At 44.9% G+C, this 286,801-nt stretch overlaps 6 protein-coding genes and 3 non-coding genes across 16 annotated transcripts; 5 read left to right on the top strand and 4 right to left on the bottom strand.

The window, feature by feature from the left end:
- Nucleotides 1-9,894: 9,894 nt before the first annotated feature.
- On the top strand, nt 9,895-32,172 carry GOT2 (glutamic-oxaloacetic transaminase 2). Its single transcript, XM_052655701.1, has 10 exons — nt 9,895-10,085; nt 19,351-19,507; nt 21,632-21,760; nt 24,130-24,189; nt 24,721-24,882; nt 25,257-25,361; nt 26,481-26,631; nt 26,872-27,037; nt 30,184-30,334; nt 30,933-32,172. Exons 1-10 carry the CDS (start codon nt 9,997-9,999, stop codon nt 31,053-31,055), a joined length of 1,293 nt encoding a protein of 430 aa, XP_052511661.1. The 5' UTR covers nt 9,895-9,996; the 3' UTR covers nt 31,056-32,172.
- Nucleotides 32,173-36,675: 4,503 nt separating this feature from the next.
- Nucleotides 36,676-49,862, top strand: SLC38A7 (solute carrier family 38 member 7). 2 transcript variants are annotated; one of them, XM_052655913.1, is made up of 12 exons: nt 36,676-36,691; nt 37,215-37,349; nt 38,441-38,865; nt 39,602-39,800; nt 40,029-40,173; nt 41,075-41,173; nt 42,225-42,282; nt 42,482-42,596; nt 43,895-44,042; nt 44,591-44,790; nt 45,635-45,689; nt 47,777-49,862. In XM_052655913.1, the coding sequence occupies exons 3-12, from the start codon at nt 38,596-38,598 to the stop codon at nt 47,877-47,879; spliced, it is 1,392 nt and encodes a 463-aa protein (XP_052511873.1). In that variant the 5' UTR covers nt 36,676-36,691; nt 37,215-37,349; nt 38,441-38,595; the 3' UTR covers nt 47,880-49,862. The 2 variants fall into 2 exon arrangements, with proteins under 2 accessions (XP_052511873.1, XP_052511875.1); XM_052655915.1 differs by lacking the exon at nt 37,215-37,349 and having other exon boundaries at nt 36,677-36,691.
- Nucleotides 49,863-89,751: 39,889 nt separating this feature from the next.
- Nucleotides 89,752-174,459, top strand: CNOT1 (CCR4-NOT transcription complex subunit 1). Of its 7 annotated transcripts, none has more exons than XM_052655249.1 (49): nt 89,752-89,875; nt 117,728-118,003; nt 123,642-123,749; nt 124,667-124,765; nt 125,110-125,178; nt 125,266-125,320; nt 125,781-125,984; nt 127,863-128,031; nt 129,047-129,173; nt 129,316-129,426; nt 131,990-132,160; nt 132,560-132,687; nt 134,884-135,124; nt 136,894-137,013; nt 137,754-137,876; nt 138,047-138,198; nt 142,858-143,008; nt 144,187-144,388; nt 145,372-145,515; nt 146,572-146,696; nt 147,117-147,403; nt 148,280-148,358; nt 150,293-150,523; nt 150,839-150,979; nt 152,022-152,201; nt 153,649-153,765; nt 154,095-154,205; nt 154,550-154,627; nt 154,806-154,983; nt 155,747-155,877; nt 156,503-156,799; nt 157,477-157,617; nt 157,716-157,820; nt 158,408-158,527; nt 159,859-160,050; nt 160,623-160,765; nt 161,106-161,214; nt 161,311-161,480; nt 162,126-162,357; nt 164,306-164,554; nt 165,636-165,799; nt 165,985-166,102; nt 167,226-167,327; nt 168,982-169,155; nt 170,032-170,181; nt 170,858-171,038; nt 172,334-172,466; nt 173,803-173,937; nt 174,114-174,459. In XM_052655249.1, the coding sequence occupies exons 2-49, from the start codon at nt 117,902-117,904 to the stop codon at nt 174,190-174,192; spliced, it is 7,128 nt and encodes a 2,375-aa protein (XP_052511209.1). In that variant the 5' UTR covers nt 89,752-89,875; nt 117,728-117,901; the 3' UTR covers nt 174,193-174,459. The 7 variants fall into 7 exon arrangements, 6 of the variants coding, with proteins under 6 accessions (XP_052511209.1, XP_052511206.1, XP_052511210.1 ...); XM_052655246.1 differs by having other exon boundaries at nt 162,126-162,378; XM_052655250.1 differs by having other exon boundaries at nt 145,369-145,500.
- Nucleotides 143,297-143,432, top strand: LOC128064216 (small nucleolar RNA SNORA50). The gene has a single exon (XR_008200936.1). It is a non-coding gene; the product is annotated as a small nucleolar RNA SNORA50 (small nucleolar RNA).
- LOC128064215 (small nucleolar RNA SNORA46) lies at nt 152,720-152,858 on the top strand. Its single transcript, XR_008200935.1, has one exon. It is a non-coding gene; the product is annotated as a small nucleolar RNA SNORA46 (small nucleolar RNA).
- A 1,041-nt stretch (nt 174,460-175,500) lies between the features above and the next one.
- On the bottom strand, nt 175,501-179,296 carry SETD6 (SET domain containing 6, protein lysine methyltransferase). Its single transcript, XM_052656425.1, has 9 exons — nt 179,270-179,296; nt 178,958-179,050; nt 178,733-178,877; nt 178,518-178,659; nt 178,187-178,381; nt 177,946-178,066; nt 176,730-176,910; nt 176,469-176,611; nt 175,501-176,310 (listed from the first exon to the last, which is right to left on the bottom strand). Exons 1-9 carry the CDS (start codon nt 179,294-179,296, stop codon nt 176,005-176,007), a joined length of 1,353 nt encoding a protein of 450 aa, XP_052512385.1. The 3' UTR covers nt 175,501-176,004.
- A 3,269-nt stretch (nt 179,297-182,565) lies between these two features.
- On the bottom strand, nt 182,566-204,267 carry NDRG4 (NDRG family member 4). Its single transcript, XM_052656995.1, has 16 exons — nt 204,181-204,267; nt 198,346-198,390; nt 190,592-190,697; nt 190,197-190,317; nt 190,046-190,108; nt 189,831-189,891; nt 188,241-188,327; nt 188,000-188,056; nt 187,535-187,638; nt 186,635-186,691; nt 186,481-186,532; nt 185,472-185,519; nt 185,291-185,326; nt 185,125-185,176; nt 183,488-183,526; nt 182,566-182,720 (listed from the first exon to the last, which is right to left on the bottom strand). The coding sequence occupies exons 1-16, from the start codon at nt 204,250-204,252 to the stop codon at nt 182,566-182,568; spliced, it is 1,155 nt and encodes a 384-aa protein (XP_052512955.1). The 5' UTR covers nt 204,253-204,267.
- Nucleotides 204,268-216,647: 12,380 nt separating this feature from the next.
- Nucleotides 216,648-216,720, bottom strand: TRNAG-CCC (transfer RNA glycine (anticodon CCC)). Its single transcript has one exon. It is a non-coding gene; the product is annotated as a tRNA-Gly (tRNA).
- A 58,649-nt stretch (nt 216,721-275,369) lies between these two features.
- GINS3 (GINS complex subunit 3) lies at nt 275,370-279,692 on the bottom strand. The gene is made up of 3 exons (XM_052656663.1): nt 279,507-279,692; nt 275,985-276,218; nt 275,370-275,600 (listed from the first exon to the last, which is right to left on the bottom strand). The coding sequence occupies exons 1-3, from the start codon at nt 279,690-279,692 to the stop codon at nt 275,370-275,372; spliced, it is 651 nt and encodes a 216-aa protein (XP_052512623.1).
- Between the last annotated feature and the right edge of the window lie 7,109 nt (nt 279,693-286,801).

The following is a 286,801-nucleotide window of genomic DNA, read 5'->3' as shown; positions in this document are numbered from 1 at the left end:
TCTCTGTTCTGCACTTCTGGCCAGCAGCATCTGTATTTACATTTATCATCACACTCAGAGAACCCCAAATCAGTTCTGCCCTTCAAAATGCTGTCTTATGGCAGATACTGCATCTTCCTTTATAATTGCCCTTTTTTGCAACGTCCCCCTAGGGTGATGATGTGTTTTAGAAGGATACTGCTGGCTGTTCCTAAGGAGAATGCCCTAAGGGGCAAGACCAGAGTCCAACAGTCTAGTGAGGGGCATCTGGGGGGGTGACCCAAGAGAGTGCTATGATGTGATCACGTGGATGAGAGGCAGGTGCCTTCTACTTCCTGTGATAATGAGAGCTGGGCCTGATCCCCAACTCAGCCCCTCCCTTGCTATAGACTTTGGGCTCCAACTTCCTTCCAACTTATTGTGAGGAATAAATGAGGGAATAAACGTTTTAGTAGCTGTTCATTAGTATATTCTGGGGGTCAACTGGGGAGTGTGGGAGGTGATACAGAGCTGGATCAAGGATGACTTGGATTTCTGGAAATGAGTAAAGTCAGAAATGACTCAACATTGAACATGTCAAGTCTTGATGGGAGGGCGAATTTGGGATCTGTGGATGGAATAGGTTCAGGCCTTCACATCTCAACCTGAATCCTGGTCCTCACCCCCATGGGCAGAGCAGGGTGGATCCAGCAGAGGCAGCCAGAGAGACAGAACTGTTTGGGAAAAACAACAGGCCAACTATGTGACAGGCTAGGCCCTATTAAAGGTGCTCTGGGTGGCCCTGGGTAAGTCACCTTCTCCATGTCACCCCTCCTGGTTCCCCATTCAGAGGCAACCCCTCTAGACTCTGGGCTCCTAGAACCACCACATGACAGGCAGTTACTTACAGCTACCCTACAGCCCCAGCACAGACGGGCATACACAGGACACGCGAGGCCACGTGTGCACCTCCCTCTCATGCAGGTGACCGGCGTGAGCCCAGGGCTGGTCCAGAACCCAGAACTAGTCATGATTCTAGCTGACAGGGCAGCTGGGGTCCTTCAGGTGAAGTGTCTTGAGTGTGAAGCAGAACAAAGGGAAACCAAGACACACCCAAGGGCCGCACACAGGAAGCCACAGTTGGACACCTTATAAAAGGGTTTTCAAAAATCATTTATTGAAATCCTTATAGTTATCAGGTAAAAACAGCAGGTGTGCTTTTCCAGAGTGACTTCACATGCACAGAAAAGTGTCTGGAGACATTCTGCGAGCCAGGGGGAAAGGTTTCCAGATGGTCCACCAGCCAAAGACCCCAGGACATTCTGTGGGGGCTCTGGAGATGCCCTCCAACCCTGAGGAGGGGCAGAGTCACCAGAAACTTCTCCTCCAGCCTCCTTCTGGTAAGAGTGCCTGCACCCAGGCCTCTCCCAAGCTCTTCTTCCAGGGCTGCACCTTCTCCTGGGGCAGGCTGGGCGTGGAGGACAAGGGCTGAGGGGATACAGAAGGCCCCAGTCCATCCAGAGAAAGGGCTGCTTCTTCAGATGAGGTGGGCTTCAGCCGTACCATCCCCTCCCCACCCAAGGCCACAAAGACAGTCCAGCATCCCCTGCCCTGGCTCACGGGCCTCCTCTGTTCTCAGAACAGAAGGCCACAGGGCTTCTCATCAAATGGATCTGGAAGCCAGTACATGTACACCTGCCACCACTCCCACACCCACACACAAATGGGGCACACCCAGACGTCGGCACAGAGCCACACACTGCTGACTTCCACGTGTACACACAAATGAATGACACAACAAGGTCACACTCAAATGCAGTCATCCCAAGTGCACATGGACACTCTCCGAAGATTCCAAAGAGGCACGTTCCTATACAGCCACCATATACACATGTGCACGCATGCACACACACACACACACACCCCCCACATACAAGTGGGCCCCTCATAAGCACTCTCCTTACACAGTTTATATAAACATCCATGTGGTAGCCGCTGGGGGCGGCTCTCAGATCCCCTTCTCCCTTTCCACTGAAGCATTCACTTGCCAGGCAAGGTCATACAGCAGGACAAGGGACTGCTCAATGCACAGGCATAAAAGCCAGACCCCTCGCCCCAGTTGAGGACCACTCTTCAGGGCCATTATAGCTTCAAAGCCTTTGTTCTTACTGCCCAGTCCTGCTTCTGTCATTCCCCCAGGCGGTGATGGCGAGAGCACTCCCCTAAAAGTACAAGTCTGTGCAAAGTTTTCTCTTTCCTTAAGGGTCTTCAGTCCCCTGGCCTGGAAGAGACTACACCTTTTCTTCCTTCAGCCTGAGGCTGACCCGCAGCACTGATCCACAGCCTGGGCCTGGAACAGAAGCCTGGAGATGGTTCCTGGACAGGCCACCAAGGAGCTGACTCCAAGTCAGGAAGAGATCAGGGGATCCTCACAGTCATTTGCAACTGGTAAAAGGAATCTACCCTTCATTTGTGCTTTTGTTCCCAGTCCCAAGCCCCAGCTGGCCAGGTGACCTTAGGCAATATTTTGTTCCTTTGACCTCAGATTCTCCATATACACAGTGGGAAGTCTGGAGTTTGGGACACAGGCTTCCACTGACATCTATAAAGGGCTGCACGGCATGGTCCAGATTTACGCTGCTCCAAACGTGGTCCACTGGCCAGCAGCAATGGCCTAGCCAGGGAGCTTATAAGAAAAGCAGAATTACAGGCCCCACTAAGACCTGCTGAATCAGAGCCTTTATTTTCACAAGACCCCTGGGTGGTTCCGACACACATCACAGCATGAGAAGCACTGTCCTGAAGGAGCTCTGAAAGCCCTTTCAGTTTCTAGATTCTGTGATCTACAACTTCACCTGCATTGGGATAGAGGGTGTGGGCCTTTGGGTTGAGAGGGTTTATTGATTTGCTAGTGAAGTTTTGTCTTTGTTGCTCTCTCATGACTATAGACAGCTCAGTTCCAGGCAGATGGAACTCCAGCAGAATTCCTGGCTGTGTGGTAAGAGTAATTTTTTAAATAATAATACAAGCAATGATGAGGGTGGAGTATGGTGAAGAATTTCTTTGACTCAGGATCTCCTCACTGTTAGACATTCCTGCCCCCTTTAACCCAGGAGAATCCAATAAATATTTGGATCTACCTGGAGCCCAGAGGGCTGACTTTTCTGAGCTCAGAAGAGTTTCTGGAAACACTTCCTCTGAGTCTGCCTGAGGGTGACCAGGAAATGGGAGGAAGGCTCCAGACACCATGTAACAGGGCATGATATTATCAACAGTCATATCCAACTGCTGGAATCCAGAGCCTGTGAATGCCTGAATCCAAACGTCACCCAGACTGCCTGGACCAAGGGCTTGCAAGTGGTCTGTTGAAACTGATTTAAAGGGAATGGGAACTCTCTGCCAGTCCAACGGTTAGGACTCCATGGTTTTACTGCCAAGGGCCCAGGTTCAATCCCTGGTCAGGGAATTAAGATCCCAAAGCCACACAGCATAGCCAAAAAAAAAAAAAAAAAAACCTGATGAACTTGACATATATATATATGAGTGCTTACTTGGAAGTTTATATGTAAAATAAAGAGAATACAAATAAAGTACAGATACATGGTTGACTTGAGGGCAGAGGAGGCTGCCAGAGGCTCTCTGATTGCAATGGCAGATGGATGGATTAAAGAATTCAGTCAGTTCAGTTCAGTCACTCAGTCGTGTCCAAATCTTTGCTACCCCATGGACTGCAGCACACCAGGCTTCCCTGTCCATCACCAACTCCCAGAGCTTGTTCAAACTCACTTCCATCAAGTTAGTGATGCCATTCAACCAACTGATCCTCTGTCATCCCCTTCTCCTCCTGCCTTCAATCTTTCCCAGCTAATTACCAGATGAGGACCAAAATCTGAAATGCAGGATTCAGGAGTCCAGGTCATCAATAGTAGGGTTGGGAGTGGGAGGTAAGAGGGAGGAAAAAAAACCAGGAAATGGCCAGAAGAGGTGATCAGTCAGAAGAGGGAAGCCAGCTAGCCACTGTCTTCTGAAGATAAGAGTCAGAAGGTGGAGAGCCACCCTGATGATGGTTGAGAAGAAAGACAGGAACCAGTGGGGGCAGCAGGGACAAGTTAGACAGTGAGGTGGAACACTGGCCGTGTTTTCTCCTCCTTCCTCCCCAACATGCAAACCATCATATATCCTACAAAGTTCAGATCAAATGCCATCTCCTCCATGAAGGCTTCCCTGATTTCCACAACTGGCACTGAGTCCTCCGTCCTGGGCCCTCCCCGGCTCTCTCTCCTCCAGCTCATCTTTGCCACATTCTGCCTCATTCTATTATAGCTCCCTTAAAAGGCAACTGGTTGAGAATTCTCTGGCATCCCAGTGGTTAGGACTCCATGCTTTCACTGCCAAGAGCTGGGGTCAGGGAACTAAGATCCCAAAATCCACCTGCCAAAAAAAAGGTAATACTGTGTATCCTTTGTACTTGATTGTGTGTGTGTGCGCGCCTCTTCCTTTAGACTCCTGCTTGGAATGGAGACATGGGGGCTGAAGCTGTGACTGCCTCCTTGGACCACTGGGTAAAGGCCACACCTTATAGAGGGTGGAGGCACAAGCTGGGCTGCTGAGGGCTGTGTGGGGCAGAAATGCCATACTAGCCCTCGACTGCCTATCTCCAGGTTTTTAAGTTAGAGAGATATATTTTATCTTGATTAAGCCTGTTATTTCGGGTCTCTGTTACCTGCAGATAACCCTAATTTTAACTGATAAACTGGGAATTATTTCTCCTTTTCTACTTTACCTGCATTTTAATCACCAAACACTTTTGATTCTTCCTCCTTGATAAGTCCAGATCTGTAACCTTTCCTCCCTCATTGCTACTTTTACCTGAACTCAGACAATCGAGAATTTCTTGCCTGGATTATTGTCAGCCTTCTTCTGACCTTGCCTCCCTACTCCTTGGACTTCCCTGGTGGCTCAGTGGTAAAGAATCCATCTGCCAATGGAGAAGACGCAAGTTCATAGCTCAGGAAGGTCCCCTGGAGAAGGAAATGGCAACCCACTCCAGTATTCCTGCCTGGAGCATCCCATGGATTCTCATGGACAGAGAGGAGCCTGGCAGGCTACACTCCATGGGATCACAAAGAGCTGGACATGACTCAGTGACTAAACAACAACAACCCTACCCCTAACAACTGTCCTTTCCAATTCACGTGTCATACCGGTAACTCAAATTCACTTTCTTAAAATGTATTTATTACAGAGTTCCGCACCCAGAATGGTGGTAACTGGTAATATTTTCTGTAATTTTTTATGAAGCAAATATGACAAAGTTGTCTTATTCTCTCCACAAGGGCAAACACCCTCTTGTGCCCTCCTGATCCTGAACTGAACTGCATCTTAGCTGCATTCTTTCCAACTTTTACATATGAGTGACTGTATGCTACGGTTTTGTGTATTTTCAAATTTTATCTAGGGACTTCCCTGGCAGTCCAGTGGTTAAGAAGACTGAGTCAGTGCTTAAGACTCAGTCTTCCAACACAGGAGCTGTAGATTTGACCCCTGGGTGGGGAACGAAGATCCTGCATGCTGCAGGGCACAGCCAAAGCAATAAACAAATAAGTAAACATGATCACGTCTTTAAAAAATAATAAATAAAATAAAATTTTACCTAAACGGCTCCAAATTACACTTACAGTTCTGTGACTTGCTTCTTTATGTTCTTGAGGTCATACATGTTGATACCTATAAACTGAGCTCATTCATGTCAGTTCAGTTCAGTTCAGTCGCTCAGTTGTGTCCGACTCTTTGCGACCCCATGAATCACAGCACGCCAGGCCTCCCTTGTTCATCACCACCTCCCGGAGTTCACTCAGACTCATGTCCATCGAGTTCGTGATGCCATCCACCCATCTCATCCTCAGTCTTCCCCTTCTCCTCCTGCCCCCAATCCCTCCCAGCATCAGAGTCTTTTCCAATGAGTCAACTCTTCACATGAGGTGGCCAAAGTACTGGAGTTTCAGCTTCAGCATCATTCCCTCCAAAGAAATCCCAGGGCTGATCTCCTTCAGAATGGACTGGTTGGATCTCCTTGCAGTCCAAGGGACTCTCAAGAGTCTTCTCCAACACCACAGCTCAAAAGCATCAATTCTTCGGCACTCAGCCTTCTTCACAGTCCAATTCTCACATCCATACATGACCACAGGAAAAACCATAGCCTTGACTAGACGGACTTTAGTCGGCAAAGTAATGTCCCTGGTTTTGAATATGCTATCTAGGTTGGTCATAACTTTTCTTCCAAGGAGTAGGCGTCTTTTAATTTCATGGCTGCTATCACCATCTGCAGTGATTTTGGAGCCCAAAAAAATAAAGTCTGACACTGTTTCCACTGCTTCCCCATCTATTTCCCGTGAAGTGATGGGACTGGATGCCATGATCTTCGTTTTCTGAATGTTGAGCTTTAAGCCAACTTTTTCACTCTCCTCTTTCACTTTCATCAAGAGGCTTTTTAGCTCCTCTTCACTTTCTGCTATAAGGGTGGTGTCATCTGCATATTTGAGGTTATTGATATTTCTCCCAGCAATCTTGATTCCAGCTTGTTTTTCTTCCAGTCCAGCGTTTCTCATGATATACTCTGCATAGAAGTTAAATAAGCAGGGTGACAATATACAGCCTTGACGTACACCTTTTCCTATTTGGAACCAGTCTGTTGTTCCATGTCCAGTTCTAACTGTTGCTTCCTGACCTGCACACAAATTTCTCAAGAGGCAGGTCAGGTGGTCTGGTATTCCCATCTCTTTCAGAATTGTCCACAGTTTATTGTGATCCACACAGTCAAAGGCTTTGGCATAGTCAATAAAGCACAAATAGATGTTTTCCTGGAACTCTCTTGCTTTTTTGATGATCCAGCAGATGTTGGCAATTTGATCTCTGGTTCCTCTGCCTTTTCTAAAACCAGCTTGAACATCAGGAAGTTCACGGTTCACGTATTGCTGAAGCCTGGCTTGGAGAATTTTGAGCATTACTTTACTAGCATGTGAGATGAGTGCAATTGTGTGGTAGTTTGAGCATTCTTTGGTGTTGCCTTTCTTTGGGATTGGAATGAAAACTGACCTTTTCCAGTCCTGTGCCCACTGCTGAGTTTTCCAAATTTGCTGGCATATGGAGTGCAGCACTTTCACAGCATCATCTTTCAGGATTTGAAATAGCTCAATTGGAATTCCATCACCTCCACTAGCTTTGTTCATAGTGATGCTTTCTAAGGCCCACTTGACTTCACATTCCAGGATGTCTGGCTCTAGGTGAGTGATCACATCATCATGATTATCTGGGTCGTGAAGATCTTTTTTGTACAGTTCTTCTGTGTATTCTTGCCACCTCTTCTTAATATCTTCTGCTTCTGTTAGGTCCATACCATTTCTGTCCTTTACTGAGCCCATCTTTGCATGAAATGTTTCCTTGGTATCTCTAATTTTCTTGAAGAGATCTCTAGTCTTTCCTATTCTGTTGTTTTCCTCTATTTCTTTGCATTGATCGCTGAAGAAGGCTTTCTTATCTCTTCTTGCTATTCTTTGGAATTCTGCATTCAGATGCTTATATCTTTCCTTTTCTCCTTTGCTTTTTGCCTCTCTTCTTTTCACAGCTATTTGTAAGGCCTCCCCAGACAGCCATGTTGCTTTTTTGCATTTCTTTTCCATGGGGATGGTCTTGATCCCTGTCTCCTGTACAATGTCACGAACCTCATTCCATAGTTCATCAGGCACTCTATCTATCGGATCTAGGCCCTTAAATCTATTTCTCACTTCCACTGTATAATCATAAGGGATTTAATTTAGGTCATACCTGAATGGTCTAGCGGTTTTCCCTACTTTCTTCAATTTCAGTCTGAATTTGGTAATAAGGAGTTCATGATCTGAGCCACAGTCAGCTCCTGGTCTTGTTTTTGTTGACTGTATACAGCTTCTCCATCTTTGGCTGCAGAGAATATAATCAATCTGATTTCGGTTGACCATCTGGTGATGTCCATGTGTAGAGTCTTCTCTTGTGTTGTTGGAAGAGGGTGCTTGCTATGACCAGTGCGTTTTCTTGGCAAAACTCTATTAGTCTTTGCCCTTCTTCATTCCGCATTCCAAGGCCAAATTTGCCTGTTACTGCAAGTGTTTCTTGACTTCCTACTTTTGCATTCCAGTCCCCGATAATGAAAAGGACATCTTTTTTGGGTGTTAGTTCTAAAAGGTCCTGTAGGTCTTCATAAAACCGTTCAACTTCAGCTTCTTCAGCATTACTGGCTGGGGCATAGACTTGGATAACTGTGATATTGAATGGTTTGCCTTGGGACGAACAGAGATCATTCTGTCGCATGCGTGTAACATGCATCTAATTTTCTATTGATAGGAAACTAGGTTGTTGCCTGTGTCTTAGTTTTACCAAAAACATTTCACTGACATTCTTAAACATACACAAGGTCTCTAGGATCTGCCCCAGGAAGTATAATTGCTGGGCTCTGGCGACAATGATTGTTATGCTTTGAAACGTATCCTGCAAAACAGGTAGCTTGAAGCTCCAACCCACATACCCGGGAATGTGATTTACTAGCAAAGGAGGTCTTTGCAGATGTAATCAAGTCATTAATGTGAAGCCCTTATGGTGGTCCCTAACCCCATATGACTGGCATCCATGTAAGAAGTGAAGAGACAGGGAGAGAACACCACATGAAGATGGAGGCAGGGGTTAGAGCAATCTGTCAGTAAGCCAAGGAACTAGCAAGGATTGCTGGTGACTGCCAGAAGCTAGGAGAAGGGCAGGGAACAGACTGATCTTGGAGACTCCAGAAGGAATGAACCCTGCCTTGATTTTGGAATTCTAGCCACTTAAAACTGTGAAAGAAAATGCTTCTGTTGCTTTAAACCATCCAGTTTGTAGTAATTTGTTACAGCAGTTGTTAGGATACTAATGCAGACGGGGAATGGAAATCATGGCCTGTGAGGGCAAAGGCTGAGGTCAGAGAGTGAGCCAGATGAGTCTGAGACAGTAAGTTGGGGGTGCACTCGGAAGAGCCTAGAATGTGACACTAGGTAGGCATCTAGACTTGCTCATTTACATACTGTCATGCCATAGGCGATAAACTAAGTCGGCAAGAGACACAGTTCTACTTGGGTTTTAGAGAAGAGGGTCCCAGAAACAGCCATTGGGAATTACCTGGCGGTCCAGTGGTTAGGACTCTGGGATTTCACTGCCAAGGGCCAAGGTTCAATCCCTGGTGGGGGAACCAAGATCCCATAAACTGTGCAGCATGGCCCAAAATAAGAGAAACAGCCACTGTTTAGAATGGACTTGTTTGAATCTTTCCACGTCTGGAGTCTCAAATTCTTCTGCTTTTTCCTTGAAGAATGATTAATTCCCTTCCACACACAACTGCAAGGATTTGACAAACACAATATCATTAATAACCACCAGTTGTTTCTAGTTTACTAAACCAGACCCTGTTTTTCGACCTAATCGGCTAATCCCGCCTAATCCTCAGAAGTGTCCCAGGAGATAACGCAGGTTATCTTCTCCGTAACAGATTAGAAACCACTCAGGAACGAGATGAGGTGATCTGCATTTACGGAAACATCCGGCTGAAGATTTAGGAACGTCCACTTAGGTAACTGGCTCTATAGTCTTAGGCAAATTACTTCACCTACGTCAGCCTATCTTTTCCCATCTTTTAAAGTGGCATAATAGCAGCTACCCCTTCGGTCCGGTCCGTCGTCGTTAAATGAATGAAGTGTGTCGAGCGCTGTAAACTGCGATAAACTGTGCTGTCACTGTTTTCCGGGACCACGTGGCGCCGACCCCGGGACCAGCCACCCAAGGCTGCACAGAAATCCAGCCTCTCCGCTCCGACCGCCAGGGTGCGCTGTGACGCGGCTCGGGGCCTGGCGGGAGGCCGCTCTAGCTTCGCTCGGGGAAGTCGCTGCCCTTACCTTCAGCAGGACCTCGCGCCTCTGGGTCCGCGCCCGCTGGCATCTCCGCTCAGTCCTCCAGCTACCCACTGCCCGCCTGCCGCCCACCATGGCCCTGCTACACTCTGGCCGTTTCCTGTCTGGAGTCGCCGCGGCTTTCCACCCAGGCCTCGCTGCCGCGGCTTCTGCCAGAGCCAGGTAAGCAGGGGGGAAAGGAGCCGGGGCGACGGGCCTGCCCAGCCGAGCTGCCGGCGCCCCAGGACGTCTAACCCGCCTTGAAGGCACACGTGGGCACCCTCACACACCAACTTTCTCCTCTCCCCTCTCGGAATCACAGGGGGCTGATGATTGAGCGTCCACATCTTACAGTGACGCTTTGGGTCCTACATCCCACCGCTCCCATGTCCCTGGGACTGTTGGAGAGCATGCCAACGTGTTCCCCTGGGTTAGGAAGTATGTCCCTCTACGGCACCCGGACTCCATTAGGGGTTGGGGGCGGGGGTAGGATCTCAGTTTCGGCTCAGTTGGGGGTGGGAGAGAGGGGAGAGCACCCAGGCTGCAGCGCCTAGGAGGCCTCGCGCGGATTGGCTGCGGCGCCGGCACTGCCTCGCGCCTATTGGCTGCGGCGCCAGGGGAGCGTGTGCCCTTGACCCGGCCGCTCTTGGGGGGCGGCAGGGCTCACCCGTAGTAGTGTCCCTGGGACGCTGCAGGCTTGGACTGACTGCGGTTGACTGCCGTTTGTGTGTCGGGGCAAGGAAGCTCGAGGGAGGAAGATTCTTGGGCTCTGGCTTTCGGGCCCGGCTTTCCTCTGCATTCTGTGGCCTTGGCTCCCAGCATCCTCCCGCCAGTCGCCTCCTGAGTCACCAGTGACCCTTCCCCCAGCCCTTTGGCCCTGGGATGTAAGAGTCCGGGTGGAGTGACTCCCCCCTCCCGCCTTTTATCCCTCAGGAGGTCTAGCTGTAGGAAAGTTGCCTTTCTTCCCCTCCCGCTCGCGCTGCTTTTTGATCTAGGATTTCTTCATCCTAGTTTCACAGAGCCAGGCACTAGACCTGTGCTAGATAGATACTGCAGTGAACAAGCAAGCCCGAGGGAGGCGTCGGTGCCACTCAGAAATTCCAAATATGTCATTTCAAACTGTGTGATGTGTTGCAGAGAAAAGGTTGCAGCGCATGAAACGAGTCAGTAATCCCTTCCTAGTGGAGAGACCTAAGCCAGGCCGTTTAATTCACTCAAGAAGCCGATTTGGGACAGTGTCCTTAATAACTCCCTAATCAGGAACCGAGTCTCCAAAACCACCCCAATCAGATATTAACTCTAAAGAGCGAAGCCTTGACCTCTCGGACGTGTTTTGGCCTTTTCGTTTAAATGCATCCAGGAAGCCTCTAAGCCGGCGGGACACTTTGTCCTTTCCAAACCCTGTACAGGTTTGCCCAGGCTTTCACTTTCTTCTCTCCCTGATTTGGTTCCTTCTTGGCCCACTGTCAAGCTGTGCTCTTTAAGGCAGCCTATCTAGTGGGCCAGAGTTAGGGAGGGCTTATCCTTCATGCAGCAAATTTGGAGAACAGAAAGTAGTACCTAAAATTATAGCCAAGTGACAGTCTGTTTCACCATTGTAAATCTCTTGTTCTCTGGATTTGACTGAGTGCCCTCAGCTCTACTTACAAAGTGACTGGTGAAAATCCTTGTGGCTCTGACCTTTTAGTCATTCTTTCACTTTGACAGCGTGATTCTTTTGTGTCTTTTCCCCATTAGAATGTGAGTTCCGTGAGAGCAGAGACTATACCTACTACCTTTACTGTTCCGTCTCAGCATTTAGAACGTTGGCTGGCATGCCTTTCAAATGAAATATTGTAACTTTAAACTTTGATTTTTAAATTAATGCAACAGAGACAAATACAACATTTTAGCATTGTATCTTAGTTCAAAATCTAAACATAGGGGAACCAGAGTGGTGCAAAATGTGTACCAAAAAGTCTTAAAGTATGTGAGCACCTGCAGTTGAGGTGTTCAGGTTTAACACTGATGCATGACTGACTGATAGAAACAGGTGCCAGGCCTGGATATGACTGTTAACTGTTCAGACAACAAGAAAGTAAGAACCTCCTTTCCTGCCACTGTGGATGTGATCTTTACCTAAAGCCAAATGGTTAAGTTGGAAAACATTTATAAAAAATAAACTCAACTGGTTGAAGTTTCTTTTTTTTTTTTTTAACAGCTCATTCTAATACAGTGAAACCTTGCAGTTGGTATTCAGAAGAACTGGGTATTTATCCTATGAAATACTTAATTTTCATACTTAAGTCACTTAAATGAACTAAGTTCAAGTGTTTCATATAGCTGCATTTTTTATACAGAAAGCGCTAAACATTTAACCTTTCCTTATTGTGCTGTGAAAACACAGTAACATGAAATGGGACAAAGTCACAGGACAGTGAAGAAAGGAACATAGGCTAATGTATTTTATAGATATCTGTTCTTATTTAATTCTGATTATTTAATTTGTAGTGAAATAACTGAAAGAGTATCAGAAGACCCTTTAAAAAGGCCGTGTACGTTAGTGGTACAGTAACCAGTAAGAAGATCATAGTTGTAGTATCGTCTTTGTTGTTTTGAATTCTATGATCATAAGCAAGTTAATTAACTTCTCTTACTTTAAATTAAGAATGTGAGGGAAAGCACTTTAAAAGCTGTGAAGCACTAGGTGGGCCTGCAGAAAAATGGCCGGGTTTTTGAGCTGGAAATGCTTATCTGCATACTTTGCACCTGGCATCTTTTGGTTGGCTGGGCAGTATTGCTCAATGGCTGAAGGTTTGCACTTTTGTCCAAAGTGCATAGACAAGAGTGCTTTGTAGGCCACAAGTTATCAGCATCAATTTTGTCCCTGGAGCACTCTTGGTTCCCACTAGTACTCTCTTAAAAACAGAGTTCTTGCAGTATAGGTATGATCTTTACCCTTTTAAGCAATAGAATAATAAAGAGCATCAAGAACTCAAACATCCTTACTGATGTAGAACTAAATCAAATGAAATATCCCTGCTCCTTTATTTAGATTAAGATTTAATATTTTGAAATTCTTTTAGAATTCTTAAAAGATAGCACTCTCAGTCAGTTCTCTGCCAGAAGACTCAAGGCTGTGATTTCTGAAGAAATTTCTCTACTAGATAAACTTTTTAAAGAACCTGACAAATAATTGCTTTTCATACCATTTAATAAGAAGGATGCCTTCTCCTTGTGGTTTAGGAGCAGTGGCTCTGTCATTGTTGATGGAAGGCCTTAGAAATAGAACTGCGTTTTTAAAAGTGAAAATTGCATACTAAAAGTTCTATGTCCTTAGGCATTCAGGACATTCCTTGCACTCATCATTTAATGATAGTGATATAGATGGGCAGATGGCTACATGTTTTCAGGGTCTGAATCATGGGTAGGATATAATGAAAGCTTTCGCCAGGCACAGTTCAGAAATTGCTTCGGGATATCTGTTTCTTACTATTGCTTAGGTACTGAAACAACCTAGCAGCCTAGAACAATGAAAAAGAAAGAAGGAATTTGACTCCTGGCAGGAGCACTAGTAAGGAGGAAAATTGATGTATCTCCCAAGACTCCAGAAAAAAACTGAGTAGTAATCATTGAAAAGCAAGAAAGGCCTGCATTTGGTCATAAAGTTATAACTTACGCTCCTTGAATTTTTTATATACTTGCCTCACCAGTCTCTGTACTAGTGGCAAGATGGTTTAAAAAAAAAAATGTAGTAGTAATTACTTAGTAACAGTGATACCAGCTAACATCAAGCACTCACTGTGTACCAGACCCTGTTTTTGAGGTTTCACATTTAATAACTCCTTTCATCCTTATAACAACCCTCTGAGATAGCTACTGTTGTGCCCCCACTTTACAAGTAAGGAAAGTTGAGGCTTAGAGAAGTTAATTGCTTTGCCAGTGCTCACACAGCTGGTAGGTGACTGAGCATTGGAATCCGTGCTGTTTGCCCCATCCTGACATTGCCCAGGGCAAGCTGTTAAAAGAAGTAAAAACCTGGGAAATCTGAAAATGGCATAATCCACCCTTTGACAAGAGAAAATTAGCTGTACACACCAATTACAGCTCCAGAGACTGAGACAGTTTTCAGCTTGTCAGGAGAGCTTAAATTTACCTCTGCAGCCGCGTCTGAACAGCCATCCCGTGTGCCTTGTGGAGGAGAGAGGTATATGAGTGCTGACTGGCCATAAGTTCAACAAGAGAACGATTGTTGGGAAAGAAATTCTAATGAAATAATAATTCATCAGGCTTTCAGTGTGGATAGTGTGCTGTGCTGAAACTTTTGATTGGTTAGGATTGGATAAATGATTACTAGAAAAAGGTGGGCTATTTCACCTAAGTCTTTGGGAACCTTGCTTCCCTAGCTTCCAGTTTCTACTGTAACACCCTAGGCTCTTTCTTACCCCTAGCATCTGCTTAGAATGTCTTTTTCCTCCTTTCATCTGCAGCATTTAGCTCCCACGTCACCCTCTCCTGGAAGCCTTCCTAAGCCTGTACTTTACTCCCCTTCCCAGGCTATCAGGCCCTTTCCTCAGGGCCCCCATGAATAATAATCTATGCCCGGTCTTCATCACTGTACATTATCCCTCTCACCTCCACCCCCCAGCCTACATTGTCTGTAACTCCCTACTGGTCACTCCACTGGGCTAATCTGGTGGTGAGGGATTGTGTTCGTTGTTTTTTTTTTTTTAATACCCAGCTCTTAGCACACAACAGGTTCTCAGCAACTGATTTAGAGATCATAAAGACTTTGTTTTCTACAATATGAAACTATAAAAAAACTCTTTCTGTTCATTATCCCTGAAGGAAAAGGTAGAATAATCTTTTTCTCAGAACAGTAATTTACCATGAGGTAAAAACCTCAGTTTTATCCACTAATGCATCCATGCTGCCAGGAGTTTTATTGGGGGGAAAAAAAAGATAGTGCTTTTCAGGGGTCAATCACAAAGATAGTTTTTGGTAAAAGATAGCCTGAAATTTTTATGTTTTCTGTAGCTAGGATTCAATTTGGGGAAGGTCAAATGAAAGTGTTGTTAGATGTTCTTAATATTTGGTCCCTTGATTAAGATTAGTGAAGGATTGTGAGTGCCAGGGTAATAATCATTGCTTACCTATATGATCAAAACAACAACAAAATAATATAAACATATAACATGATTGTAAAGAACCTGGCTCTTTCAAATGTGCAGAACATCAAAAAAAATAACTTTGAGTTGGAAAATAGACAGAAAAAAAAACTCATTGTACCTTAAATTCTTTTGTTCACTGAATTGCTAACCAAAACTAAGATTAATCTACTAAATTTGTTCTAATTTATCCTTAAATAATCAAAGACATGAGAGTCTACATAAAGCATAGAGAAGTATTCTACTTTCTAAAACACAGAATCTCTAACATCTAGACAGATTACACGAAAGGTAAAAAGTAACCTTTCATATTGTTGGTAAAATCACCAAGAATGATTGAGCAAAAATCTTGTTAAAATGACAACACATTTCTAGCTTCTTTTCAGACCCAGTTATTATAAATCAAAACAAAATTCACTTTCTAACGTTTGTCATGTAACACCACTTGCAGCGTCTCAGTTCACTGACAAGGGATTGAACCAGGTCACAGCAATGAAAGCCCAGAATCCTAGCCATGAGGCTACCATAGAACGCAACTCCCCTAAAGTGTGTCTTACATGTTCTTTCACAAACTGACGCTTTAGGGTAGTCTCTCAGTTTCATTTCTGATACAGTGAATCTTGGTAGGCATATGCCATATAAATAAAGGTTCAAAGGCTCTTTTGGATCCTTAGTAAATTTTAGGAGAATAAAGGGATACAAAGACCAAAAGGTTTGAGAGCAACTGCCCACTCCAGTACTCTTGCCTGGAAAATCCCATGGGTGGAGGAGCCTGGTAAGCTGCAGTCCATGGGGTCCTGAAGAGTCGGACATGACTGAGCGACTTCCCTTTCACTTTTCACTTTCATGCATTGGAGAAGGAAATGGCAACCCACTCCAGTATTCTTGCCTGGAGAATCCCAGGGACGGGGGAGCCTGGTGGGCTGCCGTCTCTGGGGTCACACAGAGTCGGACACGACTGAAGTGACTTAGCAGCAGCAGCAGCTTTAGGACAACACTTTTTTCCCTTGAAAAACAAAAACGTACACGTTTATTTCTGCGTCACTGTTGATCATAGTATAGTTTCAACCACTCAATAATTATAATCTTAACCAAAGTAACTTATATTTCACAGATAAAACAGGGGAGGGAGTTGATGTCAGTCCTACACAGCATTTAATTAGGCTTAGTAATCAGCATTTCAGTGTTTTGTCATACTTAGAAGTTATCTCCATATCAATGATTAATTACTCTGTTAACTCATTATATATGAATCCAAGATTTTAAGTTATTCAAAGATCTGAGAAATTGTCTTCGAGTATTCCAAAATTTACAGTTCTCCCAAAAATTCTCTCCAAAACCCATAACCCTAGTCTAATCATGAGAAGAACATCAGACAAATTTCAGAAGAGGGACATCCTACAGAGTATCCCTAACCAGTCCCCCAAAACAGTCAACATCATCAAAATAAGGTATGTCTGATACTGTCGCAGGCAAGAAGAGCCTAGGGGGACATGACAACTACGTGTGATGTGGTGACCTGGAACAGCTACAGAAGGCTGAGTAAAAACTAAAAAGTCTGAATAAGTTGTAGATTTAATGTAGCAACCATTGGTTCTTTCATTGTAACAAGTGTACAGTACTAATATAAAGTGTTAAGAGGAAACCGTTGTGGGGTGGGTGTACAGGAGTTCTGTACTATCTATCCAATTTTCTTTAAATATAAACTGTTCTAAAAAATAAAGTCTGTTAATAAAAAGTAAAAGTACATTATTACTGGGAACCTCCCCGGTGGTCCAGTGGTTAAGACTCCCTGCTCCCAAAGCAGAGTGCTGGGTTCAATCCCTGGTCAGGGAACTAGAGCCCACATGTTGCAACTAAGATCCCCCATGCCACAATGAAGATCAGAGATCCCATGTGCCACTGCAGAGTCCCAGTGCAGCCACATAAGTAAAATTTTTAAAATATATTTTAAAATATACTATTACTGTTGAAATTTAAAATTTGTCAAAATAAAAATATGGTTGAACACAAATTTACATTTTCCATAATTTTGGACATTTAGGAGTGGTGTTGGGCTTCCTAGGTGACTGAGTGGTAAAGAATTCACCTGCCATTGCAGGAGACGTAAGAGATGTGGCCTTTTTTTTTTTAATTGAAGGATAATTGCTTTACAGAATTTTGTGGCTTTCTGTCATACATCAGCAAGAATCAGCCATTTATTTTCAGGGCAGCAATGGAGAAATGGAGAATAAACCTATGGACAAAGTGGGAGGAGAGGAGGGAGAAGGGGAGATGTATGGAGAGAGTAACATAGAAATTTACAATACCATGTGTAAAACATAGTCAATGGGAATATGACTCAGGGTACTCAAAACAGGGGCTCTGCAACAGGCTGAAGGGTGGGGTGGGGAGGGAGATGCGGCTCTGATCCCTGGGTTTGGGAAGATCCCCTGGAGAAGAAAATGCCAACCTACTCCAGTATTCTTGCCTGGAGAATCCCATGGACAGAGGAGCCTGGTGGGCTACAGTCCGTGCGGGATCACAAGAGTTGGACACGACTGAGCATGCACGCATAGGAGTGCTGTTAGCGTCAAGCGAACTAGTGTAAATTTAGAAAAAACAAACCCACATAGAATAAGATGTATGCTTGTATTATAGTAACATGAATAAATAAAATATATAGCTGGGTTTTAAAATCAAATTTAGTCTTCTTTATCAAGGATTTAATTTATATGAAGTTGAATTTCTAAAATGTTTCTGAGCTGTTTAAGAAAAGAAAAATTGAGTCTAGCACATTTTAAGCGCTAAAAATTCAGTTTCTGTAACAATTAGAACAGACCACCTTTACTTTGAGGTTTTTATAATCTATTTTATCAGAAATAGAGTAATCAGAGATAGAAAACATTTAACATTCAGACACTCAGAGATAAACAAACAGAAAAAGACTTTCTGAATTATACATGGAGACCTTATATCTCTTAAGATCTGTAACTTCAGACTTCCCTGGTGGTCCGGTGGGGACACGGGTTTGACCCTTGCTCTGGGAACTAAGATCCTGCATGCCAAAAAGAAAACACTGTAACTTCAGTTACAGATGAGGAGTAAAAACACACAATCTCAAGTCTTATTTTAAAAAAAGAAGAGGTGCAGAGAACTTCCCTAGTGGTCCAGTGGATAAGAATCCCCCTGCCAATGCAGGGGACACAGGCTTGATCCCTGGCCTGAGAGGATTCTGCATGCCACAAAGCAGCTGGGCCCGTGCACACTCTCCACTGGTGACCACTAGTTTGTTTTCTGCATTTCTGGGTCTGCTGCTTTTTTGATAGGTTCACTAGCTTCGTTGTATTTTTTAGATTCCACAGGTAAGTGATATACAGTATTTGCCTTTCTCTGTCTGACTTGACTTCACTTCACATAATGCCCTCCCAAGTCAATCCACATTGCTGCAAGTGGCAAGATTTCATTTAAAGGATATCTTTTAAGGTAAAATCATGACTCATACAAATATAAAATACTGAGCATTGTTAAAGATTTTAACTCAATAAATAATAAGGAAATCAGTGCAGTGTTACAACTTGCTCTAAATATCTCGCAATTCTTTGTCATCTTCTCCACCACTACTGCCCCGACCTGGTTCAAGCCTTCATCTCTTTCTCTTGCTGGGTAAGGAACCAGATTTTTCAGTGATCCTTCTGCATTTCCTCTCCCTCTCTGCATTCAGTGACCATCTTGTGACCAGACAAGCTATAAAAATCTGTTCACATCACTGTTCTTACCTGATCACCGTCTGCCCTCCAGATGATTCTGTATATTTTCACTGCATCAAAGTAGAGCCCTGCAATCTATTTTAGCAAGCTTTCCAAATGATGCCCTTAACAAGTTGGTAAACAGGCTAAAATGCAACCCCTTGGTTGGGTGTATTACATAACAACTTTACATTGGCCTTGCTTCCTTCTCTTCTCTCATCATTTACCACTCAGCTTCTTATTGCCAAATTACTTGCGGTATCCTTTGCCTGGGAATTCAGGTCAGGTTTGGATTACGTTGAAAGCATGTACATCCACCCTGTCCTTCCCAGGATGATTCAGGTATCCCTGCCTTTTGCTTCTCACAGCATTTGTGTTGATATTATTGGCCTTCTCCACTCTTCAGCAACTGCTGTGATGTCTTAGGTATTGTATTATATTGGTATCTATTGCTATACTGTATGCATAGTAGACATGCAAACATTTCTTGAAATGGATTTTTGGCAGATCCAAGTTGTCTCTGGCCATGGAAATCTAGGTGCTGTGACTGATGTCTTATTTTTCCCATTACAGCTCCTGGTGGGCTCATGTGGAGATGGGACCCCCAGATCCCATCCTGGGAGTAACAGAAGCCTTTAAGAGAGACACCAACAGCAAAAAGATGAACCTGGGAGTTGGTGCCTACCGGGATGATAATGGAAAGCCTTACGTGCTTCCAAGTGTCCGGAAGGTAAGCTTGCTAGACATCTGTTTGATGGGGATAAATAACTGAGGGGCCCTCCTGAAGACAGACTCCTGGATTGGGAGTCAGAAGACCTGGGTTCTAGTTCTGATACCCACTGCCTGAATCACATGTGTTATCTGGGGTAGTCTCCTTAGCTATAAAAGTGAGAGGTTGGAACTATATGATCTTTTCCAAGATTGAACTTCTATGATTATCTGTAAAACAGGCAGAGTGTAATGATGGCTGAGATGGTTGAATGGCATCACCGACTTGATGGACACGAATTTAAGTAAGCTCCAAGAGTTGGTAATGGACAGGGAAGACTGGCGTGCTGTAGTCCATGGGGTCACAAAGAGTCGGACATGACTGAGTGACTGAACTGAACTGACTATAATGATTAATCCTAAAGATGCACAAAAGGACCAAGGATTTAAACATTGTCTCTTGGTGATAGGAATAGCCCATTGTGGATGAGGGTTACCATTATTATTTTCCATTTCTCCCATTTTGATTGCCTTAATAAGACACAACTACCTAGGCATGCTCTGTCCTTTCATCCTACTGAACTATTAAATAATTTCATTTTGTTATATTTTTATTAGTAGTCTTTTTACTGGTTATCACAACTCTAAATAATGTAACTAATTTCCTTCTAACAACTTTTTAAAAGAAAGTATTTCCTTTCCATCTGCACCTCTTCTGATGAAATATCAGTGTGCTGCTGTGTCACTTCCAGACATGGAGTAGTGATGTGTTGTTCCTACAGACAGCAGAACTAGGCATCCTGAGTGGGAGTTACAGAAGCATAGTTTCGGGTGACAGTAAAGAACCACATTTGAGCTTCAGTAGGCTGGCTCAGGCCCTTGTGAGCCGCTGCAGTAACAGAGCAGGGGCTGAATGAACCACCAAAAGAAGAAATTTCTGAGTGTGTAGGAGTACAGATTAGGTGTCATCTCTCTAAGTAGAAAAAAAGGACTTAAGAAATAGCTGTGATGAGAAGACTCACAAAAACTGCCGGCTCCTGGGTCTCAGGTCGTGCAGGGGTTACTTTTGTTCTCAGTGAGTTAGTTTAAAGTATTTGGCGTGAGGCTTCCCTGGTGGTCCAGTGGATAAGAATCCGCCTGCCAGTGCAGGGGTCATGGTTCAGTCCCTGGTCAAGAAGATCCCACATGCCTTGGTGCAGCTAAGCTCATGTGCCGCCACTACTGAGCCCATGCTCCAAAACAAGAGAAACCACTGCAGTGAGAAACCTGTGTGCCACAACTAGAAAAAGCCCACGCACAGCAATGAAGAGCCAGTGAAATCAAAAATTAATTTTTTTTAAGACCTGGATTAAAAAGAAGAAAGAAAGATTATCTGCCTGAACAAATTTTTTAAAAATAAAATTTAATTTAAAAAATTAAGTATTTAGCATGTGTTAGCTATTGACAGAAGCTGAAATACTACCACACACTTTTGTATATTACCTCCTAACTCTTTACCTGAGTCATATGAGGTGTAGAAACAGCTGTTGAGCAAACTGAGATTCAAGGAGGTTAATAAATCACCCAGAGTCACACAGCTAGTAAGGGTCAGCCAGGCCTCTGACTCCAAAGCATGAAGCTACGTGACTATAACTGTCAACCTTGAGACTCCATGGACTATATCCTGCCAGGCTCCTCTGGCCATGGGGATTCTCCAGGCAAGAATACTGGAGTGGGTTGCCATGCCCTCCTCCAGGCGATCTTCCCAACCCAGGGGTCGAACCCAGGTCTCCCACATTGCAGGAAGATTCTTTACCATCTGAGCCACCAGGGAAGCCCTCTTAGATTGGCATATACCTTGAAATACTCCTTTATGTATTCAGTTTGATTTTATCATCTTATATTTATTTTAAGTGTTGCTCTTAAACTTTGCTCTTGTGCATCCTGAGAATGCCATGTTTTGTTAAACCAAGAGATATCATATACCTACCCATTCACATAAAACCTAACTTCAAAAAATAATAAAATATGATTAAAAAATATAAAATTTCCGTGCTATTTATAAAATATATTCTAGTTACCCTTCTTCTTGGACAGTATCTCCAAACTTTTTAAAAGAGGCTTTACTTCCAAAATTTAACTTAGAAAACATTTTTTCCTTTTCTAGGCAGAGGCCCAGATTGCTGCAAAAAATTTGGATAAAGAATACCTGCCCATTGGGGGACTGGCTGAATTTTGTAAGGCATCTGCAGAACTAGCCCTGGGTGAGAACAATGAAGTGTTGAAAAGTGGCCGGGTAAGTAGCACAGACTGGCAACATACAGGGTATATTTTTAAATTTAACAGATTAAAGAAATTTGAAATAATTTAAACAAGATATATCACTTTGTGTGTGATGATTGTTTGGAGGTGGCTACATGATGACTAATATCTCTTCCTTTAGATAGTAAATCGGCACGCATTCAATAAAAGATTTCCTATAATACTAATTCCCAAAATGGAGTAGGAATATGAAAGTGTAATCTGACCAAAGATTTGCCACTGCTTTTGCTGTTAGTCTGTGTGAGCTTTTGTTTGTTTTACACTGAATGGCTTTTAAGAGTGCCAAACTACGCTGAGTTTTAAGGCCTGAAGTTAGCCCTCTCATCCTCATGCTCCCACGCTTCCAGCTTAGGTACAGGAAACAGGCAGAAAACAAGCCACAGGGGGACTTCTGGGGCCAAGACAAGTCTGGCAGTCCTCTGCCGCCTCTTCACAGCCAGCTTGCACGTAGAAAGAGAGCAGACCATACTTCTGAGTGTCTCCCTCCTCTCAGGGCAGAGAGCCTCACTACAGCCATGAGAGGATGCACAAGGGACTGCTAGGTGTCTCCTCCCTCCAGTTCCCTGGGGGGCCCTCTTTCTATGAAAGAAAGAGGTCCCTAAAGGTCACTGAACATAAGCTTTTTACAAACAGATTCTTGTATGCACCCACAGAAAAAGCATAAGCCACTTCATGCACATGGGATACAGCCAGCTAGCCTGACATGTGGGCTCATATGCATTACAGTTTACTTGCCTTTGAAGCAAATATATTTTTTAAATAGATACATTTGTGTGTTTAAATATTTACTTTTCTGGGTAAGTCTGGGGGAAAACACACAAAGTAGCAAAGCTAAACTAACACATCTCCCTTCCCCATTCCCTAGGCCAGAATAAATGGTTTACTCATAAGACTGGTCTAAGTCAGTACATCAGTTCATTAACTCCAAGAAAAGCATACACCCTCAACCCCAGGGTCACGTTGTATTGATTGTAAGTCATGGACAAAATATGGTCTGACGGCTGACTGTCAACCAACCACCTGTTGAAGTAAAGTGCAGTAACTCAGTCGTCTGTGACTCTTTGTGACCCCATGGACTGTAGCTTACCAGGCTCCTCTGTCCATGGGATTTTCCAGACAAGAGTACTGGAGTGGGTTGCCATTTCCGTCTCCAGGGGATCTTCCCAACCCAGAAATTGAACCCAGGTCTCCAACATTGCAGGCAGATGCTTTACGGTCTGAGCCACCAGGGAAGATCCAACCACCTATTTACGAGTCAGTAAAATGTCTATATTTTTCTGTAATTTTGCTTAGTCTGTGTTCCTTGAGTGAATTACAGCTGAGTATAAGACTGGCCTATCTTAAAATAACAGTTTAAATAAAATAACATTAGTTTCTCTTTTATAAATTGCTATGCCTTTGTCAGTCTTATTATCAGATCTACAGTTAGGTTTTTATTCCTATCATGCCAAAGTTTGTATAGGCAAACTTTGTTTACGAAAGAGTACATTAGTAGGGCTTCCCCCCATTTAATGCACCGCCTTCCAGTCCAGAAAATAGACTTATGTTTTGTAGAGCATAGTACTTTGTGGTGTCTTCAAGCAAACAAACAAAAAAAACCCTACTGTAGTTTCTTCATCATCCCCTAAAGTTGACCAATTTGAAGATTTACTGAGGCCGTTTGCCTGTTACCCAAAAGATATTTTCAGATTATGCAAACTCATAGGCTATGATTCATGTAATAATGTTATTCTAACATACTTGTTGACTTTTTAAGATGAGTTGCTTTTTCATGTTCAGAGAGTCATTCGATTTCATCTAAGTCTAGAATAATATTTTAATGTAGTGGCTGTTGGTCATGTCTTTTTTTCTATATATAAATCAGTCCTTTTTCATATCTGGTTGAGGCGGGAGTTGTGTCCTGAAAATTTCTACAACACAGTATGACACTGACAGTTTTCAGGCCAGGCCATAAGGAATTAGTGTCCACATGAGCAAAGGTGCTGGAAGGTAAAGAACCAGCTCTTTTGAGAACCTGTAAGGAGAGTCTTGCCTGGAGAATCCCAGGGACGGGGGAGCCCGGTGGGCTGCCATCTATGGGGTCGCACAGAGTCGGACACGACTGAAGCGACTTAGCAGCAGCAGCAGCAAGGAGAGTCTATCCGTCTCTCAGAAAATGGAATGAAAACAATAGTGCTGTTCTCTTGTCTCCAAATCTCCACTTGGAAGGGTGTCCTCGACTTCTGAAGAAGGAGGGGTACTGACTGTACAGTGCCTCTCTGTGGGCTTGGGCGCAGTTTGGGTAAGTTGTGGGCCCGCAGAGAGAGGGCTGCACCTCACTGACCACTCACCTCTCTCCTTCAGTATGTCACCGTGCAGACCATTTCTGGAACCGGGGCCTTAAGGATCGGAGCCAATTTTCTGGTGAGTCTGGAAACTCCTTCAGGAAAGAGCTGTAAGACGGTCTGTAAGTTAGGGATGATGGGGTTCCCAACTCCATATGTGTTTGACTTCTGACCTGTAAGTAGATTTCCTCTTTCCACAAGGCTGAAAGATTTCCTGTTCTCTGATAAATGAAGTTTGAGGAGGGGAAGAATGGAAGTACTTAGGAAAAACAATAAGGAAGAGGTTATTATAAAGTACAACTTACTGAGCACATACTGTAACTAGGAGCTTTTATATTTTAACATGTTTTATCTTTCTGAGAGAGACTTAGTTAATGCCATTTTACAGAGGAAGAAAGTGAGCCCAGACAAATCCTTGGCAACACAGCCCAGTATAATTGTCGGAGCCTGAACCAACCCAGGAAGTCTCACTGCTGAGTCACCACTGTCTCTCAGTCATAGAGAGAAACTGACTTTCAGTAGAGCAAAACGTCCTCTCAGTAAAATATACTTTTTTTTTTTTTGACTCTCCTTTCTTCATTTTTCCATTCACTTTCATTCAATCTTTTAGCAAAGATTTTTTAAGTTCAGCCGGGATGTCTTCCTGCCCAAACCAACCTGGGGGAATCATACACCCATCTTCAGGGATGCTGGCATGCAACTCCAGAGTTATCGGTACTATGACCCCAAGACGTGCGGCTTTGACTTCACAGGCGCTATTGAGGACATTTCAGTAAGTGTGGCTCTCAGGGCAGGAGGGAGAGGGAACAAGGAATAAACCTCCTTGTGGAGGTTTGAAGTCTCCCTACTTAAGTCCAATATCCAACTTAAAATACTGGGATGAGGGACTTCCTGGTGGTCCAGGGACTTCCTGGTGGCCCAGTGGTTAAGCCTCTCCATCCACTGCAAGATATTATGGATTTGATCCCTGGTCGGGGAACTAAGATCCTTCATGCCACGTGGAGTGGCCAAATAAAACCCAAGATGAGCTAATGCCAGACCTCATGTTATCTTCGTTACTTATCAAATAATGGTGACCCTGTGCATTTCAGGTAAATGATCTCTTGTAAAGCTGCAGAGTAATCTCTTGGTCCTTGTTCTTTTTAGAAAATACCAGCACAGAGTGTCATTCTCCTGCACGCCTGTGCCCACAACCCCACGGGAGTGGACCCTCGTCCTGAGCAGTGGAAGGAGATGGCGACAGTGGTGAAGGTGAGGGGGGTGAACTGACCGGTGACAGTTCTGCATTTAGGAACTAGCCTTGGACGCTTCACTTGGCAGAGTCTTAGCAGTGAGAATTAACCTCAAGGCTGCATGAAATTTCCACTCATTGTGTAGTCACCAGAAAAGAATTCCTCATTTGCATAATTAGCAGTTCTGTAATTCATGATACACCAGGAGTTTGAAAATAACCTTTTGTTCTTCAGCCAAGATGTATGGGATTCTGATAAAACTTGTCCCTGGCTAGTTTGCACAGTTGGCATCCTCAGCCCCATGGCATCTGCTGGTGGTGCCTCCACTTGCCCTGGTCAGTGGTTACTTGGTCATCCTTTCATCCACTGTTTCACATCCCCTCCTGTCTTTGCCACTCTTCTCAGCACTGCCATTAATTATCCACAGTGAGTCTCATTCTTCTATGAGAGAAGGCACTCATCAAAGTTCCCAAGGAGGGAGATACTCCTATTGCCTCACGTCCCCATTCTCGTTCCTTTTGGTTTTCCCTTTCTTTCGATTCTGTCAAACCTAAGCTGCGAACAGAATGAGACAGAGAAACAGCATTCAGAGAGCACTTTCCAGATGAGATGGTTATAATGTGGCCTGGAATAAGATGGCCTGCCAGAGTCACATTAGCCCCAGGAAAGGCTGAAGCTAGTCCTATGTTGACTGCATCAAAATAATTACCCAGACCACTGTGGGCCTTAGAAGAGCTTCCTGTTTGGACTTCCCTGACAGTCCAGTGGTTAAGACTCTGCTCTTCCAATGCAGGGGGCGCGGGTTCAATTTCTGGTCAGGGAACTAAGATCCTACACGCTGCACAGCTGGGCCGGAAAACAAGGAAGCAGTTTTCCTGTTTGACCACACAGCATTCTATCCAGACTGGATTATCTTTTCTTAATGTCTTCTTGAAGGCCGATATCCACCAACATAAAATATATATATATATGTTAATATCTTAACTCTAGGAAAGATAAACATCTCCAAACTGACACCTGGGGACAAAATTGTTGACCCTAAGCAAAGCAGGCATGGTCCCAATAAGCACAGGTAATCATCTGGGGCGTCTTGAGAAGGACTGCGTAAAGCTTTGGTCATCTTTTCTTTCCTTCCCAGAAAAACAATCTCTTTGCATTCTTTGACATGGCCTACCAAGGCTTTGCCAGTGGTGATGGTAACAAGGATGCCTGGGCTGTGCGCCACTTCATCGAACAGGGCATTAATGTTTGTCTCTGCCAGTCCTATGCCAAGAACATGGGCTTATATGGTAAGCTAAAGGACTGAGGGTAATGTGTGTTTTGTTGAGATTGAAGAAGTGCTGGGAGAGGGGGCCACAAAAGTGTAGAGTCGAGTGGGGAGGGATTGCACATGAGGATGTGTTTATAACAAAGAGTTATTTTTGTAGTGCTTCTAATGGAAACATATAAGAGATAGCAAATTTAATCATGATTACCTTTATCATTTTCAGTCAGAGAACCAGAGGACAAGATCCGTTTTGTCTTTTCAGGTGAGCGTGTGGGAGCGTTCACTGTGGTCTGCAAAGATGCCGAGGAAGCCAAAAGAGTTGAGTCCCAGTTGAAGATCCTGATCCGTCCCATGTATTCCAACCCCCCTATCAATGGGGCCCGGATTGCCTCCACTATTCTCACCAGCCCAGATTTGCGGAAACAATGGTAAAGGCGATTTGCACCTCCCCAGCCATCTGCCTTTCCCACCACTGATCCTTCAAAGCTCCCTTATACTTGGCTTATAGGGGCATGCAGTTATCACTCAGCTTCCATAGGTGAAAGGGGAAGGAGAGAGGAGTATGCATTTTATCAGCACTTTCGAACGAATAAATTGGTTCTCTCCTGTAAGAGACAGGCCTAATTCAGAAACAGCAGTTCCCTGTGGTCCATTATCTCCATGTTAAGCAAAACCTGCCTTCTCCTAAACTGAAGTGTCTTACGTAGGAAAACTTTCTTAACGAATGTTATATCTTTTGTTTTTACCCTAATAATAGCAAGCATTGAATTGGTATTTCTGCATATTTTGTATTATCTATCCTATCTGAATCTCTTGGCACCTGTGCTATAAATTAGTGTTACTCAGAAAAAAAAGATTTTTTAATCACAATCCACATAAAGCTTATGTCTTACATCATCACCTATGTATGTATGAATATATAACTGAAACTATATACATATATATATACTATATATGTGTATATATGTGTGTGTGTGTGTATATATATAGCTTTCAAAACTCAGTATTTGGTCTTCCTGAGCTATACTCCAATTTTTTTTAAATGCCAATTGCCCCCAACTATATTGAGTTTGCGACCTACTAATGGGTCATGGCCACAGTTTAGAAAACATTGCTCCAGATCAGGGGTTGGCAAACTATGTTCCGCAGATCAAACCTAGGCTGCCCCAATTCTAATAAATAACATTTTATTGGCACACAGCCCTACCCTCTTCTTGATGAATTTGTATGGATGCTCTCATGTCACAACAGCAGAGTTCAATAGTTGTGACAGAGGGTTATACAGCCCACAGAACCTAATATATTTATGATCTAGCCCTTTAGAGAAAGCTTACCAACCCTTGGTCTATATAATTCAGAGTCTTGGAAGATGTGATTTGTTATGTAAGAGTTTATCCTGTATAGCTGATTAGCTGAGGGGTAGATCCCTAAGCAGCTAATGGGATAGAAAAGCTAAGTCTGTAAGAAACTTCATCCTCAGCTCACCTGGATATCATGTGACAACTATTTTTTCTACCTTAAATTAATCCTATGAACATTGAGGGTAAATAGAGTCTGATTCGAGATATTTCAGATATATGCTAGGCTTACTAAAAAATCAACTACTTTTTAAATTAGAATTTTATTTTTTCCCTTTACAAAATTACTGTGTGATTACATTTCAGAAAATTTGGGCAAGTCACTATAACCCAGATTTTTTTTCCCTTTGCCTGTTATTATTCCTATTGTAACATGAATAATATGTCTATATATTTATTATTATATGTGTATGTATATATTAAATATATATGTGTAGGGTTGGTTTGTTTTTGTCGCAAAGAATTATAACCTTTTTTCTTAATTTTTAAGTGGTTTTTAAATAAGACTTCCATAGTCCTTAATGGTTATCAAGATTTTTTTTTTTAATGTGTCCATTTCAATATTCATTTGAAGTCTGTAGTGTACAGAGATGACAGAGATACTGTGCTAGGTGACTAAGATGTTTGTCCCTTTGGGGAGTTTACAATCTAGTGAGAGAGATAACATGTATAGCACTGATACAAGACAGACAGATAGGATAAATGCTGAGTAAAGGAAGAGCTGTTGATTGGTGGGAAATGAGGAAGGATGTGATGCAGACAGCATCATTTGACTGTGCCTTGAAGAGAGAGGGAGCTCTTTTCCAAAGAAAGGGAGGAGAAAGGAAACTTGGAGGGCGAGATGTGCGTGAGGATCAGCACAGGCGCAGGATGTGCTTTGAACGTCGCAAGTGAGTCTTGTGGCAGAAACACTGAGTGTAAGGAGGATGGAGAGGGCAGCGAAGCTAGGAAGGTGAGAGCAGATCAGGAAGTACTCTGATTCTGTAAGAAGTCAGATCTGCATTCTGTGGACAGCAAGGATCATGGATGTGACCCTTGGGGGCAGTGGTTGCTGAAGTGGCCCTGCATCTAGCCATTTCATGTACTCAGTGCCTTTAGGGCCCAGGCTCAAAGTGAGTGGGATTGGAGGAATAGGACTACAGGAAATTTAAAATCGAAAGCCATCCGTAGTGGGGCCAGGGGTTCCAGCTCCAGCCGGTCATCACACTGCTGATGCAATGTTGCCAGCTTCTTGTTTTTTAAGAGAGGCTGCAAATCTACATCTTTGTGTGCAAGTGCCAAATTTAGGAATGTTTAACCGGGTCACATAAGACACTACTAAGACTCTTATTACTAAGACTCTTATTTGACCTTTAGTTGGCAACATGTAACCTCGTTTCTAACTCTGCGTGACATCATCATAGAGAGATGGTTTGGAAAAGTGAGCCCATAAATACAAGGAGGTAAATTCTTCACAGTCATCTAGCTGGTAAAAGCCCACAAGAATTGCCCAGAGCTCCACAGGAATGGAATGAAAGGGTAGATCCTGAGGAAGGAGGAGACTGTGTCTTGAATCCAGAGGACTGCTTTCTTTGCTCCCCAGATGGAATTAACCCTCTCCTCTCAGGGCTCTCTTAGCACAGCACAAATCTATCGGTTCACGGCTTGTCCTGCTTTGTTCCATAGTCGGTTTTTACAGGTATGCCCTGGCCGCAGGTGGCGAGCCTTTAAAGGCAAGGGCCGGGTCTCAGCCCTCCCCTTCTCCTCAGCACTTAGACACGGCTGGGCACATGGCCATTTCACGGCACACTGTCTCAAGTGTGAAGGTGGGAATGTTTCTGCCATCCATGTTAAAGAATAAGGTAATATTTTACTGTTTAATTTGAAGGTTTTGCCCCCCTGCATAAAAGATGGAGAGCCTTAGCCCTCCTAAGTTTTAGAATGATTTATTCATTCTTTTTTTTTAATTTGAAAATCTAATTGGCTTTATTAAATAATTCATAAATTAGGCAGTATCCATCTGGTAAGTAGAAAGGCACTCTGTTCATTTTCCTTAATAACTCAATTATGTCAACTATTTTAGTTGCCTGATCATAGTGTTCTGATATAAAGCAGAAAGCTATCAAATAGCTTTCTTCCCAGACTAGGACTTGGTCAAGAACAAGGTGCTGAGAGCAGGCTTATCTGTCAGTGCTTGGCCAGAACTGAGCTACATCTTGGGGGATTTTTTTTTACAGGTTGCAAGAAGTGAAAGGCATGGCCGACCGCATCATCAGCATGCGGACACAGCTGGTGTCCAACCTCAAGAAGGAGGGCTCCTCCCACAACTGGCAGCACATCACTGACCAGATTGGCATGTTTTGTTACACGGGCCTAAAGCCTGAACAGGTGAGTAGACTCCCATTTCTCTCCCGCTGACTAATTGATCTGTCCTTGCCAACCAGAATTCCTCAGGCCACCTGTGTATTTAGGATTACTCTAGGAAGAATCATTTCGAAGCCTTTTTAGGTAAGAAGTATGAAGCATTCATTTCATCTTATTCTTTGTTAGTCGTTTACCTTTTGCTAGTTCTTTACCTATCTGTTTACTCTGTGAGGTTACAAACTTCTGAAGAACAGAGCTTGCCTTGGTCATTTTTATAACCAGCACTGTTTCTCAGAAAAGATTCCAGAACAAGCAAGAGCCTGAATATTGATGGGAGAAGTAGCTATTCCATAGCTAGACTCTGAATCAATTTTTCTAGAAATGCTGAATCTAAGATTTTTTTCCACTGTCCCCACCTCAGAATTCAACATCCTACTTTAAGATAGCTATTTATTCTTCTTTTGTTCTAAGCTAACACACCAAACTCTAGGAATGGGTTTAAGTGAGAAAACAGCGTCTGTTATTTTTTTTCTGTTCTAACTATTGGCTAGTTGTGCTGTGCCAGGGCTGGGGAGACCACCTCCCTCAACCAGGAAGGACCCACACACTCTCCTCTCTGCAGGTGGAGCGGCTGACCAAGGAGTTCTCCATCTACATGACAAAGGATGGCCGCATCTCTGTGGCAGGGGTCACCTCAGGCAACGTGGCATACCTTGCTCATGCCATTCACCAGGTCACCAAGTAATTCCCCTGGTCAGCAGGAACAGAGACAACCTTCCTGTCTTCAGCCTCTGCTGTTATGAGATCCACATGGAGGAAGAGGGAGGGTGGATGGTGGTGAGCGGATCATTTTTTTCAAACCACAGTACTTTAAAACTCAACAATTGAATGTGTTTCTCAGAAAAGAACGTGCAGTGAAATAGGGCAGAGGCACCTGTGACTGGTGTCGGGAGCTTTGTGGCTGTAAACCAAACTCGCCCTCATCCTTTATTTCCATTTTTTCCACCAGAGTTTACATGTACGAGAAAGGCCCCCCCCCCCAAAAAAAAACCCTGTCAATCACACCATTGCAATATTTCAGAAGCTTTAAGTGAAACACCTTTTGGTGTCATGGGTTTCTCTGGAGAACCAGCCTGAAAACAGCACCTGTTAGAGGCTTTATGAAAAGATGAAGTTCTAACATTAGCAGTCAGCCTCATGTTTGTCCTCCCGTGACTGAACAACTTGTCAACAAACTGTATTATGGAAATCATGTTTTATAGCGAGTCTGCTACCACTGTAGTGGGAGAAAATAAAAGATGCTTTTTCCCATCTTATTTAAGAAAAAGAGAAAGAAGGCTTTTCTTTCTAGCACCTGCAAGATTTTAATGTTCCTCTTTTCTCCCTAATCACTGCTGTTCCTTTCCTCGGGCCCAGAGATCTGTAACTAGCCCAGATATTCATCCTATCCTACTTACTCCCTGAGTGACCATCAATCCCATCCCATAGGATTTATTTATTTGAAGAACGAAGAACATTATTTACTGCTCATCCCAATACCCTCGCTTTTCTCAGCAAAGAATAGCAAAGAGTAGGTAACCGCACTTTATTTTGGCATCCTCTTCAATGTGGGGATGTTGCCTCTGCCCAGCTGGCCCTCGTACCTTTGTGCAGTGTGGGTGTGCGGTCAGTCATCTCATCAGGAGTCAGGCAGTGCAGGGTAGAACCGGGAAAGAGGATATTCTGGGCTTCAGTTTTAACCTTTGTGTGCTGCCAGCTGGGCTCAGGCTTCACCCTCTGGAAAGAAAACCACCATTTGCTCTAATCATGTAGACTTGTTGCAGCCTGGTTTCTCTGTTACAATAAAGTTACTGTAGACTCAACCTGTCTACCTTGTTATCTTTTTTCTTTCATGGGATGAAAAGGTATGAGTGGGTATATATCCCTGGAATCTGGAATTGTGTCCAGGTGACCATAAGCCAAGAGGTGTTTTAGCTGTTTCGAATGTAAACTAAAGCCACATCTTAGGTGTCATTCCTTATATCCAGTCCAATAATGTTGAAAATGTGGGTATAATCGTTTGGACCTTGGGGGAACAAGTAAGTGGAGCACCTCAAAATCATGTGGATATAGGCAGTGATGAGATGATGGGGAGGTGGCAACTTCAGATGTCTACAGGATTCAAGTAGGTAATGTAAATAAATAGTGCATGTAAAGTAAAAAAGTGATGTGAACTTGACATGAGTTGCTTATTGGTGACTAGCCAACATCCTCAGAGTGAGACATAGAGAAGTAATTGACAGGTACTCTGAAAACAAAAACCCAGGTTGCAGGTCTTCAATTTTTCAAATAAAATGGAAATCCTGATTTTTTTTTTAAGGAGGTCTATTGATGCTTAAAAGCTGGCAACTAATTCTTTTTTTTTAATGACTTATAAGCAAGATGCAAACTAGATCACCAGTGTGCAGCCTCTACCATAAAGTCACGTACTCCGTCAGCAAACATCCCAAGATTTTCCTGTCACCTTATACTTCATGCCAGGAGCCATTCAAGACAGGACAGCTCTGGACAGACAGGCAGTGAAGCAGGGGTCAGGCCCAGAGCCCGTCCACAGTGTTTTGATTATGGTTAGGAGGGGAAAATGAGCTCACCTTGGTCCTTCCCCCTTGTATCTCCTCACTCTCTGAGAGAGAGACACAGTGCATAATGGGCTCAGCCTCTTGGCTCTGCGTGTTCCTGTTGCTAATGGATATCCCAAGGTGATGAAAGGTCAAGTGAATGGATTGACTCACTGGATGTCTTTGGGAAGGTATCTTAAATGGGGAAACAGGCAACAGATTAGTCAGCAGCTATGTAAAGGAGCTGACTGCTTATCATAGAAGAAACTGCTTAAAGTCGCCCTGTCTGGAGCCAAAGTGGTTGGCCATCAAGACCTCAGCTGGAAAAGTAACTTGACCACACGGCCGACCTTGTTATTTTTAAACACATACATTTCCAGCTCACCCTGGACTAAGTCCTATTCCTCACCGAAAAGTCATGCAGGGTGTGAACCTGATTTTTTCTGACAGTTCAGTCTGTTTGCCATCAACCTTTTCCTTGCTTCCTACTAGAGTCTAAGATGTTAATGTTCTTCCACTCGATAGAGGAGGTGGTTTGCCCGCCCAGAAAGAGAAGTCATGCCTTTGTTTCACTATAATTTAAGGCAGAATAGTTCTCAAATCTGGATTTTTAAAATATTGATTCCCTGGTCTTACCTCCAGGCATTCTAGCTCAGTATGTCTGAGGTAAGGCTTGGAATTTTTTTTTTAATAATAATAATAATAATAAACTTTCTAGGTGATACCAAGATACAGCTGACCCATGGGCCAGCCATTGGGTGCTATTAGACCAAACTGCCTCTTGCTTACCTCTAAACAACCAAAGTCCAGCTCATTCAACCAACTTGAGAATTTTTTCCTTACTCCTAGGCTGTGGAAATTTTTTAAATTAATTTTTATTGGAGTATGTTGATTGGAAAAATTTTAATAGAAATAATGGTTTATTTCTATCTAATAACTGAAAGACCAACTTTTTCTTTTTTAAAAAAGTCTTATAGACATGTTGGGAATAGTGTTGCAAATCATATAATTGACAAGGGATTTGTATCCAGAATATATAAAGGAATCTTACAACTCAATTAAAAAACAATAACTGGAAAAGGGGACTGAATAGACACTTCTTCAGAGAATACATACTAATAGCTAATAACCACATGAAAAGATGGTAACATGAGTCATCAGAGAAATGCAACTCAAAACCACAATGAGAATCACTTCACACACACTAGGATGGTTATAATCAGACAATAGCAATGGTTTTCATGGATATAGAGAAACTAGAACCCTTATGAACTTCCCAGGCAGCACAGTGGTAAAGCATCCATTGCCAATGCAGGAGACGCAAGAGATGCTAGTACGATCCCTGGTTTGGGAAGATCCCCGGGAGTAGGAAATAGCAGCCCACTCCATTATTCTTGCCTGGAAAATCCCATGGACAGAGGTCCCTGGCTGACTGTAGTTCACAGAGTTGCCAAGAGGTGACACGACGGAGCACATGTGCAGTTACAGTTACAGAACATTTATACATCTGCTGTAGGCTTCCCTGGTGGTTCAGTGGGTAAAGTGTCTGCCTACAATGCGGGAGACCTGGGTTCGATCCCTGGGTCGGGAAGATCCCCTGGAGAAGGAAATGGCAACCCACTCCAGTACTCTTGCCTGGAAAATCCCATGGACTGAGAAGCCTGGTAGGCTACAGTCCATGGGGTCGCAAAGAGTCGGACACAACTGAGCGACTTTCCTTTCCTGGTCAGAATGTAAAATGGGACAATTGCTTTGGAAAACAGTCTGGCAATTCCTCAAAAGGTTAGACGTTGTTACCATTTGACCCAGCAATTCTACTTCTATGTGTATACAAAATAAATAAAACGTGCATACAAAAACATGTGCCTGAATGTTCACTGTGGCATTATTCGTAAGAGCCAAACAATGGAAACGATAAAAGTCCAATCAACTGACGAATGAATAAGCAAAATTTTATATAGCCATACACATACAGACATGTAATAATACTCAGCAATAAAAGGAATAAAGTACTAAGATATGCTTCAATATGAATGAGTCTTGAAAACAGTTTATGCAAGGCACAAAGTAGATTAGTGGTTGCCAGGGGCTTGGGAGAGGGAGGAATGGAGAATGACCGCTAATGGTTGCAGGGTTTTGGGGTGAGTGATAACAATGTTCTGATATTAGGTAGTAGTAATGAGCAAAACTCTGAATACACTAAAAACCACTGTACTGGGCACCAAAAGTATGAATTCTGTGGTAAAACTCATAAATCACAACAAAATCATTTATGTTTTAAAAAACCTGAAACAGCTCAGATATCCTTCAAAAGTGATTAGTTGCACAAACTGTGCACAGACCATGAAATATTGTTACTCAGTAACAAAACATATACTCCTTGCATGAGTCTTCCAGCAATTATGCTGGATAAAAAGTCAATCCTAAAAATTTACAGACTTTATGATCCTATTTATAGAACATTTTTTGAAATGAGAACCTTTTAGAAGTGGAGTTAACTGCAATGGATGAGTGATTGAGAGGAGTTACAGAAGGGGATGGCCTTGCTGGAGGGAAGTGAGTGTGGTTATGTTAACAAAAGGGCAACAGGAGGGATCCCTGTGATGAATGAAATATTCAGAATCTTGAATGTGGTGTATGTAGATTTGTGAACTCCACACATGATGAAGTTGTATTGAACTAAATATACGCCAAAAATGACTATAAATGTGACTGAGGAAATGGAATATGATCAGTGGATCAAGTCAGTGTCAGTATCCTGGTTGTGATATGGTGCTGTAATTGTGCAAAATGTCACCACTGAGGGAAACCAGGTAAACAGTACACAGAATCTCACCAGCAAGGACCTTTGGTGCATGGAGTGGAGGTAATATAGATGAGGCCGTTGGAATGCCAAAGGTTATGTGACAACTTTCAAGTGGCGCACAGCCAGAAACAAAAGCCAGGGCTCTGGACACTGATTCATTCATTCAACAAATATTTATTTATTTGAGTGACACCAATGCCTCAGATTCTCAGTTGTAGAATCCAGGCTCTGGGGTTATAACCATTAATATGAACAACCCTCAGGCCAGCTACACCTCAAGGAGGTACAGATGACCCCTCTCTATCCTGAGTTTAAAAGTCCAGAGTCCCTGTCTGTGGGTGTGAAGGCAAGAAGGGAAACAAAGAAGGGCAATGAAGCCAAACAGCCAGGGCCCACGGGGCACCAGGACTGGCAAAGATACCAAACAGCCCAAGCTCTTCCTAAAAGGAAGCAGAAGTGTGTGGTTTGGCCAAGGGACCCAGAACCAAAAGTAACCGGATAAATACGGGCGGGCAGGGTGCCAGGACTAGTTTGGGGCAGTGCTTTCAGGATGAGGATTAGAGAGCTGGCAAACTCATTGGGAAAGTTCCTGATGCTGGGAAAGACCGAGGGGAAAGCTTTGGGATGAGGATTAGGGAGCTGGTAGACACATTGGAAAAGTTCCTGATGCTGGGAAAGATCGAGGGCAGAAGGAAAAGAGGGCGTCAGAGGATGAGATGGCTGGACGGCCTCACCGATGCAATGAGCATGCACTTGGGCAAACTCCGGGAGTTAGTGAGGGACAGGGAGGCCTGGCATGCTGAAGTTCACAGGGGTGGGAAAGAGTCGGACACGGCTGGGCGACTGAACAACAGTCTAACACTGACGCCCGCAGAAAACTACAACTCCCAGCGTGCCCCACGGTCTGCCCCGGCCCCGGCGGTCATGTGATCGCTGCTCACGTGTCTCCACGGCCGGCCGGGGCTAGAAAGACCGCAGGTAGGTGGAAGGAGGTACAGACTGGTGGAGGGTGGAATCTGAGTCCCCAAGGGCCCCACCGCGGCAGAACCCTACTCATTCGCTGCAGGGCTCTGCAGCCTGGCATCCTCTGTCCCACGCCAGCTCGGGATCGGCCGGCCCTTGCCGCGCCTTTTCCCGGCCTGTCCCTACCTGGTTACCTGTCGTGCCCCGGAACCCCCTCCCCAGTTTACCACACAGCAGCCCACTCTCTGTCCTGGGTGGGCCGTGGCCCATTTTCCAATGCAGCCCACCCCTCGTATTTCTGGGATTTGGCCCCAGGCTGGCCTGGGTACTTACTCTCGTTGGGCTCTCAGGGGCCTACTTGCAATGGTTACAGCTCTGGCCTGAGCGCGTGGGCATTAAGCTGCTAGTTCTGACTCTGCCAACGAGCCTCTGGGACACTAGCCTCTCTCCCTCCGTGGGTCTGTTTCCCTAACTGAGCTGGTGCTTCACTCTGAGTTGGGAGTCAGAGAGTCTCACTTCCCTTCACTCTGTTCACCAGCACTGGTGAAGTTTGAGAAAGAAAAAATTGAAGGCAAACAGGGAAGTGAGGAGAATCAGATCTCAGAGTTTGGGGGAGAAGACACCATAAGGAATAGCTCTCTGTCCACCAAAGCCAGAAGGGCGGAAAGAGCAGGTAAGCTGGGGAACATAGAGCAGAGTAATTTGAGGGAGGGGAGGCTAAGAGATTCCGGACCAGTGCAGAGACCTCTTGTGTCTGAGAGGTGAGCAGGATGGAGGACGGGGTCTCACAGTGTGGGGAGCACCTGCTTTACATGGTTCTCTCTGGAGCTACACTGGAAGCCTGAGATCAAAAGTGCCTCCAGTACTCATTCACTACTTTGATTTTTTGCTGAGTTGCTGGCTGGATGGCAAGTTGCATAAGAGGAAGCCCTATGGCATCTGACTGATCTTTCTGGATTTGGAGCCAGCAGGGAGACATTTTCCCCAGAGCTGTGTCCCTTGGTTGCATGCTTGGTGACGTGTCGGAGAGCACCCAAACGCCCCCTTTTCCCTCTGATAAGTTTACAGCTCCCAACTTTGTTCAGCCATCACAGGAGGAGCCATGGCAAGAATCAGACCACCCAAGAGGCCTCAGTAGACATTTTAAACCCCCCAGTGTGCTGGGGGCATGAGACGGAATGCATCTGTGATGGGCAGTGGTGAGGTCAGTCATGTGGGAGAAGAGAATTTAAATCCTCACTGAAATTTTGAAGGGCTTTGAAAGCTCCACAGCATTTAGACTCTTGGCCAGAGGGAGGTATGCCGGGCTGTAAGAAACTGAAATACCCACAGTTCTAGGTGAGGATTGTTCTTCAGACCCTGCGGTATAGAAACCAGTTGGGAAGCCAGACAGATTTGGATCTAAATCTTGCTCTGCAGCTTGTTACTGTGTGATCCTGAATGAGTGATTTGATCTCTCTGAGCCTTGTGACCACTGTAATCTAAGGAATGAGTAAGATAAGATATGTGCATGACACTCCTGCTTGATGCACGGCCTCTAGTGCTGACATGTCGGTACCCCTCTCTTATGAGTTTGTGTCTTACCTGATCAGTGCGTGAGCCTGAAGCAGGAGTCACGTCTGACATCTTTCTGTGTCTGCCATTACCCTGGGGCACCCAGTGCAGTGATCCACACACTGGCATACCTGGGTTTGGATCTCAGCCATCTGATCTTGGGGAAAGTTGTTATCTTGGGATAACAGTATACCTGCCTTTCCCATCTAGGTTTAGGAGAGCCAGAACCCACAGGCCTCCTAGGATAACAGTGGCACACAGGCTGGAGCCACCCTTCCAGCTGAACGTGTGTTCCCTCAGTTCCCCAGCGGATGAGGCCGTGAGACAGAACGCACAGACCCTGCGGGAACAGGATTCCCCGGGCCATGGCCCAGGTCAGCATCAACAGAGACCTTGGCGAATGGGGCTTAAGCACGGACTCTGGGGAGCGTGCCCGTCTGCTGCAGAGTCCCTCTGTGGACATAGCCCCCAAGAGTGAGGGCGAGGCCCCTCCTGGTGGTGCAGGCGGAGGCACCACTTCAACACTTGGAGCCATCTTCATCGTTGTCAATGCCTGCCTGGGCGCGGGGCTACTCAACTTCCCGGCAGCCTTCAGCACTGCCGGGGGCGTGGCAGCCGGCATCACGTTGCAGATGGTGAGTGAGGGGGGCCTGGCAGGCAGAAATGCAGAGTGGTGGGTCTGGGTTCCTGGCCTCAAAAGGGAGGCTCTGGATCAGGAGTGGTCAGTGACACATGCTAATCACTCTCCCTTCTGCCACACATGGCTGACATTATTAAACTACTGTAGCATTCTTTCCTTTGAGGCCAGATGAGGTTTCAAAAGCCTTCCTAGCAATTAGGGAATTTCAGACATTAATTGCATATTTAATAGTTATGTGGTTATGTTTAAAAAGCGGGCCCACACCTTTTAGAACTGCATGTTGAAATGTTTACTGATGATATGGTAGTTTGTATTTTCTTCAACGTAATCCAGAGTGGGAGAGAGAAGAGATGAAATGAGACTGGTCTTGAATTGATGGTTTTTTTTATTTTTAATATTTTGGCCACACCACACAGCATGTGGGATATTAGTTGCCCACCAGGGATTGAACCTGTCCTCCCTGCATTGGCATCATGGAGTCCTAACCACTGCCCCACCAGGGAAGTCCTTGAATTGATGATTTTTGGATTTGAGCGATGTTTGAAATTTTCCTCAAAACATTTTGTCTTTAAGGAAAATGTCGATTCCGGTAATCTATTAAAATTGCCCTGCAGGATAAGGCTCGTTTGACAAATGGGCTTTGGGCACCAGGCCAGTAAACGCTGAGCAAAACCAGGCTACTCTTTGCTGCCAGGCCTTTCCCACACACTCTTGCTCCACCCTGCCTGCAGGCCATGCTGGTTTTCATCATCAGTGGCCTCGTCATCCTGGCCTACTGCTCCCAGGCCAGCAATGAGAGGACCTACCAGGAGGTGGTGTGGGCTGTGTGTGGCAAGCTGACAGGCGTACTGTGTGAGGTCGCCATTGCCACCTACACCTTCGGGACCTGCATCGCCTTCCTCATCATCATCGGGGACCAGCAGGACAAAAGTGAGGTTCCCCCCTCAGTATCTACCTCATCCCTCCCCCTTGGCCCTGGGGATCTTGCGGCGGGAAGGGAAGAGCATGGAATACCCACCCAAGGCCCGGCCCTGGCATTCATCTGGGAATCCTCCCTGCTGGCTGCTGGGCCATGAGACAGTTGGAGATCCCGGCAGAGGTGGAGGACCGTACCCTGCAGTAGCCTGGCATCACCTTCCCTCCTTCCTCCCTCTGCAGTTATAGCTGTGATGGCAAAGGAGCCTGAGGGGCCTGGCGGCAGCCCCTGGTACACAGACCGCAAGTTCACCATCAGCCTCACTGCCTTCCTCTTCATCCTGCCCCTTTCCATCCCCAGGGAGATCGGCTTCCAGAAATATGCCAGGTTTGGAGACCCCACCCCAGCCTGTGCTGGACAGCAGTTCTGGTCACAGGCAGTCAGAGACCCAAGGGCAGCAGGGGAACCCCTCTCCTCCATGCCACTTTGCCTCCAGGGGCAGAAAGAAGGGACGAGGCAGGGGCAGACCAGGGCTTGCAGAGGTTCTAGCAGAAGACCTTCCTTTTGTGTCAGCAGCTAGGGAGACAGTGGCTCTTTGCATCAGTGGGAGCGTTGGTTCCAAATGTCCTTGTCCAAGAAGGAACGGATAGTAATCCTGAATGTGAAGGCCTCTTTTGGCCTGGGCCTTGTCTTTCTCACAAAGCATGGGATTTTTTGATCATTTGGGATTGTTAGCTTCACAGCATTTTCCATGCAGCTCAGTGTGAAGGGAAGGTACTAGCTTCTTGGCTCAGAGTCTGAAAAACAGGGATTCTAACCTGTTTCCTGTGATCCTTAATTGAAGGAGTCACACTCAGTGTCCCCAAGGTTCCCTCTAATGTTGACTTTCTGGTATTAGTTCCTTGGAGCCTTCTACCTCCAGCCTTTCCTGCTTCTCAAAGGCCCTGCTTGCAGCTCTGGCCATACCTGGGCTGCTCTCATTGAAGTAGCAGATGTGCTTTGAAGCCCAGCCCCCCCTGCTGCAGTCTCTGAGCTATGGAGCTGAACCACCTCATTTCCCAGTGGCCACACATGTCAGTCTGGTCCCCTTTTGGCTTCCTAACTGTGGCTTGTTTCTCTGAAATTTATTTCTCATGCATTTCTTAAGTCTTTGTTTGGAATGATCTCCCAGTTGGTTCCTTAGACACTTTTGGTCACTAAGGTGAAGGGTGGATGTCCCTGGGGATAGAATCGAAGAAGAGGCAGCTGGGACTAGGGAGGAGGAGGCTTAATTCATCCTTCCTGGCAGCTTCCTGAGCGTCGTGGGCACCTGGTACGTCACTGCCATCATTATCATCAAATACATCTGGCCTGATAAAGAGATGACCCCAGCAGACATCCTGAACAGGTTAGTGAGGGCCCCCAGGAGGCACACAGGGTAGAAGCTGCACTTGGGCCCCAGGAGGTATTGGGTCAGGCCTCAAAAAGCCACACAGGAGACTTCCCTGTGGCTGAGACTCCATGCCCCCATTGCAGGGGCCCCTGGTCAGGGAACTAAATACCACGACTAAGACCTGGCACAGCCAAATAAATACATTAAAAAAAAAAAAAATTCCCAAGGCTCATCAGGGGTTTGACTCATTGGTCATTGTAGGAAAGAGACAAGTGGTCCTGATCTCTTTTTACTGGAGAGAAGGGTAAGAACCCAAGATGAGGGCCAGTTTGCCATTGATGTCCAACAGATGAACCAGTGTGAGACTAGGCCTTAGGTTATAGGTCCTGCCAAGGTGGAACTGCACATTTTTGCAACATGTGCTTATCTGCAACATGTGCTTACCTGTATCTTCTTTGTGAAAATAAATCAATTTTCTCATTTTTTAAAAAAGTTTTTTTTTTAAGCTTTAAAACTTTTTAAAATTAATTTATATTTGGTCATGCTGGGTCTTCGTTGCTTCTAGAGCTTTCCTCTAGTTGTGGCAAGTGGGGACTACTCACTAGTTGCAGCACACAGGCTGCTTTTACAGTGGCGTCTCTTGTTCTCTCGTGGAGCACGGGCTCGGGCTTCAGCGGTTGTGGCTCCTAGGCTTAGTTGCTCCTTGAAATATGGGCTCGTCCTGGACCAGGGATCAAACCCATGTCTCCTGCATTGGCAGGCAAGGTGTATTTTTTTACCACTGAGAGGAAGTTTGGTTTCCTTTTTATTGAAAGGAACAAACCAGAGAAGCAGAAGGCCAAGTGCAAGAACCAAAACTTCTGGATTTGAGTCCCAGGAGGGCCTTCCAGAGCCTCAGTTTACTGGCCTGTGAAGTGTGTCCTTTCCTGACTCCACACTTGTGTGGGCGGGATGTGTGTAGCTGGCTGCTGGGGGCTGTGGGGGGCTGACTGAAGAGTAAAGGCATGGGGCAGTTGGGGACTCCGAGGGCTTCACGGGCAGCAGCATGTTGTGTGTCTGTCCGCAGGCCAGCCTCCTGGATAGCCGTGTTCAATGCCATGCCCACCATCTGCTTCGGATTTCAGGTGCCAGTTGCAAGGTCCCTTTTGTTCCCTTAGCTCACTCCCCATCCTGGGAGGAAGTCCACATTATCGGTGGGACAGGGGCAGGGTGGTGGTGGGGGTGGTCCTGGAAGGGGGAGCTGAGTGGGAGTCCCAGGACTTTGCCCTTTGTCCTTGGGATGAGGTCACTTGCCCACCCTGACCCTGCCCTTCACCCTGACAGTGTCACGTGAGCAGCGTACCCGTCTTCAACAGCATGCGGCGGCCCGAGGTGAAGACCTGGGGCGGCGTGGTGACGGCCGCCATGGTCATCGCCCTCGCTGTCTACATGGGCACAGGTGAGCGCTCCCCTCTGAGGGCCAGGCTTAGAGGGCTCCCACTCTCCATCTTCGTCCCCAAGTCCTCTGGCCCAGAATTTCCTGGGCTTAACCCTGCATTCCCAGCACGTCAGATACTTCTGTTGGCATTGGCTTGAACTTGGGGTGCCTTGGGCCTCCTCCTGCCCAAATGAAAGGTGTGTGCCTGCATTCATTCAGCAGCTCTCAGTGGGTACCTAGTCAGTCAGTCCCAGGAGCTTTCTCAGCATGGAGGGGATGCCATAGACAGAGAGAGGTCTGGTCCTGCTTGCATGAAATTGACAGTCTATTCAGAGAGACAGTCTTACAGCAGTAAACCGGCAATCAGTAAGGAAATCCCAGATGCGTGCCACAGTAACAGCGAACCAGGGAAGATGTGGGTGGGGCTGGCTTTAGGGGGTCGATCACAGACAGCTCCCCTCAGAGAAGGTGGCATCTGGGGAAGCCCAAACCATGAAAAGGAGCTAGAATCTGAAGAGCCCGGGGGAAAAGAATTCTAGACAGAGGAACGAGAAAATGCCAAGTCCCTGAGGCTGGGACAGAAGGTCTTTGGAGCAAGCTGTGGGGGTCGGTGGTGGGCACAGCCAGATCCTTGAGCACTGGTGGGAGCCAGAGATGAAGCGTTTTCAGCAGGGGTGTGGCTCGGAGAAGGGTTGGCGCTGCGTGTTGTGTGGAGAACGGTATGGATGAGGGTGCAGGACTGGGAGACCAAGAAGAATGGCGCAGTGATTGCTCCCACAGATGGGTCTCAGGACCAGCTCTGTACTAGTCTCTGCAGACACAGCTAGGAATACAGAGCCAAGAACAAGGGAGGCAAATAGGCAGAGCCCCTGTTCTCCTGGAGTTCATGTTTTTACTAGTTGAGGGAGACAGATGATAAGCAAGTGGAAAAAAAAAAAGCCTCTGAGGAACACTGAAGGAAAGAGAACAACGTGATGTTGAGAGAGTGCCTGGCGTCGGGGGTCACTGGATGAGGAGGGAACCTCTGAGCCAAGACCTGAATGATGAGGAGATGGGCAGACAGAAGTTAATGCAGAAGCTCTGAGACAGGAACTGCTGGGGGAGTTCAAGATCAAAGAGGTAACAGTACAGGGATGGGAATGTGAGAAGTCAGGGAAGGGGGCTTCTGAGTCCAGCCCTGACACCCTTCTACACCTCAGTCTTAGCCTCCAGGGCTGCTCTCTCACCTCCCCATCTGCTGCTGGGCTGAGCAAGGGGCGGTCCATCTCCCTAACCCTCCCAGGGTCGCTCTGACCCAGCCCTCTCGTCCCCGCCCTCAGGTATCTGCGGCTTCCTGACCTTTGGAGCCGCCGTGGACCCTGACGTGCTCCTGTCCTACCCGTCAGAAGACGTGGCTGTGGCTGTGGCCCGTGCCTTCATCATCCTGAGTGTGCTCACCTCCTACCCCATCCTGCACTTCTGCGGACGGTGAGCCCCCCGCCCCACCCCTTGAAGGTGGTGCTTCTCACCAGGGCCCTTGGCTGCCCTTTGAACCTGGCCTTGGGCCCTGTGTAACATCCATTTTATAGAGGGAGACACTGATGACATAGGAAACAGTCAGTGCCTAGGATGGCCCTGCAAGCACCCCCAGCCGGGTCTTGGGGGGCCACCTTGGTCCCAGAGTCACCAGAACAATCTCTGAGTGCTCTGAAAACCTCTAATCAGGTCCCTTCCTGAACACCCTGTCTTCTGGATACCCCAGACCCTCCCTTTCCAGGAGTCTAGTGGAATCAGTCCCCATGGGGCGTGCAAACTCTGGACCAGGCAAGGCACTCGGTCTTTCACAGTCACCATCCCATCCGGTCCCCATGGCAACCCTGAGAAGAATGCCACTAGACCCATTTCGCAGTAGAGGAGACTGAGGCCCAGAGATTGCCTCACCTACAGTCCATCCAGTTGGGGGTCTGGCTCCATGGCTGGAGGGGGGAGCGGCGCTGTCAGCGGGTACGCCTCTGAGCCCCTCTCTGTGTGGGCAGGGCGGTGATCGAAGGCCTATGGCTGCGCTACCAGGGCATGCCGGTGGAGGAGGACGTGGGCCGGGAGCGGCGGCGGCGAGTGCTGCAGACGCTGGTCTGGTTCCTGCTCACCTTGCTGCTGGCTCTCTTCATCCCTGACATCGGCAAGGTCATCTCAGTCATTGGAGGCCTGGCTGCCTGCTTCATCTTTGTCTTCCCAGGTGTGGACCCCCAGTGACCCCCAGCACTCACTCCCAGACCCTCCTGGCCTCAGCTCCTCTCTTGCTCACCTGTGGGGGAGGATAATCATCAGCATTTATCAGTCACCTTCAGGCTCTTTGGGATCCCCTGTTTAAGCATCACCTCCTGCAGAGAAGGTATAATTGTCATCTCCATTTTACCCATGAGGAGGTGTGAGGTTCAGAGAGGATAACAAACTTCCCTAGAGGTTAACAAACTCAACTAAAGAAGAACAGAATCTTTTCAAACTGAAGTCTGTCCAGATCCACAGTCTATATAGTCTTAACTCTTATTTCAAGAACCTGTTCCTCCGTGACTGTCAGGGATCTGGCTGGGTCAGCCCACGACAGGGTACTTAGGGTGTGGCAGTGGCACCCTGACATGGAGGTTGGGAGACTTGAGTTTCAGACAGTCTGCCACCAGATCCCTGGGAAACTGTCCTGTCTGCCCAGTCACGAGTTCTGCCTATACCCAGCTTATTTCTACCCAAGAGGCCAGCTGGAAAGCCCTTGCCACTTTGCCTGGAGCAAGGGGGCCACACTTGCTCAGAAGTGCGTTGGGAAAGCCCTGCAGTGAGGGCACCACAGAGTCGCCTCCCAGTGCTGCCCCGTTAGCTCAAGGTCTTGTGTGTCACCCAAGGACCTCTCCTGGGAGACCAGTTGCCAGGCTTCCAGCCGGGTGCCGATTGGAGGCAGAGATGGAAAATGTGGAGGAGGAAACACAGGCCTTTCTCCGTCCACCTCCCGTGTCTCCTGGCAACGGTGGAGGCTCGCCTGTGATGGGGGGAGCCCAGCCACGCTCTCAGGGCCACCTCTTCTCTTCCAGGGCTGTGCCTCATTCAGGCCAAACTCTCTGAGATGGAGGAAGTCAAGCCAGCCAGGTAAAGCAGGGCCCAGCCTGTGGGCCTCTCGGGGAGGTACTGGATGGGGAGGTACCCTTAAACTGGTCGGAATCAGGAGACCTGTGTACTTTGAAAACAGGAGTTTTTTAAATACTATTTAAAAAAATACCTATTTATTTGGCTTTGCTGGCTCTTGGTTGCAGCATGTGAGATCTAGTTCCCTGACCAGGGATTGAACCCAGGCCCCCTGCTTTGGGAGCATGGACGCTTAGCCACTGGACCACCAGGGAAGTTCCTTAAAATACTTCCTTTAAAATAAGTGACGTGTTAGTTGTAACAGTTCAAGCCCTTCTGAAGGACTTTAGAGGAAAACGTGGAAGTCCGTCCTTCCCCACCACCCTCTCCCTTCTCCTGAGAGAGCTCATGTCATGAGCGTGGCCTGTGCCCTGTAGACTGTTGCTGTGTGTGCACAGATGTCTGTGCACACAACGTGATGCGTGTGTATACACAGACACATGGGTTTTGTGTCTGGTTAGGTTTTTTCAAAAATTGTTTCAAGCCAGGCACACTTTTCTATACCTTGTTTTTTTTTCACTTAACCATATATCTTGGAGATCACTCTCTGTCCACACAAAATCTGCTGCTTCCTTTTTCAGTGGCTGTAGAATCTGTTGTTTGAATGTGTCCTGAGTGTGAACACACTTTTGCACATACACCTTGGCACACCTGTTAAAGGATCTTAGTGTCATCGATTCTTAGAAGGAAGTTGCTTCTAATGTCCTCAAGGTCTGTCTGTTGTAACATGAGTCACAATGTCCTTTGTTTTTAAGGCTGAATAATATTCATTGTATGTACATGCCCATTTTCACTTTGGCACGTGGGTTCACATTACCCTCTCAAGAGGCAGTACCAGTCAGAGTCCCAGCAGCAGTGAAAGAAAGTGCCCTGCTCCCCATATCCCTGCCACCATGGTACATAGAGGCCTTTTCAATATTTCTTAGTCTATTGAAAACAAAATACTACATTTAAAAAATTTTTACCTTTTTAAAGTGTTCATAGTATTAATTCCATTCATATTTTTGTGTAACGGTCACCACCAGCCATCTCCAGAACTTTTGCATCATCCTAAACTGAAACTCTGTACCCATTAAACAGTCATTCCCTATTCCCCCTCGCCCCAGCCCCTGGCAACCAGCGTTCTATTTTCTGTGTGAATCTGACTCTTCCGGGTACTTCCTGTAACTGGAATTGTATTTGTCTTTTTTGTACCTGGTTTCTTTCACTTAGCATAATGTCCTCAAGGTCTGTCTGTTGTAACATGAGTCACAATGTCCTTTGTTTTTAAGGCTGAATAACATTCATTGTATGTACAGGCCACATTTTGCAAAAAGTGCATTGTTTTTAATGTGTACCTGTTCCTGAATGGTAGAGAGGTTATGACCAGGTTGCATGCTTTAAAAAAAAAAAACAGAAAATTATTGTGGGGACTTCCCTGGCAGTCCAGTGGTTAAGACTCTGTTCTTACAATGCAGGGGGCATGGGTTTGATCCCTGATCAGGGAACTAAGATCCCATATGCCATGTGGTAAGGCAACCCCCCCCCAAAATCCAGTTATAACCCTGCAGCTGTTTTTGATACATACCTTTGCAGATGTCTTTTGACTTATTTTTTAATAAAATGGATCACTCCATGTGACTTGCTTTTTCCTGACCATCTTTCCCATCAGGAGACATACATTCTAATTCTGGTCCTGCCCTTGGTGACCTGTGACCAGTCAGCTAATCGCATTAGGTCTTGGTCTCCTTACCCGTGGTCTAGCAGTCATGCACTCAGCCCCATAAAACTTTGTGTGAAAGCTGTTGAGAAGTAGGAAGTGCTCTGCCCACAAGAGAAGTGGTGTAAGTAATTACAGTAATTAACTGATGTATGGCAACCCACTCCAATATTCTTGCCTGGAGAATCCCATGGACAGAGGAGCATGGTTGGCTACAGTCCATAGGGTCACAAAGAGTCATGACTTCAGACATGACTGGAGTGACTTAGTACATGCATTTCCATATATATGAAAGTCGGTAAGGTCATAAGTGGTTAACTGACCAGGCCCTCTCTCACCCTCTGCTCTACAGCTGGTGGGCGATGGTCAGTTACGGAGTCCTCTTGGTCACACTGGGAGCCTTCATCTTTGGCCAGACCACAGCCAACGCCATTTTTGTGGATCTTTTGGCATAAGATCACTGCCTCCCAGAGAATTATTAGCCTTTGTTGTTGGACCCAGGAACCCATCTCATAGAGCTTCAGGACCACCCTGGGCCCGGCATCATTCCCCTCCACTGGTGGGATGACATCCGCAACATCCTTTCCCAGGAACAGTTCTGGGGTGAAATCAGGCCCCACCCCCGTGGACAGTTCAAACTCAGCTCCCTTCCTGCTCCCCCATCCTGGCAGCGCCGTGGATGGTAGGAGGAAGTCTCATGCCACAGGGGAACCTCCTCCCCTCCTTCACCTCTCAACTTTTCCATGCCTGGACGCCATGGGTAAAGAGTGTCAGCAGGTCTCCAAAGAAAGAACTCAACCTGACTTGCCTCTGAAGAAACAGTGTGCACCGAGGGGTGCGCTCCTCCACAGAGAAGGCTGTCCTGAGTAGAGGCTCTGCTCATCACCCCGGGACTCAGCACCTGCTCCCGTGTGTTGGCAGCCCAGCCACCAGCAGCTGCCTCTCGCGAGTCCCAGAGGAAGCCTGAAAGCATATGAGTGCACCAAGGCAGGTAGATGGATGCCTGGCCACTGCCTCCTGGGCCCTCAGAGAGCCCGAGAGCCCCCTTGTCCATGGCTGATGGACATTTCCCAAGGCTTTTGGGGTCTCGCCCTGCCTCTTTACCCAGACCTGATGGTCCAGGCATCCCTCTGCTCCTCCATCCCAGACATCACCAAGTCTAATGTTTACAAACGGTGCCAGCCCAGCTCCGAGCCAGGGGCCAGGAGCCACCCCGTGCCACGGTGCTGTGAGTACTCCCTGAACTCACCCCACGGTGGGGAGTCTGCTTTCTCTCTTAGATTCCAGATGGGCCCCTCTTTTCAAAGCAACAAGAGTGGGGACATCCCTGGTGGTCCAGTAGTTAAGACTCTGTTTGCAATGTCGGGGGCACGGGTGCAGTCCCTGTCAGGGAGCTAAGATCCTACGTGCCGCGAGGTGCGACCAGAAAAAAAGTTAAAAATGGGGCAAAGGCGCAAGAGTGGGTGGTGGAGCAGGCTGGGAATGCCACGTGGGCTGGGCTCGTGAGGATCAAGGTGACTGTGTCTGGTTTCTTCACTTTCAACGGCTGCTTCTCTTCTCCCTGCCCTCCATGTCAACCCCAGCCTGGTACCCAGAGACGAGACAAGAACGGCAGCTGACATGTCATTGTCTGGACAACATTTGAGTGTAGTCATGCTGGCCTAGAAGTTTCCCTTCCAGTCTGGATCTTGTCTGCTCCTTTCCCCCATCACCTCTTCACCCCCACCCCATTTTCCTATGGAGCTCAGTCTCTCCTGCTCTCCTAAGTATGGGAGTGGGGTGGACCAAACCCTCTCTTGTCCACTTCCTCAGCTCCACATGTCCACCAAGCCTGGCCTCGGAGGCCTGTTAATCACATTAGGACATAGCTAGGTTGTGCCCCACGCGAGGTAAGGAGGGATATTCTCCACCTTCATATTTTGAACTCTTTGGCTACTCAGGCCAACCCCAGGCGCCGAATCAGGCTTTCTCTGCCTGGAACACTCAGCATTTTCCCTGGCTCTTCCTGCCCAAAACCTCTGAATGGAGAAGTGGGGGTGAGAGGGACCCACGTTCTCAGGGCAGTGAGATACAAGAAGCAGAGGCTGGCTAGAGCCACATAGACTTCTGCTCAGCCCCAGCCTAGGTGACTTGCCCCTCTTCACATCCCCTCTAGGCTCCCCCAGGGCCAGGCCCACATGGCCGTCTTCTCTCAGCCTGCTACACAGCACCAGGCCCCGCCAGCGCCCATCTGGACAAGGTTGGGAGGATGGACATCAGCAGGGCTGCACCGCCGCCTCATGTTGCATTTCAATCACGGGTGGGGTTCGCGAGGGGGAAAGGAGCTGGAATCTGGCCTAATAACCTCAGGAGCCCCTTCCCCTGCCCTCCCTGCCTGGGCATTTTACTGTTTCTTTTTTACTTGTGCACATTCAGACCAGGAAGAATGGTTAATAAAAAGGGACTTGTGCTGCTGAGCTGCGTGGTCTGTGTCTTAGGCTGGGGACAGTCCGGGGCACTGGCAGAAGGAAGACAGACTGGGGTGGGCAGTATGGGCTGGGATGTGGCAAGCCCCTTTTGGCTTCACCATCGATGACCCTTGAGTTGAGAGTGGGCCCACTGCGCTCCCTTTACCAGCAGGAAACCTCAAGTGGTTTTGGACACCTCTGCCTTCTTCCACGTCCCATCAGCCTTTCCCCGCTGACTTGGGACTCTGCCTTGGCTCGCACCCATCCTGTGCAGGCACACATTGGCCTCTGTGTTGTATGTCCCCCCGCCGCGACCTCAAGTTTTGGGGTGAGCCTCAAACTCCTGAGCATCCCCAGTTTGTCCTTTCAGAGGCTGGTGTTGAGAGCAGGCCCTGTTGTCCCAGTTGAGGAGCCATCACCGTGCTCAAGTGCTGGGGAGAAGATACTTGGCAAAACACCAGCTCTGCTCTCTCTTTGCTGGGCAAGACTGACGCTTAGCAAGTCACCACGAATACGGACTCACAAGTTGTGATACGTGCCAAGGGGAAAATAACAATGTTACATCTGGGGGTCTGGCACTTCTCCGGAGAGTCAAGGAAGGTTTCCTGGGGGAAGTGACATATGAGTTGGCCCCTGAAGGATGTGTAGGAATGAACTAAGTGAAGAGGTGGGGAGACCTTTGCAGGCCATGGGAAATGCATTTGCGAAGGTGGGAGGAACATGGTGGTTTGAGGAACTGGAAAGTGGCCATTGTTGGTGGAGCATGGCCAGGGTGTGGGGAAGTCGCAGAGGAGAGCAAAGCATTCTGGGATGGCTTCAGTCGTCAGTGGCTGCCCCTTTAGACTTAAAAGTCTAACCAGCTCGCCTTCTCCCACACTCTCTATCCCTCTCACACTCTATCCCTGCTCAGGTATTTTGCAAAGATGGCCCTCCCTCCTGGTGGAGATGGGGACTGTCTCCAAGGAGGAAACGTGATGTAAGACTAGACAGGTGGGGGACTCCCCTGTGGTCCAGTGTCTGAGACTCCAAGCTTCCACTGCAGGAAGCATGGGTTCAATCCCTGGTCGGGGAACTAAGATTTCACATGCTATGCAGCCAAATAAAAAGACTACACAGGTGGGACAGCTTTGGGCCACGCTTCACACTTGCTTAGTGGGCCAAGAGCTTGAGGGTGGTTTCACTTTCTCTGAGTAAACAGAGGGAAGAAAAGCTTACATCTAGGCTATAGGCAAACCAATAGCCAAATTCATCCATTCATCCATTGTAGCCAAGACTTGTAAGTACTTAATCAGTGTCTGTCTTCCTTCCCCATTAGACTGTAAATTCTTTGGAGGCAGGCATATCTCCCTTATCCATCAGTTATCTTAGCCGGTGCCTGGAACACAATTAGCAAGTGTTCAATAGTTGTTGCGTGAATGAATGAATATCAGCTAAGACTTGCTGATTTCCTACTTTGTGCCAGCACTTGCATCATTCACATTTGGTCTTCGTGACAACTCTATGCAGAAGTAAAAGCTAAGAGATGTTACATAGTTTACCCAGGGACACACAGGAAGTGATATTGGAGCCAGGCAGCCCTCTGGCCGTGCATGAATGAACAAGTGAGCAAAGGGCTCTTAGCCTGGTGACTTCTGACCCCAGAATGCAAGCTTAGGAACTTCCAACCCTCATGCCGGCACCAACATCAGATCCTGGAACCCTTGACTTGCCCTCCCAGCCAAACCACATCAAGTGGTGGGATGTCAGCTAGCCCGTGGCTCTGGGCAAGTCACTTCCCATCTCTGAGATTCTGTTTCCCGATCTCTAATGTGGGACTGATCGTCACTGACCTTATTTACCTCCCAGGATAAAGGAGAGCCAGTGTCAAGAAAGTACATGAAAAAATGACAAGCGCTTTATGACCGGAAATCCACATTTACAGAAGAAATGTGAAAACTCGGTTTCTCCTCAGGAGGCCACATGCCAGGTTTCCCCTAACACTTCCTGGGAGCCAGGGTATTTCTCAAACTTTAATGTACTTAAAAAATTTTTATCTCCTTAGGATACAAATTCTGATTCAGTAGATCTGGTGTGCACCCCACTCCAGTACTCTTGCCTGGAAAATCCCATGGACGGAGGAGCCTGGTAGGCTGCAGTCCTTGGGGTCACTAAGAGTCAGACACGACTGAGCGACTTCCCTTTCACTTTTCACTTTCATGCATTAGAGAAGGAAATGGCAACCCACTCCAGTGTTCTTGCCTGGAGAATCCCAGGGACGGGGGAGCCTGGTGGGCTTCCGTCTATGGGGTCGCACAGAGTCGAACACGATGAAGGGACTTAGCAGCAGCAGAAGCAGAAGATCTGGTGTGGGGCTTCAGTCTGCATTGTAAATGCTCCCAGTTTTGCCCAGGCTGGTCCTTGGACTGCACTTTGAGTATCAGGGGACTGGTAGGCAAAGCAAAGGCTTTGGCTTCAGACAGAGCTGGCTTAGATCTGAGCAATACCTCTTTACACTGGGAACTCAGGAAATCAGTTCGGTTCTAGGAACCCCACTTTCCTCAACTATGAAGTAGGAGTTACGGTGCCCATCTTGTAGATGAAAATATTGAAAATCCAAGGACGCATGGTATAATATATGTGAAGTACCTGGTAGGTAGCAGGGATCGTATTGGTCATTTCCTCATACTGAAAGGAAGAGCAGGGCAGGGGGCGCATGGTGTGTAGCTACAGTTCCATTCTTTGGTCAGTAGAGGTCACCTTTGTATAATTTCAGCCTGTAAAAGAGAGGCGCCTATTGGAGGAGCCTGGAAGGCTGCAGTCCATGGGGTTGCTGAGGGTCGGACAAGACTGAGCGACTTCACTTTCACTTTTCACTTTCGTGCATTGGAGAAGGAAACGGCAACCCACTCCAGTGTTCTTGCCTGGAGAACCCCAGGGACGGGGGAGCCTTGGTGGGCTGCCGTCTCTGGGGTGGCACAGAGTCGGACACGACTGAAGTGACTTAGCAGCAGCAGTATGGCTTCAGAGGACACTCCAGTCCCTTGAGTCCCTCAGGTTCCTAGTGATCTGCTGCCTAGCATTTCTGAATGATGTCCCTTTACTGGGGCAGGGCCACTTCTAGATCATGGTCTCCAACCTAGTGGGGGAATCAGACCAGTCAAGTAATCTAATTATGTAGGTACATGTGGTAAATGTAGATTCAATATTACAAATCCAGATTTGGCAATTCACTGCTGGGATACAATGAAAAATTTTTCAGTGGATATGGAGGAAGGCCAGAGATAATGTAGCCAGGAAGAAGGAAGAAGGCAGACACCCTGTCCTCCAAATACTTTATGTTTCCTGAGAGGTGGGGTGGGAAGGGAGAGGAATAGGCACATGATTCATCTATTTGGATATTCTTCCATTAAAAGTGAAATTGAAAAAAAGAAAAGATTTAATTGATGTGTTTTAGAGTCCAGCATGTAAGAAGCTTGGAAGTGGCCACTCCATCCTAACAAGTAAAAGTTGAGCAAACCAAAAAGTCAACTCTTCTAAAATGTATAAGATAAGTCAGACTATAAGGCACACCCCTGCCCCTCAAATTAGAGAGAGACACAAATACAGAGCAGAAACCCACAAGCAGAAACCTCTGTGGGAGTCAGCGACAGAGTAAGGGAACCTAAACTGTAATTGATGAATTTCTGGAGGTTCAGTGCAGACAAATCTGAGGGAGAAAAACACCAAGGAGCCCAGTTCTTTGGGGAGAAGGAGGCATACTTTGAGACTTTGTGGGTTTTACCTAAAGTTCTACCAAGTTCTCATCGTACACATCAGGAAAAAAAATCCATCATGCTTCCAGCAGAGAAGGGTAAAAAGAACCATTCTGAAATTGCTAGAGCATTCTGTTCTTGTTAACAAAGATATGCCCTGGGGAGACACTTAAAATTTAACCAGAGCCTAACCTACTGGGATTTTATCAGAGCCTAATAGACCTAAGGGAAGGGAAACACACAACTTCATCCCACTCTAGCCACTGTGTCCCACCTAAGGGGGATTGGAGAGAGAGCAGAGAAACATAAGCGTCCACAGTCCAGAAGCACACAGGCTAAGAGTATGTGATCCAACCATAGGACTACAGGAACACTTCCCCTCCCCTTATACCGTGCAGCCTCATTACTAAAGGCCTGCTGCTGCTGCTGCTGCTGCTAAGTCGCTTCAGTCGTGTCCGACCCTGCGCGACCCCATAGACGGCAGCCCACCAGGCTCCCCCGTCCCTGGGATTCTCCAGGCAAGAACACTGGAGTGGGTTGCCATTTCCTTCTCCAATGCATGAAAGTGAAAAGTGAAAGGGAAGTCGCTCAGTCATGTCTGACTCTTAGCGACCCCATGGACTGCAGCCCACCAGGCTCCTCCATCCATGGGATTTTCCAGGCAAGAGTACTGGAGTAGGGTGCCATCGCCTTCTCCTACTTACTGCAATTCCTTTTCCCTAGTACAGTATGTCTGGCTATCAAAAAATAAAAATTATAAGAGGGCTTCCCTGGTCCAGTGATTAAGACTCTGCCTGCCAATGCAGGGGACATAGGTTTGATCCCTGATCCAGGAGGATCCCACATACCATGGAGCAACTAAGCCCAAGTGCTACAACTACTGAGCTCACATGCTGCAGCCACTGAAGCCTGTGTACTCTAGAGCCCATGCTGCACAAGAGAAGCCACCACAACGAGAGAGTAGCCTCCACTTGCCCCACCTAAAGAAAGCCCTCACACAACAATGAAGACCCAGTACAACCACAAATTCTTTCTAAAATACAACATATACTAAAAGGCAAAAAATACAGTTTGGAGAGACAGAGCATCGGAGCTAGACTCAAATATGGCAGGAGTGTCAGAATTATCAGAGCAGGAATTTTAAACAACTACAATTAAAATGCTAAGGGCCCTCACGGATAAAGCAGACAACCTGCAGGAAGAGAGAGATGGGCAATGTAAGCAGAGAGAAGGAAATTCTAAGAAAGAACCAAAAAGAAATGCTAAAGATTAAAGAAGTAAAAAAAAAACTTTAAGAGAGATGCAGAATGCTTTTGATAGGCCTGTACTATATAGGGGGGGTCCCCAATGGCTGAGTGGTAAAGAATTCACTGCAATGCAGAAGACTTGGGTTTGATCCCTGGGTTGGGAAGATCCCCTGGAGAAGGAAATGGCAATCCACTCTAGTATTCTTGCCTGGGAAATCCCATGGACGCAGGAGCCTAGTGGGGTACAGTCCATGGGGTTGCAAGACTTGGACACAACTTAGCAACGGAAACAAACACAGTATAGATTAGATACAATTTAGGAAAGAATCTCTGAGCTTTGGGATATCTCAATAGAAACCTCCAAAGCTGAAAAGGAAAAAAAACTTAGAAAATAAAATCTAAGAATGGTAGAAAACCAGAAGTAATAATGCACACAGAATAGGAATATCAGAACAAGAGAGAAAGGAACAGAAAAATATGTGAAACAATAATGACAGAATTTCCCCAAAATTAATTTTAGGCACCTAGTTAACTAATCCTCTGAGGAGAAGTGGATGACAGAGGATGAGATGGCCGGATGGCATCACCACTCGGTGGACATGAGTTTGAGCAAGCTCCAGGAGTTGGTGATGGATAGACAGGGAGGCCTGGCATTGCTGCAGTCCATGGGGTCACAAAGAGTCAGACACGACTGAGCGACTGAACTGAACTGAATTAACTAATGACTGATTCAGGAAGTTCAGAGAACACCAAGCAGGATAAATGACAAAAAGTTTGCCACCAAGTCATATCATTTTCAAAAACAAAAAAAAAAATCAAAGAAAAAAGCCCTGAAAGAAGCCAGAGGGAGAAAACACTGTTCTTACAGAGAAGCAGAGATTAAGAATTACAGGACTTCCCCAGTGGTACAGTGGATAGGGATCTGCTTGCCAATGCAGGGGACACAGATTCAGTCTCTGGTCTGGGAAGATTCCACATGCTGTGGAACAACTAAGCCCCAGAGCCAAAACTACTGAGCTGAGCTCTAGAGACCTCAAGCCACAACTATAGAGCATACGTGCCCCAAGTACTGAGGACCACGTGTCTAGAGCCTGTGCTCTGAAACTAGAGAAGCCACCACAATGAGAAGCCCATGCACCTCAACGAGGAGTAGCCCCTGTTCATCACAGCTAGAGAAAGCCCATGTGCAGCAACGAAGACCCAGTGCAACCAAAAATAAATAAATATTTTAAAATAACAAAAAATTAAAAACCTGCCTTCCTCCTCCATCCCCCCACAAAAAAATTTAAAAAAAAAAAAAAGAATTGCAGAAAATTCCCAGGACTTCCCTGCAGTCCAGTGGTTAGAACTCTGCACTTTCACTGCCCAGCCCTGGGTTCAATTCCTGGTTAGGAAACCAAGATCCCGCAAGCCAACAGGTGTGGCCAAAAAAAAAAAAAAAAGATTTATAGTTGACCCTTGAACAATATGGGAGTTAGAGGTTCTGACTCTCAACATACTTGAAAATTTCTATATAATTTATAGTTGGCCCTCTATACCCACAGTTCTCGTCTACCAACTGCAGATCATGTAGTGTGGTCGTATTTACTACTGAAAAAATCCACTATATATAGACCTTCGCAGTTCAAAGCCATGTTGTTCAAGAGTGTACTACACATCTGACTTCTCTGAAACTACCCAAGCATGGAGGGTTGAATGTAATATTTTAAACGTTAAGAGAAACCTAGAATTCTATATTCTGTAAAATGGTCCTTCAAAAGTGAAGGAGAAATACTTTCTCAGACAAACAAAAATAGACTTGCCTTCAAAGAGCTGTTAAAAGGAGTTATTTAGAGAGAAGGGAATTTTTTTGGGGGGGGTGGGGGACATGCCACCCGGCTTGGCTTGTGGGATCCCCTGGGCTAGAACCCAGGCCCCCTGCAGTGGAAGTTCAGAGTCCTAACCACTGGACCACCAGGGGATTCCCAAGAGAAGGGACGTTAAATAAAGCAGATATCACAACTCTAAAGCCAGAAGAGAATACTTTAAAAAATGGACAAAAAGAAAACTAGCCCCTAAAGATTAAAAGTATGATTGTCAAATTTAAAAATAAATCAAAAGAAGAGTTAAAGATAGTTAAGAGAATCTCCTGGAAAGCCAAACGAAAAGACAAAGAGATGGAGGGAATTCCCTGGCTGCCCAGTTGTTAAGGCCCAGCAGCTTCATTGACAAAGACATGGAAAAAAAGAGATAAGAAAATTAAGTTTCAACTCAGCTACAACATCTGACTAACAGGAATTCCAGAAATAGAGAACAGAGAAAATGGGCAGGGACAGGAAGTAGTGGACCAGAGAAAAAGAGATATTATCAAAGAAATAACTCAAGAAAATTTTGCAAACAAAGACATGAATCTCAGTATTTGACCCAGTGAATTGAATTTTAACAGCTGCACACTGGAAATAAAGAGAAAACCTTAAAGATTTTCTGAGATGGTAGGGGGTAGGGATGTCATGCTTCTTGGCATCGCTGCAAGCTAGAAGATAACACATCAATGTTTTCATAATTTTTATATTTTTGAAAAATTAATTAATTCTTTGACTACACCACACAGCCTGTGGGATGTACTACATCTCGCCCCCTCCAAGTGGAAGTGCGAAGTTTTAGCCACCAGATAGTCAGGGAATTTCCAATGCCTTCATAATTTTTGAGTGAAACTTTTCAACCTGCAGATTTCATGTGCAACCAAACTTTCAATCAAGTATGAGGCTGAAATAAAAATATTCCCAGATAAATAAAGGTTAAATAAATTTACATCCTGTTTTACCTTTCTCAGAAAGTCACTGGAGAATATGTTTCAGCAAAATAGAGCTGTAAAGCAAGGAAGTGGAAAGCATCTAGGAAACCAAGAATCAATCTCAGAAGAACAACCAAGAGGTTTTCAAATGACAGCTGGGCAGCTGACCAGAATGTGGCCAGTTCAGTTGCAGCAAGAATATGGAGCACAAAGGAAAGTCTCCAGGGAGAAATAAAACTAAGAGGTTATCTGACTTGTCTAAGCATTTGGAATAATTACTGACAGATCTGTTGGAGCATTTGGGTAAGTATGCATGTAACAAAGCAAATGGGAAAATATGACCATTATTAATCACAGGAAAAACAAACCAGATTTACACAAAAGGAAAGGTAATCAGAGTAAACTACTAAGCACAGCAGTGAATGATATTTGCATACTCAATAATGTCCATACTGATTATTTAACCCTATGGGCTGTATTGTGACGTAACTTCATTTTTAAAGGGGATGAAAGGACTTCAAGGTGCAGGAGCAAGAAAACTAAATCTTTTATCAATAATTACCACTTTTAGTTTTTAAATTACGAAATAACAATATAAGCACATTATCTTAAAATACTGAGATAAATGCCAAAAGAAACAGCATAAAAGAGATAAATGTAGGCAACACAGCAAGCTGGAGGTGGGCAAAGCTAGGACAAAGGACTGCTGGCATTTCACATGAGCTTTTTATTACCACTGGATTTTCTTAAAAAAAAAAAAAATGTGGCTGTGCCTGGTCTTAGTTGCGGCATGCAGGATCTCTGATCTTAGCTGTGGCATATGGGATCTTAGCTGTGGCCTGTGGGATCTTAGTTGTGGCCTGTGGGATTTAGTTTCCTAACCAGGAAGCCAATTCAGGTCCCCTGCATTGGAAGGGTGGAGTCCCAGTCACTGGACCACCAGGGAAGTCCCAGGACTGGCTTTTTTAAAACAAGATGCGTGACTAGTTGCTTTTTTGTTGCTGTTGCTTTTGGCCACATCACCCAGGATGCAGTGCTCTTCCCCGACCAGGGATGGAACCTGGGCTCCCTGCAGTGGAAGCACAGAGTCTTGCCTACTGGACCACCAGGGAAGTCCTGTTTTGTTTTGGTGCTTTAAACTTAAAATTATTTTTATATTTACAATACCCAAGGTATAGAAGCAACCTAAGTGCTCAGTGATAGAAGAATGGATAAGATGTGGTGTATACATACGTGTTAGTCGCTCAGTCGTGTCCATGGACTGTAAACCGCCAGGCTCCTCTGTGCAGAGGATTCTCCAGGCAAGAATACTGGAGTGGGTTGCCATGCCCTTCTCCAGGGGATCTTCCCAACCCAGGGATCAAACCCTGCATTGCAGGTGGACTCTTTACCATCTGAGCCAGTAGGGATGCCGGTATATATATATATCATTTTTATAGAGTGACCGATTATACACAATGAACTATTTTTCAGTCATAAAAAAAGAATGAAATCTTGCCATTTGGGACAATATAGATGGACCCAGAGGATATTATACTAAATGAGATAAGTCAGACAAAGACAATGATTTCAATTATTTGTGAAATCTTAAACACCACAACAAAATGTAAACAGAGTCATAGATACAAGGAACTAACAGGGGGATGCCAGAGGAGTAGGGTGGGGAGATGAGAAAGATAGATAAGGGAGATTAAGAGGTACAAACTTCCAGTTACAAAATAGGTGATTCATGAGTATGGAATGTACAGCGTGGGCGATACAGTCAGCAACTATATAATATCTTTGTATGGTGAAAGATGGTAACTATATTTATCATAGTGATCATTTTGAAATGTATGTGTGCTTAGTTGCTCAGTCGTGTCTGACTCTGCAACCCCATGGACTGTAATCCGCCAGGTTCCTTTGTCCATGGGAGTTCTTCAGGCAAGAATATTGGAGTGGGTTGACATTCTCTTCTCCAGGGGATCTTCCCAATCCAAGGATCGAACCCAGGTCTGCCAAACTGCAGGTGAATTCTTTATGACCTTTGCCACCAGGGAAGCTCATGAATACTGGAGTGGGTAGCCTGTCCCTTCTCCAGGAGATCTTCCTGACCCAGGAATCGAACTGTGGTCTCCTGTACTGCAGGCAAATTCTTTAACAGCTGAGCTACCAGGGAAGCCCTTTGAAATGTAGAGAAATATCAAATCACAGTATTGTATACTAGGAAGTAATAAAATGTTGTAGGTCAATTATACTTCAAAAAACAAACAAACCAAATCATAGAAAAAGAGATCAGATTTGTAGTTACCAGAGGTAGGGGAGTTTGATGAAATTAGTCAAAAGATACAAACTTCTAGTTATAAGATGAATCAGTATTAGGCATGTAATGTACAGTATAATAAATACAGTTAATACTGCTGCATGTTATCTGAAAGTTGTTAGAAGAGTAAATCCTCCCCATTATACACCCTCATACAACCAACGCATCCTCATCACGGTCACGAACATGTAAAATCCTCTCACTATTTTCAAAAAGAGATTACAATCTCAGCACTTTGTTTCCAAAGAGAAAGCATAATTCCCTAAATTGTAAGAAGCCAACCCTAGCCCAGTACAAAAGGAAAAAAAAATGTTTTGCTAAGAAAAAAAAAAAGAGTAAATCCTAAGACTTTTCATCACAAGGAAAGAAACTTTTTTTTTCTGTTTCTTTTATTTTGTATCTATATGAGATGACAGATGTTCACTAAACTTATTGTGGTAGCCATTTCATTACGCAGTCCGCCTTAAACTTACAGGGTGCTGTGTGTCAATTACATCTCAATAAAACTGGAAGAAAGAATAAATTAAAATAACAATAAGAAAGACTACAGCAGAACTGAAACAGGAGGGAAGGGGTCAGGTCACAACCTTTACAAGAATGACACAGGGACTTCCCTGGTGGCTCAGTGTGTAAGAATCGGCCTTGAGATGCAGGGGACTCGGCTTCACTCACTGGTTGGGGAACTGAGATCCGACATGCTGCGGAGCAACCAAGCCCAAGTGCCACAACCACTGAAGCCTGTGCTTCAACTAGAGAGTCCATGCTCCACAACAAAAGATCCCATGTGACACAATGAAGATCCCATGTGCTGCAACTAAGACCCAACGCAGTCAAGTAAATTAAAAAAAAAAAAGAATGACATAACCTGAGGATAGGGCTTCGCAGGTGGCACCAGTGATAAAGAACCTACCTGCCAATGCAGGAGACTTCAGAGATATGGGTTCAGTCCCTGGGTAGGGAAAATCCCCTGGAGGAGGGCTATATTCTTGCCTGGAGAATCCTATGGCTAGAGGAGCCTGGCAGGCTACAGTCTAGAGTCGAGAAGAGTTAAACACAACTGAAGCGACTTCGCAGCAGCAGCAGCCTAAGGACCTGACGGAAGCTGTGTGTGTACTTAGTCACTAAGTCATGTTGCTCTTTACGACCCCATGGACTGTAGCCTGCCAGTCTCCTCTCTCCATGGGATTTTCCCAAGCAAGAATACTGAAGTGGGTTCCTAACCCAGGGATCAAACCCACGTTTCTTGTGTCTCCTGCCTTGGCAGGCAGATTCTTTATCACTACGCTGTTTGGGAAGCCCATAACATAAACTGATTAAAACCAAATAGGTCCAAGATATCACTCTAATGGCAGAAAACAAAGAGGAACTAAAGAGCCTCTTGATGAGGGTAAAAAGAGGAGAGTGAAAACGCTGCCTTAAAACTCAACATTCAGAAAACTAAGATCGTGGCATCTGGTCCTATCACTTCCTGGAAAATAGATGGGGGAAAAGTGGAAACAGTGGCAGATATTTTCTTTGGCTCCAAAATCACTGCGGACAGTGACTGCAGCCATGAAATTAAAAGACGCTTGCTCCTTGGAAGAAAAGCTATGATCAACCTAGACAGTATATTTAAAAAACAGAGATATCACTTTGCCGACAAAGGTCTGTATAGTCAAACCTATGGTTTTTCCAGTAGTCATGTACAAGTGTGAGAGTTGGACCATAAAGAAGGTTGAGCACTGAAGAACTGATGCTTTCGAATAAATTGTGGTGCTGAAGAAGACTCTTGAGAGCCCCTTGGACAGCAAGGAGATCAAACCAGTCAATTTTAAAGGAAATCAACCCTGAATATTCATTGGAGGGACTAATGCTGAAGCTGAAGCTCCAATACTTGGCCGTCTGTTACAAACAGCCAACTCACTGGAAAAGACCCTGACGCTGGGAAAGATTGAGGGCAGGAAGAGAAGGGGGCAACAGAGGATGAGATGGGTGGATGGTATCACTGACTCAATGGACATGAGTTTGAGCAAGATCTGGGAGATGGTAAAGGACAGGGAAGCCTGGTTTGCTTCAGTCCATGGGGTCACAAGGAGTCGGACACCACTGAGTGACTGAACAATCCAAGGTGGCAGATGAGTGGACTTCCACTAGACCTTGAGCTTCTGTATATGGTCACTGTAACACATCAGCACATCATGACTTACCCACAGGCGCCATAGCAGTTCCAAAGCTCAAAAAGTGGGTAGTGGCCCAACTCCTGGAAATCCCCACCACTTCCCTGGTGACTCAGATGGGAAAGAATCTGCCTGTAATGTGAGAGACCTGGGTTCGATCCCTGGATCAGGAAGATCCCCTGGAGAATGGAATGACAACCCACTCTAGCATTCTTGCCTGAAGAATTCCATGGACAGAGGAGCCTGGCGGGCTACAGTCCAGGGGGTCGCAAAGAGTGGGACACCACTGTGTGACTACACTTTCACTTTACCCCAAATAGATGTAATACTCCTTCCTCTCATTAGCCTATGAAATCACCCACCCCTGTATAAACTAACAACCCCATACCCTGGTGCCACTCTCTCCTTCTTAGATGACTCCTGTGGAGTGAGTTTCTCTACATAAATCCACTTCTTACCTATCACTTTATCTCTCACTGGATTCTTCCTGTGACAAGACATCAAAGAACCTGAGCTTCATTAAGTCCTGAGACCAGGTATACAATCTCAATTAAAAGACCATTGTTTCAAGTCCCAATCTGGATTTCGGCTGGGTTTGCATCCCAGCCTGTGGGTTCAAGTCCCAATCTGAGTTGCACAATTTCAGAAAGTCAAAGTGTTAGTCGCTCAGTCGTGTCCAACTCTTTGCAACCCTATGGACTGTACCCTGCCAGGCTCCTCTGTTCATGGGATCCTCCAGGAAAGAATACTGAGTGGGTTACCATCCCCTTCTCCAAGGAATCTTCCTGATCCAGGGATTGAACCCATGTCTCCAGATTCTCTACCATCTGAGCCACCAGGGAAGCAGTTTCAGAAGTGCTTGTTGAAAGCGATCATAAAACAATTTGTTTTTAAATGAGAGAAGTAAAAATTGAATGTCTATTATAGGCCATGTTGGAATTCTAGCTTTGCTGCTTCTAATGAGGCCTTAGGCAATTAGTTAAATTATCTGGGCCTGGATTTCCTTATCTATGGATTACAATATTTGTTGTGGCAAAGACTGCTTGTCAGCCTTCTCCATTCTTAGACAACAGTACAACTTGTGAAATAATAATTTTTAAAAAATACATGTATTGGTCTCTGTACCATTTCTGGCACAGAGCTCCTGAAATGTTTGTAATTTCCTAAACGATAAGGGCACTTTGGAGCATCTTCTGTTGTAACGTTTGGTGTTTGACCCTGGTTCCTGCACAGAGCTACTAAATTCCTTGGAATTTCCTGGGCAATGATTAGTGTGCTCTTGGATAACTGAAGGATTGGAGCAGGTCACCAGAAAGACCAGGCCAGGATTAAAAGCTTGGAACTTTCAGCCCCACCCCTCAAACTCCGGCAAGAGGAGAGGAGCTGGAGTTGACTGACCATTAACTCAGCCCTATGTGTGAACCTTCCACAGAAATCCTAAAAGTGCACGGCTGGCAGAAGTTCTGGGTTGGTGAACACATCCACATGCCAGGAGGGTGGTACATCCAAACGCCATGGGAACAGAAGCTCCTGTACTTAGTACCCTTCTGGACCTCACCCTACGTACCTCTTCATCCTAGCCATTCATCTGTATCTTAAAATATCCTTTACAGTTTTATGTATTTACTTTCGGCTATGCAGGGTCTTCATTGCTCCTCAAATTTTCTCTAGTTGTGGAGAGTGGGGGCTACTCTGGTTGCAGTGCATGGGCTTCTCATTGCAATAGCTTCTCTTGTTTCCAAGCACAGGCTAAAGGGTGAGCAGGCGTCAACGGTTGCAGCTCCCAGGCTTTAGAACACAGGCTCAGTAATTCTGGTGCACAGGCTTAGTTGCTCCGAGACATGTGGGAACTTCCCGGATCAGGGATCGAATTCTTATCTCCTGCATTGGCAGGCAGATTCTTTACCACCAAACCACCAGGGAATCCCTGTATTTTATAATATCCTTTACAATAAACCAGCAAATGTAAGTAAATGTTTGCCTGGGCTCCGTAAATTATTGTAGCAATTGATTAACCTCTGAAGTGGGAGTCATGGGAACCCCAATCCATAGCTGGCCACCAGATTCAACTGGGGGAAGCTAGGCCCACCCCGCCAAGAGGGAAGTGACAAACAATTTGTAGCCATCTTTATCTACCACAGGACTTCTCTGGTGGCTTAGACGGTAAAGCGTCTGTCTACAATGTGGGAGACTTGGGTTCAATCCCTAGGTCCGATCCCTGGGTCAAGAAGTTCCCTGGAGAAGGAAATGGCAACCCACTCCAGTATTCTTGCCTAGAAAATCCCATGGACGGAAGAGCCTGGTAGGCTGCAGTCCATGGGGTCGCAAAGAGTCGGACAAGACTGAGCGACTTCACTTGCACTTTATCTACCACATACTCTGGAAAAATATACATAAATACTCAGCTCAAAGGGTTGTTGCAAAAATTATATCCAATTTATAAAAAATGCCTTGGTTATACTAAGGAATAAATAAATGTTTTATTACTGTTATCCTTTTTAAAAGGTCACATTTGGCATCAGAAGTTACCTTTTTTTTTTTTTTGCCCCATGGTTTACAGGATCTCAGTTTCCTGACTGGGGATTGAACCTGGGCCATAGCAGTGAAAACCCAGAATCCAAACCAATAGGCAACCAGGGAACTCCCAGAAAATAATTTAAATAAATTAGGATAGAATTCTTCATTTACAAGAGTTCACCTCAAGTCTCTAAACAGCAAGATCTCCTTGGAAAAGAGGACTTGGGTTATGTTATTTCACTGACATCTTACTAGCTAGAACTCACCCTTCATTCTCACTGAGGTGCCTTTTGAAGGGTCAACTTGGAGAAAGAGGCTCTTGCTGGGAATGTGACCAGCTCCATCTCCTGGAGGGACAGTGGTTGGAACAGGGGCCAACTAAGACTAGATGATGTCCCCAGGCCTTGACTTCTGATGACCAATGCTGAGGGTGGAGGAATGAGCGGATGCGTCCACAGGCCGCTTGTTTATTCTCAGTGAGATTGACTCTGTGGTCCCTCCCAGCTCTGGAAGATTATCTTGTCCTCAGCCTTTTCCTCCTCAGTTCCTTATCACAGGGGTTGTCAATAGAAGCCCTGTGTGCTTATCATTTAAAAAGGAGGAGGAGAAGGAGAAGAAAGAAAAGAAAGAGAAAAAAGGAAGGGGGGGGGAAGAAAGAAAGGAAAAAAGGAAGAAGAATTAATAACTAATGAGAACCTACTGTAGAGCATAGGGAACTCTGCTCAATGCTCTGTGGTTACCTAAATGGGAAGGAAATCCAAGGAAGAGGGTGAAAGTAAAAGTGAAGCTCAGTCATGTCCGACTCTTTGCGACCCCATGGACTGCAGCCTACCAGGCTCTGAGGAGCCTCTCAGTCCATGAAATTTTCCAGGCAAGAGTACTGGAGTGGGTTGCCATTTCCTTCTCCAGGGGATCTTCCCAACCCAGGAATCAAACCCGGGTCTCCTGCACTGCAGGTGGATGTTTTACTGTCTGAGCCACCTGGGAAGCTGCATGTGTGTGTATATATATATATATATATGTATATGTATGTATACATGAGGCTGATTCATTTTGCTGTACAGCAGAAACTAACACAAGAGCAAAGATAGAAATCTGGATGTCCAGCTTCTCTGAGAAACTACCACGTCTAGTAACACTGTGTTCAATCCTGTCTGGAAACCACCAGCTAGAGATGGGTAGACCCCCCCAATTTCCAGTTCAGTACAGTACCAACCTGGAAGCTTCTTGCGTGTGCGTGTATGTTTCCTGCCTGGCACTTGGGGATATCTGGGTTTTGGAGCCCTGCAATGATCCTTGAACCAAATCAGCCAATCCCAGCCCGCCCAGGCGCTACCCTGTGAGCCAGCATCTGTCCTGAGGTTCTGAAATGCCAGTGGCTGAGCAGGAGCCAGCACTGGAGCCAGCTGTCCTATCAGCCTCTTCCCAGAAGCTCAAGCTGACAGAGGGAGCAGGACTGGCCAGGAATACTAGCCAGGGCAGTGTAGGGAGTGAAGCGAGATGGATGTGGCCTCCCAGCTTCACCATGAACTTCGGCTGTTCTCAGACCCCAACATCCTCCAGGCTTGCCTAGCTGCTTATGGTTAACAGAGGCCAAGGAGAACCTGACTGTGCCTTCTTCTGAGCCATGCCTGTGGGGCACCATGCATATTAGTATAAGGGAGATAGTGACGGACAAGGGGAAGCCTGGCATGCTGCAGTCCATGGAGTTGCAAAGAGTCGGACAAAACTGAGCAATGAACAACAAAGTAACCACAATCAGCGACCCATCATTCTGCTTAACTGAATTCCTGATTAACCTGTATATCTCTAACCTATATGTCCTTGATGTTTAAAATTTAAAATTCTAAAATGTGTTAGGAATGCTTTCCTCTTTATCAAAGAATACTTCACAAACACAAGACAACTGAATCTTTGGGGAAAAAAGGTCTGGCAGAGAGCTTCTTCCTTCTTCCTTCCTCCACAAGCTGTTTTTAAGCATCTGTGATGTGTCACCCCCTGTCTAGGCTTGAGGACAGAGAGGTGCAGATAGTAACCAAAGGAAAAAAGCATCTGACAGGTTTGCTGGGTAGATTAACTGAGCTCAGAGTTGGAAAGTCCTCCACGCTGGGTCTGGGTCAAGTGAGTACACAGCAGGTGTGGTAGCCAGGACCTGAGTGTGTGCACAGTTGCTCACTCGTGCCCAACTCTTTGCGACCCAATGGACTGTAGCCCACCAGGCTCCTCTGTCCATGGGATTCTTCAAACAGAATACTTGAGTGGGTTGCCATTTCCTACTCCAGGGGATCTTCCTGACTCAGGGATCAAACCCGCATCTCCCGAGTCTCCTGCATTGGCAGGTGGATTCTTTACCACTGCACCACCTGGGAAGCCTGGCAGGGCGTTCCAAATGTGTCTTGCCAAGATGCTCTGCTGGGCAGTCAGATTTGGGTTTTAATTTTTTCACTCTTTTTAAAAATCTTGTCCCTCTTTATTTTTTGGTCATTTTAAGGGAACTTTCTGCCCCAGTTGGACTGGGCATGAAAAATGATAGAAGACTTCCAAGGCCCAGACCAATGCTAAATGAGCGCTCCTTCTCGTCACTGGTTGCCTGCCCTCAGCAAGGTACAGACAGTAGGGAAGAGTCACTGTTAGTCTAAACAGGTTTCTTTCCCTCTCTGGATCTCAGGTTCTCTTCCTCTACAGTGGGAGGGCTGAAGCACATGACTGCTGAGGTCCTTCTGACTTCTGTGGGTCCAGCTGGAATTTGCCACTAACTGTGCTGCAGACGCCTCCCAAACCCTAACCCATCACACATGGCTGACGGGGCTGAAGCCAGGCCAGGAATTAGCCACAGGAACTGGAGCAGCCTGAGCCTTCAGGGAGGACTCCAGAAAAAAAAGAGAAGCCAGTCATTTCCCACCCCAACACAGGGCTTCTGTAGGAGGCGAGGAAAGGTAGGGAGGCCCACTTTCAAGCAGCTGGGCTGCTTCCTGGCCACAGGATCTGCCACACCATTTGTGGAGTCCTTGCTCCACAAAAGTTATTAAGAATTCAAAACAGTGACAGCAGAGCAGTCAACCAAGAGTGGGGACCTTCTAAATATCAGACCGTGCGACTGCACAGGTAACATACCCATGAAGCTGGCCTGCCTGGAAACGCTGGGACACGGTGCCAGAGGACCCCTTTCTCTTTCTCCTGCAGGTTTGGGGAGTCCCAGGAGACCCCCTTGTCCAACCATCTGGTGCCCTGGCTGAATGGTCTGCGCTGGAGCTCCATGCAGGGAATTCTGGCTGAGGTGGGTCCTGCTGGGTGAGGTAGGGGCTTCCTGGGAGCTGTGTTGGGGTGGGGCAGAAGGGATAAAGGCCATGTGGTCTGCTTTTTCCTTGATGATCTAAGTCAGAGCTATAGTGAGGTTCCCTAAGGAGCCCTGCTCCACCTAGTGCCAGGTGGTGAGGGTTGGAGAAATAGACCCAGGCCTTCAGAGCCGAAACTCTGGGGGAGCAACCGGAGACAGCAGCTCCATGTGGTGGAAAGAACACTGGACTTAGGTTCAGGGGGCATGAATTGTAGTTGGTGTCACTTTGGGCCAGTCACTCCTCATCTCTGAATCCCAGGATTCTGAACCATATATTTCCTTCTGGACTTTTTAGGATCAGGTGAATAATGTTCCATGGAAAGCAAACCATCCTAAGCATTACTAAAAGCTGCAGGGTCAGGGAGTTCCCTGATGTCCCAGGGGCTAAGACTCTGAGCTCCCAATGCAGCAGACACAGGCTCAATTCCTGGTTAGGGAACTAGATCCTGTATGCCACAACTAAGACCTAAGACCCATCACAGCCAAAGAAATAAATAAATAGATATTTTTTTAAAGTTGCAGAGTCAGTTCATATGCTATGATAAGGCCACCTCCCAGCTGTGGGAACTTGGGCAAATTACTTAACCTCTCTCTATTTAACCTCTCTGTGCAGGTCTCTGTGAAGAGGAAAACAATATTAGTATTGTGAAGATATAGATCATTTAGGAGAAGTTTAGCGTATATGTGCCATGGAAACTGACTAGTTCAAATGTGGGCTCGGCCATATACTAGTTATATGGCTTTAGGTAAATAAACCTGGTTGGGCCTCAGTTTTTTCATCTAAGAAATGGGAATAATAAAAGAACCTACTTCATGGGAATTCCCTGACAGTCCAGTGGTTATGACTATGCTTTCACTGTCAAGGGCCTGGGTTCAGTCCCTCATCAGGCAGGGAACTAGGATTCCACAAGCTCTATAACAGAACCAGGAAAAAAAAAACAAACCTATTTCAAAGGCTGCTGTGAGGAATAAGGAGACAATTCCTATAGAGTACTTAGTACAATAGCTGGCAGACAAATTACCTATCCACAAAAGAGAGAACAGGACAAGCCAGGGGCAGTTTTGAGGTTCAGGAAGAAGCTCCGTTGTAAAGTTTGGCCTGAAATGGGAATACAGTCTGTCACTTAGGTGGTGGAAGGATTCTCTCCAGGGAAGGTTGGAGAGGCTGGAAGATAGAGGGCTTCCCTCGCCTCCCTTGTGATACCAACCTGGGGGATACCCTGGAGCCACCTACTCCCAGGCTGGGGCAGCCACCTACGCCCTTCCCTGGCTGCCATCTGGTTAGGAGGCACTGGCAAGAGGCCCACAACACCTGCGTTCAGCCTAGTGGGTGCCCTTTGTGCCTGCAGCCCGAAGGACTCCCACACATCTCCCTCTTCCCTATAGAGGGAATGCTGACAAATCCCTCTACATGAGTCCACACAGTCAGAACCTGGTGGCCCACGTTCTAGACCTGGAATCCCCGCTGCTGTGGGTTTGAAAAGTTCCCCATCTTTTTCCAGCTATGACTTTTATGTCTTTGGAGAAAGATCCTGAAACTCCAATACTTTGGCCACCTTATGCGAAGAGTTGACTCTTTGGAAAAGATCCTGATGTTGGAAGAGATTGGGGGCAGGAGGAGAAGGGGATGACAGAGGATGGGATGGCTGGATGGCATCACCGACTCGATGGCCGTGAGTCTGAGTGAACTCCGGGAGTTGGTGATGGACAGGGAGGCCTGACGTGCTGCGGTTCATGGGGTCGCAGAGTCGGACAAGACTGAGTGACTGAACTGAATTGAACTGATGGGGATATATGGGGCTTCCCTCGTAGCTCAGTCGGTAAAAAGTCTGTCTGCAATGCAGGAAACCCGGGTTGATTCCTGGGTCAGGAAGATCCCCTGGAGAAGGAAATGGCAACCACTCCAGTATTCTTACCTGGAGAATCCCATGGACAGAGGAGCCTGGCGGGCTATAGTCTATGGGGTTGCAAGAGTTGGATACAACTGAGCAACTAAGCACACACACAGTGCTTGGGGGGGGATGGGGGTATATCCATCCCCCCACCCCGAGTGCACAACTTTTCAAGGATCCATTTTCCAGCAACTTCAAGGTGAGTCTCGGGTCTCTGGATGGCTGAACAGGACCCAAATGCCAACACTCCCCAATAATCTTTATCTTGTCCTTCATGCTTCAAATATTCTTTGAGCACCCAGTCTGACACAGACTGGGATATGATGGTGACCAAGACAGTCTCTGCCTTCTAGGTGGGGGGAAAATAGACAATCAATGTACACACATATAAACCAGGTCATTTCAGAGAATGATAAGGGCTGTTAAGGACTGCTTTAGATATCATAGTTGGGAAAACTTCCTGAGAAGGAGACAGATGAGTTAAATGACAAGAAGCTAAGAGAAAAGCCTCAAGAAAAGTGGTCCAGGCAGAGAGAAAAACAAATGCAAGACTGAGGCATAAAAGCCCAGGTGGAAAGAAGGCCACTGAGGATAGAGGAGAATGAATAGGAGCACATGGTAAAGTGCTACTGGGGAGATGAAGAGGAACCTGGGGGTCTTGTAAGCCATAGTAAGAATTCTCTAAGAAGTCATTGGAACAGGCTTCCCAGGAGGCACAAACGGTAAAGGATCCACCTGCCAAGGCAGGAGACACAAGAGATACAGGTTAGATCCCTGGTTGGGTTTGATCCCTGGGTTGGAAGATCCCTGGGGGGAGGAGATGGCAACCCACTCCAGTATTCTTACCCAGAAAATTCCAAGGACAGACGAGCCTGGCAGGTTACAGTCCATGGAGCCGCAGAGAGTCAGACACAACTGAGCGACTGAGCAGCAGCAGAAGCAGGAAGCCACTGGAGGGGTTTTAGGAGGAGGCTGGATTGCAGGGGATGGAGGGAAAGCAGAAGGAAGGGACCCAGTAGGGCCTGTTGCAGTGATCCAGGCAGATGACGGGGACACATGGGCTAGAATGAGAGCGCTGGAGGTGGAGATGAATGGAGAGATTTGGGATATGTCTGGAAGACAGAGATCAATCTCTGACCTTGAGTCCTATCCCCTTGGCCTGTTTCCCATCTATACATAAGGTTAATCTGAGAGAAGTCAGCTGCTCTAAGATAACTGAGTATGGTTCTGTGTTAATCATGCATGAGGCACCAAGAATAGAGACCTGGAGATGGCACTAAGCTGGATTTGAACCCTGGCTCTGACACTGACTGGCTATATGGTAGTGAGCAAGCTCTTTAGCCTCTGTGCCTCAGTTTGCTTATCTGTAAAATGGCGATACACAAAATAGTACTTGCTTCACAGGATTACGGTGAATAAACATATTCAGTGACAATGAATATACGGGGCTCAGAGCAGGACCTAGTGCTCAAGCTCAGCCGTTATCACTGTTACCATCAGGAGGGACTTCTCAGCACTTAATTGTGTCTTCTGGTGTCTGGGCTTTGGCATGGGAAAGGAAATGAGCACCTACCAGCTGAGTAATGATGCACTGATAGAGTATGGTTACTACCCTGGGCTCATTGGCAATGAGTATGTCCTGTTTCCTTCCTTGGCATGCCTACTTTTGAGGCAGCTGGCTGTCTGCCATCCATAGGCCAGAGGCAGGTGATGCCACCAGGCAGGCCAGTTCACATTGATCAGAGGTAATTAATACGGCAGGTACTGGGAGTGGAGGTGAGCCCGGGTGGCCACACCCACACTGCCTGATTCCAGGTCTCAGCCCACATCCTCAGGCCTTCCCCCAACACCTACTACTGCTCCGCAGGTACACCACAAAGGACAACTGCTTCAGCGCCATGAGTCCCGTCTCCTCCATGAGGGTTAGAAACAGGGCACCTCCTTCCTCCTCAGCTGGTGGGAGAGTAAAGGAAAAGAGGAGCTCAGAATCCCAGTGTGCAGAGCTCCCAACACAGTGCATGTTCCCAAGTCAGTTTATAGCAACCCTGTGAGGCAGGCAAATTGGTGGGACTCACATGGTGATTTAAAAATTCTTATTTCTGGGGACTTCCCAGTGGTCTGGTGGTTAAGAACCCACCTTGCAATGCAGGGAACTTGGGTTTACTCCCTGGTTGGGGGACTAAGAGCCCGCATGCCACGGAGCAACTACTGAAGACCATGGGCTGCACCTAGAGAGAGAGGGTTTGTGTTCGGCAGAGTATCCCAAGTGCTGCAACTAAGACCCGGCATAGTCAAATAAATATGTACATTCTTAAAGTCTTATTTCTGGAGGGTGGGGAAATTTCTGAAAATGGTCAAAAGGTACAAACTTCCAGTTATAAGATAAATAAGTTCTGGGGATGTAATTCAGCATGAAGACACTAGTGAATAATACTGTTACTGTATATTTGAAAGTTGCTAGGAGAGTTGATCTTAAAAGCTCTCATCACAAGGAAAAAAAATGTAACTCTAAGAGGCGATGGACAGTAACTAAACTTCTTGTGGTAGTCACAATAAGTGATGCCTTCGAACGGTGGTGCTGGAGAAGACTCTTGAGAGTCCCTTGTACAGGAAGGAGATCAAACCAGTCAATCCTGAAGGAAATCAACCCTGAATATTCATTGGAAGGACTGAAGCTGAAGCTGAAGCTCCAATACTTTGGCCACCTGATGTGAAGAGCTAACTCATTGGCAAAGACCCTGATGCTGGGGAAGACTGAAGGCAGGAGAAGGGGACAATAGAGGATGAGATGGTTGGATGGCATCACTGACTCAATTGGACGTGAGTCTGAACGAACTTCCAGGAGATGGTGAAGAACAGGAAGCCTGGCACGCTGCGGTCTGTGGGGTTGAAAAGAGTCAGACGTGACTGAGAGACTGAACAACAACAATGTGGTAGTCATTTTGCAATATATACGTATGTCCAATCATTATGGTGTATACCTTAAACTAATACAGTCTTATGTGTCAACTGTATATCAATAAACCAGAAAAAATTTAAATATGTAAAAATAAAATTCAAAAACATCCTGTCTCTTTTTGCTTTTCAATTGTAAATACAATATACTGTCCTCATTAAAAATTCAGGCAATATTTCCTCCCCAGCTTGCAGAAAAACAAACTACCCCAAGGCCTTCCAGCCAGTAAGAGGCAGGGTGTGCACTAGAATTCAGGATATTTTGTGTCTAAGGGCCAAGTTTGTCCTCTGGGCTATGTGGCCTCCCAAAGGGCCTCTACCTCTGTCCCCTACCCTGCCCTAATCCAGAAGAAACCTACAAAGGGTTTAGCGAACAAACAGCAGGTAGGCCCCGATCCACATCAGATAACATTTACTCTCCCTCAGGAGACAGGACTGTCCCCAATTGCTCCTGCAGTATTTGCTGTCACACCACTCTAGTCGCTTCCTCCCAACAGGGTGTGCATATCTGAATGCCAATGATGCAAATCTGAGTGCAAGCTTTAGCACTCTATGATTTTTTAAGCCAAATATGCAGCAGGAGGTCTCACTGGGAAAGATGACAACACTGAGGGGATGACCTTCCCAGAGCAGCATTTCTGCCTCTGCTCCCTGGGCTGGTGCTTGTCCCTCAAGGTCCTTTTTTTTTTTTAAGTATTTATTTATTTGGCTGTGCCAGGTCTTAGTCCTGGCATACAGGATCTTTTAACTGCGGCATGCAAACTTGTAGCTGTGGCATGTAGGCTCTAGTTCCCTAAGCAGGGATTGAACCTGGGCCGCCTGCATTTGGAGTGTGGGGTCTAAGCCGCTGGACCACCAGGGAAGTCCCAGCCCTCAAGGTTCTGATTAGCCATTGCCAGAACCCCAAATGGAACGTACCTCACACCTTCCTTTGAGCCTTGACAAAGGGTTACGGTACACAGGGAGCTATTCCAGCTCACCAAATTTTGATTTGCAAATAAGGATGAGCATTTCAGGAGTGTTTACTGAGCAATTGAACTCCAGATTTCTGCCAAGGAGTTTGCCTGCCATGCAGCCTTGCAAAATTCCTGCTATGCATGCTCACACGAAGATAGTGGAATACCACGAGGAGTACGAATGGGGAAGATAAGAGGACCACAGAACCTTTGACCCTATCTAAATGGGCCAAACTTAAAAAAAAAAAATCAATTGCTAATCCTGGCCTCTAAAGCAATGGTCCCTAACCTTTTTGGCACCAGGGAGCGGTTTCATGGAAGACAATTCTTCCAGGAAGGGGGTGGTAGAGGGGATGATTTCCGAATGCTTCAAGCGCATTACGTTTATAGTAATTATTCCTAATTTAATGCCGGTGCTGATGTGACAGAAGGTTCCGGTCTGTGGCCTGGAGGTTGGGGACTGCTACTCTAGAGCACAATCCACCCTGCTGACTTGGTGGAGCTGGCTGGCACTTGGTGGTTCTCTCCCATGAGGAAGGAAGCAGCAGTGCCCTCAGCTCCCCTTCATGTCGGCTGTGTCTCCCCGGGTCAGCGCCAAGACTGCTGCCCATCCAAGAGACCAGGGGGCACAGGCTCCGGTCCCTCATGCTTTGCTGACTGGTTTCACCACGTTAGGTATCAAAGTCAATAGAGTGTGCCTGAAAGGCCAGCAAACTGTGTTTTTACCCTCGACCCCGGAAAGCCCTTGGACTGGTTCTTCTCTGCAGGTTCTGAAAGCTTATGGCATGACTCAGGGCATTGCCCTCAACATCTGCAACCTCTCCTCACCCTGCTGGGGGGCACATGGCTACCAGGGGCCTTATGCTTGCTGACACGAGCAACCTCTTCTGAAGATACCAGGTCAAGACTTCCTTGGTGGTCCAGTGGTCAAGAACCTGCTTCACAACACAGGAGACAGGGGTTTGATCTCTGGTTAGGGAACTAGGGTCCCAAATGCCATGGAGAAGCTAAGCCCAGCTGCAACTATTGAGAGCATCACAACTAGAGTCTCTGAGCTCACATGACGTGATGGAGATCCTGCACGATGCAACTGAGACCCGATGCAGCCAAATAAATACATAAAATTTAAAAAGCTACCCCTGGCTAAAAATATATATATATACCAGGTCAAAAGGGGCACCTGAGTAACTGGTTGGCGAGGTAGGATGGGAAAGATTGAGGGCAGGAGGAGAAGGAGGCAACAGAGGATGAGATGGTTGGATGGCATCATCGACTCAATGGACACGAGTCTGAGCAAACTCCGGGAGCCAGTGAAGGACAGGGAAGCCTGGAGTGCTACAGTCCATGGGGTCGCGAGGAGTCGGACACGACTTAGCGACTGAACAACAACAACAGTAATGGTGGGATGCGGGATGGTGAGGGCTGTGCCCTGCAGTCTGGAGATAACTGTTACAGGTAATGCTTCTCTCTACCTTTGCAACCAGTCTAATCCACCATCATGTCTTGCCTGGATTCTTACATCCTTCTAACCTGGAGATTACTGCTGCTCCCTGCCCCTTTGCTCTCCTGTAATTTTTTCTTCTTGCAGTAACCTTTTAGAACTAAGGTCAGCTCACATCATCCTCAGCTCAAAATCTATGTATGGCTTTCTCGTCTTACTAGGATGAAAGCCACAGTCCTCACCACAGCTGTCAGGGCCCCACGATTCCGGTTCCCGTCTGACCTCATCTTCTGCTACCCCTCCTCTCCCAGTGCTCAGCTGCAGTGGCAGACTCACCACCCTTCAGCCTCAGGGACTTTGTACTTTCTGGTCTCCTGCCTGGAACCCTCTGCCACGAGATGTCTGCATGGTTTCCCTCCCTCACTTCTTTTGGGGCTCTGCTCAGATCCTTTATCAGAGAGGTCTCCCTAAACAAAAAGAGCTGTCCACTTCCCTAACCTGCCTCCTCTGTCACTCTAGCACCTTGTTCTGCTTCATTACTTTTTGTAGCATTTATCCTGCCTCACATGATTTCTTTAGTATTATTGTTTATCACAACCCCCTGTTTAAAATCAAGATCAATGACTGCAAGAACTTTGCTTTTTTGCTGCCACAGTCTCAACACTTGGCACATAAGAGGCACTTAAAAACTATTTGTTGGGGCTTTCCCAGTGGTCCAGCGGTTAAGACTCTGTGCGCCCAATGCAGGGGGCCCAGGCTGAGGCCCAGGTCAGGGAACTAGACCATGTATGTCACAACTAAAAGATTCTGTGTGCTGCAACTAAGACCCAGCACAACCAAAAAAAAAAAAAAAAAACCTCCGAAAACTATTTGTTGAATCCATGACTGAATAAATGAAGTGTCTCCATGCCAGGCACTGAGTATTTTATGTACTTCATCAGATCATGTAACTCTCTAAACAACCTCCACAGTAGGTCTTATGGTGACCCCACTTCACAGATGAAGGAACTAGAGCTTAGGAGAGACAACATCCCAATGCAAGGTTACCTAGGGCAACCTTGGACTGTGGACAGCATGGTCTGAGCCAAAAGAGATCAGGATGTGGGATGCTCAGGATGGTGGGAATGGGAAGAGGCAGCACTTCCCCAGGTTCCCCTGACCAGGACAGGTGTGTCCTTGGAATCCTCACTTCTTGGGACCATCATGTGGTGATGGTGAGAGTAGAAGGCAGGCAAAGTAGCCTGGCTGCCCCTCCTCTCTCTATCCAGCCTTCTTCAGGCAGCTCTCCCTGACAACTCCTCTTTGGGGTACAGGGTGGACCAAAGGCTTCTGTGGAAGCCAGAAAAGTTCCAGAGAGAAAGGACTTTGAGATCACCTGGGTCAATTCTTCTGTTTTACAGGAGAGGATTCTGAAGTCTACAGAGGGGGAAAGGGATGAGCAGAATCACAGTAGGGGCTCAGGGGCTTACAACATGGGAAGAGTTTGTGGGATCCCAAAATAGCATGTCTATGAGGCTCACCAAGTTTTGGGGGCACTGGCATGGAAAATGGGATGGTGGGAGGGAATAGTTGAGGCTTTCAACCCCTAATCCCTTCCATACTCTGCCTCCAGTCTCCTAATGGCCCCATCTCTGGGATACCTGAATGTCTTCAGGCCACACCACATACCTGTGTTTCAACCATGGAGCTGAGACACATCCCCACCTCCCTTCCTGCCTGGGAACTGTGCAGGTAAGCCTGAGGAGATCTAGCAGCTCCTGGCAGAGGCATGAGAGTGTGGATATGACCTCCCAGGATTACAGGGCCTTCTTGGGGAGAGGTAGGGCAGACGTGTGTGTGTATGTGTGTGTGTGTGTGTGTGTGTGTGTGTGTGTGTGTGTGTGTGTGTATTACTCTCTCAGTCATGTCTCTTTGTGACCCTATGGACAGTAGCCCGCCAGCTCCTCTCTCTATGGAATTCTTCAGGCAAGAACACTGGAGTGAGTTGCCATTTCCTTGTCCAGGGGATCTTCCCGACCCAGGAATTATACCCTGTTTCTGGCACTAGCCCAAGGCAGAGATAACAGCACTAAGGTGTAGGTGAGGGCAGGCTGTTTGCTCACTGTTAGGATCCCAGCACTTGTATCAGTGACTGGAACACAGTAGAGACTCAAATAGTTGTAGAAAGAAGAGATGGATGAGGCAGAGGCACCTGCTACAGTCGGAAGCAGATGGGATGGAGGTGCAGTCCGAAAGTCCAGGAAGAGGTGTGGGAAGGAATCGTTATCCTGGGAGAGTAGATAGGCTCATATAGAGGAGCAACTTTTAACTGATTAAGAGGTGAGCTTGGGGCTTCCTTGGTGGCCCACTGGTTTAGACCCTGCCTTCCAATGCAGCGGACGCAGGTTCAATCCCTAGATGAGGACCTAAGATCCCATATACTTTGGAGCAACTAAACACACGAACTGCAACGAGAGAAGCCAGAGGGCCACAACAAAGGGTTCCAAAAATAAACAAATACATATTTCTTTTTGAAAAGAGAAGTGAGGCCGAAAAGGGGCTCTGGAACTCCAGTTCCCAGTTTCCCTGTGTTCCAGAGTAGACATGGGTTGTCTGGACACCTTCAGCTGCCTCTCCCGGCTGCCCCCAGATACCACCACTCTCCCCTGAGAGCCGCTGCAGGATGACCTCTGAGCCCTTGTCTATAAGGGGGACACTGACCCGGCTTACCAATTCTTGGGGAGGGCTATGTGCGTGGAGGCCCTGAGGCAGCCAATGAGGACATGATACCCCAAGAGAAGGGTAGACTGGGGCGGTCTGGGTGGGGGTGGAGGTGGGGTGGCTGTTTTTTCTTCTTCCCAAACTTAGCAGCCAGAGGAAGAGTCACTTCCCATGGGGGCTGTTGCTGGACACATTCTGCTTTGGAGAAGAACCCTCAGGAGAAGAAGGAGGAGGAGGAGGGCTGGAGAAGATCAAAGCCCAAGTATTTCCAAAAAATGGTCCCTCCAGCTATCTAAAACTGCTAAGACAAACTCCAAGGACTTCCAGATCAGTTCAGTTCAATAGCTCAGTCGTGTCCGACTCTGTGACCCCATGAATTGCAGCACGCCAGGCCTCCCTGTCCATCACCAACTCCCGGAGTTCACTCAGACTCACATCCATAGAGTCGGTGATGCCATCCAGACATCTCATCCTCTGTCGTCCCCTTCTCCTCCTGCCCCCAATCCCTCCCAGCATCAGACTTTTTTCCAATGAGTCAACCCTTCACATGAGGTGGCCAAAGTATTGGAGTTTCAGCTTTAGCATCATTCCTTCCAAAGAAATCCTAGGGCGGATCTCCTTCAGAATGGACTGGTTGGATCTCCTTGCAGTCCAAGGGACTCTCAACGGCCTTCACCAACACCACGGTTCAAAAGCATCAATTCTTCGGCATTCAGCTTTCTTCACAGTCCAACTCTCACATCCATACATGACCACTGGAAAAACCATAACCTTGACTAGAAGGACCTTTGTTGGCAAAGTAATGTCTCTGCTTTTCAATATACTATCTAGGTTAGTCATAATTTTCCTTCCAAGGAGTAAGAGTCTTTTAATTTCATGGCTGCAATCACCATCTGCAGTGATTTTGGAGCCCCCAAAAATAAAGTCTGCCACTGTTTCCACTGTTTGCCCATCTATTTCCCATGAAGTGATGGGACCAGATGCCATGATCTTCGTTTTCTGAATGTTGAGTTTTAAGCCAACTTTTTCACTCTCGTCTTTCATTTTCATCAAGAGGCTTTTGAGATCCTCTTCACTTTCTGCCATAAGGGTGGTGTCATCTGCATACCTGAGGTTATTGATATTTCTCCTGGCAATCTTAATTCCAGCTTGTGCTTCTTCCAGCCCAGCATTTCTCATGATGGACTCTGCATAGAAGTTAAATAAGCAGGGTGACAATATGCAGCCTTGATGTACTCCTTTTCCTATTTGGAACCAGTCTGTTGTTCCATGTCCAGTTCTAACTGTTGCTTCCTGACCTGCATACAGGTTTCTCAAGAGGCAGGTCAGGTGGTCTGGTATTCCCATCTCTTTCAGAATTTTCCACAGTTTATTGTGATCCACACAGTCAAAGGCTTTGGCATAGTCAATAAAGCAGAAATACATGTTTTTCTGGAACTCCCTTGCTTTTTTGATGATCCAGCGGATGTTGGCAATTTTTTTTTAAATTTTAAAATCTTTAATTCTTACATGCGTTCCCAAACATGAACCCCCCTCCCACCTCCCTCTCCATAACATCTCTGTGGGTCATCCCCATGCACCAGCCCCAAGCATGCTGTATCCTGCGTCAGACATAGACTGGCGATTCAATTCTTACATGATAGTATGGATATTGGCAATTTGATCTCTGGTTCCTCTGCCTTTTCTAAAACCAGCTTGAACATCTGGAAGTTCACAGTTCAGGTATTGCTGAAGCCTAGCTTGGAGAATTTTGAGCATTACTTTGCTAGCATGTGAGATGAGTGCAATTGTGCGGTAGTTTGAGCATTCTTTGACATTGCCTTTCTTTGGGATTGGAATGAAAATGGACCTTTTCCAGTCCTGTGGCCACTGCTGAGTTTTCCAAATTTGCTGGCATATTGAGTGCAGCACTTTCACGGCATCATCTTCCAGGATTTGAAATAGTTCAACTGGACTTCCATCACCTCCACTGGCTTTGTTCATAGTGATGCTTCCTAAGGCCCACTTGACTTCACATTCCAGGATGTCTGGCTCTAGGTGAGTGATCACACCATCATGATTATCTGGGTCATGAAGGTCTTTTTTGTATAGTTTTTCTGTGTATTCTTGACACTTCTTAATAGCTTCTGCTTCTGTTAGGTCCATACACTTTCTGTCCTTTATCGAGCCCATCTTTGCATGAAATGTTCCCTTGGTATCTCTAATTTTCTTGAAGAGATCTCTAGTCTTTCCCATTCTGTTGTTTTCCTTTATTTCTTTGCATTGATCGCTGAGGAAGGCTTTCTTATCTCTCCTTGCTATTCTTTGGAACTCTGCATTCAGATGCTTATATCTTTCCTTTTCTCCTTTGCTTTTTGCTTCTCTTCTTTTCACAGCTATTTGTAAGGCCTCCCCAGACAGCCATTTTGCTTTTTTTGCATTTCTTTGCCATGGGGATGGTCCCCATGTGCCCCAATCTCTATCTTGTGATAGAAATGTGCCCTAATCTCTATCTTATTATTTTTTGCAGCAGACTTTATTGTTGTTTTATTCTAAGAAATCGCCACAGCCACCTCAGCCTTCAGCAACCACCACTCTGATCAGTCACCAACCATTAGCTTCAAGGCAAGAACCTCCATCAGCATAAAGATTTCAACTCACTGAAGGCTTGAACTGTGGTTAGCATTTTTTAGCAATAAAATATTTTCAAAATTAAGCTGTGTACATTTTTTTTTAGACATAAATCTATTGCATGTTTTATGAACTACAGTGTAACTCAGTATGCCAACAAATTTGGAAAACTCAGCAGTGGCCAAGGAGTGGAAAAGATCAGTTTTCATTCCAATCCCAAAGAAAGGCAATGCCAAAGAATGTTCAAACTACGATACAACTGCACTCATTTCACACACTAGCAAAGTAATCCTGAAAATTCTCCAAGTTAGACTTCAACAGTACGTTAACTGAGAATTTCTGTATTTCAAGCTGGATTTAGAAAAGGCAGAGGAACCAGAGAGCAAATTGCCAACATCTGTTGGATCATCAAAAAAGGAAGAAAATTCCAGAAAAACACCTACTTCTGCTTCATTGACTACACTAAAGCCTTTGACTGTGTGGATCATAGCAAACCGTGGAAAATTCTTTTTTTTTAATCTTAAAAACAAACCCTTCCTTCCCCTCCACCTACAGCTCTCCTGGCAGCCTAATCCCTCTGGTTTAAGGTCCCTTCTCTCCATACACAGAAAAGGCTCTCTCCAAGGTCACATAGCCCTATCACACTGCCGAAGGCCTTATCAATCTCTTCCCTGCTTGGCTGCTCAAAAACATTGAGTCCCTTTGTCCTCTGGCTAGGGTGACTGCATTCAGCCTCCAGCAGTCCTCAGGCCTCCTGGGCTGGTCTATTTTCCAGCAAGCTAACGACTCTTCCCTCCTCAACCAGGAGTCTGAGCATAGCTTTTCTCAGGGCCCCAGGGCCTCTGCTCTCTGAAGGCTCCCCCAGGGCCACCAGTTGGTCAGTGACTCAAGTCTCCATCAGCAGTTCCAGCTCTCAGTCGCCTGGGGCTTTAGCCCAAGGGGGCCACTCCACTTGTGTGAAACATATGCACTTAAAAAAAAAAAAAAGAAACATATGCACTTTTAAATTGAACTCACTATCTCTGCTCCCAAACCTGCTCCTCCAGTCTCCCTGCTTTATGGGATGGGGTTGCGGGGGAGGGGGCAGGGGGGAAGTACCAAGGAGCAGACAGTCCTTCCCTTTGCCCTCTCACCTTTCACATTCGATTAGTTGCCAAAGCCTGGCGCTTTGGGCTCCCACATCTCTGGTGGCCCCACTTCCCTCCATTCCCGCCTCCCCTGGATTTCTGTGGTGGCCTCCTGGTTAGTCTCCCAGCTACGTCTCTTGCTTGACACCAGTCCTTTCTCCATGCCAAGCCAGTCTGACCTTCAAACAATGCAAATATTAGCACTTTAGCTGTTTCATCCAACCCTTCAAAGGCTCCCAGAGCCCTTAGGATAAAGGGCTGACCACAGAGGCTTAAGCCTCTGGCTGCTTCTCTAAGCTCCAACCTTTCCGTTCTTTTAATTCCTCAAAAATGCCAGCAGTCATCTCTTTGAGGCTTAGCTCTTTGCTGGAAGGTACTACCACTCTGTCTAGAGTACCCCGGCTCCTTTCACATCCTTACAGAGTCTTTGAATCCCTAGACTAGGTTGCAGGTTGCTTCCAAACTCCCTATGTTCTCCATTTGTTAACATTGATCGCATTTGTAATCCTTTGTTCTGTCAGTTGGCTTCTCAACTAGTTTGAGCAGAGGATAATGAGCAACATTAACTTGCACAGGTGCCTGAAGTGCCTATTGTGTTCTGAGCAGGACAGAGGTGAAGTGAAGTGAAGCAAAGTTGCTCAGTCGTGTCCAACTCTTTGCGACCCCATGGACTGTAGCCTACCAGGCTTCTCCATCCATGGGATTCTCCAGGCAAGAATACTGGAATGGGTTGCCATTTTCTTCTCCGGGAGATCTTCCCAACCCAGAGATTGAACCCAGGTCTCCCGCATTGTAGGCAGACTCTTTAGCAGATGTTTAATCCACGATTATCTGTTGAAGAAATGAGGGTTCTGCCCCGGTCGGGGAGGGGTATGTTGAACTGCCCTGGCCCAGGGTTCCACTGATTGACCAGGGCTCAATCCCTGGTTGGGAAACTTAGATCCTATAAGCTGTGAGGCTTGCATGCGTGCTCAGTTGTGTCTGACTCTTTGTGATCCCGTGGACTGTAGCCCACCAGCTCCTCTGTCCATGGAATTTTTCCTGACAAGAATACTGGAATGCATTGTCATTTCCTCCTCCAGGGGATCTTCCTGACTCAGGGATTGAACCCAAGTCTTCTCCATTGGTAGGCAGTCTTTCCCACTGAGCCACCTGGGAGGGGTGGCTTGGCACCCCTCAAAAGGGGAATTTGGAAGACAATATTCAATTTACTGCCCCCCCCCCCACTTCAGTTCAGGATATCGTGTAAGTTTATTTCTCTAAGATGATGGTGGAGATGGGTGCTAGGTAAATGATGTAAAGTGTAAGCTGGGGGCAGAGGGATTGAGACAGCGCACAGAGAAGTCTATAGAACTAAAGGAGAACTATCTGCGAAGGCAGGGGCCCAGATGGGCGGAGGATGAAGAGCTCAGACTAATGGTGCAGGTTTCAGGCAATCGTTTCAAACATACAGGTGTGTAATCAGGGAGAACATAGAAAATTAGGGCAGAGTCACACAGACTCTGCCCGGCTCAGAAGAATTCCATCAATAGTCCTAAAGTCCACACATCTGTCTACAGCCCAAGGCAGGTTTCTCAGACCTGCTCCAGCTTGTTTGCAAGCATTCACTCAGTGTAAAACTAACCATGAACCAGAGGAAATGCTTCACAGCTTTTCCTTTCCTCTCATAGCTTCTTCCCTGTTCACTCATGAAAAGAGACAGAGGGATAAGCAATCTTTAAAAAAAAGTCCAAAGTTTCTACACAGTCTTTGGACAGAATCCCTTGTTAAGGAGAGGATCTAACAATTCAAATGTAAACTTAACTGGAAAACTCCAAACTCATGGCAGTATTTTCAGAACCTGTGTCACTAATTTATAATACCCCTGTCAGATGATGCACCACATTTTTTTGGCTTGAAAACTGTCTGGTCATTCCTGGATCACTGAACATGACAGTTGGGAGATCACCTAGGCACGGGGGTTTCCAGCTGAAGGCTTAGAGGGCGATAACTGGGAATGTACGCCATGAAGTCAGAAAGCTTGGGCTGCAAGGCATGCTTTGCCATTGACTAGGTATGTGATCTTGGGCAAGTGATTCACCTCTCTAAGCCTCAGTTTTATGGTCTGTAAAATGGGGTCCCTATCCTACAGGGTCTTGAGGTATGGATGAGATAAAGCATGTAAAATTTTACCTTTAGAGTATAGTATTTGATATATTATTAGTTAATAAACCTATGTGTGCATAAGGACCCCACAGTAAGTCCTTGCCTTCCTAGGGGTCCACAGAACACCAAGTATCCTCAAGTATTGGGGTCACACCCAATATCCTCAGAATAATGAAGGGGGAAAAAGAAATACAGGGAGGGGAAGTGACTTTCCCAAGGTTACACAGAAAGTTAAGGGCACAGCCCGGCTTAGGGACTGGATTTTTGAATTCTTCAATGGCCTTCATAGAACATGCCTCCTTGTTCATCCCGCATCAGGGTAGAGTCACCAAATTCATATCAAAGCTTGGGTGCCCAGGGAGCCAGAAGGTTTTGGAGCTAGGCAGTGGTGAGGGACTGGAAGGAGGTCAGAATTCAGACTTAAGCTGTCAGTGAGTAGTTTTGGATAAGACAGTCAAAACTACTGTAAGTTGAAGCTACTGACTCTCTGATAAATGGGACTGAAAAACAAGAACATGGAATAAAAAGGTCTTGTATCTCCTCTTTCAGTTCAGTTCAGTCGCCCAGTCATGTCCGACTCTTTGCGACCCCATGAATCACAGCACGCCAGGCCTCCCTGTCCATCACCAACTCCCAGAGTTCACTCAAATTCATGTCCATCAAGTTGGTGATGCCATCCAGCCATCTCATCCTCTGTCGTCCCCTTCTCCTCCTGCCCCCAATCCCTCCCAGCATCAGAGTCTTTTCCAATGAGTCAACTCTTCGCATGAGGTGGCCAAAGTATTGGAGTTTCAGCTTTAGCATCATTCCTTCCAAAGAACACCCAGGGCTGATCTCCTTTAGAATGGACTGGTTGGATCTCCTTGTAGTCCAAGGGACTCTCAAGAGTCTTCACCGACATCACAGTTCAAAAGCATCAATTCTTCAGTGCTCAGCTTTCTTCACAGTCCAACTCTCACATCCATACATGACCACTGGAAAAACCATAGCCTTGACTAGACGGACCTTTGTTGGCAAAGTAATGTCTCTGCTTTTGAATATGCTATCTAGGTTGGTCATAACTTTCCTTCCAAGGAGTAAACATCTTTTAATTTCATGGCTGCAATCACCATCTGCAGTGATTTTTGTAGCCCCCCAAAATAAAATCTGCCACTGATTCCACTGTTTCCGCATCGATTTCCCATGAAGTGATGAGACCAGTTGCCATGATCTTTGTTTTCTGAATGTTGAGTTTTAAGCCAACTTTTTCACTCTCCTCTTTCACTTTCATCAAGAGGCTTTTGAGTTCCTCTTCACTTTCTGCCATAAGGGTGGTGTCATCTGCATACCTGAGGTTATTGATATTTCTCCTGGCAATCTTGATTCCAGCTTGTGCTTCTTCCAGCCCGTCATTTCTCATGATGGACTCTGCATAGAAGTTAAATAAGCAGGGTGACAATATGCAGCCTTGATGTACTCCTTTTCCTATTTGGAACCAGTCTGTTGTTCCATGTCCAGTTGTAACTGTTGCTTCCTGACCTGCATACAGGTTTCTCAAGAGGCAGGTCAGGTGGTCTGGTATTCCATCTCTTTCCGAATTTTCCACAGTTTATTGTGATCCACACAGTCAAAGGCTTTGGCATAGTCAATAAAGCAGAAATACATGTTTTTCTGGAACTCTCTTGCTTTCTTGATGATCCAGCGGATGTTGGCAATTTGATCTCTGGTTCCTCTGCCTTTTCTAAAACCAGCTTGAACATCTGGAAGTTTTCGGTTTACGTATTGCTGAAGCCTGGCTTGGAGAATTTTGAGCATTACTTTAAGCACCTCCAAACAATTTATAACACAGTTTTCTGCAGACCTCAGTCTCAAAGTCCTTTGTCTTCTAGGTATTTTTGCCTCCACCCCAAGCCAATTCAATAAGGCTTTTGTTTCCTAGCACTTACATCTTCTTCTCTAGGCTATTTTAAGAAACAATTAAAAGAGTTTATATAGTTCTTCCAGAGTCTGGTATGCACAATTAATTGGGGGGTGAAGGATTGGAAGAAGGCTGAGCAAAGAGGCCAGGTGAGTAATTAACAGCTGGTTAAAATATCATGTTTCTAATTATGTTTGAACCCCAGAACACATAATTGCTGAGTTACAAGGTGATTCAATTCTTTGTGAAGGTCTCTAGTGAACTACTTTGTCTGGGCATGACTTCCAACTATGTCTTTCAATAAAATGAAAAAAGTATACCAGGTGATCTCCACTAACCCTTCCAACTGGAAAACATTCTATGCATCTCTCTCCTTTCTAGTGAGTATAGAAGCCACTCAGAATTCATGATAACACACAATTGAAGACCTTTGATCTCCAAGCTATTTATGTGGGAGTCCTTGCAGGTACTAGGCTAAGTCCCCAAAACAAGTCAAATCCTAGGAGTAGTGTTGGTGTAGCTGGGGCTGAGAGTTTGGGGGTGGGAGGGAGGGGTTGGCAGTGGACAGAAGGGTCTCCCAGAGCAGCCTTAGGGTAAAGATAAGCTGAAGTGGGGAAAGGCAACTTAGCTTTATTTCATTCAACTTACTTTACTTTAGGAGATTTATGTCTAAGACCAACTACAATTCTAGTTGTAGAATTACAGCATTGATCTTAGATAGCTGACCTCTACAGGTATCTTTTTTTTAAAATATATTTTAAATTATACAAATGAAACATGAATACATTCTATTTTCAAAAGTTCGAATCTATGGTAATAAAACAAAACAAAGGTCAATCTTGTCAAACCTATGGTTTTTCCAGGGGTCATGTATGGGTGTGAGAGTTGGACTATAAAGAAAGCTGAGTGCCGAAGAATTGATGCTTTTGAATTGAGGTGTTGGAAAAGACTCTTCAGAGTCCCTTGGACTGCAAGGAAATCCAACCAGTCAATCCTAAAGGAAATCAGTCCTGAATATTCATTGGAAAGACTGATTTTCAAGCTGAAACTCTAATACTTTGGGCACCTGATACAGAGAACCGACTCATTGGGAAAGACCCCGATGCTGGGAAAAATTGAAGGCGGGCGAAGAAGGGGACGACAGAGGATGAGATGGTTGGATGGCATCACCGACGCGATGGACATGAGTTTGAGTAGGCCCTGGGAGTTGGTGATGGACAGGGAAGCATGGCATGCTATAGTCCATAGGATTGCAAAGAGTCAGACAGGACTGAGCCACTGAACTGACTGACTGAAAATAAAACAAAAAGCAAAAGCTCCCTTTACCCTTCCTCATTCCACTTCCTACCCAGGGATAACCACTTATGTCAGTTGGGGGAAATGGCGTATCTTTTCAAATCTTTTAATGCATTTATTTACAGGTAAATACAAATATAGTTCCTTTCTCCTACACAAATGGTAACATACTGATTATGCCATCCGTTTTTGGTTTTGTTTTTCTTATTCTGAACCTAACGATTAACAATAAATCTTTGAATCATTCCATATTAGTACTTACAGACTTAAAGTTTTAAAAAACTTTGTGGTATTCCATACTCTTATTCATCTTCTTTTCTATTGTGTCCAATCTTTTAGGACCTCATTAACCCCATCAATTAATATCTTTAAATATCCATCTCTGCACAAATTTGCAATATTCACCTGTGGAGTAAATTCTTAGATATTGGATCAATGGGTCTATGCATTTTCAGTTTTGATAAATCTGGCTAAAATTCTGCTATCCATTGAGGTTTCAGCAATTTTATACAACAAGGTATAGGAAGGACTTATATTCTCATCCTTGATTCCCTGGTGGCTCAGACAGTAAAGCGTCTGCCCACAATGTGGGAGACTGGTTTTCGATCCCTGGGTTGGGAAGATCCCCTGGAGAAGGAAATGGCAACCCACTCTAGCACTCTTGCCTAGAAAATTCCATGGATGGAGGAACCTGGTGGTCTACAGTCCCTGGGGTCGCAAAGAGTCAGACACGACTGAGAGACTTCACTCACTCACTGGTCTGTTTAAGGAGTCTTCTATCACTAACATTATAATGTTTGAAATCCAATTCTCCATTGCATGATTTTTCAACATTTATTTTCTCATGTGTCTGTCAAGTGCCAGGCACTGTGCTAGGTGCTGGGATACAGCTATGAACAAGACTGAAGCAATCCTTCCGGTTATTGTACATGGGGTCCTTGGGTATCCTACACGTATTTGAAACCACCAGATACTCAAAGTTTGCTGGAAGAGCTGGCGTCCAACGAAGGCAGGTGTCAAAAAGTATTTTTAGGAGGTTAGAGAGATCAGTCAGTCACAAAAAGACAAATTATGCATGAGTCCACCTGTTCAGTTCAGTTCAGTTGCACAGTCGTGTCCGACTCTTTGCAGCCCCATGAATCGCAGCACGCCAGGCCTCCCTGTCCATCACCAACTCCCGGAGTTCACTCAAACTCCCGTCCATCGAGTCCGTGATGCCATCCAGCCATCTCATCCTCTGTCGTCCCCTTCTCCTCCTGCCCTCAATCCCTTCCAGTATCAGAGTCTTTTCCAATGAGTTAACTCTTTACATGAAGTGGCCCAAGTATTGGAGTTTCAGCTTTAGCATCATTCCTTCCAAAGAACACCCAGGGCTGATCTCCTTTAGAATGGACTGGTTGGATCTCCTTGCAGTCCAAGGGACTCTCAAGAGTCTTCACCAACACCACAGTTCAAAAGCATCAATTCTTGGGCGCTCAGCTTTCTTCACAGTCCAACTCTCACATCCATACATGACCACTGGAAAAACCATAGCCTTGACTAGACGGACCTTTGTTGGCAAAGTAATGTCTCTGCTTTTGAATATGCTATCTAGGTTGGTCATAACTTTTCTTTCAAGGAGTAAGTGTCTTTTAATTTCATGGTTGCAGTCACCATCTGCAGTGATTTTGGAGCCCAAAAAAGATAAAGTCTGACACTGTTTCCACTGTTTCCCCATCTACTTCCCATGAAGTGATGGGACCAGATGCCATGATCTTCGTTTTCTGAATGTTGAGCTTTAAGCCAACTTCTTCACTCACCTCCCTCACTTCGCTGGATACAGGTGACCACAAAATCTTTTTTTAACCACAAAATCTTAAAAAAGATGTTTCTAGATTTTTTTCTCCTGACAGCAAAGGGCACAAGTATTCCTTCTGCTACCACTAACAGGGACTAAGCCAAACAAAGAACCCGAGAGTTTCCTATTTCTCCGTAAGGACTGCCTTCTTCCAGAGGCAGAACTAGACGGGAAAGTTCTCCTGACCCGAGCATGAGAGGACCAAACGGGACTACGTTCTCCAGAATGCATTGCTCTTCCTGGGGCGTCGTAAATGAGGGAGGAACTCGCACTACTTTTGCAACAGGGATGGGCGGAGGGGGAGGACTACACATCCCAGGATGCAAAGCGCCAGAGCACTAGTTAGAGCCTGGCTTGCTTGTAGCTTTCTCGTAACCGGCGTTCCCCGCCAAAGAGACGCGGGGGAGGACGGGAGTGTTTAAGATTGGGAATCCCCGTGGTCTACCGGACACTTGACACTTCGAAAGAGGAAGGAGAGTACTGGAAGGCTGTTTTTCACTCTAACTCAGAATAGTTCCCGCGCAAGGTGGAGAGGGCTTAAGGGCCCCCTCCTTTATTTATTGTTTCTCAGAGGCTTTGCCAGACCCCCATTGGTCGAGGATCTCGAGGGCAGGTGGGAAGTCCATGAAGCCCCAAATCGAAGTTATCTGCTTCTCCCCATTGGCCCTCGCCTCGAGCGCAGGCGCGAGGGCTCCGACTCCAGTCCCTGGGGACTGGTGAACGGCAATTGGCCAAAGCCCGCGAAGTAGGAGTCTGGATTGGTAGTTGCTAGCAGGAGCCTGGTTTCTTCCTTGACTTCTGCAAGTGATAGTGTGTGATTGGTTTAAATCCGCGGGCACCTGTCGATGATTGGGCGGGAGCCACAGGCGGGGTGCGCTCATTGGCTGGTGCTGGGTCCATCCCTTCTCGGGCGGGCAGCAAATGATGAAATAGGAACGGGGAGGGGAAAGGCCGCGACGTGAGCGCGCGACCTCCGGCGCCATTTTGTAGAGAAACAAGCGGAGTTAACCGAAGAGGGGGTCTAGGAGAACCGGAGTCGGGGACCCAGGAGTTTCCTGTGTCCAGCGCCGTCGGAGCCGCTTGAGGTGTGGTGGGCTGGGGTCGGGTTCCGAGGCCGACAGGCGGTGTCAGCTACGGAACTTGGGTGCCGGTGCGGGAAGGAACGGGGGTGGTCCCGGGGCCACTGGGAGCGTTTCCCGGGGCTCCGAGGTGTGAGGGGCAGTCGGGACGGGGAAGTGGCGAGGCGGGAGAGGGCGGACTGTCTCCCCTCGGCCCGCGGAGTCTTCGGCTTCTGAAGAGAAGAGGGCTTGGTGAAAGCTCTAGGAAACCGAGGGCAGAGCGCGGAATGAGACCCGGGATTAGCCCCCCCCTTGCCCGGGCCTGGCGGCTCTGAGGGCGGTGTTGGCGGCACTTGGGGCGGCTGGGCCCTCGCTTCGCGCGGACTGCACCCTTCGCACACTCCACGAGCTTCTCAACTGCCGGATGGGTGCTGCGGGCATCGGCCTCGGAGGCCTAGCTCCGGGGAGGCGGGGGGGCGAGGTGCCCGTGTTCGGAGTAGTTGCCGACTCCGGGTTCCTCTCGGTGGACCTGGAGCTGCCAGTCCCCCTCCCCCGCCCCCAGCACGTTGTCAAACCCCGGGTGTTTCGGGTGTCCGCCGGTGGGAGGGGCGGGCGGGAGCGAGCACTTCCTCATTACTTCTTGCCACAGGTTTTGTTCCACTCGCGCGCCCGGGCGCTCACTCAGTCTCCAGAGTCGGCCCCCACCCACCTGGCTCAGTGTCTGTTCTGTAGTAGTGGTGCTACTCGCCCAGGAGAAGAGCTCTCGTAGTGAGCCGAGCATTTGGGAGGCCTCCGTGAGAGATACTATGGGTCTCCAGGGGGTTACATAAGGCCAAAAGCACAAATGTTCTTTTTCAGTCCCACCCCCTCTGCAGATTTCACCCAACTGGGTTCCCACAGATGAGTACCCTTCCTAGGATTAAACGTTAATGCTTGATGTCTGTGGGTTTGGAGATGTGTTTAAAATAAACTTTGAGCAGGAATCTTTTCCCTTTGAAGTCACTCAAACATCACATATTTTAGGACTCTTAAAAGTATTTTTTCCTGAGAGTATTAACTCTTAGTCTCTCTTTTTATTTCTCTGTAATTCGATTGCCTTGGGGAGTTTAACAGTTAATAATTGAGTGAGTATAGTTGATTACTTTTTGCGGAGAAAATTCTGAGTGTTTGCCTCGTGACAGTCCGTTTGATAGGAGTAGGGATACACGGATGGAAAAATGATTGGACAAATACAAAATCAGAAAGTAGATCAAACAGATTAAGAACAAACTTGTTTATGTAGAAGTATTTGGGTTTAATATCCTCAGGTTGTCATATCTATCCTTCCAGAGATTTGGCAGTGTAGTATTTTAGCTCTTAATAAGATATTTGGTAACAGTTTAAATTATTCTGTTTTAGGACATTCCGAATTGTTACCTTGTCTAAGGAGAAAATAAGCTGATGATACATAACGTTGTAGGCATCTAGTTGTGCTTTGAAATGGTCGCATGATAATACTTGTTTGGAGAGTTGGTCGCTTTTCAACAAGTGAAGGGTCCCAATTCCTTCCGTGGAAACAAGGCAGAGATTTGACCATCAGTAACAATGTCTTACCCTTTTCTTGCCTAAGATTGTAATCTTAGCAGTTTTAAGGCACCTTTTTCTGGCATTATTGCGGAACAACTGAAATGCTTTTGGTTCCTAACTCAAATGGATCTCTGGCTTAGCCAGAGAGAAATATAGTCTCTTAGATTTCTGCTGGGGTTTTAAGTACTGCTCTCTTTAATATGGATCTTGTCAGGCTAAGTACTGTAATGTCCTCCTAACTTTGGGTTAAGTCATTTAAAAAAAAAACAACTCGGAGGACAGAAGAGGAAATGCTTATTTCTTGACAACATGCTTAAAGACTAATATCAAATTTGCTTAAATGTTGCTTTTTCCAAGTATATGTTTGGTTAGATCCTGATCTAGTTATGAGAAGTTTCTTTTTAACCAGCTTAAGTTTATGAATTTATGAACTTGAATCTTTATTTCATTCTACTGTGTAACAAATCTTTGTTACTCAATACTATGGAAGAGAATTTATCTACAGTAATTTAAATTGGATGCCCAGATTTTTCAAGACACTTATTTTTGGTAAGATATTTATGATTCTTGAATTAACAAAATTTGGAGAAGGCAGTGGCACCCCACTTCAGTACTCTTGCCTAGAGAATCCCATGGATGGAGGAGCCTGGTGGGCTGCAGTCCATGGGTCGCTAAGAGTTGGACACAACTGAGCAACTTCACTTTGACTTTTCATTTCCATGCATTGGAGAAGGAAATGGCAACCCACTCCAGCGTTCTTGCCTGGAGAATCCCAGGGACGGGGGCGAGCCTGGTGGGCTGCCATCTATGGGGTCGCACAGAGTTGGACACGACTGAAGCGACTTAGCAGCAGCAGCAGTACCAGTCATAAACTTGGTTTTTTGGTTTGTTTTTTTTGGTAAGAGAGCAAAACTAACTTGTAAGTCATTAAAAAAATACTAGTTGAAGCATTTCTTAACTGGCCCTCTTTCCAAACTGAACTTCCTGTGGGGAAGTTTCAAAATGGCATCCTACTGAGTCTTATTTTAAGACCTTATATAAAGAAAGATCATGCAGTTCCTTTCCTATTTGCTCACAGTGTTTAAGAAGCATAGTTCAAAGCTGAAATGGGCTCAAATCCTTCATCCTTTTATGTACACAATAGTTAATTTTAAGGTACTTTTCATTCATGTATTTGCAAGAATGTAGCAAAGCAAATAAAACAAATTATTCCTTGAAAAACTCGTTTGAGAAGTCAGTAGAAGTGTAGACTGAATTTGAAATCCTGTGTTGAGATTTGAAGGAAATACAGCCTTTGGGAGTATGGAGTATAGGTTTGAGACATGCATTTCTGGAAAAAAAAAATGCATTTCTGCCTCTAGGCTAAATTAGAATGTTGAAAGAGATGTTAAAGTGTCTGCAGTGGAGGTGTAGGTTTTGTTGTGGGTTTTTTTGTTTTTGTTTTGTGGTGTTGGACTAATTATATGAAATGTAAAGTGAAAGCATTATTTTGAAAGATACCATTTTATTGCTCTTAAGCTTCCTATTAAGAGCTCAACACTTCCTCTTTTAGATAATTAGTTTGAAAGTTTGTCACCTTGGATTTAGAGCTCTTAGGTTTGAAATGCAGCGGTACTGTTAATTTTTTTGTGAACTCATAATCAGAATAGTTACTTCTTTGTTTCAGACCCTGTCTTTTTTGCATTAGCTTTCTAACTGATCTCCAGTGTTTTTTGTTTATTGGATTTCTTTATTACATAAATAATACATGAAAATGTTGTAAACATAAATGATTCCAGGAATGCAGTTAGTTTTTTATATTAAAGACAAATTGTCTACCAAGTCATTGGTTTGAATCTAGGCATTCTCTACTCAAGTTTTTCAGTACTTTGACCTACCACTGTGTAAGTATTGACCCCTCTGTACTCAAAGCAACATGTTACTAACTTATGGTGTAGTTAAAAGGTTGTTGCAGAGTGGTTCCCAAATGCATTTTTGCCCCTATTATCTGGAGTGTCATCATCTGTAGTTACCAAAACATTATCATTCCAATTCATATCCACATGTACTGTCTATAATCTTTTCCCTGATTTCCCTAAGCAAAATTAATTTCTTCTTCCTCTTGGCTAGTTTCACTTACCTGTACCATATATTGATTTGTAAGTTTTCTATCCTACTTTGTAGTAGGTAAGGAGTCTCTCATCCTCCAAACACATACAGTTGTCCTGAGTTGTAGTTGAATAGTGCTTCCATTTGTTACACTTGGGTAGATTTATTGAACATGGTGTTCTTGGAAAACCATACACCCTGGTTTTTGTTCTTTGAGGGCACAGGCTGTTTCTCTTCGAGCTATATATACTTAAAATTCGGTTGACATCTTTTAGAAAGTTAAACTTTGAAATCTAGTCATACAGAATTAATGGTATGTTTAGAAAATTGAAGCCCAGGAAATTGAAGTGACTTCCTTAGATTAGTGTTAGACCAGATTTTCTTACTCTAGCCCACTGTTGGTTCTGTCTTGCCATACTACTAAAGTACAAGGAAAACTTTGATCGTTCATCAAAAAGGTGAGGATAATCTATGATCAACCACTTATTTTTGGAGGACAAGATACAAAATTTGAGTTTTTCATCTCTTCAGTGTGAAAAAATATAAAACTCAAGTATGACAGAAAAGATAGTCTTTTCTCTTACAGTTATTGAAAGTGGGCATTACTGAACTTCAGTGTAATGAACTTGCATTTATTTCTTTTGAGGCCTTCAAAGGATGAGTGGCTTAAAAAAATTAATTTTTTTTTACTTAAATTTTAAAATGTTCTTCACTGTAAATTGAATTGTGACAGACACTTGAGTAAGTTTTCTCTTGGTGTAGTTAGTTTTAAGGTATAGCTCTAAGAAGAGTTCTCTTATTTTTTAGCAGTCTTAAATATATGGCATAGCTTTGTAATTTTGCACATGTTACTGGGAAGATGCTTCTGAATATTTGATTTCAGATCAAGAACTGATTCTTTTCTGATTTTGGAGTAAGCATGCTTTTTGAGCTCTTTTCACTTTTTATAAATAAATTGTTATTTGCTAACACTGAACTGAACAATTGTTTAAAGTATGCTGATGTATGGATTGTAGTCTCTTAAAAGTGTGAAGAGACTTTCCTGGTGGTCCAGTGGTTGAGACTTTACGCTTCTACTTTAGGGAGAGCTGGTTCAGTCTCTGGTTGGGAAACTAAGATCTCATGTGCTGCATGGCCATAAAATAAATAAAATTGTGAAGCTATCCACACAAGGCTATTAAATGTTTTTTAAGTTAGTATTAAGGTTCCATTGCTTTGAGTAAAATTGGCATATTTGAAGTAAGTCAACTCTTGATCAATTTGTTTTTATCCTTGGCAGAATTGGTTCATTTCAAACCAATTTATTACCTGTCGACTCCTATGCCCTTGAATATTTCCTTATTCCTTGCCAGGTGGGTTCTAAGAAAAAGTTTTACACTAAACCTTTCTAAGCCTGGAAATACATAATTTGGGGGTGTCCACAATTTGAATTATTCATGCTGGTGCTCTTTGTTCTTTAGGTAATGAAGAGATATGTATACCATGTATAGTCATTATTATGGCATGAGTATTTTAGGAATAATCCTCTTCCCTTTTCAGACAGTTATGCTAGATGTTACAGAAGTTGAGATTGTCTGTCCAAAGGTAAACTTTAAAAATTCCTTGAAAGTATTTGATTTTTGTCTTCTCCAATCACTAAGCCCTCAAGGACTGGCAACTACAAAATGTTGGTGTGATAAATTGCTTTAATATACTAACCTAGTTTTGGGATATGTGTATAGCTTTTTAGAGTTCTTCTGTGTTTGGGTTTCAGTCACTAATTCTCTTAATGTGCTATTATCTACTTTGCTTTCTACCCTTGGCTCCCCTATGGTTTATTCTCATCTAGAGTGATTCTTATATTTTTATTTTATTTATTTATTTATTTTTATTTTACTTTACAATACTGTATTGGTTTTGCCATACACTGACATAAATCCGCCACGGGTGTACATGAGTTCCCAATCCTGAACCCCCTCCCACCTCTCTCCCCATATCATCTCTCTGGGTCATCCCAGTGCACCAGCCCCCAGCATCCTGTATTGAACCTAGACTGGCAATTTGTTTCTTACATGATCGTATACATGTTTCAATGCCCTTCTCCCAAATCATCCCACCCTCTCCCTCTCCCACAGAGTCCATAGAGTGATTCTTATATTTTTAAAACTAAGGTTGTGTCTTCTGTTCAAACGGTTCATTGATTCTCCATTTGTCTTTAGTAAAAGCCAAAGAAAGTCCTTTCATCATTAGCCCTGCCCTGTATCCTCTCATATATTCCACCTTCCCCCCGCCAACTTACTCTCTCCCTCCCTAAGTTTACTTCAGCTGCAGTTGACCTCCATGTCTTTCTTTTCACACATTTTTCCTCTCTGAGGAAGCCTTTGCATTAACTGACAAGTCTGTCTACCTGGAACATTCTTTTCTCAGATGTGTTCATGGCTAACTAAACCCTTCAACTCCTTAAAATCTGCTTAAATAACTGCTTTCTCCATAAGACTAACTGACCACCCTACTTTAAAATCTATGGCACCCTGCACCCCCTTCCAACTTGGTTCACTTTACTTTGCTATTTTTCCATAGTATGTAGTGTCTTTTAAAAATGTTTGATAATTTTTTATGATTTTTGTTTCTCTCCCACAGTGGGAATGCAGGGATATATGGCTGTTCACTGGTGTAGCTCAAATACCTGACACATAAACTGTTTCTTGGATAAGTTTTGGTAGCCACATCACATTAGCCATATACTATTTCCTGCCACTTGGTGGATATGAGTTGTGCTTGACTTTATGTTGACTTTGTGGAAAGCCAAACTTGAGGTGTTCACATTCTAGGGCCCACCCTGCAGAAAGTGGATGGAAAGCTGTTTTTTGAACAAGGGCACTATTTATGTTTGGGCAAAATAGTTTATTGGTGGTGCTGTTCTCCTTCTTTGCAAGATGTCTGTTGCATCTCTCCTTCGCCCTGAATTCCAATGACTGTCTCATTCACCTTTCAGAATGCTTTTGGAGACAATATTGCTTCCTGGTTTATTCCAGTGAATACCCTTTTGGGGTTCAGGTTTGTTGTCAGGGTTATTTTGCTTACTTTGTATTCATATATTGTTGGGATAAGTCACAAGTTTACTTAAAATTAATTTTAATTTTAGATTGGGATATGTGACACACTACATATAGAAAAGGAATACCATGTTTCACTGATTCTAAAACATTTTTAACATTTTAACACCTCTGGAATTGAGATGTATCATGTCAGAAGAAATATTACCAAATAAACTTTGTAAGTGATAACATAATGATCACAATTGTTATCACAATTGAAGACAAACCAACCTAGAATGAGATTATGGAAAATTATCTCCACCTTTGATGGGTGATGAAGGTGGAAGAAATGCAAATTTTTAATACATTTTATTTCCTGAGAAGTCTAGTCAAATTGTATTTTAGAAACCTAGAAATGGAATACTGGTTTTGGACTTAGAAGGGTTATGGAAAATTTTTGCTGCCCTCAAAGCTAGTTGTTTGGTTAGGAGTGGAGGCAAAGAAGAGATAGGATGCAAACCCAAGGTCTGTCCTCAGGAACTGATGAAAAGATAATACACATGAAACAATAGTGAGCAATGTGATTAAATTTTAACAGTACGCAGCATGCGTACTGAAGGGAAGGGGAGATGGGTCAGCACTTCAACTTGTAGACCATCTGATGTATTTGGAAGGGTTTGGAGGGACTGGGGCTTGGGCCGGGCCCTGGTCTTATTACCTAATGGTTTTGTCCTCTTTATGGAGGAGTCTTGGCCTGTCTCCTGGTGACCACTAATGTCCCTCTCATGGAGGTCTTTAGTGATCTCCTAGTAATTTTGATAATTTACAATAATTTCTTTTTTTATGCTGCCAAATATATGTCATAAAATCCCTTCTCCATGGTTTTCATAGACTATTATTGATGTGTTATTTATTGGTTGCTCCACGATGAGTTTAGAAATAGCTAAACTCCCAAGTTTACCTATTTTAAAAAAAATTTTTGGCTTTTTATTCAGAGGCACAGCCTGGCTAGATGCTTCTGACAAAGTGTTCTCACAAAGTTGCAGTGCAGGAATCCATAGGCCATAATCATCTTGTGCCTGAAGGATAGTAAGAAGGGTCTGAAGGGTACAAGCTTACTCATGTAGCAGTTGTCAGATCTCAGATCCTTGCTGGCTGTTGTTCAGGAGGTATCAGTTCCTCGCCATATTGCCCTCTCCACAGGGTTACTCACAACATGACAGCTTGCTGCTTTCTCTTAGAGCACAGGTTTAGAGAGGTAAACAAAGCTGAAGTCAGTCTTCATGTAACTTAATCTTGGAAGTGACTTTCTAGTCTCTTATTTTGAAGTCACACTTAAGGTCCAGCCAACATTTAAGGGAGCAGATTACTTAAAAATGTAAATATTAGGCAGAAAATATTGGGGTTATTTTACAGGTTGCCTGCCGCAGTGGACAGATTCTTCCTGGGAGCTCTCTTATGGATGTTATCTGTTGCTAGGTTTTAGTTATTACCATTAAGTAAAGAACTCTCCTTGGTTTCTGATATTAACAACTCTCAAGTTTCTTCCACCTCTCTGTCCACTCGTCCCTTTGTGAGTTCCCCTCTTTTTGTCCTTATTGAAGTACAGTTGAGTTATAGTGGTAGTTTGTTTCAGATGTACAACATAGTGATTCAGTATTTTTATGGGTTATACTCTATGTAAAGTTATTATAAAATATTGGCAATATTTCCTATGCTGTACAGTATATCTGCATAATAGCTTGTACCTCTTAATCCCTTGTCCCTATCTTGCCCCTCCTCCCATTCCTCTCCCCCATTTAACCGCTAGTTTGTTCTGTGAATCTGCTCCTGTTTTCTTTTCTTTTTTTTTTTTGCTCCTGTTTTCTTATATTCATTTTTTTTCCCCCAGATTGCACAAGTGGTAATTTACAGCATTTGTCTTTGATTTTACTAGGCATAATACCCTCTAGGTCCATCCACATTGTTGGAAATGGCAGAATTTCATTTTTTTTTAATGGCTGAATAATAGTCCATTATATATATATTTATATATGTCCATTATATATGTGTGTGTCCGTATATATGTAAATGGACACATCTTTATCTGTTCCTCTGTTGATGGACATGTAGGTTGCTTTGATATCTTGGCTATTATAAATAATGCTGCAGTGTGCATTGGGGTATATGTTTCTTTTCAAATTAGGGTTTTAATTTTCATTTGATACATGCCTGGGAGTGAAATTGCTGGATCATATGTAGTTCTGTTTTTTAGTTTTTGAGTTCTTTTTTTTTTAACCTTTCCATAAGTTCTAAGCTTCCTTAGGACTCTTTGTAGGCCTGTCTTATGCTCATTTCTGTAATTTTCCTATGCTATCATCGAAAGCATCACGACGAACAAAGCTAGTGGAGGTGATGGAATTCCAGTTGAACTATTAAAATCCTGAAAGATGATGCTGTGAAAGTGCTGCAATCAATATGCCAGCAAATTTAGAAAACTCAGCAGTGGCCACAGGACTGGAAAAGGTCCGTTTTCATTCCAATCCCAAAGAAAGGCAATGTCAAAGAATGCTCAAACTACCACACAGTTGCACTCATCTCACATGCTAGCAAAGTAATGCTCAAAATTCTCCAAGCTAGGCTTCAGCAATACCTGAACCGTGAACTTCCAGATATTCAGGCTGGTTTTAGAAAAGGCAGAGGAACCAGAGATCAAATTGCCAACATCCGCTGGATCATCAAAAAAGCAAGAGAGTTCCAGAAAAACATGTATTTCTGGTTTATTGACTATGCCAAAGCCTTTGACTGTGTGGATCACAATAAACTGTGGAAAATTCTGAAAGAGATGGGAATACCAGACCACCTGACCTGCCTCTTGAGAAACCTGTATGCAGGTCAGGAAGTAACAGTTAGAACTGGGCATGAACGGACTTTTGGACTCAGAGGGAGAGGGAGAGGGTGGGATGATTTGGGAGAGTGGAATTGTTAACATGTATACTATCATGTAAGAATCGAATCGCCAGTCTATGTCCGACGCAGGATACAGCATGCTTGGGGCTGGTGCACGGTGATGACCCAGAGAGAAGTTATGGGGAGGGAGGTGGGAGGGGGGTTCATGTTTGGGAACGCATGTACACCCATGGGGATTCATGTCAATGTATGGCAAAACCATACAGTATTGTAAAGTGAAAATAAAAGACACACACAAAAAAAGAACTGGGCATGGAACAATAGACTAGTTCCAAATAGGAAAAGGAGTACATCAAGGCTGTATATTGTCACCCTGCTTGTTTAACTTCTGTGCAGAGTCCATCATGAGAAACGCTGGGCTGGAAGAAGCACAAGCTGGAATCAAGATTGCCGGGAGAAATATCAATAACCTCAAATATGCAGATGACACCACACTTATGGCAGAAAGTGAAGAGGAACTCAAGCCTCTTGATGAAAGTGAAAGAGGAGAGTGAAAAAGTTGGCTTAAAGCTCAGCATTCAGAAAATGAAGACCATGGCATCTGGTCCCATCACTTCATGGGAAATCGATGGGGAAACAGTGGAAACAATGTCAGACTTCATTTTTTGGTGTCCCAAATCACTGCAGATGGTGATTGCAGCCATGAAATTAAAAGATGCTTACTCTTGGAAGCAAAGTTGTGACCAACCTAGATAGCATATTGAAAAGCAGAGACATTACTGCCAACAAAGGTCCGTCTAGTCAAGGCTATGGTTTTTCCAGTGGTCATGTATGGATGTGAGAGTTGGACTGTGAAGAAATCTGAATGCCGAAGAATTGATGCTTTTGAACTGTGGTGATGGAGAAGACTCTTGAGAGTCCCTTGGACTGCAAGGAGATCCAACCAGTCCATTCTAAAGGAGATCAGCCCTGGGTATTCTTTGGAAGGAGTGATGCTAAAGCTGAAACTCCAATACTTTGGCCACCTCATGTGAAGAGTTGACTCACTGGAAAAGAGTCTGATGCTGGGAGGGATTGGGGGCAGGAGGAGAAGGGGACGATAGAGGATGAGATGGCTGGATGGCATCACTGACTCGATGGACATGAGTCTGAGTGAACTCTGGGAGTTGGTGATGGACAGGGAGGCCTGGCGTGCTGTGATTCATGGGTTCGCAAAGAGTCAGATACAACTGAGCGACTGAACTGAACTGATCATCTGTATGTTGATTCTGAGATCTGTTATTTGCATCCCACACTTGCTGTGCTCCTGGCTGTAAGTACAACTGTCCAGTGGATTTTATCTGCATGCCTCACTTCAGACAATCCTCATTATCTTTCTTGCCCTTCACACTTTCTTTCTCAGTTGTTTCATGTCAGGAGTAAGTGGAACTCAGGTGCTTAGTCTAGAAAGGTGAATATTTGATTTTTCCTCTTTCTTCATTGCTTTCCTTACTCTCCACAGTTAAGAGTCCTTGCAGTTCCCTCTTGAATGCATTCACATCTTTTTCTCACTGATAGCCTTAATTTCTCTGACTTCTTCTCAATTTTTCACATTGTCAAAAAGTAACTTTTATTTTTATTTTTTATTTTTTTAATTTTAAAATCTTTAATTCTTACATGTGTTCCCAAACAAAAAAGTAACTTTTAATTTCACCCATTCATGTCTGTTAGTAGACAGAGCAAGCTAACATTGTAACTAATAACCCCAAGATATTAGTGGCTTAGCAGGGTAGACATTTGTATCTTTCATTGAGAGTGTTCATTTAGGTTACCTTCTGTGTAGTAGTAATTGAGGAACCCAGGCTCCTTCCATCTTGTGATGCCACCTTCCTCTAGGTGCTGGGAGTTCTATTCATTCACCTGGCAGTTGGTAGAAGAATCAGAGGATCATGCGTATGAGGTTTTATGGACTGGCTCTGGAAGTGGCTGATAATCATTTTTGGCCTACATTTCATTGGGTAGAGCTTAGTCTGTTTGCCACACCTGTGCAGGAGCCTGAAAAATAAGTCTAGCTATTGAGCCAGGAAGAGAAAACAGATTTGGTGAGCATTTAACCAGGATCTGTCACTTCCTTCTTCCCTAAAACATAGTTCAGTCACTCAGTCATGTCCGACTCTTTGCGACCCCATGAATCACAGCACGTCAGGCTTCCCTGTCCATCACCAACTCCCAGAGTTCACCCAAACCCATTTCCATAGAGTCGGTGATGCCATCCAGCCATCTCATCCTCTGTCGTCCCCTTCTCCTGCCCTCAATCCCTCCCAGCATCAGAGTCTTTCCAGTGAGTCAACTCTTCGCATGAGGTGGCCAAAGTACTGGAGTTTCAGCTTTAGCATCTGTCCTTCCAAAGAACACCCAGGACTGATCTCCTTTAGAATGTACATATCTAAGCCAATCTGAATAGCTTCCAGAATTGTCTTTATGATAAAATGTAAAATTCTCAAATGGATTCTGCACATTCTAGAGAAGAGACCCACAAATTGAGTCCACTTACCTTCAGAAGGCATTTCTTCTTGGCTAGTAACAGAATGAATGTGTTGGGAGGTGGGTGCCCAGTAATTCTGTAGAAAGACTCACAGGACTTGGCATATGGCTCTACTCAGGGCTGTGATTTATTATAGCAAAAGGATACAAAGCAAAATCAGGAAAGCAAACATGCTGAAGAGTCCACCTGTCAGTGCAGGATATGCAGATTTGATCCCTGGATCAGGAATATTCCCTGGAGAAGGAAATGATGACCCATTCCAGTATTCTTGCCTGGGAAATCCCATGGACAGAGGTTGGAAAAGAGCTGGACACAACTTAGTGATTAAACAACAGCCAAGGAAAACTAGGGCTTGTTCTCCCGTGCCTGAGCCTCTCCCAGTGGGAGTCACACAGGACTCACTTAATTCCTCTAGCACTTGTGACAACACATGTGTATGAAATGTTGCCTGGCAGGGAAGCTCATAGAGACTCAGTGCCTCAGTTGGTTATGAAGGCACCTTCTGCCTACCACATAGAAAAATTTCAGATTCCCAGAGGGAAAACAGCTGTTCAGCATAAGCCACATTTTTGGGTACAGTTTAGGCACAGTGAGCCTCATTCTGGGAATGGCAGTTCTCTCAAAATCCAAGTACTGACAACAGCCAAGAGCCAACCTGGCAAGTCTTCCTAAGGAGAACCGATCTCAGGCCTTCTCTGTTAAATTAACTCTTTTCTGCACAGGGAATGAGGTTCGGACCTCTGTAGATTGGGATTTCTATATAGAGAATCTTGGAATATGCAAAAAAATTTTATTGACCTTAACTTTGGTTTTTGAAAATTACTTTTTTATCAGTGGGGATAAAAAGGTTAATTGCCATCTTAGCTTCTCTCATCTAACTTTTCATGTATGGTTACTGTTTGTATTCTTCTAGATAGTCCGCGTATAAGGATATATACACACATGTAGCTTGCTTTTATCCCCTAATAGATATTTCCAGTCTTTCTAGGTAGCTCTTTTTTTTAGTATTACATCATATTCCAGTTTTTTATTTGCTTAACCAGTGCCCTTTTGGTGGATCCCAGGCAGTTCTCAGTAAGTTTTTTAAAGAGTTGGTCATTTCCTGGATGAAGAAGGAATCAATTAAAAGACAAAGTGCAGAGATAGGGGGCTTAGGGCCCTAAAGCTCTTTTTTTTTTTTTAATATGATGTATTATTTATCTGAAATTCAAATTTAGTTATCTATCCTACTTTTTTACTTTCTGGCCACACTGTGCAGCATATGCTCTTATTATTCATCATTTTCTGAAAGATTGGTGATACTTATATCCGGAAATGGCATTAAAACAATTAGATTCTTTAAAATACTTATTTGGAAGTTATAATGCAAGTTGTGTTTTTTAAATCCTGTACCTCCTACCCTATTATTACCATGTCTTCATAATTCTTCTACTTAGTAGCTGCAAGTTCAGCTATTTCTCTTTAAAGTTGGGATAATATCTTCCTCAACAAGTTACCAGATTTAAATAAACTGACATAGTTGACCCTTGAAGAATGTGTGAGCTGGGGCACCAACTCCATTGCAATAAAAAACTCTTGGGCAGCTTTACAGTTTTTATCTGTAGGTTCAACCAACTTTGGGTGTGGTACTGTAGTATGCATTTATTAAACAGAAATCCACATATAAGAGGACCCTCCCAATTCAAACCCTTGTTTAAGGGTCAGCTATAGGTAAAATGCTTAGAATAATTCTAATATTAAAGTATTTGTTGTGATTATGCTTCTGTAAGTGATCCTATTATGTACACGGTAATTATAACTAGAATTTTAATAAGTGAGCCAACATTTTGGATGAATGACTTGGAGCTGTACACAGTAAATTTAGAGTCCCTGCCTACTGGAGAAGTATTAAACATCAGGATATATATTTTAAGTTAGGGCGGGTTTGATCCCTGCGTTGGGAAGATCCCCTGCAGAAGGAAACGGCAACTCCAGTATTCTTGCCGGGAAAATCCATCGCACAGAAGAGCCTGGCAGGCTACAGTGGATGGAATCGAAAAGAGTTGGACTCAACTTAGCGACTGAACAACAGCGATAAGGGTTTAGTTGGTCATGAAGTGAGCTCTCGTAAGGAAACCAAAGTGAAAAGGGGGACATCTGGGAAAATTAGTATTGGTTGCTTCTGGATGCAAGAGTAGATGCTTGCTCTGATTCATATGGGCCATAGCACTTTACAGCGTTGTCCAGTATGGCTGGTCCAGTATGGCTGCCCACATACGGCTTAGTGCGGCACAGGGGAACTTCGTTTCCCAGCCAGGATCAAACTTGAGCCCACTGCACATGAAGTGCATAATTTTAACCAGTGGACTGCCAGGGGAGTCCCTAATTTTGTACTGAGATTAGTAAAAGTTAAGTAATATTTTAGAAATTGAGCCTTTTGGTCACTAGTCACATTTCAGTAGCCGCATGTTTGTAGCTGCCATATTGTAGAACATTTTCATAATCGAAGGAAAGGAATGAGAAAAGAAGGCTCAACTCAGCCTCTTTTAGTCAGAATGCTACTTTTAAAGACTTAGTAAAGAGAACAGACTTGTAGACACAGGGAAGGAGAGGGAGGGACAATTGAAAGAGTAACATTGACACAAACCTTTGTTGTTGTTGTTCAGTCCTGTGGGATTGTTTGCCACCCTGTGGACTGCTGCATGCCAGGCCTCCCTGTCCTTCACCATCTCCTGGAGCCTGCTCAGACTCATGTCCATTGAGTTGATGATGCCATCCAACCATCTTGTCCTTTGTCATCCCCTTCTTCTGCCTTCAGTCTCTCTCAGCATCAGGGTCGTTTCTAATGAGTCAGCTACCATATGTAAAATAGCCAGTGGGAATTTGCCGAATGATGTTAACTGGTGCTCTGTGACAAACTGGAGGGGTGGGATGGGGGTTCAGGAGGGAGGGGACATATATGTATCTATGACTGATTCATGTTGATACATGGCAGAAACTAACACAATATTGCAAAGCAGTTATCCTCCGATTAAAGGCTATCACAGGCAGAGCCTAAAAAAAAGACTTAGAGAAGAATTTTCAAGGTCAGACTTTGGTATTAGTAGAGTATACCTAAGAATTCTGTGTGTTTTTAATAATGGAAGTTGGGGGCTCAGTAAACCTGATAGTCTTGGGCCTAGTCTATTTGGCTTTTTTCGGAGGGGAGCGTCTCAAAGTACCTATTGATACCATATTTAAACCTAGAGCAAGCAAGTTAGGTGATACTGTGAAGGTTGCTGGCCTCTGCTATGAATAACCAAATTACCTTTACAAAGATGTCTCTGGTCTAGCCAGAAAAGGAATCAGTGGGAGGGACTTTCCTTATGTTACAACAACAGACTGTGTCAAGTTACACTTTTCTTAAACTAATCCCAGAGCTTTGTAAAATCGGTGGTTTTGTAATTTTAAAATTCACAAAAACCCATCTCCAGAGTTTAAAACGTAATGTTCTGTTCTCTTTGCCCAAAGATTTTGACTCTTTTGGTGTAAGGTAATGTTTAGGAATCAGCATTTTTGGCCAAGCCATGCAGCTTGCATGATCTTAGTTCCCTGATTAGGGACTGAACCTGGGCCCACAGCAGTGAAATCTTGGGAGTCCTAACCACCGGACTGCTAGGGGATTCCCAGGAATCAGCTTTTTAAAAAAGAATTCCATTTATTTCTGGCGTGCTGGGTCTTCCTTGATGTGCGAGCTACTCTGTAGTTGTGTGCCGTCTTTTCATTGTGATGGCTTCTCTTATTGTGGTGGCTTCTCTTCCGTGGAGCTTAGGCTCTGGGGTGTGTGGGCTTCCGTTGTGGCATGTGGGCTCAGCAGCTGTAGCTCCCGGGCTTTAGAGCACAGGCTCAGTAGCTGTGGCAGATGGACTGACTTGTTTCTCGACATGTGGGATCTTTCCAAATCAAGGATGTCTCCTGCATTGGCAGGCAGATTGTTTACCACTGAGCCACCAGGGAAGCCCCAGGAATCAGCATTTTTTCCCCTCCCACTCCTTATATACGATTGCCTTGTTGCAAGCACCGCAGTAAATTCTGTATTCTGTTAAGCCCCTTGAGGTCAGTGTTTATTTTTATGTTTTCTGTAGCATCTAAAGTATGCACATGGTATATGGTTAGGCTCAACTGTGAATTAATAGGAAGGCCATCTCTAGAAGATGATTCTTATGGTATAGTATAGTGGAGTAAACTGCAAAAGTATCATTTGACATTTTGTATAATCCTGATAAAGGAATAATAATAGTGAAACTTTACAATTAAAAATACTTTCAAAGTTTAATGAACTTGATCTTGTTTCTGTAGTAAGATTTATGTTGGTTTTATGCTTGAAAGAGCTACACATACTTTAATCTCCAAATTATTGACAATCATCATCAGCAAGAAGTTTCACTTACATAAATATATGATACATTCAGAGCATTTTTTTCAAGACATTAAAAATTTTTAAATTGAAGTGCTTAAAGATAAAGGCTTGTCCTTTTTATTTAGTACTGACTTTTAGAAAAATGTGAATGTATTTTGAGCCCAACATTAAAAATAATGATGTAAAAGTAAAGATGTTGCTTTAATTTGAGAATTTGTGTGCATAGCAGCATTGCAGCTGTCTTGGATGCCATTTGAACAGAGAAGACAAGAGATTTCAGGGTTTCAGTTGCTCCTGTGAGGAGCCAACGACTCAGCTTTACCATATCATCATGGAGACCAGTCAGTCACAACTTGGTCTGCCTGTTTACCCTTCTTGGCATGTGGTATGTAAACTTCTCCAGCAGCTCCACCGGAAAGATTGACAGTTGCTTACTTTTCAGCTAGCTGTTAAAGCTGATGTTGAGGCGAAAGAGCATCATCTACTGTGCTTGTGATGGGTACCTTCTGTTGTTCCCATGAGGGCTCTGGAAATCCTTATCTCTGCTATACCTTAAGGATAAACCCTTTTGGGAAAGCTTTGGTATAGCTGAGAGATTCCCAGGTGGTGCAGTGGTAAAGAATCCACTTGCAAGTACAGATGGGGCTTCCATCCCTGGGTTGGGAAGATCCCCTGGAGGAGCAAATGGCAACCCACTCCAGTATTCTTGCCTAGAAAATTTCCATAGTCAGAGGAACCTGTAGTCCGCAAGGAGTCAAACAACTGGAGAGACAGAGAGCGCAGGCTCAATAGTTGGGGCAAATGGACTTAATTGTTCCTTGACAGGTAGGATCTCCCCCAATTAGGGATTGAACCCATGTCTCGTGCATCATTGGCAGGTAGATTCTTTACCACTGAGCCACCAGGGAAGCCCTAGGAATCAGCATTTTGAGTATTGCAGATACACACACGCACACACGGTATAGCTGAGGCCTCATTTTACACATCGGGAGGGGGAGGCATATATGTTTAGTCACTTTTACACATCGGGAGGGGGAAGCATATATGTTCAGTCACTTATTCAAGGTCATTTACCCTTTACTGGTCTTAATGGTTTTAAATTTTGAATTTTTAAAAATAATTGCTTAAACTTACCTTAAAATTTTTACTTTGTAAAAATTACCGTGTACTTGTAAAAATTTATTTATTTATTTATTTGGTAAAAATTTAAATACAACTAGAGTACAAAGTCAGTTTTTGGAAATCTCATCATATGGTAGTAATTCCTGCTTATAATGATGAAGGTAATACATGCCCCCATCCCCAGTTTTGTTAAGAAAAATTCTTTCACATGTACAGAAAAAAGAACAGTACAGTGAACAACCCTGTAACGTCTTCCTAGATTCAAGTTAACATTCTGCCATGTTTATTTTCTCTACATTTCTATATTTTTACTGAAGTATTTGATCACAAATATTTCAGCATGCATCTCCTACAAATTAAGACTTTCTGCCATATGCATGTGTACATGCTCAGTTGTGTCCAGTGCTTTGTGACCCCATGGACTGTATAGCCTGCCAGGCTCCTCTGTCCATGGGATTTTCTGGGTAAGAATACTGGAGTGGTTTGCCATTTCCTTCTCTGGGATTTTCCTGACCCAGGGATGGAACCTGCGTTTCCTGCATTGCAGGCAGATGCTTTATTTCTGCGCCACTGGGGAAGCCTTATACTATTGGTGGTTCTTGCCTGAATTGGTTTTTATACTGGGCAGCGTTATTACAAAATGGCAACTTAATCTTTTATACTTTTAAAATTTGTTAGCCAGTACCTTTCTTGTCCTTCCTCTTTAAGTGTAATCATGGATTCAGGAATTCTCATTCACTGTGTTACAGTCATAGGCAATTTTTTTTTACCCTGTGATTTATTGGAAGGAACTTTTACCCATAGTAGCTTACTGCAATTACAGGTTGGATAATCTTCTAACTATGTCAGAATGCTTAACTGCTTAACTGTTTGGATTTTATTTTCATCTGCACACATGAAGAACTTAGAATTCATAGAAAGAAATTTGTGGCTGCCAAAAGCAAATTTGATCACCAGGGTGGATTCAGAAATGTGTGTTCGATGTTCTGTTCCCTCAAGCATTTCGAAGTGATGTGGCATTTGGGGTAAATTATAGAAACATTGTTCTTAAGTCCTTTCTAGTGCTCAAATAGACCTAGCATTAGTGACAGTCCTTTTAATTGGCTCTTGTGTCTTTCTGACATTATCCCCCTGAAACTTCTGAGTGTTTCCCATTTTTGTCACAGGATGATCCAAACTCACCTTGCGTCTTCCTTGTTTAAAAATCCTGGAATTAGTCATATCTCCAAGGAATCTTTATTCTTCTTAGTATTTAGAAACCAAGATCCAGAAGTTAGATGAGCTCCTTGCTTCTGGGGTATCATTGTTTCTAGGACTTTTAAAAAATTGAGGCAGAATTGATACATAACATTGTAAGTTTAAGGTGTATAACATACTGGTTTGATACATTTATAATGTAATATGATTGCCTTTGTAATGTTAGCTAATACATCTGTCAACATCATATAATTATTTCTTATGGTGAGAACAATTACTGTCTTAATAAGTTTAATGTTTATTATACAGTTTTGTTGTCCATAATCACTGTATTGTGTATTAGATCCCTAGGACTTATTTGCTAGTTGCAAGTATGTACCTTTTAAACATACATTCCCTCACCCCCTGGTAACCACCATTCCACTTGTTTTTTCAAGTTTGATTTTTTAACATTTTAACTTATTTTTTATTGAGTTATACTCAACATAATAGTTTCAGGCATACATCAAAATGATTTGAAATTCTCATATATTTCAAAATGATCACAAGTCTAAATGTTTATTATTACACATAGTTGTTAAATCTGTTTTTTTCCTTTTTTCCTGACTTCTCAAGATTTATTCTATTAATCACTGTAGTCAGCATGTTGTATATTATATCCCCAGGACTTAAACTTCATAACTGGAAGCTTGTACCTTTTGACCACCTTCACATACTTAATGCATACACCTCTGGCAACCATCGGTCAGTTATCAATTCTCTGTATAAGTTTGATGGTAGTTTTTTTTTTTTTTTTTTAAAGATTCCACATAGAAGGGAAGTCATAGTCTTTGACTTATCTCACTTAGCATAATGTTCTCAGACCCAACCACACTGGGACAAATGGCAGGATATTTTTCCCCCTCTTGGCTGAAGAGAATTCCATAGTATACAGAGTTGACCCTTGAATGATATGGAATTAGGGGCATGAATTCCCATGTATAACTTTGTAGTTGGTGTCAGCATGTGCAGTTTGGCATCCAGCCACAATCATATAATGCCATAGTACATATTTAGTGTAAAAACCTTTGTGAAACCTTCGTTTGGTGGACCCACTCGGTTCAAGCCTGTGTCTTTCAAGGATCCATTGTATGTACTACATCTTCATATGTTCGCCCATTGACAGAAACTTACGTTATTTCCATATTGGCTATTGAAAATAATGCTGCAGTAAATACAGGAGTACAAATATATTTAATCTGTTTTCATTACTTCTGGATGTATATGCAAGTGAGATTGTTGGATTGTATGGTCGTTTTATTTTTAATATCTTGAGGAACCTCTACATTGTTCTCCATAGTGGCTGAACAAGTTTGTAATTCCACCAGCAGTATATAGGGCTTCTCTTTTCTCCACATCCTTGCTAACCCCTCTTGTCTTCCTGTTGATAGCCATCCTTATAGATGTGAGGTGATACCCTGGTTTTGATTTGCATTTCCCCCAAGGATTAGTGATGTTGAGCACTTTTAATGTTGGCTAGCTGTTTTGGTGTCTTCTTTGTCCACTTAGCTCCTCTGCTCATTTTAAAATCAGGTTTGGAACTTAACCTGGTGGTCCAGTGGCTGAGACTCAGAGCTCCCAGTGCAGGGGTAGGGGGTTCAATCCATGGTTGGGAAAGTAGATTTTAGATGCTGCAACAAAGAACTCCCACAGTCTAAATATTTTTTTAAGTCATATTTGTTTTTCTTACTGAATTGTATGAGTTCTTTATAAACTTTGGATATTAACCTCTTGATACATGACTTGCAGATATTTTCTCTATTCTATAGGTTGTCTTTTCATTTTATTCTTTGGTTATACTGAAGCTTTTAAGTTTGTTGTGGCGTGATTTTGTGCTTTTTTATGATTGCCTTGGCTATTCAGGATCCTTCGGTTACATAAAAATTTTAGAATTTTTTTTTTCCTATGAAAAAGGCCATTGGAATTTTGATATTATGTTGAATTTATTGATCACTTTGGGTTGCTTGGACATTTTAACAGTATTAAGTAACACTGTCCTTCCTGTGTTTTATTACTATTATTTTTCTGATGCTTGCTTTCAACAAAGTCTTGTAGTTTTTGTTGTACAATCTAATATATTTTATTAGACTCAGGAAATTTTTCTTTATTTGGCTGCATTAGGTCTTAGTAGCATGTGGGTCTTAGTTAAGACCTAGTGGCGCTAGGTTTTAGTTTGCAGCATGTGGGACCTAGTTTCCTGACCAAGGATTGAACCTGGGCCCACTTTGTTGGGAGAATGGAGTCTTCAACCACTGGGCCACTATAGAAGTCCCAGAAATTTTTCAAATGAGTTCCTGTTGATACTTAAATTTCAAATAAAATATTTCAGGTTTTAAAAACTTTTATCTTTTTAAAAAATTTATTTTTTAATTGAAGGATAATTGCTTTATGGAATTTTCGTGTTTTCTGTCAAACTAAACTTTGATCTTTACTACATTGATCTGTAATGATTCTGGATGCCTATTTATTTACTGTATCCAGTAATATATAAATGTAGCATAAAATTGCAGTAAAATATTAACTGCTGAAAGTAAACCTGTTGAGTCAAATTTCTTTGATTTCTTTCTGTCCTTAAAAATATATCCCACTCTACATCAAGAATGTTCAGGATACTGTGTTGAAATATTTGTTTTTACTGTGTTCTTTATTATCAGCTTGATACTCAGGTTCATTTATTCTTTTTGTTTTTTTTTCTTAATAAATATCAAAGATGTAAATAATGGTTCAGAAGTCAAAACCATATAAAAGGTATAATCAGTGAATTTTTTTTCTGATTCCTGTCTACTACCCACTTCTCACCCACTCCAGTGTAGGTAGCTTTTTATTAGTTAATAGCTGATCTTTCCATGTATTTTTTGCAAAAAAAAAAAAGGCACCTGTGTTTATGTGTGCATATATACAAAATAAAAAGTAGCATTTATAGAAATTAAAGCTTTAAACAAAGAGTAGAATACTTTGTACATTATCCGCGATGTTTGTTCTCCAGTCACCAACTCATGACCATTCGTTTGCTATGATAAATATTGCAGTGAATAATATTGTGTATGTGTTATGTTACATGTGTGACATGTATAGATTTCTTAGTGGACTTTTAAAAAATGGAATTTTAAATGAAAGCCTCTCTGTAATCTCTGTTAATCTGTAGCTTGTTTTCTCTGCACATGTAAACATAGGTGTGTTTATGCGATGGCATCATGCTATTCAGAGTACTGCAGCTTTTCACTCAGTGTCATGAATATTCTTTTATGTTAACACTTAAAAGATTAACTGTAAACCACAACTGCCTGGTATTCCTTAGATTGGATATTCAGGAAACAATTTTTAATATTGTGTAGTGTTTTTCAGTTAAAATGTGAAATAATTTTATATAAGTTGGACTTCTACGTACCATTTTATAAGCTTTTTTTCATTCTGCACTGTGTAGTGGATGTTTATAGCAGAACTACATTTTAAATGTCTATTTCACATGTTGGGTGGGATTCCATTGGATGTAGGTAGATAATCCTTTTACTGCTATATATGTGTGTGTGTGTGTGTGTGTAAAAGATACTATAGACAATATACATATATACTTTGAGCAATATATATACATACGTAATATATACATATATTGTTTCTAATATCTTTAATATTAGGAAAAATACCAAGAATACACTTTAAAAATCTTTGTCTTCCAAAGTTGCTGTTTTCATCTTTACATAGCCATATCCTTGGTAGATTTCTTTTATCCTTGGTAGATTTTTAAAAAATTAATTTGCTGTTTATTTGGCTATACCCAGTCTTAGTTGGCAACATGTGGGATCTACAGTCTTTGCTGCAGCATGTGGAATCTTCTAGTTGTGGCATTTGAGATCTTTTTTAGTTGCAACATTCAAACTCTTACTTGAGGCCTGCAAACTGTTAATTGCAGCATATGAGATCTAGTTCCCTGACCAAGGATTGAACCTGGGCCCCCTGCATTGGGAGTGTGGAGTCTTAGCCACTGCAGCACTGGAGAAGTCCCTGAAGTTAGTAGTTATTTAGCAGTTTGAGTCCCGGATATATATGGAGATCAAAACTAGGCACTGCGTATGCACATGAAATGCTCCTGGGCCACAGATCCCTTACAGTTGAGGAATATCTTAGACTCTCAGATTTAGTGATCTTGAAATAATTTAACATCTAAACATTTTGAAGGAAAACTGTTGGAAGACACTTTATTGTTTTGCACTTATCTATTTCAATAAAGATGGCCTATAAAGACATTGTGACCCAATTTATATATACATTATGATGCTAAAGGTTAATTGGAAGGGTCTTAACAACTTAATAGTGCAGTTACTGAGGCAGTTAAATTAAAAATTATCTGTCATTTACTCGCATGTGATTGTACTTCTGACTAGGAAAATTTCAATGGATTGTCATACCTTTTGGTAGAGTTGGAATATAAGTGCAAAATCCTAAGCTTCAGTTTATAGTTTTTCAGATATGCAGTGAACTAACTCCTTGTATGGGCCATGTAGTGCTTGTAATAAGTTGATGAACAGTAAAACAATTATGATCACTGCTTTCGTGGAACTTTCATGTGAAGGGATAGGCAAATATGTTACCCATGTTTGGTGATATAAGGTGGAAAGAAAAAAGACTGGTGCGGAGGGCGGGGCGGGATTGCAATTTAGACAGGGTAATACTCACTGAGAAGGTGACATTTGTGTAGACTTGAAGTAGTTAGCCATATTGGCATCTGGAAGAAGATGGTTCCAGGCAGAGGAATCTAAGGTAAGAGTATGCTGGAGAAGCAGCCAGGAGGCCACTGTAGCTAAAGGGAACTGAGCAGAGGGGAGTGAAGAAGAAGGCTAGAGCAGCACCAGTGGCTGGGTTCCCTCAAGCTGTGTTTATTCATAGGCCATTGTAAGGGCTCAGGCTTCCATTCTGAGTCATTGGAGGGTTTTGAGCACAGGATGACCTGAGTGTTTTATATTTGGAAAGTCTTTTTCTCGTGTTGAGAATAGACTGGTGTGGAGCAAGGGTGGAAACAGGGAGACTAGTTAGGAGGTTAACATAGTAATCCCAGTGAGAGGTGATGATTCTTGGTTATAGCTGTGGTAAGAAATGAATAGATTCTGCATATATTTTATAAGTGGAGCCAAAAGAATTTTTTGACTGATTACAGTGAATGGGAAATCTAAGAATTTGGCCTGAGTAACTTAAGGAAGGAGTTGGTATCAACTGAGATGGGGAAAACAGGTGCAAGGATCGAGCCCATGCCCCTTGCAGTGGAAGCATGGAGTCTTAACCACTGGACTGCCAAGGAAATCCCAGGGGCTCAGTTTTGAACACGTTTTTCATTAGGAAATTATATAACACAGTTCTAGATATATGAGGGAAATTTGGGTTGGAGATAGAATATATAGAAGTTATTGCTATATATAGTTTCTAACATTGTAAGACTGAAGTATATCAAGAAAGTGAATGTAGAGAAGTCCAAAGATTCCAATACTGTGAGGTCAGAAGAGGAAGTGCTGGTAAAGGAGACTAAGGAAGAGACCAGTGACATGGCATTTTAGAAACAGATTAACAAAAGTGTAACTTGGACAGACGGATCAGTTTCTCTAAGGCTTCTGGATGGCTAAGGTGATCACATGTTGTAGTTTATACCTGTTGTCTTGGTGTAAATTGTTAATGGTACCCCTTTATTTTCAGAAGCATCCTAGTTTGGTTAATAAATGATGTTGTCACTCTACTAATAGATCTCATAAAGTGAGGGCTCAATTGGGCATTAGTTTAATGCATTAACTTGCTTATGTAATGAAGACTGACTTGTTGAAAAGTGTGTTAGAGTAGTATTTTTATCCTTTGCAGTTCTTTTTTTTTTTTGGCCATGCCTTGCAGCTTCAGGATCTTAGTTCCCAGACCAAGGATTGAACCCAGGAACTGAACCCTGGCCTCCGGCAGTGAAAGCACCAAGTCCTAACCCTTGGACTGCCAGGGAACTCCCTCCTTCGTAGTCTTTAGGTGTTAATGCGAAAAAGTTGTAACCCTTGTTACAGAGCTCATGTCAGAAGAGAAGATATAGTTTGAAGTGCCAAAGTAAGCAGGAATTCATTTTATTGGAAGGTCAGTGAACACTTACTTTGCTGGATTTGTGCTGTACCACAGGTAAACCTGCTTCCCAAGTGGCACGAGGGGTAAAGAATCTGCCTGCCAAAACAGGAGATGCAGAGAGAGACACTGGTTTGATCCTTGGATTGGGAAGATCCTCTGGAGTAGAAATGGAGTGGAAATGGCAACCTGCTCCAACAGTCTTGCCTGGGAAATCTCATGGAGCTGGGTGGGCTTCAGTCCATGGGGTCACGAAAAGATTTGGACATGACTTAGCAACTAAACAACAATACAGTGTAAAGTAACTACTGTTCATACGAATACTATACTTTGAATAATACAAATTTAGGGTTCTTTTTGGCTCTGCTGGGTTTGCATTGCAGCTTAAGGGCTTCTCTTATTGCGGAGCACAGGCTCCAGAGCGTGAGGTCTTGGTAGTTGCGGCGTGTGGGCTCTATAGTTGTGGCTTGAGGGCTTAGTTGCCCCATGGCGTGTGGGATCTTAGTTCTCTGACCAGGGATTGAGCGTGTGTCCCCTGCATTGGGAGGCAGATTCTTAACCACTAGACCACCAGGAAAGACCTTGAATAATACAGTTTTAACTGAACACAACTTATAAAAATTAAAAATACTTTGATTTATACTTGCCACTAAAAAGAAGCATTTTATTTTACTGTTATTATTATTTGGCTGTACTATGCAGCTTGCAAGACCTTTAGTTTCCTGACCAGGGATTGATACTGGGACCATGGCAGTGAAAGTGATAGGTCCTGACCACTGAATTGCCAGAAAAATCCCCCCAAATGAGCATTTTAGATTTTTAATAAAGAGGTCTTCTTTTGACCCCTTTTATTCACACAGTTCTGATGATAATGTTATCTGAAGGCATCTTAGCCAAGGACTTTCTGACTTAGAGTTTTTATTTTGAACTTGGGAGGTTATTGAGTGGTTTCTTGGACATCTTTTTTTTTTTTTTTTCTGGAAATGACCTGTATATAAGCTGCCTGGTTTAGCTTGGATGTGAAGATTCTTGAAACAACCAGTGGTATATATGTGTAGCTCTGTTCATTTTTCCTTTAGTTCCTTTGGCTGATATTTTACCAAAATCTCAAGTAATCTACTTATTCTAAACTTACCTACCCTTCTGATGGGTTTCCCCCCCTTTTCTTTGACTTTTCTTTAAACATTTCTTTGAAAAAGAAAGGTGGAAAATAAAATACATACTTATGTGAAAACAATGTTAGAAACTAAAGAAGATATAAAAGGCAGTCTTCCACACTTTACCTTCTTACTCAGAGGTAGCTATTAAATACTTATTCAATAAAAATTCCTATGTCCTCATCCCCACCTGCAGGATCTTAGTTCCCTGACCTGGGATGAAACCTGGGCCTCTGCAGTGAGAGTCCTAACCACTGGCCTGCCAGGGAATTCCCATCTGTGTCCCTTTTTTTGTCTTAATAAGTGTCTTTCCTGCACAGTTTTGCTTCATTTCTGTTTAACAGCTGCCTTGTTTCAATATACCATAATTTATTTCTTCTTGTATTTCTTCATATTTAAGCAGTTACTTTTTGCTCTACTTTTTCTATTTGCTGTGATACACAGTATTTCACTGAAAATCTGTTTCCTTTGAGTTCTTGAGGTAATATACATCAAAAGATACAGTCTTACTGATGGAATTATGGTTTCCGGAGTAATGCAAAAATCACTTTCTACAGTATTGCCAATTTGAGTTTCAGAAAAGGTTGTACCAGTTAATAATGTTAACAGTCTTGGTGAAATATGCCATCATCATAATATGAAGGAAATAACTTGCTCTAAGAATTTATAGCAAGCATGTTAGTTACATATAATGGATAGATAGCATCAGTTTATCTTTGACTTCTTATATGGCATTACTTTAGAATAAACAAAAATGCCTTGCTACGTCCCCAAGATTCTCTTACTGTGTTTTTTTTTTCCCCAGAAAGATGTAGAGAAGAATAGCATAGGTAGAAACAAAACAGAACAAAGCAGGGTAGGCTTTCTACATTGTTAAGAAGTTATTAAAGGTTTAAATGCCCTTACCAAGGGGATTTTTTTTTAAATTTTTTTACCAAGGGGATTTTTAATCTTCATGAATTTCCTTTACCTTACGTAGTAAGTTCTGATGGTAATGAAGTTATGAGCAGATTTCTGATGGTGAAGCTGTGGATAAGCTCAGCTCCTTGCGTTCAAAGATTCTTGTGTCAGCAGTGGTACTTGGTGAATTCTTAAAAAATTGGAGTGGGGTGTGTGTGTGTATGTATATGTTGTGATACAGAATAGCCCTGTGTGTGTTGTGATACAGAGTAGTTCCTGACTCAACAGGTGGTTGGAATTAATAAAATGATAAGCATCCTGTCATTTTAGCTATATTGCTGCTTTGAGTTTCCTTTCTAAATTCTGTTACTGAGAAGTTTGAACAGTGCAGGAAGAAATTTGGGTTCTAGGGCCCTTAATTTACTTTAAGTCAGCTGTTCAAATATTGAAACATATATCCTAAAATACAGCTTTAAAACCAAACTACTGTCTGATTCTGAAGCAATACATAAGTAGTAAGGTGAATAAATGGAATCTGTAAATAAGTTGTAGAGAGTGTGGGAAGAGGGATTGAGAATGTCAGATGAATGTTTCTTTCCACGAGCCCTAATTTTAGGGTAATACTTTCTTGTGGCTTCTAAAGGATGTAGTGTAAATTATCATTGAAATTGTTAGAGGAGAAGCCTCGTGTTATAGGACATCTTGCTAAAAATACAATCTTTTTTGAAGAGGATGGATGTATTTTCTTTTTATACTGCCCCTACCTAACTTTTTAAACTTGGCATCTTTTTATCAGTAACGGTTGAGACATCATAATTTTTAAAAGGTCCTTGGTGGTATTTCAGGTCTTAAGATGGAGAGTTATTTAACCTCTTTTAATCCTAATAAATTACCTAATTAAATTTTTTTTATTCTAAATAGGTGCCATGTTTCAGAACAGAGTAAGACTCCTGGTAAAAAAGAACTGAAGACACTGTACGGACACCAGATACAGGCTGATTACAAAGAAAGCAGTAACCTGCCTCTGAGGTGACTAAAGGGGAATAATGGTGATTTTGCGCCGGGCTCGGCCGCCTGCTTCCGCCCCAACCAGCAATGAATCTTGACTCGCTCTCGCTGGCCTTGTCTCAAATCAGCTACCTGGTGGACAATTTAACCAAGAAAAACTACCGAGCCAGCCAGCAGGAAATACAGCATGTAAGTAAACTAGTGAGAAAGCAAGCATCATTAAAGGAATGAGTGAAGGAAATGAGTAAAGGAATACAGTGAAGAAAATTGGAAATTTATGTGGGTATGCTGCATGAAAAATAACTTTGTCTCTTATTTCTAGTGATTTCAGCTTAATATATAGAGGAGATCTTACTTCATTGCTTTTTTCTACATTTTAGGATTCACAGATTTTGATTTTTCTATAAAGCTTAGGAATGTGGTCTGTTTCATTTTAGTCGGTCCCGTTTTCTTTTCTGCCTTAAAAAAAGTGAGATATACTTCACAAACTATAAAACTGATCCTTTTAAAATGTAAAATTTGCTAGTTCTTAGTATATTCATAAAGTTGTTTGGCTGTCGCCATCTAACTCGAGAATGTTCACATCACCCCAAGAGGAAACACCTGAATCCATTAGCAGTTGCTTTCCATTTCTCCCTACCTCCAGCCATTGGCAACCACCAACCTACTTTTTGCCTCCATGGGTTTGCCTTTCTGAACATTTCATATAAATAGAATCATACCATATGAGGCATTTTGTTTCTGCCTTCTTTCACTAGCGTAAGTTTTCAAGGTTAATTCATGTTGAAGCATGCATCTGGATATTTAGGTTTGGTTCCACTTTTGGCTGTTGTAAATATTGTGGCTATCAACATTCATTTACACGTTTTGGGTGGATGTTCATTTTAAATTTTTGAGAGTATGTACCAAAGAATGGAATTGCTGGGTCATATGGTAATTTAGGGGAACTGTGGTGGAAACTCAGTAAAAATCTTGGCCAGCTCCACAGGGAGAGCTGGAATGGATATCACAGTGGTCCCCTGGGGGTCCTAGATGGCTTGGCCTTTGTATCCATGTTGTTGTATGAGGGCTGCCTCAGAAAGACCATGTGTTCTTGGGTAATACGATTCAGCTTAGACGAACACGGAAGGAGCCAATTGCAGGGGTACCTACAACTTTACCTTGAAGTGGGAAATATGGTGGCACTGCCTGGATTTCCCCCAGCAAGGCTCAGTGTGGTCAGCTTAATAGTATATTATAATTGGTTTGATCGGCTTCTCTACTCTGAAGACCTCAAGGTGTGGGACTGTCCTTTAGTCTCTATCTCCTATACCTAACCTTTAGTGTTCAAGTGCATTTGAATTGAAATAAAAGAAGGAATAAATTATTTAATAATTAATTTTGAATGTCGATGCTACAATGTTTGGTGTTAGCCTTGGGCTGAGGTTTTCAGTGTGTACAGATTTTCTTTAGACAAGTGTGGCCTCATTGGTACCTTTCAGATAACCCCCCTATTTTACTTCGAGAATGGTAAGAAATTTAGAACTGGGATGGGAATAGGGTTCTAGTTCTTGACTCTGGATATCCTTTGGTGATAGGTAAAGGCTTACTGCAGTTCTTAGCTGCCTAGTATTTATTTTTATAAGTATTTAGGGGCTTCCCTTGTGGCTCAGACAGTAAAGAATCTGTCTGCAATGCGGGAGACCCTTTTTCAGTCCCTGGGTTGGGAAGATCCCTTGGAGAAGGGATCTTCTCCAGTATTCTTGCCTGGAGAATTCCATGAACTGAGGAGCCTGGTGGGCTGTATAGTCCATGGGGTCACAAAGAGTTGGACACAACTGAGTGACTAACACTTTTCACTTGTTGTGGCTTAAATAAGTTGACTGGAATTGTGTTCCTTTTGTTCTTTCTTCTGCTGACAAGTAGGAAGAAGGAATATTTATCAGATTTTCTTTAGTTGTATGAAATCTGTAAACGTGAATGAGCTGGCTAGTATTACTATGCTATACGTGAAAAAGCAACTTGAGAATTTAATTTGCCCCCTTAGTCAGGATTTTACGATGTCCTTTAGAGAGTAACTCCTATAGTTGTTATTTTCTTTGAAAATATTTGTTGTCATTATTAAAGAAGATATGAGGACTTTGCTGGTAGTCCATTGGCTAAGACTCCACACTCCCAACGCAGGGGTCCTGGTTCGATTCCTGGTCAGGGAACTAGCTCCAACATGCTACAACTAAAGATCAAAGATCCCTCATGCTGCTGCTAAGACCCGGTGCTGCCAAATAAATTAGTAAATATTTAAAAAGGTACTATATGAGTAAAATATAGAAAAATAAAATCAAGCCTGATTTTCCTACTCAGCTTTTTAATACTTGAGTAATTTTTGGTTTGCATTAAACGTATTTTTATTATAAAAACATTTTATACTGTTCTTTAAATGATAGTCTCAATAAATTTAAAATTTTTATTAAAATTTCAATTATTTCATTTATAAAATATAATAATAGTTTTAAGATTTTATTAAAGATGATCTCAATCACACATGAGTAGGTATAATAGAACCCCCATGAATCTGTCATCTGGTTTCATTTACCATAAACCTAATCTCAATACCATTATCACAACTTTTTTTAAAACGCTCAGTCATTTTTTTTTTTTAATGTTATTAGAGTATAGTTGATTTACAGTGTTGGTTAATTTCTGGTGTATAGCAGAGTGATTCAGTTATGTGTATGTATATTATTTTTTGTATTCTTTTCCATTATTGTTTTATTACAGGATACTGAATATAATTCTCTGTGTTGTAGAATAGGATGTTTATCCAGTAGGATGTGTTTATCCATTCTGTACAATAGTTTGCACCTGCTACTCTCAAATTCCCAATCCTCCTCCAAACCCTTCCCCCCAGCAGAATAGTTCTTAAGCATCAAATATCCAGTTAACATTAGCATTTTTTCAGTTGCCTCATTTAAAAAAATGTAAAAACTGTTGACTTGAGTCAGGACTGCTCCCCCATAGTTTGTTGCATTTTTATTAAATCTCTTTTAAAATCTATGGTTAATCCTTCTCTTCCCACCCCCTGCAGTTATTTTGTTAAATCAGATTGTCCTGTAGTTACCCACTGTCTGAATATTGCTGATTACATTCCCAGGGTGATATTTTACATGTTCTTTACTTTCCTATAAATTGATAATTAAATTTGGGAACTTAATCAGATTAAGTTTTTTTCCTCCCTTAGGACAGTTTTATGGGTGGCAGTGTATATTTAATTAGGAGGTTCATAATGTCTAGTCTCTATTTTTGTGATTTTTGTCAGGCATTGTTCATTGACTGGATTTCATTGATTGTTAAGGATTGCAAAGTGGTAACATTCTAATTGTTAGCATTTTTTATTAGTTGAAATAGTTCTGTAAATGGAAACTTGCCCTTACCACCTGTAATTGTCTGGTTGCCTGAAGTATGATTTATATAGAGGAAGGGCTTGATTCTGTTCGCTAGTTTTCAAAATGACTTATTTCCTAGCCTCCAAAATAAGACCAATGAATGATTTTTTAATATTAGAAATCTGCATATTTTTTAACATATTTGATGTGTTTGAATCCATTGAAAGTATTCTTGATATTCATCCATTATCCTTCTTGGCCAGTGAAAGCTTATTCTTATTGGCTTCCAAGTCCTTTGACCCTATTTTAAATTAAAAAAAAAAAAAATTTCCTCCTTCCTTCCTTGAGCCTTCGCTGCTGCATGGAATTTCTCCAGTTGCAGTGTCCCGGCTTCCCATTGTGGTACTTCTCTTGTTGCAGAGCACAAGCTCTAGGTGCACAGGCTTCAGTAGCTGGGGCACATGGTATCAGTTGCTCCATGACGTGTGGGATCTTCTGGGACCAGGTATTGAGCTTATGTCCCCTGCATTGGTAGGCAGATTCTTAAACCACTGGATGACCAAGGAAGTCACTGAAGTTTTTTTTTTTTATATGAGAGGCTAGAATAGGAAAAAAGTAGTCTTAGTTCCACCATCTTAGGAGTTTGACAGTTTTGTCCTTAAATTAATGTCTTTTGTGTTAAAAGTAATCTTTTATGTCTCCTGCAAAAATTTTTCATGTTCTTTTCAATATGTTAAACTGTTTGAATAGGTGCACTGTTTTTTATAAAGTAATCCGAAGCATTCATACAGATAATACACTAAAAACCCAGAACAAATCTTTTGGTTCATGGAGTCTGTTAATGTGCTGTTTAACAGACAGATTATTACTCTACATATACATTGTGCTAAGCTCTTTTCAATAACCTCAGATATGCAGATGACACCACCCTTATGGCAGAAAGTGAAGAGGAACTAAAAAGCCTCTTGATGAAAGTGAAAGAGGAGAGTGAAAAAGTTGGCTTAAAGCTCAACATTCAGAAAACAAAGATCATGGCATCTGGTCCCGTCACTTCATGGGAAGTAGATGGGGAAACAGTGGAAACAGTGTCAGACTTTATTTTTTATATAATCACTGCAGATGGTGATCACAGCCATGAAAATAAAAGACGCTTACTCTTTGGAAGGAAAGTTATGACCAACCTAGATAGCATATTCAAAAGCAGAGACATTATTGCCAACAAAGGTCCGTCTAGTCAAGACTGTGGTTTTTCCAGTGGTCATGTATGGATGTGAGAGTTGGACTGTGAAGAAAGCTGAGTGCTGAAGAATTGATGCTCTTGAACTGTGGTGCTGGAGAAGACCCTTGAGAGTCCACTTGGACTGCAAGGAGATCCAACCAGTCTATTCTAAAGGAGATTAGTCCTGGGATTTCTTTGGAAGGAATGATGCTAAAGCTGAAACTCCAGTACTTTGGCCACCTCATGTGAAGAGTTGACTCACTGGAAAAGACTCTGATGCTGGGAGGGATTGGGGGCAGGAGGAGAAGGGGACGGCAGAGGATTAGATGGCTGGATGGTATCACCGACTCGGTGGACGTGAGTCTGAGTGAACTCTGGGAGTTGGTGATGGACAGGGAGGCCTGGTGTGCTGCAATTCATGGGGTCGCAAAGAGTCGGACACGACTGAGTGACTGAACTGAACTGAAGATCTTTTCTTGACTAGATATGACATGAGCACAGATACATAAATTCCCAGTTCTCACTTATAGTCTAGTGAGACGTAGAAAATAGAAAATTATCTGGTGATTGTAAGTACCATGGAGAGAAGTAAAGCAGGGTGAGGGGTGATGATGGCAGGTCATATTGCTATTTTAGGGAGGGTAATTAGGAAACCTCTCACTGATGAAGTGACTTTAGAGCAGAAACCTAAAGGAGGTGAGAAGACAAACCAGTTTTAGATACCTGGAGTTTTTTAGTTAGAGGGAATAGCATTGGTAAATTTGAGCAACAGCGAGAAGCTCAGGGCTAGTACTAATAATCAGATCAGTTCCTTTAGGGCTGTTCCCTGTGGGCTATTATTATAAAAGCTGCAGTTGTGTTAGATTTCAGGTTATACTCTTTAGGGTAAAAACAACAATGGACAGAAAAAGTGAGGCTCCCACAAGTGCAGTTTGTTATAAAATTGTTGCCTTACAACTTCAATGTGTCATTTGTGCTGTTTGATATTTTTGGTGTAGAGGGGAATCAATGTACACAGTTAGGTGGGGCTAATTCCTGATAGTTCCTGTTTTTCTTTCCTTCTTGCTAGTGCCTGTAGGAAGCATTTTAAAAATACGTAATCACAAAATATTGGCACCTCCATCTCAATTCCTAGAACTCTTATTCCAGAATGAACAGTTATGTAATTTGGGATGTTGTCCTAGAGGTGAATTTAAAAAAAAATCACTCAGTTTTGACTACAAACTCGTTTTTTTGGTCTTTTTAGATTGTGAATCGGCACGGTCCTGAGGCAGACAGGCATTTGTTACGCTGCCTATTTTCGCATGTGGATTTCAGTGGCGATGGTAAAAGCAGTGGCAAAGATTTTCATCAGGTATTTGGGGCTTACACAGTATATATTTGCTTAGGTCCAGTTGTTCCCTGAGTTGCATTTTGGGCATAGTTGCATAGCAGATCACACATACAAATAGGATCCAGAAATAATCTTAGCTGAATGGCTTAAAGATAGAGGGACTTCTCCTTTTCTTGTCCTTCTCTTATCTTCTCTTGCCTGGCTGAAGAAGGCAATGGCATCCCACTCCAGTACTCTTGCCTGGAAAATCCCATGGACGGAGGAGCCTTGTAGGCTGCAGTCCATGGGGTCGCAAGGAGTCAGACATGACTGAGCGACTTCACTTTCACTTTTCCCTTTCATGCATTGGAGAAGGAAATGGCAGCCCACTCCAGTTCTTGCCTGGAGAATCTCAGGGACAGGGGAGCCTGGTGGGCTGCCGTCTCTGGGGTCGCACAGAGTCGGATACGACTGAAGCAACTTAGCAGCAGCAGCACCAGCAGACCATTATAGCTACACAATTCAGGCTTAGAGAACTGGAAATGAGACCTGCTTGAAGGAAGCGGGACTGTAGGGCAGTCCGCAGAAAGAAGATCTCTTGTCCTAGATCGAGTTCTATGGCTTGCTTCTTAATCTGGGAGCAGTTTGTCATGATATTATGGTGACCTTGTCAATGGACTCTCTCCTGCAGAGGTTTTGGTTAACACTTATTGTTAATAGACTTTGGTAGTTTCAGTGGGATTTTTTTTTTCTTTGCTTTTTTTTTTGTTGTTGTTGTTTTTTATTTTTTATTTTATTTTTTTGTTTGTTTTTTCAGTGGGATTTTTAAAGAGCTGATTTTGATAATGTAGGAACAGTATACAGTATCAGGTTACCCTTTAATATTCTGAGCAGTGCTGCTTCTGTTTATGCAAGATAATGACTGAATGCTAATGAAATTTTATTTTTTATTTTTAAAGACTCAGTTTCTGATTCAGGAGTGTGCGTCACTGATTACGAAGCCAAATTTTATCTCAACGCTGTCCTATGCCATTGATAATCCATTGCACTATCAGAAGGTTGGTATTCCTTTTAGTAGCCCTAAGATGTAATTTCTTATTAGATATTGTAAAAAACCCTTAATCCTTGATCTCGTATCATATTTTAATTTAAAAACTTCAGATACCTACTTTGGGGGGTTTATAGCTTTCTAACAAAGTCAGGGTAGTTTGATAATAATTAGAACCGTAATAAAACCGGGTCATATCAAGGCTTAAGCTTGTCAGAACACAGTTCCACAACTGTTGCTAGCCTCACTGCAAGTTTGTCACTCCTCTGCAGCACCATCATTGGGTGAACAGATGCTTTTATAGATCTGAAAATTGTATGCTCCTATTTTAAAATAAAGTTTGGTTTGTTTCAGAGTTTAAAGCCTGCACCCCACTTATTTGCCCAGCTGAGTAAAGTTCTCAAGTTAAGCAAAGTACAAGAGGTAAGTGATTTAAGAAAAGAGATATGCAGAATTAGCAATAAAACAACTATTTGTACTCTTTGGTCAATCTGACCCTTGTTGTTTCAGGTAATTTTTGGCCTTGCCCTCTTGAATTCTTCCAGCACAGATCTCAGAGGTTTTGGTAAGTTCTTCTTTCCTGTAGTGAGGTTAGAGTCTTTAAAATCTGTGGATTTCTGAATCTTGAATTTCCATAGTTTAGAGAGTATGATTATTTTTGTTTGATCTCCTTTGTGTGTATATAGTAAAAACACATTAAAATTTGCCTTCATAACCATTTTCAAATGTATAATTCAGTAGGGTTAACTGTTCACATTGTTATGTAGTGGATGTCTGGAACTTCTTTGTTCTGAAAAACTCAAGCTCTGTACCTGTTCAGAAATTCTCTACCCCCTCACCAAACCCTTGGCAATTGCTCTTTTATTTTATGTTTGCCAGCTAGAGCTGTGAAAACACAGAGGGTGAAGGGTGAGTTGGTGAATGAGAACGATGGTCATCTATCTACATTTTGATGGTATGTGACTTCTGACCTGTTGTGGTGCAAAAATAACTTTTGTTTGTTTGTTTGTTTACTTCCCTTCTAGCTGCCCAGTTTATCAAACAGAAGCTTCCAGATCTTCTGCGTTCTTACATTGACGCAGACGTCAGTGGAAATCAGGAAGGTGGCTTCCAAGATATAGCAATAGAGGTCCTACACCTCCTCCTGTCCCATCTCCTCTTTGGGCAGAAGGGAGCCTTTGGAGTTGGACAGGAACAGATAGACGCCTTTCTTAAGACGCTGCGCAGAGGTAAAAAGACTGTCTGTAGCCTATAAAAGATGATACAAAAGATGGTTTTTTTGGATGAACACACATGGCAAAGGGATTTTAGAATACAAATGAAGACAGTGATTTACCTTTCTGTTAAGTTGATAATCTTTGAGAAGGAAGAGAGTATTTTATAATTTAAAATACAAAAGTGATAAAAGCCTTGTTATAGAAATAGTATAATGTGAAGAGTACTTCACCGACAATCTTGTTGTCTAAGTGCCACCTCAGTTTGGGCTTGGTGTATTTCCACGTGGTCAGATTTTTCCCTTTAATGGGAGACAGACACTGCGGTATTGTGGCATGTTCTTTTTGGTTTGAAAGAAATTGATCACTCTTGATATACCCACTTTGGCTCTTTGGCTGCTGGCATTGTGCTCAGATAACTCCTGGTTCTGTTGTTGCCATCTTACTTTCAGAGATCTTTAAAACAAATCTTACAGTGGACTAGCCATTTTTACTGTTGTTATTGTTTTCTTAACGTTTATATAATTTATATTAAAATTTATATAATTTTAAACTGCATTAACTTTCTCAGTAATAGGAAGTTTTCCACTTGTCAGTGAAATGAAGAGACATGGATGTACCAGTTGTTTCTGATGCCTTCCTTGCATGGGAATTGATAGCTCTGTGTGACATTTTAGAGTGATATATAGGGTGTGAAGTATATAGTGATATATAGGAACAACAGACTGGTTCCAAATAGGAAAAGGAGTACATCAAGGCTGTATATTGTCACCCTCCTTATTTAACTTATATGCAGAGTACATCATGAGAAAACACTGGGCTTATGGAAGCATAGGCTGGAATCAAGATTGCTGAGAGAAATATCAATAACCTCAGATATGCAGATGATACCACCCTTAGGGCAGAAAGTGAAGAACTAAGGAGCCTCTTGATGAAAGTGAAAGAGGAGAGTGAAAAAGTTGGCTTAAAGCTCAACATTCAGAAAACTAAGATCATGGCATCCAGTCCTATCACTTCATGGCAAATAGATGGGAAAACAGTGGCTGACAGTTTTCTGGGCTCCAAAATCACTGCAGATGGTGATTGCAGCCATGAAATTAAAAGATGTTTACTCCTTGGAAGGAAACTTATGACCAACCTAGACAGCATATTGAAAAGCAGAGACATTACTTTGCCAACAAAGGTCTGTCCAGTCAAGGCTATGGTTTTTCCAGTAGTCATGTCTGGATGTGAGAGTTGGACTGTGAAGAAAGCTGAGTGCAAAGAATTGATGCTTTTGAATTGTGGTGTTGGAGAAGACTCTTGAGAGTCCCTTGGACTGCAAGGAGATCCAACCAGTCCATCCTAAAGGAGATCAGTCCTGGGTGTTCATTGGAAGGACTGATTTTGAAGCTGAAACTCCGATACTTTGGCCACCTGATGCAAAGAATTGACTCATTGGAAAAGACCCTGATGCTGGGAAAGATTGAGGTCAAGAGAAGAGGATAACAGAGGATGAGATGGTTGGATGGCATCACCGACTCAATGGACATGGGTTTGGGTGGACTCCAGGAGTTGGTGAATTGCGTGCTGCAATTCATGGGATCGCAAAGCGTCGGACACGACTGAACTGAACTGAACTGATAGGGTGTGACTTGGTCAATAGATAATGGGATCTAAAAGAATTAAAAATATACTCACGACCGTTATATATGACAAAGGAACATTCAAATTTTAGAATTGGTGTTGAAGTCATAGTTTGGACTGGGCTAGCCGGGTTGGAAAAAACTGAATAAACTTTGCTTTGAGTATGAACTTGTCAAAGACTCAGGTTTGAGGGACTTTTAAAGAGTAAAAGAGGACAGTTCGTTTTTAATCAATATAATAGTTATAATTATCTTCTTCCTTTTTCAGATTTTCCCCAGGAACGCTGTCCCGTGGTGCTTGCACCACTTTTATACCCTGAAAAACGGGACATTCTAATGGACAGAATCCTGCCTGATTCCGGAGGGGTAGCTAAAACCATGATGGAGAGCTCTTTGGCTGATTTTATGCAAGAAGTGGGCTATGGCTTTTGTGCAAGGTTGGTAGTAAGGCATTTTAAACCTCTGATTACTCTTAGGACAAGTACAATGTCATTTTTTAATGCAAGTTCCTGATGATTCCTTGATGTGTTTTCTTTGCCTCTCAAGAATTTTGCTTCTAAATTCAATCTTTCACATATTAGTTTTGCTGCCACCTATTAGTGTTTTGGTGGCTAAATTTCTACTTCTCCACCCCCCTAATTGCTCACATTTATGATTCAGGGGTTCCTAGCCTAGTTGGCATGTTAGGCATTTTTAGCTTTTGAGAGAGAAAGGGCATTGCAGCAAGTGTTAATGGGACTGTGTCCCATCCAGCATGCCTGATTTGCTCCTGCCTGCTCCCACCCTCAATTTCCTCACTGTGCCTTGATTTTTACAGTCTTCCTTTTCTGGCCTTTCATACCCTGCCTCTCAAATATTTTCCCCACCTGCCAGGGGCATCAGAGGAAATTGCTTACCCTAATGGTAGCACTTAGACTGTTAAACAGTGGCTCATTAATGTTTCTTCTCAGAATATATTATTAAGGGCGTTTATGTGCTTTGGTTTGACTGTAAGTGTAACATTTAATATTTTTAAAACTCATGTAAATCACATTTCCACTTAACGTTTGAAAGTGTATTTCTTATGTGTATGTATGTGCCTGGCATAAAACTGCTGTTGGTGTAAAGTGAGAAGAAGTACATTTTCAAGGCTTTGTACATATCAGAATAACCCTTGATTGGTATAAATCAAGTTATTCTTTAAAATACTGTTATTCAAAGATTGAGGAGGATAATTTTGTTTCTTTTTGAAAGATACTACTCTTAATTCATAGTTCCTTCTTTCATCAGTATTTTAAACTTTTTTCTTAACTGGGCATTTTTTCCATTACTTGCTGTGTAAAAGTAAGAAGAAATGAAGTGTATTACTCTATGTTAGTAAAACTAGTGATTTCACTCAAAGACTCAGATGAGTGTTTATCTTAACTTTGGTGTTGAGGGTGCTATTTTTCTGAAGTTAAATTTTTGTTTCAGTATTGAAGAATGTCGCAATATAATCATGCAGTTTGGTGTTCGGGAGGTCACAGCTGCCCAGGTTGCAAGAGTTTTAGGAATGATGGCTCGAACTCATTCAGGATTAACAGACGGAATTCCATTACAGGTAAGTGTGTCAATCAACTATTTTACAAAGTGAATTAATGTCCTACCCTTTTTATTTTATTAAGTCAGTATGATTATTCTATCAATCTGAGCTGAACACATGCAGTAGTTGGCTTTGTTTAATTCATTTTTTACTCTTACAGAGTATCTCTGCTCCTGGCAGCGGAATCTGGAGTGATGGAAAAGATAAAAGTGATGGAGCACAGGCACACACATGGAATGTAGAAGTCTTGATCGATGTTCTCAAAGAACTGGTGAGTGCATGTAATGTTGTATATTTATGATGTTAGCAAGGTATAGCCCAGAGAATGAAAATGTTAATGAGTAAAGTGCCTAGCTGAATGAGGGCTGCACTGTTCTGTAATTTCTGACTTCATTGGCTTAAATGTAGTGAAACATCAGAAATAATTATGTACTGGAAATAGCACATAGTCAAACTCTAGCTTTGTTCATAATGAATTGTTGCTATGCAGTTCTGAATCACACTGATGAGATGATTTGCTAGTGGTTACTGTGTGGTTTTTGGGGAAGGATGAATTTGTTACCAAGTAATGATTATATGAAGAATTATTGAGGAGAAAGTCTGAATGTTTTCTGGAAGGTGTAACAAAAACCCTGCCAACTTTGTTTATGGTGGGTAGGAATAATAAAAATCAATACATCTCGTACTAGTTCCACTTCTAGAATGTCCATAACTAAATAATTGGCTCCCAAATAAAAAGTACTTCTCCTAAAATAAAAAGTACCTCTCCTAAGATGTTGAAATGTTAAATAAAAGGGTGAAACTTCTAGTTATTAAAAGGGAGTGTGGAGTCAAGATCAAGATGTAATATTCCAGGCTTGTTCATAAAATGTCAAGAAACTACATATAAGGCTAACGACTACACACACACGCATAACATTCTTGGTAAGGTGTCAGGTCATTTATCCCATATTTCAGTTTTAGTTTTCTACATATGTACTTAGAGGCAGAACTGAATAACAAGGAATCGTACCATTCTCTGTATGACCTTAACATCAAAGGGGTTTCCTTTTATTTTTCTTAATAGTAAATGGGTTTATGGTGTTCAAACCTATTAAAAAAATAACTTGATCATGGCAGAAAATTTGGAAAGTGAAATGAAAGAAAAGCAAAATAAAATCACAGTTTTATCACTTATGGATAACCAGTTATTTGTTCTTAACCTGTGGTTGTCTATATAATGAAAACATGCTTTTCTCTCTGTTTTATCGCAGTAGTGTATTGCCTTATTGACAATACTCTCTTTTTAATTGTAGACAAGGACAGTGTTCCATGTTATCTGAACCTATGTTGTTTTGATTTCAGAGTGCAAAGGCTATAAATTAAATACCTTCAGTGTAGATTTGAATAGTTGAATTAGTAATACTTTCCTCTTCCTTTTTCTTCTCATATATTTGAGTTTCTGTACATTTTTTTGTAGACAGGGAGCAGAGGACAATTTCAGACACACATTGGGTTAATAATTTATTTGTTTTTGTTGACTACCCAAGATGGAAGGAGGAAACCATAGGGGTACACCTGTGGACTTCCCAAACTTAACCTCTTTCTAGGAATGCTATTTAATAGTATATTTATGATTCTGTTCTGTCACATTCAGTCCTTGAAACCAACTGTAGAAAAAAATCTCAACTCTGAATGCTATTGTTGCCTTAGAGTGAATATCCCAACTGAAGTTTACTCTTTGTACTGTATACAAAGCAAGTGTTAAAGTCTTCAGAGAAGTCACCTTAAAGCAAAACTAAACTGGATATGATGCTTTGGTTGGAGATTTAATTTTGAAGTATGCACATCCTTTTTTTTTCCCTTTCAAGCACAAAATATTCTTTTCTTTTTTTTTTTTCCATTTTGGCCACACAATGTGGCATGCAGGATCTTAGCCCCCCACCCAGGGATCCAACTTGTGCCATGACATTGGGAGCTCAGAGTCTTAACCACTGGGGCACCCACTTGGGACACCAGAGAAGTCCCAAGCACAAAATATTCTTATTGCTTGGTGCAGAGTGTTTGGTAAATGATCTTCTATAAACTTGTTTCCTGTGCTTTGTGTTTCTTTAAGGAATCTCATCGTGCTTTTATGAATACTTTCTCATAAAACATTTTTGAATAGAATTTTTTAGTCATTTTGACATAAAGAATTTAGATCATTTTTCCTAATGCATACATTGAGATACTTTTAGGGAAGCTCTTTAAGATTGACATTTGGGATAATTGATTTATCTTTGCCACTTTGTTCCAAAGTAATGAAATCTTACTGTAGAGAAGAGGCATTATTGGGATGGGTGTGTTCATTGCACTAAGTAGAGGAAGAGAGATTTCCCCATTATGTCCTCAGATGTATTCAGAAGTATATCATGAGCTGAAAGGTTGGAGTCGCTTGCTGAAAGATTGGAGTTGCTTGCTGAAAGATTGGAGTTACTTACTAGTAGAGTTGGTTTATTTTTAATATTAAGAATTTGCTTTTCTGAGACTCCCCTGGTGGTTAAGAATCTGCCTTGCAGTGCTGGAGATACAGATTCGATCCATGGTCACTAAACTAAGATCCCATATGCCGCGGGGCAGCTAAGCCCATGTGGTGCAATGAAGACCCAGCACAGCCAAAATAAAAATAAAAAAAAATTTTGAAAAGAATATACCTCTTGTAAGACTTTTTGGTAATGCCAGAAAGATTTAGATGATTTTGTGTCTATAATTAGACCATCTTAATTGAGCTAAAGATTTAATGTGACTCATTGGATAAAGCAGTCAAAATATGTGCACTTTTGTTCTTTAAACTTTGAAGTGCTTTTCTTTTTTAGAACCCGAGTTTGAATTTCAAGGAAGTAACTTATGAACTGGACCATCCTGGGTTTCAAATTCGTGACAGTAAAGGACTTCATAATGTAGTCTATGGCATTCAAAGGGGTCTGGGTATGGAAGTGTTCCCTGTAGATCTCATATACAGACCTTGGAAACATGCAGAAGGCCAGGTAAGTGAATAGTGTTTAGCTATAGAAGAGACACAAAATAACAACTAACATAGTGACATCTGTCCTTTGATTAAAATATTGTTTTAAAGTAGAATTTGTTTTGCATTGCTCAGAAAAGCAGAGACTCCTGTTAATTTTGAAGAAACATAGTTTAATATCAGACTCAGCTGAAGTGTAGCAATCAATCGGTTTTCCCAGTATTTTAAGGATGTTTGTCTCCAGGGTCGTCGTGTACCTTATTTTGTCTGAATTACCTGTGGTTTTGAAAGATCAAATAATTAAGATTTTAAAGGGAAATTTCTGATAACCTTAAGATTGAAATTAGCCTTGTTAAAATGTTTCAGTTTTTTAACATCCACAGTCATTTATGGTAGTAAGGACTTTTTTCTCTTTTTCCAGCTCTCCTTCATTCAGCATTCCCTTATAAATCCAGAGATCTTCTGTTTTGCCGACTATCCCTGTCATACTGTTGCCACTGATATTCTGAAAGCACCACCAGAGGATGACAATCGAGAAATTGCCACATGGTAAACACTCTTCATCTAGCTTTTCTTGAAAGGATCACTTCTACTTTTTTGAAATATGATTAATAGTTAGCCAACTACATAGTTAAAGATTTAAATGAAATAGTACTTTTAGCAAGCCTGCTTACCCTAAATTTTATATAGTAGGATGTTCTGGGTGAAAAATCTCTATTTAGTCCCCTTATCAGTAGATACATCTTTCTTCTTGTAATATCTGCCATTGTATATTTTCTGAAACTATCAGACACGTTGGAAGGAGATTTGCATTTCTCTGTTAGGGTTAAATCCCTTTCTTTTCTCTGTAGATTTTGCTTGCTTGCTTTTGTAAGTGGCTCAAAGTGACCAACTCATGAAATCTCAGACTTTAAGTTAATTATCTATTTTCTTTGTGTTTCAATTCCAAATTTCTGAGGGAGAATCTGATTGGCTGAGTTGGTTTCTCCTGAAACTTAAGTCATTCCTTTCTGAGGGATGGGTGTGCATTACTATTACAATACACTCATGGCTATAGGGAGTGGGCATGGGCTGTTTTGGTCCTCAAAGACATCTACTTTATAATGTTTTTTCCATTTTTTCCAACCATACTCTACTGGGACACTTTCCCAACATGAACAGATAGTGTTTGGGGGGAGAGGGGAGAGAGGAGGATGTGTTGTGGCTGTTAGTTTTAGGACAGTATAAAGCCCTATTGGGCTTGCCAGGTGGCACCAGTAGTAAAGAACCCTCCTGAGAATGCAGGAGACTTAAGAGATGTGGGTTCAGTCCCTGGGTTGGGAAGATCCCCTGGAGAAGGAAATGGCAATCTACTCCAGTATTCTTGCCTGGAGAATCCCCATGGATAGAGGACCCTAGCAGGCTACAGTCCATAGGGTCACACAGAGTCAGACACAAGTGAAGCGACTTAGCATGCATGCACGCACAAAGCCCTGTTGACATCATCTTATAAAACAAAGGATGGTAAACTTTGCCTGTAAAGGGTTTAACATCTGGCTTTGTAGGCCAGATGGTCTCTGTGCAACTACTTAACTCTTAAATTGTAGCACAGTATAAATGTGGGTGTGGCTCTATTCCAGCAAAACAGTATTTATAAAAATTAGGCAGTGTGAGATTGGGCCTGCGAATGTTGTTTGCTGATACCTGTTCTGAAAGAATGACCCAAGCAGTGGTCTGTTCTGAAGCGTATCGTTTCCCCAGATGTTCAGGTGTAGCCAATGTTGGATCTACTGGGTTGGGTTTTTTTTTTTCCTCCTGTTAAGACTAATGTGTATAGCAGTGTTTCTTCATTTTATTTTAACAGATAAAGACCTCTTTCCAATTTATAAAACTGAAATGTCATTATACATTTAATAACTCCTTGATACACCTGTATATTCAGGTTTCCCTAATTGTCTCAAAAATGGTTTGTAACAGTTTGTATGATTGGGAGTCCAAACAAGGTCTGGTCTACGTACATAGTTTCTTTCATTCTATAAGTCTTCTTCCTCCATTTTTAAAAATATAATTCTTCACCATTGATTTAATGGAAAAGTAGCATCCTATAGTCTTCCCTATGGTATAGGGTATCTGTTTCCTCATGGTATTTAATTTGATCTCTATTCCATAGTTTTTATGGACTAGGATTAGTAAGATTTGAGGCTTGACTGAAGCCAAGCACATTTAGCTTCTTAGGGCAAGAAGAATTCATAGGAGGTATTGTTCACTTCTGGACTTGTATGACATCAAGAGGGGCACATAAGTTAAAACTGTGTTACCAAAGTAAGTGTTCCAGCTGGGTTTTCTTTTTAAATTGAAATATAGTTGATTTGCAGTGTTGTGTGAGTCAGGCTGTATTTTTATGTAGAATGTTTCTTGTGTTTATGTTTTATTGAATTTTTGACTGTTTCTAAACTCTGATACTGTTTTTTTCACTCGAATCACAAAAAGATTTTCATGGTGAGGAGGTCCATGGTTATGCAAATGGTCAGTCACATCTGCTCCTTCATCACTTATTTTGTTAATTTGGACGGCTTTTAAAGTTAGTTTGAAAGCATGCCAGCATTATATATTTGAGATGAATCAGCACCAATTTAAATATTTTTCAAATACTAAAAGATGACAGCAACTTGGTTTTGCCTTGATAGCTGGTATCATTTATTTGGAAAATGGATTTTGTGTCCTTAGATTTTCACTGACAGATTATCTTATTTCCATTCTTGTTAGGAAGAGCTTGGATTTGATTGAATCTCTGCTAAGGCTTGCAGAGGTAGGGCAATATGAGCAAGTCAAACAGCTCTTCAGCTTCCCTATCAAACACTGTCCAGACATGCTGGTATTGGCCTTATTACAAATCAACACCTCCTGGCACACCTTACGCCATGAACTCATCTCCACTCTGATGCCAATTTTCCTTGGAAACCACCCTAACTCAGCTATAATTTTGCACTATGCATGGCATGGACAGGTAAGATATGACCATTTCTTTATCTTAATAATCAACATTAAAATTTTTTTTGTTGATTTGTGTTTTGGGTGTACAGCAAAGTGAGTGTTACACGTACCCGTATTCACTCTCTTAGATTCTGTTCCCATACATGCCGTTACAGGGTGTTGAGTAGAGCGTCCTGTGCAGTACAGTAGGTTCTTATTTAGTTATGTTTTGTACATAGTAATGTGTGTATGTCATTCCCAATCCCCGCCCCCCATAACTATGTTAGTTTCCTACATCTGTGATTCTATTTCTGCATAATAGACATTCTTTTGATGATGTTCAACTAGAGAAATTGTCAAACTTGGAATCCTGACTCTCTTGAGAAAGTCATACTTCCATAAAATTTATTTTATCTTTTAGCATCATGTAGGTATTAAGTATAAAACTTGAAAGAGCAAGGAGGCAGGACAATTAAAAAAAAATTTTCATTATTATGAAAATTGTATCACTAGGGTACCAGTACAGAGCTTAATAGAAACAGGAGGTTCTCGTTTTACTTCTTAACAGCAAATGAGAGAATATCACAGATCAATTGAATTGACATAATTTTACTTTAAATTTAAATCCAGCATTTAAATTTTATTTTGGTTCCTACTGAGTCTTCAAGCCCTTGTGCCCCTCCCCCCCAATTTTGTAGGATGTATTGACAAGTAAATACTCTTCTGTCCATTGATCTTCCCCTCCTTCCCAGTAGCCTGCAGATACATATAGAGGCTTTAAGAAAAAGCAGTTGGGGGTACTCTTTCTACCCCCTTCTGATGCCTATGTCAGAAGCTTTCTCTATCTCCATTATACTTTAATAAAACTTTATTACACACACAAAAAAAGAAAAAGCAGTTGTTTTCCCCTGTATACCAAGTGCCCCTCTAAGATATTCCTGCTATTGTTTGTTATATACCAGATAAAACTTGAAAAACATTAGCCTTGGTCCCATTCCTTTCCTCAGGCCACCTGCATTGCTGGAGACTGAAATCACATGAGAGATAAGTTTACAAAGTGTTTATCAAACATTTAACCAGAAGTTTGCAGCGTAGGCCTTCTTAGACTTTTCTCAATACATCTGTGAGAGAGGGCACAGTGAAGGGACATGCATCACCACTCCTGATTAGATACTTGTTCCACTTGGGCTTTCTGTCACTCTGAGACAGTTACTGAAAAGTGGTTTAGATAGTAGTAGTAATTGCTGTTGCTTCTCTGAGAGACATTAGCTAAATTATCATTCAACTGCAAAGACAGGCTGTTTTCTGCTTTAAAAAAATTTTTTTGAATAATTATAGAATATGAGCATTATTGTTTGTGATAATAGCTAAATTTAGGATGTACAAACTCTAGTCCCAGAAATACTGAAAAAATATGGCCCTGTGCAGCATGAGAGATGATTATCTGAAACTGTTTTGTCTTTATAGGCCAGTAATATGTAATTGAATTTAAAGGATCATGTAAACTTGATGCACCCTCATGTTCACATCATATTTTGCCTTTGAAAATGTTTTATAAGACAGATTTGTTGTAGTGAGTATATGACCTAAGGGTTTAGGGATAGGCATCATTTAGAAGATGTGGAAATAATACCCCTCCCCCGGCAACACAAGTCACTGTAATCAGTGCTTTATTATTTGCACTGATACAGCTCAATTTTACATGAGTACAGGTGAAATCAGTGTTTGTAATAGCAGTTGCAACAGCGTATCAAAATCATTAGTAGTGGTATTGCTGTTTAACTCCCTTTTTTATTTTCTTAGGGACAGTCTCCCTCAATCCGCCAACTTATCATGCATGCAATGGCAGAATGGTACATGCGAGGGGAGCAGTATGACCAGGCCAAATTGTCTCGAATACTTGATGTGGCCCAGGACTTGAAGGTGAGCTTGGAGGGACAGAGTAACACTTTATTTATTGATGATAAAAATTCTAAGTGTCTTAGGAATAAGTCATATGTAACTCTAAGCTAGAATGGATGAAATTTAGAGTTTTTCCTTATAGGTAGAAAGAGGTTGGAAGAAAAGTGGTTCCTTAGAGATGTAAAAATGTTTTCATTTACATTTCACTGAGTTTTGTTTGGTCTTCTATGATACTTAAAGGGCTGTTTTAAAGCAAGTGATATTGATATCTTCTTAGATGTAATCTGTGAGATACAATTTTTTGGAGAAACTGGTTGGCTGTCTACTCTCTTACAGATTTCATCAGCATTAACGGATTCTTTTGACAAATAGTCTGATTCTTGATGTCTTTGATGTACACAGTACTGGTGTTGTAGTTGTACTTAGGTTAGAGGAAGCCTGAGTTTAGATTTTTTTTTTTAATGGATAAAGATAATTTTTCATGCTTTGTGTTTTGCTTTGCTTTAGGTTTATTTGAAAAAACACAGGGTAAAGTTTATTGTGAAGGTAAAGTCATGTGTTTGTCTTTGAAATGTGATCGTATAGTTAGGGACAAGTGTTACCATTGATATACACTAAGCTGTTTAAAAAATTTTGATTAAGAAAATATTAACAATGTTTTATTTAGACTTGTTTGTGAAAATAAAAACTGGAAACAGAAAATAGGACAGAAAAGTCACTCAGTTGCTTGACTCGTAGTTTCTAATATTCTTTTTCTTTAGGCTTTGTCAATGCTGCTAAATGGTACTCCATTTGCCTTTGTTATTGACCTTGCTGCACTTGCTTCACGTCGTGAATACCTCAAACTTGACAAGTGGCTCACAGATAAAATTCGAGAGCATGGAGTAAGTGGGATTGTCCATTTATTACTGCTTTTAAGTTTTGATGGTCAAGATAACTGAAGAAAATGGCAATGAAAATGTTATTACTATATTCTGGAGTTGAGTTGTAGTGCTTAGTCTGAAATCAATTAATGATGAGTTTCAAATACACTGAAAGACTTTCTCGTTTTCAGGAGCCTTTTATCCAGGCTTGTATGACTTTTTTAAAGAGACGGTGTCCTTCTATTTTGGGTGGACTTGCCCCAGAGAAAGATCAGCCCAAAAGTGCTCAACTTCCTCCAGAAACCCTGGCGACAATGTTGGCCTGTTTACAAGCTTGTGCAGGGTAAGAAGAGTATTTAATACTGGAACTGGATTGTGTGGATAATTGTTGATTTGAGAAAGAGGGTGTGAATGATTAAAAATGACAGCATTTAAGGTAATCCAGTGGGTTTTAAGTCCAAAGTACTATACTACTGAAATATGAGATCTGTTTGAATTAATTTTTTAATGTGTGGTGTGAGATAGGATCCCAAATGCATGGTTTTACATGTGAATAGTCGTTTGAAGAGACTGGTCTTTCCGTTTGGAACTATCTTCTGAAAAATCAGTTGCACATAATATGAGTTTATTCTGGGCTCTTAGTTCTATTCCATTGATCTGTATGCCTGTCCTTATGCCAGTACCACATTGTGTTGATAACTTTCACTTTTAAGTAAATTTTTAAATTGAAGTATTGAGTTCTCCAACTTTGCTCTCTACTTCTCCAAAATTGTTTTGGTCATTCTGGGTTCCTTAATTTTCATAAGACTCTTAGGGTCAGCTTGTCCATTTCTGCAGAGAAATTACATAGCCCAGTGGGATTTTGATAAGGATTACGTTGAATCTTTAGATCACCTCAGGGGATAGTGCCATTTTAATAGTATTAAGTCTTCCAATTAACAAATCTAGGATATCTTCCCATTTCTTTAGCTTTCTCTAATTTCTTTCAGTGATGTTTGCATTTCTTTAATCATGCTTTTTGCTGGATATTTGATACAAGTCATGGTATCTGAATAGAGAGGTGGTTTTTTTTTTTTTTGGTCTAATTGTTCTTGTTTGAACCTCCAGTCTAAAGTTGAATAGACGTGGTGAGAACAGACAGCCTTATCTTGTTGCTGATTTAGGAGGAAAGTATCCAGTGTTTGACCATTAGCTATAATGTTAGTTATGGGTTTTATAGTTATGTTTCACATTGAAGGGAGTTACCTTATCTTCTCTTTCTAGTTAATTTGGTTATAGGTGTGTGCTGCGTGTCTTATTTGTGGTTGAAAGCTGGAAAGTTTAATATGGCAATTCTCAAAATCACAATTCTCGAAAACCCACTCAAGGATTTTTTGTTTTGTTAATGCTCTTTTCTGAACGAATTCAGTAATACCTGTATTCTTTGTCCTCCTTGGTCACTGATATCTTTGGATAAGCTTTGTTGTTAGCTAAGATTGGAGGTTTTGTTAAACTAAACTCTGGAATCAGTAAGCTATGCTTTACCCTGTGATTCTGTGTGCTATGTCCAGGCACATCTTTAACCCTAAGTTGGTCTCTTGACAAGTCCACTTTGGTATTCACTTGCTTCTTAGTCAGAACCTGAAGGTTGGCTTGAAGTGAACTTGGGCTTGAACCTAAGAACTTGGGCCTTCTTAGGTCTGTCACGGCAGGGGCACAGCTTTAGATGCTAGCACAACCCTACACACACACCATTATGCCTTCTAGATTCCTGGGGAAATGGGAGAGCTTTTCAGATTTCCACCCATGGGAATCATCTGACGTTTTCCTTTTAAACTTTTCGTTAGCCTGTTGTTTGGTCAGACTGTTATCTTCTACACCTTAGGCATTCAGGAAGTTAAAACAATGACCTTTAAAATGTTTTCTGCAGATAACCATGGGAAAGAGTTTATTTGCCCTGAGTCAGTTCTTAGGTCCAGTATAGACAACCCGGCCATTGTGGTCTCACAGGGAATCCTCAGATAGGTGAAATAATGATTATAAATGTCAACCCACTCCAGTATTCTTGCCTGGAGAATCCCATGGACAGCGGAGCCTGGTGGGCTACAGTCCACGGGGTCACAAAGAGTCGGACGTGACTGAGCGACCTTACTTTTCTCTGAGAATGAACTTTAAACATGTTTCAGCCCAGTTCTGAGCCCTCTTGATCTGGTGGTTGTCAGGTTGCTTGCTGGTTTTCACTGTGATTGTGTTTTAATTCTGAGTGAAGCGTCAGAGTTGGGCAAATTAAGATGTCATAAAGCTTGCTGTTGTTACCAAGAAGTAATCATCTTTCTGGAAGAAAAATTGCCCTCATTTTTTTTTTTTTTTTCCCTTGGCCACTCTGCACTGCTCTACCTGGATTGATCCCTGGCTCCAGCAGTGAAATGAAAGCAAGAAGTCTTAACTCTTGGACTGACAGGGAATTCCTTCCCTTGACTGTTTTAAAGCCTTTTGGTTCATTTCTAGAGTTCTGGAAAAATCAACTCCTACCTTTTTTTGGCTAGTTTTTAGTGTTGTAGTTGGTTTTATGGAGGAGAGAATATTTAGAGGTCTTTACTCCGCCATCCTCCCTTTTGTTCTGTCCTATATATTCTTTTTTGTAACTTCTGAAGCATAGTAAAATGAATACCTGTGTGATTCTCAAAGGGGAAAACTAGTAACATTTCAGTAGAGAACTCTGGATCTGACATTTACGACATTAATTTATTGGTCAGGGGGTTGCCAGCTCCATTCTACACATGCCTCATGATAAAAAGCCCTTGAGAAGAACATTGTGTAAGTTATGTGGTAATCTCGCTGTCAGTACATGCAAAATACAAAGTAGCAGACAAACACAATCAAGGGACATTGTATAAAAACAAAAAGCTGGCTTCTACGTTTTTAAAAAAAATCAAGTTTAAGAAAGAGAAATAAAAGTTGATAAATTCTTAAAGAAGCAAAAGAGATGTGACAACTCAGTGCAGTGGATTCTGATCCAAGCGGTAAAAAAGAGCGTTGAGGACATTCTGGGATTAATTGATGTAATTTCAATCTGGCCTATTTTATCCTTACCCAGCTTGTGTTGGATTTCATGATTGTTGTTTTACAAGGTTATGTAAGAAAATGCCCTTGTTCTTAGAAAACAGGCAATAAAGTATTTAGGGATAAAAGACAGCTGATGTATCTAATCTAAAATGTTTTGGAGAGAAGTGGATATTATAGAAAAAATGGTTAAATAAATAGGGTAAAATGTAGCTAATTGGTGAGTGAAGCATTTATGGGAGTTCCTTCTACTACTCTGGTCTCTTAAGTTTGGAATTTTGTCAGCTATGGCAAGTTCTGAAATAGCAAGGAATAGTATTTCAATTAACCATTTTTATCAATCATAAGATACACAGTTTTAATATTGTAACATCTTTGAAATGATAATTCATCTCATTGGTGACCTCTTACAATTAGAATTAACCCAGTTAATTTTGTAGACCATGTAAAAATGATGGTGTGGCTTACAATTGAAGGTGTTTTGTGTTGAATACAATATGATAATTATTATCTATTACTTGTAGCCATTAACCCAGGGCATGGCATAGATATCTTTAAAGCAGTTTTCCTTTTAATTTAAAGGGTGGTTTTTTGTTTTTTTTTTGGAGAAGGCGATGGCACTCCACTCCAGTACTCTTGCCTGGAAAATCCCATGGACAGAGGAGCCTGGTGGGCTGCAGTCCATGGGGTTGCCAAGAGTTGGACACGACTGAGCGACTTCACTTTGACTTATCACTTTTATGCATTGGAGAAGGAAATGGCAACCCACTCCAGTGTTCTTGCCTGGAGAATCCCAGGGATGGGGGAGCCTGGTGGGCTGCTGTCTATGGGGTCGCACAGGGTCAGACACAACTGAAGTGACTTAGCAGCAGTAGCAACAGCACTCTACAAACAGATGTTTTGTGCCTTAGTGAACTAGTACCTATTTGTGAATGTTCAGTTTGTTTTAACTATATATCACAAATAATGTTCCAATGAATAGCATTTTGCATCCATCGTCTTTGCCATTGTATTTTCAGGCCCACTAGAAGTGGAATTGTTAGGTTAAAGGGAAATGGCATATGCAGTTTTGTTAGGTGCTGTAAAATTTTTCTCCATAGCAATTTTTCCATTTATTATAACCAGAGGCAGTTGGTCTATTTCCCCATAGTTTTGTGCTTATCTGAAAAATAATTTGTTTGTTTTGGCTGTGCCTCATGGCATGTGAGATGTTAGTTCCCCGACCAGGGATTGAACTTATACCCCCTGAAGTGGAAGCTCAGAGTCTTAACCAGTGGTCCTCCAGAGAATTCTCTGAACTGTTTAATACAGAGTTTTATTTGGTACTTTTAATATCCTAATCTGTCCTCTCCCTCCCCTCAGAAACAACTTTCTTGTCTGAGTGACTGCTTTTACTTTTTAGAGTCAACAGTATGATTAAGAATTTAGAGGGTAAGATCTAAGACAGTAGGAAGTTTGCATAGCATTTATGAGTGCAAGTGGTTCCACAGTTTTAGGAGACAGTATCACTCTGTGATAGGAAGGTGGATTTTCCTGTCAAACATATAGCCTATTTCACATTTTAAAAGTCAGTTTTTTACATGCTTGCCTAATACAGTTACTGAATACGTGTATGGCATTTTTAAAGATTGTTTATCTGTTTTCTTTGATAATGTCCACTTTTGTGTATAATTTTTGATGAAGTAGTTGAGGATATAGAATGTTTCTTAGAGCGGTATTTCAAAACATATGGGCAGCACTGTACCCAAACCTGGTTAATTTCAGAGGTATTAAGAAATATTTTCACAAGAAAGGCAGTGCTCAGAAAATCCTGGTGATTAATGATAGATGCAGAGACATGGGAGATGGTGGAAATTGAGCCATAGGTTCCAGCAAGTTTTCTATTTATTAGAAATCCAGATTTGTTTGTTTAGGTGTTCTAGGGAATAATTAATATTTTTCACTTTTTGTGTCTCTTCAGGAGTGTTTCTCAGGAGTTATCAGAAACCATCCTCACCATGGTGGCCAACTGCAGTAACGTTATGAACAAGGCCAGGCAACCACCACCGGGAGTTATGCCAAAAGGACGCCCTCCTAGTGCTAGCAGCTTGGACGCCATTTCTCCCGTTCAGGTAAATGAGCACTACATTTGGTACCTTTCCATTTGGTCATAGATTTGAAATAGAATAAACTTCTGCATCATCATTAATATTCTGCTCAAAGGAGATTTTTGTCTGAATTTATTACATTTTAGATAACTGCATGTCTAGTATCCACTTAAAGGAGATCTGTAAATAGGCATTGTGGTTGAGAATAGATTTGAATCATTAAACAGACTATGAGAGGAAAGATACAAAACAACTTAGTTAGGTATATGGTGAGGGCTTCTTTTTAAAATAAGAATAACAGACTTGAGAAATAAGCACTGCCTTTGAACCTGATGTGTCTTGTTTGTAGCTTCACGGGCCAAGCAACAGTGCTAGAGCATAAGGACTTGTTATAACTGGGGCTCTTCAGCTCTCAACTGAACTGCTCTTTTAAAAACAAGGTACATTTAAGTTACTCCCTGACACCAACCACCCCCTTCTCTCTGGGAGCAACATATTCCGCTTCTATTTTCAGCTGCATTGAATGGCAGGTTGGGGTTTATTTTAAAAAAGAGCATTTAGGGAACCACTTCAGTGACCACTTTATAAAAGGCATATCATATATTATTTTCTATAGTCACAGAAGTCTGAAATAATGTCACAAACTAAGAAGTTTGGAAGTGTAGTTATTAGATATTTTATAAAATCTTTTGGTATGAATAGTATACCTTGTTTTTTGTTTTTTAAATTAGAGCTGATCTCCTCCAACCCCAAGATTCTCAAAGTTTGACAAGATTTGTTTTGACTAGATTTCTAATTTCTAATGCTTTTGTTGTATTAAAAGTTAATTTAATTGAGATTTGTTTATAATAAAGGGGCCTATTGGAAATTATAAGGATTGCCCCATGTCACTACTAAATATTTAGTAGTACAGCCTCAAAGAACTTCATCTGAAATGTTATTTTTGAAGTTTTATAGCCCTTATATTGTGGCTCTGGTTCTTCGGCAGGGACTCTTTAAACCTGCTATATCACAGATTGTGTGATATAGTTGTGATATATTAAGAAAAATGACCGGTACACTTGATTTGGGGATTAAGCATCATCATGTTTTGCAGTTTATTAAGCATTTGAAGAGCTATTGCTAAAGATTGCTTTACCTGTGCCATTTATCTGCCTTTGCTTGAAGTGTGTTTAATACGTTTTTATAATGTTTTTCTTTAGATTGACCCTCTTGCTGGAATGGCATCTCTTAGTATAGGTGGTTCAGCTGCCCCTCACACCCAGAGTATGCAGGGCTTTCCTCCAAATTTGGGTTCTGCATTCAGTACCCCACAGTCACCAGCAAAAGCATTTCCACCCCTTTCAACCCCAAATCAGACAACTGCATTCAGTGGTATTGGAGGACTTTCATCACAGCTTCCAGGTAAGAGGAGTGGTGGGTAGGGGTACAGATTATTTGTAAGCATCATTGTGCCTTAGTGTATATACAGTGTTCTGAGTCACTGTGATAAAGGAAAAGTGCTTAAACTAAATTGTGAAAGTTGTTTTTACATCCAGAGCTGGGAAGAGAAAAACATTATTACATTAATTTAGTCAAATTGTAATGAGGATATTTATACTTATAAATTTTTTAGTTGAGTTATTCAGTAAGGATTCTGTTACCACATGATACTGTAAACAGTAACAAGTTTGTTAATCACATTCTAAAGAACTTGGGCTTAGATTAAAACTCACAGCTTTATAAATTCATATATCAGATTCAGGTATATGTCCTGCCTTTTTGCACCTACCTTGAAAATGATAGGAAATCAGTAGAACTTTCCCACATATTTTGGCTTTTAACTTAACGTGGAAGTACAGTTTACATTTTCCTCCATAGTACTGACATGTTTCTCCTAAGCTGTTTGCACCTTTTATTGCCAGAGTATAAGTTTAGAGTACTAAAACTTAATTAGTGAAATGTAATAACTTGGGCTTCCCTGATAGCTCAGTTGGTAAAGATTCCGCCTGCAGTGCAGGAGACCCCGGTTTGATTCCTGGGTCAGAAAGATCCTCGGGAAAAGGGATAGGCTACCCACTCCAATATTCTTGGGCTTTCCTGGTGGCTCAGCTGGTAAAGAACCTGCCTGCAATGTAGGAGACCTGGGTTCGATCCCTAGGTTGGGAAGATCCCCTGGAGAAGGGAAAGGCTACCCACTCCAGTTTTCTGGCCTGGAGAATTCCATGGCAGCCTGACTGGTATAGAAACTGGGGCTCTTGGACTCACTGCAGTGTAATAACTCTGTAACCTAGTTGCAACTGAGTTAACAAAAGACCATGACTTTTTAATTAAGAATTTGTGTCTTTGATAAAGTCAAGAAGATGAGTAATGATAAGACTTTCGGCTGCCTTCGTTCTCTCTAGTAGGTGGTCTTGGCACAGGCAGCCTGACTGGTATAGGAACTGGGGCTCTTGGACTCCCTGCAGTGAATAGCGATCCTTTTGTACAGAGGAAACTGGGCACCTCTGGACTGAACCAGCCTACATTCCAGCAGAGTAAGATGAAACCTTGTAAGTGGTAGTGTTGTCTGTGATTGTGAAGTGTGACTGATACATATATAACTTACATGTCCAATTTATTGTCCCCAGAGATATATGGACAAGAACATTGATTTTGTCTTAATATGTTGTTATAAGGCCATTATGTTGATATGCCTCCTAGATCGGCGGGAGTATCATGAATTTAAATTTTTAAAACAAAAATTTGAGATATTATTATTCCACCTTTCATCCTGAATTGTCAGAACAAGGTGACAGTTAAGAGGTAGCATTCTTCAAGGTGTTATCCTAAGAGTGAGGAGCAAAGTAAAGAAAAAAGACTCAGTAGTTTAAATCTATGTATATAAACCTTTTTTGTTTTTTAAACAAATCAAGAGCAGCCAGGAAAATCTCAGATTTCTGTTTCAGTTTTGCCAATTTATAAAGTAAATAACTATAGTTTAATCTTATAACTTTATGATATGTAAGTATACATAATTATTGCCATATATGTTAAAAAAGCAAATTTGAAACTTTTAATCTCCTTTAGTAAGGTATTTAAAAGTCATAGGAGTCTTTGTAAATACATACATATCATTGACTTATAAATGTCCTTGTCATTGGGACTGAATATTCATTATCCAAGGTTTGAAAGTATACAAACTGATTGAAAATGTTAGTGTGAAAGGCTTGTCTGAGTGTTGTTTTGTAGCATGCTTTGTGTTTCTATCAATGTCTCATGCATATGCATTGGTAATTCTTACATGTAAGAGGTGATAAAGTAACCTTGAATGAGGTTGTATTGAGGGTAAGTGCATTATAAATTTGAACCTAGTGAACTTTCATGGTGTGAAAAGTCCCTATATAAAGTACTGAGATAGAACTGTGATTGTAAGGCAGTTTTGTTAAAATCTCTTGTGTCCTTAGAGCAGTTGAATATTGAAACTTGACCCCTTTAACACGTCATTTTAGGTTTTCTTTTTTTCTTCTTAAAATTCAAACTACATTGGTCTCTCTGGCCCTGTGTGCTTAATGTGGGGGAGTAAAGGAAGAGCCTAAACGCCCACTGTGCTTTTCTGTTTTTAACAGCCGACTTGTCTCAGGTGTGGCCAGAGGCAAATCAGCACTTTAGTAAAGAGATAGATGATGAAGCAAACAGCTATTTCCAGAGAATATATAATCACCCACCACATCCAACCATGTCTGTTGATGAGGTGAGTGTCTAGAATGATATAATTCTTTATGGTTTAGGTAAATCTTAAATAAATGCCTCTTTCAAAGTGAAATATAACACCTAGTGTTTTGATATGTCTCTTTAATATTTATCTCAAGCTCAGTTTATTGTTAAATATTCTGCTTATCAATTAAGAATATTTGAGGAGTGCATTCCCTGGTAGCTCAGCTGGTAAAGAATCTGCCTGCAGTGCAGGAGACCCAGGTTTGATTCCTGGGTTGGAAAGATCCGCTGGAGAAGGGAAAGGCTACTCACTCCAGTATTCTGGCCTGGAGAATTCCACGGACTAGATATAGTCCATGGGGTTACAGAGAGTTGGACATGACTCAGCAACTTTCACTTCACTTTCTTAATAATGGTTTCCTTTATGCATATCTGATTTTTGTCTTGCTTTTTCCAGGTATTAGAAATGCTACAGAGATTTAAAGATTCTACCATAAAGAGGGAACGAGAAGTATTTAACTGTATGCTAAGGAACTTGTTCGAAGAATATCGGTTCTTCCCCCAATATCCTGATAAAGAGTTACATATAACAGCTTGCCTGTTTGGTGGGATAATCGAAAAAGGACTGGTCACTTACATGGCATTAGGTTTGGCCCTACGATACGTTCTTGAAGCCTTACGCAAGCCTTTTGGATCCAAAATGTATTATTTTGGGATTGCTGCACTAGATAGATTTAAAAATAGGTGAGTGGATAGGTTTTCTGTGAAGGTTCTCTCTTTTAATGAAAGAAGAAACAGTAGCTTGCTTTTCAGCTAATTCTTCTATGCCTTATATGTGTATTAAGTAACCTTAATGACTATGAAGTAAAAGGAAGAAGTGAAAACAGTTCGTTGTATTTACCAAATAAGTGGTTGGAAAAATATAAAATAGCAATTTTTTTTGGTTTGTTTACTGAACTATACTTTATAATATGTGAAAGTCAGTATTTTAGGTTAATAGGTCTTTGAAATTCAAACAGTCATGTACCACCACCACTACCACCACAGTCAAAATACTGAATATTTTCGTCACCCTCAAGAAGTTCCCTTACTTCCCCTTTGTAGTTAACTTTCCCGCACGTCTAACCTCTGGCAATCCCTGATTGGATTTGTCTGGGTTTTCCAGAGTATTATCTAAATGGAGTCCTACACAATGTATATGAGTTTGACTTCTTACACTCAGCATGATGCTTCCAAGATTTACCTGTGTTACTGCATGTTTCAGTTTCTTTTTATTGCAGAATAGTATTCTATCGTATGGGTTCATTAGCAAGCTGGTTTTCTCTTCACCTGTTCATGAACATTTGGAATTCAGCTAGTTGGAAAGAGAGTAGTTTTCGTGGCTCATTGTAATCTTAAGTAAAACAAATCCTTTAAAATACAAGGTTTTTTTTGATACAGAAAGGGTGAAGTTCACATTTTCCCTGTCTTCTTTGTTCTTCCTTTTGGCATTCTCTTCAAATAAGGTATTTCAAAGGTAGAAATGGGAGAAATGGCCTAGATTAGCTTTTGAAAAATTTGAAATTGTATTGCCTCTGTTCTTACATGAAATGGTAAATGAATAAATGTTTTTGTTGACAGATTGAAGGACTATCCCCAGTATTGTCAGCACTTGGCTTCGATCAGTCACTTTATGCAATTTCCACATCATTTACAGGAGGTAAGTATCTTCAGCACCTAAGTAATTGAAGGGTTTATCTGTTTTAATTTGGATTTATTGCAATGGCATTAAGATTGCCTAATGATTGTTCTGACATAGGTATATATATTATTTGTTGCTTGTTTTGTAGTTTAACCCTGAAAAAATAGGAATTTTATATTTTGTGAGCAGCGGTTTTGCTTGATTTGATAAAAGGCTTTTGCTAGTTCTTTTAGCTTAATAATTATATCAAGGAGTAGAAATCTTTCACTGTTAACCAAGAATCCCTGCCTGAGTCTAAAAATATAAGTTGTTCCTCTGATTTAGATGTTAATTTAGAGCTATTTGTTTCTGTTGTTGTTTGGGTTTTTTGTTTGTTTTGGTTTGGTTTTGGGGGGCTGCTCTGTGTGGCTTGTGGGATCTTAGTTCCCTGACTAGGGATTGAACCTGGCCCATGACAGTGAAAGCGCCCAGCCCTAACCACTGGACCACCAGGAAATTCCCCAAACCTGTTGCATATAAAAGTTTTTAGATCAGTGTTTCTTAAAAATACAGCCTTCTTAAACTATTTGTTTAGATTCCTTTGAGGTTAAAAAGGAGACAGTCTGTAAGGAAATGGACCTAGAGAATATTTTAAACCATGTTATGTGACTATTCTTGAAATTTGTAAATATTTCTTTAATGGTTGATTTTACATGATTACTAAATATTCACACTTTCATCTTACCTTTGGTCAAAGTCAGCTTACAGAGAAAAAGAAAAGAAAGCTGATTAATCTCTGTTAACTTTATTTTATTTTTTTCAGTACAAAGCAGATGAACTCCTTTGTAAGATCATATTTTAAGAAATCAGAATTTGAACTGATTTTAATTCTGTAGTGTAGTTTAATCCAGCACTTTCTACCTCATTCCACTGGGTTTGTTTGTAGGAGTGCAAAGTATTATTATGATAGTTTAGCCTCGGAAACTGTAGCATGGGAGGCAGGAGTGTATTCATGCCTATTGAGGGGTTTTGGAGGGCTATGCCAAAATTATGGTACTGAAAACTAGACAAGAAAGGAGAGTTTGAAAAGCTTGGATGGGAAGTCACAGGCTGCTACAATCAGATGAGCATGAAATTCAGATCTGGGACCTTGAAAGACTAGAGAGGGAGAATAAGGGAGATGGTACGAAAATGATCACACTAACAGTGATCCTGTGTTCCCACTTTAACACATTTATTACCCAGAGAAGAGGAGAGAAGTCATTCTTTATATTTCAGTTTAAAGGGCTGTATTTTTCCTTCTTGAAAATGTCTCCTTTTTTTAATAAAGTTAGGTATATATACATAGGTACTAGTTTTTGGTCGGGAACAAGCTGTTGGTAATAGTATCAGGAAGGCTGTGTCAGTCTTGTAATTTGTGTGGGAGAAGGAATTTTTTTGGACTGGGAAATGTGGAGGAGAGGGATGAAACTTATCCTAGAACATTGCTTACCCTTCAGTTGGCTAGGTGGTATAAATTGTTCTTGTTTTGTGCTATTAGCTTTACTGAGAGGGAACTCACACTGCAGTGTGTTTTAGGCTGTGGTTTTTTTCATTAGCATCCAATAGAAATCAGTTTATTATATAAATTTTAGAACCTTTAAGTTTACTTATGTGAAGGAATTTAAGGAAATTTATAGGCAAGCATTTGTGGCTACCTTTTTAAAACTTGTTTTGTTAACTGGTTCTCTTATAAATACTTAAGCATAGTAACATTTCAGCTTTATTTCTTCAGAAGTTTGTGGTATCCACTTACATATTAGACATATGGGGATATGCACCAGAATGGGGCAAGATATAAGGGAGATAGATAAACCAGAAGAGTGCTCTGAAATGATTTCCAGTCTCTCAGAAGTGAGGGGAGTTTAATTCAAGTATTTCAGTTTCTGTTAAGAATTCTTATTTAATGTGTTTTTCTCTCTCTACCCCTATAGTATATTGAGTATGGACAGCAATCTAGAGATCCTCCTGTGAAAATGCAGGGCTCTATCACAACCCCTGGAAGTATTGCACTGGCTCAAGCCCAGGCCCAGGCCCAGGTTCCAGCAAAAGCTCCCCTTGCTGGCCAGGTTAGCACTATGGTAACCACCTCAACAACCACCACTGTTGCTAAAACGGTTACAGTCACCAGGCCAACTGGAGTCAGCTTTAAGAAAGATGTGCCAGTAAGTAGGTCTACTTTCTTTGTTGTATTTGTTGTTGCGTTACAATATATCCAGCAGTGAGCATGTACTTTATTATAAATAACACATGCCTATTAAAAAAGCATGAAAGATCAGCATTTCTCCCTTTACCACCCCGATTTCCCACATGCAGCCCCCATGAATAGTTCAGTACATGTTCTTGCCAGCACTTCAAGTGCACAGTTGTACATACCGTATGTATTCTGTATACTAAAGGAATCTGTGTACATACCCCACCCCTAAGATTTGTCTAGTAAGGATTTCAGTTTGTTAATTTTATGTATTTTATTTCTTTAGCCTTCTATTAATACAACAAATATAGATACATTGCTTGTGGCCACAGATCAAACTGAGAGAATCGTAGAGCCCCCAGAAAATATCCAGGAGAAAATTGCTTTTATCTTCAACAACCTCTCCCAGTCAAATATGACACAAAAGGTGAGTCTGAAGTAATAGTTTATATATCACTACAAATGTTCTCTGTTGTTTTTCTTGATGGATTGGGGGATTCATATTTGATATTCTCTATCCTTTTTAAAGGTGGAGATAATAGAATCAAAATGAAGGGAACTTGGATATACAACTAGTGGTTGTAGATTCTGTAGATGTTAAATAGCACTGATTTTATTTATTTATGCCACATGGCATGACATGTGAGATCTTAGTTCCCTGACCAGAGATCAAACCAAACTCACACTCCCTTTAGTGGAAGCGCAGCCTCTTAACCACTGAACTTCTAGGGAAGTCCCAAATAGTATTGTTTTCCAGTGAGTTACAGGCTTTTTGAAGTAAGCTTGAAAATGATTTCATGATGGGAATTTCATTTGTATTTGTAGTCCCAATTCACATCCTCCCAGAGATCATTAACAGCTTGTGAAAAGAATTGATGCTTACCTTACAAGATTATATGCTAAGATAATACTTGGAAATGTCTGTTTTCGTCAATACTAATTAGCCTAAACAAAAGGGTTTGAAATATAATTTATAATGCAAGTACTGTCTTTGAGAGTCTCACCATAATTGATTAGGGGAAATTTTTGAAGCATTTTGCATGGTTTTTGGAAGAAGAGTTTCAAACTTTACAAATAATTCCTAGAGATAGAAATGTAGAAAAACATAGTTCTGGCATCAGGTTTGTTAATAACAGGTTGTAGATTAGTAACTTATCTTCTTTTGTTCAAATGGAGAGTAAGTAAGATGGGGATGAAGGACTACATATTTTTCAATTTTAAAGCTTAAAGTGATCATAGATGTTTCAGTTATAATTACCCAGCTTAAGAGATGATTGACTCTGTACTTAAATGGACTTAAATATATTGTACTTGATAGCAACTGTGTAAAATTGGGGAGATGTAGCATGTTGCTTTAGCATCTAATTTTGCAAGGAGCCATACACTGTAGTTGTGTTCACAGAAACGAAACATAAAACTGTATTTTATCCTCTTAATTGAATACTTCCTGTGTTGTAATGGTTGGCTAGGTTGAAGAACTAAAAGAAACTGTGAAGGAAGAATTTATGCCTTGGGTTTCACAATACCTGGTTATGAAGAGAGTCAGTATTGAGCCAAACTTTCACAGCCTGTATTCTAACTTCCTTGACACGCTGAAAAATCCTGAATTTAATAAGATGGTTCTGAATGAGACCTATAGAAACATCAAAGTAAGTGTTCTGGTGTTTCTTTTTTTAATTTATTTTTTAATTGAAGGATAATTGCTTTACAGAATTTTGTTTTCTGTCAAACCTTTGCATTTCTTTTTACTACTGTTTTTAGTTTGGAAATATTTGATTGCACAGGTGGAATTAGGGGATATTGTTTTCTCCTGTATGTTGTATTTGTTACAGTATTTATGCAGGTTGCTTTAGGCATTGTTTCAAATACAGAACTAAGTTTTCATGAAGAATTTAGTCTTATAGACATACTCATTTTCGTCATTCTGTACCATACCATCATTTATGTCTTAAATGCCAGAAATCTCAAGATTCTTGAATGTCGTAAAATAGCCGTTTAAGATTCTCAGTTTCTTTTAAGGCCAAACGTTTCCTAATGGGCTAATGCTTGTTCTATAATATCTTAAGTATTTTTCTTTGGAGGAATAATTTTTAAAGAAAACAGTGTGAACCAGCATATAGCTGAAAGCATTCTTGGCTGAATAACTTGGGATATTGGCTTAGGAACCAGCACTATATTTAAACCTGTGAATAGGAATTTTCCCTATTCTTGGTTACGCTGTAGTGCAAAAGAATTCCTGGCTCCTTTCTATTGCACAGCTGACTTTGTGCCATTCTGCTGTTGCTGTATGGAGTTAAGGAACATAACTAAATTCAGCCTTTGTCATTTGATAGCAGGGATTGTTGGGATATGAAAATTTCCACATGATTTGGATCAAAAGATTCTTTCTTTTAGACAAAAGTATAAATTTAAACTAATAGCCATAAAAGGTATTATGTAGGAAATGAATGTATGAGTGTATGCAAGACACTGGAGTGTTGATTCTGTCTCCCTTAAGAAAGTTAAAAGTAGAGAATTGATTAAATGGATTAGGTCTTCTCGAAGTGTGTAAGCGATATTACAGTGTATTCCAGAAAGTAATCTTAGTTGTTTCCAAAGATAATGCTAAAAATCACAACAGAGCACTGCAGTCTTCTTATACTCCTTAGTATGCCTGCTGTCTGGGAAGGACTTAAAAATCATAGCGGTAGTCTTCATTTGAATTGAATGTAGCTCTTCAAAATAGATTTGCAGTTGGGTCACTGCTTCAAACTTAGCTAAAATTTTCAGTTTTAAAATACTTTGCTGTGGGACCATACGTGATACGTGGTGTTATTTCACGTCAATATGATGTATTTTATATTTTTTACGTTCTGTAAAATTTAGTTTTGTAAATTTTTTTTACTTTTTTTTAAATGTAAAGACGTTTGAAGGTAAAAATGTCACTGAACACAACAAAATATTGCAGTGATAATGTGGACAGGATCTACCTTGGGGCATGTTCTCAGTATTGACGGCTTGTTTTTAATGTAGAATAATGGAATTCTTAAACATTTAGTTGAGAATGTTTTTTTATAAGCTCATTTTCATGCTTTCTTTAATCCTACACTGTTTCAGGTACTCCTGACCTCTGATAAAGCTGCAGCCAATTTCTCCGATCGGTCTTTGCTGAAGAACTTGGGACATTGGCTAGGAATGATTACACTAGCTAAAAATAAACCAATCTTACACACTGTGAGTTTTAACCAAAGGCTCATGTAAAACTTGAGAATGTTCATACAGCATATTCTACCTAAAAATCTTGACGTTATTTGGGGCTGTTGTGACGGGGTGTCTGTGAAGGTTTGGCCCATGTTTTGAATCCCTAATTGCATGCCCATGGCCTTAACAATGTTTAGCAAGATAAACAAAAGGTATGATTGTTACCCCTGGCTTTTCATAAGGTGAGGGTCAATTATTGATTCCAGTTTTGGGGATGAGTGTGGCAGAGTATAATTGGGGATGTTGAATAAGGAATTCTCTAATATATTCCCAGCATTTAAAAAATGTGTTTGTTTTTCTAGGACTTGGATGTAAAATCTTTGCTGCTAGAGGCTTATGTTAAAGGACAGCAAGAGTTGCTCTATGTAGTGCCCTTTGTTGCCAAAGTCTTAGAATCTAGCATTCGTAGTGTGGTGAGTAAATTTTAATGTTTTATTGAAGACTGATTTGAGTCATCCAATGAGAGTTCGTTTGTTTTGGCACAAGGTCAAGAGGCTATATCCTCAGTTCTTAGCAACATAGAGCTAGATCAGTTAGTTTTCCTCAGGGAAGCTTGGGATTTCCAAATTGAGAGGCTCAGTAGTATACAGGACTCAATTTAATGGGTAGCTTTGGGTTTTGGTGTTTTTCTGAAATATGATTTGTGGGAAGGCTAGGGATTTTATTATGGCCACATGGGTGTGAGTGCTTAACTGTTTTAGATAATACATATTAAAGAGTGAGTTTGGAGCAAGCTTAACATAATGGTTTTCTTCAGGTTTTTAGGCCACCCAACCCCTGGACAATGGCTATTATGAATGTATTAGCTGAGCTACATCAGGAACATGACTTAAAGGTAAGTTTGTTGCTCTTTATCCTTAGGAACACTGTCTTCCTTTACATTATTAAAATTTACAGGAAAAAGAGGGTATTTAGTGGGGGGAGCACTATGACAAATGGGTGAGAATACTGTCTATTATTATGAAGCTGGATATTCATTTTTAATATTCTCATTGAATATTGGAATTACACAGTTAAACTTGAAGTTTGAAATTGAGGTCCTCTGTAAGAATCTTGCATTAGACATCAATGAGCTAAAACCTGGAAACCTCCTAAAGGATAAAGATCGCCTGAAGAACTTAGATGAGCAACTCTCTGCTCCAAAGAAAGATGTCAAGCAGCCAGAGGAGCTCCCTCCTATCACAACCACAAGTAAGTGTGATAATTAACCCTCTATTTATCATTCTCTTCAATGGTACATTCGCACGCATATAGCAAATTGTAATTTTCTATGTAATGTGGGGTTGCAATTTTGTGTACTTTCTGGTGAGCCTTCTAAATTTTTACGGAAATGTTAATAATGTCTAGGCATTGTCTTAGTGTATCTGTCTGGTAATTCTGTCTGTGGTATTTGTAACTAATATCATTAATCAGTTGTTCCTCATGTTCTCCTTCAGCCAGACTGTTACATTGTTTGAGGTCTTAGAGAAAGAAGTGCTCTGGCATGAAGACCTGTGTTATTCCTTAAATCTGGGGATGGCCAGATTGGCTCAACCCATTAGGCGAGTGGGTTATTTAACCTGCATTAAGAGGACTGGGAGCTTTAGGAGGTGTGGTTAGAATAAACCAGCTTTTCTTTTTTCTCAGCCTTCAAGAATCCCCAGGTAAAACTAGGAAACAGAATAGGTTGAAAATTGATATACATTATATATAGATAATGGGACATGGTTTGTGCCAGCTAATGTGGCAAGACCCCTCAATTCATTCCTGTGCCCAGGTGCACGGCCAGTGACTGAGTTTCACATGCTTTGTTCAGATTGTGATAATTCAGGGTGGGAAAATGTGACCAATGCCACCCCTCCACCCCCATTCAGTCAGTTTAGTTAGATTAACACCACATGATGCCCTGCTGATTTCATAGTAAAGTCAGGAAGTGTGCTTCTTTCATTAGCTTTTATTTTTTCTCTACATTTAGCAACTTCTACAACACCAGCTACCAGCACCACCTGTACAGCCACCGTTCCACCTCAGCCACAGTACAGTTACCATGACATCAATGTCTATTCTCTCGCAGGCCTGGCACCACACATTACTCTAAACCCAACAGTAAGTAAACTGTTACTTTGTGACGAGGTCAACTGGTTAACTTTCCCTTTCCTTTTTCACTTCCTTATCTGGATTCCTAAGCTGTATGTAGACTTTTGTTGCAGAGAGTAGGAATTGCTATGTATAGTATAAGTTCATCATGAATATTTTTTAAGTTTCTTAAAAATTCAGTAAATACCCGTAAATAGTCTTTCAAGTAAAGCAAAATATTTCAATGTAATATTTTTTTAATAAAATGCTTGCTATTTTGAAAATAATAGTTTTTGTAGAAAGCCTTTTTTTCTATTATCTTGATTATTTTTGCATTTCCCCATGATACTAAAGAAGTTACTTTCTTTAGGAGTACTCAAGCCACAAATTTTGACTAACCAGGGTAGTGTCTTTAAGCATCTTGTAATGAACAGTTTGCCCATTAAACTTGATGTGTAATCATGTATCACAAGATACAGTGACTACTGTGCTGTCTTTGGAGCCCAGCTTCTGATTTCTGAGCTTTTCATTATTTAAAGTAGAAATTGGTAGTTCATGGTTAACTTGGAAGTAATTCAAAGACAGGGGTGTGATTACTGATATAAATTTGGTTGTTTTATTTAAACAAATTGTTGACTTCTCTTTTCCTCCCTAGATTCCCTTGTTTCAGGCTCATCCACAGCTGAAGCAGTGTGTGCGCCAAGCAATCGAACGGGCCGTCCAGGAGCTGGTCCATCCGGTGGTGGATCGATCAATTAAGATTGCCATGACTACTTGTGAGCAAATAGTCAGGAAGGATTTTGCTCTGGATTCTGAGGAATCTCGAATGCGAATAGCAGCTCATCACATGATGCGGAACTTGACAGCTGGAATGGCCATGATTACTTGCAGGGAACCTTTACTCATGAGCATATCAACCAACCTGAAAAACAGTTTTGCCTCAGCCCTTCGTGTAAGTTTACTATTTTCTTGTAGTATAAAACTCATTATTGCTTATCTGAAAAAGCTCATTTTCATGTAGTGAGCATTCCACGTACTCTTAATAGTCACCATATGTGTTTGATGTCTTCCTCTTAGATTTGTCAGTTCTATCAGGTGGTGGTTATTTTTGTTTATTTTATCCTCAGCAGTGTTTGACAAATAGTAGATACTCCAGATACTTACTGGTTTAAAGAAATGAAGGATTTTTTGAAAACTGCCTAGGTTAACACTCTTGATTCTGTTTACCATGAAGAATTTAGATTTAAAGCACTTTGGAGTAGGACAGTACAAAACAGTTTAAAGTGACTGTGCAGGCGGGCGTGCACATAGTCTCTTCAGATAACTCAGTTACTCATTTGGGGTCTCAAATGTCATGGTTAATAATACCTTTGTTTACTGCTTTATTGCTTTCATAGTGTTCACCATCTTCGTAACAACCTGGTAAGATGTTTCAGTTGAGTAGTGTATCATCTTACAGATGAAAATGATTGTTAGATTACTTCATGGTCACAGCTAATAAGTCATAAGTAGAGTTGGAACTTCTAAAATTAATTTGCCCAAACATTGCATTTTATATTATCCCATCCATCTGTTTTGTCTACCCACAGAAAACTTTAAATTTTTTTCTGTCTCTTCTCCTCCCAATAGACTGCAAGCCCACAACAAAGGGAAATGATGGATCAGGCAGCTGCTCAGTTAGCTCAGGACAATTGTGAATTAGCTTGCTGTTTTATTCAGAAGACTGCAGTAGAAAAAGCAGGCCCTGAGATGGACAAGAGATTAGCAACTGTAAGTGTTTAGCATTTGCCTTTTAAGTATTTGTTTTTCCATTTAAGAAAGTGCCTCATAACAAGAACCTCAGTGATTTTTTGTTTGTTTGTTTGCAGGAATTTGAGCTGAGAAAACATGCTAGGCAAGAAGGGCGAAGGTATTGTGATCCTGTTGTGTTAACATACCAAGCTGAGCGGATGCCAGAGCAAATCAGGCTGAAAGTGAGACTTGGGGCTGTGTCTCTCTCTGCCCTGTCTTTGTTTTCTTTCTGAGGACTAGGATAGGGGTTAAATTCTGTTTCTGAGAAAGCATGTTATTTCTCTTAAAGGCTGCCTGTGGGGAAGACAAAGAAATAGCTTAGATGTATCCCCGACCCCTATTGTTGAAGTGCTGCTGTTAAAAGTTCATATGCCTTCTAGTTTTTGTTTCTGAGCTTGGTCTTCCCTTCTGATACTTGACTTTCTATTACTAGTTGCTTGTTGGTAAGAAGACAGTGTTGAGAAATCTTACCAATTTTACAGCTCCATTGGAGAACTGCACTGGCTGCATGGTCCTACTTGAGGCATTTGCCAGTGGAAAAAGTCTTTATAAATGAGGGTGACTCTGACAGGTCTCAGGGAAAATAGGAAACACTGAACTGTGTGTGTGCACATGCATGCCTGTTCAGTCATGTGTTAAATGTTGTATAGACTCCTGTGTCCCTTCTCAAAACCCTGGTGCTTACTCCCGTGCGAAGTTTCCGCTTTGATAAAAAGGTTTCCCTTGATTGTGAAGAGGATCCTGTTAAAACAGGTTTTCTTCTTCCAAGGTTGGTGGTGTGGACCCAAAGCAGCTGGCTGTTTATGAAGAGTTTGCACGCAATGTGCCTGGCTTCTTGCCCACAAATGATTTAAGTCAGCCCACAGGATTTTTAGCCCAGCCCATGAAGGTAAGTACTTGTCTTGGATTAAAGTAAGGAATTTACAGTTTAATTTGAATGTTTCTGTCAGTTAATCTGTCACTTGTTCCCAGGAGCTTAAGTTACAAGGAAAAAAAATTACCCACAGCTGTTGCATTATGGAGTGTAGCTCCCCTTTGTATCATATCAGCATGGCATTCAGGAATTTTTTTTTAATCCATGAGGTTGATTTAACCTTCATGTTTGACATTACTAAAGGAATTTACTTGGTGACCTCATGGTTTGCCCTGTTCTTTGTAAAAAGATTTTCTAAAAATTTGAAATGTTATAAAAGTTGAAAATGTGAGGAGGAAACATTTTCTTCTGAACCATTTGAACATAGGTGCTGTCCTTGATGTCCCAGTCACTCTTGTATCCTTTAGTCTGTGTTTCCTACAAAGACATTCTATGTGACCATAGTAAAACCATTGAAATCAGAGTTAACACTAATATGTTAATATCATCTAATCCTTAGACCTCATTCAAGTTTTACAAAGTGTCTAATATGGTCTTTTTATAGTAAAAGAATCTAAATCAGAATCACACACTTCAGAGAATTCCTTAGTGGTCCAGCGGATAGGATAGGACTCCTCACTGCCACTGCAGGGCCCCGGGTTTTGTTTCCTGTCAGGGAACTAAGGTCTCACAAGCTGCGTTCCCCAACTCCAGCCCCCCAAAAAGAACTGCATTTCATTTACTTGGACATATTTAAAATTTTTCCCCCAAGTCAGTCTAGCTTAGCTCCTTTTCTCATCTTCCATGGCCTTGACACTTTGATTACAGGCCCATGGTTTAGTGGAATGACCTGATTTGGGTTTGTACAGTATGTTCTCATGAATAGATTCAGTTAGGAATTGAATCTATTAGTTAGATTCAGATTTGCTAGGAATAGCACAGAAATGATGCTGTGTTCTTATTCTCTTACTGAGTTTTAACAGTTGGACTGAATACTATATTTTCCATGGTTTGAATTACTTACTTTCATAGGCTGCAAAGAGATTATTAGATGCTACAAGGGGTGCTGCCCTCAGCCTATCTCATTGTTTATCATGTCATCTTTCATCACTTGTTTGTGTTGATGTTTGCAAAGCTTTCCACTATCAAGTAAAACCCCCACCCCACCCCAGTGCTTATTTTGCACTGCCCCACCTAACAGCATCAAGAAGAAATAGTGCAGGAAGGGAAATGAAAGAGCCCTTCCATATTTTTGATGAAAAGAAATTAAGGGTAGTAAACATACCCAGTTTTAAATTACTGCTTGTGCCAGTGAAAATCTTTTAATTCCGCACCTCCCCTCCCTTTTGGTTGTTTCCTCAAAACAGCAAGCTTGGGCAACAGATGATGTAGCTCAGATTTATGATAAGTGTATTACAGAACTGGAGCAGCATCTTCATGCTATCCCGCCAACTTTGGCCATGAACCCCCAAGCTCAGGCCCTCAGAAGTCTTCTGGAGGTTGTAGTATTATCACGGAACTCTCGAGATGCCATTGCTGCTCTTGGATTGCTCCAGAAGGTGAGTGTTCTTAATCTGTTTTAGAAGACGCTAAGTTTGTAAACATCTGGTGATCTGTATCATTATCTACTTTATGGGTAAGATTTTAAAAAATTAATATAAAGCAGGTTCTGTTCTGTAGTAAGCTGGTGATTTTCTCCAGAATAGAGTGTTACAAATAGTTAACAGATTTTAAAGTGGGAAGTCTTTTCTTTTTTTCCCTATAAAGGTAAGATTTTCAGGAATTATGATTATTTAAGAAACTTTAAAAGATATTCCCTTAGGTTTTGAGGGACAGTTGATCTAAGTACTGGTTGGGGGGCGGAGTGTGGGGCCAGAATGGGTTTTGGCTCTGCTGGGACAGTAAAGCCTTCTCTGACAGTGAGGAATGTAGTAAGTATAAACTGGAAGGAACTGGGAGAGGGTGTGTGTGAGGCAAGTGGAAAGGGTTTTGGTGTGTGGGGAGAGATTCTTTACTGAGGCCTTAGAAGATACATTGTACTTTGTATCGAGGTTTGGTTATTGACTTTGATTATTGGGCTGAGTATTGTCTTTTCCATGAATCTGAGTGAATGTTTTTTTTCCTTCAATAGGCTGTAGAGGGCTTACTGGATGCCACCAGTGGTGCTGATGCTGACCTCCTTCTTCGCTACAGAGAGTGTCACCTCTTGGTCTTGAAAGCTCTTCAAGATGGCCGGGCATATGGGTCTCCATGGTGTAACAAACAGATCACAAGGTCAGTCCCTGTCTTAGAAGAGTAAGATTTATTCAACTGCCTTCCCACACACCACATGGCCCTGTTTGTAAAATTCAAACATACAGAATTTCTAATTTTAAGTACTGAGAATTTTATGTCTTAAATGGAATGCTTTGTTTTCGAGACTTACCAAAACTTTTAACACTGGGTTATCTGTTCTCCTTAGTTACTGGTTATTTTAAATCTTGGAAACTGATAAACTGATTTTCAGTTGGTACTCAAGGCATCCTTGATTTGGAATAAGTTAACATTGAATGAAGCAGGCCCTTTATTTCACCTGATCCACAGTATATGAATAAAGGAATACTGACTTTCCTAGGTGCCTAATTGAGTGTCGGGATGAATACAAATATAATGTGGAGGCAGTGGAGTTGCTAATTCGCAATCATTTGGTCAATATGCAACAGTATGATCTTCACCTCGCTCAGGTATGGAGAGAATTAAGCGGGAAAGGAGACTGGTAGCTGGGAAGTGTGTTTCCTGTCGGTGCTGTCTTTCTTACATTGTGCTTTCTGTGTTGCCAGTCAATGGAGAATGGTTTAAACTACATGGCTGTGGCATTTGCTATGCAATTGGTAAAAATACTGCTGGTGGATGAAAGGAGTGTTGCCCACGTTACTGAGGCAGATCTGTTCCACACCATTGAAACCCTCATGAGGATTAATGCTCACTCCAGAGGCAATGCTCCTGAAGGGTGAGAAGGAAATGTTTTGGGGTTGTTGTGCGTTCTGCAGTTTTAGAAATGAGTGTGTAGACTTACTAACGTTACCGTTACATAACAGCTTTACCTACAACATATGGTAAGCTTTGGTGAGGCCTAATATTGTCCCTTGAAATATGAAAGCTTAACTAACTGCTGCCAAGCCCTCTTGCTGCAGACCAGTACATACAGCACTAGGTTTGGTGTCAGAGTCCTCTGTTGAAGGCCTGGCTCAGCTGCTTAAAATCTGATTTTAGACAAGTTGACTTATCCTCCCTAAGCTTGTTTCTTATATAAAGTGGAAATAATATCTTGAATAGCTGTTCAGAATTAAGTAACACAAAGCATGCCACATAGTGGGCATGCAGTGAATAATTTTTTGACCACGGACATCAGCTCCATTTCATTGGGCGTTTTTTGGTCAAGAAGTGAGTGACTTAACTGAAGTCAGTCATTTTGCACATTTTGTCCTCATGGGTAAACAGATACAAAGAAAACCGAGGATAGTTTTGTTTAATTATGGGAATGGTAAATATCATCACTCTTGTGGTTTCTATTAAATAAGCAAATTTCCAACTGTATGTCTTTGAAATCACAACCATGAGTAGACTGATTTTCATTCTGGATTTATTGTACTAGATTGCCCCAACTGATGGAAGTAGTGCGATCCAACTATGAAGCAATGATTGATCGTGCTCATGGAGGCCCTAACTTTATGATGCATTCTGGGATCTCTCAAGCCTCAGAGTATGATGATCCTCCAGGCCTGAGGGAGAAGGCAGAGTATCTTCTGAGGGAATGGGTGAATCTCTACCATTCAGCAGCAGCTGGTCGTGACAGTACCAAAGCTTTCTCTGCGTTTGTTGGACAGGTAGAGCTTTTGGAAAGAAAGGTGCTTTTTATTCAACATAAGTAGGGTGTGATGCCTCCATTATTAAAGCTCAGTATTATGTACCTGTGGTCAGTTACCTCCATACTCATGTAAACCAAAAATGCCTTCATCATTACTCAGTTAAATTGATACTGTTTATTTTCTCATCATTGGTCACTAAGCAGTAAAGTCAGCATTTGCTGTCCCCTTTAGTACTTTTTATCTGGTTTCAGTTGTCACAGCTACAGAATACAGTGGGCCAGATAATGAATGATAAAACTGCCAGATGTATATAGTAATTTTACCAGCTTGATTATCAGCAGTGATGAGATTATGGGCTAAGTAAAGTTCTGTAACAGCCCATGTCTAAAAGTAAAATAAGGAGTCCCCTGGTAGTCTTGTGGTTAGGATTTGGTGCTTTCACTTTGGTGTCTCGAGTTCAGTCCCTGGCTGGGAAACTGAGATCCTGCAAGCTGCGAGACACAGCCAAAAAAAAAAAACAAAAAAATTGAAAATTGAAAATATAACAGAAAAACTTAAGTATTTAAATGGTAGTGCTTTTTATCTTTCTAAATTAATTAGATTAGCTATCTCCTAAAATAGCTTATTTCTGCATTTTGACCATTGTATTTCTTCAAACTGAGACCAAAACTTAGGTGTGCCACCAAAGAAAGATACAAATTAACTTTCATTTGAATGACAAATGAATATGGAAGAGCTGGTTTGAATTTTAGAAGTTGTTAGGAATTGGATTTACTTTTCAAGATGATTATTTTTTTTAGTTACATCATAATAAGTTTCTCCCTTAAAAGAATCCAAGGAATTATCAAACATACCCTATTGAAAAGCTGCTACTGCATACTTAGAGTTTGATTTCCAATTTGGATGGAGGAATTTCAAATCAATTGGTTTTTGTGATCATTGATATTTCATGGGTATGGATGTGGCACCTGTCTCGGCTCTTCCTCTTGGCTATTTGCTCTTGTTTCTTCTCTTCATTTGAAAAAGATAATATATTTTTCTGTGCTTTTGAATCTTTTTGAGAATTCCTTTCTCCTCTTATGCTCCCTCTTGATCATAGCAGTCTGTCCTCATTTCTTCTCCCCACTTAGTTTTTTAGATTTTATTGTACAGAAGTCCCTTTGCAGGCCATCTGTTTTGCCTAGGGTATTATTAACATCAGTTCAGCTGTGTTAATTACTTACCAAGGGACAGTTAACTTGACCATTATCTTAGAAACTTTTTAAAACAAGTTTTCATTCTGGGCTTGGTTTCATTGCTTAGTAAGCACTGACCTCCCTCTGCAGCCTTAATGTTTTTTACACTGTCTTCTTTTTCTTCTTGTACTAGCCAAATAACTTCTCTGCTTAACTTCCAGATTATGTTGTAAAATTTGGACTTATCCTTTCTTTTAAATAAACTTACCCTTTTCACTTTATCTTAATTTACATTAAAATAGCTGGGTATGATCTGTGAGCATTTTAATTTGGTACCTACTTATTGTATGAATTATTACTTGATTTTCCTAGTACAACTAGTTGGAGTTTCAAAAATTTTGTTGTTTTTGGTTAAGTTAGATGGAAGAAATTACCTTAAATTTTGTGAGGCAATAAAGTATATGTAACTTAATCTCTTACTTGGGGGAAATACACATTGACCATAATGTCTTAATATGACTTAATCGGTTACTAAAGAGGTGTTTTAACTTGCATAGTTAACTTTTGAAATTATTGGCTATGGACTGCTTGTTTAAAATTGCCCTGTTATTATCTTCTTTCTCATTTTCTGTCAGAATTGATGGAATTCTGTTATGGGTTCTACTGTTTTACAAAGTAACAGAAATGTGACAATAGGATTAAATGAGACAATACTTCTTAGCATGAAAATTAAACATTTATTCATGTGTGTTATCTCATCCTGCCTTCTAATGTTTTTGTTCCCTTGGTAGATGCACCAGCAAGGAATCCTGAAGACTGATGACCTCATAACAAGGTTCTTTCGTCTGTGTACTGAAATGTGTGTTGAAATCAGTTACCGTGCTCAGGCAGAGCAGCAGCACAATCCTGCTGCTAATCCCACCATGATCCGAGCCAAGTGCTATCACAACCTGGATGCCTTTGTCCGACTCATTGCACTGCTAGTAAAGCACTCAGGGGAGGCCACCAACACTGTCACAAAGATTAATCTGCTGAATAAGGTCTGAAATCCTTTCTTGCCTTAGACTTTTGCACACTTGAAGTCTGCATCAGTGGTCCTCAACCCTACAGGGCCCTCAAAACATTTTGTACTATCTCACTTTCTGTCCAGAAATTAAATTCATAGATAATAAGTAAACATAATCACCGAATTTTAGAAGAGTATGGTGCCTTAACTGAAAGACACACTCTCTCAAAACAAAAAGGTATATGGTATTTTCAGTGTGTTACTGTTTGGTAATGACTACATTAGAAGAGACTTAGGGTAGTATAAGATTTGCCCCCAAGTACAGAGTTAACTGTGAATGGGATGGCTAGACATCTCCATTGATAACATAAGATTGACAACTCAGATACCATGAGTGACACTGCAGTTGTCTTTGATTTTCTGAAAAGGAACAGAGTTTTTCTTTGATTTCTGCAGTGGAATCCCTGGTAATTTGAATTTTAAGATAGTACAAAAATGAACTTAGACTTTGGTCTTGGGTAGTTACAAATGGGTTTCACGTCCCCTGCTCTTCAGTGGTGAAATCAAGTGGAGTGCAGGATAGTTCTGCAATGTTTCTGCAACCTAACAGCATATCTGACCTCCCATCTCCTAAATGCCAAGAGAAGTATACATCATTTGCCTCCTGTAAGCTTTATAAGTGAAAGTGAAGTCGCTCAGTCGTGTCCGACTCTTTGCGACCTGTGGACTGTACCCCACCAAGCTCTTCCGTCCATGGGATTCTCCAGGCAAGAATACTGGAGTGGGTTGCCATTTCCTTCTCCAATGTCAGACCAGAAAAATTAGGTTGGTTGTGTAAACAGGATAAAATATGTACCATGCTGACTTCTAGAGCTGACTTCTAGAGCTTTAGAAAAATTTGTGTACATGTCTGGTCCATGGTTATGGAAATTCAGAGAAAACATATAAAAGTACAGGGCAAATCAAACCAATGTGTGGTCCCTTTGGCTACCAGTATATAATTTTCTATTTACTTCCATGTGAGGCATAAGAATGAAAGGTGTGAAGCATGACTAGAGATTGGTAAGTGAGCTGTCTTCATGACTTACATGCTGTGTAATCTGTGTGCTCTATAGGTCCTCGGTATAGTAGTGGGCGTTCTCCTGCAGGATCATGATGTTCGGCAAAGTGAATTTCAGCAACTTCCCTACCATCGAATTTTTATCATGCTGCTCTTGGAACTCAATGCACCTGAGCATGTGTTGGAAACCATTAATTTCCAGACACTTACAGCTTTCTGGTGAGTTATTGAAAATAATAATGTTAAGGATTGCTGTTTTAGTGTCATAAAATTTGAGAAGAACTCTGTGGGTTAGAAGCATGTTGATTCACCATGCAGCTTGCATATTGTCTACTTCTAGTCTTTTTTTTTTTTTTTTAACTTTAAGTTGGACTGTGCTTCTGACTAAGGTTTTCTTCTTTCAGCAACACATTCCACATTTTGAGGCCTACCAAAGCTCCTGGCTTTGTGTATGCTTGGCTTGAACTGATCTCCCATCGGATATTTATTGCAAGAATGCTGGCACACACGCCACAGCAGAAGGTGTGGCTGCAGTTTATCTCCTACAGATGAAGACTGTAACTACCTGGGACTTATTAGCACTCTTAGTCATTCAGTGGTCACTGTACTTCTTTCAGGCTTAGTTGGGAGTCCTTACATTTAATGTAGAGTCAGGTCATGGGGAGAGGCATAACAGGTACTTGACCTGAAAGCCATTCCTCAATGATTAGCGTATGGCTTCTCCAAGTTGTCATGAGTCACCTTATGTCAGCCTTGTAAGGGATTTTCCAAAAAATGTTGAGACCCTAAAGCTCCTCTGTAGACAGTTCTATAAAACTCTTGAGTAATGGAACTCGGGAACCTGCCACTTTTACAAGTTCTTACTCTAAATACTAAAGACTCATACATTCAGGGTTGAGGGCCACTGGTCTCTACTATATTTGAAGAATTAAGATAAAATTTGAGATGAGTTTTTCATATAATTGTGAATAAACACAGTTATATGATAACGTTTCTCTCTCATCTTGCAATTAAATGGCAGATGAGTCTTAAGGAAGTACCTTTGATTGACCCTTCAGATCAGAAGACAAATGTGACTGCTATGTGTTTGGTTTAAAAAAAAAAAAAAAGGTGAAATAATCCTTAAATGGATTTGGTATTTGGTGAATAAGTGCGTTCCAGGAGGAAGAACAATACTGAATAAAATCTACCCAAAGTGCACATAATTGGTATAACTGGAATATGGTAAGCAGGCCAAATTTGGGTGAAAATAAAGGATTCATGTTGTAAACTGGATGAGGTTATTTGCGAAGAGCTGAGGAATTGAACGTGGGAAAAATAAATAGTTGAGATCCAGGACTTGAAGAAATTAAGAAAACATGTGAGTTTCTTAGTTGGCTGGGTGATTTGTGTTCTGGCTGAAACATCCTTCCCCTATTTGGTGCAGGCAGAAGGACCTATATATCCTGGAATTTCTGGAGCCAGTTTGTTTCAAATATCATTTCCCATTATCTGCATTATTTTGCTTACTCCTTTTTCATGCCAGTCAGTCTTTAAGAGAGGTTTATGAAGAAAATAATAGTCACAGTGTAGTTGCTTGGGCAACCTTTTTGGTGGCAGGACAGCAGCTGAGTGTAATTATGACCCATATGTTTCTTTCTTTCAGGGATGGCCTATGTATGCACAGTTACTGATTGATTTATTCAAATATTTAGCGCCTTTCCTTAGAAATGTGGAACTCACCAAACCTATGCAAATCCTCTACAAGGTAATTAATTTGAAGTTGTAAAATTAGAATAATTAAAACCTAACACTCAAAGCAGTTTAAAACACTTGAAAAATACTTCAGCTGGCAGTATATGAGGGCTAATTTTGGTTTTATTAAGCTTTTAAAGTATAACACATATTCAGAAAAGTGCAAAAGTTGAACATAATTTGTATAACCAGTGCTTGATGTTCATATATCAGTGTGTGCACCAGTTAACTCTTCCAGAATCGCATTAGACTGTTTCTCCCCATACTTAACATACTTGAAATTGTCTGTTTTTCATTTTAGTCATTTTGGCAGTTGTGCAGAAGGATCTCATTGTGAATTTAATTTGCATTTCCTTGATTTCTTAATAAGATTTTTGTGTGTAGATTGGCCAGTTGGGTATCCGCCTTTGATGATGTACCTCTTCCATGCTTGTGCTCATATCCCTTTGGGATTATCTGGGTTTTTCTTCTTTTTTAGGATTCTTATGTATTCTGGATGTAAGCCATCTGATGATGTATATTCAGACATCTCCTATTCCTGTAGCTTGCCTTTTCACTCCCTTAAAAGTAATGTGTTTTTTGAGGGATGGATGCTTTAAATTCAGTGTAGTCAAACTGACCAGTTGATTTAGTACCTGTATGATCTAGTTCACTGTGTATGGGCATCTCTCTAGTTTATCTGTTGATCTGTTCTTAGCCCAGGATCAAAAGGTCTTAATGGTAAGACTTACTGTAAAGGTAGAGTAATCAGGTAGAGCAAAATCTTGTTCAACTTTGCTTTCTTGTACTCCATTTTGGCTATTCTGTATCATTTGCAGTCCCATAAACCTTTGCAATTAGCTTCACTTGTAAAACTTTCTGGGATTTAGATTGCGATTTCACAGAATATGTAGATCAACTTGGAGAAAATAGATGCCTTAATAATATGGAACCTTTCAATCCATGTGTATCTCCATTTAGTTGTTAGGTCTTTAATTTTACTTCCCTTAGACTTATTCCCAGATATTGATGTTTTTGTGAAGTTGTATAATGTTTTTATAAATCTGTAGTTTTGTAGGTACCATTTTCTGGTTAAGGAAATGCCCTTTTAATCATAATTTACTGATAGTTTTAAAAATCATTAAAATGAGTATTGAATTTTATTGGATGCTTTCTTGAACTCAAGGTCATGTGTTTTTTTGTGAATGTTATTAGTCCATTAATTTTCAGATTGTTAAACTGCCATTGCATTCATTTGTGGATCATTTGGTTGTGATGTATCACTGATTTCCATTTTGACTTTATGTTTTTTTTTGTTTTTACTTTTCATGTCATCTTGGGATCAAAGTTATGCTACTTTTATTGAAGGGGTTGGAAAATCTTTTTGTATTAAGATTGAATAGTATTAATTTTTCTTTAAATATTTGTAAGGATTTGGCAGTAAAGCCAGCCCTAGAGTTTCTTTGAGGAAAGAGTTTTAACAAATATTTAACTTCTTTATTATAAAGGGCTATTCAGATTTTCTTTTCTGTTTGGGTTTTGGTAAGTTGTATTTTTTGTAAACTCTGGGTACCTAGTTTTGCCTTTTTTCCCCTCCCTTCAGTTATATTTATAATAGTAAAAACGTTACTCTTGTTTTCTTACTTACTGTGGAAACAGCCAATGTTTTTCTTGTTTTTGAAAAATAGGGCACTTTAAGGGTGCTGCTAGTTCTTTTGCATGATTTTCCCGAGTTCCTTTGTGATTACCATTATGGATTCTGTGACGTGATCCCACCTAATTGTATCCAGCTAAGAAATCTGATCCTGAGTGCCTTCCCAAGAAACATGAGGCTCCCAGACCCTTTCACTCCTAATCTGAAGGTAAAGTTCTAAATAGTTTAAGGAAAAGAAAGTTGTATGTTAGTATTTTAGTCCTTTCTCTGCTAAGAGAGGTATATGCTGCCCCCAGCACACACATACCTACAAGTTACCTGTTACAGAACGATGCTCTTTGGGGGGAAACAGTTATGTTATTAAACCTGATAAAGTATGAGACTGCTGCTGGATATTGGTTCACAGTATTTGTCTAGTTGCTGTTTTCAGTTTTGATGTTAAATTCAGCTGTATTTACAGAACCTCCACCTAGGTATTGGGCCAGTCATTTGTTGGGTGGCCCTAGCGGCACAGCACTGCAGAATAGATACTAGTAATGCCACATTTCATAGGTGTGTACTTGCATTTTGTTTAAACTGTCAGAATAAAAGTGAGAAGGGACTGTTTTTAAGATCATACCACCCTTACATGGCTACTGTAATTTTTATGTATTTTAACTCTTTTCTGTCACGTGGAATTTTTTTTTTTAAGTGGAGAATATGGTGTCTTACTTTGCTGGGATATCTTTTCAAAGAGTAGGGCTCTTGGTGAGCAAAGAATATCATTCTGTATTTTAAACTAGACTTCTACAAAAGATACCTATTGTGCCTTATTGTAAGAAGGATAAAATAGTATAGAATGAGAAATTACTATCATTTTGTATATAGGTACCTTTGAGTAATCTATTTCTTCTAATTAATAACACTTTGCTGTGTAACAGAAATTAACACATTATAAATTGCTGTATTTCAATAAAATGTTTTTAAACAATTGAATACTCTTCAAGACAAAATTTTATATAAACAACTTTCTGACATAGAGACAGTTTGCTATTAAGGCCCTACAAATGCTTCTGATTGTGATTCTTGTATTTGTTTGTGGCAGGTGGATATGTTGAGTGAAATTAACATCGCTCCCCGGATTCTCACCAATTTTACTGGAGTGATGCCACCTCAGTTCAAAAAGGATTTGGATTCCTATCTTAAAACTCGATCACCCGTCACTTTCCTGTCTGATCTGCGCAGCAACCTACAGGTTAATTGGTTTGACTGAAATTCTTAGTTGTGTCTTTCATAGAAAATACTTTATATGCATAGTTAGTCCTATGCATGGTCTCATTTCAACCTGCTTTAAAGGTTAAAGCACATTGTCATTTTTAATGGTTGGATGAGATTATATTGTACATTTTAGCACAAGTACATATATTTATCTTATACATCTATAGCATAATCTTGGAAGAGGCAGCCAGGGAATGGACTGGTTTTCTGTAAGACTAGATTGCTGATAATCGCTCTCATACTCTAATAAGACTCTTCTAAAATGGATTCTGATTCAGTTTGCTGTATAGAAAATGATTGACGCTGTATTATTTTTCCAGTCTTCCCATACCAAGAAACCACATCTTTTTTCCCTCTTCAGTTTTTTTGAAAATAAGTGAGATAATGCATATTTTGACTTTATAAACTTTATTTTTGTGCTGGTAACTGTTAAAGCTTTGGTTTCCCAAGGGAAATCATATCTCTTTTTATTGACATACTCTCCTTGAGCATCTGTGTATTTGTTACATAACCATACAAAATCAAAGCAAATTTCTAAAATTTAAGTCACACAGAATATGGGGAGCAGTTCAGCTTTTCTCTGAAAGTCATAAAAAGGATTCTTAGAACTATCGGTGCGAGTAAGTCAGGAGCTTTCTGTTTTGTTCACTTAGGTATCCAATGAGCCTGGTAATCGCTACAACCTCCAGCTCATTAATGCACTGGTGCTCTATGTAGGGACTCAGGCCATTGCACACATCCACAACAAGGGCAGCACACCTTCGATGAGCACCATCACGCACTCAGCTCACATGGACATCTTCCAGAACCTGGCTGTGGATTTGGACACTGAAGGTGAGTGGAGCCAGCCAGTTCTCAGAGTCAAGTTTCCTGTGTATTTGGTCATAGTCTGGTCCTAAAAATACTTTAAGCCACAATAGAGAATTTTCTGTCAATATGACTATAGGTCTGGCTGATTATTTTAATTCAGTAGTATCTGTTCAATGCAGAAAACACAGAAAAGCATAAAGGGGGTAAAAAACCATCCAGAATCCTTACCACATCAGTTAATATTTCAGTATATACGAGTGTATTGTTTTTTTTTTAGTGTGAAAATAAACATTCTTTTTTACTAGCCTCTCTTTAAATATAGGCTCACTTGTTTTGCTAGCCTGCTTTTTATTCCAGTGTTATTGGTGCCTCTTTGCCAGGCAGTATGTTACATATTCCATGTGTAAAGAAAGATTAATGAATAGGACTTCCCCTATCTGCTTTGCAAAATGTTCACATTATAATTTCTGGTGCAGGCTGTATCTCGCTTGCTTGAACTACATCTTGTGGTGTTCTGTATTCATTGTAATAGAGACCCACATAGGTGGGGACCAGCTATACAGTCCTGCTTGTCTTGGCTTTTTAACTCCACTATGGATCCTTGAGAGGCTAATTTTAAGTATATACTACTTGCATATTTGTGGTTGGGGGGAGGGTCTGAGACAGCTTAAAAATCAAAGATTTAACACAGGTGAATACCACTGCATCCAGAGCCCAACAGCAAAAAAAGAGGGTAGTCTCCAAAGCAGTGTTGAAGCTGTGATACCAAGCAGACACAAACAACCAAATCCAGTTAAGATGATGCCAGTTTCAAAGTAGAGACTGGGATCCCTTGGTGGGTTATCCCCAAGGTAAACCTCTTAAAGAGGGACTGTGAGGTCAAAACTATTTTCATAATGAAACATTTGCTTTTTTTCACTCACTCATTTTGTTACTAGTGTACAGTGAAGGTTTCCAGAGGCTACATGAATGAAATACCATACTGGAACAGACTGAACAGAAGGGCAGAAATGAGAATCCAGCAGAATGTAAAACATTGACACTCTATAATAATAAAGTTTTTTGGGGGAAAATACTTAAATTTTTTATTTACATGTTAATATGCAATAGTTCTCAAAATAGTTTTCAACTAAAAAAATTTTTAATGTGGAAAATAGTGAAGTAAAACCCACAGAAATGAAAACTCTTTGGGGGTCCAAGTCCCACTGGTTGAAACTAAAGGATAACATGAGAGCCTTTATCAGAAATCCAGACCCTAGCCAGTCAGAATGATTCAGCCTTTGAAGAACAAATTGTCGCTATGCTGTCTTAATTTCTAGGTCGGTATCTCTTCTTGAATGCAATTGCAAATCAGCTGCGGTACCCAAATAGCCACACTCACTACTTCAGCTGTACCATGCTGTACCTTTTTGCAGAGGCCAACACTGAAGCTATTCAAGAACAGATCACAAGGTAAGACAGAAGTCTGTTTTTTGGAGTTTCTAAATGGAATCTCTTCCCTTGTATTATGAATTCTGAGTGTTTTCCCTATGCATTCCATGTTCACTGAGTATCTGTGTTAAATACTTGTGTGTTCAGGCATGTCTGATTCTTTGAGACCCTATCTGCAGCCCACTAGGCTGCTTTGTCCAGACAAGAACACTGGACAAATACTGGGATTCTCCAGACAAGAATACTGGAGTGGATAGCCTTTCCTTTTCCAGGAGATCTTCCCAACCCAAGAATGAAACCCACATCTCTTGCATCTGCACAGGCAGGCAGATTCTTCATGGTTGAACCACCTGAGAAGCCCATGTGTTAAATAGTTGTGAACAAAAGGACTTTGTTCCTGCCCTCCTGAAAATCAGTCTGATGGGCACCAAAAGAAAAAAAAAAACCACACACAGAAACAGAATTACTAATCATTGTTGAAACCGAAAAGTAGTTTTCAACACAAGGTACCATTATTTTTATGGATAAGGGATTTTTCTCAAGTGTTGTTGTCAGCATATTTAACCTGAGTCCTGAAGCATCAGGCCTTTCAAAGTTCATGTTAAAGAGCTTAAACTTGTCTTTATTACCTGTAGGTTGTAAGGTTTTAAGCAGGAGAAGTAACAGGATCATACTTGTGTTTTACTAACAATAGTTAGGCATCTATTGCAAATTGCTTGGACTATACATAGCATTTGCAGATTAGGAAATGGGTACATCCTAGTGAGAGAGATACAGGCAAACTTAAAGAACTGGGCCAGACTTGTTAAACCTGCCCCTTCACCTATTATTAGCTTCTAGGTATTAATATTCCTTAGTTTTATATACTAAAAATTAGTTTTTTATTATTAGATGTTCAGATGATAAAAGTCCTTTTAATGATTATATATAAAGCATCAGTGAACATCCTTGTACTCACGTATTTGTTCCTGTGCTTTATTACGTCTTTAGGATAAATTTAGAAGTACAGTTGGTTAGGTCAAAGGATGTGAATATTTAAGCCAATACTGACTGCCATTCAGAAGAATCATCACCCCCAGTTTACATGTGTACTAGTAGTATTAAAATTCTTTCTTATTTGAGTATGTATTAAGTGATTATCTCCTCTGTGCCATGTAATCTATTATCTATTTACCTTAGTTTTCTAGGCTCAGTAATGGGAAGAGGTGGGGTTCAAACCTACTTTATGTAATTCTAGGATCTATTTATGCTAACTATTCTGTATATCCACCTTCCTTTTCTAAGTGGTCTAAGTGGAGAAGTGGTCATGATCTGGTGTTTTCCTGTGCATTGATCAACTTTTTCTTCCATTCTCCAGGGTTCTTTTGGAACGGTTGATTGTAAATAGGCCACATCCTTGGGGTCTTCTTATTACCTTCATTGAGCTGATTAAAAATCCAGCATTTAAATTCTGGAACCATGAATTTGTACACTGTGCCCCAGAAATTGAAAAGTGAGTCAAAAGTAATTCTTTTCATTGTTTCAGTCTTAAGACAGGAGAAATAATCATTTGATGGCTTCAGCTTGGGTGGGTGATTAAGAAGGGAGTAGTAGCCAAAATTAGCAAGACACAAGGTTTCGTCAGGCCTGAATTTTTCTCACCAGCTTGTACTTGTCTTCATTCTTCAGGTTATTCCAGTCCGTCGCACAGTGCTGCATGGGACAAAAGCAGGCTCAGCAAGTAATGGAAGGGACAGGTGCCAGTTAGATGGAACCACATCTCTGTTGTAAATGTGTCTGCCTGGAGGTCCCACTGTACCAAGTTCATAAACTGGCTGAAGATCCTTTCAGCTCTTCCTGACTTTCCCGGCCCTTTGGTTCTTGGGTATCTGCCCCAATTACTGTTTGGGTCAGCTACCTGTCTATGTGGACACGTTCCAAAGTTTAAATGCATTTTTTTGACTCTTGGCCAAAATTTAGAAGATGCTGTGAATATCATTTTGAACTTGTGTAAATATATGAAAGAGAAAACCTTTGTCTGAAACTTCTTGGGTTTGTGCAAAATGTGTTCAAGGCAAGTAGGTAAACTGGTACCTGCCCAATTTATAATGGAAGGAGCTGCTGATGCCATGCACTTGTCTGGGGGTGGAATGGGGGTGGGGCACAGCACCATTTCTTCTGACATTCCAGGTGTCCCAAAGAATAGCAAGAAAGCCAGTTTAAATATTGTGTAACTTAAAAAAAATATACAGACAGGGACCTTGAAAATCACCCAGTTTTTAAAAAATGTGGATGTGTAGAATCTGGTATGCTAGGAACATGTGCAGAGTTCACATTTGAGATCCCATGGGTTTTTTATTTTACCTCTTCCCCACATCTACAGCTTGCTGCTGGGAGAGCATCATTTTCTCTCTCCTGCTGGAGAACACACCCTCTTGGGCCCTGTGAGACACTTTTTATAAAGGGAAGCCAAACCAGGCCTAAAGCTCCCCCATCTCTCATTACAGTAGTTGTGCAGAAAGGAGCCAAATAGTATGAATTGCCCTTCCCCATTATCCCAATGAATGGCCATACAGGCTGAGTTCAACAACCAAGTCAAAAGGACCAATACAGCCCCTTTTGTAAGGATTTTGAATGTTTTGTAAGTGTATTGGTCCATGTGTTGTATTTTGTAGCCTTTCTAGTTCCTGGACTTTAGCCTCCCTACTTCCTTTATGTGTATGCATACTGTAGTCAAACATTAAAGTTATGACACACACGAGTCCACTGTGCCTTTCTCAGTAGCACCCAGTGCTGGTGGTGAGGAGGAAAGTGGACCACCCAGCCTTCCCATTGGGGAACACCAACTTTTGCTGAATGCTAGGTTTTTCCACTCCCAGTGTAGCATCTTTAAATAAGGAAGTGATTTCTGTGTAGTGTTTTCCTTTTCCTTTCTAAAAGTTAATTGCACCAGGTTTCTGTGGTTAAATTCAAAATGCCAGTTTTAAAAAATAGACCTTCATGGCGTTTTGATATAATTTTTAAAAGAAAAGGAATAGGAGTAGGTACATATTTTATATTTATCCCACTTGAAATATATACAAGATAAATAGAAATCTTACATGGGGGCTTGTATGTCACTGGTATCTTAGGCTGCTAAGGAATTAAAATAACTGCTCAGAGTTCTAGTAACATAGCTTACTCAATCCTCCAACAGGAAGTTTTGTAAAAAAGGGAAAGTGGCTGCTCAAGATGGACCTACCAGGTCTACTTTCAAGCTCCCTGTCATTAAATGCTAGAGGGCAACAAAATGTGTCACTGTCACATTTCTGCGTTGGTTCAAACTTGATAACAAGACAGTTACAAAGTTTATCAGTGTTAGCAACAGCAGCAATTCACAAGTCTGCTCCTGATCCTTCAGCTTGTCACTCTTACCTTGGAGTTCATCCTATTTTGTTAACAATTTTGCTACTTTTTCTTTTGGTATTAGTACAAAACACAAAGCAAAAGATCCAAATTTTACTTCTTTCCAAGCATCCGTGCATACTAGCTTAGCATGAAGTTCCTCTTCGGGATACTCCTTCAGGCAGAAGGGAGCCTGCTAACGTGTCAGCTCCAACAGCCGGTGTAGAATCATCTTCTGACCGTAACGCACCTGTAAGGCTTGCTGTTCCCTCCAGCTAAGTGCCGCATAGACCTCCTTGTTGCTGAGTAAATCTTGCTCAGTTTTCAAGTCTGTGGCATAAGTTTGCAGGGTCAACAAAACACTGTCCCGAAGAAGCTGTCTCCATGATGCTTTGAGTTTGGGGATGTCTGTGATTGTCAGGCTGTCGTCTTTGCTTTTATCATCTTCCCATCCATTCTGGTCTTTAAACTCTCTGAACTCCTCAGCAGACATGCACAGTACCTAGAAGCAACCATGGGGCCCTTTTAAGTAGGATGTAATACTTGCATGTTTCTGAAACTGATTCAGAGAAGCTGGCCTATCCCAGCAGCATGTGCGTGTATTCTGTCCAGGCCACCTTTCCTCTCATCTAGCTCTAAATACTCATTTTGAGCGTTTACCTTGAGTGTAGCGGCCAGTTCCTCTTCAGTCAGTACCTCTTCACGCCCAATCACGAAGGCTCCCTCTTCCCCTACCATCTCCAATTTGCATAAGAAATCCCAGCGTTCATACAGTAGGAGCCTTTCAGCTTCAACTTTTGTTCCTATAGATAGAAAAGTACCGGTGTGAAAGTCTTGGTAAACCCAAAACCTCATTTCTCCTTAGTCCACAAAAAGGGGGCAAGGATAGACACATACACCAGCGTGAGCTAAACCACTCACCCTGTAACGCGGCTTCACGAACAGTCACCATCTGAATGTCAGCTGTGTCATTCGTGTTGTCAGGATATGGTTCAGCAAAACCATACATGTGAATCAGTTGCCAGTTAGCCATTTGCCCGTAAGTGTTGAAGATCTCATGGCCTTTAGGAATGGGCTGAATGGCCACCATCCGAAGGCAAGTCTGGGGTGGAAGGGTTCAGAAGCTGGGGTCAAGCCCTTTCGGGGCCACCCCTAAGAATATGACTTCGCTCCTAGGAAAGTATAGTTCCTCCAACGGGTATAGTTCAGCGATGAGACTGATGCTGTACCTACCAACATGCTACTATTAGTTAAGATCCTGTGCTGTAGAATAAAACAAATGAGGCTTGTAAAAGTCTAAACAGCCCAATGCTTTAGTAGGTGAAACCTCTGCTCAGTCATCTCAAGCACTTCAAAAAGTTGCTAGCTTTAAAAAATGAATTAAGGATTTCCTGGTGGTCTTAGTGGTTAAGACTCCAAGCTTCCACTGCAGCAAGGTGTGGGTTCCATCCCTGCTTGGGGAACTAAGATCCCATGTGCCGCACAGTGCAGCCAAAAAAAAAAAAAACCCAGATCAAAGGAAATTCACTGGTGGTTCAGAGGTTAGGACTCAATCCCTGGTTGGGTAACTAAGATATGCGCAGCTCTGCAAAAAAGCCAACAGAAAAACCACAACCCAGATCAAAGCAGGAACAGCAAATGGAGACAAGGTTTTAAAAATAACAGCCATTTCCTAACTTTTAACTCCGTAAACTTACATCTTTTCTTGCAACTTTCCACTTAGCAAATAGATATAAACACAGTCCTGGTATCATCTTGAACCCTTTCTTAGGAACATCCCCTCTTCTGAAAAGTACTGACGCTATGGCTGTTCCAGATTGTCCACAGGGCCCTGACACAATCTCAGCTCACTGGCACTGCACAGAACAGACCTAAAGCACCAAAACAACGATGGCACAGGTTTAGCAGAGGACTAACCCCAACTTTCTTTTGAGGGTTTTAGTGTTCAGAGAACTTCACTGTAATATGCAAGCAGAGTACATAGCGGAGGAACTAATTTCACCTACTCATTTCTAGTATGAGGAGAACTGAGCCCATTTGGCTCAACTGCCAGGCCAGCATGAAGAAGACATTGGTTCGATTCAAATGCCCAAGCCATCAAGGCACAGAAAACAAGAACTGGGAGGGATCCACTCACTGGAGAGTATTCTAGATTGGCATTGTGATTGGCTAAATGGTTTAGTATGTCTGCAGCAGGCACCATCAAAGGGGAGTTTGGCTCCTTTTCATCCTCCTCTTCCTCCAGTGGTTCCTGAAAGCTGCCACAGAGAGAACTTGGCTAAAGCCCAGTGTTGGGGTGGGGCTCACTGTTCTTTCCCTTCTGGTCACTCAACAGAGTTCTAAAGAAGAGAGTCCTTTGCAAGGCTGTACTCACTGACCTGTAGGCCATCACAAGAGCCACGAGCTGGCGGTAGAGTTCCAGAGATCGGACCCTGGGGCTGAAAAGATCGGCGTGGGCGTCCATGAAGGGCAGCACAATGGAATAATACTCGCTGCGGATGTTGGCCAAATCCTTCTCCACGGCCTCAGGTACGCCTGTGCCCTGCAGCAATCGCCGGCGCTCCTCCTCTGGCCTGCAGTGACACCCCCGCCCAGGTTCTTCACCCAATCTACCGAGACTAGCGCTTGGCACCCGTGTCCCAAGGGCAAGCGGTTCGAGCCAGGCAACGTACGGTGTTGGCGCTCCCCAGCCCCTCGTACGGCTCTCACCAGAACATGGGGTGCTCCAAGCGGCCCAGCTCGGGCCAGAGCGCAAAGTAGGGGCGCCAGAGCGAGGCCGGGGCCTGCATCTCGTGGAGTATCGCCAGAAGCAGCGGCACCCAGCCCGACTGGCTCTGCAGCGCGCCTCGCTCTGGGGGAGACACGGAGATTAGCGACCCCGCGGGCCCAACTCAGCATCTCTCCACCCCTGTCGGCGTGCCCACCTCGTTCCAGCACGCCGCTGATGGAGCAGGTGTGCTGCGACAGGAGCGCGGCCCGCGGCACCGCGAACAGCAGTTCACCGGGCTGCACGCTCTCCCGGGCCACCATGCCGTAGCCGGCCACCGTGCCCTGCCGGCTCACCGCCACCTGAGCAGAGAGAATAGCCGCTCAGAGCTGGCCCGCGCCCGCTTCCCCGCTGCACCCACCTCCCCCAGGCCCCCTCTCACCTTGGGACTCAGCTCCAGTCCCATCCGCTGGCACCAGCTCAGGAAGCTGGCCACCGGGGCCGGGTCTTCGTCGCTGCCCGCAGGCCCGGCCACCTAAGACAGGCAAGCGCAGTGGCGCGGCCCCGCCCGGGAGAGCTCGATGGGGGCGGAGAAGACGGGGGCGCGCGCGCGGAGGAAGGCCCGGGGTTGGGGAGGGGACGCGAAGAGCGGCGAATGACTCACGGCACGGCGCAGAGCGCGCGCGCCAGGAGGGCGGGAGAGTGGCGTGGCGCGGTGGAAAGGGGTGCACCGCCGCCGCCCGCCGTGACTTACCCGAGGGCGCTTCGCCTGGGTCGCCATGGTCCGAGGGCACGGAGCCTCCCGCGTCTGTAGAGCCGCACCGGCGCTTCCGGCGTCCGGGGGCTGGACTTTCGAGGGCGGGCCCTATGTCCCCGCCCCGGACCACGTGACGTTCATTTCGCCTTCGCCGCGGAAGACAAGCAAGGATTTGCACTCAGCACGGAGTCGGACACGACTGAAGCGACTTAGCAGCAGCAGCTTTTGAAATGTGCTGGAGAAGACTCTTGAGAGTCCCTTGGACTGCAAGGAGATCCAACCAGTCCATCCTAAGGAAATCATTCCTGAATATTCATTGGAAGGACTGATGCTGAAGCTGAAACTCCAGTACTTTGGCCACCTGATGGGAAGAACTGACTCATTGGAAAAGACCCTGATGCTGGGAAAGATTGAAGGCGGGAGGAGAAGGGGACGACAGAGGATGAGATGGTTGGATAGCATCACCGACTCAATGGATATGGGTTTGAGTAGGCTTCGGGAGTTGGCTATGGACAGGGAGGCCTGGCGTGCTGCAGTCCATGGGGTCGCAAAGAGACGGACACGACTGGGCGACTGAACTGAACTGAACTGATATCATCCCCGCTGAAAGCATCTTTGAGGTCAAGTGTCCGCAGCTGGGTTTAGAAAACGTGCGGTTGGGTGCATGAAGGCGTGTCCTTTTGCCGCCTTGAGCGTGGTCTGAACCAGGCACAACGTTTTCCCGCTTAGGTCTCTGACAGCAGAGGTAAAAGCCCAGTTGAAGTGCAAAATCTGGTTTCTGGATGCGAAGGGAAGGCCTCGCGAGAGGTCGTCTGGGAGCGCGAATAGAGCGGTTTGCGCAGTTTCGTGGGGGAGTGGGCGGGGCTCTCCAGACTAGAACAGACCTTGTCTTGCTTCTGCAGAGCAGGAGGGGTTTGCTTTTATTTACTTGGTTCTTTCGTAACTGACAAACGGCAGGATAGTGAATGAATCAGAAATGGTGGTTAAACACGGGGAAATAGCATGTCGTTAAATTTAAGAAATTAAAGGCAGCAAATACAGAGATTACAGATCTGGGTTTTGAAGTCAATTACTGCCAAGGTTCAGCTCCCACTTTGGTCTCTTGTTAGGGCAAATTCAGTTTTCTCAGCTGTGAAACTAGGATAATTAATATCTACCTTGTGGAATGTGACAAGATCTGGAAATACAGAGACGGATGGAAATGCCTGTCTTCGCTCTAAACGTTCAACCCTACCTAAAACCCAGGAAGCACCAGCCTCACCAGCTTATACTTCCTCTTTCAAAGCTTCCCACGATGGGCACAGCATCACCATACTCAAATTATTCTTATTACTTTATTAGTTTTTCAGCACAGTTAACTCTTTCTATGTTGACAAGGGGTTTTGTTTTACATTTTGTCATCTCAAAGTCTCACGACATCAGCCACCAGAATACACAAGAGTAGGCTCTTCACTTTGTACAGAGAGAAAAATAATAAATTCCATTAAAAGTTCACTTTGACCAAAGAAGACACAACCTCCAATGGAAAGCCACACGCGGGGGTACCCAATATACATATATATATATAATGTATAGGTATTTATAGATATCTCATCTGAAAGAACACAGAAAAGAAATCCAAGTTTCACAGCGCTATCTACAGTAAGGGATTAATTCTACCAGCTTTTCAAACAGTCACATTTGATATTCAGAGGAAGCACGCGAGTGAACAGAACTGGGGGCAGACTAACACTCCAGTGGGCTCTAGAGCAGTGTAGAGTGATGGCTTAAGAGCATAGAAGGGGGTGACATGTGCAGAGGAAGTGTGGATGCAGGCGTCCCCTCAGCCCCACACGCACCCACCCCCTCCACAGTCCTGCATTTTTCATTGCCCTCTCCTCTTCTCTTTGCTCATTTGGGGGCCTATGGCAATTGATTTAGGCTCAGAGACAAATGGCTTCTGGTTTCCGGGCCAGGAGATTCTACCTGGTAAGGTGGTGGATAGGAAGTATATGGCACAGTGCTGGGCTTCAGGTGACAGGAAGGGGCTGGGGTGTGTGGGGAGCCTCGCTCTTCTGCCTGGCCCTTGTTCACTTCCAGAAACGTTACCTCCCACCCCTGGACCCAGCAAGCCCCAGCCTAGGCCTCCTCCACCTGGCTAAGATGGTGATGTGGGGCTACCTTGGACAGTTTTCTCCACATGAGCGTGCTCAGTGATGCCCGCGTGAAACGCTGGCAGAGCTTGATGAGAACTCTCTCTAGAAACGTTTCTAGTGACCTTGGCCACGCTGCTGCTGACTGAGCTGTCTTCCATGGAACCTGGAGGCACAAAGGGGGGTCTCTGAGGGAACTCTATGGGAACTCTGAGCCGCCACTGTCTGCAGGCTTCCAAAAGCAGTCACCATGAAGTTCTCAGAAGTGCACCCAACACTCAAAGGCTATCCAAGCCTTTAATCTCAGCCCCAGTCAGCTCCCTATGGAGGCAGAGGACCAGGTGACGTTCTGCCTCGGGGCCTTGGCTCAGCAACGGGCCAGGGCCAGGAGGTGGCCGAGTATGGGGCTGGAAGGGACAGTCTGTGGGGTTCCTGCCCTCCAGGTCCTCCGTGTTCTGTCTTCCTCAGGTGAAGCAGCCCTCTTCAGCCCCTGCCTGCCTGGCCCTACAGCACCAGGCCTGCCAGGAGAGCACCCGCTAAACTGCTGCCTGGGAGTGGCGCCCCCTTGTGGCTTCTGTTCAGACGATTGTCATAGGTGCTAAGACCAGAAACAGACGTGCTTGGTGTTGGGGCTGCAGGGGAAAGGGGCTGGCTCCTGGTTTTCACGCCAGCGCACGAGCTGGACCCCATGTTCCTGCTGGCCCAGCACCCACCACCTCAAAACCTCCTCCCCATCTTCAAACCTGCCTGGCCCAGGGGGTCAACCCATGCTTTCTTTGACCCAGGATGTTACCCTGGATCCTGGTCAGAGGAGGACTCTGAGTCTTTCCTGAGCTAATCCCCTTCCCTCCCTGGAACGGTGCCCTTACTGTGCCTGGGCCTTGGGGAGTCAGAAGAGAGGGACTGAGTAAGCCAAGTTAACGAGGTGCATGAGGGGAATGAGGTGGGTTGGAGTGAGCCCCTCAAACCATCTGGAGACTGTTCTGCAGCAGCTTCTAGACGGATCCCCTCTTCTTTTTAAACAAAAGAGAAGTAACCCCATTTCCTCCCCTTCGCCCTCCCAAAAATAAACTAAAGGGGAAATGAGCCGCGAAAGGGTGGCCATGGGACGTCGATGTGGGTGGTGGGGGGCGAGTGGGCGTCTTCGCGAGACCTGGGGCTTCAACAGGACACCTCCATGGTGTGGTTGACCTGGCCCAGCCCCTCGCTGCTCTCCGAGTGGGTGCAGGCCTGCGGGCGGCCGCCGTCCACTGAGCTGGCGCTGGTGAGGGACGCGGTGCGAGAGCGGGCAAGACGAGTCATGCTGGCCGAGGGCACTGCGGACAGAAAGGGCACCGGGGATGAGGACAGGCCAGCGGGGCAGGCACGGGCACGTGGGAGAAGGGAGAAGGATTTACGCAAGCAAAGCGGCCAGCGAGACCCGTTCTTCCGACGAAGGCACGGAGGCCCATCCGCAGCCAGGGCTCTATGGTCATGCAACGCCAGTGACGGGGAGTGCGCCCAAGGGGCGGGGGCCACAGGGGCTGGCAGGACCCTCCTCACAAGAGCGGGCCAGAGCTGTGGCCCAACAGGGGAGCAGCTGATGACCGACCAGGTGTCCTTGAGCCCGGGGAAGGATGGGACGTTCTTTCTAATTCTGCTTCCCTCAAGAGGACAATGGGGCCGGGCTGGGGGAGATCAGTTCTGTAAAGAAGGGCAAGGTGTGGTAGCCTCAGACGGCCCTCAGTCCATTATTCAGAGAGTCACACAAGTGAGATAAACTCATAGGGAGCAAATGCTTCCGTCCTGACCTCTGCCAGCCACCTGTCCAGCTCAGGTGTGGCTTGCCCCTGACCCCAGGCCTGACACCTCTGGGAGGTTCTGGCTCCAACTGCCAGGGCTCTGGAAGCCATGGAGCCCTGGGGAACCTAGAAGCACGACTGGTCTAAAGCCTGGCCACTCCGGAGCCCTAAACGGGATAGAGCCCACAGAAAAGCGGCGAGATGCGGCTTGGCTGCAGCACTGCATAGAGGGAGGAGCAGAGGGGCCCGGGCGATGGCGGCGGGCGGGGGATCCATGCATCAGGGGAGGGGCTGCGGGCTACCTGCTCCTCCACTCAGCCTTCGGTCCTTCAAGTATGCAACTAAGAGAGAAGACAGAGCCAGGGGGCGGGGTGGGGAGACACAGAACACGGGTGAAGAGGAGGTCGGGCAAGGCCCGGGCGTTGAGATGGGTCAGAGAGGAGAGGAGGGTACAGAGAGGCTGGGGGCAGGGCCGGAGCCTCAGGGGCCCCCCTCTTGCCCCCCCATTACTGCAGCGGCCCCAGAAGGAGCCACTGATGTCAGTCTGCCCTGAGGAGCCCAGAGAGCAGGGTGGGGTACTCAGCCGCCTCCACTTCTCCAGCCCGGGCTGCAGTCCTGGGGTCTCTGCCAACAAGGCCTTTGAGGACACCTAACCTGTTCCCGCACCCTCACCACTCCGCTGGGCTCAGTATCCCCGCGGATAGAGGCCCATGGGTGCGTGCTCAGTCGTGTCCGACTCTTTGTGACCCTGTGGACCATAGCCCGCCAGGCTCCCCTGACCATGGCAAGAATAGTGGAGCGAGTTGCCATATCCTCCTCCAGGGGATCTTCCCGACCCAGGGATCGGACCCAGGTCTCCTGCAATGGTAGGTGGATTTTTTCCCCACTGAGCTGCCTGAGAAGCCCTGGGTAGAGGCCTGTATAATCTCTCAAATCTTCCCAGGTCTTGAGCTGCACGATGGTATTCCTCCCAGGGCCCAGGGAACAGGTCCCGGCCCCGACAAGTACCGCTTACCCACCCGTCCCAGCCGTGTTCTCCAGGCACCTCCGCACCTCTGTGTCCCTGCTGGGTCTCACTGTGGGGCTTGGCCTCTCGGTGCCCCACTTGTCCCCAGACAGGCTGGCAAGGGGCCCAGTCCCCTGGAGGCCAGGAGGAGTTCAATTCCTGGCTGGACCCCCCCGGTCTTTCCCTGTAGGCCTGTCCTACCAAGGAGACACAAGCTCCAGAGACTGAAGTGGAGGGGGAAGAAAACAAATTCAGGGAGAGGAAGTCTGCTTCTAGGAGGAGAGCCAGGCATAAGGGGGAGACGGGAGGAACTCAGGGGATACGACTGTGTCACTGAAGGGCTGTGTGTGCATGTGGGAGAGGCTCATGAGCAGGATCTCACCCCTGCACGAGGGGAAGCTGGAGGCAGCAGGGAGCCAGTTCCACCCACCCACAGCCCCTATGACCTCAGGGTCTTCAGGTCTGCTGCCCCCAGGCATGGCTGCTTTCAGCTCTCCTCACACCCAGATGGCCTCCCGTGCCTTCCCCAGTTCCCAGACTCCAGGCCCGCTTCTCTGCTGCCCCTCGCACCATCCAGCACCTTCCCAGCCCTTCTCGGGTGCTGGAGGTCCAGCTGGGGGCATGGTGTGGATGACTCACCCCCAGGCAGGCTTCCCTGGCAGGATTCAGCCTCAGGCCTGGGTCCCCTAGGGCTGGGAGAACCCCCCCACCTAACAGGCCCAGCCCTGCCATGAAAACAGTGCCCCAAAGCCTCCCTCTCCAAGGGCACAGAAGGGCAGGGATCAGCCTGGCATCACCAACTTAACAGTCTAGGCGAAGATGCCCTAGAAGTCCCCAGGTGCAACATCCGGCCCTGGAAAAGGACTCATGCTCACAGGCCCACCTGCTGCCTGCTCCCTAGTCACTGGGGTGTGGTGGGAGGAGTACACTTACTGTAGCCCATGCCTTGCAGGAAGTATTTGAAGGCTTCAGTCAGCTTCCCAGGCTGCAGGACAAGGGACAGGCACAGGGTCTGATTGGCGGCCTGGGATTCGGGGAGGGGGGAGGTCCCACCCACCCTGGGCCAGGTAAGGGATGGGAGGAGGGCCAAGAGTCTCACCTGTGTGACCTGGGGGAGACCCCCGGAATCTGCCATCTGCAGGGAAAAGAGGGGGTGAACTGAACAGGGGCCACCTCCCACCACACCTTGCCTGTCCCCTGATCAGACACATCATCTTGCTCCTGCCTTGGCTGGGACCCCTCCCTGCGGGGGGGCCCATGTGGGGAGAGGGAGGCCTCACCTTCAGGAAGGTCGTGGTGGTTGGATCCAGTTTGGAGTTGCACTCGACCTGGGGACAAGGAGCAGCTTCAGCATGGTGAGGCACCTGAGGGTGTCAGGGGCGCCCCCTGCCCCAAGTGCTAAGGCAGGTTCTCTCCCAGGGCTGGGAGACAGGGAGGGAGTGCAGGGGGCAGACACAGGCCAGCCAGCACCTCCCTGGGCACCTTCAGAAAGGTCAAGGCCCTGGGGATCTGGAAGCGGCTTCCTGAGGGCCTGAGACCCTCTGTTCCACTCACCACTGCTGGTGGGGTGGGGGCTGGGCCCAATCCTCACAGGGAGCCAGGGCCACCTCCACAGGAGAGGCTGGGAAAGCACCAGGGACCCCAGGAGTCAGAGGTCAAGGTGAGGGAGGGCCGAAGGTCAGCAGGAGACCTGAAGCCTCTGAAGCTCTGGCGCTGCCTGTGTTAAGACAGCAGGCACAGCCCTACCCCATTCCCCCGGCCCTCGGGCACAGTCTGGGTGCACACTGGGCAGGGGGGCTTCCCTGGGCATTCCTGAACCCCGGCTTTCTGTGCTAAGGGGGACATGAAACCCCCAGGCTGCCTGCTGTCAGAGTTCCAACAGGAGAGGTGACACATGGTCCCAGATGTAATGGGGTATGTGCTCTTGTGCTCACAGATTATTTCATAACCAATGAATCAGATTTTAGAGAAAAGAGAGATCTTAGTCTCTGGGCCTAAAATGGGTCGAGACTGCAGAGGGGCTGCACTGCTGTGGGGTGGGCAGAGGGAATAAGTGGCCTGATCCTGGCCCCAGGGCCCTCCTGTCTCCAGGCTTCCCTCACCTGAAGGATGGGGTGGCTCCAGGCGGAAGTGCATGGCAAGATGGGGGGAAGTGGGATGAGGAGACCAGCAGCCAGGGCCCACCCCGAGGCTTCCAGGGGCTGGGTCAAGGATTGGCCTTGCGGGCCAGGAGCCAGTGACCCCTTTACCCTTGCCTCCCACCCGCACCTGGGCACGATCCTCACTCACCACGCCATCCTCGGCAGGTGCGTTATCCCCGACCACCAGCATCACGGGGCAGCTGCAGGCACAGAGGAAGAGGGCCGTCTGGCCTGGGCACCGGAGCAAGGTGGGGGGCAGTGTGTGCAAGGGCCAGGTAGGCTGGAGGGGGAGGGCCACTCACCGGAGAGTCTTGGCATTGGGCACTGTCCCAGGCCGGTTAATATCTAGGTCTCTGCGGCTGCAGGGGGAGGCAGAGGTGGGCATCCCACGATGGGATCCCGGGGCGGTGTGTTGGAGCATGTCCAACCTGACCTGCTATATTTCAGCCATACCCAATCCCTCCACATGGCAATTACGGCCCAACATCCCTCCAGGTGCCGGGCTGGTCCCAGACTTGGGGCTCACGCTCTGGTGTCTCGACTGTGAGACAGATCCTCACGGATGCCATTGGTGAAATGGGGAGACAGGGACCTAAGGGCCTTAGGGCCCCCCGCATGTGACTTCTTCCCAGACTCTCCAGCTCATGCCCGGTGGGCCCTCCCATTTGGCTGTCATCACGGGCTGTGACCACCATTGTGCTGGGAGTCCTGGGCCTTAGAGGGAGGCCGGCTGGGGTTCCTCTCCCTCCCCAGTGTTTCTCTAGCACCATGTACATAGCAGGGGCTCAAGAAATATTTGTAGGAAAAAAGAGAAGGACATGCCAGTGGGGGCTGCAGGATACTCCCCTGCAGGACTAACCCAAGGGGCTCCGCCGAGCACTTCATCCCTCCTCCTCTCCACTTTTGCTGGCTGTCAGCACTGAGGCTCAGGGTGGTGGGGGCAGGGGTGGTGCCCACATCCCCCACTGCTCCTGCCAGTGATGCCAGGGGTGGAGGAGGAGCGGACAAGCCCTGCGCGCCCTCTGCCCCTCCAGGGGTGTGACCCAGGGCAAGAGGTCGCCCCTGTCGGAGGCTGGATAGTCTGCTCTTCTGCCAGCCGGCCAGCGCCTGGCCTCCTCCCTCGGACGGCTGAATCAGGGATCCCCCAGCTATGTGAGCCCTCCCCTCTCGGTGCTGCCATCCGGCCCCCCGGCCGCCCATACCTGTTGTACATGTTCCAGAAGAGCTGCAGGTTGGCCTGGTTCACCACATTCGAGATCTGCTGCCGGTAGCTCTGCACCAACTCTGTGTTGCTCACCAGCTCCTCCTGGATTCCGGGGGACGGCAGAAGGGGAAGGGGGCAGTGAGAGGCATCCACAGAGGGGAGCCACAGACAGGGACGTCAGAGTGGGCATCGCAGAGCAGCCCTTGCCCCACCCCCAGTGATGGTGGGGAGAGGGAGGCAGCAAGACTGTCGTGGGGAGCCCATGACCTTCAGAGGCGAGGGAACCCCTCCCAGTCCTCGGTGCCGCAGTCTCCTGGCTCACCACAGGGCAGGGGTGCGGCAGCTCAGCTCAGATGCTACATCCACTGCCGATCCCCGCCCCACCCCACCCCAACCAGGCTCTTCGGGAGGCTCCTAGCCCGCCCACCCCACTCCTGCATGAGGTCGTCCCGCACACCCTTACCTGGCTGAAGAGGTGGGATAGCACCGTGTCGGGTAAAGTGCTGGTCAGGCCGGAGAGCTGCAGGCCGGGCGGAGGCCAGTGTAAGTGACGCCTCGCACGACCCCCGGCTCCGGCTCCGGCTCCGGCTCCGCCCCCGCCCCGGCTCCGGCCCGCCCCCGGCTCCGCTCCTGGCTCCACCCCGCCCCACCTCCGGCTCCGGCCTGCCCCCTGCTCCGCCCCCCTCCAGGTGGATCGCGCTCACCTTGGTGGCCGCCCAGTCAATCCAGCCTTTGCCGTTGGGGTCGATGTTCATCAGCACCAGCCCCTCCACCAGGTCGGGGAAGATGAGCTGCCGTGACAGGGAGACAGGACTTGAGGGGCGGGACGGGGTGCAGGGAGCCCCTATCTTTCCACTAGAAAACGGACTGTAAAGTTCCAACCCTGCCTGTCTCGTGGGCCGTGGCGGGTGGTAAGGGTCTGAAGAGGAGGACGTGTTCTGTAAGGGCTTCCAAGGTGCAATCGATGACCAAGTGCCTTCAGCTGAAAACTTGCGCCCCTTCCAGCCCTGCTCATCCTCCTCTCCACCTGGAACTTTGTTGTTGTTGTTGTTGTTGTTGTCGTTGAGCTGAATCTTTTTTTTTTTTTTAATTTAAAAATCTTTAATTCTTACATGCGTTCCCAAACATGAACCCCCCTCCCACCTACCTCCCCATAACATCTCTGTGGGTCATCCCCATGCACCAGCCCCAAGCATGCTGTATCCTGCGTCAGACATAGACTGGCGTGGAACTTTTCACAATCCTTTAATTTGGAATCTATGCCTATATCACAGTTTTTCAGCTTTTAAATATATCTTTGAAGAGGTTCCCTTATAGCTCAGTTGGTAAAGAATCAGTCCACAATGCAGGAGACCCCAATTCGATTCCTGGGTTGAGAAGATCCCCTGGAGAAGGGAAAGGCTACCCACTCCAGTATTCTGGCCTGGAGAATTCCATGGACTGTAAAGCCCATGGGGTCGTAGAGTCGGACAGGACTGAGTGACTTTCACTTGAAGAGGTTACTATTGCAACACTGAGAACTAAACATCTTCAATAAAATACTGTTTCTTTGCTTTCATAGAAAAAGCCCTAGTGATGTGAAGAAACTGAGCTTTCCAAAGCCTGTTCTGTGTTAGACATTGTAAAAGAGACTGGAGTTTTCCGTTCGACTGTCTGCCCGTGTTTAGGAGAAAATGGTAATATATACATACTGCGGTCATGTCAAGGTTGTCTGGGGTGGCAGGGAATGACTGACAGTCAACAAGGTGGTTAAGTACTGCAGTCAAAACTGGAGTTGAAAATTCTTGGTCAGGTTTTTTGTTTTGTTCTTTGTTTTGAAGAAAGAAATACTTTGAGTCCTAAAAATTAAGGTTTTCTTTTTAGAGATGGAAAGCTTGTGGGCTCTTCCTGCCTGACATGATGTTTCTGAAATCTGACTTTTTTAAACCTCAAAACTTAACGTAAGTGTAATTTTTGGTTAAAAAATGATTCATGTTTAAGTATTACTCTAATTAGTGAATGAGGAATTAAGATAATCCTTACTTAGTGGCTCATTAGTTGTATAGCTTCTTGGTTTTGGATAATGGTTTGAGCAACTTATGGAGTATAGTGTTTTAAGGAAATGTATGAAAAAATTAACTTTTTTTTTTAAGTTAATTCCCTTGGAGGAAAGAAAGAAAAAAGGACTTTTCTAAGTGAAGAGGAAGTAGAGGGAGGAGGGGAGGAAGAAAGAACTCAGAAAGTTCCTGCAGGTTGCCTCTGGGGGGACCAGTCCTGGGATTAGCTGGGCCTGGGGTGGTGGTGGGTAGACTTACTGCAAACTTGGCCAGCACATATGCTCCAGCTCCCACTCCAATGCCAATCACGTACTTGAACCTGATAGAGAGCATGCTGGTCACTCCAGGGGTTTCTTTCCCCGTGATGGCCATCCAGTGCAGACCTAGCCATAGCCCTGAGCCCTCAGCTCAAAGCTGCTGGCCCTGTGGTGGTGGTGGGCACCTCTGGGGTGGGGGACTGGGCAGGGACTCACCCAAAGTGCTGTACCACACTGGGGAGCATGGCGGCCAGCTGCTCCATGGAGGGGAACTGGTACCTGCAGGTGGAGCAGGAAGTCAGGTCCGGGGCAGCTGGAGGTAGGGGGGCCTAGAGAAAGCTGGGGGCAGGGCATTCCTGGTACCTACCCCTGAGGAAACTGTGACGCCCCCACCTGCTGACCGGGGGCATCCACGTGGCACACCACGAAGTGCTTGGTGATCTCCTGCATGTCCTCAAAATTGAAGAAGGTATTGAAGCACAGCTTGTCTGCAAAGACACAGTTCTCAGCTCTGGCTGAGCCAAGGAACCGGGGAAGTGGGAGGAAGGGATGGGGGGGGGATGGGGAGGCCCATGAGGCCCATGGATGCTGGGAGGGAGGTCAAGGCAGAGGTGATGATCAGCCTCATGGTTCAGCGGGGAAACCAAGACCCACATGGCTGGAGGCATAGAGCTAAGCGTGAGTGGGGATCCACACAGCCCTGTGGGGAGGGAGGGGGCCTCACTATTCCGGCAGACCCTAGGCAGAGGAGGGCACACTTACGGTTGAGCCCCACGTCATGGTAGGTAAGGATAGCTGGGCGGTTCCCCTTGGGGGAGCCCCGGATCACCACATGCAGAAGGCCGTAAGGCGTCTCAATGTCATGTTCCTGGAGGGGAGAGACCGCGCTGGACCCTCTGGGCAGCCCCTCACTCCTGGCTTTTCTGGGAAACGAGGCTGGGGAGCAGCCTGGGGGCTGCTGGGCCTATGGTGGGACCTTCACCCCTCCCCCCATAGGGTAGGCATCCCCTTTTCATCACCCCCAGCAGCCCCCGGAGGGGACAGACCAGAGGGTACATCTCTCCCCGTGGGTGTTCAGCACAGGGGCAACATAAACTGGGCTGCATATGAACATTCCAGTCTCCTCCGCAAACCAGCCAGTGGGGCGGCCCAGCCCAGCAGCACTCAGCCCTCCAGGGTCCAGTGAGGCCCATTTTCCCCCATCTCACTGCAGCCCCTCTGGGTCAGCTCTGCCATCCCCACCGAGTCCCACCCTCATCATGTTCCCCCTGGACTCAGAACCCTGCAAAAGGGCCGCAGCCCACCTAGAATCCACGGTGAAGACCCCATGCCAGCCAGTCCAACTGCCCACCCCCACAGCTGTTCGTTTCCACCCCCACGCTCTCGCTCCTGCCTCTCTGAGATCCCCAAGGCCTCCCTTGGGCAGGGCCAGGCTAGACACCATCCCCTCCCCCAAAGGCCTTCTGCAGTGGCGGCTCTGGGCTCCTCCTGGGTCAGCCCCCTTGGGTTTGCTGCTCGAGGTCATCAGTCCTTCAGGAAGCAGGAGCTGAGTGCTGCAGGTTCAGGACCCGCTCTGCCCCTTACTGTGTGACTCTGAGCGGGACACGCACCTCTCTGTGCTTCAACCACCTCTTTCTGAGCCATCTCATGGGGGTTCAGGGAGAACTAGATGAGCTGATACCTGGCCCCAGAAAGGGGGCTGCCATTGGTGGGCGCATCCCCAAGCCCTGCTGGCTGGTCTTTCTGGGAATTGGTCCCTCTTGGCCACTCACAGGCAGACTCCCAGCGGGTCTGTCAATGCTGAATAAACAGCCCTGCCCTCTCAGGGAGAGTCTTGGGGACTGCAGGAGGTGGGTGGTCCCTCCCAGGGAGTTGGAGGTTGGGCTAAGGTCAAGGAGAATCACCATGTGACTGAGCACCTACTGTGTGCCAGGTGTTATGTGAGACAGAAGCAGTGCTTTTCCCCACCTTTTAGTGGAGTACACTCATATTCAGAGAGAAACAAAGTTTCTGCCTCCGACAAGAAAGGGGAGCCTTAGGTGACCGGCCTTGGGTCAGGGCTCAGAGGACCACTGCCTGGCCCCATCTCCAAAAGGGGACTGGTGGTGCCAACCCTGGGGCCCAAGGCCACACGCCGGGAGCCACACTTCTGGGTCCACCGCAGCCTCTGCACGGCCCAGGCCTGTCCTTCTTCAGTAGCACTTCCTGCTCACTGACCACTGACCAGACACTTTTCATGTACTTTCTGTTCACTCACAGAGGAGGAAACTGAGGCTGGCCAAGGAGCACTGACTTGCCCAAGGTCAAGCTCAGAGAGGGCAGGCAGGGTGGACCTTGGGGGTGCCTCTATCAGGCTGCTATTTCTGAGGAAGCGATCCAGCTCCACCCAAGAGACTTCTGAGCAGACCCCTCCCCATAGCTGCCTGTCCCTGCTGGGGGGCCCTGCCTCATCCCCCCCCCCATCCCCGGCCATGCTCTGTTGGCTCTGGAGGGTGGGGTAAGAGGCAGGAAGGGTGCACGGTGCTGTGGAGGGGGCTGGGAGAAGGAGCTCAGTTCTATGAAGGGCAGGAAGCAGGGCAGGAAGGATGCCCGGTGCAGTGAAGGATAGAGGCTGGGGCAGGAAAGACCCAGGCTGCTATGGAGGGCATGATGCGGGCAGGAGAGGTGCACAGTGCTATGAATGCTACGGGGTAGGGTGGGTGAGCAGAAGGAACTCAGTTCTGTGAAGGGCAAGGAATGGGGGCAGGAAGGACGCTCGGTGCTATGGAGGGTGGGGGCTGGGGCAGGAGAGGGCCCCCATGGCACTAGAGCTGCAATGCGCTGCCTGCGGCAGTGGGGTCAGCTCTAGCCCTGCAGAGCACAAGTCAGGGCCAAGAAGGGGTCTTCGCAGCTCTCCACCGCCCCTAAGTGTGTGTGTGTGTGTGTGAGGGGGTGCCTGCCCCAGTCTCGGTGTGATTGCCTGGGTCCCCATCCCCGCCCTGACCCACCCCCATCACCCCAGGACGGCGAGACTCAGCCAGGCGCTTGCCCCACTAAGGCTCAGCTCCCAGGGGACGGGAAGGGCTGGGGCTGGGCGCGCCGACGTGGGCGCCGGCCCGGTTGCCCAGTGACCTTGGCTGAACCCTCCGCCGACCTCCCTGCACCCGCTCTGAACCAGAACTTCAGATCCAATTCATCCTGACAGAGGCCAGACGTCCCCAAGAGGGGTGTCCCGAGGGCCGCAGGCGGGCGCGCTCCGAGCCCCCAACCCTCAGGGCCGAGGGCTCTCATTGGCTCCCGGTGACGTCAGAGCCCGTCCCCGCCTCCAGGTGGGCGCCAGCGCCAGGCACTGCGGCAGTCCGGGAGGGGGCTCTGATGTCCTCTCTCTGCCTGTCCCGCTCCCCTCATCCATGACCTTGAGGGCTGGGGCGGGGAGTGGCGGGGGGAGCCCTCCGACTTGGGCTTCAGGACGCGCGCGTGTGGGGCTGGTTGGATTCTTCCCGTCAACCGCATCAATAATTCAGAGGACCGAATTTGCAGCGGCGCGGAGGCGCTGACGTCGCTGCTTGGGTGCGGGTGTCAGGGGTGGCCCCATGGCTATTGGACCCCGCAGGGTAGGCCCGGGAGTAGAGGGATGGGTCTGCCCCTGCCTCTCCTTAGAGTTAGAACTGCACGGATTCAGGGCGCCTGCTGCCCCAGGGAGGAGGTGTCCTGTTTCCCCACCCCCCGCCCCGTCTCCGCCCCCGCCCCGCCCCGCCCCTCCAGGTCCTTACCCTGCTGGCTCATCGCCCCAGCACTGCCCTCCTATGCGCAGAAAATACAGCACAGAGACCCCCTTCTCAGCTCCTCACCTGCAGGGACCCCAGGCTGACGGCCCAGTTAAAGCCACACACAACCCATACTTCTTTGCTTCTGCATGCTGTCCCCCCCAACAACCATGACAACCCTCGCAGGGTCAGGAGGTCAGACACCTGCAGGTACGGACCCCCCAGACGCCGCAGGGAACAGCTTCTGCAGCGTTGAAGGGGTCACAGGCGCCAGGCAGAGCTGGGCACGTGCCAGGCAGAGGGCACACTGTCAGTGGGATACACACACGCCCGCACACCCATCCACACGGGCTGACAGACAAGTCACAGCCCTTCTCGATTTCCGCAGAGATTTCAGTCTTCCCCGTCCTCCCCCGCGGACCCACCAACATTTCCTCCCAAGCACGCAGCGGACCAGGGTCACCAGGAAGTCTGGGACCCGCTGATCTTGCCTTGTGACCCCCCAGGGTGCGCCAACTGAAGGCAGAAGCACCGCGGGACAGAGGCAGAGCATGCCCCCGCCTCCCCGCAGACCTCGCGGTCCCCAGAGTCCTCACTCACCCCATCCCAGCACTCCGGCATCTTGCCGAGGGAGGCCACCCGCCTCGACCAGGAAGGGCAAACAAAGGCCTGAGTCACCCGAGTCCAGAGGGAGGGGGCTGCTCAGGTGGGAGACCAGCGGCTCTATGGTGGGGCCCCAGCTCGCGGGCCATTTATATGGGGAGCTGCCTGGCCTGGCCTGGCCCCTCCTCCCTGCGGGGTTTGTGAGCAGCCACTCGCTCACCCGGAGCCCCTGCTCCTGGATTGGCTTTCAGGAGACAAAACTTGGTTCCGATTGGCTTCCACGGTCCTCGCTCACCGTCTTCTGCTCCTCCCACCCCCAGCAACACATCAGTCGGGATGGTCCCCAGCTCCGGCAACCCACTCACCCCCCCATCCATCCCGGCCCCGCACAGAGGCTGGGAACCGCAGCTGCACACCGGGTCCCCGAAAGACGAGAGGCCACATGTATAGGTGAGCCCGGTGGCAGGTACAGATTAGCCTCTCACAGCAGAGCAGGCCAGGGTGCCCTAGACAGCACAGCCCTTGACCCATACCCTGGGAGCAGGGAGAGCCTGAGCGGCTCCCAAGCCCAGCCTCCACATCAGGAAGCCCTGGATCCTGTCACCTGGAGAGGTGTGGGGAGTCACTGCTGCCTGCGGCAACTTGGGCTGTGACTCTACTCCAGAAGGCTGCTCCTCCTCCACCCCCAGGGTCTCCCCTTGGGCATTCCCCAATCTGCCCACATGTATGCCCAGTGCCTGCCCACTGGAGAAGGGAAATGAGGGTTCTGGGGCCAGGGGGCCTGGAGAGATTTCGGGACCAGGGATGTGGTGGGCATACACCAGCTCTGTCCTCCCGCACCCTCATCCTGCACCCAGGCCAGAGTCCCCGTGGAGAGAGAGGAGGTGGAACGGGGGCGGGGCAGCTTGTCCACGTGGACATGCCCGTCTCCCCATAGCCACACCCAGCCTTCTTTTCTGGGGTCACCCAGCCTGGGGCTTGGCTCTCGAGTCTCTGGGGAGCAGGACAGGTGCTGGGGGTTACGTGGCTCAGGATGTGGGTGAAGAGCTGGCTGGAGACAGGCAGGCAGGGCACTCAGATGAGAAGCAGGACGCAAAGGAGAACAGAGGAGGAGAGGATATAGGCCAGGGAGGGGCGCAGAGGAGGGAGCCCAAGGACTGAGAGGAGCAGGAGCAACAAAGAGGGGGCGGGCGCCCCCATTCTGTTGCTTTGGTGAAGGAACCTGCCACTCGCCCCAGCTTGTATGGACAGCTGTGCCTGCTGGCCAGCTGCCCTGGGGAAAGGCAGTCACCTCCCTGTCTCTGGGTGCCTGGTGACCTGGTCAGCACCCATCCTCTATGCTATTCCAGGCCACGTCCTCTGCCTGCGGGGAGCGAGCATCAGTAACTTCCCTGCCCCTTTCTGACCTCTCGCCACGTGGGCCTGGTGCAGAATGCGGGGGCCTGTGCACTCCAAGGGCAGCCAGGGCCTGGAATGGGAGTCCCCCAGCACCTCATGTCCTGCCCACGTTCCCTGTTCCACGGTCCCCATCCAATCTTATGCCCACCTGAACCTCTGAGTGGCCTTCTTCACCCTTGGGCCTAGGTGACCTTGGATACTAGCCACTGCAAGCCATGACCCCCCAGTTCTGCTCAGCTCAATGGCTTCAAATCCCCAGACTTGAGTCAAAGTCTCAACTTTTTCATCCATTAGCTGCGTGACCTCGGACAAGATTTTTTTCACTCCTCTGTGCCTTAGTCTCTTCAACTATCAAACAAGAATTGTGCCTTCCTCACAGAGCTCCTAGGAGGATGATAAGAAGCTACATACATCACTACAGACCCAACCCCAGGCCTGCCCAGGGGAGAAATGCGGTAATCTGTGTGCCTCTCCGAACTGTGGGTCTCTTCCCTGGAGGTTATACAGTTGTTGGGGCTGAACAAGGCAGGCTCAGGTCCTGGAAGCCAAACCTTGCTAGTCTCTGCTGTGTGACCTCTGGCAAGTCAGTCAACTACTCTGAGCCGTCATATCTTAAATGGGAGAAAGGCAGAGTAGCTGCTTGCATAAGTAGCTGCCAAGGATAATACATAATCTTCACAAGACCATATATGAGAAAGGATGAAGAATCTGAAGCACAGAGAAGTAAATTCTCCCACTCAGCGAGGAAGCAGTGGAGCTCACCAGTACCTCACATTATTATTATCTTTTATTATTTTTAAAAATTTTGGCCACACCCTGAGGTACATGGGACCTTATTTCCCTGACCAGGGATTGAACCCCAGCCCCCTGCACTGGAAGGCGGAATCTTAACCAATGGACCACCAGCGAAGTCCCATGAGGTCACATTATTGAGAGTTATAAATGCTTAGTGCCTTAGTTCTCTAGCGTGCCAGACTCCTATCTAAATGCTTTGCTATGTTACCTTATTTTGTCCTCTGAACATCCACTTTAGAAACAAGGAAAATGAAGCACAGAGAGGTCCTGCCCAACATGACACAGCCAGAGGGCTCAGAGCCAGGGGCTGCATGGAGGCCACTAGTCACAGTCAGCCCAGGGACGAGGGCACCATCATCAAGCCTACAAACACCCGGGGTCTGAGCTGCCTCAAATTTGACCTCCAGGTTTGATCTGGAGGTCAAACCTGCCAGGGTCTGGCTACTATGAATGAGGTAGTGAGCTGTGCTGGTGGTAACATGGCAGGGTCACAACTTGGACCAGGTCCTTCTGCCTCCCCCAACAACTGGGCCCCCTGAGGCCAGGGACTGAACAGGATAAAATCCTTGGCCCAGATAAGGACCAGCCTGGCAGCTGCTTTACTTAACAAAAAGCAACCTGTGTGGAGTAACCAGAGCAGAGAGTAAGGTGCTTTTTAATACATGCTGCCCTCTACCAAGCAAAGATCTTGAGAACCAGGGTCTCACACACATGGGGTGACCCACCCTGGCCTGGGCCCGGTATATGGGTGCAGAGGATTCCAGGATTCTGTCACCTTTCACCCCCCAGTCCACCTCCCAGGGTGAGTGTGTTTGGGGGGCTGGCAGCACAATTGGCATCTGAGGAGTCCCACTCAGGGTCAGGCAGCGGCTCGTTGCCCTGGATTTTATCTCAGTAGTCCCTCACACAGGAAAGGGGCTGTGTGTTCACACTCCTCAGCCCTCACTTGGAGCAAGGAGGACAAAGGGCACTCTGGCTGGCCTAGGCTACCTTGTGGACACATCCCTCCCCTGCCACTGGCTCCTGGGTCCCCACTCCCCCAGGTCCCATCCTGTCCTCCCTAGCAGCAGAGGCCTTTGTGATTGGAGTTGGAGCTCCCAGCAGACGGGAGCATGTGCCCAGGCGCTGCTCTGACGCCTCCGCTGTGTCCTTGAAGGGGCACGTGACCCAGGGTCCAAAGCCTGGCTCAGATCCACATTCTCAGAGCCTCGCTGCAGAGCCGTGCTCCTGGGGGAGGAGTCTGCAGGCCGCTCCACCTCCCACGTCACCCCTGCGTCCAGGCCACGAGGCCGAGGCTGTCATGGGGCTGGGAGACTGACCTAAATTGGATGGTGGCCTGAGGGCTAGCTCCTGCCAGGCAGGAGGAAGGTCCCAGAAAGGTCTGACTTTGGTCAATAGGTTTTAATGGCCAATGAGGGCCCTGGAACCCCGTGAGGCTCCCATTCTGTCTGCTATCGCGTGTTCTCCGAGACCCAGAAATAAATGGCCACCTTGGGACTCACAGGGGAGAAATGGCGGGCCAAGTGAGCGAAATCAGAAATCATCATGTGGAGGAATAAACACAAAGACTGATTTCAGTTTTCCCAGGGAAGCTGGCATCAAACTGAAGAGGACATGGTTGTCCCGAGCAACTGCTGCCATGGAAACAAGAGCTATTAGGAGCATCAACCTGGCTTTCATAGGAGGAAAGTGCTGATTCAGATGACAGCATCCTCACTCCCCCAGACCTCCCCGCCTTCCCCTGTCCTGTTCAGGGAGGGAGGGGGCATTTCTCCATGGGGTAGGGGGCCAGGCAAAGCTGCTGTGAGCAGTAGGGATGGTTCTGAAGGCTGCCAGGTGCCCAGTCCCTGTGGCTTCAGGCTGGGGGCACTCAAAAGGGCTGTGACCCTCGTCTGAAACAGGCTGGGTCGGCAGGGGGGGTGCCGGCCAGCAGTCAGTCGGTCCCCTATCTGGGGAAGCTGAGTGGGGACCTACCTTCCAGTCTGTGTCCACAGCCAAGAGGAAGGAGTCAGAGTTCTCCTACAGGAGGGCAAACAGAGAAGGGTGGTTCGTTAGGCCCCAGGCTGGCCAGGAAGGGAAGGGTGACCAGAAGGGGCTCTGCCTTGAGCAGTATCACTTGCTGTTCCCATCTATTCTTTTTTTTTGTTGTTGCTGAGCCTTGCAGCATGCAGGATCTTAGTTCCTAGGTCAGGGATTGAACCCACATCCCTTGTGGTGGAAGTGTAGAGTCTTAACCATTAAACTGCCAGGGAAGTCCCTCCCTAGTCTATCTTAATGTGAACAAAAGTGACCCAGGGCTTTCCATGCACCAGGTTTCAAGCCATTAAGTATGTGACAGATGAAGCTACGAGCAGCTACACACATGGATTTTTACCTCCTAGTGTTTTTTTACCTATTAGTTTAAAATGTGAAGATATCCACTTTGCAGGTGAGAAGGCTGAGGCTCAGAGAGGCTGAATCACACGGCGAGAAAGTGACGGAACAACCTCTGACCCCAAATTCTTGCTGTTCATCACTGTGCCCGTTGGCCCCTCAGATGGTTTTCAAGGTCGACCATCGGGGCACAAGCTCAGAGGCTGGGGGATGAGGGCCTGACTGTCACAGCCACTGTGAGGATAGGATGGGGAAGCCGAGCCCCACACCCTGAGAGAGAAGTGGGCTTTGCTGATCTGCACAAAGGCGCTGCCTGGGCTCGTGCCATAGCTGCCCCCACCTTTTCAGACCCGCCTCTCAAAGGCTGGCTTTTCGGCTCATTTCTGCTGATGGTGTGCCCATCTGATTGGTACCTGTTCTTCCCACTGGACTGTAGGTACCCAGAGTGGGTGGACCATGTCTGGCTCGGCTCTCAGCACCAAGTCTGGCATGGATCAGGCTCCTCAAGCAGCCCCGGGTGAACAAGTCTGACATCACAAGGAGGGGAGCAGGGTTCAGATATACCCAGTGCTTAAAAGGTGGCGGAGGTGGAGAGCGGAGTGGGAGCTCGAACCCCCTGTGTCTGAGTTGCCAGGCTCTCCCTGATGCAGCCTGCAGGCCCCTGGATAATCGGCACCCTCTCTGGGACTCTGTCTGGGGAATGAAACCTCATGGCGGGCGGGATCCCACATATCCAGGAAGAGCAGAGATCTGGGGCCTCTGCTCTGCCTTCTCTCGTGTCTGCCGAGTACCCTCGCTGCTCCCCTCTGCTCGCTGTGGTCAGGTGGCTTAGCCTCCGAGCCTCAGTGTCCGTGAGGCTTGACTGAGGGCAGGGAGAGCAGTCATTCCGTCCTGGCACCCCTGCACTGGGCTCCGGGTGCTACAGAGGCTGCCGCGTAACCATGTGGACAAAGGAGAAAGACTAGAACCAGGATGTCATGGGAGGACAGCAAGAGAAGGGCAGGGTCCCCGAGCGCAACAAGAAGGAAATGAGCCCGCTTTACAGGGAATGGAGGGAAAGGGCGAAAACCAGCAACGCTGATGTTCTCCTCTCAAAACACGAAGTCCATCCACCTGCATTCTGGCAGCTGGAATGGAGGCGTGGCAGACAGAATCAGAAGGGCCTAGAGGCTCTCACAACAAAAAGGAGACCAAGAGGCTTCCACCTGTCTCAGGTGACATCAACAACGGCCGTCCTTCCCCTCCTGTTCCCCCAGGGCCGGGGTGCTTTCTCTGCATGGGGAGGGGAGGAGAACACGGAGGCAGCCACTCCTGGACCCTCCGAGGAAGGGGGCGGGGCCCTGGGGGAAAGGAAGGAGGCTGGATATTCACGAGTTTTGTCACCAGAAGACCTGGCCCGGCAAGGGGGATGGGCAGGGAAAGAGATGCATGCAGGAGATTTTCAAGGGAAGGGGCAGGACCCCAAACCAAGAAACAGCAGGAATAACACAAGCCAATCTGGAGATGCCGGAGGCTGGGAGGAACCACACGACCATTTCGAGGAAGACAGGTGGGAGAGAGGGCCCAGATGGGGGGAGGCGAGGAGGCCCAGGAGCAGCCTAAGGAGATCCAGGTGGGGGATGCAGGTATGGAGCCCCGGACACAGCAAGCAACGACTTCAGAGTCTCAAATAGTGGAGGGATGGTGGGTGATCACATGGACGCATTCACTTCTCAGTAGACCCAGGGAATTTACACCTGGCAGGTGGCGAAAGATTTTAAAAAGTGCAAAAGGACAGGGGACAGGTACTGTCATCCCATGTAGCTGGACAGGGGGACTCTGTGGATGTAACCGCCTGGGAAAGAGGCCAAGAGCAAGGCAGGCAGGACTGTACCAGCTGTCACTGAAACCTGGGAAGGCCACGCTGGGAGCACGGAGGAGGATCTGGGGGGCGGGGGGTTGAGGCCACTCATAAGCAGATGTGACCAGTGACCAGGTCCACTGCAGAAAGGGGAGAAACTGAGCTGGGGATCTGCAGCCTCGGAGGAGAACAGACGCGGACCCTCGTGGGTGGGAGGGGTTGGGGGTACAGGCATATTCAGGTCCAGGTGGGATGAGGGGAGACACCAAGGGCAGCAGGAAGAAGGCAGAGCCCAGGGGCTGGTCAGAGGGACTCCAACCAGGGAAGGAAGGGGCAGCAAGGTGTCAGGCCAGACTGGGCAGAGAAGGTGTGTGGGGCATCTCCTGGGGTGTCCTGCCAAGGCAAGGAGTGGGAGAGACGCATAGAACGTGTGAGGCCACAGTGCCCTCATCTCTCTGTACCACCCATGGCTGCACACCCTGTGTCAGCAGGCAGCCCCCCGGCCCCTGAGCCCTGGTGATGGGTGCAGGGGTCCCTGAGAGCCACCATCGTGCCCTCACAAGAAGGCCGGTCTCTGCCTGCATGCCTAGAAAGACAGGCTGTTTGTGGGCAGGAGGAACTTTACAGAGAGTTCTGGAAAACTTCTTTCTTCTGAAGCACATCACAGTCTACATCTTCCACCTGGCCCAAGTCTTTACTGAGCGCCTACTGGGTACCAGGTGCTGTGCTGGGAACTGAGGGGTTCAGGGAACAAAACGGACAGGGTCTCTGCCCCAGGAGCCTGCGGGGCAGGGCCCAAGAGTGGCGAGGGCCAGGCCTGCAGGGTGTGCAGGGGGTCAGTATTAGACCCTGTGGTCAGAGAAGGCCTTTCTGAGGAGGGGGCATTTGAGCAGAGCCCGAATAAAATGAAGGGCCAGCTCTGCAAATTCTCCAGCCAGAATATCCCAGGCAGAGGGAACAGCTGGGAAGATGATCAGCTGGGTCATGGAAGAACAGTGAGCCCAAGAGACAGGAGAGGAGTGGGGCGGGGGGAGGTCGGGGGTGGTACAGAGCATATGCTGGTCCCAGGGAAGGACTGTGGCTGTAACTCTGAGAGCAACGGCAGCCGCTGGGCAACAATGCGGAAAATGACAGGGTATGTCTTATTTATTTTTTGGTGTATGCAAAAAAGGATAAATTTACCCGAGTCCCTTACCAAAGCCAAGAACAATAGTTAAAAACAGGCCTCGGGAGGGATGGTGGCCAGTAATAGAAATCAAATCTTGTCGGCCTAAGCAAAAAGGGAAATTTATAATTAGGATTCAAGGGTGACTTACCAAGCCCAAGGGCAGGACTCATAAAGGGCTGGAACAAGGGCATGGAGCATATTAGAATGCCAGGAAGGACATGATGGACTTTAAAAGGTGGACAGAGTAGGGAGACCAGTGGGGCGGCTTCTCCAAGCAGAAAGAAGGGGTGTGGGGGCATCTCCTGGGGTGCCCTGCCAAGGGGAGGAGTGGAAGAGAACATGTGAGGTCAAGGTGCCCTCAGCTCTCTTTGCCACACACAGATGCACATCCTGTACCAGCATGGAGCACCGGGAGGAGACGATGGGGGCTTGGAACAGGGAGGGAGTGGAATCAGAGTCAAGAGTCTACCGTGTCCAGGAGAGGGTGGACTGTATGGAGAGAGTAACATGGAAACATACATGACCATATGTAAAATAGCTGAGTGTGTTAGTCGCTCAGTCGTGTCCGACTCTTTGCGACCCCATGGACTGTAGCCCACCAGCCTCCCCTGTCCATGGGGTTCTCCAGGCGAGAATACTGGAGTGGGTTGCGATGTCCTCCTCCAGGGGATCTTCCCAACCCAGGGATCGAACCCAGGTCTCCCGCATTGCAGGCAAATTCTTTACTGTCTGAGCCACCACGGAAGCCCATGTCAAATAGATAGCCAATGGGAATTTGCTGTATGACTCAGCAAACTCAGACCAGGGCTCTGCTACAACCTAGAGGGGTGGGCTGGGGAGGGAGGTGGGTGGAAGGTTCAAGAGGGAGGGGACACATGTATACCTATGGCTGATTCATGTTGATGTTTGGCAGAAACCAACTCAATACTGTAAAGCAATTATCCTTCAATTAAAATAAATTAATTAAAAAAAAGTCTACAGTGTCCAGCTCACCACTGTTTCCTGACCATTGCTGGGGGCTGCCCTCAGGCAATCAGGCCTTAAAAGTTAGCTCAAGGTTCTGTCTTAGAGATGGGGTGGGGGAGGCAGGAGAGTTTCTCAGGTGGCTCTAGTGTAAATCTGCCTGCCAATGCAGGAGATGCAAGAGATGCAGGTTCGATCCCTGGGTCAGGAAGATCTCATGGAGTAGGAAATGGCAACCCACTCCAGTATTCTTGCTTGGGAAATCCCAAGGACAGAAGAACCTGGAAGGCTCCAGTCCATAGAGTTAGACACGACTGAGTGACTGAGCATGCACCCAGGCATGGGGGCAGAGAGGGAATACATGTATATTTATGGCCCGTCCATGTCGTATGGCAGAAACCAACCCAACACTTAAAGCAATTATCCTCCAGTTAAAAATAAAAATTTTAAAATGTGCCCTTCTCTGGGGTAGGACTGCCAGCCTCATGCGGCTGGCCCCCTGGGGCCTGCACAGCCACTCTGTCCCCACACAGGGTGCTCAGCGGCTCTGGGGCTCACCTCCTTCTGGAGGGAGGCTGCGGGAGGTGGGGCAGGGCAGAAAGAGGGTGTGCTGAGCACCCAGGGACTGGGCTCCCGGCTTCCCCATCTGCAAAGTGAGGGGGCCTGGCAGCATAACCAGCACACAGCTGTGGCTATGCTGCCCCAGAATTCCACGAGCAGTGGACCCCCAGGCTTTCCTTGCAGGGAGGGAAAGGGGAGGCATGCTGGAAGTGACCATTACTAGAACGTGCGGGCAGAATTAATTCTGGAATCTGATGTCTGGGGTCCTGATGAGGGCCCTTTCGGGTAAAATAGCAACCTCCAGTGCCTTGGGCCCACTGCTCCTTGGGGCTCTGCTGGTAACGCCTGCCCACCTATCTCAGAGGCTTGTGAGGAGAAAAGAGAAGCTGCCTACCTGAGGGGGTTGAGTGAGTCGGGAAGCATGGATCTGCTGCTGGAGGCAGGACTGGCCAGCGGGGACCCTGTTGGGGTCCAAAGGCCGCCCAGGACCAGGGGTTGAATACGGCCTCACTCCCTGATAGCTGTGTGCCCCTGGCCAAGCGAGTTACCCTTTCTGTGCCTCAGTTCTCTCATCACCGAAACGAGAATAACTCTTCTAAAAAGCCTCCCTGCCTCAAAGACAGCCAAAGCCCCAGCGAGGCTGGCTGGATGTTAGATGCGTGGGCGCTCAGCCAGGGCGGAACTCTCTCCCGGCAGGGACAAGGCTTCCCAGGATGGTCTGAGGATTCCTGGCGCTTGGCTTGCGTCGCGGTTCGGAGGGTCAGCTCCTTGCCATCGGCCAGACTAGAAGGATGGACGGCCAGCTGCTTGCCATCAGACCAGAGAAAAGGCGCGCAGTTTCCTTCTTAGCCACGAGGTGGCGCCCTCCGCCCCCAGGACCGCGAAGGCGCGACTACTCACTCACCAGCTCCGTGGCGTCCTGGCCCCGGAGCAGTGGCTTCTCCTCGGGGAATCGCAGCTCCTGAAGGCCGGCCATGGTCACGTCGTGGAGCAGGAGCCCTGGGAAGGGAGGGCGAGGACGAGGGGGTTAGGGCCTGGTGCGGTGGGGACGTCTCAGCCCGGCGGAGAGGACAGCGCCACCGCGCACTGGGACAGGGGCACCAGGCCCCACCCGACCGCTCCGCTCCATCCCCGGATCGCGGTCCCCAAGGGCAGGCTCAGGTCAGCGCTTCACCTGGGCAGCAAGGCTCAGGGGAGGTCATTACATTATTTGTTCTTAAAACACATTCCCCCAAGCACCCGAAGAAAGGAAGAAGGGGCAAAAACGGAAGAAGGGGCGAAAAGGGAAGAAAAGAAGGGAGGAAGGAAAAGGAGAGAAGAAAAAAGGAAAAACAAAGCGACACGATATAGGATGACCCTTGAAACAACTTCAAGTGAATTCCATTTATTAAGAAGCAGGGGGACACGTGTGGGGAAGCCCCCAGTGTTCAGAAGTGGACAGTGGGGTCTGGAGGACACGGAACTGAGCTGAGCTCAGTGCTTAGGACAAGCCTGGGTGAGGGGGGCTCTGAGAGGGGAGGGGGCTGGCAGTGTGATACTGCAGGAAGGGGTGCCAGTCCTGACACACCACCAGCAGGGAGGGGTGACACCGTGACCCCTCAACCACAGCCACCAGGCGGAGGGGCCCAGGCCTAATGGCTGCAGGTTCTGGGGAGACTCTGGGCCTCTGAGCCCCACGAGAGGAAGGGTCATATGTACACATTTGTGTGTCTGGAGGATCCAGTGTTGGGGGAAAGGCAGACAGAAAGGGTGCCAAGACCCCACAATCCGTCTAGCCTGGCACCACCACTCTTCGCTGGGACTGTAGGATGGCATAAATAAGAATGCACCAAGAGAAACGCTAGTCAGGGATACGAGCTGAGAACTCATAAAAGAATTACAATTAGCCAATAAATACAGGGGGAAATATTAAAGCGCACTAGACATCAAAGATATATATATATTTTTGGCTAATGGAATTGGTACGGTTTGCGGCACTGGCAAAGATGCACCAAAATGGGCACTTTCCTTATACTGCTGTGAGTGTATAAATTGGTACGTCTTTCTGAAGGGCAGTTTTATAGAACTGAATTAAAATCATTTAAAAGGTTCTTACTCTTGGACTCAGCAGTCCTCTCCCTGGGAGAAATTTCCTAAGGAAACCATATGCTTTCCTTAGGAAAACTAGCATCTAATGATTTATCTCTAAGAAAGCTCACCCCAGTGCCATTTATAATAGGGAAAAAAAAACAAACAAACAAACAAAAGGAGCCAAGTGTCCACAAACAGGGAAGACAATGACTTGTAAGATTATTTAATAACGTGAGAAAATGCTTGTGTTATAATAGATTTTTAAAAAGAAGTTATAACACACACAATATTACCCAAATTATGAGAAATATGAATAGTTTCACCAAAACAACAACAACAACAGCCTGGAAGGCTTTTTATAAAGTTAGCAGGTATTATCCCAGAGTGAAGGACAGAAAACTAGCACCTACAGTCTGAAGTCAGGGAGAAAAAAAAACCAGTAAGAAAGACTACCTGAAGATCATTAACAAGTCTTTATTCTGACAAAGCACTCCACGGCTCCCAAGGCACTTTCCTGTGTTGTTAGATTTCACCCTGATGGGAAATGCGACGAGATAACCAGAGCTCAGAGAAGTTCCAGAGCAAGCCCAGATGGGGCCAGGCCTGGAAATGGAGTCTTTGGATTCCTCATCCAGCCCCATGCTGGTTCTGTAACACTGTCTGTCCTGGAAGGACCGCTTCCTATTCTTCTTCCCAGCCTCCCTCCCTCCCCTCTCCTTCCTTCCCAATTCTGTTATCAGTCTTTCTTAAAGGTGAAGCCGTCAGACTTTCCTTTCTGCCCTGAAAGGCTGACCATCCCACTAGCTGGTTGGTCAAGAAGGTGCCCCCCTTCCTTGCCCACCCTTGCTCCTTTGGCTTCTCCCTATAGAAGCCCTAGTGATGGGGAGTGGGCACAGCGGTTGCCTGGACCCAAGGACATTGGCTGGAACTCATTTCCTGTGGGCGGTCCTGAGACCAGGTTGCAGCTCCAGACCTCCCCTGGGCTTCCTTCCATGCTATCAGAAGCAGGAAGCATTAGCCCTCAGAATGTTATCAAGATGGTGCCTTGTGATTGCGTGGTGGTCCCCACCTCAGTCTAGTCTGGGGTTGAGATGCACTAAGGCGGGGCGCTGCTGGCCACCCAAGCCTGCTGGAAAGTTAATCCAGCTCTGTGCCGCCACCCCTGGCAGAGCTGGTCCCTGGCAGAGCTGGTCCCCAACACGGAGAGACCAGGCAGGAAGGCCCCTGCCCGCCCAGGCGCCCAGGTCCCCGCACCTTGTGCCACCCTGGAGCTCTCTGTTCCCAGTGGTTTCCAGGGAAACCGGCTAACACAATGCACACGGGCTGTATTTTTAGAACGGCGTCCTCTCTCCCCTCCCCCACTTTCTCTTCCATTCTTTCTGATGTGTGCACATTCATCCCTCCATCCGGTGGGGAGCTGAAAGAAGGGCCCCCACCCTGGAAGTCTTTTCCCCATTAGGGCGTCTTTCACCTCCAACCTCCCTGAATACCCGACTCAATTAAACGCCTTGGCAGGACTGGGATGTCCCCGCCTTCACCCAGGTCTGTTACGAAACCACCCTGGAGACCCATCCTCCCCAAGGACGGTGCTATTAAAAGGGCTGAGAGTGGGCAGTGCAGGGACAGATGGCCTGTGAGGGAGGGGGTGGTGGGGAAGGGGGCTGCAAAGAGAAACCTCATACTCCAGAGAACCAGGGATGTCTCAGCCCCAGGAAAACAGGGACAGCCCACGGCCCAGCAGGTGGTGGTGTGGGGCTCCAGAACAGAGGCCACAGCAGGCATTCCCACAGGGTGGTGGCAGTCAAGTTCCTTCCTAAGAGAGTTGTGATGGGGAGAAAAAAGGCAGGGTTTCCCTGGTGGCTCAGTGGTAAAGAATCTGCCTGTCAATGCAGGAGACGTGGGTTCGATCCCTGATCCAGGAAGATCCCACAGGCCATAGAGCTGCTAAACCCGTGAGCCACAGCTATTGAGCCTGTGCTCTAGAACCAGCGACCCATAGGTGCGGAAGCCTGGCGCCCTAGGGCCCGTGCTCCACAGCGAGAAGCCTGTGCTCCGCAGCGAGAGAAGCCCCCTGCTCGCTGCACAAGCCAGAGCAGCAACAAAGAGCCAGCATAGTCAAGAAAGAAATGATTTCTAAAAAGTAAAAGACGGCAGCTAGACAATGTTACAAGAAAACGAGATTCCTATCAAATCAATACATTGTACACCTTAAACTTATTATATGATGTTATATGTCAACTTTGGTATCTCAATAAAGCTGCAAAAAAGCTTTCAAAAAAGAGAGTGAGATTCCTATCAAGTCCCGCAAGGAAGCCTGAGTCAGGTCTGTACAGAGTCAGGGGGCACAGAGCAGGTGGGGTGGGAGGTGCCCGGGGGGGAGGGGGTCTTGGAGCCATAGCGATGGGCCTTTTCACTCTGTCTTTCCCCTCCTCTTAACCCCCACGTCCCTAAAGGCAACACAGAGTGTTAGAAACAAATGGGCCTGGGAAGAATTCCAACCCTCAGCTTCTCAGTGGTTAGGCCTGCAGTTACTGGAATCTCTTCTGTATCACTCACTGCCTAGCTTTATTTTGAGCGAGCCACTAACAGGATTGCTTAGCTGCAAAATGGGAGTGGTAGCCTCCCTTTGCCCACCTCAGAAAGCTTTGAGGTACAACAAAGACAACAGATAGAAATGTTGTTATTTTTAGTATTTTTACTATATACCAGGTGTTCTTTTATTTTTTTAAACTTTTTTTTTCTGTATTGGGTATAGCCGATTAACAATGTTGTGATAATTACAGGTGAACAGCAAAGGGGCCCAGCCATACATACACATGTATCCATTCTCTCCCAAACCCCCCTCCCATCCAGGCTGCCACATAACATTGAGCAGAGTTCCCTGTGCTATACAGTGGGTCCTAGTTGCTTATCCTTTTTAAATGTAGCAGTGTGTACATGGCCATCCCAAACTCCCTATCCCTTCCCCACGGTCTTCCCCTCAGCCCAGGAACTATAAGTTTATTCTCTAAATCTGTGAGTCTGAGAAACGTGCTTTTAAAATAGAAGATTTCTATACCCATTTGGATGGGACAAAAATCACAGAGTTGATTGGGGTCCTCCTAACCTTCTTCTGCCTACTTGGAGGACTTTCTTTCTCTCTTGTCTCCTGTTTGAGAAGGGTACATACCTGCTGGCAGGGAGGCTCTGCTGATGTTTGCAATAAAAGGACAGGAAAAGGATGAGGGAGAGAAAGCAAGGGCTCTTTGGCTGGGTGACGGAAAGGGGCCCTACAGCAGAGTGAAGGTGGGTGAATTCTTTAAAAGGAATTGCATTTCTTTTCTATTACTTTTGGTTGCTGATTTTGTGCTTCTTTAAATGTGATTCTGTGCTGAGACCTGGGCCATGTGAACCCTCAGACTTAACAGGGTTCGAAATGTAAATGATTACTATGATCGTTCCTGAGGTGTGTAGTTGGTGCGCAGTCACCCAGTCATGTCCAACTGCTTGCGACCCCATGGACTACTGCAGCCTGCCAGGCTCCTCTGTCCATGGGACTTCCCAGGCAAGAATACTGGAGGGGTTTGCCATTTCCTTCTCCAGGGGATCTCCCCAACTCGGGGATTGAACCTGTATCTCCTGCATTAGCTAGGTGAGTTCTTTACCACTGAGCCACCTGGGAAGCCCGGAACCTATTCAATAAATGCTTCAATTAAACTGATCAGTGGCAGTTACGCATCCTATGGAATAAAGCCATCGTTGAGTAGAAGCCCAGCTCAGTCAGTAGTAGGGGGCATCTGGAAATACATGCAGGGATTTGAGCTTGCCAGCAACCGGGAGGAGAAGGCAATGGCAACCCACTCCAGTACTCTTGCCTGGCAAATCCTATGGACAGAGGAGCCTGGTAGGCTGCAGTCCATGGGGTCGTATGACTGAAGTGACTTAGCAGCAGCAGCAGCAAGCGGGGGCGCCTACAATGGTTAGGAGTCAGAGGCAAGGAAGGCTGCCTGGGGACACCGCAGCACAGTGGAGCATCGCTCCCCACCCCAAAACGCCTTGAGCTGCCCCCCTGAGAGACACAAGAGCTGAAGGAGAAGGAAGGCCAGACACCAACAGGGTGAAGTTAGCGTATGCAGGTGAACCAGATCTTGTGGGACAGGGAGAAAGCAAACTATAAAAGAGGTGGACTTTCTTGTTTTTTTAGTCATTGGAGGAAGGGCATCTCTGCCAGGTCATGGCCAGGATCTTGGTCCAAGGCGCCCTGTGGTTGCTGCACTCCTGAAAGTCCTAGTTATTGACATCCCGTTACGAGAAGAGCCTCGAGCAAATGGAACAAGGAGCAGAGCCAATCTGACCTGGGCAGCTCCGCCCTGGGGAAGGGTCCGTGCCACAGATTGAGAAGGAGGTCGCTTAGGGCAGGTTCAGACTCACGTTCAAGCCTGGGCACCTGATGCCCTTCCATCTACCCACACCACGCCAGCACTGCAGTTTGAAAAGAAGTCCCAGAACTCAGGGAGCCAGAAATCAGGAACTTTGCTTCCAGCTGCACTGTGTAGGGGGTTGAGAGCTGTCCAAGTAGCTGGGCCTCGTCATATCACTCTCACTGTCCAGTCGCTGACCTCAGAGGCCTGGGATGGAGACAGACCTGCCCTCAGCATCCCCATCTCACAGGTGAGGCAAGGACAGGCGCACGGAGGGAGTGACTGGTGCAAGTCCCCTGTGGCACATCCAGGGAGCAACCCCAGAGCCCGTGCTCTTAAACCCGACTCTAGGGAATCCCCTGGTGGTCCAGTGGCTCAGGACTCAGTGCTCTCACTGCCAGGGCCCCAGGTTCAATTCCTGACCAGAGAATTTAGATCCTGCAGGCTGCATTGCGGCCGACTGCCCCCCCACCCCATAAACAACAAACAAACCCTACTCCACACAGGTTCTGTTTCCCTGGGGTAGATGGCCTAACAGGAGGCTGCAGGGAACATGAGCTTGTGTTCTGGCCAGCCTCCATTCCCTCTCCCATTACAGCCCCTTGCTTGATGCTGAACTTGACCTAGACCACGTCTCCTGCTTCCTCCTTGATTTGGGCTCGTGAATTCCTATCTCTCCACAACCACCGCCACCCTGCCAACACACAGACACACACACACAGACACACACACAGACACAAACATACACACACACAGACACACACACACAGACACACACAGACACTCACACAGACACAACACACAGACACACACACAGACACACACACACACAGACACACACACGCACACACACAGACACAAACAGACACACAGACACACAGACACACACACAGACACACACATGCACACACAGACACACATACAGAAACACACACAGAGACACACACTCACAGACACACACAGACACACGCACACACACAGACACACACACAGACACACACATGCACACACACAGACACAGACACACAGACACACACACACACACACAGACTCCCACTGTGCTGAAGGCAGCCATATTTGGATGCTGACACTCACAGCTAAAGACCCCAGCTGACTCAGTCGGCCCATTATTCCTGCAGGAAGCACGTGCTTCTGTGCATGCTCTTCCCTCTGCCTGAAATGCTTCTCCCCATCACCTGCCCACAACAATGACAACAGCAATAATAATGAAAATAAATTGTTAATATTTTCTGACACGAGTGTGTTTGTTGAATGGCATGAAATGAATGAATGAATGAATCTTTGCTCAGACTGTAAAGTATTAAATGATTGGTAACATTCAGTGTCAATGAGATTGTGGGGAAATGATACATATTCTCATACACCACTGGCTGGACTGCAGTGGGTTCAACTTGATTTGGTGGGCAAGTTGGTAGTTTGTAAAAATGCAAATCTCTCTCAATAATTTTGTTTCTAGGTATTTATCCTGAAGAAAAACATGAAGAGGCTATGCACAGGGGTGTACTCCGAAGCGCTCTTTGGAATAGGAAAAACAGTGAAAAGAATCATCACAAGGAAAATAAATGTCAGGAGAATGGTTAAATAAACCCTGGCACATCTATACCCCAGAGCACCACACAGCTATTTAAAAAATGAGGCAGCTCCACTCAAACAGATAGGGAAGGCATTCTAAAATAGGCAGGTAAGAGAAAAAGGCATGGCACAGAATAATAAGTATAAATAAATAAGCCCATTTATGTGAAAAATACACACATGGAACAGGTACATTTATTTGCAAATTAAAAAAGAAAAAAGGTCCTCGAATGAATCAGGGTAACTATAACAATGCTCATTTCAGAGGAAGAATATGTATTTGGAAGACTCTAAAAGGAGACTTTTATTCTACATAGCCGATCTTATCAAATCTAAGATACCATCAATTAGAGCTGACACTAACATTTTATGTACCAATAGAAAAGAAAAAAAAATTATTGATGACATTAATACTGCCCCCTACATTTTAACTTTTTATTTTGAAATAATTTCAGATTTATAGAAAAATCACAGAAAAAAAAGCACAGAAACTTCCCACATATTCCTCATTCAGCTTCCTCTAGAATGTCACCATGCTACAGAACCTTAAACAATTAGAGAAACCAGGAAAGAAAATACTGATATAATCCGGTGATGCAATCTGCAGACGGTCACTGAATTTCACCAGTTTTCCAGCAGTCTCCCCATCCAGGATGCCACCCTACCCTTAGCTGCCACGTGGTCCCCTCCACTCAGGGACAGTTCCTCAGTCTGTCTTTTATGATGCTGACACCCGAGAAACACTGAGTTGTTAAAATCTGTAGACTGTCCCTCAGTCTGGGTTTGTCTCTCTTTTTTTTTTTTTTTTATGATTAGACCGAGGGTTTGTATTTTTCACGAGAATACAGCAGAAGAGATGTGCCCTTGCCACTGTGCCATTTCACGGGGTACAAGATGTCTCATTACTGGGGAACCTTAAGCTTGACCACCTGACCCAGGTTCTGGGGTTTCTCCAGTGTAAAGTTACTATTTTCCCCTTTGTAACTAACACGTATCTCGTGGGAAGACACTTTGAGACTACGCAGACATCTTGTTTCTCATCATACTTTCCGCCCACTAATTTTAGCAACCGTGGATGAGTCTTGCCTACAGTTATTACAGTGGAATTTTCTTGATGATCGTTTTCTATTTCCTTCATCCCTTCTACATTTATTAATTGGATTTCTCCTGGAAGAAACAGAGTCGTCTCTTCTTCTCCATTCACTGATTTATTCAATTACTTATTTTATTCTATGGGTTATAATCCATTTCCATTATTATTTTATTGTTCTGATTGTGCCAGATTTGGCCATTGGGAGTTAAGTTGGCTCTTGGGTCCTTTCACCATTCACTGTCTTTTAAAATTTTTTAGTAGCTTCTAATTTACTCCAAACTCATCTTATATTTTTTCTGCCTCACACACACACTTTTCTCCATCTATGTATGTATCTGTATATCTGTTAAAAATCTGGAATTTATACTGACATCTCTAATTCCAATTCAATACCACTCAGTTTATTCTAACCTCCCCCTTTCATTATTTGTAATTGTTTTTCTTCCACAGTGAGAAACCTGGCTATCATCATCCCCAATATTTTTGTTTATTTGCTCATTCTTACTATACACACAAAGTAACTGCAGAACTGTCACTAACATAATGAGTTCCTATCATTCAGAACTTTTGGTAATTAATTTTTAAAAATATTTTATTATTTTAGACTTAGACCCACATCTACCACTCTTATAAGTTTTTTCTTTTTTAAAAAATTGAAGTGTAACAATGGAATATTACTCAGCTATTAAAAAGAACGCATTTGAATCAGTTCTAATGAGGTGGACAAAACTGGAGCCTATTATACAGAGTGAGTCAGAAAGAAAAACACCAATACAGTATATTAACACATATATATGGAATTTAGAAAGATGGTAATGATGACCCTATATGCGAGACTGCAAAAGAGACACAGATGGAAAGAACAGACTTTTGGACTCTGTGGGAAAAGGCGAGGGTGGGATGATTTGAGAGAACAGCATTGAAACATGTGTATTATCATATGTGAAATAGATGACCAGTCCAAGTTCGATGCATGAAGCAGGGCACTCACAGCCGGTGCACTGGGATGACCCTGAGGGATGGGATGAGGAGGGAGGTGGGAGGGGGGTTCAGGATGGGGGACATGTGTACACCCATGTGTACATTCATGACAATGTATGGAAAAACCACTGCAATATTATAAAGTAATGAACCTCCAATTAAAATAAATAATTTTTTTTTTTAGAAAAATTGAAGTATAGTTGCTGTACAATGCTTATAAATTCTTGAAATAGAAGTGAAAAAAAAATAGAAGTGAAATAAACTGCATCAGTTCTTCCTAAAACTTCTTCACATTCAGGATCCGATGTTTCTGAATTGCTCTCTTTTTTTGGCTGTGCTGGGTCTTCGCTGCTGCAAGAGGGCTTTCTCTAAGGGGACTACTCTCTAGCTGCAGTGCGAGGGTTTCTCATTTCAGTGGCTTCTCTTGTTGTCGAGCACAGGCTCTAGAGCTTGCTGGCTGTAGTAGCTGTGGTGGGCTTAGCTGCTCCTCGGCATGCGGAACCTTCCCTGACCAGGGATTGAACCTGCATCCTCTGCGTTGGTAGGTGGATTCTTAACCACTGGACCACCAGGGAAGTCCCACTCTGTCTTGAGGTTGTGGCTGGCTGTGCTTTTCCATGGAGTCCCAGCTCCTCTGACATCAGGAATGTCGCTGGTACAGCATTTCCCAAGAGGGCTCCGCTACCACCTCCAGGATTTCCCACCAGACTACACCTTCTGGTGTACCGTGATGGCAAAACAGTGGTCCTGGTGCCCACCTCACCAAGAGAGGATATATGTCAGAGATGTCATTAAGAAAATGTGTATCTGAGAGTTGCCGTAACATAGCTCTTTTATAAAATTTTCTTCCATTGAGGCACAGCACCCATGTGTGAACTCTGTTTCTGTACACAACATGGTTCCAGACATTAAACACAGACATAACAAACCTCCAACCCTCAGACCAAGGGCAGACAGAATTGGAATCCCAACAATATATTCCATGTAAGCGGCTTCTGTATGGAGCCAGGAAAAAGTCCTACTGGGGCAGAGATCGTTAATTGTCCCCCAGTATCTGTTCTCCCCTTGATACTCTTAATACTAGATCCCCAAATTTTAGATGAGTAGGTAGACAAGGGAATAAAGCCTATTTATGACAACAATCAGCCAGTTAGATATAAATGGAATCATGTGACTTTGGGATAGTGGTCTTAAAGGGAGGAGACATGCCATTCTTCAACCCTTCCTTCTTTTCGCTGACTGGAATACAGATGTGATGGTGGGAACTTGAGCAGCCATTTTAGACCCTGAGGCTGGATACTAAAGGTGCTAGAGTGGCACTATAGATAGCGTCTAAGTTCCTGAGAATCATGAAGCCACAGTTCTGGATGGCCTATCTCTAGACTCTGCTTATAAAAGAGGGAAACTTTTATCTTCTTTTATCTATATTTTAATTGAGGCATATTTGATTTACAATGTAGTGTTAGTTTCAGGTATTGAGCAATGATTCAGTTATATATATATATTTTATATATTACATATATATTTCAGATTCTTTTCTGTTACAAGTTATTATGAGATATTGAATATGGTTCCCTGTGCTACACAGTAGGTCCTTGTTTATCTATTTTAGAGTAGTGTGTATCTGTTAATCCCAAATTCCTAATTTATCCCTCCTCCCACTTTCACCTTTGGTAGCCATAAATTTGTTTTCTATGTCTGTGTGTTTCTGTTCTGCTGTTTAATCCATTATTGTTATCCTTGGCTTTCTGTCACATACCATCGAAGCTAATTTAAACTTGGGACATTTTTCTTGGAGTCCCAGCCTAACATGCTAAAGGAACCCAAAGAAAAGGAACAGGATGGGGCCTGCCCAAGGGGACACAGGGAAATTCCAGGCCCGCAGATCCTCTTTGCAGCAGGCAGCATTCTCACTTCAGAGAGTGAGCCAGCCCCTTCCAGACCACCCCTCACAGGCTCACAGAAGCTGCATCAACACTGCTAACCATGACCCACATTCAAAAGTTAAAAAGTTAAAAGTCTGGCACTTGGGGCCACAAATTCTCAAGTTTCTTCAACACAGGTGCCTCGATTCATTTCTTTATCTTTGTCTAATTTGGCAAACGCCTGGAAACAAAGATATTGGGTGTTTGTGCAAGGTTCAAAGCAGGGTAACACAAGGCAACAAGTCTCCCCCAGCTCGCAGGTCTGCAGGAAAGAGAGAGCCTGAAGGAGCAGCTTTCTGACTGCGTATTTCTCTCCCAGAAAGCCCCCATCCCCTCTGAATTGCCTCTTGTATTCCTGTTTTGAGGAACAACACACACCTGGCAGGAAATCACCCACTCCGAGCCACTCCCAGGGTCTCCCCGTGTCACATACAGTGTCTGCAGAAGTGGGGCCATGTGTCAGTGCCACTCAGCCCAGGCCATTTCTTCTTATAGCAGTACCTGGTTGGGGAAATGTCACCCCCGCCCCATTCTCAGCCCGCGTGGTACAGGAACGACCACACTCTCAGGGCGGCCGAGTGGCTCAGGTCTACGTCCTTCATTTATTCACTCATTCATTCAATCGCCAAATACTGACCTCCTATGTGCCAGGTACTGTTTCAGGCACCGGAGATAAAAGACTGATGATTACAGACAAGAAGCCCTACATCTGGGGAACTTTCAGGAGAATTCCAATCAACAAATCCAAGTAAACACACGGTGTGCCAGACATGCCAGGCGCACCAGGAAGCAACTTCACAGTAGGGGGAGGAGCGAGAGGCTGTGATCTGAAACAGAGTGTAAGAGTAGGCCTCCCTGAGAAGGTGATGAGAGCAAAGGCGTGGAGGAGCTGAGGGAGGGGGCTGTGTGGATGCCTAGGAGAGTGCTCAGGGCAGAGGGAACAGCAAGTGCTAAGGCCGTGAGGCAGGTGTTTGCCTGGGGGTAGATGTGAGGAAGGCAGCCAGTGAGGCTGGAGCAGAGTGAATCGAGGGGAGCGGGGAGGGAGGGGTAAGGACCAAGACTGAACAGTGGAGGAGGCATCAGATCACGTTTCATCTAGAAGGTTTGTTAGAATAACTCTGGCTTTTCCTGAGATAACTTAGAGGTTTTGGTTTTTTGAAAATATTTATTTATTTGGTTGCACTGGGCCTTACTTGTGGCATGTGGGGTCTTTGTTGCAGTATGTGGGATCTTTTCTTTTTAAGTTGCAGCATGCAGAATCTTTAGTTGCAGCATGTGGGAGATTTTAGTTGCAGCACACGGGATCTAGTTCCCTGACCAGGGATCGAACCTGAACCCTCTGCATTGGGAGTGCAGAGTCTTAGCCACTGGACCACCAGAGAAGTCTCTGCCTTGGAGGGTTTTGAGCAGCAGGATGCTGTGATAGGATTTCCATGTTAAAGTCTCCCTTCTCCTGCTATGTGTGGAGCAGACCTAGGGCATGGGGGTGGGAGCAGGGAGACCAGTCATTGCAGTAATCCAGGAAAGAGATGCTGAAGGCCTGGGTGGAGGTGGTGGCCCGGTATATTCTGAGGGTAGAGCTGGCGGGAGCTGCGGGTGGATAGGATGTGGGGCATGAGAGACAGAGAAGAGTCCAGGGTGATTTGGGTTTGTCCTGAGCCACTGGAGGGAGAGAGCTGCTGTTTATGGGTCCAGAAGGCCTTGGGAAAAAGAAGTTGGGGTTGAGGGGAAAGCCCAGGCAGTTGGCTTAAACTCGAGCCAGAGGGTGCTGTCAATGGGGTGATGGGTCCATCACCACAGAGATGGGGTCTGAACCCAGAGCTCTCACCTGATGGGTGAGGAGCAGGTGTGTGCTCAGGCAGGACAGGCCAGGATTCTCACTTGCCCAGGACTGGAGCATCACCAGGCACACAGGGCCTACGCTGCTCTCCCCACCCCTGCCCCAACATAAACTGAAAAAAAATCTCAGTCCTCAAAGGACCTCAAAGGTCCTCAATAGGTTATGGGGCTAAAGACGTATGGTCATTTTGGTCGGTTTGGTGTTTAAAGCACCTTAGGATTGGGACTTCCCTGGTGGTCCACTGGCTAAGGCCCTGCACTCCCAATGCAGGGGGCCCAGGTTCGATCGCTGGTCAGGGAACTAGATTCCACATGCTGCAGCTAAGAGTTCACAACCGAAGTGTGAACTAAGAGTGAGCTAAGAGTGCCGCAACTGAAGACCCCACGTACTGCAAACAAGGTCTGTGTGCGCGTGTGTGCAGCTGTGCCTGACTCTTCTCAACCCCATGGACTGCAGCCCACCAGGCTCCTTAGTCCATAGGATTTCCCAGGCAAGTATACCAGAGTGAATTGCCATTTCCTCCTCCAGGGGCATCTTCCTGACCCAGGGATCCAACCTGTGTCTCCTGCATCTTAACCTGCTGAGCCATCAGGGAAGCCCTTCTGGGAATTAGGATCATAATATATTTGGGGGCTAAAATTCACCCTAGCACGTGTGTAAACATACACACACACACCCCAGCTGTGTGTTATCCACTTTGCTTACAATGACTTCCTCCTCTCTATACTTATGGAAAGGCAAGTTCAATATCTACCGTGATGACCCTTCCTCCCTAGAGTTTTCCAAGAACATACCCTCTCCACAAAAGCAGAGTTCAGACCGCTTTTAGAATTCCCCTAGGAATTCTGGTTTCATCAGACCCCTAGAGCTTTGCACGTTCCCCTATGCATTTGTTAATTTTTCATTTTTAAAAATAGAACTTGAATGTCATGCAATACACATTCACTGAGAAAAGTCAGACAGAAGAGCAAAAAGAAGTAAAAAATCACATATGATCCTAGTAACCAGAGGAAACCACTGCTAACATTTTTGCTTATCCCTTTTCACTTCCAGTGCTAATCTGTACATTTAAAAACAAAAAACACTGTTCTGAAACATCTTTTGGACTCTGGAGCCAGATCTCCTGGTTGAAATTTCAGCCAGTTACTTGCCATCTGTGTGACCTTAAGCAAGTTACTTAACTTCTCTGGGCTTTGGTTTCCTCATTTGTCTAAACGGAGGAAATAACAGCACATATTTCATAGGGTGAGTTAACATATAGAAAGTGCTTTGGACTGTGCCTGGCACACGACAAATGCCAGAGAAGTGTGAGCTGTCATCACGTTATTATATGTATATCAGGAGACATCTGTTCAGGTGGGCAAGTGACTTCCAGTAGCCTAGTTCCAGCTGCCTGAGCTTCCCTGCTGCGAGTGTGCTCCTGTTTATTTAGCCTCCCCTACTGTTAGGCGTTTAAGTTGTCTCCAGTTGTTTTTCTTTCCTTTCTATAAGCAACTAGGTGATAACATCCTTGAACAAATACCTCTGAACACATCTTTATTTGTTCCTAAAAATTCAACTGCTGAGTCACAGACCATACATATTTTTGAGCTTTTGATACATCACTGCCATCTTGCCCTTCATAAAATTGAAGCAGTGGGACAGCTTGCCCATCTCCCCACACCCCGTGTAAGTATCGGCTCCTCTCCCACCTGGTCCAGCAGCCCACGTGTCCCTTCACACCTGAAGCCAGCACCTGAGTGAAGCAGTGAAGTTTACTAAAATGGATGGGCTAGCAATGAGGATTCAGGGTCCTGGTGGGGGGGGGGGGGGTTGGTAAATCTATGCCTCAGTTTCCCCCACATATAAATAAATGGGTCAGAGATATACCTGCCCACAATCTAACACTATTTAAATACACATTCCACACGTTAAAATGATACCAAAATTCCAGACTGAACTGGCCAAAGTTCGGCTTTCTAATCACACATCAAGCATATTTTTGAAAGTTTCCAGCATCTAATACTGAGGCTCCCAAGGGACCATTTTTCAGAGCCTTCAATCTGCCGTTTTAGAGCTCCGACTCCAAACCCTCCTAGAGACAGACTGCTGGAGAACAAATGCACGAAAACCATCACCTTCCTGCTTGCAGACAGACAAATGTCCCACTTTTCCCATCTCACTAAGGAATAAAAAAAGGCACCGAGCGTCTGTCCTCTGAGGCCTCAGAGAGCTTGTGCGTGGGCAGGACAGAGTCCTGGGTCCTTCTTACCACACTAACGAGGGAGGGCCTTTGTTCCCATTTTATTGATAGACAGACGGAGACTTGGAGAAATTAAGAATATGCTCAGGAGCTGAGAGCAGAGAGGAGACTCTGACATTCACACCCTCTGATTCCTGAATCCCTGCTCTCGCTGTGCGGGAGCATCCTGGAAGGGCATCTGGAAACTAGGTGCTGGCCGCCTAAGCATTGCTCGAGGGCGAAGGACAACCCCCTCTTCTCGCTGAAACAAAAAGACAGGCTCAGGCTGCCCATAACAATTCACGGGCATCCTTCCAGCCCCATAAGTGAGGGGGACCTAGCTTTCCCTACCTTGTGTCAGAGCTGTGGGCATCAGACCAGCAGGACCCAACCCTAGAAAATCATGTCTCCCCTTCTCATGTGACGGGGAACCTAAGGCTGAAGCAGAGTCCCCCAGAGGCACATCTCAGGAGGCCTGGATTGTGTGGAGAGTCCAGAGGAAGAAAGGAGCTGGAAATTCCCTGAAGAAGGGATCCGGTGACTGGAGCACAGAGGGAAGGGGAGGAGACCCCAGGACATAGCTTAGGGACAACAGCCCCACCTCTGCCATTCGCTGCCCACCTGCCAGCTGCTCTCGACATTTTACGCAGTCTCACTACTGTCGGCCGCACCAGGACGAGCCCATTTCACAGATGAGGAAAGTGAAGGGTAGAGCAGCTGTGAGACTGGCCTGGAGGAGCCAGGCAGTTAGAAACACATAGGATGGCTCAGGGCTCAGGGGTCAGGACTCAGGTTCGAAACAAAGCACCACCTCTTCTCAGCCATTTGACATGAGGCAGAGACTGGCCTCACTGGTAAAATGATCACAATAATGAAATGGGAGAATGTGAAAACTATAAACAGCTCAATAAACATCAATTGAACAGCAGTTCAGTGAAATAATTTGCTAATGCTGATGTGCAGGCAGGGAGTTGGAGACCTCTATGAAATTATCCTGGAGATGTTGCTGAGCCTGGCTCAGTCAACAATTATTGAGCGCTTACTGTATGCCACCACAAGAAACCAGCCACCACCTGTGACCTGCTCATCGGCCAATGGAGCAGATGGGTCAGGTTTCCACAGATGCATGCAACAGGGATAAAGCGGGTGAAAGCAGATCCAGACTTCCCAGTGACCAATCAGCCAGGGCAGCTGGATTCTCCATCACAGGGACAGCTAAGACCAAGGGACCTGAGGGGAGATGAAGCCTGCGAGGTGCCCACCAGGGGCCAGGCCCCAGCCAGGAGTGTCTCCTGTGCCATTTCAGCAAGCTCCACCCCAGCTTACAGAGGGAGGGGTCAACAGTTTCACCTCTGAGATGAGAAAACTGGAGTCAGAGAAGTTAAGCCACCTATCTGAGGTCATGCAGCTGGCCTGCAGAGGGACTGGGATAGAACCCAGATTGGTGAGACCAGTAAGAGGATGGGAGGGAGTTGGAGAAAGAGAGAAGGCTGGAAAAACCACTGGAGCGGAGGCATGCCCTGTCTCCCAGGGCCTGGTGAGAGAAAATGGCAATGGGACCCAGGACTGAAGACAGTGACCGAGGGAGCCCTGTTCCAGCCTGGCCGGGGCACAGAGTCTGCAAGAAGTGGGCAAGTCTGTCTGATGAGGGAGGAGGGGCCCTAACCTGTGTAGCCGGAGGATGAGGGTACACTGTATTGGGACCCCAAAGCCTGGAGCCCCACCAGAGCCCCCACACATGTCTCCCACCAATATTCCTCCTCCAGGCCCTTCTGGGGCTAAAGGAGAAGGATCCAGGAGTTCTGTCCTGTGTGGCGAGCTCTAAAAACCCACCCACGGAGTGGTGAAAACTTTCGCTCTGGGGGATTAACAAGTCCAGCCACCTGTGCAATTCCCTTTGAAGTCGGGAGGACTGGCCTGCCTCAGGTGAGTTCTACAAAGAAAATAGGCAGGGAACTGGCGGGGGAGCTGTTGGCTAACTGGGCTCAGATCTTGCTCTTCTGTATGCTTGGTCAGTGTTCCCAGTGCTCCAGGAACAGCGCCCATCTCCTCTTCTCTACGAGCCTGGCCTGAGCCAAGGAGGGCTCACCATTACTTGAACCCATACCCACAACTCCAAACTTTACCTACCCCTCCCCCGCACTCCATCACACACGCTCCAGCCCTCCAGCCTCTGCTTAGTTCAAGCCTCGCTCCTATCCCAAGCCCTCTGCATATGCTGGTCCCTCCATTCTTCAGCCTGTAGCACTGCCTCCCTCTCCATTAATAGAAAATCTGTCTTTTAGGGTGCAGTTCAAATGCTGCCACACGCTCAGATCTCTCCTCCCCTTATCTCCCACATCGGGCTCCAACCTGCTTCCTTAGTGTGTCCCCACACCAAGCCCCCTTCCCTGTCCTGTCCTCTGTTCCCATGCACCCGGTGGCAAGGTCCTCCAGGTGAGGGACTGAACCTCCCAGGTGCCAGAGGACATTTTCTGGAACCCATGTGTCCTTGCAGTACACGCTGACTGGGCACCCCAGAGCCCGGCACCTGGGGGCATCTGGACCTCCCTGCTGTTCCCAGCCCCCATCCTCCTGTTTAGGTCTCTCTGCACCTCTCCCCTGGGGAGACCACAGGAGCCACCAGTAGGGTTGGCCCTTCCTGTCTGGGAGAGTGTCTCCACCCTCCAGACCCCTTGCCCCTTCTCCTTCCTCTTCTCCAGAGCAGACCCAGTGTCCTCTTTTGCTTCCAGCCGCTGCTCCCGGGATGTGGTTTCCAGCAGAGTGGCTGGCCACTTCTTCAGAGCGGCCCAAGGCTGAAATTTCCTGGTCATCAGGGTCCAGTCTGGCTCCGCATTCTCCTGGTCACCGGCCTCTACTCCCAGCGAGTAACTTCTCCTCCCAGGGAGGCTGCTCAGATTGCCACAGGGAGCCGGGAATCCGAGCCCCCTCCCTCGCCAGCCCCGAAGTCTGTTGGAGCCCAGGGAGCTTCTTTCTTGGGGGGAGCCGATCGACGCTGATAGAGTGGCAGGGGCTCCAAGCTCCCTTTCTTCTTTTGAAGCCCTGACTAGAGCTTGACTCCAGCGGGCCGCTCCCCCGACCACATCCCGGCAGCAAGCGCTCTACCCACCCCGACGCCGACCGCGGAGACTCGGAGAGCAAAGCCGGGCAGGGCACCGCCCCAAGTCACCTCCCGGGGCCCGGCTCTGCACAGGAGCCCGCAGCGCGCAAGGCAGGAATGAGCTGGTGTCCGCACCCCCTCCTCCTGCGCCAACCCGAGACACCCCAAAGCCCTGGCCGCCGCCACCGCGCCCGGCTCCTGCTCCGACTCGGAAAGTAGCTGGCGGCGAGGCCGCGCCGAGGGGCGGCGGCCGGGAAGGGTCGGCGATACCTGTCAGCAGCTCGATCTTGTGTCCCAGCACCTTCATCTCGGCGTCCGGCGCTGCCCGGCTCGCGGCTACGGCGTCGGGGGAGTGCGCTCGGCGGGGCCAGGGACAGGAGCGCGGGAGGCGAGGAGGGAAGCGAGGAGCGGAGCAGGAGGAGCCGCCGGGAGCCGGGAGCGCTCTCGCCGCCCCCCACGCCGCGCTCCCCCCCTCCAAACCGGTTTAAAAAAATCCACCAATTGCACGACCGCGCACCCCTAAAAGGCGCCCGCCGCCACCTGGTCCGGGTGAACTCCGGGAGGCGGAGAGAGAGCGCGGGGTGGGCGCGGGTGACACTCCGGGAGGCCACGGGAGGGGGCCCCTCTGCCCGCCGCGCGTACAAAAAGGCCCTGCCGCCCCCGACGTCGCGATCGGGGAGGCGCGGGGGGCGCGGTGCGGCGGTGGCCCTGGCCGGGGTGGGGGGGGGTCCCCGTGTCGGGCCGGGAAGGCGAAGAGGAAGAGCCCTGGCGGGGTGGAGTGGGGTGGGGAGGAGATGCCGCCCTCCTAGGCGAAGAGCGGCCCGGCTACGAGGCGGCCGGCTCGCGGGTCTGGGTCGCGCGCGGGGGCTGCACCGAGGCGGTGGCGCCAGCCGCGGCTGCAGTGGCCGGGGGGTGGCGGGAGATGGGCCTCGGGGCGCAGCCGACTCACCTAGAGAGACGCGAGCAAGACAGACGCGCAGGCGGGGAGCCAGGCCTCCGCGCCGCCGCCGCCAACGCGCGGGTGCAGGTGCGGGCAACCCGGGGCCCCTCCGCAGAGCCACCGCTGCTGAGGGCGGGGGCCGGGCGGGGGCCGGGCCGGGGGCGGCGCGCCGCGGGGGGCGTGCCCACGAGGGCGCGGGGAGGGTGGGCGCTTGTCCCGGTGCTGCGCCGGGCCTGGGGGCTGGACCCGGGAGGCGGTTCCTGGGCGCGCGGCTTCCGCCTCCCGCAGCAAGCTAGACACCGGGACACCCGAACCCAGCGGAGAGCCGGGCTTGATCGGCCTGCTCCTCACCTCCTGCAGGCGCCCGGAGGAAGGGTCCCCGCTGCTCCGAGTGCGCCGGGAGCGATGGGAGGCCCCGCCCGCCCCGCCCGTCCCCTGGTCGCCACGCCACGTCGAGCTCCCGAGGGAGGGAGCGGTCTCTGCCCTAGTCTTTGTTTAGATTCCCCGGGAGCCGGAGGAGACAGCACCCCGTTCCGCCTCCCCTGTCGCTGGCTGGGAACCGCTGGGGGACAGTCCTGGGGGGAGTCTGAAAGAGCCAGGTGCTCAGCGGGGCTTTGGGTCGTCGTCGCCTGTTTGCAGAGCCTGAGGGTTTCCTTGGGGACACTCATGCGGGAGTAACTCCAGGCACAGGTGTTTGGGGCCCTCAAGTTCCCCCTCCCTACCCCCAGAGCTTCCTCCCCACCCCCCTAACAGAATTTGTCCAAGTCCCTGCTCTCCGCCATTCACCCTCTATCATCTGAGCCAGTAGGAACCTGGGGACCCCTTTGGTCCTCACGCTCCTCTGGTCAGGCCCAGGGACTTTGCTCTCATCTGTTACCCCAGGAGAGGGAGCGCCAGCGTCCCCGGATGGAGTCCTATTGTAGGGAGAATGGGAATGAGATGACCTGAGAAACTTTACTTGGGGGGGGGGGGGGGTGCAGTTCAAGTGGAGGGCTCCTGGAGACCAGGGTTCTACCTGGGTTCTGCCACTGACTTTAGGCGGGGCTCTGCCCCTCCTGATCCAGCCTTTCGGGGGCACAGTGACTGTATGGGACCAGGTCATCTGGGCCTTCTGGGATGTTTCAGGCTGAGAGGTCAATGTGATTCTTCAAGGTCTCTCCCCTCTTAACTGGATCTTTATCTGGACTAGTTTGTAGTCCCATCTTTCCCTCAACTCCAGGCTTCAGAGGAAGCTACTATGATCTTGAGTTAACCCACTCACCAATGTTTAGGAAGCTGGTAAGACTTGGTGGCCTCAGATGGGGTGCATATTCCTGCTTGGGGTACAGTATATAGACTGCAAGCTTGGGTTCTCCTTACAACCCTGGGACTCACCTTGGGGAAATCCTTGCCACTCAGTTTCCTCCTTTGCAAAGGGGATGCTGAGGGGAGGTGGTGACAGAGTAAACCTCTATATCCAAAACACCCAGGAAGCCGGTTCTATAGATACAAGTCTGGAGCTGGTCCTTAAGAGCACAGGCTGGTTCTACAATTTCCTGGTTGTGTGACTTATCCTCTCCGAGGCTTCATGTCATACTCTGTGAAACTGGGATGATGCTGACCTCAGAGGGTGCCGAAGAATTCACTGATGGCATAGAATGCTTTAGTATAGTGCCAGACACACAGTTGAAACACTCAGTAAATAGTCCCTATGATTACTGATGATAAAACTGTAATTATTGTATTAGAGATTCTTTCAGGCTTTTCTGAATTCTACCCTTTCCAATAATTTCAGAGCTAGTCATTGAACAAAACTGATTGCTGATGTTCTAGTAACATAATTCACAAGGCCTAGCCTGTTCTAAATTCCCTGGAGGGAGACAGGCCGCAGGAGGATGTAAAAGACTGTCTGATAACAGATTTGATGCTGTGACTCAACTGTCTCTGTGCAGAATGCTGTCTGCCAGGGACTTGAAGTAACGTGGACAACCCACCTGGGTCAGAGTGCATGAACCCCAGTGGGCATTCAAGGGGTCAGGTTGAGGATATGAAGTCCTAAGAAAATGTAGCGATTCAACAGATGATGAAGCAATGTGATTGTACGAACACTGCCCTCGTCGGGGCCTGTTGCATCAAGGAAAGTTGCTTCAGGTATAAGCAGGGAGGGGGGCTCTGAGCCCTTCTGGAAGAGTCAGTCACGCTGGGCAGAGGAGTCCCAGCTGAGTCAGTAGATGGACAAGGGCTCCATTCCTTTTTCTCCAGGGCTCTTCTTCATCCTTGTGATGGAAGCATGGTGTTTGGAGGCAGGTTGGGTGGCAGAGTTTTAGATATATATATATATATTTTAAATTTTTATTTACTTATTGGCTGTGCTGGGTCTTTGTTGCTGCGCATGGGTTTTCTCTAGTTTTGGCGAGTGGGGGCTACTCTCTAGTTGTAGTGTGCGGGCTTCTTACTGTGGTGGCTTCTCTTGTTGCAAAGCACAGGCTCTGGAGCGTGGGCTCAGTAGCTGCGCCACCTGGGCTTAGTTGCTCTGCAGCATGTGGGATCATCCCAGACCAGGGATGGAACCAGTGTCCCCTGCACTGCAAGGCAGATTCTTAACCACTGGATCACCAGGAAAGCCCCTGGCAGGGTTTTTAACAGAGGAAAGCAGGGCATGGCAGATGGCCAGGGTGTTGGCTGGGAGAGGGGGCCTCTAAGACATGTCCCTCAAGCCTCACGCCTCATTATGAGAAAAAGGCTGTGAAAGTTGCTGCCCTCTCTGGACTTACCTTTTTCCCATTTGTAGACCAGGGAAGAGACTGCCTCAGCTGCAGACAAGATCCAGCCTATCTGAAGATCTCTCTGGGCCTTCATTTCCCTATCTGGAAACTCAAGCAAAGATATCAGTCTGGGTGGCTGCAGGAACTAGAAACCTACTCTGTCTGGTGTAAGCAAAACAGAGCTATGTTAGAAAGATGGAGGGCAGCCCTGGGGATCTCAGGATGCAGGCCCAATCCCGAAGTATCGATGCTATGCCCCCACAGATGCTACTGCAGCACCGCCCCTGGGCAGGGATGTGGGATAATAGCATCAGACCATGGCTGCCTCTGAAGCAAGAAGTGCTATGGCCACTTTGTCACTAGGATGAATTGTTCATATGGTCTTGGCTTTCTTATGTTACCAGATTCTAATTCACAGACAAGAATGGGATGTGTGATTGGAGGTGCCTGGACCACGTACTCTGTCAAAGCTGCAAGGGAGGCTGGGAAAAGGTATTTTCAGTTCCTCTGGTGGGAGGTGGACCCTGCCTCATAGGAAGGGCATGTCAGATGCTGGTGGCCGAAAGAGTGACGGGTGCCCACTTCAGATAATGATGGACTCGTGAAACTGCTGTGAGATGACGCACACGGGCACTCAGCTCCGAGCCTGGCATGGAGGGAACACAGTATCCTAGGTCGTCGAAAGTCATATCACACTGCCAATCTATAGTGTCAGGCAAGGATGCTCCTACATCCTTCAGTCTTTGATTTTTCAGGTGAAAGACACAAGGACCTTGAGGACAGTATGGCTTGCTGCCCTTCCAGATGCAGAGGCAGCTCTGGTACCGCTGCCAGGAGGACAGGTGACTGTGTTTTTCCATTGTGGTGATGAATTGGGCTGAGTCACCATCCCTCTCCAGTCCCCTCGTGACCATGACTGGGAGCAAGTGAAAAGAACCAGCAGGTGGGGTCAGGGGCACAGAGGAGCCTGGGGCCATGGAAGCGTCCTCTCTTGGCAAGGGGAGGGTGAGCAGAAATGGTACCCCCCCCCCCCCCCCACCAAACACACACACAACTAACCCTCCCTACTCTCTCGTGAGTCAGACGGCCTCAGGGAGAGAAGAGAGGATCCTTTCTCCTCTTTTACAGGCTTGGCTGAGTGCCTCTTTGGTGCCAAGATCTGTGCTGAGTGCACTGGAGAGACCAGAGCAGACCAGGCCCTGAGCTTGCCTTTCAGGTTTGTGCACCAATGCAGGGAGCCAGCTCAGAGTCCCATAATCTGGGTTCTGAGCAGACTCTGCTGACATGTGCAGTTGAGGTTCCTGTGCAGTACAGTGGGGGCCTGGAGGGGTCAGCAAGGGCTTCATGGAGGAAGTGGCATCTGAGCCTGCAGAGAGGCGGGTCAGAGGATGGAGATAGAAGAGGGGGTGATTGGGAGAGATGATCCCTGAATCCATCCATCCATCCAACACTGGGTCAGCCAGGCCCTGTGATAAGCTCCGGGAGGCAAAGAGCTGAGCATGCTGCAGCCTTGCCCTCTATCAGGAGCTCCTGGATTGACGTGGAAAAGGCCGGGTATGCATGAGCAGATGATAAGGAAGCTGAAATGAGCAAGTGGGCAGCGGCAAGTGCCTGATCTCAGGCACTCTGGAATTTCACCAGCCACCAGATTATCTGCTCCCTGCTCCTGGGCCACCCTGGACTACTCACTGGCTATGTTGCCACCTCCTTTTTTCCATAACATGGAGCAACACCCCCCCCCAACCCCATCCCCCACCGGGGGTCCACCCTTTGCTCTCCAGGAAACTCCAGACACCCTACTCTGTCCTCCCCCATCCCAGAGGACAGCAGAGCACCCACCAGTTCCCTTTGAGAGTGCTCTCCATCTCCCCTGGAAGCTTTACCAGACATATGCAGCCCCAGTATATGCCGAGTCCAGCAAAGGGGTGATCTGATAATATATCTTTAAAATTCCAAAAGTCATCTATGCTCAATGCAGAACATTCAGTGCAGAGGAAAAAATTAAAACCACGCATAATTCCATTGCCTAAAGATAACCAGCATTCACCTGTTAACATTGGGGAGGGGTACGTCCTTCAGCACTTTGTGTTTTTTCCCCAAGGAATCATACTGCATATATTTTTGCCACTCTATCTTTTTTCACTTGCCAGTAGATCATGAACATTGACCCTGATCAAATTACTCTCCTGCAATGCAATTAGAAGAGCTACACTGTCTTTATTGTGTGAAGTGAAGTGAAAGTCGCTCAGTCATGTCTGACTCTTTGTGACCCCATGGACTATACAGTCCATGGAATTCTCCAGGCCAGAATACTGGAGTGGGTAGCCTTTCCCTTCTCCAGGGGATCTTCCCAACCCAGGGATCAAACCCAGGTCTCCCACACTGCAGGTGGATTCTTTACCACCTGAGCCACAAGGGAAGCCCATTATTGTGTGGGTGCTGCATTATTTTCTGAGCTAGTCCCACAGTGTTGGGCATGTAGGAATGTTTCCAATTTTTCAGTTAGAAACATTGTTGCTAGCAATTTATGCCAAGATGCTACTTTGCTCACATCTCTTGGATGACCTCCTAAGGCCACGGTGCAGCCTCCTTTTGCCTGGCTACTTGACCTCTGCCCTCTCTGACCTCTGCCAAGGTTCGCCCATCTATCCTTGACAGGAGACCTATATTGTGGTGTCCTGATTGGCTTTGTACCTATGCAGGTTCATTCAAGGATCCTTGGGGGAAAGTGAGTGATTATCCCACCTTCCCAATTGTGCTAATTTCATTTTAAAGCCTAATTTTTTTTGATCTTGTAAGGTGTTACCAATGGGGGAAACTGAGCTAAGGGTACACAAGACCTCTCTGTAATTTTTTTCAACTTCCTGTAAACCTATCATTACTTCCAATAAAACTTTAAAAAAACAAACAAAGTTCAGGTAGTCCTGGAGGGATCTATTTGGCCCCAGTTTCAGGAACTAATGTTTTTAAGTCTACACTTCGTCACAAGGACCAGAAATAAGAGTTCCCTGCTTCAGTTTCCCCTGAAGGGTGGGAAACGTCCCAGGGAAAGACAGCTCTCCTGGTGGGTGGTGGGTGGCTCTCCAAGCTTTTCTGGATCTAACTCTGCGGCTGAGCTTGATCGTGAGCTTCAGGGGCCTGATCAACCCTGCTTGCAGTGGGAAGGGAGAACCAAGAGGGCAGGGAGGAGGTACAGCTTCCCCCACAGACCCCAGGGAACTCCTGGGTAAACAGCAATTTGCAGCAAGCAGACAGAAAGCCAAAACTTGCTCTTTGGAGGATAGCTACACCATTCTCCTTCCAAAGAGGACACACAAGTCTGGAGAAGCCTCTGTCCTGAAGTTCTGGAGAGAATGGCCTACTTTCTACAGGGTGATCATCCCAACCTCACCCCAGACCTGAGCAAAAGCCATAGGCTGAGCTGGGGTGCCACGCCCCACACCTGGGTTGGCCCCCAGGCTGAGCGGCCCTGGGCACTCTGCCCTCCTAGGGGCCACAGTGTTCCCACAGTGTCCTCGGCACCATGATAACAGGGCTGGGTGGAGTCAGAGGTTCTCACCAAGTTCCCAGAAAATAGAAACTGAGGAACTGACACAGGCTGCTGTGTGGAGGGGTCCCAAGACCACCCTCGAGCTTGGTTTACTAGAAGGACTCACGGAACTCAGAAACGTCACTTCCCTCATGGTCACCATTTACTGCAGTGAAAGGACTCGGGTCAAATCCCTAAAGAGAGAGAGGTACATGAGCAGAGTCTGGGAGACTCCAGGCGCAAGCGTCCAGGTGTCTTTCTCAGAGGAGTCGCACACAGGCATGGTCATTGCTTCCAGCACTGGTAGGTCACATCACAAGTGGCGTATCCACCAGAGGTGCGCACCTGAGCCCTGGGGCGCAGGGTTTTAATTGGAAGTCAGTCACATCGGCACACAGTACCAAGTGACTGACCTAAGCTACTCGGTCTCCAGGGCCCCAGAAGTGAAACTGACAGTGTGGCCCAGGGCCACACAGGCTTTCCCCAGAGGTCACACTGTGAGCATTCACTGTCTGATTAGACCCTGCTGTGTGGCCCAAGGCCTTAGACACACAGGAACACTCCTGTCAGGCATTGAGATCACCAAGGGCCAGTCCTTTTTGGGGGAAAGAACAGGATTTGAGCACCCAAGCCTGCTGAGTTAACCCCTTATGGCAATGATGACAATCACTTATTTTGCCACTTACATATGCAAACTGTCATCTGTTTTCACTGTGATTTCATACAAGGAAGGAGGCTTAACTGCAAGAAGGTAGTCCGGACATCCTGGCGTGATAGGGGCTAGCGCTCCCCAAGAGAAGATACGTGGAATCCACATGGTTAGTTTTGAAGGTGAGAGAATGGCCATGATCCACGAGTGTACATCAGGAATGTGATATACACGCTATTCTTGTTTGTCCACACAGTTTTGTCCCTAGTCAAGAAACAGATGAACTGGGAAGCTCCCTCTGGTTCCCATGTGAGCTCGGGTCAGATGTCCCTGCTCTTGGAAAAGAACAGGCTCTGCTGAGGGTGGGAGGACTCAGTCTGGGACTCTCCCTGAAGTGTCCAAGCCCAGTTTGTCCTTTCTTATCTGGAGCCTTGCTGGCGTTGCAGCTTATCCTGGGAAAGAGAAGAGCCCGTTCTTTCTAACAGTCCCTACCCTGGCCCTTAGCCCAGACTCCAGGCACCTCTAGATTAACTCTAGGGTAGACCAGATCTTCTTCTAAGGTCCCACTTCATCCCATCTCCTCATGGTCCAGCCTCCATGCATGGAGCTGAGCCATCAAAGCCTAGGCTGTTGGCCTGAGCAGGCCTCGAGATGGGGAGTCAGACAGCTTTGGGTTTCACCCACTCCGTAGTGGCCTTGGGTAAAATCACAAACCTGCAGAGTTTCCTCCTCTCTCAAACAGGTCTAACATTAAGCAGTAAGGAGTCATGAGTCGCTCACTGAAGAGCCCTCAGCCCAGGGCCTAGTTGGGGCCCATTGACTAGTGCCTCTTAGGACAATGAATTTTGTGGTTCCAGGCACAATGTATGGGGGTGGGTGGGATCCCTGTGACGAGAACAGCGGATGCAATGACACATCCTGCTGCCTTGGAGCTGGGTGTTCATAAGCCAGGGGTCCCTATGGTTTCTGGACTTCGGGAGTAGGAATACAGCTCATGTACATAGCAGGAAGAGATCTGATGGGCTGTTGGGGTATCATGAGGATGGAGAGGCCTGCTCACCCCAGGGTCTTTGCACATGCCTTCTGTCTGCCCAGGGACCCCTTCCTTTCACTTCCTATACCTCCCTGGGCTAATCCTGCTCATCCTTGGGGAATTTCAATTTAGACTTCACCTGATTCCCTTCCTCTGTGCTCCCATCCTATCACAGTCTCAATAATAATACCACTAATCATCGTATACCGTTTAGGAAGCCCTTACTATGTGCCAGGTATAGTGCTAAAGGCATTACCTACATACAGCATCTCATTTGATTCTCCCAACATTTCAAGAGATAGGTAAATCTCTTGTTTTTCTGATTTTACAAATGAAAAAACAGTTTCAGAGAAGTGAAGTCATTGGCTTCACTGTATAATGGATGTCTGTGTGCCAGCCCATCTCTGCCCTGGACTATGAGCTTCCCAAGGGCAGGGGTTGTGTCTTGTTGGTGGTTGAGCCTCAGCACCCAGCACTGGGCTACTTAGGATGGGCTCAGTAGGTGGGAGTCTCCAGCAGTATTTGTTGAATACGTGAGTGAATGAGTGAATGCTTGCAAAGTACTGACGCAGTGCTTGGCACACCATGGATGATCTGTGGTTAGCAGAAAAATGCCTTCCCTCAAATACATCCATGTCCTCCTCCCTGGAGCCTGTGAATATGTTACATGACTTGGCGGAGGGAAATGAAAGTTGCAGATGAAATGAAGTTGCTAATCTGCTGCCTTGATAGTAGAGAGATTATCCTGGATTATCTGGGGGGACCCAACACAATCACTTGGGACCTTAAAAGGGGGAGAGGGAGGCAGGAGGGAACCAGAGACATGGCAGCATGAGGACTTGGCTTGACCGCATTGATAGCTTTGAAGATGCAGGAAAGGGCCACGTGCCAAGGAAAGCAGATGGTCTCCAGAAGCTGGAAAAAGCAAGGAAATGGATTCTCCTCTAGAGCCTCCAATAGGAATCTGGCCCTGCCAACATCTTGCTTTTAGCCCAGGGAGACCCATTCCAGACTTCAGACCTCCAAACCTATAAGAAAATTGGTGTGATTTTTAAGCCACTAATGTGGTAATTTTTCACACCAGCAATAAAAACCAGTATGGTGCCCAGTGCCTGACACCAAGGATCACACTTAGTGGTCACTTATTAAATGACTTGAGCTGAATTGGATTATTACTGTATGTACTTCACTATCAGGAAAGACAGATAAGAAAAACGCATTTTTGTATATTTTGGATATATTGCATCAGAGGCCTATTGGAAAAGATCCTGATGCTGGGAAAGATCGAGGGCAGGAGCAGAAGGTGGTGGCAGAGGATGAAATGGTTGGATGCCATCACAAACTCCATGTATATAAGTTTGAGCAAGCTCTAGGAGATGGTGAAGGACAGGGAAGCCTGGTGTGCTGCGGTCCATGGGGTTGCAAAGAGTCAGACACGACTTCGCAACTGAACAACAACAAGAGTTTGGGTTATAGTTTGATCCTGAGACCAAGCCATTGGCTCGGCAGGCTGAGCAGAGGAGGGGTCACAGAGAATGACATGAGGGGTTTTCTAGGGAAGGGAGCCCCAGGGTGTGAGTGAGCAGTCTGCTTACCGGTAAAGTCAGCATCCTGGACAACTGTCCATGGCCTGAGGACTGAGGGTATCATCTCTCGGTGCCCACCTGCTGCTTCCATAAGCAGAACGGATGCCACGCACTGGATCTTTACCTCTGCAGGCAGGTCCTGATTTCACCAATTCTTCACCAGCTCAGGCTGCTATAACACAATACCATAACTGGGTGGCTTAATAAACAGATCTAGAGGCTGGAAGTCTGAAATCAGAATGTCACGGTGGTCAGGTCCTGGCGAGGACCCTCTTCTGGGTGGCAGATAGCTGTTTTCTCACTGTGTCCTCACGTGGGAAAGTGGGGGTGGAGCAGAGAGAGCCCTCTGGGATCCTTTTATAAGTGCTCTAATCCCATTTATGAACACCCCACCCTCATAACCTTGCCACCTCTCAAAGGCCAACAACTCTTAATACCATTGCATTGGCTGAAGGCCTTAGGACGTCAATATATGAATTTGGGGGACACAACCATTCCATCCATAACAAGCCCCATTGTGTAAGTCCCAGGATGATGCCGATTCACCAGGGGAGGGAACAGCCAGCTCTTATGTCCTTCTCTGCTATGCTGAGCATCCTTTTCCTAGAAGGGTGAAGTCAGGGCCAGAAATTGGGACTGAACGAAGGCAGGGGGCTCCAGGGTCTCTGTTCCTCCCCACTGGGCTCTACTGTCTCTGGAGGGAAGGATGATTCTGAGAGCAGTAACGCCGCCTAACATTTGGACCCTACCTTTCTGTTCTCAGCCATCCTCACCCTGTTGTCTCTTGTCCTCCTCCCAGTAGCCAGGCATCTGATGAGTGCCCCTGGCTTACGTTTGGGGAAACAGAGCCCATGAGAGGGAGGTCATGGCCTCCCTTAATTCAAAGCCAGGGTGGGATTCCTTCCTGGGTCTCTTGGCTCCAAAGCCAGAGTCTCTCCTACCAGCTGCCCCCTGCCTACCTGATGCATTATTTATGGCCCATTACTTACCTCCTGCAGTCTCCCAGATGCCGCCTGCCAGAGCTGTGACCTCGCTGCGTCCCCTGGAGAGGACCAAGGGCAGCTCTCTCTCTCTCATCTCTCCTTCCTCCTCCTCCTCTTTTGCAGCCTCTTTGGGTCTCAGCAGGCTCCTGGGGTGTGGCACAGCTGGTCTCCTCTTCCCACCCAGGAGAGCAGTTTCCTCTTTGCCCAGCCAGTCGATGCTTTCACCTAGCTCTTGGCTTTTTGAACAAAGCAGGGGCAGCCAGCACAGCCCAGGCTCACCATCCCCTTATCACAGCCCCAGCTTGAGTTGCCAGTTTGTGTGTGCATGGGTGGATGTTGTGTGTATGTGTATGTGTGTCATGAGAGGAGGGCATGAGTGTATGTTCTATATGGGGTGGGCAAGGGGCATGGGTTTAAGTGCTCACAGCTGAACACATTTCAGTAGCCCCTTCTGGGTCTTGAAGCCACAAGCAAAGTCAACACAGGGCCTGGGAAACGGTGCTTCGGTGAAGCACTAAGGTTGGGAACAGAACTTCCCAGGGCCCCTGGAGCCCACAGCCTTAGAGCTATGTGACCTCGAACAAGTTGCTTAATCTCTCTGTGCCTTATTTGCTTTCTTCTTTAGAGGACCTACCCCACGCCCGAGGTCAGGGGCAGTGGCTGGGAGGAGCTACCCCACGTCCAAGGAGCAGCGGCTGCATGGGTGCAGGAGGGCCGAGAGGAGCTACTCCACGTTCAAGGTCAGGAGGGGCGGCCGTGAGGAGATACCCCTCGTCCAAGGTAAGGAGCAGTGGCTGCGCTTTGCTGGAGCAGCCGTGAAGAGATACCCCATGTCCAAGATAGAAGAAACCCAAGTAAGACGGTAGGTGTTGAAAGAGGGCATCAGAGGGCAGGCATACTGAAACCATACTCACTAGTCAATCTAATCACATGGACCACAGCCTTGTCTAACTCAATGAAACTAAGCCATGCTATGTGAGGCCACCCAAGACAGGAGGGTTATGGTGGAGAGGTCTGACAGAATGTGGTCCACTGGAGAAGGGAATGGCAAACCACTTGAGTATTCTTCCCTTGAGAACCCCATGAACAGTGTGGAAAGACAAAATGATAGGATACTGAAAGAGGAACTCCTCAGGTTGGTAAGTGTCCAGTATATGCTACTGGAAATCAATACAGAAACAACTCCAGAAAAAATGAAAGGATGGAGCCAAGGCAAAAACAATATCCAGCTGTGGATGTGACTGGTGATAGAAGCAAGGTCCAATGCTGTAAAGAGCAATATTGCATAGGAATCTGGAATGTTAGGTCTATGAATCAAGGCAAATTGGAAGTGGTCAAACAAGAGATGGCAAGAGTGAACGTCAACATTCTAGGAATTAGGAAACTAATGGACTGGAATGGGTATATTCAACTCAGATGACCGTTATATCTACTACTGTGAGCAGGAATCCCTCAGAATAAATGGAGTAGCCATCATGGTCAACAAAAGAGTCTGAAATGCAGTACTTGGATGCAATCTCAAAAACGACAGAATGATCTCTGTTCGTCTCCAAGGCAAACCATTCAATATCACAGTAATCTAAGCCTATGCCCCAACCAGTAACGCTGAAGAAGCTGAAGTTGAACGGTTTTATGAAGACCTACAAGACCTTTTAGAACTAACACCCCAAAAAGATATCCTTTTCATTATAGGGGACTGGAATGCAAAAGTAGGAAGTCAAGAAACACCTGGGGTAACAGGCAAATTTGGCCTTGGAGTATGGAATGAAGCAGGGCAAAGGCTAATAAGAGTTTTGCCAAGAGAACGCACTGGTCATAGCAAACACCTTCTTCTAACAACAGAAGAGAAGACTCTACACATGGACATCACCAGATGGTCAACACCGAAATCAGACTGATTATATTTTGTGTAGCCAAAGAGGAGAAGCTCTATACAGTGAGAAAAAACAAGACCAGGAGCTGACTGTGACTCAGATCATGAGGTCCTTATTGCCAAATTCAGACTTACATTGAAGAAAGTAGGGAAAAATCACTAGACCATTCAGGTATGACCTAAATCAAATCCCTTATGATTATACAGTAGAAATGAGAAATAGATTTAAGGGCCTAGATCTGATAGATAGAGTGCCTGATGAACTATGGACTGAGGTTTGTGACATTGTACAGGGGACAGGGATCAAAACCATCCCCATGGAAAAGAAATACAAAATGACAAAATGGCTGTCTGGGGAGGGCTTACAAATAGCTGTGAAAAGAAGAGAAGCGAAAAGCAGAGGAGAAAAGGAAAGATATAAGCATCTGAATGCAGAGTTCCAAAGAATAGCAAGAAGAGATAAGAAAGCCTTCCTCAGTGATCAATACAAAGAAATAGAGGAAAACAACAGAATGGGAAAGACTAGAGATCTCTTCAAGAAAATTAGAGATACCAAGGGAACATTTCATGCAAAGATGGGCTCGATAAAGGACAGAAATGGTATGGACCTAACAGAAGCAGAAGATGTTAAGAAGAGGTGGCAAGAATACACAGAAGAACTGTACAAAAGAGATCTTTAAGACCCAGATAACCACGATGGTATGATCACTCACCTAGAGCCAGGCATCCTGGAATGTGAAGTCAAGTGGGCCTTAGAAAGCATCACTACAAACAAAGCTAGTGGAGGTGATGGAATTCCAGCTGAGCTATTTCAAATCCTGAAAGATGATGCTGTGAAAGTGCTACACTGAATATGTCAGCAAATTTGGAAAACTCAGTAGTGGCCACAGGACTGGAAAAGGTCAGTTTTCATTTCAATCCCAAAGAAAGGCAATGTCAAATAATGCTCAAACTACCGCACAATTGCACTCATCTCACACGGCTAGCAAAGTAATGCTCAAAATTCTTCAAGCTAGGCTTCAGCAATACATGAACCATGAAATTCCAGATGTTTAAGCTGGTTTTAGAAAAGGCAGAGGAACCAGAGATCAAATTGCCAACATCCGCTGGATCATGGAAAAAGAAAGAGAGTTCCAGAAAAATCTATTTCTGCTTTATGACTATGCCAAAGCCTTTGACTATGTGGATCACAGTAAACTGTGGAAAATTCTGAAAGAGATGGGAATACCAGACCACCTGACCTGCCTCTTGAGAAACCTATATGCAGGTCAGGAAGCAACAGTTAGAACTGGACATGGAACAACAGACTGGTTCCAAACAGGAAAAGGAGTACGTCAAGGCTGTATATTGTCACCCTGCTTATTTAACTTCTATGCAGAGTACACCATGAGAAACGCTGGGCTGGAAGAAGCACAGGCTGGAATCAAGATTGCCAGGAGAAATATGAATCACCTCAGATATGCAGATGACACCACCTTTATGGCAGAAAGTGAAGAGGAACTAAAAAGCCTCTTGATGAAGGTGAAAGAGGAGAGTGAAAAAGTTGGCTTAAAACTCAACATTCAGAAAACGAAGATCATGGCATCTGGTCCCATCACTTCATGGGAAATAGATAGGGAAACTAGAAACAGTGTCAGACTTTATGTTCGGGGGCTCCAAAATCACTGCAGATGGTGATTGCAGCCATGAAATTAAAAGATGCTTACTCCTTGGAAGGAAAGTTACGACCAACCTAGATAGCATATTCAAAAGCAGAGACATTACTTTGCCAACAAAGGTCCGTCCAGTCAAGGCTATGGTTTTTCCAGTGGTCACGTATGGATGTGAGAGTTGGACTGTGAGGAAAGCTGAGTGCCAAAGAATTGATGCTTTTGAACTGTGGTGTTGGAGAAGACTCTTGAGAGTCCCTTGGACTGCAAGGAGATCCAACCAGTCCATCCTAAAGGAGATCAGTCCTGGGTGTTCATTGGAAGGACTGATTTTGAAGCTGAAACTCCGATACTTTGGCCACTTGATGTGAAGAGTTGACTCATTGGAAAAGACTCTGATGCTGGGAGGGATTGGGAGCAGGAAGAGAAGGGGATGACAGAGGATGAGATGGCTGGATGGCATCACTGACTCGATAGACATGAGTTTGAGTGAACTCTGGGAGTTAGTGATGGACAGCGAGGCCTGGCGTGCTGCGATTCATGGGGCTGCAAAGAGCTGGACACGACTGAGCGACTGAACTGAACTTACTTCCTTGAGTGGAGGATTAGATGAGGCAATCAGTACAGGGCCTGAGGGATGGCTGATAAACATCTTCTGACCAGGCACCCTATCCTGCCTCCCTTTAGGTCACTTTAGTCGTGTCCGACTCTGTGTGACCCCATAGATGGCAGCCCACCAGGCTCCCCTGTCCCTGGGATTCTCCAGGCAAGAACACTGGAGTGGGTTGCCATTTCCTTCTCTAAAGCATGAAAGTGAAAAGTGAAAGTGAAGTCACTCAGTCGTGTCCGACTCTTAGCGACCCCGTGGACTGTAGCCCACCAGGCTCCTCCGTCCATGGGATTTTCCAGGCAAGAGTACTAGAGTGGGGTGCCATTGCCTTCTCCTCTAAGCAAGGAAGGACAAGTTTTTTCTGGCTGTGCTATGCATGTAGGATCTTAGTTCCCTGACCAAGGATTGAACCCTCACCCTCTGCAGTGGAAGCATGGGGTCTTAGCCACTGGACCACCAGGGAAGTCCCAGAAGGACAAGTCTGGATCACAAACTCTTGAGAGGAAGGGCGCTTGGGGAGGGGGAAGCGAGAAGCTAGAGGTTTGCAGACCCAAATGGTCGGTGTCTAGGCAACAGCTGAGTCACCTTCATCTCAGTTTCCATGTCTGTAAAGTGGGCAGTGACTAAAATTAATAGCTGCTTAATGTCCTGGCTGGCATCAGGGAATTCTGGAAAATAAGAATGAAAACTCCAGGAAATTACACAAAACAAATCACTCCTTGGACTGAATGTTCTCCCTCCTCCTCAGAATTTAAGGCTTTTGGCACATGTTAGCATATAAAACCAGAGGGCAGGCATTTCTGCTTCTCCTCCACGCTTTTAAGTGCTCACAACGAATCATCCAGGTCCTGAGTGATTTGTTGAAGGTTCTCAGAATCATCTGGAGACCCTGTGACCCACACAGCCCCTGAGCCTTGACCCCAGGACACTGGTTAGGAAAGCTCAGAGGCACCAAAGACTCTGTGTCTTTAACCAGCTTCTTTAATGATTCCAAAGCAAGTGGTCCACTGTGACAAATAAGAGGGCAAGCATCCTGCCGGGGACCATTCCAGACACCCTTGGAATGAGTCCTTCCAGAATCCTGTCTCCTAGTTCCTTGTCCTTCATCCTAGGACCCTGAAAATGGAACCAGTGGGCTCCCCCAAGCTCTCTTCCACACACCCGTCTCCAGATCCACCTTCCAGTTTTGGATTCCGCAGTCACTTCCCACTTGCAGTGAATATACCCGATTCCCCATGCCTAGAGTTAATTACTTCAAAAAGACATTCGGAAACTTGGCTCTGTTGGGTCTAACATGTTCCCTTTTGCTAATTTGATAGTTCTGTCTTTGAAAATTGAATGTGCTTTTGAAACATGTTCACTGGACTGTCATTTCATTGCCCTCCAGATATCTTCCCACTGCTGTTTTTCTCTTTGAATCCATGCTCACACCAGCTCTGTGGATCTCAGAGGGGACACCTGTGTTTTGTAACTGGGGTACCTGCTTCCCAAAGGTCAGGTCTTGACTGTCTGTGTACCCTGGCTCAGCAACTGGGTGGAAGGACAGAAGGACTTCTAGATTTTTCATGAAATTATGAAAAGAAAAATCTAAAGTTTGAGATCATCTTTAAAAGAGGCAGCTTGGGTTCTTACTGGTGCATTCTGTTCACCAAATGTGAAGAATGATTATTTCCGGGTAGCGGATTTTAAGGGAGTTTCTAGTTTTGTCTTTACCCGTCTATCATCTGTTTTACTATCCATTATTTTTAATTTACAAAAGCACATATAATTTTAATAATAAAATGAGAATAAAGTTAGTATCATTAAAAATAATATGCATTCAAGAAGAAACTGATCCTTCTGGCCAAGTGTGAGGGAAGTCTGGCTTTTATGAATCTGTGAAGTGAACTTTTATAAACTTGTCAAATGACTTTTCATGAATTTGTTAAAGTCACTCCAAGAGGCAGACCTCTCTCTGAAAATGAGTAGAACTCTGCACAAAAAGAGAAAACAAGACCCAGGCTAATGCTTATGTTCATACATTTGTGTGTGTGAGTGTATTAAAAAGATGGGATGGGATTTGAGTTTTTAAAATGTTAACTTTATCGTTTGTTAAATCTTAGACACCATTTTTCTTTACCCTTGGGCATAATTTGACTTAAATTTGCAGATCGACTGAAGGATAGATCTGTTTCTATGCTTTCATTTAACAATTGTGAATTGAGGGCTTCCCTGGTGGCTCAGGGTAAAGAATCTGCTTTGCAATGCAGGAGATGCAGGTTCGATCCCTGGCCTGGGAAGATCCCACATGCTGTGGGACAACTAAGCCCATGAGCGCCAACTACCGAGCCTGGGCGCCCAAGAGCCTGAGATCCACAAGAGAAGCTACCACAGTGAAAGCCATAAGCACCCCAACTAGAGAAAGCCTGCATGCAGCGACAAAGACTCAGTGCAGCCATAAAGAAATAAAAATAAATTAATTAAAAAAATAAAATCTTAAAAAAAAGAGAGCACCCCATAAATGAACTGAGTTTTGCTCGGTGTCAGTGTTCTAGCCTCACAGGAATCGGGAAGAACATGGATGGATCCCCGGCCTTGAGTAGCCCCTGATCCGGGGGAGGCGGTGGTGTCCACACCCACACAGTTGGGTATGTGCTCTGGGAGGATACTGAAGCCCAGGAGAGGCCGTTCTTTTCTCTGAGAAAAATCAAGGCAGGCTTCTCAGAGGAGGTAACTGACACAGAAGTTTTCCAGGAGGAGCAGGTGACATTCCAGAAGGAGAAGGAAGACATTTCAGGCAAAGAGAGGAGGAGGTACAAAGTTTCCTTCAGGTGGTGGTTGTGGAAAAGCTAGAATTGTGTTTGTGAAATAGCAAGTTGCCGGCTGTGCCCTCAATTTAGGGTATATAGTGTGTGTATGTATATGTGTTTGTTGGACATTGAAGAGTCTTGAATGATAAGCTAAGCAATTTATCTGGTTGGGGATGGGGAACTATGAAAAGGTCTTAAACAGAAGTGTCATGATTGTATTTGCCTCTTAAACTGGCAGCTCGATGGTATATTTGTGAAAGTCCATGTAGGTGACAGAAATCACATCAAGTATTTGAATGGAGAGAATTTAATGTAAATAATTACCTAAGTTGAAATGGGAAGTCTACACTTAATAACATAATAAATACTGGAAAGGGTGTGTCTACACATAATAAATACTGGAAAGGGGGTGGAGAAAAGAGAATTGTTCTACACGGCTGATGGGAATAGAAATTAGTGCCATGGGCGCTATGGAAAACAGTCTAGAGGTTCCTCTAAAAGCTAAAAATAGAGTTACCACATGATCCAGCAATCCCACTCCTGGGCATATATCCAGAAAAGATGAAAACTCTAATTCCGAAAGATTCATGCACTCCAGTGTTCACAGCAGCACTGCGAACAATAGCCGCGACATGGAAACAGCTGAAATGTCCATGAATATGAATGGATAAAGAAGATGTGGGGTGTGTGTGTCACACATACACACAATGGAATATTACTCAGCCATCAAAAGAATAGAATATTGCCATTTGCAGCAACATGATATATCTAGAGAATAGCATAATAAGTGAAGCTGGGCAGAGAGGTAATTTTTGCAATATTATAACATTAAATAAACATTTACATGAAATATTACAATAAATAAGAGACCACAGGATACTGTAAACATAACCTTTATGCGCACTAGGAAACAAAAATTCATGTGATTCACTTTAAAGCAATATTCATTTCACTGCAGTGGTTTGGAACTGAATTCATAACATCCCTGAGCTATGCCGCTATCTCCTGAGATACAGACGATATACATGATTTTGAGTGAATACCCTAACAAATAATTAAAGAGCAGTAAATCTCATGGTAAGTCTCTCCTTTCAGTGCTTAGTATACAAAGAGGAAGTGTCATATTAGGTGCCGGGTATCTTTAACACCTCTCCAGCTCTTGCTAATCCTTTTTAACAAAGAGAACAGCCTCTGGCTTAGAATCATTGCATCTGCACTGTACGTGTATTTGCATAATGGTATATTTATTTCAGTTAAAAATGAGGGAGTACTTAAAAACATTAAGTAATAACAGTCAGGTGGCATGCAAATGTGGCAAAAATCTGATGAATCTGAGGCACATTCTGACAAGTGATGTCCCTAGGTCTTTTGACATCTTGGGAAATTCCCTGTATAATAAGCATGTCTATACTCCATCCCTCTGTGAGGTCTGCTCATTCACTCATTCATATCTACAGAAGAACCAGCTTATTGAGCACCTATGTGTGCCAGACTCTGTAAGCTGACAGAGATCCAGGATCCCCCTGCCCCTCTCCACATGGGTTCAGAATTCCATCTCCTGCTCAGAGGGCCTTCTCTCCAGCAATGTGCCTTTCCTTGCCCCTCTCTTTCTAATTTTTAGTTTATATTTTGTTCTATTTTCCTTGGCCCTATTTATGTAATATATTTTAAAATTGTTAACTGGCTTCCCATTTATTATTACCTGAGAATTTACTCATGTTATTAAACACTATGTATCAAGACATTTCCTAATGTCTTTTTTTTTTAATGGAGCTTAGTTGCTTTACAATGTTGTGTTAGTTTCTGCTGTACAGCAAAGTGAATCAGCGATTGCTGTTTAGTTGCTAAGTTGTGTGTCCGACTCTTTTGCAACTCCATGGACTGTAGCCCGCCAGGCTCCTCTGTCCATGGGATTTTCCAGGCAAGAATACTGGAGTGGGTTCCCATTCCCTTCTCCAGGGGACCTTCCCGACCCAGGGATCAAACCTATGTCTCCTGCACTGGCAGTGGACTCTACCACTAAGCCAGCTGGAAAGCTGAATCAGCTATATATATATATATCTCCCCTCTTCCTTGCCCTCTCTTGATCTAAGAATCCTGTTGCTGAGTTGAAAGCGCTCTCACTTAAGGGTCAGTGAGTCTGCCTGGAGCTGTGGCCATCATAGGCTATCAGGGCAGGGAGTCGAAAACCTCTAACCTCAAGGTCCCTAGAGCAAGGGGTGAAGGTCTTACCCCTTGGGTTACCCAAGGAGTAACCAGTCTGCCTATGAGGCACTCACAAAAAAGAAGGGGAAAAGGTCAGGCTTTATCTGGTACTCACAAACTACTTAGATGAGAAGCCCTTCTGCCTACGTTAGACAATCACCCACGCAAACCATAGATTGTCCCCTTATCCATAACCCCTCACCAGCCATGTGTAACCAAGTATAACCCGAAGACACAGTTGTCTTGGTTCATTCTCCGTTTTCATAAATCTGCAATTGCTTTGGGTACGTTTGTGCATTAGAGGAGTTGCACTCGACAGAAACCTAATTTAAACTGGCTTATGAAAATAAGTTAAAAGGAAAGAGGTAATTAATTTACTCACTGAACTGAGAGGTGCAAGGATGCAGCTATTTCGGGCATGGCTAACTCTAAGGACTCACATGCTAGCAGGCCTCGGTTCCCCCCATCTCTGGTTCTTGCTTCTTCTGTGTTTGCTTCAATCTGGGGCTCTGTCTGGTGACCAGGTGGAAATAGGACTTCCGGTCTCTACCTGTCTGGTTTCATGGTCAGCTAGAGTTGTGACCATGGGCTTCCCTGGTGGCTCAGGTGGTAAAGAATCCACCTGTAATGCAGGAGACCCAGGTTCCATCTCTGGGTCAGGAAGATCCCCTGGAGAAGGGAATGGCTACCCACTGCAGTGTTTCTGCCTGGAGAATCCATGGACAGAGGAGCCTGGTGGGCTACAGGTGGACAAGCCTGAGCGACTAACGCTTTCACTTTCAGGGTTGTGACCAGGGCCTGACTTGGTCACCCCCCTGCTCCTGCCATGGCCAGAGGAGCAGGAGGCAGTGACTGGCTTGAGGCCAGGGGGCCCCATACTCTCCCCAGGAACTGGACCTAAGGTCAGCTTCTCCGGGACAAGATGAACCACAGGGGTGGTTTCCCAGAGAACAATAGGGATATTGTTACCAGAAGGGCTGAGAATGGATGCTGGCAGGAAAAAAAAAAAAAACAAACAGATGTTCTTGGCTTCATATAGATACTAAAAATGTAGGAGCCAGAGTTGGACCAGGGGTGGTTGATTCCAGAGCTTGACTTCTAAGCAGCCCCTGGTCTTCGCCCAGTCTGTATCCCAGAGCTCCCCACAGCGCCTGGAAAACAGCAGGCACTTAATTCCTGTGCACTGAGTGAATTTCCTTTGGCTGTATGCTGCATACCTGCCTGTTGGGACATCCTCTTTCTCTGGACGGGCACGCTTTGCCTGGCCTCTCATCCTCCAGAAATTGACCCCTATTCTCATGTGTGACCCCTCCCATCTCTTCTTTGGCAGCAAACCTCAGTCTGAAGTGAAACGTCAGGAAACAAGCCAGCTTACTGTGTTGTGAACACACATGTACACATTCGCAAACCCTGTGAGTCCCTGATGCATCCCCTCCAGCTGGGCTGGGGGAGGGGCTGGAGGCTTTTTTATGTCAGATTTCAGGAACCTGGGAGCCATGCAGAGATTTCTCTTGGAGTGGGGTACATGGGAACAGTGTGTGTGTGCTAAGTCGCTTAAGTAGTGTCTGATTCTTTGTGACCCCATGGACTGCAGCCCACCAGGCTCCTCTGCCCAAGGGATTCTCCAGGCAAGAATACTGGAGTGAGTTGCCATGCCCTCCTCCAGGGGATCTTCCTGACCCAGGGATCAAACCTGTGTCTCTTTATGTCTTCTCCTGCACTGGCAGGCGGGTTCTTTACCACTAGCGCCACCTGGGAAGCCCTTGGGAACAGTGGCCTGGCACAAACACCCCGCCAACTCAGGACTGCATGTGGAAGGCCTGGTACCAAGAGGCGGATGAGCTGGGGCCTCAGCTCTGAGGAAGCAGACAGCCAATGCAGGGTCGGCCATCAGCCCTGGAGAGCCTGATGGTGGCAGGTGCAGCTCCCTGGCTGACTGCTGCCTGGCTCCGAACCTAATGGTGGAAATGAACCAGAGGCTTTGGACGCACACTCTGCCTGGCGCTGCACTGTCTTAGCTCAGGCTGGGTAATAAACGCCAGAGACCGGGTGGCTCCCTCTTAGCACATGACAGATGAGTGGATGTTCAGCAGATACGGCAGTGCGTGACAAAGAGGTTCCAGGAATGGCAGAAGGACAGGAGCTCTGTGGGCTGGTGCAGCCCCTTCTCCAGCCACCCTGGTAAAGTGCCAGGAGCCCAGGCTCTGGGTTCCCTTGGTCTGGAGAATTTCTTCCTCCCCATGGGTTGCTTGAACCCCAAACTCTGGACCTGTCTTCACGGGAGGTGCTAGGGAGTCCAGTTCATACCACACCACTCGAGTCCTGGCACCACTCGTGTGCTCGCTGGGGATGGGGGCGGGGGAGGGTGCTGGTCTGGAGGGAAAGCAGTCGTGAGGGTGAGACGAGTTCAAGGCCAAAGTCTTGCCAGCTGGCTCACTTGTCTGAGATCATGAGGCAAAACTGTAAAGGAACCAGGACTTGAACCTGGTGCTGATTCTGGGGCCCTGACCCTCATTCACCCTTGCTTCAGAACAGACAGTACAGTAACTATGGAAACTGTCACTTATTTATAATCTCATACCCACAGCCTGCTGGGAAGGACCCACTCAGGTTTACCTCCTCTTGGCCATCATGGCCCCCATGGCCAGTGAAGTCCTGGGGCGTTCAGAGGGTGCCCTCTGTTTGTAGGCTAAATGGAGAAAGGCATAGAGCCCATAAAGAAGGCTGAGCACCAAAGAATCGATGCTTCTGAACTGTGGTGCTAGAGAAGACTCTTGAGAATCCCTTGGACTGCAAGGAGATCAAACCAGTCAATCTTAAAGGAAATCAATCTTTAATATTCACTGGGAGGACTGGCGCTGAAGCTCTAATACTTTGACCATCTGATGCGAAGAGCCGACTCATTGGAAAAGAACTTGATGCTGGGAAAGATAGAAGGCAAGAGGAGAATGGGGTGAGAAGATGGATGGTTGGATGGCATCACCGACTCAATGGACATGAGTTTGAGCAAACTCCAGGAGATAGTGGACAGGGAAGCCTGGCCTGCTGCAGTCCATGGGGTCTCAAAGAGCGGGACACAACTGAGCGACTGTGCAACCATACAGAACCAGGAGCAGGTTGGGCAGGCTTTCCTTCCCCACAGGACTGGCAGCCAGCTCTGTGCTCTCCCCGCGGGGGTTGTGGGGCACTGGGCAGCCCAGCAGACTCTCCCCATGGGCACTGTTGATGCTTTTCCTGGGCTCCAGGGAGACTTGGTGTCGCCACACAGCACGACCCACTGGGAATGGGGTCTATTTAGGGCTCTGAGAACTCTGGCCAATTCCAGGCATTGGAGCACCCAATTCCCAAATCTGGACTGGGCCATTCTGACTCAGGGCACACAGCTCCAAGGAGGAGGGAAGTACTGAGAAGTCCAGGCTAGGGCTCTAAGTCTCAGCTCTGCACAAACCAGTCAAGGGAGACCTTCAACCAGTCTCCTAATCTGCCTGGTCCTAGGATTCCTCATCTGTAAAATGGGAATGATAATACCACTGGCACTTCAGGTGGTATTTTAAGGATTAGAGAAGGCAAAGTACACAGAACCCTACTGAGGTTCTGACACTCATGTGGTCCGTTCCTGGGGCAGGGGCTCAAGGAAACACAGCCCACCAAAGTCCCAAGTGTTTATGCCTTTTTTAGCACAAAGGGGATTCAGGTACAGACGGCATAGGCACTTTCGGTCTAGTGACCATCCTCTGTAATAGCACACAACTCGGAACTTCCCTGGTGGCTAAGAATCCACGATCCAGAATCCAAGGGGCCCAGGTTCAATCCTCGGTCAAGGAACTAAATCCCACATGCTGCAACTAAGACCCAGAGTGGCCAAATAAATATATAAATAAATATTAAAAAAAACCCCACACAGCTTCCATGAGTTACGCACTTTCCTTTCCAGAAAACTCCTCTTTCATTCACTCATGTCTGCCCCACCCTACCAGGCCTCTGCACTGTGGCCAGAGCCCAACTCCAGGAGGCTCATAATGTATTGCATGGATGAGTTGGCATAGCCACCCTGGTTGGCACCTGCTGCAAATATGCAGCCACTGACCTGAGTTCCTTTGGCATGGTTCTGCCCCTTTCTACCTCCCAGAACTTGTCGGGCAATGACAGTGCCCTCTATAGAGGGTATAAAGGGAGATGGAGAGAGCAGTGTCAAGGCCCTCACCAGCAGGCCTGGGACAACGGGGAACACTCACTCTTTTTTGGGGGGCCCTTACACCTCATGGCCGGTGAGATCTTCCCCACCAGGGATCGAACCTGTGCCCCCTGGTTTGGGAGCCCATAGTCTTAACCACCAGACCACCAGGGAAGTCCACCACTCACACTTTAAGACCTGTGGTCCCGTCTCTCGCAGGCAAGGCCATGGTTCTCTAAGGTGGCATTTCTAGAGCCGCCTGATGGAAGAGTCTTGCTGTAGCTTTCTAGGTAGGCCTCAGTGGGCTTGCAAAATGTTTCCAGTTAAGGGTGCAAGAACCTGGAGTGAAGCAGTGGAGCTCCCTGCTGCCCCTTGGAACCGATGGGGGCTGAGTGGTTCCAGGCTAACAGGACACAATGGTTCCTGGTATTTTACCAGGTGATGGATTTGGGTGTATCTGGAAGCCTTAACTGAAGTGAGGAGTCTCATCGAGCATTACAGCATGTGGGTCACTGGCAGTGTTTTAGAACCAGAAAACACCTAAGCACGTCAGCTTCTCTGGTGACAAGGCCCAGGAATGGGGCCGCCTCACTCTCCACGGCCGAGAGCTGCGAGGAGAATGAGGCTCAAGGGCTAGTGTGTCGGGGGCTGCCTGGGCTGCTGCTCTGTACAGGCCACATGACATGTTGGAAATGCAGCGAGAGGGAGAAAAATCATATGAGTTAGCCAGAGCTCTTCTCAGGGGAGCTGTGTGTGGGGTAGAAGGAGTGCTCTGGAAGGGCAGAATGATGTAAGTCGTAACGACTGCTCACTGGATCCCAGGTGACGCATGGACTCCAGACCTTGCTTTGCCCAGTCAAGGAAGCAAGTTGAAGTCTGAGAAGGGTTCTCAAGACAGTACAGGGACTTCCCTGCTGGTCCAGGGGTTAAGAATCTGCCTGCTAATGCAGGGGATGAGGGTTCAATCCCTGGTCGGGGATGATTCCACATGCTGAGAGACAGATAGGCCCATGTGCCACAGCTACTGAAGCCTGTGTGCCTGGAGCCCGTACTTCGCAACAAGAGAAGCCACCACATTTAAGAAGCCTGAAAACTGCAACTAGGGACTAGCCCCTGCTCACAGCAAACAGAGAAAGCCCAGGGCGAGCAATGAAGACCCAGCGTAGTGAGCAAACACATAAATAAATGAAGACCCAGCGTAGTGAGCAAACACGCAAATGAAGACCCAGCGTAGTGAACAAACATGCAAATAAACACCCAGCGTAGTGAACAAACTCCCAAATAAAGACCCAGTGTAGTGAACAAACACGCAAATGAAGACCCAGTGTAGTGAACAAACATGCAAATGAGTAAAAAATTTTAAAGGACAGTACAGAGACCCAGCCCTGTACCAGGCCTTCCTTCTATGATCCCCAACTCAGGGTCAGCCAGGAATACTAGTGTTGAGGGTTGCCTGTCCAGGTGACCTCACATCTCAGTTCAGTTCAGTCGCTCAGTCGTGTCTGACTCTGCGACCCCATGAATTGCAGCACACCAGGCCTCCCTGTCCATCACCAACTCCCGGAATTCACTCAGACTCACATCCATCGAGTCGGTGATGCCAGCCAGCCATCTCATCCTCGGTCGTCCCCTTCTCCTCCTGCCCCCAATCCCTCCCAGCATCAGAGTCTTTTCCAATGAGTCAACTCTTCTCATGAGGTGGCCAAAGTACTGGAATTTCAGCTTTAGCATCATTCCTTCCAAAGAAATCCCAGGGCTGATCTTCAGAATGGACTGGTTGGATCTCCTTGCAGTCCAAGGGACTCTCAAGAGTCTTCTCCAACACCATAGTTCAAAAGCATCAATTCTTCTGTGCTCAGCCTTCTTCACAGTCCAACTCTCACATCCATACATGACTACTGGAAAAACCATAGCCTTGACTAGACGGACCTTTGTTGGCAAAGTAATGTCTCTGCTCAGTTAGAAATGGCTAATGGAGCCAGCATCTCTGGACCTTTGTTACCTGCTTCCTTCCGTCTCCTAGTAGAAGGTTCCTATTACAGCTGAATTGTGTCCCTAGAAGGGATATTGACATCCTAATCCCTGGTACCGGTGGATGTGACTTTATTTGGAAGCAAGGTCTTTGCAGAGGTAGTCAAGTCAGAGCAGGCCCTGATGCAGTAGGACTGGTGTTCTTATAAGAGGGGCAGCTTGGGCCCAGAGATGGACACATGCAGCGGGAAGGTGATGGGGGGATGCACAGGGAGAATGCCGTGTGGAGATGGAGGCAGAGGCTGGGGTGATGCACCTGCCAACCAGGAATGCCGGGAGCCTGCATGTGCTGGAAGGGGCAGGGGAGGATCTCCTTGGAGCTTGTGGAGAGAACGTGGCCCTGCTGCCACCTTGGCTCCAGATCACCAGCCTCCAGAACTGACAGACAAGACATTTCCATTGTTTTAATTCACCCAGTTTATTGTACTAGGTTACAGCCACCCTAGGATACAGTGCTTCCAGTGTGAGCATGTGTGAGCCTCGTCTGCACGCATTTTTCCTGGTCTGGCCCAGTGCACCCACTATTGGCTGGAGTGAAAAATACCCACAAAGCCTTTCCATGAGGCTATTCTCCAAAGCATAACTGACATAACTCTGAAGTCTACACAAACTAGCCTTGGCTGCCTATGTGTGTGCTCAATCGTGTCTGACTTTTTGCAAGCCATGGACAGTAGCCCACCAGGCTCCTCTGTTCACAGGATTCTCAAGGCAAGAATACTGGAATGGGTTGCCATTTCCTACTCCAGGGGATCTTCTGCAACCCAGGAATTGAACCCAAGTCTCCTGCATTGGCAGGCGGATTCTTTATCACTGAGCCACCTGGGAAGCCCTCAGATGTCTCTGTAAAAAGAGAAGTCAGGATGGGATTGGCTCTCTCAAAACTCTAATTCCCCTTAAATTTGTAGACTACCCACCCCCAATCAGACAATAAAGAGCTAAGGAATTGTCAGTCCTTGAGAGTTTGCTCAGCTGAGTACTGGGCAGGGTCCCAGAGGGGTAAGGGAGGTGCCTATCACATGGGTATGCATAGACTTCAGGCTCCCAGGGGCACCTCCTCTCTGCTGGCACTGGAGGAGGCCTGCAGCACCCGGGCCAACATTTGGCTGGCCTGACCACTCTGGCACTGATGACAAAATAAATTCCCAACATAAATTCGGCCCCTGCTCTGAGCTGGGCTCTCTGGTGAATTTTCCCCTATAAATCACATCTTAGGAATTTAAAGCTATGAAGCTGAGCCATTTTTGATACGAAGGCTTTTACCTACTATTTATAATGTTGCCTCTGTTAGCTTCCTTGGAGATTAAGGGGCCAAATCTACCTGCTCTTTCTAGTCTCCAAAAGCACAAGGAATTGAAATGGCCAACAAGCAACTAGTCAGTAACTTGATGCTAGAGGTGCTAATATTTCACTGTTTAGTCAACATGAAGTTTAGAAAGGAGGAAAGAATCATGTCCCAAGGTCAAAAACAAACGACATGAGAACAGGACAGAAGAGATGTAGCTGAGGAAGCTTTATGTTCAGTTCATTTCTAGCTAATGAGCAGAGCTAGGAAAGTCCCAGACACATGGATCAAATCTAACAAAACGCTTACTCTGTACCAATGGCAGGGTCTAAAGAAGTGGGTCATTCTGGGATTGACAGTTTGAGAGGAACATGGGCACATTGGGAATTGTCTGGAGGGCCACAACCAGGATAGAAACCATGAGGGACAGTAAGTGAGAAAATGAGTTTATAATTTGAACTAGCAATTTCTAGGGCTCTTGCTGAATTCGTTTCTACTGCACTGTAACAAATTACTATGAACTATGTGGCTTAAAAGAACACAGATTGAAAGGATTCTGGAAAGGTGGTGGGATGGGAAGCACCAGGAATACGTCTCACTGGGAATATGTCTCCCTTGCTAGACAATTAGGCTTCCCAGGTGGCTCAGGGTAAAAAATTCGCTTTCCAATTCAAGGAGATGCAGGAGATGTGGGTTCGATCCCTGGGTCGAGACGATCCCATGGAGGAGAAACTGGCAACCCACGCCAGTATTCTTGCCTGGAGAATCCCATGGACAGAGGAGCCTGGCAGGCTACAGTCCGCAGGGTTGCAAAGGGCCGGACATGACTAAATATGCCCTAGACAATTGTACCAGCAGAATCTGACGTTAAGTATTTTGGAACTCTGGAGTCTGTTGAAGGACTGCAACTTCCAGGGAAAGGCTTGGACAGTAAATTGTGGTCCATTTTGGTAACTTTCAGCTCTGAGCATAGCAGTTATCTGTTCCCCCATCCCCATGGTGGGCAGCTGTGCACATGTTCCTGAAGCAGCTTGCACACAGCTTGTGGAGCCAGGGTAAGCAAAAAAGGACCCTGATCCAAATATTAGAGATCCATGCTCCCATTGCCTGTTGCTGCTTCTAATCAGATTGTTCTTGCCCTGCCTCCTCCAGTGGAAGTGACTTCCGGGGGAGTTAAAGGGTTGGTACCTTCTTCTTCCCTCTTCATTTTCTGTTTTCCCCCCTTTACAGAGACAAACATGAAAGCCTAGGATGCTGTATTAGGGTTCTCCAGAGAAAGAGCACCAATATGATATATATAGATTAACGTCTCTATATAGATTTCTCTTTTTATATATACAATGTGCACGCATGCTCAGTCACTCAGTCGTATCCGATACTTTGCAACCTCATGGACTGTAACCCACCAGTCTATTCTGTCCATGGGATTTTCCAGGCAAGAATACTGGAGTGGGTTGCCATTTCCTTCTCCAGGGGATGTTCCTGACCCAGGGATCAAACCTGTGTCTCCAGCACCAGCAGACAGATTCTTTACCACTGAGCCACCTGTATACATGAAATTTATTATAGGAGTCAGCTCATGTTATGGAGGCTGAGAAGTTACATGGTCTGCCATCTGGAGAATCAGGAAGGCCATGGGTGTAACTCAGTAAAAGGTTGAAGGCCTGTGGACCAGAGGGTGAGGGGCTGCTGATGCAAGAAACAGAAGCCCTGATATCTCTGAGGGCAGCAGCAGATGGATGTCCCAGCTGAAGAAGAGGGAGATAATTTGCCCTTTCTTGGCCCTTTTGTTCTCTTCAGACCTTTCATAGATGGGATGAGGCCTGCCCACTTTGGTGAAGGCAGATCTTTTTTTAGTCAGCCTACTATGGATTTTCTTCTAATCTCTTTGTTAATCTCTTCTGGAAACAGCTTCAAAAACATGCCCAGAAAACAAATAAGATGACAGAAGTCTCTCCTTACCAGTAATTACTCCTAAATGTAAGCAGATTAAACTCCTCACTCAAAAGACATATTGGCAAAATGGATAAAAACACATGATCCAACTATACGCCAGTCTTTCCACAAGAGGTTCATTTCAGATCAAAACACACATATAGATTGAAAGAGAAAGAATAGAAAAAGATATTCCATGCAAATAGTAACCAAAAAAGAGCAGGGGCGGCTATACTAATATTGGACAAAAGACTTTCAATCAAAAAAATTTACAAGAGACAAAGTAGGACATTATATTTTAATACAAGTTCGATATATCTTTTTGCTGTAACATTATAAACATTTATGTTTCTAACGAGACAATCGAATAAATGAAGCAAAAATGGACAGAACTGAAAAGAAATAATGAAAAGAGCAGGCAGACAGAAGGAAATAGATAAAACGAACCAACAATACATGACATAGCACACTCTACCCACCAACAGCATACATATTCTTTTCATGTACACAGGGATATTTCCCAGGTTAGACCATATGTTGGAACACAAAAATAAAGTCTCAATAGGATTTAAAAAGATAACTTGTCACACAAAGTATTTCCTCTGACCACAATGAGATAAAGTTAGAAATCAGTAGCAGAAGGCAAACTGGAAAATCCAGAAATATTTTGAAAGCAAAAATAAAACAGACTAGATTTCCTTCTGAAATCTGTTATGTAAACCTTTTGTTGAATTCAAACATCACAAGTTTGGTAACATCGTCAACGAGGTCCTTCACCAGCCCGCCACCTATGCGTGCCACGCTGTGCTTGGTCGCTCAGTCGTGTCTGACTCTTTGCGACCCCATGGACTGTAGCCTGCCAGGCCCCTCTGTCCATGGGATTTCCCGGGCAAGAATCCTGCAGTGGGTTGCCATGCCCCTCCTCCAGGGGAACTTCCCAACCACAGGATCAAACCCAGTCTCCTGCACTGTAGGCGAATTCTTTACTGTCTGAGCCATCAGGGAAACCCACCTGGGTTTCAATAATCTTAATTACAGCTGATTCAAATACAGTGATACCTTGTCAGTGGGTTTTTCTGCTTGGAATCAGCTACCTTGATGTTCTAATACTGTTTTAACTTCCTCTTGGAATTTCAGTTAAGAATACCTCTCTCAATTCTGCCTAGAAACCCACCACCACTCCTGGGGATATTATTCAGCCTCAGAAAAGAAGGGAATTCTGACGTTTGCAACAACATGGATGAACCTTGAGAACATTACACCAGGTGAAAAATGCCAGCCACAAAAGACGAATACTGTATGATTCCACTATGAGATATTTAGAGCAGTCAAAATCATAGAGATAAAGTAGAAGATTTGTTGCCGGGGTTGGGGGGAGATGGCGAGTTATCATTTAACACGTCTAGAGTTTCTGTTTTACCAAATGAAAAGAGCTAAGCAGATGGATGGTGTTGATGAAACATTGTGTATTTAATACCACCAAAGAGTATACTTAAAAATGGTTAAGACAGTAAATTTTATATTATATGTATTTTATCACAATAAAATAATTGAAAAACCTTCACAAATTTATCTTACAGTTCTGGAGGTCAAAAGTCTAAAATGGGGAGGCAAAGCTCTATTTCTTCCAGAGGCCCTAGCTCAATTCCTCAGTCATGTCCAACTCGTTGCGACCCCATGGAGTGTAGCCCACCATGCTCCTCTGTCCATGCGATTTTCCAGGTAAGAATATTGGAGTGGGTTGCCATTTCCTTCTCCAGGGGATCCTCCCGACCCAGGGATTGAAACCACGTGTCCTGCACTGGCAGGCGGATCCTTTACCACCGGGCCACCTGGGAAGCCCTAGCCTCTACAGGAAAACCCATTTCTCTGCCTTTTTCCAGATTCTGGAGGGTGTTGGCGTACTTTGGCTTAGGACTTCCAGCAATGGTGTCATCCCACCCTTCGCTCTGTCAGCACAGGTCCTCACCTCCCCTGACTGCACCTCCGCACCTCCTCTTCTGACTCGGTACCAGCTGCCTCCCTCTTATAAGGTGCCTTATATTGGACACACCTGATTATTCATGAGACTCCCTCCATCTCAAGAGCCTCACACCTGCAAGACCTTCTTCCATAGAAGGAAACAAACTCACAGGTTCTGAGGATTAGGATGTGGGCCTCTTTGGAAAACCATTATTCTGTTTATTTACACAACTGACTTCAGAAATACATGTGTGTAGGTGGACGTAGAGGCAAGGACTTCCAATACTGAAAGCGCAGAGAAGCCTAAAGTCGCCAGTAGGGCTGTTTGACAACAGTGCAGACATTCTATAGAATACTGCTGTTTAGTTGCTAAATCATGTCTGACTCTTGCAGCCCCATGGACTGTAGCCTGCCAGGCTCCTCTGTCCATGGGATTCTCCAGGCAAGAACACTACAGTCAGTTGCCATTTCCTTCTCCAGGGGATCTTCCCAACCCAGGGATCAAACCTACATCTCCATTGTCAGGTGGGTTCTTTACTACTGAGCCACCAGGGAAGGCCCTGTACAGTACTACTTAGCCATAAAACGAATGTGCTAGATAACACGGAAGGGTGTCCATGATGCATTTTTGAATGAAAAAGACAAACTTCAGAAATTCTTAATTCATTTGTTCAACAAATATTTTCAATGCCTATCATGTCCCTTTGAATTGTGGTGCTGAGAAGACTCCTGAGGGTCCCTTGGACAGCAAGGAGATCAAACCAATCATTCCTAAAGGAGATCAACCCTGAATATTCACTGAAGGACTGATGCTGAAGCTGAAACTCCAATACACTGGCCACCTGATGAAAAGAGCTGATTCATTGAAAAATACCCTAATGCTGGGAAAGATTGAAGGCAGGAGGAGAAGGGAACGACTGAGGATGAGATGGTTGGATGGCATCACTGACTCAAGGGACATGAATCTGAGCAAACTCCAGGAGATGGTGAAGGACAGGGAAGCCTGGCATGCTGTAGTCCATGGGGTTGCAGAGTCGGACACAACTTAGCGAATGAATAATATCATGTTCCTGGAGCTCGAAACACAGATGTGAATTAAACAGGAGTTTATACTTTCTTTCTGTATAAAAATTATATGCAGAATAGGTGTGTACGTGAAAAAAAAGGTCTAAGCTGGAAAGTAAAATATTGATATGTTAACAGTGGGTATCTCGGGAGAGGAAGAGCAGGAGGTAAAAGCTGTGAAGAGTTGCCCTTCTTCTTTGGATGTTTTCATATAGCTTTATTTTTTTCAACAAGCATTTATGCTTGCTTGTTGAAGGGGCCTCATAAGAAAAAATAAATAAACCTGCTTGTTGAAATCTGCTAAAAAATTAAACTGAGGTACAGTTTAATTTTAATCAGGAGAAGTTATCTATTAGGTCTAATCCTGCTGCATAAAGATAAAGCTGTACCAGCTGCAAAAAGAAAGAAAGGAGGGAAGGGAGAGAATAGAGACAAAGAAGCAACTGGCTGAGGGGTGTTAACTTGGAGCAGGCGAGGCTGGTGGGCGTTCAGCCAACAAGTGAAGCAAAGCGTCCCTCCCTCCTCGGGTGGGAACTGGTGTATACAGGAGGCGATCAACGACACACTGTCGACAAGCGGAGTCACAAATGGGAGCGTCGGTGAAGATGACAATGATGCCCAAACAGGAGGAGCAGCCATCCTGTCAGGGCTCAGCTTTGACCCCACGTGGCAGCAGGGGACCACCACCAGCCTACATTCTACACTGAAATTCGCCCCCCGCCATTTATAACCATCTCAGCTCCTAGTCTGGTCCTTCCCAAGCCCCCAGAACATCCTAGTTTATCTGAAGCAGAGGTTCTGCAGCTGGAGGAAGTGAGTAGAAATTCCAGGCCACTTATTTCTGCTGTGGTGTCCCCAAGATGAACGTGTGGTTTGCTACTTCTTTGCTCTGACTTCCAGCCTCTGAGCTGTGGGGTCTGTGGGGTTGATGCTTTGTGGCTGTGGGTGCAGGAGCAGGGGAGGCCTGGGGGCGCAGCACCCTCAAACCTGGGTAAGGTCATCTGAGACTTGTAGACCTAAATTCTCTGATAAACACGGTTTCAGAACCACACACCTGGCCAACAGGCTGTCCTGGGAACACGGCCCGGGAACAAACAAAACAAGCTTGTAGTCTTTTCATTTTATTCTTGGTTCTCACTGTTCTAGGAAGGAAAAAAAAGATTGGACTCGAGTATGTGAGACATTCACATGTTTTACTCAGAAAACAAGAACCTCTGATTTTCTTGAGAAACGTTGAGAGCCGCCTTTTCCTTTTAATGCTCTTAAGCACACATTGGAACGAGGAAGACATAATTTCAGTTCTAAGTGTTCATTCTAAGTTTCATTCTACGTGTTTCCTTGAACACCTACTTCATCCTTTCTAGACGGATCATTGAACAGAATTAAAGCTGCTCCCAAAGTGCAATTAGACTGTCTGTGGGCCCTCCGTGACGTGTCCCTGTCCCCTTCTGGGTCTCCCTCCTCTCTTCTGGCTTCCCCTCAGGCAAACGTGGCGTATTTTTGCCCCCCAAGCCCTCCATACTTAGGTCGTCTTTCTGGACCTCCTGCCCCTTCAGAATTGCAACCCCTGCCTCTTCTCCATAGCACTTGTCTCTTTCTAGTAGGTCACTTCCTTATTTTGCTTACTGTCTACCCCATTTTTAATGTAAACTTCACCAAAGCAGAGATTTTCATCCATTTCACCAATGGAAATCCAGTCCTGGAATAATGACTGGATCTAAATCTTTATAGAGGGGTTCTGCATTATGTATCCAAAGTGTCATAAATAACGTTAATGCCTCCATGCAGCTATTCCACATCTAGGAATTTATCCGTGGGAAGTCATCACAAGAGAGCTAGACATGTTACAGAACCCAAACACTGGAAACAATAAGAGCTGACATTTAATTACCACTTACCGTGTGCCAGACCCTGTTTTAAACATTTTCTGTACATGAACTCTTTAAACCTCCGGACAACCCTAGAACGCGACTATTGTCTGGATTTTACATGGAGGGGAACAGGCAGAGGGGCTGAAGAGCGTGCAATGGAGCCAGGATTTAATGGGGTGTGCCCGACTCAAGAGTCCATATTCTTAACAACCTATGGTTACATAACTGTGCCCTAGCCACACTGAGGCAGTCAGCACCCATTTAAAATGATGATATAGATAATGTATTTTTTTCCCACTGGGGAGAGAAGGGACACAAACCTCTAGAAATATATTCAAATTGTGTGATCATACACATGGCTGGCAAGAAGATGGCTTTATCAGCTTCTCAAATACATCCAAGAATCAGGGGTGTAGAATAATCCTTCTACATAAATAGTTCAGGTGAACACATCCTGCACTTGGGTTATCAACTACTTAGCATAGTCTTCAAAAAAAATTCTTCTTAGCTTCCTTCCTTCCACATAAGCCTTCCTCCTTTTGTCCCTAAACTATGTTAGCAACCTAGAATGTCACCCTTTAATGACTCATAAAGATTTTTGTCAGATATAGTTAATGGCAAAAAGCAGGTTTCTAAAAAGACTACACATTATAAATACATTTTCATTAAAAATCCGTATGTACATATACATACTATAAAAAGACTCAAATAAATAGATTTTATGTTAACAACTGTCATTCCAGGATACTGGAATTATGCGTGTGTTAAAATTTCTTTTCTGGTCTTATTTGTGTTCTTTACATTTTTTTGCAAGAGCACAAATTACTTTTTGTAACCGAAGGAATTTTTTTTTTTTTTTTTTTTTTTTTAAGAAAAAGGCAGCTTTGGGAAAAACAATTTGGAGGTAGCTCTCAAAATTTTAAGTGTATGTGCCCTTTGACCCAGCAATTCCATTTCCAGGGATGTTTGACAGAAATCCTTGCATGTGAGCCCGAATGTAAGCCTAATGACATTCACGGCAGCATTACTGAGAAAATTAGTAAACAGCCAAACCCTCAGAGAAGGTAAGTAAATAAAATAGATAAAATAGTCAATAAAATATAATACCACCATATTATAAAACCTGTGCAGTTGTTAAAAAGAGAAAACAGTAGTTAGATCTCTCTCAGACAAAATACTAAAGGGAAGTTTACAGAACAGAATGTGTAATAAGCTCCAACACGCATAAAAGCTGTGTGTAAGAGTGTGAAAGTGCTGAAAGGGGACTGGAAGGAAGCCACCTGTTGATGATGGCGACTCGCAGGGAGGCCCTGGGAGCTGGGTGGGGAGGTGATGGTGAAGGGACTTCATGTTCTGTTCTGGATCGTCTGAATCTTTTACATATTATTTATGTAACCAAACAAAATGCACACAGTAAAACTATGAAAGAGTTATAAAATTTAAAAAGCTTCCAAACTCCAAAATGCTCCCCCCGGCTCCCTGGCACCCCACCATGGGGCTGGCTCACAGGCTCAAAGTCCAAGCTGCCAGGAAGCCTCAGGAAGGACCACAGTCCTGGTTACTGTCAGGATTAGAAACAGGCTCAGTCACCAGCCAGGAGCAGATGGTTATGTAAATGGGGAGCAGTTCTACAGCACATTCTTATGCCCTAAGCATGAGCAGCGATGGTGAGATCTTGGAGCAGTGTGGAAATTAAATGACAAAAGCCAAGTGGGAAACTGCACCCAGCGGCCCAAGAAGGTTGCACAAGGCGCGCAGGGACAGGTGAAGGAGCCACGGCCGGCATGGTTAGCCAGGTGAGATGACAGCATCTTGGCCCAAACCTGTTTCTCCCGAGGCCACAAACCTGTATGTCATCTGGACCCGCGCTGCTCTCCCTCCCCCACCATCCGTCGTCACCGCGTCCTCTGCTCCCTACACTTCTTTCATCCCCACTGCTGGTCTAGGCATCTCTGTCTCTCCCAGCATGATCGCAGTGGCTGCCTAACAAGTCTTCCGGTTTCCAAAGGCCATCTCTCCGGGACCCTGTCTCTTCCTGCATAGCAGCCAGCACGATCTCTGAGCTTTTAAAAGGGTAACTCGGCTCGCTCACTTCTTAATTTGGTTGTTGCTTTTATAGTAATACCTTTGTCCTGATCTCTGAGCCCTTGTAGGAGCTGGCCCTCGCTTGCGGCTACAACCACATCTCGCTTCCTCCTCTTCCACTGTGTTCCAGCCACCCTGGCCTTTCCCCGGGGTCTCTGCTCTCACTGCCTCTGTGAACCTGGCTACTCCTTACACTCCACCCCTCTGACTCCCAGTCTCTCCATCTCATTAGCCTGTGTATCTGCTTCTTGGGACTATGCCTGTCTGAAATCCTCACATCTGCTTGATCCCCAATCTGCCCCACTAGCCAGCATTATTTTTTTCAAGGACCATGGGCAAAGGGCTTCCCTGTAGCTCAGATGGTAAAGAATCTGCCTGCAATGCAGGAGACCAGGGTTGATCCCTGGCTCGGGAAGATAACCTGAAGAAGGGCAAGGCAACCCACTCTATTATTCTTTCCTGGAGAATCCCATGGACAGAGGAGCTTGGCAGGATATAGTTCATGGGGTCGCAAAGAGTCGGACACGACTGAGTGACTAACGCTACTACTACTACCACCATGGGCGAGGCGCTGCTCCAAGCACTTTACGGACCACTCATCTAGTGCTCGCAAGACCGTGTGAAACCAGTACGATCGTGACACCATTTTACAGATAACCAGCTTGTCCCCAAGCCGGGCCATTCTTAGGTGGCCAAGGTGGGATTTGAACCTGGTGACTTCAGCCCAAGGACTGGACCTTTCATTACTAAACAATCCTGCCTAAATCACTAATAAGATTTAAAAAAAAAAACAAAAACCAGCACCCTATTTACTTTCTAAAGCTTTGAACTGGCTGGAGGAGCAGCTGATGGCCTTCACTGGCCACACTGACACCAGACCGCTCACCCCCAAGCTTTTAATGCCTCTGGTGGTTTGGGGACCTGATTTGATCTGTTTTTTTTCTCTACAGCACAGACCATAATGGAGAGAGTTCTCAAATTGCTTTTTGTGGACTTTAAAAATATTGAAAGCATGAGCCCATTTCCCTTCTGTAATTCTCAATAGGGTCTCACTGCATAAAGGGGACCAGCTCTAACACCTGTGGAACTGAAACCCTGGCTCCAGAAAATTGGGGACTCAATGCCTATTCGGGTTCTATTTTTATTAAAACCCCATTAACTTGTTTCTCTCAGAGCAATTAAAGTGTCCAGGCCTGATGCTCTGCAGCACTGTGGAGGAGATGCTTATTAACACTGAGCATTCTGTTCTGAGCTCAGGCAGAAAACTTTCTTTCCAAAAGCACCCCACGTGGGGGTTTATGGGGGACTGATGTCTTGGGCTCCCTCTCACCCCCAAGGTAAGTTTCCTTAACAGATACTTTGGTTACATCCTCTGCAGCTGGTCTTAAGTCAACTGAGGTTGATAACATCATTTTCCTTCTACATGGTGGGGTGTTTGTTGTGTTTGTGGGTTTTTTTTTTTTTTTTTTTTTGGCTGACTTTTATAACTCAAGACCAGTTGAAAGTCTTCCAGTGAATGTTAATTCCTTCCACACCTTGTAAAAGTCTTAAGCACCACCTCAGGGCACACGGAGGCCAAGTGTGAAGTTTCACTTGGCAGAGCTGTAGACATGCATTTCTGTCTCTACTTTTGCACCTTGAAATCAGTCAGACCCACATGAGCGAAGCCCCATCCTTATTCAATGCCAGGATGGATGCGACCCACTGGCCAGTGTGTGCCCCCACCATAGGACTCTGCATTTTAACAGAGGGGCACATTCTGGAGGTGGACAGCTCACAATTCAACCATTCAATCAGTGGAGCATCTGCTGGGCACAAGCTTGATGCTTTGTGCTCCTGGGGATGTGGTAGGTCTGAGGTAGGGCCTGAGAACCTGCATTTCTAGCAAATTCACAGGTGGTGCTGATGCTGTTGGTCTGGGGGCCACACTCTGAGACTCACTGCTACAGGACCTTGCTTAAGTGTCACTCCCCTCCCTTCTACTCCTTCCCCAGCCTTGGGAGGGTGCTTCAGCCATTGGTCCCAGGCAATTGGTATGGCCTCCTATTTGTGAAGGTCTGCCCCTGCTTCCTTCTCCCCACCTCCCTATCTGTCACTCTCATCCTTGCCCTCCATGCTCCTGCTCTCTCTTCCTCAGAACAGCCTAAGCCACAGACCATCCCTCCCCTTTTCCTGCCCCAAGACCTTGGCACCTGCTACCCTCACTGCCTGGAATGTTCTTTCTTGGGCTCTGCACCCGGCCAACTCCACACCCTAACTCAGAGAGGCCTTCTATGAACGCAGTTGAAAGAAGGTCCCCTGAGCTGTTCCCCTTCCATCGCTCTTTAATTCACATCACAGCTCCTGTGTTGATCAGATCTGACTCCCCTTGAGAATGCAAACTCCACAGGGCAGGGAGAAGTGATGTTTCTCTCCCCGCTGTAGACCCTGCACTGGGCGCAGTCACAGGGTAGGGCAGGGGTCCCCAACCCCCAGACGGGTAATGGTCCATGGTCTGTTAGGAACTGGGCCACACAGCAGGAGGTGAGCAAAGTGAGTTTCATCTGTATTTACAGCTGCTCCCCAGTGCTCTCCCATCACCCCCAGATGGGACTGTCTAGTTGCAGGAAAACAAGCTCAGGACTCCCACTGATTCTGCATTATGGTGAATTGTATAATTATTTCATTACATAACTCAGTGTAACAATCATGGAAAAAAAAGTGCACAATAACTGTAATGTGCTTGAATCATGCTAAGAACCCTGGTCCATGGAAAAACTGTCTTCCATGAAACCGGTCCCTGGTGATAAAAAGGTTAGGGACCGCTGGGGTAGAGCATCCTTGGAGAAGTGAAGGAATGGGATTAGTTTCTGTTCTCAGTGAAATCCACACTGGAAGTGGCCGGAAAACCAGCCAGTCTTGCCCCATGGGCTCTTCTTTCTGCAGACCTGCCTGCCACCCGGCCAACCCTCAGCCACCCAGCACTTCGTTTTGAGCCAGGGGTTGGGGTGGGGATGGAGGGAGGAAGGGGAGGTTTGGGAACAGCCAAAGTTGCAGATTAGACACATAATCAAATCCAGAGGGCTGCACTGTGTTCTGCCAATTAAGATACCAGATTAAGCAGGCCAAGGGCCCCTGGGGCGAGATGCCACACAAAATAACTCTTCAAAAATAGTAACTTGTATCTCAGGAATGAGCATGAATTGTCAATGACATGAGCAGTGTTTTGAAACAGAAAGACGAGTCCTATTTATATTGCAGATAATGGTTACATGACGTAGGCACAGCTTGGGCCAATGTTCCCAAAGGAGGTATTTAGAAGTAATGGTGTGGAAGCTGTGTTGGAAGGACCAGTGCTGAAGAGTAAAGATGGCTGGTGGTGTGGTGGGAAGAGGATGTCCACGGCTCCTGGCTGGGCTCTTGCTGCTTACTGGTCAGTGCAGTAGAGCAGCAAAGATCTGCCTTCAGGAGCACCTGGATCAGGGTTCCAGCCCTGGGCTCAGCACTTGTTGCTGTGTGACCTTGAGTGGTTGTTTAACCTCACTGAGTCTGTCTCTCTCCTTGGAAAATGAGGGGAAACAATAATTTCTCTCTCGGGGTTGTTGTAAAGAGTAAATGAGACAATGAGATAATGTGTATAAAGTGGATGTTGCAGGGCCTGGCACAGAGTAAGCACTCAATAAATAATAGCTATTATTAGCTACAACATTAAAATTTTTTAATTGTGGTAAAAAATAACATAAACATTTACCATCTTAACCACTTTCAGTGTACAGTTCAACAGTGTTATATGTATTCACACTGTAGTGCAACAGATCTCTAGAACTTTCTTATCTTGCAAAACTGAAACTCTTATGTTTTGATTTTTAACCCATATTGAGTTGATTTTTGTATATGGTTTTAGGTAAGGGTCCAATGTCATTCTTGTGTAGTAACACTTCAATGTTGAAAATTCCTCTTACCTATTTGTGCCCATTTTCTCTTCTATTAAAAAAAAAAAGTAGGTTAAGAACTTTTCTATTCATTAAAAGATACCACAAAGAAAATTAAAAGACAAGCCACAAACTGGGAGGTTTTTTTTTTTTTTTTTACAACACAGATAACCGACTCCAATTCAGAATACTTCTATAGGTCAGTAAGAAAAAGACAAATGTCCTCATAGAAAAATGGGTAAGCCGCATGAAAAGGAATTTCACAGAAGAGGAAGCATGAATGGTCCATGAACATACAATAAAATACTCAGCCTCACTAGTGCTCAGGAAAATGCAAATCAGCATCACTATGAGGTATCAATTTATACCCATTAACTGGGCAAAAATTAAGAACTCTGATGATGAGGACTCATACATAGCAGATGGGAGAGTAATCTGGTACATTCTGGCAGCATCTTGTGAACTTGAGCATTCACAGAATTTACAAGCCAGCAATTTAACTTTCAGGTGAAACTTCCCCGAGAGAGATTCTTAAGTAAATGATTCAGATATGAGCACAAATATGCACAGTGACAATATCTGTAACAGACAAAAGGACTGGAAACAGACCAAATGTCCAGTAATGAGAGCATGCTTATAGAGATCGTGGCATGTTCCCGGAATAGAGAGTCATTCAGCAGTAAAAATGAACTGCAAAAACATGGTTGAACGTTTAAATGTAAAATTGAGTGAAAGAAACACACGTTGGGCAGGGTATTATTTTTGCAGAGTTCAAAACCAAATCAAAACAATGTATTCATCAGATACATGAAACAAAGGGACTGTATGCCTGAAGCTAACACAACTTTGTAAGTCAACCATACTTCAGTAAAATCTTTTTTATTATCGGAGAATAGCTGCTTTGCAATGGTGTGTTGCTTTCTTCCATACAATGAAGTGAAGCAGCTCTAAATGTCCATTATCCCCTCCCCTTTCAGCCTCCCTCCCGCTGCCTCCACCCCGCCCTCTAGGTCCTCACAGAGCGCCAAGCTGAGCTCCCTCCCACTAGCTGTCTGTTCTGCACATGGTAGTGTATATAGTCAGTGCTACCCTCCCAGTTGAAAAACATTTCTTAAAGAGATAATAAACATAAAACCCAAGATCATGGTAACTTTGGGGGTGGGGGGCAGCAGGAAATCATGCAGAAGAAACCAGAAGCATTGATAATTTTCTAGAACTTGAGTGCCTGGAAGTTCCTGTGTGTTCTTGTTATTATAACACTTCATAATCTAAAGATATATTACACGAATTCCTTTCCATGTATTAAATGTAACATGATAAAGAGTTATTTTACCAGCCTGGAAAGCAGTTAATCCTTATTGGCCCCATCAGCTCTAAACCACTGGGTAGCAGCTACCAACGTAGGGAGACGATAAGAAACTCTCCATTCCTCCACCATCTCTTTATTCTGGGAAGAATTTGGAAGGGGCAGGCATGACGCTGTCTTTGAAGCCTCCAAAACAAATCCTTGGCACAAAACCCAGACTGGAGGCTGGAGAAGAGGTGAGAAGAGGCAGAGAACAATCCTGTGGACAGGGTAAACTGTGGCTGACATGGCTCCCAGGACACCCTCAAACTGGGAAAACTGGCTTGCACCTTCCTGCACTTTGGCCCGAATCAGACAGGGAATGAGTGGGCCATCCAGGAGACATTTACTGTCCATTACACTTCTAAGAAGGGAACAGGCATGGCATCACTGAACAAAGGGGTCCCCCAGAGAATAATACTGAGAAGTCACCCCTACATTAATTCTCTGTCTTTGGCTTTCCTGGGTTAAAAGCCATCTCGGAGGCCTGAAGACACAAGCTCTTTCCTGAGAGATTTATTTCACCGTGTGAGTCCCCAAGGGACCTTGCCACGTGGTGTGGATGAGATTGAAGGAGGTGGATATGCTTGAGCCGTAATTAAGCAAGGCAGTTCATCCACCTCCGTGTAACTCAGCCAAACCCTGGACTCAACAGATGCATCTACGATAAGCCAAGACATTTTTTTTTTTCCTATGGTTTCTTTGTTTTACTTTACAGCAGCAGAAAAGCCTTTTCAAATCACAATGGTCTGTGGAAATAACAGTCTTTCAAAATGGGGTGAGGTTTTTCCAGTTTTTATTGATTTCTTTTAAAGATGCCTTACAAGGCTTCAGTGGTAAAGAATCTGCCTCCCAATGTAGGACACACAAGTTTGATCCCTGATCCAAGAAGATCACACATGCTGCAAAGCAACTAAGCCCGTGTGCAACTAAGCCCATGAGCCCGTGTTCCAGAGTCTAGGAGCCACAACTACTGAAGCCCGGGTGTCTTGGCGCCCGTGCCCCGCAACAAGAGAAGCCACCGCAATGAGAATGCCAAGTACTGCAACCAGAGAGGAGCCCCTGCTCACCACAGCTAGAGAAAAGCCACCCGGCAACAAAGATCCAGCACAGTCAAGACAAATACATACGATAGATACAAGACAAATACATACAATACAATACAAATACATACAATATATGATACAAGACAAATACATACAATATATACAAGACAAATACATACAATATAAATACATACAATATATACAAGACAAATACATACGATATATACAAAATAAATACATACAATAGATTCAAAACAAATACATACAATAGATACAAGACAAATACATACAATAGATACAAAATAAATACACAATAAATACACACAATAGATACACAATAAATACATACAATATATACAAAATACATACAATATATACAAAACAAATACATACAATATATACAAGACAAATACATATGATATATACAAAACAAATACATACAGTATATACAAAATATATACAATATATACAAAATAAATACATACAATACAAAGTAAATACAGACAATAGATACAAGACAAATACATACAATATATACAAAACAAACACATACAATATAAACAAAATAAATACACACAATATATACAAAACAAATACATACAATATAAACGAAGTAAATACATACAATAGATACAAGACAAACACAATATATACAAAACAAACACATACAATATAAACAAAATAAATACACACAATATATACAAAACAAATACATACGATACAAAACAAATACATACAATATAAACAAAGTAAATACATACAATTTTAAAATATAAATAGAAACACCTTAAACACTGGAGAACATAATTTTCACTGTGGACTATACATAAACGTGTGTTATATGGTGTGCTTTGGGGCTTCCCTGGTGGCTCAGATGGTAAAGAATCTGCCTGGGTCAGGAAGATCCCCTGGAGAAGGGAATGGCAACCCACTCCAGTATTCTTGTGTGGAGAATCCCATGGACAGAGATGCCTGGTGGGCTACAGTCCATGGGGTCGCAAAGAATTGGACACAACTGAGCAACTTACACTTCGCTTTCACTCCCTGCAAATCTTTGAAACAATCTGAAAATTCAGCCAGTAGAACCTTCTGAAAGGTTGATCAGGGGCTAAGTTGGCTCAAAACCTCAGAAAACACTTCCTGGACTGCTCAATGACTGGAAGAGAAGCACTTTACTTAATTTTTATCTGTCCTTTTGGATGCAGAAATACGTGAACATGCAATGCTAAATTAGAAAACGACAGTGTCTTTTGAAAGGTTTTTAAAATGTTTTGCTCTTGAACCTAAGAGATAGCCAAGCGCCAAGCCCTCTTGTTCCCATTAAGATAAAGCCACTCTCTGGGAACAACTGCTGTCATCTCTCCCTTCAGTGACCCCAACAATGGTACTTTTGACCAGTGGTTTCTGTCTTTTTTTCAAGCATCAAAACATGCCTCCTCACTACACATTTCTTTCAACAAATCACACCATCTTTCTCTCACCTGTCTCGTTTGTTGCACCTACATCTATAACTTTTAGGTCCTCATCTGCTTTCCTGCTTTTCCCCATCATGGGCTTCCCGGGTGGTGCTAGTGGTAAAGAACCCGCCTGATGATGTAGGAGACTTAAGAGTTGTGGGTTCGATCCCTGAGTCGGGAGGATCCCCTGGAGGAGGGCATGGCAACCCACTCCAGTATTCTTGCCTGGAGAATCCCATGGACAGAGGAGCCTGGTGGGCTACAGTCCATGGGGTCGTGAAGAGTCAGACACGGCTGCATCGACTTAGCACGCGGTACTGCTTTCCTGCAGCCAAAGAAACTATCTTCAGGGAAGAATTTTAGTCGCCCAGAAAGAGAGTCATGCAAATCATGCCAGAATCAAAAAAACCTTCTGTCTCAAGGGTGATACAGGAGCAGAGAATGTCACAAAGCTATAAACCTCTGGGATTTTTTTTTCTTCTTTTAAATTGGCCATAGGTGGGAGAAGACTGCAAGGATTAGCTGGTTCTCTGCGCTCCCTTTATGGGTTCTGAAACAGCAGCAGGTCCCAAGCACTATTTTCAGAGCCATGCTGACATTTGTTAATAATGTTGGTGTATAAAGCCAAGCTCATTTTAAACTAATTTAGACGCAAAGAAAATTAGCGAGTATGTGTCAGAATGGAAAGGGGAGAAAATCAAGTTACTGCTGTCACAGAGAGAAAGTAAAAAGCTTGAGGTAAAATGAAAATAGCTGTTTCCCATTAGATGCAAGGACTGGGGGAAAACCTTTCTTGAGGAGCCCACCAACAGCTTGCTCCTGAGCAAGCCCTGCTAGGCTCCTATTTGGCTCCAGTTATGCACCCAAGGAAAAGACGCCTTTTCAATGAGCCTACCTTCTGAAATTAACAGAGGGAAGAGTCTGATGCTGTTTTGTTTGTCAAAACTGCTCTCAAAAATGACTGCTCCCAGGGCCTTCCCTGGTGGCCCATTGATTAAGACTTTGTCTTCCAATGCAGCAAGGCCACTAGGATCCCACATGCCTCACAGACAAAAAATACCCCCCAAAACCACAAAACAGAAATATTATTGTAACAAATTAAATAGAGATTGTAAAAATGGTCCGCATCAAAAACAACTATTGCTCCCTAAATATAAAGTAGCAGCTTGGACTGGATTCTGGAAGAGTAAAAGGACATAAAGTCTGGTGAAATCTGACTAAAGCCTGTAACTTAGTTAACGGTACTTGATAAATGTACCACGATTGTGTAGGATATTAGGGAAAGCTGGGTGAAGGATATAGAGGAACTCTGTATTTTAGTTTTACAACTAATGTATAAGTCTGGAATTATTTTCAAATAAAAACATTTAATGAAATGACGCCCCTTTAGTTGACTTGACTTTGATCTCTGACAGATAGGATCTGGCTTCTAGATGTGGTCTGCTGTGCATTGGGCTTCCATTCGATTTTTTGGAAAAACCAGAACAAATTTTCTGCCCAGCCGAATACCTTCCTTTAGCTCACAATGCAGGCAATAGGAGAGCACACCCAGGAAGGAGAAGGTTTGTTTCGCGTCCTAGAGGAAGGCTGCTTGGCAAGCAAGCTGTGTCTGGCTGTGTCTCGCTGCACCACGTCTCCTTTAATTAGCAAGGCAGAAAGGCAGAAGCCTGGAAAACCAACAAAATGAGCTCAAACAAAGACAGGCTGGGCCTGTCACCTGTGTTAATCATCTGCGCTCATGAAAGGGTAGCTGCATATTTTCTCAGACTTGCTCTTGATTCCCTATATATTTTATTCACTACTCATTAATGATGGAAGATTTAGTATTCATTCAAAATGCCACTATCAAGAAATAGCAAGAGAATTCCAAATTGCAGACACTTTTCTTTAGGTTCAGGACATTCAGCTGTCTTTTATTTTATTTTTTTCAGCTGTCTTTTAAAAATTGTTTCTATGTGCAATCAATATTGAAATTTTCAGTTTACCTACATTAGATAAGGACTAATTAAAGTTAGGGAAAGCCAGGTTTCCAGAAGAAATTAAGGTTCTTGGAGTAATTCTTACAGTTTAAGCATCTAGCCTATATTTTGTGCAACAATTTACTTCAAGTATAGATTATTCTCTTGAACACAAAGACACTTACTTTCAGAAATGCATGTACGGCCTCCACAATTATTTTCTTTTGCCAAGATCAGTGTAAAATATTTTTACTTAACACAATTGTCTCAGGCATAAAGATGAAAAGCTCTCCTCATATTTCTTGAAGGATGGTGGAACAGAAAATAACAGAGAGACTCAGAGTGGGACTAACTTCTGTATGAACTTGAGTGAGAGGCTCATATTTCTGCATTCCAGTTTCACTATGTCAGACACAGTGGTTCCAGAAACTTCTCAGGTTCAGTGGTTCAGAGGTTCAGTGGTGATGAGAGATTAAAAAGAAGGTCTCTAAAATGCTCAGAAATCTCTTAGATGGTGAAATTTTTATTTAAAATGAGGAACAAGTTATTTCTGCTAAATAAGCAGAAAATTCAATACCCAATCACTGGGGTAAAGAGACTTTTAACAAATGGTACTAGTATGACAAGAGTAGGAAGTCAAGAAACACCTGGAGTAACAGGCAAATTTGGCCTTTGAGTACAGAATGAAGCAGGGCAAAGGCTAATAAAGTTTTGCTAAAAGAACACACTGGTCATAGGAAATACCCTCTTCTCACAACACAAGAGGACTCTACACATGGATATCACCAGATGGTCAACACTGAAATCAGATTGATTATATTCTTTACAGCCAAAGATGAAGAAGCTCTATACAGTCAGCAAAAACAAGACAGGGAGCTGACTGTGGTTCAGATCATGAACTCCTTATTGCCAAATTCATACTAAAATTGAAGAAAGTAAGGAAAACCAGTAGACCATTCAGGTATGACTTAAATCAAATCCCTAATGATTATACAGTGAAAGTGAGAAATAGATTTAAGGGACTAGATCTGATAGAGTGCCTGATGAACTATGGACAGAGGTTCATGACATTGTACAGGAAGCAGGGACCAAGACCATCCCCAAGAAAAAGAAATGCAAAACAGTAAAATGGCTGTCAGAGGAGGCCTTACAAATAGCTGTGAAAAGAAGAAAAGCAAAAAGCAAAGGCAAAAGGAAAGATATACCCATTTGAATGCAGAGTTCCAAAGAAGAGCAAGTAGAGATAAGAAAGCCTTCCTCGTTGATCAGTGCAAAGAAATAGAGGAAAACAATAGAATGGGAAAGACTAGAGATCACTTCAAGAAAATTAGAGATACCAAGGGAACATTTCATGCAAAGATGGGCTCGATAAAGGACAGAAATGGTATGGACCTAACAGAAGCAGAAGATATTAAGAAGAGGTGGCAAGAATACACAGAAAAACTGTACAAAAAAGATCTTCATGATCCAGATAATCATGATGGTGTGATCACTCACCTAGAGCCAGACATCCTGGAATGTGAAGTCAAGTGGGCCTTAGAAAGCATCACTACAAACAAAGCTAGTGGAGGTGACAGAATTCCAGCTGAGCTATTTCAAATCCTGAAAGATGATGCTGTGAAAGTGCTGCACTCAATATGCCAGCAAATTTGGAAAACTCAGCAGTGGCCACAGGATTGGAAAAGGTCTGTTTTCATTCCAATCCCAAAGAAAGGCAATGCCAAAGAATGCTCAAACTACTGCATGATTGCACTCATCTCACACGCTAGTAAAGTAATGCTCAAAATTCTCCAAGCCAGGCTTCAGCAATACGTGAACCGTGAACTCCCTGATGTTCAAGCTGGGTTTAGAACAGGCAGAGGAACCAGAGATCAAATTGCCAACATCTGCTGGATCATTGAAAAGCAAGAAAATTCCAGAAAAACATCTATTTCTGCTTTATTGACTATGCCAAAGCCTTTGACTGTGTGGATCACAATAAACTGTGGAAAATTCTTCAAGAGATGGGAAATACCAGACCACTTGACCTGCCTCTTGAGAAATCTGTATACAGGGCAGGAAGCAACAGTTAGAACTGGACATGGAACAGACTGGCTCCAAATAGGAAAAGGAGTACGTCAAGGCTGTATATTGTCACCCTGCTTATTAAACTTATATGCAGAGTACATCATGAGAAATGCTGGGCTGGAAGAAGCACAAGCTGAAATCAAGATTGCCAGGAGAAATATCAATCACCTCAGAAATGCAGATGACACCACCCTTATGGCAGAAAGTGAAGAAGAACTAAAGAGCCTCTTGATGAAAGTGAAAGAGGAGAGTGAAAATGTAGGCTTAAAGCTCAACATTCAGAAAACAAAGATCATGGCATCCGGTTCCATTCATGGCAAATAGATGGAGAAACAGTGGAAACAGTGTCAGACTTTATTTTTCTGGGCTCCAAAATCACTGCAGATGATGATTGCAGCCATGAAATTAAAAGATGCTTACTCCTTGGAAGGAAAGTTATGACCAACCTAGACAACATATTAAAAAGCAGATACATTACTTTACCAACAAAAGTGTATCTAGTCAAGGCTATGGTTTTTTCAATAGCCGCGTATGGATGTGAGAGTTGGACCATAAAGAAAGCTGAGCGCCGGAGAACTGATGCTTTTGAACTGTGATGTTGGAGAAGACTCTTGAGAGTCCCTTGGACTGCAAGGAGATCCAACCAGTCCAGGATATCAGTCCTGGGTGTTCACTGAAAGGGCTGATGTTGAAGCTGAAACTCCAATACTTTGGCCACCTAATGCGAAGAGCTGACTTATTTAAAAAGACCCTGATGCTGGGAAAGATTGAGGGTGGGAGGTGAAGGGGATGACAGAGGATGAGATTGTTGGATGGCATCACTGACTCAACAGACATGAGTTTGAGCAAGCTCCAGGAGTTGGTGATGGACAGCGAGGCCTGGCATGTTGCAGTCCACGGGGTCACAAACAACTGGACACAACTGAGCGACTGAACTGAACTGATGACGAGTGGCCTTTTTCTGACAAGGGGGGTGCGGTTTGAGCAGCTCTGATTGCTTTTTCCCTCTGTACCCCCTGGCAGGCGGGGATCTTAGTTCCCTGACTGCTGCTGTTTAGTTGCTCTGTGGTGTCCGACTCTTTTGTGACCCCATGGACTGTAGCCCACCAGGCTGCTCTGTCCATGGGATTTTCCAGGCAAGAATACTGGAGTGGGTTGCCATGACCTCCTCCAGGGGATCTTCCCAACCCGGGGACTGAACCCAGGTCTCCCTCATTGGGAGTGAGGAGTCTCAACCACTGGACCACCAGGGTAGTCCCTGATTAAACAAGACCACTCTGGCTGCTTTGGTAAGAAGAATCTGAAGGCTAGGGGTGGGGGTGGTGAATGAATGCAGGGAGGCAGGTGGAAGGTGGCCACAGCCACTCGACAGGAGTGGAGGTGGGGAAGATGTGGGCAGGTTCTGCCAATGTTTTGAAAGTTGACCCAAAGGATAAGGAGAGTAAGAGAAAGATGGCCAAGGAGGATTCCTATATTCTTGTCATAAGCAGTAGGGAAAGATGGAGTGGTCAGAAACACAGACGACAGAGAGGACGAGAAGAGACTGAGAGTAAGATCAAGGCTTCACTTCTAGCCACGTGGGTCAGATGTTAAAAGGGAAGGTCAAGGTGGTTGCCTGCAAGTCTGGAGTTTAAAGGAGGTCTGGCTGGAGATGGAATTTGGGGGTCCTCAGTGTATAGGAGGTGGTATTTAAAACTTGACAAACGACACTGGAGGGAGTCAGAATGGTTAGGAAAGGTCCAAGGACTGAGGCTGGAGCCGTCCAAAACACAGAAGTCGGGAGAGTGCAAGGACTTGACTTAGGAGACCAAGCCTCCACTCCTCTCAGCAGCCCAACCTGTACTTCAAGGGAAAGCCTGAAGATGGCAAGGTCTTTTGTATATAATTAAGGCCAGAATTACCTGGGGAAAGAGCCTTTAAGAGGAAAGAGTGTACATCCCCCCTTGATTTTTACTGAGTGGGGGATTTTTGCAGAAACTGACACCTGTGGTCAGCGATTTGTTTTGTAAGTGAATATTGAAACACTCCAGTCAATAACATTTGGGTAACAAAAGACATATTAATATATCTCTAGTCAATAAGTTGTTAAGAGTGATTTAGTATTTGAGCCAATTTGTTGACTTAAAAAATTCACCTCTTTGAAGGCATCAAGAGACTGATTTGGGGGATGGTTGTGGTGAAGAAGGTTTGGAATTGACAGCCTGGAAGGCAAATCTGTAATTTGGAGATGGGGCTTCAGAAGCTCCTTGCAATATAATTTGTTCAAAATTTTAAATGAAATATATTTTTCATGTGCATACTCACATATTCTTGACATGCGGCCTCTGAGCAAAAAATCGTCTCTAATAAAATAAAAAAATGGTACCAGGGACTTCCCTGGTGGTGCAGTAGTCAAAGACTCTGAGCATCCACTCCAGGGGTCATGGGTTTCATCCCTGGTCAGGGAACTAGGATCCCACATGCGGAGCTGCGTGGCAAAAAAAAAATGGTAGCAGCCTTAGGATTGACTTTACAAACAAAGCTGTCTGTGAATTCAAAAATTAAATAATATGCTTTTCTCACTGACTCTGAATTATCTCTGGGGGCCCAGGCTACATGTGAATGCTGTGACATCAGTGAAGTCACTCTTCTCTAGGACACAGCCCATCCCTATAGGGAAAGTCTCCCATATTTATGAGTATTGTGCAAACAAAAGAGCAGTTGCTAAAACATGGATTTATTTGGGCATTACTGTCAAGTATGATCAAAGACAAAATTCTCTGAGAGCTTTGTCTGATCATCTGTAGTACTCGAGTTCCAGAAATAGCACTTGTACAGAACGTATTCATGTGCAAAATGGATCATTTATTTAGCACTAAAATCAAACTTTAAAAACATCAGTTCCATCTTAAAAACAGGCATTTAAAAAACATTTCTGACATTCTAAGTTTGCATCTAGACATCTGCACAATCTGGATACCCAAATTCCACTGTGATTTCCACTGACAAAGGTGATTTTCACCGGCTGTGGGAAGCTGGGAGGGGAGCCATGGCATGGAGAGAACTGTCCTTCAAAAGGTCCAGTGGTCCCAGGATGCTGTTTCCTACTCTGCTGAGGTTTCCTCCTTGATCTCCAAGGAAAGAGTTTCGTGGTTGCTTACAGAGACTCTTGGTAACTGGTCAGGAATCCACATATAATCATATTGCAAAATCTCTTGAAGAGAAAAAAACCATGACCGAGGTCTCTTGCCCACTCACTTCTGCCATGCTAAGCTCCTCAAACAGAGCTCTTAATCAGCAACACTGAAGTCCTGATCTCAATGTAAGAAGGGCTGGTTAACACCCTTTAATAACTACTCTGCAATTCCAAAGGACTCTCTGACAGCTTTCCTAGGGAGGGCATGAAGTAACTGAGGATCTCAGAGGCAAAAACAAGCTCAGTTTAACCATTTCCCATCTAGGCTGACTGTAGAGTTTTGTGAAGACCAGTGTATGAAGCCCTCATCACAGAAAAGGAAAACAACGTCTTCTCTTTAGTAAAAGCCAGGCCACTCATCGGCCTTTCCTCTTTTCCTTCCTTATTCTTGGCAATTGCTTTTGGAAACTGGGTAACTCCCCATAGGAAGGTGGCAGGTGATACTTACAAGGAGGGCCAGCATCTCCGGGGGAACTGTCCTTTGTACAACCACAAGGAAGATAAGGCAGTTCAGCTCAGGAGGACGTCTTATGAACAGGCAGGAAAGGTCCATTTGTACCCATCCTTTGGAGCTGGTGAAACTGGATATCGAAGGCTGTCCAAACTCCCAGGCACAAGGAATCCCGGTTCTAACTCTATTGCGATGTATGTGTTAATGATCCTTCTTTATGAAGGACCTCGGCTGTGGGTTCCTGGGCCAAGGAGGCCTAGGCTGTGGGTCAGCAGGTAGGACAGTCCTGGAAGACTCAGAGAGGCAGGGACAACGCCCAGCATATCATACCACTCCTGACACTGCTACAGGGAATAAGCCCCAAGATGGGACATGATTCTGGCCCTTTACAAGGTCAATACAGCTCCTATCAGGGACACATAAAGGGAAAAGTCTACAGGGAGAAATTCTGTGTTCTTCTGGCCTTCAGTCTTCCATGTCAGTGAATTTTCTCTTTGCGTAGTTCTGAACCAGGTTGGAAGCTGTGAGCTGAGATGCCTGCCCCTTCTCCCAACACTGAAAGTCATTCAGTCCTTTCTGCCCTGTTTGAAACAAGCCTCTCTCCATCTCGTCTAGCCGGGCCACGAGTGCCGACGTGTCTTCATTGTAAGCATTCTGGGAAGAATCCATGATGCGGCGGAAACGTCCAACAAATGTCTGAAGAAGAAGTGCCAGAGAGAAATCAGATACATTTTTTTAAATCCCTGAACACTTAAAGGCAAGAATTTGGTTTGGGATTCAGTCAGAAGGAGGTCTGAGCCTCCTCTGCCTATCACCTGTGATCAACCATAACCCCTTTCTTATTTCCAGGATTTCCTGTTGGTTCCAACTCTTAGCAAGCAAATATAAAGAGCAGCACACAAGTCATAGGTACATGCATATGTAATAGGCAAACACAGCCTAACTGTAGGCTGACCTAGAATAACAATACACTGATCGCATAAATCATACACTCCCCTGGGTAAGAGTAACATCTGGTGGCCAGCACAGCTATCTCCTGAGTCATGTGCAATGCCATAGGTTTTCATGTCAGTTACTTGCCTGCAGGAGAGAATGGGAGATGTCAGCATTCTCTGGACTGTCAAAATGCAGGAGCTGGGAGCCGAACCCATAGAAATGTGGTCCCATTTTGTGGAGGTCCACCACGTTGGCGTCTGCACTGAACACAGTCCTCCAACCCTCCTGGTAGATCTTGGGAAGTTCCACTGAAAGAATCCGCCGCTTGTTGTCAAAAAGTCCCTTTGCCAGCCACAAAGGGAGTTCAAGCTTTGTGCCCTGTATCACAGAGGATTGTAGGTTTTAAAGACAAGTAACATAGTAAATGTGTTACTATGCACGTGATCTGAGAGAATGAATGAATATCAGTACTGCCTGTTCTCTCTAGGGGAATGACTGCCAAACACAGAAGATGTAGTTGTGACTTAAGAAATGAACTGTGTGGGCTGAAGTTTTATGTCATGATGGAACGGAGAGAGAAAAAGCATTTATACCAAAAAGAGAGTGAAGAACAAAAATGTGACACAAAGGGAAGGCTTTCCTAACTAACGTAAATAAAAACTAGCCAATTGCAGAAAATAGAAGGTGGAAAAAATGTTATGCAAAAGAAGCATTACTAGAGATAAAGAGGGACCTTTGATAATAAAATGGTCATTAAATCTATTAGAAAAATAGAAATATCTGTCTAAATTAACAGAAGTAAAAGGAAAAATGACAAATCTACAATCATCATGGGAGATTTTAACATCTCTCTTTTCGATAAATGAGAAGTAGCAAACAAAAAACCAATAACAACATAGACAATCTAAACAAAACAAATAAAAACTTAACCTAATTTATGTATAGATTATGTACTGCAGACCATGCCTTCACAATATCGAACTTTTCAAGCACATCGCTGTTGTTTAGTTGCTAAGTCATGTTCAACTCTTTTGTGACCCCGTGGACTGTAGCCTGCCAGGCTCCTCTCTCCATGGGATTTCCCAGGCAAGAATACTGGAATGGGTTGCCATTTCCTTCTCCTGGGCATCTTCCTGGCCCAGGAATCGAACCTGAGTCTCCTGCCATGGCACATGGATTTGTTACTGCTGATCCACAGGGAAGCCCTTTCAAGCACAAACTGAATGGTTATCTTATGCTGCCATTTAAAGCAAATGCTAACTTTCAAAAAACTGAAATCATTCAGACTATGTTGTTGGGCCACTGTGGAACTAAGCCAGAAATCAAAATCCAAACTGTACATAGCAAAGTCCCCAGATGTTTGGACCTAAGCACCAGTCTTCTTAATAATTCATGAGTCAAAGAAGAATTCATAGTGAAAATCAGAAAACCAAATTAAAACTTATGAAATGTAGTTAAAGCTACAGGAAAAGCACAGCTAAAAATGTAAAAAAGAAAGCTGAAAAATCAATGACCTAGGTACCCATCTCAAAATGTGAATGGTTGCAAGAGAACAAAGAAAATTAAGCCCAAAGAAAATAGAAGGAAAGAACTAATTAAGATAAGAACTAAATGACCTAAAAATGAAGGTACAAATGAGAAAGCTGACAGAGCCATTATTTAGTTCTTATAAAAGACTGCTACAAGTGATAAACTCCTAGTGAGAAATTATGATCTTTCTTAAGAGATCATAATTTCTCAATATCAAGAATAAAAAGCAGGACACAGCTATAATTGTACAGATGTTTAAAAGATAGTAAAAGGATATTCTGAACAACACTATACCACTATATTTGAAAATTTAGGTGAAACAGTCAAATTCCCAGGGTGGAAAAACCATGTACCAAGAGTAAAACCAGAATAGAAAATCTGATAGCCCTGTGTCTATGAATGAAATGAAATATATCAGTAAAAACCTTCCTACACAAATCTCCCACGCAGAAGAATCCTAAATAGTATATGTAGACATTGCGCCCTCAAAGAAGGGGACCGTAACTCCCCTCTCCTTAAGTATAGCTGTACATATGACTTCCTTCCAGAGAGAACAGTCTGGAAGGTGGAAAAGCAGAGTAACTTTACAATGAAGAATCCTGACAAATCCCACATAGCTCAAGTGATCAAGGTTCCTATCAACACAAGTCCCGCTGATGGCAGGTACCCTTGTTAAGATGTGGTAAAAATGGCACTTCGCCTCTATGGTCTTCCACCTCAACACAGTCTAATCATGAGAAAACCAGCAGACAAATCCCAAATGAGGAATATTCTCAACAAAATACCTCACCAGCACTCCACAAAACTCTTGGTCATTAAAACCAAGGAAAGTCTGATAAACTGTCAAAGCCAAGAGGAGCCTAAGGACACACAATTACTAAATGCAATTTGGTGTCCTGGATGGGAACCTGGAACAGAAAAAGGACATTAAGTAAAAACGAAGGAAATATGAATAAAATATGGATGGTACACCTCTGTTTATCAGTGTGTAAGAGAACCAAGTAATTAAGTACTCTAATGGAAAGTCAAAACATAATGTCTAAATGTTTAAAAACTCAAGATAAATTTAAGAACATTAATTAGAAGTATGGAGGTGAATTTTGAAGAGATTGTGAAAAAAGGAGACAGATCCTGTAGAAATGGAAAGGACACGAGGGAGAGCAAGGCAAGGTCTCCTATTTTTTTCTATAAATCTTTAGGTATTATTTGGCTTTTTAAACTTTGCATATGTCTCACTTTGATAAAAATAACTCAAAATAGACCAAACAAAAAACCCTTCTAAACAAAACTTGGGTTAAATACGAAATAAAAAATAACCATATGGGACTTCCCTGGTGGTCTAGTGGCTAAGACTCCAAGCTCCCACTGCGGGTGGGGGGCGGGTTCCATCCCTGGTCAGGGAACCAGATCCCACATGCCAAAACTAAGGGTTCGCACATGGCAACTAAGACCCCCAACGCAGCCAAATAAATATTTAAAAACAAGAACCATTACAAGCCATGTTCCTGGGACAAACTCGAACTTGAAGTCATGCAGTTCTAAGTTCGAATCCCAGTTCACCACTTACAATAGGACCCTGGCACCCTGGCCAAGAAACCCAACATATCTGGGCTTCAATTTCTTTATGTGTAACAACATCTGAATATAGGGCTGTGAAAGGACTAAAGGAGTAATAGATCCCTGCACTAAAAGCTCTCAGGAAATGGTTGCTGATGCCATCATCATTTCAGGAACGAATATAGCAATTTGCAGCTCCCAGACATCATTTGCTCCTACAGAAACCAAAACTGTTGTTTTGCTTTAAGGCAAAAAGTGATCAGAACCCTGGTCCGTAGGCGCCGATCCTTAAGCATCAACACACACCGGGTGAAAACACACTGCTGAATTTGGATAGTTTCAGAAAAGAAATCCGTGTTGGAGGGACCCTGACGACCCAGTATAAATTTAGTTTCCGCAGAGGTCGCGAACGCGGGGGGGGTGGGAGTTGGGCGCGCGGCGAACAGGACTCAGCGCTCGGCTCGGCCTCCCTGTACTGTAAAACTACAAATCCCAGAGGGCATCGCGCCCGGCTACGCGGCGCCCCAGAGCCCGCAAGTCCTACTTGGAGTTGTAGTCTTTCCAGACGGGATCGCTTACCTCCGGGATCGCATTGTCAGTCTCGGCCCCTCCGCTCCGGTCTAGGAAGAAAGCGCCCAGGCGCGGCATGGGGATCTCCGTGCGCACCGAGAGCTTCTCGTGGGACATCAGAATGTCGTCCAAGGAAAGAAAATGCTCCTGAGGACCCAGCGCACCCGACTCCACCCGGAAATAAGCCTCGGACATGGCGGCGGCTTGAGTGTCTCCGTTTCCACTCTCGTGATTCGGGAGACCTCCTGGAGTCAGGGATGTAAAAAGAGGAGGCTGCTGAGGCTGGTCAGGATTGTGAAGGTTGAGGAGGTGGCCGCGGCAGTCAGACTGGATTCAAACTCTTTTCCCGCGCCCGCGGACGGGCCAGACGGGAGCAGTCGATCCAGGCTGGTCTGCCCAGACAGAAGCAATCGACAAAGTCTGCGGATTTGGTTCTGCGCGACCCAGAGGAGGAGGAGCAGTACTTGGCTCCGCCCAAAGTGTTTTTTTTTTTCAGGAGTGTAGCCCGGTGTGAGAACTTTAAATAAAACTGGAGATTGCTTTGAAGCTGCAAAATGCATTTGCACTAGATCGTGGTCCTTTAAATGTTTATATGAAATTTAAAACATTTTGCAACACACTTGGGGGCTTCATTGCACCCTCCCTCTCTGACCTGATCCAGTCTGAATTTACATTTTGTCAGTCTCTGTGAATCTCTGTTAATGCTGGTACTTGAAAGAAACATAGAGCAGAACTCTAGCACTAGCCCCAGATAATTATTATGGACTATTTGTAGTATTTTGGAGTGGGTATAGATTACAGTGGGAGGGAAGGTCCTGAGGCTGCGTAAGAACCTCCCAGTTCGTCTTATTTGCTATCTCTTTTTATGGCTCTCATTTTAAATCCTTAAAAGAGGAAATCTGATCGGCCCAATTCATCTCTTTCAGGCAGGTCACACTGGTCACAGGTGACCAGCCTCTCTATAGAGTGGTTGCCTGTGACCAGGGCCATTACTGCTCCGGGGGAGAGGGACAGGGAGGGGTCATGTTACATGGTACCAGACTTGGGGGCGTCACTCAGTCAGGGCTCTGGGTGGTGGCAGAGTGTTGAGAGAGGCACTACATAACTTATTCATAAAAGACATTTTCTGGGGCAACTAGAGCTATCAACAGAGGGTTCATGGGAAAGGAATGTGCATTACTCATGTTTTTTATTTTATACTTTACGATGCTTTGACATTTTAGGCCCTTGTAGCCCTGGGAAGAACTGTTCATTTGAGGATGAGCTAATTCTGGGAGTAATAAACAACTTGCCTTCCATGGACAAAGCAACTGATCCAAAGCCCATATCCCAACCACTTCCTTTATCTAACTCCCACATACCAAGCCAATATTTCCCCTTCCCTAAATCACCCCAGGGCCAAGTACTGGACAATTAGAGACCAACCTGATTCCAAATACCCAATCCTAAGTTTGCTCAAATTTATCTATTCTACCTCACCTATTTCTTCCCACAGAAACCACCCTAAACTCTGGGCCATCTTCTCCCCTCCCTCCTTCAGCCTCCTGACTGAACCTAGTGCTTCCCCAGGTGGCCCTGCATGGCTTGATGTATGCCCCTTTCTCTTGGGAACTGTGAGTAATAAAACTTCTTTCAGTGGCATTGACCACTCTGTGCAATCATTCAGTGACCAATGGAAGTTAAACCCTGAGCATCACCCAAACAAGAGGCACTGGGGGAGTGGACTGAATAATGGAAAGCCTTGGGTGCTATTCTAAGAGGTTTAGGCTATTCCATAGGAAACAGGAGAAAAAGTAAGGCTTTTGAGCAAGTAAGGACATATATTTGGGCTTTAAAAAGCATATCCTGGCAGTGAAGAAGGGAGAGGTCTGAGGCAGGGAAGCTGTGTTGGATATCACAGTGGTAAAGAATTCGCCTGCCAATGCAGGAGATGTGGGTTCTATCCCAGGCCGGGCTACAGTCCATGGGGCTGCAAAGAGTCAGACACAACGGAGCATACACACACACAGGGCAGTACCTGGCAAGTAGTTGGACACAGGAATGAAAGGACAGAGATGGTCAGAGATAATCCAGGTTTCTAACTTGGTCAGCTAGGTGGATGGAGGTGACACTGATAGCTGTACAGAGCACAGGCAGTTTGAGGCAAAGTATGAGTTCGAGTTTGCACTTATGGAGTCCAGAAGCTGCTGAACAGGCAGGTCCACAGTCCAGTGGAAAAATCTGCCTTGAACTTTTAGTTGTCTGTTCAGTATTTGGTGACAGTTATCTAAGAGCCTTTTTCTTTACTTTTTTTTTTTTTGGTCCGCACCACACAGCTTGAGGGATCTTAGCTCTCCTACCAAGGATTGAACTCATGCCCTTGGCAGTGGAAGCACAGAACCCTAACCACTGGACCACCAGTGTTATCTATTTTGTGGTAGTTATATGAGAGTCTTTTTTAAAAAATCATATCTTAAATGTTCAGTTTGCTACACTATCGAATACCAAAATAAAGAGTTACTAGCCAAAACTTTTAATTTCTCTGGTGAAATGGTTGTAGGACACTGAATATAGTTTGGGGTAGAAATATAAGTTAATTTGTCTAATTGAAGGCATGGCAGGTTATTTGCTGACAAAGATAGCAAGCTATTTTTCACATTGAAACAGTTGAGATGGATGCTTAATGATCTATCAGTGCCAAAGAAAGGGATTACTTTTGTGAAGAGACCAGAATATTGGCTCTAAACTCAAATACCACAGTTATTTTGATCCTAAGGTAATAGGCCACCATTTAAAATAAAATCAGAATATCTTGTTTTCTTATTTAATGTCATGGCTCATCGGGAAACTGTTATTCATTGTTTGTATGTTTTTTCTCCATTTAGTCTGTTTTCTCCTTGAACTAATAAGTGAATAAGTCACAAAAAGGGAAATGAGTGCAAGTTTGAACTTATGATGCTAAACAGTTGCATTAATTCTTTGACAAAAGTGGCACCAAGTTTTCTCAAGTATAGATCTGTTTATAGCCTAAATTTTAAGAGCCGGGCTTCCCTTGTGGCTCAGCTGGTAAAGAATCTGCCTGCAATGCGGAAAACCTGGGTTTGATCCCTGGGTTGGAAAGATCCCCTGGAGAAGGGCTAGGCTACCCACTCCAGTATCTGGCCTGGAGAATTCCATGGACTATATAGTCCATTGGGTCGCAAAGAGCTGGACACGACTAAGTGACTTTCACTTTCACTTTTAAGAGCCAGCGATGCTTCTCTTCTCTAAGAAAGCTTCTGTTTCTTAGTACCAGTCTATGTACCAGAATTACATCACACAGAGTTTCAGTATACCTATAATATTCAAAGTATAATCAGTATATTTACAATATATGGAATTTCAGTCTTCTGAAAAGTATCTGCTGAATCCCTGAAAAGCAGAGTAATTTTTCTACTGTAATCATTTCAAGATTGGAGAATTATAGAACTGGATTGTAGAACTGTATGACATACACAGACTCTAAAAAAATTTTTTATTTTTGATATGGACCATTTTAAAGTCTTTACTGAATTTGTTACAATATTGCTTCTGGTTTGGTTTTTAGTTTATGATTCTTTTTTTTTTTTTTGGCTGAGAGTTATAGATCAGCCCTGGGATTTCTTTGGAAGGAATGACGCTAAAGCTGAAACTCCAGTACTTTGGCCACCTCATGCGAAGAGCTGACTCATTGGAAAAGACTCCGATGCTGGGAGGGATTGGGGGCAGGAGGAGAAGGGGATGACAGAGGATGAGATGGCTGGATGGCATCACTGACTCGATGGACGTGAATCTGAGCGAACTCCGGGAGTTGGTGATGGACAGGGAGGCCTGGCATGCTGCGATTCATGGGATCACAAAGAGTCGGACATGACTGAGCGACTGAACTGAACTGAACTGAACTGTATGGGATCTTACCTCCCTAACCAGGGATCGAACCTGCATGCTCTGCTTTGGAAGTGAAGTCCTAACCACTAGGCTGCCAGGGAAATCCCTACACAGATTGTAGATAAAGCAAAACAATTTGCAGCTTTAATTTTTTTTTTAATACCAGTACTTTCTTTTTTGTATTTCTTTTTAGACTCTTTGGTGGTTGTTTTTTTTTTTTTTTTTCTGAATACCAATGCTTTCTAAATTTCTTCCTTTGAGTTGGGGAGGCTGTGGTGCAACTAATAGAAATCCAAATCCAGGCGGTAGTGGGTTGGAGAGGACCTACAGGGGTGGGTTAAGGAAGCCATCCTTCCAGCTGATTGCTTAGCCAGTACTTACACCCTGTTACTGGTCCATCACTGAATGCTGCCTCTGCCTTCACAATATTTCTAGAATCTGATGACTGCTTATCACTCTGGTCCAGGCCATCATCATCTCTTGCCTAGATTGTTCCATAGCTTCCTATCTAGTCTTGCTTCTGCCAATGGCTTCCTTACTGTTCCTTGAAACCCTAGGCACACTCATTCATTCCTCAGGGCTTTGCCCTGTCTGTTCCTTGTCCCTAGATCGCCTTTCTCTCATATTTCCACATGGCTGGTCCCATTCAGAGTTTCCTCCAAAGTCACCTTGAATAAATGCAGCTCTAGCCAAGTAACCAAGGCCTTCCCTAGCCAGCCTACCTACAGTTTTAAACCTCCTCCACAGACACCCAGTATCCCCTCCCTTTTCCCCCCAGCACTGACCACTCAATAACACCTTGCATATTTTGCTTATTTACCTTGCTCACTGTCACCCGTACTAGAACCTTAGATCAGTGAGGGCAGGATTCTTTCTGGTGTATATTTCACTGGTGTATCCCTGCTGCTCAGTGCATGGTGTGCTGTGTGCTGTGCTTAGTCGCTCAGTCGTGTCTGACTCTGTGCGACCCCATGGACTGTAGCCCACCAGGCTCCTCTGTCCCTGGGATTCTCCAGGCAAGAATACTGCAGTCGGTTGCCATGCCCTCCTCCAGGGGATCTTCCCGACCCAGGGATGGAACCCAGGTCTCCCGCATTGCAGGCAGATTCTTTACCATCTCAGCCACCATGGTAGGCACTTCCTAAATATTTATTGCTATATATATATATATAAACATATATATATATCAATATATATTATCTATATATAAATAAACTTTATTTATAGTAGTGATATTATTTTCCCCAACCTCTGGGATCTAATGTCTGATGACCTGAGGCAGAGCTGATGTAATAATAATAGAAATAAAGTGCACAATAAATGTAATGTGCTTGAATCATCCCGAAACCATCCCCACTTCCCATCTCCCCGACCCCCCTCCCCCAAGTCCATGGAAAAGTTGTCTTCCACAAAACTGGTCCCTGGTGCCAGAAAGATTGGGGGGCTGCTGCTTTAAAACATGAGATGAAAATAATGAATCAGTTTTAAATAAAAAGTAGTACAAGTGCAGATATCACAACAGTCATAGAGAGTAGCTGTGAAACATTGAAAACACTGGCTTTAAGTGGTTAAATATAGTTTGCCAATGTACTGGTTCAGCCACATCTAACTTTCTACATCCATGAGCTCCAGTCATTCCAGTGCCACAGTGGAAGCTCATTGACAAGGTTTTGCTCACTTATTAATACACTTGTTAAAGTTGGGTGAATGCTTAGGTAGAGAGCAGACAAGATTTAGGGAGCTCCCTGGTGGTCCAGTGGCTAAGATTCAGAGCTCCCATTGCAGGGGGTGTGGGTTGGATCCCTGGTCAGGGACCTAGATCTCACCTGCTGAAACTAAGACCTGGAGCAGCCAAATACATTAAATAAATGCTATTTTTTTTTAATGTAGAGAAGATTTTAAATGGCTTGGCATAGTTTCCTACCTATGAGACATGCCTAGTAGCCATTAATGCTCAGTTGGTGTGTAACTCTGGGATCCAACAGGCCTGGGTAGAGTCCAACTTCCAACACTTTAACTGGCTCTGGACCTTGGGTGAGTTATTTACCAGAAGCTTAGCTCCTCCATCTGTAAAATGGGGATAATATATATGATAGAACTGGAATGAATGAGCCAGTCTTCAAAGAGCACTTAGTTCAGGGCCTGGACTATAGTAAGGGTTCAATAACTATCCTCCTTATCATCATTATTCATACACATTTATTCACTGCTGTAACCTCAGCATCCCAAACGATACTTGGTACATAGCAAGCACTCAATAAAATTTGTTAAGTAACTGTCATCGTTCATGATTGTCATCCTTGATCAAGGCTTGACTACACGTGCTCCCTGCCCCCCCCAATTCAAGTTTCTAAATGTACTTGAAAATGATAAATGTTATTCTTCAAATTTCCCCTGCAAACATTGCTAGAATTTAGCTCTTGTGAGTTCAAATTCTTAAACTTTTTTGATTTCTAAATTACAGTACTATGTTTGAAACCTTATTATATAAGGTTAATGGATTTAAATCACTGGAGTTCATTTTTACATAATTTAAATGTTCTCTTGGTTGAGCTGTTTCTTGAGCACTGCTTCAAAACGCCTTCAATGAGATCAAAATAAATTGATGGGCATAATGCGACCTTATGTGTGGGTAGCTCTAATTTTAGATTCTTCCCACCATCTTCAGCAGAAATCGTAAATCTATCTTATATATTCAGAGACTTTGTCTCTGTGTATGTCACCCTCTTAACTTGGCAAAGGAGCAGACATCACATCATTCTAATAGAGGTAACTCATTTAGTCCAACTTTTCTTGTTCTGTGTTCCCAGCTCCACAAAAATACCCTTTTCTCCCATTCCTTTCTAATTATCTTTTTCTGGTAATTTGTTATGTAATTTAATTCGTGATCTGAGAGCCAGAGTTTTTCTCAGTCCGAAGGTAGTGGACTGGTAAGCAAATCTATTAGTTTGAGGGGCATACAGGAGAAGTACGGCTGTCATTTATTCACTAAGAGGTTCAGATGTCGGACTTCCCTGTGGTCCAGTAGTTAGGAGTCCACCTGCCAAAGCAGGGCACGCGGATTCAATCCTTGGTCTGGGGAGATCCCACATACCTCCAGGCAACTAAGGCAGTGTGCTGCAACTACCCAAGTTGGCATGTCCTGGAGCCCGTGCTGCACAACAAGAGAAGCCACCTCAATGAGAAGCCTGTACACGCAACTAAGAGTAGCCCTGCTCACCACAACTAGAGAAAGCCTGTGCACAGCAACAAAGGCTCAATACAACCCTAAATAAATAAATATTTTTTTAAAAAAGATGTTCAGATGCCTATTAGATGCCCTGGGGCTGCCGACAAGACTGCATAGACTGATATGAAATGTTCTGGGCTGTTAAGGAGGATGGTGCCTAGTGGAGAAAATAGTAACATAGGTGATAAAA

The sequence above is a fragment of the Budorcas taxicolor genome, chromosome 18, assembly GCF_023091745.1.
Source record: "Budorcas taxicolor isolate Tak-1 chromosome 18, Takin1.1, whole genome shotgun sequence".
NCBI lineage: Eukaryota > Metazoa > Chordata > Mammalia > Artiodactyla > Bovidae > Budorcas > Budorcas taxicolor.
The sequence above is the reverse complement of the archived record's forward strand: the minus strand, read 5'-3'. Positions and strand labels throughout refer to the sequence as shown.

Excerpts from the sequence above, each read along its gene's own strand:
- SLC38A7 (XM_052655913.1), top strand. The coding sequence starts at position 38,596 with ATGGCCCAGGTCAGCATCAACAGAGACCTTGGCGAATGGGGCTTAAGC. Across the intron at positions 44,791-45,634 it reads CTTCATCTTTGTCTTCCCAG|GGCTGTGCCTCATTCAGGCC; the intron begins GTGTGGACCCCC and ends CTTCTCTTCCAG. Across the intron at positions 45,690-47,776 it reads GAGGAAGTCAAGCCAGCCAG|CTGGTGGGCGATGGTCAGTT; the intron begins GTAAAGCAGGGC and ends TCTGCTCTACAG.
- GINS3 (XM_052656663.1), bottom strand. The coding sequence starts at position 279,692 with ATGTCCGAGGCTTATTTCCGGGTGGAGTCGGGTGCGCTGGGTCCTCAG. Across the intron at positions 276,219-279,506 it reads CTGACAATGCGATCCCGGAG|GGCACAAAGCTTGAACTCCC; the intron begins GTAAGCGATCCC and ends TCTGTGATACAG. Across the intron at positions 275,601-275,984 it reads TCTCCCATTCTCTCCTGCAG|ACATTTGTTGGACGTTTCCG; the intron begins GCAAGTAACTGA and ends CTTCTTCTTCAG.
- SETD6 (XM_052656425.1), bottom strand. The coding sequence starts at position 179,296 with ATGGCGACCCAGGCGAAGCGCCCTCGG. Across the intron at positions 179,051-179,269 it reads CCCAGGCGAAGCGCCCTCGG|GTGGCCGGGCCTGCGGGCAG; the intron begins GTAAGTCACGGC and ends TGCCTGTCTTAG. Across the intron at positions 178,660-178,732 it reads CAGCGGCGTGCTGGAACGAG|AGCGAGGCGCGCTGCAGAGC; the intron begins GTGGGCACGCCG and ends TGTCTCCCCCAG.
- CNOT1 (XM_052655245.1), top strand. The coding sequence starts at position 117,902 with ATGAATCTTGACTCGCTCTCGCTGGCCTTGTCTCAAATCAGCTACCTG. Across the intron at positions 154,206-154,549 it reads AATCTAGCATTCGTAGTGTG|GTTTTTAGGCCACCCAACCC; the intron begins GTGAGTAAATTT and ends GGTTTTCTTCAG. Across the intron at positions 171,039-172,333 it reads TGTGGATTTGGACACTGAAG|GTCGGTATCTCTTCTTGAAT; the intron begins GTGAGTGGAGCC and ends CTTAATTTCTAG.
- GOT2 (XM_052655701.1), top strand. The coding sequence starts at position 9,997 with ATGGCCCTGCTACACTCTGGCCGTTTCCTGTCTGGAGTCGCCGCGGCT. Across the intron at positions 10,086-19,350 it reads GCGGCTTCTGCCAGAGCCAG|CTCCTGGTGGGCTCATGTGG; the intron begins GTAAGCAGGGGG and ends TTCCCATTACAG. Across the intron at positions 24,883-25,256 it reads GCGCTATTGAGGACATTTCA|AAAATACCAGCACAGAGTGT; the intron begins GTAAGTGTGGCT and ends TGTTCTTTTTAG.
- NDRG4 (XM_052656995.1), bottom strand. The coding sequence starts at position 204,252 with ATGGCCGGCCTTCAGGAGCTGCGATTCCCCGAGGAGAAGCCACTGCTC. Across the intron at positions 187,639-187,999 it reads TATCCCACCTCTTCAGCCAG|GAGGAGCTGGTGAGCAACAC; the intron begins GTAAGGGTGTGC and ends CCCGGAATCCAG. Across the intron at positions 182,721-183,487 it reads AAGGCTGAGTGGAGGAGCAG|TGCCCTCGGCCAGCATGACT; the intron begins GTAGCCCGCAGC and ends TTCTGTCCGCAG.